Source organism: Saimiri boliviensis, chromosome 20, assembly GCF_048565385.1.
Source record: "Saimiri boliviensis isolate mSaiBol1 chromosome 20, mSaiBol1.pri, whole genome shotgun sequence".
NCBI lineage: Eukaryota > Metazoa > Chordata > Mammalia > Primates > Cebidae > Saimiri > Saimiri boliviensis.
The window spans coordinates 28,657,871-28,923,642 of record NC_133468.1 but is presented as its reverse complement, the minus strand read 5'-3'; the positions used below and the strand labels follow the sequence as shown (position 1 = coordinate 28,923,642).

The following is a 265,772-nucleotide window of genomic DNA, read 5'->3' as shown; positions in this document are numbered from 1 at the left end:
CCACCATGCCCGGCTAATTTTTGTATTTTTAGTAAAGACGAGGTTTTGCCATGTCGGCCAGGCTGGTCCCAAACTCCTGACCTCAAGTGATCCCCCACCGCAGCCTTAAAGCCACCACATCCAGCCTTAAATACATACATATGTATACATTATATGTATATACACACATATATATACCCACACACCCCAATAAATATATGTAACACCAGAATATATAAATACGTGGTATATTAAGTACACACACACACACACACACAGAAGAAATACATAGTATCATGTGACATTTATGTTTTTATTGTCTTCCAGTACCTTGTTTTAGGAGCTCTCCATTTTAGGGCATGTAAATTCCTCTTCATTTTTTCCTCTTGCTTCCTCTATCTGCATATTCAGAGCTGTTAGGGGAGAAGTTAGAAATCAGCGGGACATATTCTGGGGTCTATAGAAAGGGTAGATTTGTACTGATGCCTAATCTAGTTACCCTCCTGCCCCTTTTTTCTAACCTTAGAGTGATTAAGGGTCCCTAACTGCCAACCTGGTCAAGTAGGTCCTCTGTGAGTCAATGAGTTAAGGTATATACATCACACAGAAGAGGATTTTTTTTTTTTTGAGACTGAGTCTCACTCTGTTGTCCAGGCTGTTGCACCATCTCGGCTCACTGCAACCTCCGCCTCCTGGGTTCAAGCGATTCTCCTGCCTCAGCCTTCCAAGTAGCTAAGATTACAGGGTTCTGCCACCACGTCTGACTAATTTTTGCCTTTTTGTTAGTAGAGACGGGGTTTTGCCATTTTGATGAGGCTGGTTTTAAGCTCCTGACCTAAGGAGATCCCCCTCGCCTCGGCCTCCCAAACTGCTGGAATTACAGGGGCTAGCCACTGCGTCTAGCCCTGAAGAGGGTTGTTTTTTGTTTGTTTGTTTGTTTGTTTTTTGAGACGGAGTTTCGCTCTTGTTACCCAGGCTGGAGTGCAATGGTGTGATCTCGGCTCACCACAACCTCCGCCTCCTGGGTTCAGGCAATACTCCTGCCTCAGCCTCCTGAGTAGCTGGCATTACAGGCATGCACCACCATGCCCAGCTGATTTTTTGTATTTTTAATAGAGACGGGGTTTCACCATGTTGACCAGGATGGTCTCGATCTCTTGACCTCTTGATCCACCCACCTCGGCCTCCCAAAGTGCTGGGATTACAGGCTTGAGCCACCGCGCCCGGCTCCTGAAGAGGGTTTTGATTTATTGTAGGTTTCCAATAACTTTTAGTCTTTTTTGGTATCAATATTTTGTCTTGTGAATGGCTGGTGTTTTCATTTTTGCCCTAGGAAGCTTGACTCAACCTGCTGGACATTAAAGGATGTCACTCTGAGCCTGCGGCAGGGCCTCTCCTTTGTTCTCTCTCTTTTGTCCAGCCTTGCCCCAGGATATTTTTCTAAGGTGAGTTAGCCATGAGGCAGTCCACATTCCTGCCTCCCTCATAGGGAGGCAGCATCTGCTGTTCTATCTGCAATCCACAAGGCCTACGCCAGTCCCCAATGCACCTGGCTCTCTGCTGCAGCTGTTTCTCAGGTCTCCTTAATGCCCTGCTCCATCCACTTTTCACCTGCTAGTTCAGAAACTTTTTTTTTTTTTTTTTTTTTTTTTTTTTGAGATAACGTCTGACTGTGTTGCCCAGGTTGGAGTGCAGTGGCACTATTTTGGCTCACCACAACCTCCACCTCTCCGGTTCAAGCGATTCTCCTGTCTCAGCCTCCTGAGAAGCTAGGACTTCTATAGGCATACACCACCATGCCCAGCTAACTTTTGTATAATTAGTACATACAGGGGTTTCACCATGCTGGCCAGGCTGGTTTCGAACTCCTGACTTCATAATCCGCCTGCCTCGGCCTCCCAAAGTGCTGGGATTACAGACATCAGCCACCTTGCCCCACCTATTAGTATATATTTTTAATAAACTCTGATACGTTTATTACCTTAATGCCCTATAAGCCACTCTTTCTAGGAGACCTCAATGCCACCACAGACAGTGGCTGACAACATTGAGATGAGAGAAACCACCCTGGTGATAACCACACTTCTTGTTTTTTATTAATTTATTTATTTTGAGCACCGGGCGCGGTGGCTCAAGCCTGTAATCCCAGCACTTTGGGAGGCCGAGGCGGGTGGATCACGAGGTCGAGAGATCGAGACCATCCTGGTCAACATGGTGAAACCCCGTCTCTACCAAAAATACAAAAAATTAGCTGGGCATGGTGGTGCGTGCCTGTAATCCCAGCTACTCAGGAGGCTGAGGCAGGAGAATTGCCTGACCCCAGGAGGCGGAGGTTGCGGTGAGCCGAGATCGCGCCATTGCACTCCAGCCTGGGTAACAAGGGTGAAACTCCGTCTCAAAAAAAAAAAAAAAAAAAAAATTTATTTATTTTGAGACAGAGTTTCACTCTGTCACCCATCCTGGACTGCAATGGCAGGATCTCGGCTCATTACAACCTCTGCCTCCCAGGTTCAAGTGATTCTCCTGCCTCAGCCTCCTGAGTAACTGGGATTAGAGGCACCTGCCACCACGAGATGCTGAATTTTTTGTATCTTTAGTAGAGACGGGGTTTCACCATGTTGAGCAGGCTTGTCTCAAACTCCTGACCTCAGGTGATTTGCTCACTTTGGCCTCCCAAAGTGCTGGGATTGTAGACGTGAGCCACCACCCCTGGCCGGCACACTTTTTTTTTTTTTGAGATGGATTCTCACTCTGTCACCCAGGTGGGTATGCAGTAGCGTGATCTCACCTCACTGCAACCTTCGCCTCCTGGGTTTAAATGATTCTCCAGGCTTGGCCTCCCGGGTAGCTGGGATTAGAGGCATTAGTCACCATGCCCAGCTAATTTTTATATTGTTAGTAGAGATGGGGTTTCACCATGTTGTCCAGTCTGGTCTTAAATACCTGACCTCAGGTGATCCACCCACCTAGACCTCCCAAATTGCTGGGATTACAGGCACGAGCCACTGAGTCTGGCCTATGCCCTTGTTTTGTTTTTGTTTTTGTTTTGAGACTGAGTTGTACTCTGTTGTCCAGACTGGAGTGCGATCATAGCTCACTGTAGCCTCAAATTGCAGGGCATAAGTGATCCTCCCACTTCTGCCTCCTGAGTAGCTAGGACTACATGCACGTGCTAATGTGCCTGGCTCATTTAAAAAATTTTGGGCTGGGCATGTTGGCTCACACCTGTAATCCCAGCACTTTGGGAAGCTGAGGAGGGCGGATCACAAGGTCAGGAGATCGAGACCATCCTGGCTGATATGGTGAAACCCGGTCTCTACTAAAAATACAAAAATTAGCTGGGTGTGGTGGCACGCACCTGTAGTTCCAGCCTCAGAAGGCTGAGGCTGGAGAATCGCTTGAACCCAGGAGTCGGAGTTTGCAGTTAGTTGAGATCTCACCACTGCACTCCAGCCTGGCGACAGAGCGAGACTCTGTCACAAAAAAAAATTTTCCTTTTTTTGTATTAGAGATGGGTTCTTGCCATGTTTCCCAGGCTGATGTAACTCCTGGACTGATGCAATCCAGCTGCCAAGGCCTCCCAAAGTGCTGGGATACAGGAATCAGCTCCCTGCCCAGCCTCACAATTCTCTTTTATTATACTAAATTGAGAGATTTTTCAGAGAGGGTGTGAGTCTTCTCCAACAACTCTTTGAGATAAGTTACACCCCAGTCTTGCCTCGTTTATTCCCTTTTATTCCTGTTTTTGCATATGTTGTCCCATCTGCCTAGAAAATCCCTCTGTCCCCAGTCCCCAGAGCAACATATGTTCCATACTAATTGTAAGACTGTGAACAACATACTTAACCTCTGACCTGTAAAATGAAAGTACTAACTGTATCTGCTTTATCATCACGTTGCAAACAGTAGATGAGTTAACATGTCGAAATTATTTAGGAGAGGGCCTGGGACATACATAGGACCTCTTGGCGGTTACCCGCTATTAATATCAACTCTAGGCCAGGCATGGTGGCTCACACCTGTAATCCCAGCACTTTGGGAGGCCAAGACAGGAGGATTGCTTGAGGCCAGGAGTTTGAGACCCACCTGGGCAACGTAGCAAGACGTTGTGTCTACAGATATTTTAAAATGTAGCCAGGCACTGAGCTATGATTGCACCAGAGCACTCCAGCATGGGCAACAGAGCAAGACCCTGTCTCTAAAACACAAAAATTTGAAAAAACCCTATCCACATTACTTTTTGTTTTGTTTTTTTGAGACAGAGTCTCACTCTGTTACCCCAGGCTGGAGTACAGTGGTGTGATCTCGGCTCACTCCAACCTCTGTCTCCTGGGTTCAAGAGATTCTCCTGCCTCAGCCTCCCAAGTAACTGCAGGCACTGCCACCACACCTGGCTAATTTATATATTTTTAGTAGAGATAGGGTTTCACCATGTTGGCCAGGTTGGTCTGGAACTCCTGACTTCAGGTGATCGCCTGCCTTGGCCTCCCAAAGTGCTAGGATTACAGGGGTGAGCCATTGTGCCTGGCCTCCTACTTTTTCTTTTCTTTTCTTTTTTTTTTGAGACGGAGTTTCGCTCTTGTTACCCAGGCTGGAGTGCAATGGCGCGATCTTGGCTCACCGCAACCTCCGCCTCCTGGGTTCAGGCAATTCTCCTGCCTCAGCCTCTTGAGTAGCTGGGATTACAGGCACGCGCCACCATGCCCAGCTAATTTTTGGTATTTTTAGTAGAGACGAGGTTTCACCATGTTGACAAGGATGGTCTCGATCTCTTGACCTCGTGATCCACCCGCCTCGGCCTCCCAAAGTGCTGGGATTACAGGCTTGAGCCACCGCGCCCGGCTCTTTTCTTTTTTTTTGAGAGACAGTTTCACTCTTGTTGCCCAGGCTGGAGTGCAATGGCTTAATCTTGGCACACTGCAACCTCTGCCTCCTGGGTTCAAGAGATTCTCCTGCCCTAGCCTCCCAAGTAGATGCGATTACAGGCATGCACCACCATGCCCAGTTAATTTTGACTTTTTAGTAGAGACAAGGGTTTCTCGGTGTTGGTCAGGCTGGTCTCTAACTCCTGACCTCAGATAATCTGCCTGCCTCGGCCTCCCAAAGTGCTGGGATTACAGGTGTGAGCCACCATGCCCAGCCACCTGGCCTCTTACTCTTATTACTCTTATTCATGATCCTTCTTGCTCCTAGGAGGCTAATTCGTCCTGCCAACCCTGACCAACATCACTACCCCAGTGGCAGCGTCTTGTCCTTGATCTTTCACCATTAGAATCTCCCTAAACAGAAAGATTTCTTCTGAGAACTTGTAATTTCTCCCGAGAATTTATAATTTTCTCTTTCCACCAACTCATCAAGGTGAGTTCGACATTTTGCTTTCACTCTTTCCTGTTCTTTCTCAAACCCTAGAAGCCTGAAGTGTTCCAGGAATGGAGATGATGGACATGGTACAGGACAATCAGGAGGGGAGGGAGAAAACCAAGCTTGGAAGGAAGATGTTTGTATATTCACAGGTCCAGGGACAGGGCTCACCAAATACCACAAAGGCCATAGAGGAGTGCCAGGTTTTGGTCCGGTGGCAGAAGCTTGAGCCAGAGCCTGAATTGGGGTTTATTTTATTTTCCATTTTATTCTTACTTATTTTTTAAGATGGAGTTTTGCTGTGTTGCTCGGGCTGTAGTGAAGCGGCACAATCTTGGCTCACTGTAAACTCCACCTCCCAGGTCCAAGCAATTCTCCTGCCTCTGCCTCCTGAGTGGCTGGGATTACAGGCACTTACCACCAAGCCTGGCTAAAGTTTTTTGTATTTTTAATAGAGACAGGGTTTCACTATGTTGGCCAGGCTGGTCTTGAACTCCTGACCTCAGGTGATACACCCGCCCCGGCCTCCCAAAGTGCAAGGTTTACAGGTGTGAGCCACTGTGCTTGGCCTATTTATTTTATTTTTATTTATTTATTTATTTATTTGAGATGGAGTTTCGCTCTCGTTACCCAGGCTGGAGTGCAATGGCGCGATCTCGGCTCACCGCAACCTCCGCCTCCTGGGTTCAGGCAATTCTCCTGCCTCAGCCTCCTGAGTAGCTGGGATTACAGGCACGCGCCACCATGCCCAGCTAATTTTTTGTATTTTTAGTAGAGACAGGGTTTCACCATGTTGACCAGGATGGTCTCGATCTCTCGACCTCGTGATCCACCCGCCTCGGCCTCCCAAAGTGCTGGGATTATAGGCTTGAGCCACCGCGCCCGGCCCATTTATTTTTAAATAATAGAGATAGGGTCTCACTTTGTTGCCCAGGCTGGCCTCAAACTCCTGGGCTCACACAGTTCTCCGTCCTTGGCCTCCCAAAGTGCTGGGATAACAAGCAGCCAACACACCTGACCACCTGACCTCTTTTTCTTTTCTTTTCTTTTTCATTTTTGAAACAAGATCTTGCTCTTTTGCCCAGATTGGAGTGCAATGGCACCATCACAGTTCACTGCAGCCTTGAGCTTCTGGGCTCAAGCAGTCCTCCTAAGTCAGCTTCCCCAGTAGCTGGGACCACAGATACGGGTTACTACACCTGGCTAATTAAATCAAATTTTTTTTTGTAAAGATGAGGTCTTGTTATGTTGCCTTGGCTGGTCTAGACTCCTGGGCTCAAGCAATCCTCCTGCCTCAGCCTCCCAAAGTGCTGGGAATACAAGCCTGGGTCACTGTACTTTGCAGGTCAGAAGTCCCAGATCAAGGTGTCAGCAGGATTGGTTCCTTCTGGGGGCTGTGGGGGCTGTAGGGGAGAATCTGTTCCAGGCCTCTCCCTACCTTCTAGTGGTTGCTGACAATATTTAATGTCTTTTGGCTTGTAGATACATCATCCTGCCCTCTTCATCTTCACATGGTGTCCTCTCTCTCTCTCCCCCTGCCTGCGGTGTGTGTGTATGTGTGTATGTGTGTATGTGTCTAAATTTCCCTTTTTGGGGCAGGTGCGGTGGCTCATGCCTGTAATCCCAGCACTTTGGGAAGCTAAGGTGGGTGGATTGCTTGAGCTAGGAGTTTGAGACCAGCTGAGCAACATGGAGAAACCCTGTCTCTACTAAAACTGCAAAAATTAGTCCAGTGTGTGGCATACATTTGTAATCACAGCTACTCGGGAGGCGGAGGCAGGAGAATCTCTTGAACCTGGGAGGTGGAGGTTACAGTGAGAAGCGATTACACCACTGCACTCCAGCCTGGGTCACAAAGTGAGACTGCATCTCAAAAAAAAAATATGTATGTATATATATATGTATACACACACACACATATATTTTCTATTTTTAGTAGAGACAGAGTTTCTTCATGTTGGTCAGGCTGGTCTCGAACTCCCAACCTCAGGTGATCCGCCTGCGTTGGCCTCCCTAAGTGCTGGACTTACAGGCATGAGTCACCATGCCCAGCCCTGGCATCCTTCTTCTATTTGTTAACTGCCTGGAAAAAGTCCTACTTAGTCCTCAAATACCTATTTTTCTTTTTCTCTCTCTTTTTTTTTTTTTGAAACAGTCTTGCTCTGTTGCCCAGGCTGGGGTGTAGTGGTGTGATCTCAGCTCACTGCAACCTCCACCTCCCGGGTTCATGCGATTCTCCTGCCTCTGCCTCCTGAGTAGCTGGGATTACAAGTGCCTGCCACCACATCCAGTTAATTTTTGTAATTTTAGTAGAGTCACGGTTTCACCATGTTGGCCAGGCTGGTCTCAAACTCCCAACTTCAGGGGATCTGCCCGCCTCTGCTTCACAAAGTGCTGGGATTTCAGGCATGAACCACTGTGCCCAACCTCAAGGACCTATTTCAAGTGACATTTCTGTTGCAAAACTTTTCCTGAACACCAGCCACTTCAGGGGTAAACCCACCCCCTAAGTATCACCTTCCTCATTTGAGGCATCATGACAATGTGTAGTAACTAATGAATACCCACAGATCCGGGTTCCAAACAAAATAGTCTCTGGAAAGTAGGCACAACATCTCCAATGAGCCACTCTTTTTTGTTTTGTTTTATTTTGAGCTGGAGTCTTGCTCTGTCGCCAGGCTGGAGTGCAGTGGCACAATCTTGGCTCACTGAAATCTCTGCCTCCCAGGTTCAAGTGGTTCTCCTGCCTCAGCCTCTCGAGTAGCTGGGATTACAGGTGCACACCATCACATCCAGCTAATTTTATATTTTTAGTAGAGACGAGATTTCACCATGTTGGCCAGGCTGGTCTTGAACTCCTGACATCAGGTTATCCACCTTCCCCAGCCTCCCAAAGTGCTGGGATTATAGGCGCCAGCCCCTGTTCCCTGCCATGACTCACTCATTTTTGTTTTATTTATCTATTTTTCTGTTTATTTATTTATTTATTTTGGTGAGGACAGCACCAAACTCACTCTTAATTCTAAATTAATATTTTGTCAGTCCATAAAGGAGTGATTTGAGATCTGTCTCCTAAAAACAAGCTGGGCCTAAGACCTGGCCAGCCACAGTCTCAAATTTCCTTCCTAGGAGACACTGGTCTTTAGAAGTTTAAATATATCCCTCCTTGAACACTTTCACACTTTAACGTCTTATGTTGGTGTGCAGGGCAGTGTTGCTAATCATCCATCGGGATAAACATGGCTTAAGATAAATTAAAACAGCCTTTCACTTCATGAGAGTCAGAAGTAAGGCACAGAGAACTTAACTGATACATATAAGCCAGAACTGGGATTTACACCTAGTCTATGTGTTTCCAAACAGCGCTCTCTGTGACTGAGTCACCAAGTGGGCTGCTGGGACAAGACTATTGACTGGTGTCATCTTAACACTCCGAGCAAAAGAAAGGTACTCTTTTTTTTCCTTCCTTCCTTCCTTCCTTCTTTCCTTCTTTCCCTCCCTCCCTTCCTTCCTTCTCTATCTCTCTTTTTTTTTTTTTTTTTCGGCCTTACAGACCAAGTCTCACTCTGTCCCCGAGACTGTAGTGCAGTGGCGTGATCTCAACTTTCTGCAACCTCCACCCGCGAAGTTCAAGCGATTCTCATGCCTCAGACTCCCGAGTAACTGGGACTACAGGCATGCACCGCCATGCTCAGCTAACTTTTGTATTTTTTGGTAGAGAAGGATTTCACCATGTTGGCCAGGCTGGTCTCAAACTCCTGATCTCAAGTGATACTCCACCTCAGCCTCCAAAGTGCTGGATTACAGGCGTGAGCTTCGGCATCTGGCCTCTCTCTTTTCTCTTTTTCCTTCTCCCTCGTTCCTTCCCTCCCCTCCCCTTCCCTCTTCTCTCCTCTCCCCTTTCTTCCCTCCTCTTCCTCTCCCTTTCTCTCCGCCTCCCTTCTGTACTTTTTTGTGGTAAAATATGGTAGGTACTTCTTTTGAATATATTTTGTGGCCGATCTATTTTTCACTGTTTATATTATTTTCTCTGTTGGTTTTTTTTTTTTTTTTTAATAGTGGTTGTAAAATCTCTAAAAGGTCTGGGTTATATTTGCTTTGAAGGGCTCAGAAAAATGAGGATCAACTATAAGGTTTTGTTGTTGTTGTTGAAGACAGGGTTTGGCTTTGTCACCCAGGCTGGAGTGCCGTGGTGTGATTATAGCTCACTGCAGCCTTGACCTCCAGGGCTCAAGTGATCCTCCCACCTCAGCCTCTTGAGTAGCTGGGACTACAGGCACCCACCATCACACCCAGCTAATTTTTTATTTTTTGTAGAGTCAGGGTCTCCCTATGTGGCCCAGGCTGGTCTTGAACACCTAGCGTCAAGCAATCCTTCCGCCTCAGCCTCCTAAAGTGCTGGGATTACAGGCATGAGCCACTAAGCCCAGCCTGAAGATTCTAAACACAATTCCATTTTGTTGTGAATGTAGAACTCCAAAGGATGGAGTGGGTAGTGGTGGAATTAAGCTGATGTTATATGAGTCTCTGATAATTACGTTTGCAGTGGTTCATTGTCATCTGTGGTCCACCCAGTTTTGCAGGGGTCAGACTAGTAAATTAAACGAGCAGATGATGGAGACACCAGTCCTGCATCCTTTACCACTCTGAGCATGGCGTTATCTTCTGCCATTTTCTCTTATTAACCCCCACTCCCAGCCTCACTTACTCTCTTGGCCAGAGAGGGCAGTTTTAGGGGCTCCCACTTGGCCTTGGCCTTTTTTTTTTTTTTTTGGTCTCGTTCTGTTGCCCAGGCTGGAGTCCAGTGATGCCATCTTGGCTCACTGCAACCTCTGCCTCCTGGGTTCAAGTGACTCTCCTGCCTCAGCCTCCTGGGTAGCTGAGATTATAGGCGCTTGCCACCACACCTGGCTAATTTTTGTATTTTTAGTAGAGTTGCAGTTTTGCCATGTCACCAGGCTGGTGTTGAACTCCTGACCAAGTCATGCCCATCTTGGCCTCCCACAGTACTGGGATTACAGGTGTGAGCCACCATGCTCAGCCCCACTTGGCTTTCTCTACTATGATAGCTCTTACCAGTCAGGGAACCCATTGTTAGGTGTGACTATTTGAGTATCATCACATCTGGGAACCAGGGAAATGACCACTGTGGGCTCAGTGAACCCAGGGAGGGAGGTGGGTCAGGACCAAATGTATTAACTCAATTCCCTTAGCAGTAAAGGAACCCTGAGGGTGCTTCAGGTCTGCATTAACTTAGACTCTGTAAGCAAAAGCCTGGAAATATCTGAGTAGGCCCCTTTCCCCGGCATATGATTACTGAGTAAATTAAATGGTCAGAGGTCTCTTTGGGGAAGGATTTGGAAAATCACTACTATGAATACTTGGATGGATCTGGCTTTTCCTTTACTGGATGGGTATTTCAATTTTTTTTTTTTTTTAAAGAAAAAAAAATAATACCCAGGCTAGAGTGCAGTGGTGCAATCACAGCTCACTGCAGCCTAGACCTCCCAGGCTCAAACAATCCTCCTGCCTCAGCCTCCCGTGTAGCTGGGACTACAGGTGCCACCACACCTGTCTATGTTATTAAATTTATTTTTTGTAGAGGCAGGGTCTTACTGTGCTCAGATTGGTCTCAAACTCCTGTACTCAAATGATCATCCTACCCCAGCTTTCCAAGCATTGGGATTCCAGGTGTGAGCCACCTTGCCCAGCCTGGATTCGTGTTTTGGAACTGAGAACTGGCTCAGGTGGGGGAATCTGGGCAAGTGTTCGTGTTTTTTCTTTAAGACAGCTAACCTCAGTCTTCTACACAACCATATTTTTTTTTCACTTTTTACACAACCAGGTTTTTATAGATATATCATATATCTGGCTGGGTGCAGGGGCTCGCACCTGTAATCCCAGCACTTTGGGAGGCCGAGGTGGCCAGATCACTGAGGACAGAAGTTTGAGACCAGCCTGGCCAACGTGGTTAAACCTTATCTCTACTAAAAATAAAAATTATCCAGACGTGGTGGTGTGAACCTGTAAGCCCAGCTACTTGGGAGGCTGAGGCAGAAGGATCGCTTGAACCCAGGAGGCAGAGGTTGCAGTGAGCCAAGATCACGCCACTGCACTCCATCCAGCCTGGGTAACAGAGTGAGACTGTGTCTCAAAAAAGAAAAAGATATACACATGTATCTGGTGAGTAACAAGTGACTCTCCAGGAGAAAGCAGGTTCAGATCAGTAGTTTTATTACTTGGTGCCAGTAAGAACACTGGGAGTATTCTCCAAAGCAATGTCTCCCCAAGAGAAAGTGACAGGAGGGTTTTATGGGGAGATGGAGAAGGGAGAAGGGCGAATCACTGCTTGGAGAGGAGGGTCCCGGTGGTGCAGATGCGGTGAGTCATCTTGCCAGCCCATAGGTTGCATGAGATGGGAATGAAGCTGCAACTTCTTCCGGGATGGATACTTTAGCATGGTCATGCAGAGAGTTCACTCAGGTTCATCTATACATTGCCAGGGTCTATCAGAAGCTGGGTTTTTTTTTGTTGTTGTTGTTTTGTTTTGTTTTGTTTGTTTTGTTTTTGAGATGGAATTTTGCTCTTGTTGCCCAGGTTGGAGTGCAGTGGAATGATCTCGGCTCACTGCAACCTACACCTCCCGTGTCCAATCGAGTCTCCTGCCTCAGCTTCCTGAGTAGCTGGGATTACACTCATGTGCCACCACGCCTGGATAATTTTGTATTTTTAGTAGAAATGGGGTTTCTCCATGTTGGTCAGGCTGGTCTCGAACCCTTGACCTCAGGTGATCCACCTGCCTTGGCCTCCCAAAGTGCTGGGATTACAGGCGTCAACCACAGCACCCAGCCAGGAGCTGCTTTAAACAAGGTGATGCATTCTGCCCAAGGTTTGGGGAAGAACAGGTACAGAGCAGGAGGCTGTGAAACAGGCTGATTACTCAAGTTGATTAAATTCCTACAATCCCTGGAGATCCTCCTTGTCTGCTTACAATTATATATATATGTGTGTGTGTGTGTGTGTATATATATATATATATATATATATATATACACACACACACATGTAATGTGTTTGTTGATAGCCTGTCTTGCCCTGTATTCTATTGGCCATCTCCTTGGATCCCTGCAAGTCAGTGCCTCCCATCTGCTACTCTGACTTGTTGCTCACTACAACAATCATGCCCACCTTCTGCTGTGTAAGCACTGCTACCCAGCCTCTGACACTCCAGGATCCCATCATCCTTTTTTTTTTTTTTTTAAAAAAATAATCTTCCTCTGTCATCCGTGCTGGAGTGCCGTGGCATGATCTCAGCTCACTGCAACCTCTGCCTCCTGGGTTCAAATGATTCTTTTGCCTCATCCTCCCAAGTAGCTGGGACTACAGCTACATGCCACCACACCTGGTTAATTTTGTATGTTTAGTAGAGCTGGGCTCCTATCATCCTCTTTGCTACCAGACATCCCAGTTCTGTAATAGCATCTCCCTTGCTGACAGCCATCTTGGGGTACCACTTTTCCAACACAGCTGATGCTGCCTGGGCCCTCCATGGTCCTGATGAAACAGTACTTTCCAGGCCTTGTGATGGAATGTCATCAGCTGGTAGCAGGCATTTTAGCATGTCCTCTTCCCTGAGAGTAGTACTCCTGTCCTCCACTATCTACCATGGAATTCGTGGCCTCTCAATTTTGTTCCATGTGGATCTTTTTTTGTTTGGAGACAGGTTCATGCACTGTTACCCTGGAGACAGAGCGCAGGCTGGAGTTTGCAGTTGCATGATCACAGCTCACTGCAGCCTCCAATTCCTGTCAAGTGATCCTCCCAGCTCAGTCTCCCAAAGTGTTGTGATTACAGGCGTGAGCCACTGCACTCAGCCATGTGGGTTATCTCTGTTGTCAAATACTAGTCCCATGGTGTATCAGAACATGCCCACCCAGCATGCTTGACAAAGTGTAAGATCTGTATTAAAGGATAGTCACTGCATATCTATAAACTCTCTCTTATCTGCTCCCTACCCTTCGCTCCTTGATCTAGGCCCCTTAGCATTCATTCCTAGGCTTATTTTCAGTTTCTGCTGGTGTATATTAGCCTGGTCACAGCTCCTTCAATTTATGATTCCACTCCTTCCTTAGCAGTCCTGATGGGTCTTGATCTTGGTGCCTGATCTGGTGACAGGGGTAGGAGTGGATATAGGAGCAGTAAGAATGCATTGTTTTCTTGTTTTTGTTTTTCTTGAGATGGAGTCTCTCTATTGCCCAGGTTGGGGTGCAGTAGCATGATCTCAGCTCACTGCAACCTCCACCTCCTGGGTTCAAGGGATTCTCCTGCCTCAGCCGCCTGAGTAGCTGAGATTACAGATGTGCACCACTCAGGCTGGCTAATTTTTGTATTTTTTAGTAGAAACGGGGTTTCACCATGTTGGCCAGGCTGGTCTTGAACTCCTCACCTCAATTGATCTGCCTGCCAAGTGCTGGAATTACAGGTGTGAGCCACTGTGCCTGGCCAAGAATGCACTGTCTTGTAGGGTACCTGCCTCGTTTGAAGTGTCTGCATAGTCTTCGGGTTGGTGGTACTGTTCTGAAACAGAGTTCAGAGGAGCTTGAAGTTCCTTTTTGTGTGTGTTTAAGATGGAGTCTTGCTCTGTAGCCCAGGCTCGAGTGCAGAGGTGCGATCTAGGCTTACTGCAATCTCCGCCTCCCAGGTTCAAGCAATTCTCTGCCTCAGCCTCCCAGGTAGCTGGGATTATAGGCGCGTGCCACCACACCTGGCTAAGGAGCTTGAAGTTCTGCTGACATGAGAGTCCTGTCCTTTGTCTTGGGGTCTCAATTCTTCCTTATCAGAGTCCAGACTTTAGTGTTAGAGACTGACTGTAGTTTAAAATTCAACCTTTTCTAATGTTCTGCTCCTTTTAAGTCCTATGCCTGGTTTTCAGTACTGTCTGTCTTCTAACTATAGATGACAAACTGCTAAGGAGACTCTCCGGCTTTTTCACGTTTTATTAGTGACTAATATAAAGTGGTGTGATCTATTGCTGGAACCCTATATTTCCTTTTTTTTTTTTTTTTTTTTTTTGAGACAGAGTTTTGCTCTGTCATTCAGGCTGGAGTGAAGTGGTGCAACCTTGGCTTACTGCAACCTCCACCTCCCAGGTTCAAGTGATTCTCCTGCCTCAGTCTCCCTAGTAGCTGGGACTACAGGCGTGTGCCACCATGCCTCGCTAATTTTTGTATTTTTAGTAGAGATGGGTTTTTACTATGTTGGCCAGGCTAGTCTCAAACTCCTGATGTTAGGTGATCCACCTGCCTCAGCCTCCCAGAGTGCTAAGATTACAGGCATGAGCCACCATGCCTGGCCCACTTTTCCCTCTTTAAAAGGATCTGTTATTACCAGATGGGCAAGGTGGCTCATGCCTGTAATCCCAGCACTCTGGGAGGGCAAGGCAGGTCAGGAGTTTGAGACCAGCTGGGCCAACATGGTGAAACCCTGTCTCTACTAAAAATACAAAAAATCTGGGTATTGTGGAGGGTGCCTATAATCCCAGCTATCTGGGAAGTTGAGGCAGGAGAATCACTTCAATCTGGGAGGTGGAGGTTACAGTTCGCCAAGATCTCACCACTGTAGTCCAGCCTAGGTGACAGAATGAGACTCCATCTCAAAAAAAAAAAAAAAAAAAGAATCTGTTACTACCAAGTTTCACAATTCTATTATTATTATTATTTTTTTTTTTTTTTTGAGACGGAGTTTAGCTCTTGTTACCCAGGCTGGAGTGCAATGGCACGATCTCGGCTCACCGCAACCTCCGCCTCCTGGGTTCAAGCAATTCTCCTGCCTCAGCCTCCTGAGTAGCTGGGATTACAGGCACGTGCCACCATGCCCAGCTAATGTTTTGTATTTTTAGTAGAGATGGGGTTTCACCATGTTGACCATGGTCTCGATCTCTCGACCTCGTGATCTACCCGCCTCGGCCTCCCAAAGTGCTGGGATTACAGGCTTGAGCCACTGTGCCCGGCCTCCTATTATTATTATTATTGGTAGAGACTGGGTCTCATTGTTGCCCCGGGCTGGTCTTGAACTCCAGGCCTCAAGCAATCCTTTGGCCTCAGCCTCCCAAAGTGGTGGAATTATAGGCATGAGCCACCACACCTGGCCCAATTTCACAGTTCTAATCACTACTTCTCTTATCTCCTTAAAAACCAGAGAGATTGAACAAGCCAACGCATCCCCTTCTACTCATATCCTACCCTACCTAGTCCCCCCAGATGGGAGCCTGATACTGTTGCCAGCTGTGAGTGTCACATCCATTGCTTGGATCTTTTTTTTTTTTTTTTTTGAGACAGAGTCTCACTCTGTTGCCAGGCTGGAGTGCAATGGTGCAACCTCGGCTCACTGCAACCTCCACCTCCCACGTTCAAGCGATTCTCCTGCTTCAGCCTCCCGAGTAGCTGGGACTACAGGTGCGCACCACCATGTCCAGCGAATTTTTCTATTTTCAGTTGAGACGGGATTTCACCATGTTGGCCAGGATGGTTTCTATCTCTTGATCACCTCCCAAAGTGTTGGGATTACAGGCGTGAGCCACCACAACCAGAGTATAACATTTTTATACTCTGCTTCTTAGGGACCATTCTTGGTATCCACTGTCTTTTTTTTTTTTTTTTTTTTTAGATGGGAGTCTTTGCTCTGTTGCCCCAGACTGTAGTGCAGTGGTGCAAGCCTGCCTCCCAGGTTCAAGCAATTCTCCTGCCTCAGCCTCCCTAGTAGCTGGGACTACAGATGTGCACCACCACATCCAGCTAATTTTTGTGTTTTTGTTTTTGAGACGGAGTCTCACTCTGTCACCAGGATGGAGTGCAGTGGCGCCATCTCGGCTCATTGCAACCTGTGCCTGCCAGGTTCAGGCAATTCTGCCTCAACCTCCCAAGTAGCTAGGACAACAGGCGTGTGCCACCAAGCCCGACTAATTTTTGTATTTTTAGTAGAGATGGAGTTTCACCATGTTGGCCAGGATGATCCCAATCTCTTGGCCTCATGATCTGCCAACCTCAGCCCTCCAAAGTGCTGGAATTACGGGTGTGAGCCGCCGCGCCCAGCCTAATTTTTTGTATTTTTAGTAGAGAAGGGGTTTCACCATGTTGGCCAGGCTGGTCTTGAATTCCTGACCTCAAGTGATCTACCTGCCTTAGCCTCCCAAAGGACTGGGACTATAGTTGCGTGCCACTGAACATGGTCAGTACCCACTGTCTTAACTAGGATATCTAGATGTGGGGCTTGAGACAGAATTAAGGTGCACATGATTTAGGTGCAATTTGGCCTTGACGGGTGTGCTCTAGGGAGGAAAGTAATGAAAACAGAAGGCAGTGAGAAGAGTAAAGCAAGAATATTGTCTCAGTGGGAGATGAGTCTCCCCTTCAGCTAAGAACAGACTCAGGAGAAGAGGCAGCTGTGGGTTAGAAGCAGCTTGGAAGGGATGGGAGTGTCGGCCAGTAACAAGGACTTTGGTGGGGCATTAACAGTGCCCACTGCAGGCTCCCTAACCCTGGAGGTCGTCAGAAAATAAAATTCAGCCCTCTTTGACACTTACTGCTCCATGATCCTGTGATCATCCGGGCTTGGGGGTGGAGCACTTGCAATCAGTTTGTACTTTGCATAAAAACCATATTGGTAAAGGAAACAGGCTGAGTAATTTCTGTGGGTTACACAGCTTATAAGAACAGAAGCAAAGTGAAATCTCCAGGCAGTATTCACTCTGCATTAAACTCTGATCTGGAAGGGAACAAGTTTTGGGGGCCAGTTTGTTCATCATCTCAGCCAGAGACACAGCTGTCTGTAGACAAGAATGTCTTTACATGCCTTTTGATTTCTCCATTAATGCTGCCAGTTTTCTAGAGTGAGTGGTACTTTTTTTTTTTTTTTTTTTTTTTTTTCTGAGATGGAGTTTCACTCGTTACCCAGGCTGGAGTGCAATGGCACGATCTCGGCTCTCCGCAACCTCCGCCTCCTGGGTTCAGGCAATTCTCCTGCCTCAGCCTCCTGAGTAGTTCGGATTACAGGCATGTGCCACCATGCCCAGCTAATTTTTTGTATTTTTAGTAGAGATGGGGTTTCACCGTGTTGACCAGGATGGTCTTGATCTCTTGACCTCGTGATCCACCCGCCTTGGCCTCCCAAAGTGCTGGGATTACAGGCTTGAGCCACCGCACCCGGCGGTACTTTTTTTTTTTTTTTTTTTTTAAAGAGGGTGTCTTGCTCTGACACCAGGCTGGAGTACAGTGACGCAATCTTGGCTCACTGCAACCTCTGACTCCTGGTTCAAGTGTTCTTCCACCTCAGCCTCCCAAGTAGCTGTGACTACAAGCACGCACCACCACGCCTGGCTAATTTATGTATTTTTTCGTACCGATGGGGTTTCACCATGTTGATGAAGATGGTCTCAATCTCTTGACCTTGTGATACACCCACCTTGGCCTCCCAAAGTGCTGGGATTACAGGTGTAAGCCACCACGCCCAGCTGGTGCTCTTTAGAGGAAAAGGGTCTCTACGTTTGCTTTGATGGCAAGGTAGAGTGGGGATGTAACCCCCAAACCCCTCCAACCGTAGAGGCTGTTTTGGGTAGACAATGCCAAGATAATTCCTTTTCTGGCCGGCCATGGTGACTCACGCCTGCAATCACAGCACTTTGGGAGGCTAAGGTGGGTGGATAACTTGAGGCCAGGACTTTGAGACCAGCCTGGCAAACATGGTAAAACCCCATCTCTTCTCTAAATACAAGACAAATTACCTGGGCGTAGTGGTCTGCTCCTGCAGTCCCTGAAATAGAAGAATTGCTTGAACCGGGAGGTGCAATAAGCCGAGATCGTGCCACTGCACTCCAGCCTAGAAGACAGAGTGAGACTCCATCTTAATTTTTTTTTTTTTTTTTTTTTTTTGAGACGGAGTTTCGCTCTTGTTACCCAGGCTGGAGTGCAATGGCGTGATCTCGGCTCACCGCAACCTCCGCCTCCTGGGTTCAGGCAATTCTCCTGCCTCAGCCTCCTGAGTAGCTGGGATTACAGGCACGCGCCACCATGCCCAGCTAATTTTTTGTATTGTTAGTAGAGACGGGGTTTCACCATGTTGACCAGGATGGTCTCGATCTCTTGACCTTGTGATCCACCCGCCTCGGCCTCCCAAAGTGCGGGGATTACAGGCTTGAGCCACTGGCCCGGCCTTTTTTTTTTTTTTTTTTTTTTTAATTCCTTTTCCTATCTAAGTTGCTCAGACATTCTACTAAGATTTTTTTTTTTTCTTTTTTGAGAGAGTCTCGCTCTGTTGCCCAGGCTGGAGTGCAGGGGTGTGATCTCAGCTCACTGCAACTTCCACCTCCCAGGTTCAAGTGATTTTCCTGCCTCAGCTTCCCAAGTAGCTGGGACTACAGGTGCCTGCCACCATGCCCAGCTAATTTTTAAATTTTTAGTAGAGACCAGGTTTCACCATATTAGCCAGGCTGGTCTCAAATTCCTGACCTTGTGATCTGCCACACCTGGCCTCTATTAAGGTTTAAGAGGCAGCCTTGTGCAGCCAGTTTGTCAAGAGTATGAAATGGAAAATGAAGCCAGGCCAGTGTGGTGACTCATGCCTGTAATCCCAGCACTTTGGGAGGTCCAAGCAGAAAGACCCCTTGAGGCCAGGGGTTCACAACCAACCTGGGCAACATAGTGAGACTCCCATTTCTTTTTTTTTTTTTTTTTTTTTTTTAAGTGCCTTAAGAAAACATTAATATTTATTGATGGATTGATTTAATTTCTCACAGGCTTACATATGTCGGGAATCTGGGGATTGTTTAACTAACTTTAGTTTAGTTAAGTATTAAATAGTTATGGCTTAAAGTCTTCCTAAGGTCTCATTAATTGGTTGGCCAGGTCTATCATCATCTGGGGACTTGTTAGAAACTGGAGGATACAATTCTAAGATGGCCGTTGGCAGAAGGTCTCTGTTCCTTGCTGGCTGTCTTCAGAAAGGCTGCATTCTTCACCTCTACAATTTATTCATAAATGCTGCTTGTGTGTTCTCATAGCATGGCAGGTGGATTTCCACACAATATTCTTTCGTTCCACTGGTATTCTTTCTTCATACATTTCATTTTTTCTGTCCACTCTTAATTCCTGAGGTTCAATGAGGAATACAGAAGTTTCTCCCAAAATGGAATTTATAGCTCCTGCTGTTTCTTCCCAAGGAGTCCCAGACCACCAGAAATTATGTTAGGGCCTTTCATATATTCATCAAGAGTAGCAAGGGCAAATGGAGAAAAATAATTTAGGCTACTGAGAAAAAAAAGTTTTCTAGGCAAACAAGATCTAAGAAGAGAAAAATGAGAGGGGAGTGAGAGAGAGAGAGAGAGAGAGAGGGAGAGGGAGAGAGGGGGAGAGAGAGAGAGAGAGAGGGAGAGGGAGAGAGGGGGAGAGAGAGAGAGAGAGAGAGAGGGAGAGCGCGAGCGAGCGAGTGAGAGAGAGAGAGCGAGCGAGTGAGAGAAAGAGAGAGCGAGCGAGCGAGAGCGACTCCCATTTCTTAAAAAAAAAAAAAATTAGGCCTGGTGTGGTGGCTCATGCCTGTAATCCCAGCACTTTGGGAGGCCGAGGTGGGTGGATCATGAGGTCAGGAGTTCAAGACCAGCCTGGCCAACACAGTAAAACCCTGTCTCTACTAAAAATACAAAAATTAGCTGGGCATGGTGGCATGTGCCTGTAGTCCCAACTACTCAGGAGGCTGAGGCAGAAGAATCACTTGAACCTGGGAGGTGGAGGTTGGAGTGAGCCGAAATGGCGCCACTGCACTCCAGCTTAGGCAACAGAGAGACTTTGTCTCAAAAAAAATTTTTGCTGGGTATGGTGACCTGTGCCTATGGGGACACACTGTGGGCTGCATGGAAGAGGCGGCATTGGTGGGGTTTCTATAAGTACATGAGTTAGTGGGGTGGGGCACGGTACTGGAATTGAGGAGTGTGTTATGGTTTAAACACATAAAAGAGGAAAGGGAACTTGGAGCTGTTGATGCCAAGCTAAGGAATTTAGACTTTGCTGTGAGCCATAGAATGCTGAGAGCAAGGAAATCAAGTGATCTTGACATTTTTTGGAAGACCAGCCAGGCCACTGTAGGGTGGGAAGGGAGTGCAGCAACAGAGACTGTTGAGATGAAATTGTTGAGGGAAGAAGGGCTGACTCAGGGAGTGTCAGGACAGCAGCCCCTGGAGAGGCCAGGTGAACATGACTTGGTGTAAGGGTGTAATGATCACAGGGAAGGGAAAGAGGCAGTGAGAAAGGAAGGGTCTGGTGAGTACAGGAAAGTCCTTAATCAATGCAGGGAGGAGCAGGGTCACAGTGGAGGAGAGATGCAAAGATGAATTAGTTCTGTTAGGCCTTGAGGTGGAGATGTCCAATAAATGATTGGAAGTACTGATTTGGTACTCGGGAGCAAGAGCTGGTTCAGTCGTTGCCTAAGCTTGTAGAATGTCAGCTTTTTTTTTTTTTTTTTTTTTTTTTTTTAAGAGAGTCTCTTGCTCTGTCACCCAGTTTGGAGTGGAGTGTCATGATCTCGGCTCACTGCAACCTCAACCTCCCCGGTTCAGGCAATTCTCCTGCCTCAGCCGCCCGAGTAGCTGGGACTACAGACATGTGCCACCATGCCCAGCTAATTTTTTGTATTTTTGGTAGAGACAGGGTTTCATCATGTTAGCCAGGATGGGCCTCGATCTCCTGACCTCATGATCCGCCAGCCTCCTCCTCCCAAAGTGCTGGGATTACAGGTGTGAGCTATGGTGCCTGGCTGAATGCTAGGATTTGAGATAAAAGTCTTGATGGGATCAATAGGAGTCTATCCCTTTCGGAGCCAGGTTTAAAATTCCCCACCTGAGGTCAGGAGTTCGAGATCAACCTGACCAACATGGTGAAACTCTATCTCTATTAAATACAAAAAGTTAGCTAGTTGTGGTATCGGGCGCCTGTAATCCCAGCTACTTGGGAGGCTGAGGCAGAATTCCTTGAACCCAGGAGGCAGAGGTTACGGTGAGCCGAGATTGTGCCGTTATACTCCAGCCTAGGCAACAAGAGCAAAACTCAGTCTCAAAAATAATAATAATCCCTTTCTGTAACTCAGTTCTGTGTGTGAGTCTGATGGACACTGGGACTGGAGCCCCGGTGGGGTCAGGTGTACCTAAAGGTTGCATCAGGTCGTGGGCAGTGGCTCCTGACTGTAATCCCAGCGCTTTGGGAGGCTAAGGTTGGAGGATCGCTTCAGCTCACAAGTTGGAAACCAGCCTAGGCAACATAGCAAGACCACTGTCTCTACAAAAAAAAACTTTAAAAAATTAGTTGGGTGCAGCGGCTCATGCCTGTAATCCCAACACTTTGGGAGGCCACGGTGGGAGGGCTGCTTGAGCCTAGGAGTTTTAGACCTGCCCAGGCAACACCGTGAGACTTCCATCTCTACAAAGCAAAACCAAATCAAAAACCAAAACCAAACAAAACCCTAAAATTAACTGGGCGTGGTGGCGCGTATCTGTAGTCCCACCTGCTAGGGAGGTTAAGGTGGGAGCATCGCTTGAGCCTGTGAAGTAGAGGCTGCTGTGAGTTAGGTCCTGACATTGCACTCCAGCCTGTGCGACAGAGCGAAACACTGTTTCTTTAATTTTTTTTTTTTTTTTCAGACGGAGTCTTGTTCTGTCGCCCAGGCTGGAGTGCAGTAGCGCAATCTGGTCTCACTGCAACCTCCGCGTTCCGGGTTCAAGCAATTCTCCTGCCTCAGCCTCCTGAGTAGCTGAGACTACAGGCGCGCATCATCATGCCCAGCTAATTTTTTGTATTTTTAGTAAAGACGGGGTTTCACCATACTGGCCAGGCTGGTCTCGAACTCTTCCTGATCTCGTTATTCCCCCGCCTCGGCCTTCCAAAGTGTTGAGATTACAGGCGTGAGCCACCGCGCCCGGCAAGACCCTGTTTCTAAAAAACAAAAAATAAAGTCTGCGTCCACTAGGCCAAGGGAGACGCAAGGTAGTTGCAGGGGGCGAAGCCCACGTTTCCTCGGAGCGATGTCCGTTTTCAGAGGTGGGGGACTTGAGACTCTATGGCCCTAGCTGTCCGGCTTCTGGAAAGACGTCGGGGTTCAAGCGCAGGACAAGGCAAAAGCCAGAGGTCCCACGTCCGCCGCGCCCTGTTCGGCTTTGCCCAAGGGAGCACAGGGCGGAAAGAGCCCTTCTTCCGGCGCGCAGACGCGCGGCCAGCCCAGCCAATCAGCGCGCTCCCTCCGCCGGGCCCGACCGGCGCTCTAGTGACGCGCGACGCCGGGCTTCGCCCACGGCTCTTGGGCGACCGCACCTCCCGCACTCACCGCGCCCGTTAGCTGCGCGCCGCGCTTCTTGTGCGACGGCCCCTGGGCGGCGGCGCGTTCGGGCGCGGTCCTGGCGCGCCCCCTGGCGGCCCGGCGGGGCGCGGCGGGCGCGGCGCTGACCCGGAGGCGGCGGCGGCGGTGCCCGGATGGAGGCACGTCATTGTCCCCCGCCGGGCGGCTGGGCTGTGTGCGGCGGCGGCGGCGGCGGCGGCGGCGGCGGCGGCCGAGGGGGATGGAGCGAGCGCCGAGCCGGGTCAGGTAAGCTCCCGCCTCCTTCCCGCCCGTCGCAGGCCGGCATGGGGCCCGCGCAGCGCCCAGCTAGTCTGGGCCGCCCCTGGCCGGGCCGCCTCTCAGCCGGCGCGGCCCGCCGGGGGCTGGCGCGGCCCCTCGCCCGCCTCCCCCTCCACAGTCGCGGGCCACCCGGGACCCCGTCGCGCTGGGGGCTGCGCCGCCACCGCCCGCCAGGGCCAGACCGGCCGCTGGGGAGGGGGCGGCGGCCGCGGCGGGCGGGCGCCGGGGGAGCTGGGCTGCGCGGGGAGGCCGGGCCCCCTGGTTGCCATGGACACTGCGCTCCCACCCCCACCCGGCCCCAGCCCGCCCCCTCGGCCCGGAGGCCGGGCGGGTCAGCGGGGAGGGTCGGGGCGGCCGGGGTGGGCGTGTGCTGGGCGCTGACCGCGGAGCCGGGCGTCCCCGGCCCGCCCGCCGCCCTCCGCGTGGCTGCCACCTCCCGCCCCGGAGCGCCCCTCAGAGCCCGGGGCCAGCCTCCCCGCCCCCACTGCATCCCTAACAGAGACAAACTTTCCCACCCTGGGCGCCCCCTCCCCGGGCCTGGCCACCTGGTTGGCCGCTCCGCCGAGCGTCCAAGGTGCCCACGCCGGGCTGATCGGCCACCCCGAGGGGAGAGGAGGAGCCGGGCGGCGCGTCCCCAAAAGCATGTGTGCCTCCCTCGCGTTCTTTATCTTAGGGGCAGTAAGATCCAACTTACCTGGAACGGAGTGGTGATCGGTTGCAGATGTTGGAAATGAAAATTGGACGAGAGTTTTCTTATCTAGGACTTTAACCCCTCTAACATGCGTGTAGTGGAGATGACTTTTGTTGAATGGCTCTTAGGAGGCCGTGGGGGTCACTTGTTTATGGGAAAACGTGTTGGTTATGTAAAGTCAATACCCTAACAGCAAAACTGTTTGATAAACTAGTTAACGCCCCCTTTTCAATGTAACCACGGAATCCTAGGTTCTCATTTTAGTGTCCTCTCAAAAGATTTTGAAGAGTTGTAAATTTTAAACCTAGTTCTTTTTGCCGTGTTACTCATTCAAAGTGCCTAGGGGATATGAATAATCAGTTTCACTTATTTGTTTTAAATTAGGGCCAGTTTCACTTTCTTTTCTGTATCTTTGAATCAAGTCTACAGTTAGTATTTGCTTTGTAAAGCTTAAGGCTAGTCGTTTTGTTTACTTAAGTATAATTAAGATCAAGGTTGTGTCTTTTTAAAGTGTGTTTTCTCTTATAACGGAAATGATACAAGAACGTGGATTGCATTGTTTACGAAGAAGCAGAATGTAACACTTTTTAAAAATGTGTTGATACTATTACCTCAATGTTTGTAGAATGCCACAGTGTCTAAATAGTGATACTCTTTTTACAAATGAAAAAAGAATAATGCATTCTAGCATTTGATAACAAGGGAGATATACCATATAAAAGACGGAATTTTAAGGCTTTGAGTACAAGATTGTAGTAGAGGAAACACTTGTGAAGTCTCATTCCTCCGTACTTACCCAACCTCGATTCATGTTCATGTTTTTTTGAGACAAGATCTCCCTTTGCTGCCTAGACTGGAGTTCGGTGGTGCAATTGTAGCTCACTGTAGCCTCAGTCTCCTGAGTTCCAGCAGTCCTCCCACCTCAGCCTCCCTAGTAGGTGGGGCTACAGGCACATGCCACCATTCTCAGCTAATTTTTTTTTTTTTCTTAAAGAGATAGGGTCTCAGCTGGGCACAGAGGCTCACACCTGTAATCCCAGCGCTTTGGGAGGTCGAGGTGTGTGGATCACTTGAGATCAGGAGTTTAAAACCAGCCTGACCAAGGTGGTGAAACCCCATCGCTACTAAAAATACGAAAATTAGCCAAGTATGGTGGCAGGTGCCTGTAATCCCAGCTACTTGGGAGGCTGAGGCAGAGAATTGCTTGAACACAGGAGAGTGAGCAGAGATTATGCCTCTGTACTCCAGCCTGGGTTGACAGAGTGAGACTCCATCTCCAAAGGAGGAAAACAAACAAACAAACAAACAAAAAAGGATCTTACTGTTGCCCAGGGTAGTCTGGAACTCCTGGGCCCAAGCCATCCTCCTGCCGTGGTCTCCCAAAGTGTTGAGATTTCAGGCTTTAGCCACCATGCCCCACGTGTAAGTGGTGGTTATTGCTGCTGTTTTTAATGCTCTTGTAAGTTTTCTGTATCATCAGAAGATGTTGCTTAAAAGTCCTGATATTTATTGGGCATGATGGCTCATGCCTGTAATCCAAGCACTTTGGAGGCCAAGGCGGGTGGATCATCGGGAGTTCAAGACCAGCCTGACCAACATGGTGAAACCCCATCTTAAAAAAAAAAAAAAAAAAAAAAAAAAAAAAAGGAGCTTTGCTGAGAGTAAAGAACATGTAAGCGGGCTGGGCGCGGTGGCTCACGCCTGTAATCCCAGCACTTTGGGAGGCCGAGGCGGGTGGATCGTGAGGTAACGAGATCGAGACCATCCTGGTCAACATGGTGAAACCCCGTCTCTACTAAAAATACAAAAAATTAGCTGGGCATGGTGGCGCGTGCCTGTAATCCCAGCTACTCGGGAGGCTGAGGCAGGAGAATTGCCTGAACCCAGGAGGCAGAGGTTGCGGTGAGCCGAGATTGCACCATTGCACTCCAGCCTGGGTAACAAGAGCGAAACTCTGACTCAAAAAAAAAAAAAAAAAAAGAACATGTAAGCATATGAATCTTTAGTTCAGTGTAACATTGTTCGGCTTCAAGAAGGGTTACGTTTGTAGCAGATGGAGTTAGTTTGATACCTGATGGTTTTAGGTCAAGACTTCATTGGCTGAATATACAAATGAAGATGAACGGATAGTTTTGGTTTGTTTTCCACAATTGTAATGCTGTAGGGTTACTGATGACTTGTACTTTCTTTAATTTTTTTTTTTTTTTTTTTCATTTAAGAGGCTTTCGTCTCTTCTAAAAGGTAATTGGAGAAAGTAAAATGGTTTTATTTGGTCATTTGTTAATGATTGTTCTGAAGGTATGTTTATCCCTTGAAAATCAAGGTTTTTGCTACTGTTGAGTATTACTGTAAATAAGGCTGCATTAACCATTTCTTATAACTCTGTTTGGGTTTTCTTCTTCCTTTTCTTTCTTTCTTTTTTTTTGAGACGATTTCATTCTTATTGCCCAGTCTGGAGTGCAGTGGCGCAATCTTGGCTCACCGCAACCTCCACCTCCTGGGTTCAAGCGATTCTTTGGCCTCAGCCTCCTGAGTAGCTGGGATTACAGGCATGCACTACCACCCCTGGCTAATTTTGTATTTTTGGTAGAGACAGGGTTTCTCAGTGTTGGTCAGTCTGGTCTCGAACTCCCAACCTCAGGTGATCTGCCCACCTTGGCTTTCCAAAGTACTGGGATTACAGGCATGAGCCCCTGTGCCCAGACTCTTTTTCCTTTTCTTCTTGCATTTTTTTCTTCTCTCCCCACACCATTTCATATTTTTTTTAACTGTTAGATGAGGAAAAATGTAAACTGCATTTGGATTATAAGGGTCAGGCTTTCTTCCTGATCTAGGGTTATGTATCTTTGATTGATGTAAAATTTCATTTCAGTTTTTTTATTAGTTCATTGAAATATAACAAACATCTTTTCTATTTCTAGGTGAGCTCAAAAACTTTAAGATTTTATTTTTTTGGGTGATATTTTACCCTAATTAAAAATTACACCAGCCTGACCAACATAGTGAAATCCTGTCTCTACTAAAAGTACATAAAAAATTAGCTGAGTGTTCTGGCACGCATCTGTATTCACAGCTACTCAGGACACTGAGGCAGGAGAGTTACTTGAACCCTGGAGGTGCTGAGCCGAGACGGCGCCATTGCACTCCAGCCTGGGTGACAGAGCAAGATTCTGTTTCAAAAAAAAACTACGAACAATAAAATTGATGCTTTTTAAAAACAAACTTGGCCTGGCATTGTGGCTCATGCCTGTGATTCCAGCATTTTGGGAGGCAGAGGCAGGAGGATTGTTTCAGGCCAGGCGTTCAAGACCAGCCTGGGCAACATAGTGAGACCCTGTCTCTCCAAAAAAAAAAAAAAAAAAAAAAAAGGCCGGGCGCGGTGGCTCAAGCCTGTAATCCCAGCACTTTGGGAGGCCGAGGCGGGTGGATCACAAGGTCGAGAGATCGAGACCAACCTGGTCAACATGGTGAAACCCCGTCTCTATTAAAAATACAAAAAAATTAGCTGGGCATGGTGGCGCGTGCCTATAATCCCAGCTACTCAGGAGGCTGAGGCAGGAGAATTGCCTGAACCCAGGAGGCGGAGGTTGCGGTGAGCCGAGATCGCGCCATTGCACTCCAGCCTGGGTAACAAGAGCGAAACTCCGTCGCAAAAAAAAAAAAAAAAAAAACCCGAAACACTAACTTTTTGTGAGCAGCCAATAGCCAATGCATGGTTTCATTTGTTCATTGAAGTGGCAAGCACATGGGTATTTTATTATCCCTACTTCATTGCATGGATCATACTTTTTTGTACTTTACAGTATGTATCAAATATTTTTTAAAACAAATTTTAAGGGCTGTTTGTACTCTAGAGTTTTTTAGGGTCAAATGAGATACTGAATATAAATCACTCAGCACAAGGTGGTGCTGAAAGCAAACGCTGGTTGTTTTCTGTTTCCAGACTTTGTTCATTAATTTGTTCTTCATATGTATGGAAAGCTGTCTCTGTATGAAGTCAGAGAATGTAAATAAGAACATGGTAGACAAAAGCAAGGAAAACAGCTGTGGAGTAGATGTTAGCACGCTACCATAGAAATCAGTGCAGGGTGCTTTGGGGGCCTTTAGGAGAGGTTTCTAACCTGGTCTCGGGGAAATGGCGGTGTCAAGGAAAGTGGCCTAAGAGGAAGGAAATTGTAAACTGAGAAGTGGAAATGTTAACTGGCTGGAGGTGGAAGGATGGAAGAAAGGACAGGGACCAAAAAAAGAAAAAGGAAAAAGCCTTCAGCATGGTGGGAATGTGACATAGTGTTTGGAGAGGTTATTAGGTCAGACAGTGCCAAGTCCAGGCATTAAGATGTTGTGCTGTGGGCAGTTACACCACTCCTGAAAGGTTTTCTTTTTTCTTTTCCTTTCCTTTCCACTTTCCTTTTTGTATTTGAAACAGAGTCTCACTGTGTCATCCAGGCTGGAGTGTAGTGGTACAATCTCGGCTCACTGCAACCTCCGCGTCCCAGGTTCAAGCAGTTTTCCCTGCCTCAGCCTCCCAAGTAGCTGGGATCACAGGCGTCTGCCACCATGCCCAGCTAACTTTTGCATTTTTAGTAGAGATGGGGTTTTACTATGTTGGTCAGTCCCTGTGGCTGACTGGTTGCAGACTGGTTGGGGTCACAGTTTCTTCATTTTATAGACTCTGGGAATTCCGTCTCATCTCATAAGTTCTTTATGAAAATTAAGTTAATGTATGTCTAGCAGTTGATGCAATGCCCAGCACAGAAAATGCTCAATTAGAGTAGTGGCACTAGTACTTTAAAATAGGACTCAGAGAAAATTATAATGGAGTACTTCTGTAAGTTATTTGTATTCAAGTTTGATGTCAGTATGGCTTACAGGTTTTATTTAAAAAGTCATACATTCCATATAAATGTGCCTCTTCGGAAAAATGGTTTGTTTTAAAGGTGAGATCTTTATAATTATAATTTTTAAAAATGTAATGTATTTCACATGATGCCATTTATGCTTTAAGCACAAAATTAAGTCTAGATTTTCTCCGTGTAGTTGATGCTTTTCTCTGAGGAATTTACTCAAATTAAAGATTTGGTCAAGTGTATTACAATGTATAATTTTTCTAGTTTTAAGCAGTAGAGTGGGAAAATATAGGTACTTAATAAATAGAATTGAAAATTGAAATGCCCCATTATAAACTGAAATGCCAGACTTTTAGGGGTCATGAAATAAAATGAGAAGTTCTAATCAGATACGTCACTGAAGATTTTAAAATAAAAATTGTTGACATTCAGATTAGCGTAATGCTAAATGTCCCAAGGAGATTATTACAGAAATGTTAGAAAGTGCTGTTGTTTTTATATTTGGGCGATACATTTGAAAATAACTTCAAAATGGCTGAAATTATTTTCCAAGATCTAACGGTAGGGAAAGTAGATTGCTTTTCTCAAAACCTGTTGAAACAAATATATACTTTTCATCTTTTGCAGCGTTGAACAATGACCATAGTTGACAAAGCTTCTGAATCTTCAGACCCATCAGCCTATCAGAATCAGCCTGGCAGCTCTGAAGCAGTCTCACCTGGAGACATGGATGCAGGTTCTGCCAGCTGGGGTGCTGTGTCTTCCTTAAATGATGTGTCAAATCACACACTTGCTTTAGGACCAGTACCTGGTGCTGTAGTTTATTCGAGTTCATCTGTACCTGATAAATCAAAACCATCACCACAAAAGGATCAAGGTATTGTTTTTGAAAAGAGAGAATTACTGCGAGAAACTCCTGTGTAAATGCTGTTGGTGGGTTGGTGGTTTCAGAGATGGGCTTCCTTTGAAAGGCAGGAGGCCACTCGAGTGGCCAGCAGGGTTGCATTACTTGATGGGCTTTGTTTTCCTGTTACTTGTTCACAATTAACTTATGTATCACTACAGAGTAGATTATTTTTAGTTACTAGAATATTAGTAGTTTATTTTATTCCAGTTTTTTAAAGGATAGACTTTTTCTTGGTGAGAATTGAGATGGGCAAGTATTACATTAACTTGTTAACCAGTAGTTATTCTAGTTTCCTAAGTAGATGACTTTTACAAATTTAAACATGTTTTGTAAAATGGTTGTCCTTTGATAAATGTTTACCCAGCGTTTTTTCGTTTTTTGGTTTTTTTTCCTGGCAATTAAAAATCATTTGTAGTAATAAAGCTCTTTAAAAGAAAACAGGCCAGTCATAGTGGCTCATGTCTGTAATTCCAGCACTTTGGGAGGCCAGGGTGGGTGATCACAAGGTCAGGTGTTCGAGACCAGCCTGGTCAACATGGTGAAATGCCGTCTGTAGTAGAGATACAAAAAATTAGCTGGGCATGGTCGCACGTGCCTGTAATCCCAGCTACTTGGGAGGCTGAGGCAGGAGAACCACTTGAACCCAGGAGGTGGAGGTTTCAGTAAGCCAAGATCACGCCATTGCACTCCAGCCTGGGTGACAGGGTGAGACTCCGCCTCTAAAAAAAAAAAAGAAAAACAGTCTGGGCATGATGGCTAACGCCTGTAATCCCAGCACTTTGGGAGGCTGAGGTGGGTGGATCACCTGAGATCAGGAGTTTGAGACCAGTCTGGCCAATATGGCGAAACCTCATCTTCACTAAAAATACAAAAATTAGCTGGAGATGGTGGCGTGTGCCTGTAATCCCAGCTACTGGGGAGGCTGAGGCAAGAGAATCACATGGACCTGGGAGGCAGAAGTTGCAGTGAGCTGGAGATCGCACCATTGCACTCCAGCCTGGGCAACACAGCAGGACTCTGTCTCAAAAAGAAAAAAAAGAGTACAATACAAACGTTGGTGTAATGATACAAATGTAGTTACATTTGTTAAAACTCATCCAGATAAATGAGACATTAACACTTTAAGGTGTTACTTCTAAGGCTTTTGGATATGAGGACAGGAAGAGCTGAAATACAAAGAAAGATAATATAATTTGTTCCTAGTTGGATTGTTGTTTGGCTTAGAGCATCTAGCCCAGGACAGCTTTGAATGCGGCCGAACACACAAATTCATAAACTTTCTTAAAACATTATGAGATTTTATTCGCGATTTTTTTTTTTTAAGCTTATCAGCTATCGTTAGTGTTATTGTATTTTATGTGTGGCTCAAGACAATTCTCCTTCCAATGTGGCTCAGGGAAGCCAAAATATTGGACATCCCCTAGCTTCGAGTAATTTGGTGGTCATGTTGTTTTGAGTCCTCTTAGTAAGTTTCATATTGTGATGTGGGAGTGGGTGTTGCAGTTTGGTTTGCTGAAGATGGTTTGGGTAGGGGAAAGTTTCTATCATCAAACACAACCTGATCAAATGTTGCAGAGAGGTGTAAAGTCCTTTGGCTTCTCTCCAGCAGCACTTTTTCACAGGACCTCTTTCTCCACAGCTTTCAACCTCCTGTCATGTTGCTGGGGCTCCTCTCTCTTCTTAGAGCTCACATCTCCCCACTCTGCCCTTTTCTGGGGCTCTCATCTCATTCTCCACAGAATCTTTCTCTTGTCCTAATTTTGCTGTCCATTCCCCAGCAAGCTACAGCCTGCCTATGCCTGCCTAAATAACCACTAATCTGTTTAAATGAAGAATGATTCCACATGGCATCTCAGCCTTTTGTTAGAGCACTGGGGGACTGCTCCAAAGCCTTTAAAAAAGTCACTCTTGCCATTGATGATTTTCAGCTTTCCTAAATAAGTTGTTTCTTGAGCTTTACCTTAGTTCTGTTAGCATTCTTAGTTATTAGTAATCTGTTGATAATCTTCAAAATGGATAAAGCCTTTTTAGGTCACAGACAGTCTACTCACAACTGTGTATAGTGGTGCCTGACAGCCTGAGTTCAAAGCCTGCTTCCTTAGCGGTAAAATGGGGATGACATCAGTACTAACCATTAGAATTGCAACTATTTGGCCTGGTAAGGGCTCCCTACATGAGATGATAAGGTTGACAGTGATGGTGGTACTGAAGTAGCATCCATGGCAGATGTTACAAGGAATCAGTTTATCTCATTCTTTTTATTGATTGTGTTACTTATTTTTAAAATGTTCAAACTAGATATAAAAGAGTAATTATAATGAAGTCTCATGTAGCCATCAGCCAACTTTGACGTTAATCAACTTATGGCCAGTTATACCTGCACCTGCTTACCTCACACAACATTATCTTAAATCCAATACTTCATCTTTCATTTGTATTTTAGTCTCTACATCTAAAGAATTTTTTCTAAAAATAAAAAATATCTTTATATGAAAAAGCCATTCAGTGTTTATATTTCTCTGGTTATTCATATATATATGAATATATATATATGAATACGTGTATATATATATAAAATATATGTACATAAAATACGTGTGTGTGTGTATATATATATGTGTGTATATATATATATTTTTCTTTTTTTTTGAGACAGAGTTTAGCTCTTTTTGCCTAGGCCAGAGTGCAATGGCGTGATCTCAGCTCACTGCAACCCCTGCCTCCCAGGTTCAAGCAGTTCTCCTGCCTCAGCCTCCTGAGTAGCTATGATTATAGGCATGTGCCACCCTACCCGGCTAATTTTGTATTTTTAGTAGAGACGGGATTTCTCCACGTTGATCAGGCTGGTCCAGCCTGACCTCATGATCCACCTGTCTTGGCCTCCCAAATTGCTGGGGTTACAGGCATGAGTCCCTGCACCTGGCCCTGAATGTGTGTGTATATTAAAAAAATTAAAAACGGACGCTGGGCGCAGTGGCTCACGCCTATAATCCCAGCACTTTGGGAGGCTGAGACGGGTGGATCACGAGGTCAAGAGGTCAAGACCATCCTGGTCAACATGGTGAAACCCTGTCTCTATTAAAAATACAAAAATTAGCTGGGCGTGGTGGCGCACGCCTGTAGTCCCAGCTACTCAGGAGGCTGAGGCAGGAGAATTGCTTGAACCCAGGAGGCGGAGGTTGCAGTGAGCCGAGATCGCGCCATTGTATTCCAGCCTGGGTAACAAGAACGAAACTCCGTCCCCACAAAAAAAAACAAAAACAAAAACAAGAAAAAAGTCTCCTAGTTGGCTGAAAAAAGAAAAATAAATAAATATAAATAATACATATATATGTATATATATGTATTTAGTATATATATGTATTATTTATTTTTAAATACATATATATATGTATTTAAGCAGTTGTTCAGAGCAACATCCAAACGAGGTCTATACTTTGCATTTGGTAGATAAATCTCTCAAGCTTCTTTTAATCTGTAACCCTCTCCCCTTTTTGTCCTTTTCCAGTTTGTTTATTGGAAAAACTGGATCATTGAAAATTTCTTATGTTCTGGGTCTTTTAAAATGTCCCTCTTCCCCCTGTATTTAGGCAGGCTGGTCATGAGATTTCAGATCTTGAACAGATTGAGGTTTGACCAAGTGTCACTATTTATTTAGCTTCGGTATGCAAAGATTGGTTTCTGACTCTTTCTTGTTTATTTTTCTAGCTGTAGGTGATGGCATCGCTCCTCCACAGAAAGTTCTTTTCCCATCTGAGAAGATTTGTCTTAAGTGGCAACAAACTCATAGAGTTGGAGCTGGCCTCCAGAATTTGGGCAATACCTGTTTTGCCAATGCAGCACTGCAGTGTTTAACTTACACACCACCTCTTGCCAATTACATGCTATCACATGAACACTCCAAAACATGTAAGTGTTCTGTGTTGTGTTTGTAATATTGTGGCATGCTAACCTATTTTAATTCTTTTATCTGAAATGAAAGTGAAGAATTAAACCAAGAGTTCTATGATTACTAAGAAGTTGGTTTATTCTTTTAGAAACCAAGGAGGAGGACTCAGGGTTGGTATTCAGGTTGCATAAAAAACATTTTGCACCTCATTGGATCTGTGAAGGTATTTAAAAAGAAACATTTTATCAGCTTTTGGCATTTCTGAACTCCTTGCTGGTTTTCTACACTCACTGAAAAAAAAGTGACAGAAATATCTGATATTAGCTGGGCTTACACCTGTAATCCCGGCGTGTTGGGAGACCGAGGAGGGAGGATCGCTTGAGCCCAGGAGTTGAAGACCAACCTGGACAACATAGCGAGGCCCCATCTCTGCTAAAATAAAAATTAAAAAATTAGTCTAGCATGGTAGCACACACCTGTTGTCCCAGCTACTCAGGAGGCTGAGGCAGGAAGATTACCTGAGTCTGGAAGGTTGAGACTGCAGTGAGTTGTGATCGCACTGCTGTACTCCAGCCTGGGCAACAGAACAAGGCCCTGTCTCAAAAGAAAAAAAGTCTGACATCAGCAACTTGGGACAAGCAGGGTGTTAAGAAATCCTGCCTCTCCTGGCATTTATACCATGTTGGAAGACTTGATTCGTTTACAGGGTTATAAGCCTTAGAGGAGAGGAACCCTCTTGCCACTGCCCTCAGCCTCTTGGAATTCAGACTGGACTTTCCCTTTAGCATTTGAGAACCTTATCTTCAGCCTAAATGGCAGGAAATCAGTTAAAACATTAAAATGTCTTTAGATAGATGCCAACTCAGTGGTTGACTATCAACATTCAGAATTTGGAACATCCATTTTCGAAGTTTTGGCCTTCTACATATGTTGTAAATATTCTTTACTCTTTATAAATGCAGTCTCCCTGTTCTTTCATCTAAATTAATGATCAGATTCATATGTGTATGTTCTGGTGCTATTCATTAGTTACTAGGATTTAAAAAAATAAAAGCTCCTTGGTTTCTTTTTGAATAGTTATTTACTTAATGGAGATTTAAATTGGTTCTTTTAAAACTGATTTTTTTTTCCCTCCAGAGAGCCAAATAATGCTTGTAAAGAATTTGGAAAGTACAGAAAAATGTAAAGAAACTAAAGAAAAATCACCTAGAATCTCACCACCTACCAGAGGTGTCTGTTATGCCAAGGGGTTTTAAATTACAGAATGAACGTTCTGTTTGCCCTGATTTTCTCCCTTTCTAAGTCCATAATTCATTCCCCACAGACAGCTTTCCTATCACTTTTGCGCTTAATGAAAGTAGGGTGTGGATGAAAACCCAGCACTAGCACCTGGACAGCAAGAGAGAGGACCAAGACAAAATTCAGAAGCTCCCGGTGTCCAGAATTAGGTGCCTATCTTTTATGCTATTGGTAGTTTTTGCGCTTGCTCCCTCCCTCCCTTCCTCTCTTTCTCTTTTTCCAGCTTTATTGAGGCATAATTGATGTATAATAAATTACATATATTTAAAATACATAATTTGATCGATTGGACATTTGTATACGCCCATGGAACTAGCATCAAGATTAAGATAATTAACATGTTCATCACTCTCAAAAGTTCCTGGATGCCCTTTTGAAATCACTCTTTCCATCCTTTCCCCCACCCCTGATCCACTCCTACCCGGCAACCACTGATCTGCTTTCTGTCACTGTAGATAAATTAGTTTAGATTTTCTAGAATGTTGATTATGTGTTGTTGTACAATATATATTCTTATATTACCTTGCTTCCTTCACTCAGCATAATTACTTCAACATTATTCCATTTGTGACATGTAACAGTACTTCATCGTATTGCTGAGTAGTATCCCATTTTATGGCTGGATCACAATTTGTTTCTCCATTCATCTGTTGTTGAGCACCTGGGTCGTTTTTCACTTTGTGCCATTACAAATTAAGCTGCTATGAACATTTGCAAACAGTCTTTGTTAGGGCATGTTTTCATTACTCTTAGGTAAATATCTAGGAGTAAAATGGTTTGGTCCTAGAGTAGGCGTGTAGTTAACATTTTAAGACACTTCAAAATTGTTTCCAAAAGGGATTGCAGTGTTTTATAGTCCCACCACTGGTGAATGAAGCTTCCGTTTGCTCCACATCCTTCCCAGTACTTGGTGTGGTCAGTCATCTTCAATTTTAGTCATCTCCATAGGTATGTAGGGTGTAGTATCTTGTGGTTTTAATTTGTACTTTCATAATGAATAATGCTAAACATCTTTTTTTTTTTTGAGACGGAGTCACACGCTGTTGTACAGACTGGTATGCAATGGTGCGATCAAGGATCACTGCAACCTCCGCCTCCCAGGTTAAAGTGATTCTCCTGCCTCAGCTTACCGAGCAGCTGGGATTACAGGTTCCTCCCACCACGCCTGGCTGATTTTTGTGTTTTTAGTAGAGATGGAGTTTCACCATGTTGGTCAGGCTAGTCTCAAACTCCCAACCTCAGGCGATATGCCCGCCTTGGCCTCGCAAAGCAATGGGATTACAGGCATAAGCCACCGTGTCTGGCCTTGTTTTTGTTTTTAAACATCTTTTCATGTAATTATTTGCCATCGGGAATTTTTCCTTTGCTAAATGTCTGTTGAAATCTTTTGCCCATTTGAAAACTGGTAGATTTCTAATTGAGCTTAGAGAATTCTTTATATATTCTCGATTTAAGTCTTTTGTTAAATAGGCTGGGATTTGTCTTTTTATTCTTTTCAGTATCTTTTAAAGAGCGCATTTTTTGTTTTGGGAAATTTCATTTCATTTTTTTTTTTCTTTTTTTTTTTTTGAGGTGGAGTCTCGCTCTGTTGTCAGGCTGGAGTGCAGTGGCACAATCTCAGCTCACTGCAACCTTTGGCTCACTGCAACCTCCACCTCCTGGTTCAAGCGATTCTTCTGCCTCAACCTCCCAAGTAGCTGGGACTACAGGTGTGCACCACCACACCAAGCTAATTATTTTTGTATTTTTAGTAGAGATGGGGTTTCACCACGTTGGCCAGGATGGTCTTGATCTCTTGACCTCGTGATCCACCTGCCTCAGCCTCCCAAAGTGCTGGGATTACAGGCATGAGCCACTGTACCTGACCTTTTTATTTTCTTTTTATTAATTGTGCTGTAGGTGTTTTAAGAAGTCTTGGCTGGGCCCATGGCTCATGCTTGTAATCCCAGCACTTTGGGAGGCTGAGACAGGCCTATCACTTGAGCCCAGGATTTCAAGATTAGCCTGGGCAACATAGGGATAACTCATCTCTATAAAAAAAATTCAAAAATTAGGCCAGGTATGGTGGCTCATGCCTGTAATACAGTGTTTTGGGAGGCTGAGGCAGGTGGATCACTTGAGTTCAGTAGTTTTGAGAACAACTTGAACAACATGGTGAAACTCTGTCTGTATAAAAAACACAAAAATCAGTGGAGCAAGGCGGTACACACCTGTAGTCCCAACTACTTGGGAGACTGAGGTGGGAGGATTACATGAGCCCTGGAGGTTGAGGCTGCAGTGAGCAAGACCGTGCCACTTTATTCAAGAAAAGACAAGAAAAAGAAATGTTTGCTTACCTAGAGATCACAAGTATTTTTCCTATACTTTTTTCTGGAAGTCTTAACAGTTTTAGCTTTTGTATTTGGGTCAGTGATCCATTTTGAGTTAATTGTTGTTTGTGATGTGAAGATAGAGCAAGTTTATTTTTTTGCATATGGATGTTCAGTTGTTGGCAAGATAATTCTTTTATCACTAAATTGTCTTTGCACCTTTATAAAAAATTAGTTGATTATAGCACCAGAGACAGAAGAAAAAAAAAATCAGTAAACCATGTAAATATGATGTATTTTTGGACTCTATATTATGTTGTATTGATCCATTGTTTATCTTGACACCGTAAGAAAATGTCTTGATTACTATATTTTTTGGCAACTGCAGGGACTTAATGTCTGTAATTCCAGTGTTTTGGGAAGCTGAGACAGGAGGACTGTTTGAGCCCAGGAGTTTGAGAACAGCCTGAGCAACATACCAAGACCCTATCTCTAAAAAAAAAAAAAAAAAAATAGGTGCATGTGGGAACTCATGCCTATAGCCCTGGCTACTTGGGAGGTTGAGACAGGAGGATCGCTTACGCCTAGGAGTTTGAGGCTGCCATGAGCTATGATTGCACCACTGTATTATAGCCTGGATGATAGAGAGTGAGATACTGTCTCAAAAAGAAAGTTTTAGAACTAGGTAAGTCCTCCAACTTTGTTCTTTTTCCGAGTTTTTCTGTAGCCTGGGCAACATTGTTAGACCTCATCTTTACAAGAAATAAAAAAATGAGGTGAGTGTGGTGGCAAGCTTCTGTAGTCCTAGCTACTTGGGGAACTGAGGTGAGAGGCTTGCTTCAGCTTGGGAGGTGGTGACTGCAGTGAACTGTGATTGTGCCACTGCACTGCAGCCTGTATCAACCAAAATAAAAAAATTGTTCTGGCCATTCATGGTTTCTTGGCTGTATTTCCAAATGAATTTTAGAATCAGTTTGTCAGTTTCTACAAATAATCTTCCTGGTATTTTGATTGGGACTGTGCTGAATCTTTAAATCAGTTTGATGTGAATTGACATCTAAACAGTATTATTTTCTGACCCATAAGCAAGGTATATCTATTTATTTAGGCCATCTTTTTTTTTTTTTTTTGGAGATGGTCTTGCTCTGTTCCCCAGTCTGGAATGCAGTGGTGCACAGTCACGGCTCACTGCAGCCTTGACTTCCTGGACTCAAGGGATCCCCCTGCCTCAGCCCCATGAATAGCCAGTACTACAGACATATACTACAACACCCAGCTAATTTTTAATTTTTTTGTAGAGACAGTCTTGTTATGTTTCCCAGGCTGGTCTTAAACTCCTTGGGTCAAGCAGTTCTCTTGGCTCAGTGTTGTTTTCTTTTGTTTTTGTTTTTTTGTTTTTTTGTTTTTTAGACTGAGTAGTTTCTGTCTGCCACGCAAGCTTGAGTGCAGTGCCACTATCTCCGTTCACTGTACCCTCTACCCCATGGGTTTAAGTGATTCTCCTGCCTCAACCTCCCGAATAGCTGGGATTATAGGCACGCACCATCACACCTAGCTAATTTTTGTATTTTTAGTAGGGATTCACAATGTTGGCTAGGCTGATCTCAAACTCCTGACCTCAAGTGATCTGCCTGACTCAGACTTCCAGAGTGCTGGGATTATATGAGCCACTGTGCCCAGCCTCTTGCCTCAGCCTTTCAAAGTGCTGGGATTATAGGCATGAGCTACCATGCCTGGCCTAGGCCATCTTTAGTTTCTCTTAGCAGTATTGTGTAGTTTTCAGTGTGCATGTACAACGTACATAGCTTTTATCTAAGTTATCCCTATTAAATACATAGGGATCAATTTTTTTTTTTTTTTTTTTTTTTTTTTTTGAGATGGAGTTTCGCTCTTGTTGCCCAGGCTGGAGTGCAATGGTGCAATCTCATCTCACTGCAACCTCCGCCTACTTGGGTTCAAGCAATACTCCTGCCTCAGCCTTCTGAGTAGCTGGGATTACAGGTGCCCACCACCATGACCAGCTAATTTTTTGTATTTTTAAGTAGAGATGGTGTTTCACCATGTTGGCCAAGCCGGTCTTGAACACCTGACTTCAAGTGATCTACCTGCCTTGGCCTCCCAAAGTGTTGGGACTACAGGTGTGAGCCACTGCACCCAGTCAGGATAAATATTTTCATTAACTATTACAAATGGTGTTTTATTTTTAAAATTTCAACTTACTGATTGTTTATTGCTAGAATATAGAAATATATTTTCAGATATTGATCTTATATCTTGGAACCTTGCTTAACTGACTTACTCTAGTAGGTTTTTTGTTTTTTTGTTTTTAAGATCTCTTTAAGATTTTATACAGGCAACCATGTGATATATGAATAAAGATAATTTTACTTCTCCATTTCCAATCTGTTTAGGTTCATATCTTTTCCTTGCTGTTTTGTTCTGGTTAAAAGACCTCCATTACATTGTTAAATAAATGTCATAAGAGTAACTGTTCATGTCTCTTAGAGGAAAAGCATTCAGTATTTCATCGTTAAGTATGGTGTTGTGGGTTTTTCATAGACGCCTTTTACCAGGTTGAGTTGTTTGATGCTTGATTGTTAAGCCAACCTTACATTCTATGATGCATTATTCTATGTATTATTGGCTTTGATTTGCTAAAATTGTAAAACAGTTTTGTCTTCATGAGTATTATTAGTCTGTAGGTTCTTACAATGCCTTTTTTTTCCTTGTTTTGGCATTAGGGTAATGCTGGCATCGTGGCATGTGTTGGGATATGTTTTCTTTACTTCTGTTTCCTGGAAGAGATTGTACAGAATTGATGTTACTTCTTTAAATGTTTGGTAGATTTCAGCAGTGAAGCTATCTGGGCCTTGCAGTTTCTCATGGGCAGGTTTTAAACTACATATTTAATTTCTTCTTTTCTTTCTTTTGTTTTTAGGAGACAGGATCTCGTTCTTTTGCCCAGGCTGGAGTACAGTGGCAAGATCATGTCTTACTGCATCTTCCAACTCCTGGGCTCAAGCAATGCTCCCACCTCAGCTTCCTGAGTAGCTAGGACTAGAGGTGTGCATCACCACACACGGCTAATTTTTAAATTGTTTTTGTAGAGATGAGGTCTCTGTGTTGCCCAGGCTAGTCTCGAACTCCTGGCTTCAAATGATCCTCCCCGCTTGGCCTTCAGAAGTGCTAGGGTTACGCTACCATACCTAGCTTTCTCTCTTTTTTGTTACATCAGTCTGACCAGAAGTGTTTTAATCTTACTGATCTTCTCAAAGAACGAGCTCTTGGTTTCATTGTTATAGTTTTCTGTTTTATTGATGTTTGTTGTTATTGTTATTATTCCCTTTCTTCTGCTTACTTTGGATTTAATGTGCTCTGTTCCAGTTTCTTAAGGTGGAGTCTTAGGTCATTTGATTTGAGATCTTTCTTCTTTTCCAATGTAAGTGTTAAATGCTATAAATTTCCCTATGAGTGCTGCTTTAGTTATATCCTGAACATGTTGATAAGTCATGTGTTAAATTTTTTTTTTTTTTAAAGACAGGTTCTCACTCTGTTGCCTAGGCTGAAGTACAGTGGTGCCATCATAGCTCATTGCACCCTCAACGTCCTGGGCTCAAGTGAATCCTCCTACCTCAGCCTCCCAAGTATCTGAGAATACAGACATGCACTACCATGCCTGGCTAACTTCTTTTTTTTTTTTTGGTAGAGACTACAGATACTCACTACCATGCCTAGCTAATTTTTTTTGAGACAGAGTCTCACTCTGTTGCCAGGCTGAAGTGCAGTAGCATGATCTCGGCTCACTGCAACCTCTGCTTCCTGGGTTCAGTTGATTCTCCTTCCTCAGCCTCCTGAGTAGCTGGGATTACAGGTGCTCAGCAGCACACCCAGCTAATTTTTGTATTTTGGTCAGGAGATCGAGAAACCATGTTGGCCGGGATGGTCTCTTGATCTCCTGACCTTGTTATCCACCTGCCTTGTCCTCTCAAAGTGCTGAGATTACAGGCGTGAACCACTGCACCCAGCCCAATTTTTTTAAAAAAATAGATATAGGGTCTCTCACTAAGATGCCCTGGCTCATCTCAAACTCCTGGCACCCAGGCTAGAGTGCAGTGGTGTGATCTTGGTTCACTGCAGTTCTGCCTTTCAGGTTTAAGTGATTCTTGTGCCTCAGCCTTCTGAGCAGTTGGGATTACAGGCATGCACCACCATGCCCAACTAATTTTTTTTTTTTTTTTTTTTTAGTCATGATGGGGTTTCTCACCCGTGTTGACCAGCTAGCCTCGAACTTCTGACTTCAGGTGATCCACCTACCTTGGACTCCCAAAGTGCTGGGATTATAGGTGTGAGTCACCGTACCTGGCCTCTTTTGCCCTCTTGATGAACTCAGTTGGTTATCATTTATGAAATGACCCTCTTCATCCCAAATAATATTCTTTGCTCTGAAATCTTCTACCGAGATAAATTTAGACACCCAGGCTGGGCATGATGACTCATGCCTGTAATCCCAACACTTTGGGAAGCCAAGGCAGGAGGAACGTTTAAGCTAGGAGTTCTAGACCAGTCTGAGCTACATAAAAAAATTAGCTAGGCACAGTGGTGTGTTTCTATTGTCTCTGCTACTTGGGAGAATGAGGTGGGAGGATCACTTGAGCCAGGAGGTTAAAGGTTGCAGGAGAGCTGGCGTAATGCCAGTGCACTCCAACCAGGGTAACAAAATGCAACCCTGTCTCTTAAAAAAACAAAAAAAAGCCACTATAATTTTCGTTTACTTTTTTCTTGAATTTTTTTTTTTTTTTAAGATGGGATTTCATCATGTTGGTCAGGCTGGTCTTGAACTCCCGACCTCAGGTGATCCGCCCACCTTGGCTTCCAAAGTGCTTGGATTACAGGCGTGAGCCACTATACCCGGCCAATTCATTTACTTTTTCTTTTATATCTTTCTTGTTTTGTTGTGTTGTGTTGTGTTGTGTTTTTGAGGTGGAGTCTTGCTCTGTAACCAAGGCTGGAGTGCAGTGGTATGATCTTGTCTCACTGCAACCTCTGCCTCCTGGGTTCAAGTGATTCTCCTGCCTCAGCCTCCCAAGTAGCTAGGATTACAGGCATGAACCACCATGCCTGGCTAACTTTTGTATTTTTAGTTGAGATGCGGTTTCACCATGTGTTGGCCAGGCTGGTCTCAAACTCCTGACCTCAGGTGATCTGCCCACCTCAGCCTCCCAAAGTGCTGAGATTATAGGTGAGCTACCATGATTCACATTAGCATGGTATATTTTTTTTCATCTTTTTATCTTTAGCATATTTTTGTCAATATATTTAAAGTGGATTTCTTTTTTTTTTTTTTTATTTTGAGATGGAGTCTCACTCTGTTGCCCAGGCTGGAGTGCAGTGGTGCAATCTCGGCTCACTGTAACCTCCATCTCCCAAGTTCAAGTGATTTTTCTGCCTCAGCCTCCCGAGTAGCTGATACTACATGCACACATTACCATGCCTGGCTAATTTTTGTGTTTTTGTTAGACACGGGATTTCACCATGTAGGCCAGGCTGGTCTCAAACTCCTGACCTTGTGATCCACCCTCTTTGGCCTCCTAAAATGCTGGGATTACAGGTGTGAGACACCTTGCCTGGCTTGCCCTGGCCTCCCATCCTCCCCCCACGAGATGGGGTCATGGTCTTTCTCCAGGCTGGAGTGCAGTGGTGTGATCTTGGCTCACTGCAGCCTCCACCTTCTGGGTTCAAGCAATTCTCTTGCCTCAGTCTCCCAAGTAGCTGAGATTACAGACATGTGCCACCATGCCTGGCTAAGTTTTGTATCCTTAGTAGAGGCGGGATTTCACCATGTTGGCCAGGCTGGTCTTGAACTCCTGATCTCAAGTGATCCACCTGCCTCAGCCTCCCAAAGTGCTGGGATTATAGGCGTGAGCCACTGCCCTGGCTGTACCTGGCTTTAAAGTGGATTTCTTATAAATAGCTTATTCGTTTGATCTTGAATTTTTTTTTTTTTTTGAGACGGAGTTTCACTCTTGTTACCCAGGCTGGAGTGCAATGGCGCGATCTCAGCTCACCGCAACCTCCGCCTCCTGGGTTCAGGCAATTCTCCTGCCTCAGCCTCCTGAGTAGCTGGGATTGCAGGCACGTACCACCATGCCCAGCTAATTTTTTGTACTTTTAGTAGAGATGGGGTTTCACCTTGTTGACCAGGATGGTCTCGATCTCTTGACCTTGTGATCCACCCGCCTCGGCCTCCCAAAGTGCTGGTATTACAGGCTTGAGCCACCGTGCCCGGCTTGATCTTGCATTTTTATCCAGTAGTAGCCTCTGCCTTTTCAGGTGTTAACACCTTTTACATTTAATGAGATTATTGGTATGATTGGGTTTAAATCTATCATCTTGCTATTTTTTTTCCTATGTCTCCCATTTATTCTTTGTTCTCTTTTAAAATCTTTTTTTCTGCCTTCTTTTGGATTGAGATGTGATTTTATTTAATCTGCTTTATTGGCACATTTTCAGTGCTTTTTTTTTTCATGGTGGCTACTTCAGGTTATATCTTTAACTTATCACAGTTTACATTTTTTTTGTTTTTTTTTTTGTTTTGTTTTGTTTTATTTCATTTTTCTTATTGTATCACAGTTTACTTTCGAGTAATATTCCACTTCTCAGGCTGGGCCTAGTGGCTCACACCTGTAATCAGCACTTTGGGAGGCCAAGGCAGGTGGATCACTTGAGGTCAGGAGTTTAAGGCCAACGTGGCCAACATTGTGAAAACCCATCTCTACTAAAAATACAAAAATTAGCTGGGCATGGTGGCGCATGCCTGTAATCCTAGCTACTCTGGAGGCTGAGACAGGAGAATCGCTTGAGCCTGGAAGGCAGAGGTTGCAGTGAGCCTAAATTGTTGCACTCCAGCCTGGGCAACATAGCCAGACTCTGTCTCAAAAACAAAACAAAACAAAAAACAGGCCAGATATAGTGGCTCATGCCTGTAATCCCAGCATTTGGGCGTTGGAGGTGGGAGGATGACCTGAGGTTGGGAGTTTCAGACCAGCCTGGCCATTATGGTGAAACCCTATCTCTACTAAAAATACAAAAAATTAGACTGACGTGGTGGTGGGTGCCTGTAATCTCAGCTACTTGGGAAACTGAGGCAGGAGAATTGCTTGAACCTGGGAAACAGAGGTTGTAGTGAGCCGAGAGCATACCACAGCCCTCCGATCTAGGCAGCAAGAGTGAGACTCTGTTTCAAAACAAAAAACAAAACAAAGCAATATTCTGGTTCTCATGTAGAATCAGAACATTTTGACAACATACTTCTTAATCTTTCCTTTCCCACCTTTGTGCTATTATTGTAATGCATTGTTGTATTTTTTCTTTAAACACGTTTTAAAAGTTTTGTGTTAAATAGTTTAAAGCTTTTAAAATTTATTTATATTTACTTGTTGACTGTATCCACTGCTTTTTATTACTTTTTATATATACAGATTTCCATTGGTATTTTTCCTTACTTTTATATGTTTTGGGTTTTTTTGATGGGCAGGGGTTATTTTGCTTTGTTGTTGATTTCCAGGTTTTTTTTTTTTTTTTTTTTTTTTTCTGGTCTGAAATGTCTTTATTTTGCCTTTTTAAATAACTCAGTTTTTTATTTGGGGGTAACTATAGATTCACATGCAGTTGTAGGAAATAATACAGAGAAATCCCATGCACCCTTTCTCAGTCTCACCCAGTGACACACTGTAATGTAGTATCACAAGCCACAAGCACAGGAGTGACATTGATAGAGTTGAGATACAGAGTATTTCCATTGCCTACAGCATCCATCATGTTTCCCTTCCATAGTCAAGCCCACTTGTGTCCCTGCCTTCTCCTTTACCTCTGATGACCACTAATGTATTCTCCATTTCTATGATTTTGTCATTTCAGCAATGTTACATGAATTATATAGTATGTAACTTTTGGATTTGGCTTTTTTACGTAGCATAATTCTCTCAAGATTGATCCAGGTTGTTGCATGTATTAATAATTCTTTCATTGGTAGGTAGTATTTCATGGTATGGATATGCCAGTTTCTTTAACTACTTTTCCATTAAAGGACATCCTGGTTGTTTCTAGTTTTGGAATATTATGAATAGAACTGCTGTAAACATGAATGTATATAGCTCTTTTCATCAGCTTGTCTTCATTTCTCTGGGGTAAATACCGAGGACTGCAATTGCTGGGTTGTATGCTAGTTGCGTGTTTGATTTTATAAGAAACTGCCAAAGCAATATATGAGAGTTTCAGATTCCCTGCATCTTTGCCAACATTTGATGTTGTCACTAGTGTTCATTTTACCTGTACTGATAGTGTATAAGTGATAACTCATTGTGGCTTTCATTTGCATTTCGCCAGTGCCTGAAGGTATTGAACATCTTTTCATGTACTTATTTGCCATCTGTTTGTGTTCTTTGGTGAAATGTTTCTCTGCATCTTTTGCTCATTTTCTATCATGTTCTTTGTTGTTGTACTGTCAAGTTTTGACGATACGTGGTTTCCAAATATTTTCTCCCTGTCTGTAGCATGTCTTCATCCACTTAATGGATGTTTTACAGACAGAGGTTTTTAATTTTGGTGAAGTTCAGTTGGTTAGCCTTTAATGGATGGTGCTTTTAGTGTCAAGTTTAAGATCTCTTTGCCTAGTTCTTGATCCAGCAGATTTTTTCCTATGTTAATTTTTTCCTCTAAGTTTTATCGTTTTGTGTTTTACATTTAAGTCTGTGATCCATTTTGAGTGAATTTTTGTAGTAACTGTGAGGTTTAAGCTGAGTTTTTTATCTGGATGTCCATTTGCTCCAGTGTCGGCTGTTTTCCCTCTGTTGAATTGCTTTTTGTATCTTTGTAATTAAAAAAAAAAAATCATTTGGGCGTATTTGTGTCTGTCTCCAGGTTCTCGATTCTGTTGATGTGTGCGTCTCCCTGCTACACAGTCCTTCTTACTGTAGCTACCTAATAAGTCTTGATATCAGATAGAATGATTCCTTCAACTTTATTCTTTTTCGAAATATTTTCAGCTATTCTATTTCCATTGCTTTTCATTACAAACTATAGAGTAATCTTCTGTATATCTATAAAATACTTTATTGGGATTTTGATAGGAAGTACAGTAAAATTGTATCTTAATTTAGGGGGAATTAACATCTTTACCATGTTCCTGAAGTCTACTTTATTCTTTATTAATGTAACCATTCCTGATTTTTTTGTTGTTGTTGGTTTCTTTGTTTTTGTGACAGAATCTTGTTTTGTCACCTGGGCTTGAGTGCATTGGTGTGATCATAGCTCACTGCAGTGTCAAAATTTTGGTCTCAAACCATCCTCCTGCCTCAGCCTTCCTAGTAGTTTAGAATTACAGTTGTGTGCCACCGTGATCAGCTAATTTTTTTATTTTTTATTTTTGTAGAGAGTCGGTCTCGCTATGTTACCCAGGCTGGTCTTGAACTCCTAGCCTCAAGTGATCCTTCTGCCTTGGCCTCTGAAAGTGTTGGAATTACAGGTGTGAGCCACTGCGCCTGGCCCCTCCTTTTTTTTTTTTTCTTCCTTGAGATGAGGTCTCACTCTGTCACCTGGGCTGGAGTACAGTGGTGTAATCATGGCTCACTATGGTCTCCAACTCCTGGGCTCTAGCGATCCTCCCATCTCAGCCTCTGGAGTAACTGGGACGACAGGCGTGCACCACCATGCCAGATAAAATTTTTTTCCCCACTTTGTTTTGATTAATGCTTGCATGACATATTTTTTTCATCCTTTTACTTTCAGCCTGTCTGTATCATTACATTTGAAGTGAGTTTTTTGTAAACAGCGTATAGTTAGGTTTTGTTGTTCAGTCCATTTTGTCAGTCTGTGTCTTTTAACTCTGTGCTGCTCTAGGCTGGGTGTCCTTTACCCTCATTTATTTAGAACATTTACCTGTTAAGTGATTATTGATATCTTGAGACTTAAGGCTTATTCTGCCATTTAATGTTTTGGTTTTTGTTCGTTCTGTTTTTGTTTTTTTTAAAAAATATATATCTTTGTTTTCTTATTCTTGCTTCTCTGTGGGTTATTTGAATACTTGAAAGTATTTTTCAAAATTACATCATTTTGCTTTACTGGAGTCTATTTTTTTGGGGGACAGCAGGGACAGGGTCTCACTCTGTTACTAGGCTGGAGTGTGGTGTTGGCACTGTCTCAGCTCACTGCAGCCTCAATCTCCCAAGCTCAAATGGCCTTCCTGCCTCAGCCCTCCAGGTGGTTTGGACTACATACAGGTGTGTGCCACCATGCCTAGCTAATACGTGTAGAGACAGGGTTTCACCATGTTGCCCAGGCTGGTCTCAAACTCCTGGGCTCTAGCGATCTGCCTGTGTCAGGCTCCCAAAATGCTGGGATTACAGGCGTGCACTACTGTGCCTGGAGCTTTTTTAGTGGTCACTTTTAGGGACCACATTACACACGCATAACTTACCACAGTTTACTGGTATTGTCATTGTACTAGTTTGAGGGAAGTATAGAAACATTACTTCCTATGTCCTTTACTGGTTATGATTGTTTTAAAATATTTATTGTAGGCCAGGCACGGTGGATCACCTGAGGCCAGGAGTTTGAGACCAGCTTGGCCAACATGGTGAAACCCCATCTCTACTAAAAATACAGAAAATTAGCTGGGTATGGTGTTGGGCACCTGTAATCCCAGCAACTCGGGAGGCTGAGGCAGGAGAATCACTTGAGCCCAGGAGATGGAGACCGCAGTGAGCTAAGATTGTTCCACTACACTCCAGCCTGGGTGACAGAGTAAGGCTCTGCCTCAAAAAAAAAAAAAAAAAAAAAAAAAAAAGTGAGACTCTCCCTCAAAATAAATAAATAAAGGCCAGGCACAGTGGCTCACACCTGTAATCCCAGCACTTTGGGAGGCCAGGCAGGCGGGGAGAGTTGTGAAGGTGGCTTTTTACTACCAGGTAGGTGGAAACCTGGGCTCCCCACGTGATTGTCACTAATAATGTGGGGTGGGACAGGGTTTCTTATCACCCAGTGTGGTTTCGAGTCCCAGCTCCTTGTCTACTTTCTCTGCTGTTAACCCAGTGGGTGGGGTAGGGTGCCTAACTACAGCCCGCTGAGTGCAAGTCTAGGCTGTTTACTTGGCTTTTGTTGGTGTGGGTAGAGGTGAGGCCACAGTTCTTCTGTGGTGTTTGAATGTCTTCTGTATTCTTTTATGAGATGGTCAGTCAGGTGCAGCCACAAGAGAAGACACAGGAGAGGCTCGTGAAGACAAAGATTTCATGCTCACAGGTCACACCATGCAGGGCCACGTGGGAAGGACCCCCAAGGGGTCAGGAGGCAGAAGACAGGAGCGAAGGGAAGGCATTATTGGCCAGAGCCTTCGTTGAGGTTTCCATGAGACAAACAGGGCAGGGCGGGAAGAATTTGGGATTGGCTGGTTTGAATAATTTCAGCGGGCCCTAAGCCACAGGCGTGGCCCAGAGTTGCCTGGCACCTGGCCCTGAGGTGATTAAGGCAGGAGTGTTGCCTCTTTGGGTGCTCTGGCAGGTGGATGAAGAAGGAAGGGCTCTGGACTGGTTAATTTGTATAGCAAAGGCTTGCACCAACACTGAGTCCTTTGCTACTTCTAAGAATTGACTAGCCTTGGGGGCAGTCTCTCCCCAGCCAGAAAGATCTTTAGGATGTCAAAACATCAAAATAGTTCCTCAATTCCAGCAGTTTGGGCGTAGGAGGGCAGATCACTTGAGCCCAGGAGTCCAAGACCAGCCTGGCCAGCAGGGTGAAACCCTGTTTCTACTGAAATACAAAAATTAGCTGGGTATGGAGGTGCACGCTTATAGTCCCAACTACTTGAGAGACAGGTGGGGGATCACCTGAGCCTTGGGAGGTTGAGGCTGTAGTGAGTCATGATCCCACCACTGTACTCCAGCCCAGTGAGGGAGTGACACCCTGTCTCAAAAAAGCCAAACCGAACATCATAATATAAACAAAATAGACACAAAAGCTGAAGTAGAGCAATGATTTCAAAAGGTTTCTATTGTGTGAGGCTGCCTCTTCCTCATCCTTTGGCTGGAGAGACCGGGAGCAGGCTTTTGCTGCTGCTTTGTTGTTGCTGACTTTTTCAGCTCCAAGTCTGGACTAGAAGAAGCACAAAGAAACCCAGGGAACTCAACACCGTGTCTTCCATGGGTCCTGAGGTCCCTAGCATGTCTCTTTCTCTTTCACAGCCCTTTAAGGGTTGTTTTATACCTGGTGGTCAGGAATTTTTGTTGTACTTGGCAGGAGAAATAGAAAACTACCTCTACTCCATCTCTCTCAGAAGCGCAAGTCTCATGTTTGGTTTTGAAGGATGTTTTCATGGGGTGTAGAATTCTGTGTTGACATTATTTTTCTTTTTGAGACAGACTCTCACCCAGGCTGGAGTGCAGTGGCGTGTTTATAGCTCACTGCAGCCTCAACCTCCTGGGCTCAAGTAATCCACCCACCTCAACCTCCCAAGTAGCTGGGACTGCAGGTACCCACCACCAGGCCTGGCTAATTTTTTTTTTTTTTTTTTTTTTTTTTAGGCAGAGTTTCACTCTTGTTATCCAGGCTGGAGTGCAATGGCACGATCTCGGCTCACCGCAACCTCTGCCTCCTGGGTTCAGGCAATTCTCCTGCCTTAGCCTCCTGAGTAGCTGGGATTACAGGCACACGCCACCATGCCCAGCTAATTTTTTGTATTTTTAGTAGAGACGGGGTTTCACCATGTTGACCAGGATGGTCTCGATCTCTTGACCTCGTGATCCACTCGCCTCGGCCTCCCAAAGTGCTGGGATTACAGGCTTGAGCCACTGCACCCAGCCAAAGGCCTGGCTAATTTTTTGTAGAGACAGGATTTTGCCATTTTGCCCCTGCTGGTCTCGCTCAAGTAATCCACCCACCTTGGCCTCCCAAAGTGCTGGGACTACAGGGCAGCCACCACACCTATATACATAATGTTTTTTTGTTTGTTTGTTTCTTGTGTTTTTTTTTGAGACTGAGTTTCACTGTGTAGCCCAGGCTGGAGTATAGTGGTGCGATCTCAGCTCACTGCACCCTCTGCTTCGTGTTCAGGTGATTCTCCTGCCTCAGCCTCCTGAGTAGCTGGGATTACAGGCATGCACCACTGTGCCCAGTTGATATTTTGTATTTTTAGTAGAGATGGGTTTCACCATGTTGGCCAGGCTGGGCTGGTCTCGAACTCCTGACCTCAAGTGATCCCACTGCCTCAGCCTCCCAGACTGCCGAGATTACAGGCGTGAGTCGCTGTGCTGGCCTATGTAATGTTTTTTAATTAATTAATTTATTTTTATCTCCAGTGCTTTTGAAATTTTTATTGCTGGTTTTAAGCAATGATCCTTTGTGTAGTTTTCTTTATGTTTTTACTGCTAGAATTTGTTGAGGTTCTTAGATGTGTACATGTATTTCTGTTAAATTTCTGTCAACTTTCAGTGACTTTTAAAAACTTCTTTGGTGTAAGTTTTTCTTGAATATTAATATAGATTCATGTGAACTGACAGCTCGGTCAGGATACGAAACCATGCCTCATCCCAAAAACCTCCCTTGTGCTTTTCCTTTGTAGATAATTGTTATTTCTTGAAATATTTATGTTATCCTTTTACCTTCGGACTCTAATGATGAATATCAGGGACAACTGAAAATTGTCCCGTAGTTTACTGATAACGCTGTGTTGTTGTTATTTTTAGATTTTTCTTTCTTTATGTTTTATTAGAGATATTTTCTACCCATAATGAATATCTTCAAGTTCACTAATCTTTTCTTCTGTGGTGTCTAATCTGTTATTAATCACATCTGGTGTTTTTGTTGTTTGTTTGTTTGTTTGTTTTGAGACAAGGTCTTACTTTGTCACCCAGGCTGAAGTGCAGTGATGCTTTTATAGCTCACTGTAGCCTCCAACTCCTGGGCTCAGGTGGTTCTCCCATCCCCCATCAGCCTCTGGAGTAGTGCCACCACACCTGTCTAATTTTTGTATTTTTAGTAGAAACGGGGTTTTGCTGTGTTGCCCAGGCTGAGCTCCAAACTCCTGGGCTCAAGCAGTCCGCCTGCCTCAGCCTCCCAAAGTGCTGGGATGACAGGTGTGAGCCACCGTACCTGGTGTATCTGGTGTATTTTTCATCCCAGAGATTCTGCTTCTCATGTGTAAAAGTAGATTTATATCTATTTCCATGTTTCTTCTTAATGTGTTCTTCCATTTTTCCATTTTCCATCTCCTTGAACATATGAATATATTTATAATATCCTTTTCAGGGTCATTGTCTTCTGATATCATCTGTGTTATTTCTGGGTCTTTTTCTGTTTATTTCCTCCTTGTTACTGGTTACTCCTACATCTTTGCATGCCCTGTACTGTTTGATTGGATGCCAGACTGGATGCTGGGGTATTGTGTTCCTTTAAAAAATGTTTTGAGCTTTGTTGTGGGACAAAGTTAATTGGAACTAGTTTGATCCTTTTTCGGTGTTGAAGCTTTATTAGGTAGATCTGGGCAGCCTTTAGTCAGTCTCAGCCTCAGTACTGTGGGCACTTCTGGTAATTCTTTGTTGTGAGGGGCTGTCCTGTGCATTTGAGGCTGTTTAGCAGCATCCCTGGCTTCCACCTAGTAGATGCCATAGCACCACTTAGCACGCGCTAAGAATGATTTTTACATTTTTAGAAAGTTGTAAAAAAAGATACGCCATAGAGACCACCATCTGTGGCCAGCAACACAAGAGTATTTACGCAGAGATTACTTTCCTTTTCCTTTTCTTTGTTTTTCTGAGACAGAGTCTCACTCTGTTGCCCACACTGCAGTGCTGTGGTGTGATCACAGCTCACTGCAGCCTCAACCTCCCTGGGCTCAAGTGATCCTCCCACCTCAGCCTCCTGAGTAGCTGGGATTACAGGCTTGTGCCACCACACTGGGCTAATTTTCTTTTTATTTTTTGTAGAGACAAGGTTTGACCATGTTGCCCAAGCTGGTCTCAAACTCCTGGCCTCAAGAGATACAGCCACCTCGGCCTCCCAAAGTGCTGAGATGATAGGTGTGAGTCATGATGCCTGGCCTGCACTGATTTCTAATCCCTGCTGTGGGAGACAGTGTTTTAGTATTTGAGATCAATGGTGGTATGAGGGGGAAAAAATCTTGCTTTTCCAGTATAGAGAGTAGCTAGAAGCACTGGCTTTGTAATTAGAATGTCTGTCACATAATAACTCTTTTGACATTGGGCAAACTTTTAAACTCTTAGAGCCTTTTTCCTTTGTTGTGAAAGAGAGCTAATATGTACTTATCACTTAGATTTGTTAGAAAAGTAAATGAGGCCGGTTGTGGTGGCTCACACCTGTAATCCCAGCACTTTGGGAGGCCGAGGTGGGTGGATTGTCTGAGCTCAGAAGTTCAAGACCAGCCTGGCTAACATGGTAAAACCCTGTCTCTACCAAAAATACAACAACAACAAAAAAATAGCTGGGCATGGTGGCACATGCCTGTAGTCCCTGCTACTTGGGAGGCTGAGGCAGGAGAATTGCTTGGACCTGGGGAGGCAGAGGTTGCAGCGAGTGGAGATTGCACCACTGCACTCCAGCCTGGGTGACAGAGCAAGACTCTGTCTCAAAAAAAAAAAAAAAAAAAAAAAATGTAAATGAAAATGCATAAAAGTAGATAGCTCAAGGCATGTATATAGCAGCTATTATTTTACTACAGGTGTGTGCCCCTGATCTGTAATTAGCTTTGATGTTTGTATATAGTTGTATTTTGCTAATTTGGAGGATTATCATCTATCTTTCAGGTCATGCAGAAGGCTTTTGTATGATGTGTACAATGCAAGCACATATTACCCAGGCACTCAGTAATCCTGGGGATGTTATTAAACCAATGTTTGTCATCAATGAGATGCGGCGTAAGTATTTACTATCGTAGTTTATATTCATATTTATTACCTAGTTATTTTTTATTTTTTGAGACAGAGTCTCGCTGTGTTGCCCAGGCTAGAGCATAGTCTTGCTCTCTTGGCTCACTGCAACCTCCACTTCCCAGTTTCACATGATTCTCCTGCCTCAGCTTCTCGAGAAGCTGGGATTACAAACATGCTCCACCAGCCTCTTTTTAGTAGAGATGGAGTTTCTCCATGTTGGTCAGGCTGATCTTGAACTCCTGACCTCAGGTGATCCACCTGCCTTGGCCTCTCAAAGTGCTGGGATTACAGGTATGAGTCACCACACCTGGCCTATTACCTAGTTATTCTTAATGTCCAACTGGTAAAAAAAAAAAAAAAAAAAAAAAAAAAACTGAACCCCTTGTGTGTTAGAAAACAAATAAATTTTTATCATATGTGGCTGTGTCTTCAATAACAAATTTTTAGTAAAACATTTGCTATATAAACACATTTTGAAACTTTTAAGCAAAAGACGACAATATAATAAAGACTTCAATTTAATATAACAAATTTTAAATCATTAAAAATCAGTATTTTAAAATCATTGTTAAGTTTTACAGTGTTTTTACTCCAACACTTGGATTTCTATGCTGAGTAATACTAATTCTGATATTGTCTGGCAGGTTTTTGTAAACAGCTTTTAATTAGTTTCAATTTGGTGAATGAATATTATGCTATACACAGTGACAGGAAATGTCAAAAATAAAGGTAATTAGGCTACTCTGGACATACTGCCTGTGGATTAGCCCACTCTGCAAGGAGCAGCAAAAATTAAATAAATAAATAAGGTTAATTCTCTTTTTTCTTTTTCTTGCAGTGAGACTGTGTCTCACTATGTTACCCAGGCTAGGCCTGAATTCCTGGCTCAGGTGATCCTCTTGCCCAGTTGAGTAACTGGGATTACAGATGTGTATCAGTGGGCCTAACTTACAGTCTTCAAATAATTTATACTCAGAGCTTAGCAAATTTGTGGATAAATTTTACTTTTTTGTAGTTAATTTTTAAATTTTAAATGGATAGGTGCATGAAATTTTTTTGCATACTTTGTGTGTTTGTGCAGTAAACTTTTACATCATGTTAATTAAGTGAGTTGGAATAAAAAATGCAAACCAACAAAGCTGTAACTCTTCATCTAGTATCTAACTGAATAATTATAGGGATGCATAATTATACACTAACAAACTGTAATCTTTTTCCCTAGAAAGCCACTGAAAATTAAAGAGGTGTTACTGGCCCTTGGCATTGTTGATAGACCACAACAGACAAGCCAAAAACCTTTGAAATATTATAAAAACCTGGTAAAATTTAGCCAGGCAGGTTTGGATTGTTCATTCATTTATTCATTCATTCATTCATTTGAGATGGAGTCTTGCTCTGTCGCCCAAGCTGGAGTGCAGTGGCATGATTTGGCTCACTGCAACCTCCGCCTCTTGGGTTCAAGTGATTCTCCTGCCTCATGCTCCCGAGTAGCTGGGATTACAGGTGTGTACTGCCACACCTGCCTAATTTTGTAGTTTTAGTAGAGACAGTGTTTCACCATGTTGGCCAGGCTGGTCTTGAACTGCTGACCTCAGATGATCCCTCGCCTCGGCCTCCCAGGCATAAGGTACACCGTGCCCGGCTGTTTATACATATATTTATTTTTTTGAGACAGAGTCTCACTCTGTTGCACAGGCTGGAGTGCAGTGGTGCCATCTTGGCTCACTGCAACCTCTGCCTACTTGGTTTAAGCGATTCTCCTGCCTCAGCCTCCCGAGTAGCTAGGACTACAGGCACGTGCCGCCATGCTGGCTAATTTTTTGTATTTTTAGTAGAGACAGGATTTCACTGTGTTAGCCAGGATGTTCTCGATCCCCTGACGTCATGATCTGCCTGCCTCCGCCTCCCAAAGTGCTGAGATTACAGGTGTGAGCCACCATGCTTGACCACATATAATTATTTTTATACATACTTATATAGCAGGCATGAGTAACATTTTTAAACCTAGTCTTTTAAGAAAATGTCACTGTGCTGTATGTGTGTGTGTGTGTGTGTGTGTGTGTGTGTGTGTGTTTATACATCCACTGATACACACATGGTTGAATCATGAAGTTGTCACTTGTAGGTCTAAACTGGTGGAGTGTTGGCAGTTTCATATGATTTAAGCTAGAACATATTTTTATACATTCATACACACATAAAATTCAGTATGTATGTTTTATTGTGATATTGCTTATACTTTTGTGTTAATTTTTAATTATAATTTAAAAAATAATTTGGTTTTGTAGCTGTTTAATTAGTTGGAAACAGGACTGAAATGTTACTGTGCACCTGCAGATATAATTTCTTCTGTGGGTCATTGGAATAGAGTTAGATAGGATGTGATATTTATGTTTTGAATGGATTCTCTTATAGAGATCTAGCACCAATTTAAAATCACCAACATAGCATTTTGGACAAACGAGACAAAACAGCCAGTTATTCAAGTGTAACTTTATTTACTTGCTAAAAACATGAGTCACTCTGTAGCTACTCTCTGGACTCTCAGAAACTCTAGGCGCTGTGGACTTTTAATGGTCTAAAGCAGGGGCCCCTAACCCCTGGGCCGTGGACTGGTACCGGATGTGGCCTGTTAGGAACTGGGCCGCACAGCAGGAAGTGAGCAGCAGGTGAGCATTACTGCCTGAGCTCCGCCTCCTGTCAGATCAGTGGCAGCCTTAGATTCTCATAGCAGCGTGAACCCTATTGTGAGCTGTGCGTGCCTGGGATCTAGGTCACATGCTCCTTATGAGAATCTCATGCGTGATGATCTGAGCTGGAACAGTTTCATCCCAACCCCCTCCTCTGTTTTGTGGAAAAATTGTCTTCCATGAAACTGGTCCCTGGTGCCGAAATGGTTGGGAATTCTGGTCTAAAGGGCATGATCCTGCTTATAGCTTTTATATTAGTGGCTTATGTTAGTGCTATTTCCTCGTGATATAAGTATTTGGGAGTTTTCCAACCAACATATTATTATAAGATATATTTTGGGGTATACTGCTTAGGGTAATTATATGTAATGATAAAGCCTTGTCTTTACTGAAATTTTATAGGTATAGCTAGGCACTTCCGTTTTGGAAACCAAGAAGATGCCCATGAATTCCTTCAATATACTGTTGATGCTATGCAAAAAGCATGCTTGAATGGCAGCAATAAGTAAGTACCACAAAGCGCCAGTCGTTTCTTCATTTGGCATCTCTAGTTGTAACTTACCAGAATTCATTTTCTCCTTTGTTGGAAGCACATAGAACTTTGTTCACTTTACCTTTTGGCTTGCTCTGCCTCTTCCTCAGATGATGGGCATTATTATTTTTATTTATTTTTTTTTTTGAGACGGAGTTTCGCTCTTGTTACCCAGGCTGGAGTGCAATGGCGCGATCTCAGCTCACTGCAACCTCCGCCTCATGGGTTCAAGCAATTCTCCTGCCTCAGCCTCCTGAGTAGCTGGGATTACAGGCACGTGCCACCATTCCCAGCTCATTTTTTGTATTTTTTTCTGTATTTTTTTTTTTTTTAGTAGAGACGGGGTTTCACCACGTTGACCAGGATGGTCTCGATCTCTCAACCTCGTGATCCACCCGCCTTGGCCTCCCAAAGTGCTGGGATTACAGGCTTGAGCCACCGCGCCCGGCCCTGGGCATTGTTTTTAAATGGTTGAAATTTATAGATGTATCTTACTGAAACAGTTTGCATTTACTCAATGACAGATGTCAGGAAATAAGCGTTGGTCTTGCCCCTGTTTAATTTCTGGTTATCAGCAGATGTCTGCACATCTCACACTAGCTGCTTCTCCTTTCTAGTTGTACCTGATGTTTTCTTTTCTCTGCTGCCCTCCAGCGTGTCTTTATTTCCTGAACCCCCACCCCAGTCAGTTACTGATTTCTGCAGCTTGTTCCTTAAAATGTAAATACAGAGTCGAGGAAGAATGAAGGGACAGTTAAATAATGCATCCTAAGCCTGTTGGTGCTGTCTGAGTACACCTGGTAGCTCTCCCTGCCTTGGCACCACCCTGTCTAGGCCTTCAGCGTCTGGGTGGTGACAGACACGGCTCAGAGGAAGACTCTCTGCATTTTCCGCCTCAGCTGCCTTTCCTCCTGCCCAGGCTGTGGCACCCTGAGGCTGCCTTCTTCCTGCTTCACGATCAGACTCCTGCCTTGCTTCCTGAGTCCCTTCCTGACAGACACAGTTCCCACAGCTCTGCCTCTACTCCCACCGCTCCCAGACCTCTCTGTGTTCTGGCCAGGCAAGGCTGCTCTTGGGCTGCCACACATGGTCCTGTTTGAATTCCTGCTCTTTTGTAAGCCCATGTGTTTGAAATCTGGTCACAGCATCTGCAGTTTTTGCAGAGCTCTTCTCTCATGTCACTGTTTGATATTTTTCAGATTAGACAGACACACCCAGGCCACCACTCTTGTTTGTCAGATATTTGGAGGATACCTAAGATCTAGAGGTAAGCTTTTGCTTATAAGTTGATAAAGTTATGCATGCAGTTAAAAAATGCTAATAGTAGGATGAAGTTAATAAGGAAAAGTACTTCCCTCCAGCCCAGATTCCCATTCCTTTTACCCAAAGGCAACCCCAGTGCCAGGTCATAGTAAATCCTTCTGGTAGTTCCCTGTACGTGAACAAACTGAGAGCATACCGTGTGCACTGCTTCCATTTGTCTCTTCATATTAGTCTTTTCACATTTCAGCACGCAGAGGTCTAACTAACAGAGCCTTTGACAGTCGCACTACTGTCCGTTTATTTCCTCCCCAGTTAGGTGCTTAAGGTTTGTTGTTGTCATTCCCATCTGTGCTTCACTGAGCATCCATGCTCACATGCTCTATGTCTGGGTAAAAGTGTATGTATAGGATCAGTTCTTAGTATTAGAATTTCTGGGTCACAGCATGTGTGTATTGTAAATTTTAATACTGTCAAGTTGTCCTTCCAAGAGGTTATACCAGTTTTGATTCAAACCCCTGAGGGGCCAAATTCATGACACTTTTCACCCATATTATGAGTAGTATAAATTTTAAAAATGTTTTGTTCAATTGATAGAAAAATTACAGTTAAAAAATTTTAAATTTCAAATTGTATTTTGTCATTTCAGTAGTTGTTGTTGCTGTAATGATTACACTTTTGCATTTTGTTTTTATTTCAGTCAAATGTTTAAATTGCAAGGGCGTTTCAGATACTTTTGATCCGTATCTTGATATAACATTGGAGATAAAGGTAAATTTCATAATTATGGGAGTAATTACATTTTTAAAATAAGCCATTTTATATAACTGTATATTTATAATTTAGACTACTTGTTAGAGAATATAAATTGAATAATTCAGTATGCTAAGATTTCATTTGGAGGGATTATTCAAGTTCTGTAGTAAGTATCGTAAAATAAAGCTTCTAAAAGTCTTTTATTTCCCTTTGAATTTTCTTTCTCCATTTTTTCTTTTTTTTTTTCCTTCCTTTTTGAGATGAAATCTCACTCTGTTGCCCAGGCCTGGAGCACAGTGATCTCAGCTCACTGCAACCTCCGCCTCCCAGGTTCAAGTGATTCTTCTGCCTCAGCCTCCTGAGTAGCTGGGACTCTACAGGTGTGCACCACCATGCCTGGCAAATTTTTGTATTTTTAGTAGAGACGGGGTTTCACCATATTGGCCAGGGTCTCAAACTCCTAACCTCGTGATCCACCTACCTCAGCCTCCCAAAGTGTTGGGATTACAGGCGTGAACCACTGCACCTGGCCTGAATTTTTCTTTGATATCTTAATGAAACCAGATTTTCATGTCTGTATTAGCCAAATATAGATGGTTATTCTTGAGAAAACTGTTTTGCTTCTTGCATTTTCCTTTTTTTTTGAGACAGGGTCTCACTCTGTGCCCAGGCTGGAGTACATTGGTGCAGTCTCACTAGCCTCAATCTCCCAGGTTTTAATGATCCTTCCACCTCAGCCTCCCCAGTAGCTGAGACCATAGGCATGCACCACCACGCCCAGCTAATGTTTATATTTTTAGTAGAGATGGGGTTTCACCATGTTGCCCAGGTTGGTCTCAAACTCCTGAGCTCAAGTGATCTTCCAGCCTCAGCCTCCCAAAGTGCTGGGATTACAGGTGTGAGCCACTGCACCCAGCCTGCCTCTTAGATTTTCTGAATTCCTATTTTTTGTTGTTCTTGAGCTTGCATTTTTCTGATTATAGATGTAATACATGCTTATGATAAAAATGAGTAACATTGGAGATATATGTAAAATGCTGTCCCTCAGAATGAATTCTTTTTAACAGTTTGATATGTACTGCTCCAGAATATATTGTTTACTTTTTATATAAATGGGATTGTGTCTGATGTCTGGCCACTCACTGCTTGCATATAATTCTGTTGGAGACCTTTGTGTGTGAATGTGTTCTCTGGGCAGTGTGTGGTGCAGTGAATGGATAGACCGGGATTCCTATGCTGAATTCCTTGCTGGTAGATATTTGGTTTGCTTTCAGTTTCATGCTGTTTTAAGTAATGCTGCAGTGAGCATCCTCAGTATATTTTGTTCACTTTAATCTGCCCATTTTAATGAAAGGGGATATAATTTGGTGTGTAGATGTATGAAAGTGAACATTATACTACTAAAGGAAAATTTTGTCGTAAAAATTCTCATTTGCTTTTATATCTTTGAGTCTTCCATTCTTTCTTTTAGAATATAAGTGGCACAGCTGGGCATGGTGGCTCACACCTGTAATCCTAACATTTTGGGAGGTCAAGGGGGGAGGATCGCTTGAGCCCAGGAGTTTGGGACCACCCTGGGGAAAACAGTGAGACCCCTGTCTCTACAAGAAACTGAAAAAATTAGCTGGGCATGGTGACCATGCCTGTGGTCTGAGCTGCTCATGCCGTGGTCTGAGGCGGAGGTAGGAGGATCGCTTGAGCCCAGGAGGTCAAGGCTGCAATGAGCTGTGACTGTGGCACTGCACTCTAGTCTGGGCGGCAGAGCGAGACCCAAACACAAGTGGCAGTATGTGGTGATGTGGTATTTGTGCTTCTTCTTTTCCCAGGCTGCTCAGAGTGTTAACAAGGCATTGGAGCAGTTTGTGAAGCCGGAACAGCTTGATGGAGAAAACTCATATAAGTGCAGCAAGTATGTTGGGTGGTGACTTGGTTCTTGCTGCTGGCTCTTCCAGTGGGGACAGCCAGCAGGCTTTGTTTGAGAGCTCTTGGTGTGTCTGAAAGCCCCCTCTAGGCTGTTTGATTTTCTGATACTCTTGGGGAAGACACTGGGTCCCTGTTACCCAAGGACCAGAGCCTGCAGTGTCTCGGTTTGTGCATTTCTCTAAGACATGCAGCTCTGTGCCCGTCAAAGCCTGGGGCATAACATTATTGGGCAAATTTGGATGGGAGGAGAGAGGTAAAATTATCTTTGTATCCCATGGCAGTGCTGCTTCTGGTGTGGCTGGGCACCCCCCCATCTGCTGAATAGCATTCTCATTGACTTTCTTATAAGAGGGCTGATGTTGGTGGAGAGTCACGTTCTTCTGGGATAGCTAGGATCCTTCTCTCGTAGGGTGGGTACCCAGGGCTTGGAATAGCATTTGCTGGAAAACTCTAATTTTGATTATTCAAACTAACGTTTCCCTGTGAAGTCAAGAGTACCTATTTTAAGAAAACTCATGCCTGTAATCCCAGCACTTTGGGAGTCCAAGGTGGGTGGATCATGGGTTGGGAGTTCAACACCAGCCTGACCAAAATGGTAAAACCCCGTCTCTACTGAAAATACAAAAATTAGTCAAGCATGGTGGCACATGCATGTAATGCCAGCTACTCAGGAGGCTGAGGCAGGAGAACTGCTTGAATCCAGGAGGCAGAGGTTGCAATGAGCCAAGATCGTGCCACTGCACTCCATCCTGGGTGAGAGAGTGAGACTCTGTCTCAAAAAAAGAAAAGAGAAAACTCTTCTGTATGCTGTTAAGTAGATTTCCATGTTGTAGTCAGGTAATATGGGTAATTTTTTTATTATCAAATCTTCAAGACAAGAGGGATTTTGATTTTGTTTTAAATTCTACAGACATTTCTGATCTTTATTTTTGCCCCTTTTATTTCTGATTAGGGCCTTCTTTTCACATAATAATAATAATTATTTTTTTTTTGAGATGGAATCTTGCTCTGTCATACAGACTGGAGTACAGTGGCACGATCTCAGCTCACTGCAACCTCCACCTGCTGGGTTCAAGTGATACTCCTGCCTCAGCTTCCTGAGTAGCTCGGACTGCAGGCATGTGCCACCACGCCCAGCTAATTTTTGTATTTTTAGTAGAGACGGGGTTTCACCATGTCGGCCAGGATGGTCTCGATCTCTTGACCTTGTGATCCGCACTGCCTCGGCCTCCCAAAGTTGTTGGGATTACAGGCGTTAGCCACTGTGCCCAGTGAATTCTTATTTTTAAATCAGATGAATTTAAGACTTACTTTTCCGGCTGGGCACAAACATGGTGAAACCCCATCTCTACTAAAAAATACAAAAAAATTAGCTGGGGTGGTGGCGCACACCTGTAGTCCCAGCTACTCAGGAGGCTGAGGCAGGAGAATAGCTTGAACCCAGGAGGCGGAGATTGCAGTGAGCTGAGATGGCACCACTGCGCTACAGCCTAGGTGACAGTGTAAGACTCCATTTAAGAAAAAAAATTCTTGCCGGGCGCGGTGGCTCAAGCCTGTAATCCCAGCACTTTGGGAGGCCGAGGCGGGTGGATCACAAGGTCAAGAGATCGAGACCATCCTGGTCAACATGGTGAAACCCTGTCTCTACTAAAAATACAAAAAAATAGCTGGGCATGGTGGCGCGTGCCTGTAATCCCAGCTACTCAGGAGGCTGAGGCAGGAGAATTGCCTGAACCCAGGAGGGAGAGGTTGCGGTGAGCCGAGATCGCGCCATTGCACTCCAGCCTCGGTAACAAGAGCGAAACTCTGTCTCAAAAAAAAAAAAATTCTTTTCACATAATTATACCAGTCTGAACATGTTCGTTTTTGTTTCTTTTGAATTGAGAGAAACTTGTGTTAACCTAATTTTAACATTATTGGTGGCCCATGTGGCTTGGTTTTTCAGAATTGTCCTTTCTTTCTTTCCTTTCATGCTAATTAAATAGTTTCCCCCTGTATATATACATATATTTTTTATTTTTTTATTTTTTGAGACGGAGTTTCGCTCTTGTTACCCAGGCTGGAGTGCAATGGCACAATCTTGGTTCACTGCAACCTCCACCTCCTGGGTTCAAGCAATTCTTCTGCCTCAGTCTCCCAAGTAGCTGGGACTACAGGCATGTGCCACCACGCCCAGCTAATTTTTGTATTTTTAGTAGAGACGGGGTTTCACCATGTTGACCAGGATGGTCTCGACCTCTTAACCTCGTGATCCACCGGCCTTGGGCTCCCAAAGTGCTGGGATTATAGGCATGAGCCACTGCGCCCAGCCCTCTCCCTGTATTGTTAATGTTAATATTTTCACTGTTGGTTGAAGGCTGGTGGTTCTCATCCAGTGTCCTTTTTGGAACCTTAATGTAAAATGTTTAGAATTATAACAAGAAAGACCAAAATAACAAAAATTGTGTATGTATATTCATCTTCTTAAACTTTTGTTTCTGTTTATTTCAAGGTGTAAAAAGATGGTTCCAGCTTCAAAGAGGTTCACTATCCATAGATCCTCTAATGTTCTTACACTTTCTCTGAAACGTTTTGCAAATTTTACTGGTGGAAAGATTGCTAAGGTATGTGAATGATGTAATTAATCATCTTTTATGTGGAGCCTTTCAAGGCTTACATGTCCAGAGCTATTAAGGATTCTAAATAACCTGGTTGAACAACTTTGGTGACCAGTTTTCTAAGTTCTGTCAGCATTTGCTGGTGGAAAAAATAGGTCAGAGCATGGAGACAGTGATTCTGCGTGTGTGCTTATGAGGGTGGGCCCTGCAGCACACTGGACTTTCTAATGACAAAATTGGTAACTATTACCTCCATTTGGGCTTCATTGTCAGTTTTGTTGGTATCCATGGTTATCAGGGGATATAGGGAGAGCCTGTATAATCTGAAATCCAAAGAGGACTTCCTGCTAGACTTTGGACAGGAGTCAGGAGTTCGAGACCAGCCTGGCCAACATAGTGTAATGTTTGTCCCAGCAAACATTACACTAGAGAAAATGTTTGGGAAAATACATATAAGTTCATTAAAAACACAGACTGATTATTCATATCTATTACATTCAGAATTATGCAAAACAATTAATTATATTGCAAAGCTGTAATTCCTTTTCTAACAAAGCATGATTTTATAAAACTTTAGTGTTGCCACTGATTCAATTTTAATACAAAATATTTATATACACAATATAATATAAAAGTAAACTGTGTAGTGCCTTCCACAAAGGGATATATTAAGGCGCTTTACAAATATACCAATATTTTGAACCAAATTACTAAAAATACAAAAATTACCCTGGTGTCATGGCGCACCTGTAATCCCATCTACTCAGGAGGATGAGGCAGGAGAATGGCTTGAATCAGGAGGTGGAGGTTGCAGTGAGCGGAGATTGCGCCACTGTACTCCAGCCTGGGCAATAGAGTGAGACCCCATCTCAAAAAAAAAAAAAAAAAAAAAGGTGGCTAAATGCATTAGGTTTTTGCTAGAACATCACAAGGTGCAAGTGTTCTGTGGGTCTCCCCACCTAGGAAGTCCTAAATACCCTCTCCCTGAATGTGTGGAATGATCTGTGCCCTCAGAAATGTTTATCCTTTTCCCGTTTCCGTGTAGGATGTGAAATACCCTGAGTATCTTGATATTCGGCCATATATGTCTCAGCCCAATGGAGAGCCGATTGTCTACGTCTTGTATGCAGTGCTGGTCCACACTGGTTTTAATTGCCATGCTGGCCATTACTTCTGCTACATAAAAGTAAGCTGTGCAGATTTGCTAATGACTGTTGTTACATACATGCTAGAAGACAGCACTAGCATTCTTGGGGTGGGGAGAGATGGAACTTTTACAGTTAAAATGTGAATACCCGTTGTAATAGTATCTTGGCTGGGCACAGTGGCTTACACCTGTAATCCCTGCACTTTGGGAGGCTCAGGCAGGTGGATCACTTGAGGTCAGGAGTTCAAGACCAGCCTGGCCAACATGGTAAAACCCCTCTTTACTAAAAATAAAAAAAATTAGCTGGGTGTGGTGGTGTGTGCCAGCAATCCCAACTGCTCCCAAGGCTGTGGCAGAAGAATTGCTTGAATTGGGAAGTGGAGGTTGCAAGATCATGAGACGGCACTCCAGTCTGGGTGACAGAGTGAGACTCCATTGCAAAAAAATACAATTCTCTTGACTCTGTTTCACGTTTAATTAAATCTAATCTCTCCTTTGTACTGGCTCTCATTTACAGGCTAGCAATGGCCTTTGGTATCAAATGAATGACTCCATTGTATCCACCAGTGATATCAGATCGGTACTCAGCCAGCAAGCCTATGTGCTCTTTTATATCAGGTATTGTCATGAAAACAAATTGTCAAATTTTTTGGTATGTCTTTCTTCTCTTCTTATCAACAATTATTTACATTCAGTATTCAGTGTTTTGTATTTAAAAAAAAAAACAACAAAAAAAAAACCCCAGCAGCTTAAAGATGAACTCTGGCCTGGCATGGTGCCTCATGCCTATAATCCTCGCACTTTGGTCAGCCGAGATGGGAGGATCACTTGAGCCCAGGAGTTCAAGACAGATCAGCCTAGGCAACATAGTGAGACCACAACTCTACAGAATACAAAAAAAAATTAGCTAGGCGTGGTGTTGTGAGTCTGTGGTCTCATCTGCTTGGGAAGTTGAGGTTAGAGGATCACTTGAGCCTGGGGAGGTTGAGGCTGGAGTAAGCCATGATTGAGCCGCTACATTCCAGCCTGAGTGACAGAGCAAGACCCTGTCTCAAAAAAACAAACCAGCAAAAACCATCAACTCTGCCATGTGCCTGGAGAGTATGGAAGGTAGTGTCTGAGTGTCTTGATGAGTTTGCTCCGCTTCCCACTCTATGGCCGAGAGCACTGAAGGTGCAGCTGCAGGCAGAGGTGGTAGCTGAACCGGGTGGGCATCTGCTGCAGGCAGCAATGGAGTGGGCCAGGAGCCACAGGACAGTGAATAGAGACCTCGGGAAGGGGCCTCTGAGTACCTTGTGTGGTCACAGCCAGCACCTCCCAATCGTGGAACACAGGTCAATCATCACCTCCCGGGCCAAAGCCAGTGCCCACGCCCAGCTCTGTCCTGTTTTGGCTACATACTCTTTTGACTCACTCATTCCATTTTTGGAAAAATTTTTGATAGCGGAAAATTAAGAGTATCCTAAAATGTCTTAACTGGCAGAATGTTCATGTCTGCATGTTGAAATAGTAAACACTGGCATTGAATTTCAGCAGTTGGGCTGAAGCACAGATGATGATCAGAGGAGGCCTCTGAGGCCAAGATAAGGGGTAGGGTTTTGTTTCTACTTTTTTGGACACTATAGATTTTCTAGAGTGGCATATATTTATAATTAGAAAAATATAAGCCTGGGCAACAAAGTGAGACCCCATCTCTACAAAAAATGAAAAAGCCAGGACTGGTGGTGCATGTCTGTGGTCCCAGCTACTCAGGAGGCTGAGGCAGGAGGGCAAGGCCGCAGTGAATGATGACTGTTCCACTTCACTCCAGCCTGGGCAACATAGCAAGATGCTGTCTCAAGAAAAGAAAAATATAAGCAACAGAAAAGAAACACCTTTCAGTTAAAACAGCACTTCAGAACACAGTTTTAAAAACGTCATTTACACAATTATCCTTGTTTCCTGATCTGAGTGCCTGACATCAACCTAAAGGAGAGGATGCCTGTAGCTCTGTACTGTGTAGCATAAACATGCTATTTTTTTCTATCAGTTTTCTGCCTGAAGGGTTAAATGCTGTTGAATCTGTGAATGAATCTCTCCTAAGGAGGTATCCTGTGTCACCCTAAGTATCACTCTCCTTGCTCCAGGTCCCATGATGTGAAAAATGGAGGTGAACTTACTCATTCCACCCACAGCCCCGGCCAGTCCTCTCCCCGCCCCGTCATCAGTCAGCGGGTTATCACCAACAAACAGGCCGCACCAGGGTTTATTGGACCACAGCTTCCCTCTCACATGATAAAGGTAACAGTCCATAGGGAAAATAAAAATTTTGTGTCAATGTAAAAAGTGTAACTTCAGACACTCAGGTTACAGTTGTGGTGGTTGCTGTGTCCCCATATAAATCTGAATTTCTTCTCACAGTATAATCAAACCCTCCGTTATACAAATATTTCAAATATACAGAACATGGCCGGGCACAGGGGCTCATGCTTGTAATCCCAGCACTTTGGGAGGCCGAGACAGGTGGATCACTTGAGCCCAGGAGTTTGAGACAAGCCTGGGCAACAGGATGAAACCCTGTCTCTACAAAAAATACAAAAGTCAGCCAGGTGTGATGGCGTGTGCTGTGGTACCAACTGCTCAGGAGGCTGAGGCGGGAGGATCGCTTGAATCCAGGAGGCAGAGATTGCAGTGAGCTGAGATTGCTGCGTGCTTTATTTTATGGACATCAGGCAGTTTTTGAGGTATGACAGAGTCACACATCAAATATCCAGCAGGCTCCCATTGGGCTCTGCTCCAGAGTGACATCAGGGCTCCGGCAAATAGGAGGGCACGTGCCTTGTAGGAAGGGGTAGTTGGCATTGCCTTTCCAAAGACTGTTTTTGTTTCTATGGTGAAGCTTTCCAGTGTTAAGATAGCAGCTAATTTGGGTATCTGAGAAGGCCATGCGAAGGCCACACATGATCTATTAACCATGTTTCAGGCCTGCGTCTCCATAGGGATGCAGCAGCCATGGTGGGAACCTGCAGTGAATGTGTTACTGCATGAGGAGAATTTGGAGACATTGAAGGGCAGTGGTGGGGATCACGGCTGAGTGAGTGGCGCCTGAAGCAGCCCCTACTCTCTGCCCATGTGACCGTCTCCTTTGCTCCGAGACCAGGGTGATTCCTCCTTCCTGGCATTCTGTGCAGTGGTGAGCTCCCAGGAAACACAACCAGGGAGCAAGTGTGTGACTCCATGCCACAAGGCCTGCTGATTTCTATCTGATCTGGAACAGAGAGAGTTTGGTCTGAGGATTGTATGTCCTATTTGTTGACTGATTGCCAGAAAAGTAGGGCCTGTGCAGAGTATGCATGGGTAGGAGGGATTGAAAAGAACAGAGAACATTTCTAGATGTGTGAAACTTGTTAGTCCTGAAAAAGCAAAATGGGAAGGACCCATCAGCCAAAATGGGTTCTGTTTCTGTGACCGTGTTTCCGGAGCTCTGACCCGGCTGTGCTTTTCTTACTTCCAGAATCCACCTCACTTAAATGGGACTGGACCATTGAAAGACACGCCAGGCAGTTCCATGTCGAGTCCTAATGGGAATTCCAGTGTCAACAGGGCAAGTCCTGTTCATGCTTCAGCTTCTGTCCAAAACTGGTCAGTTAACAGGTCCTCAGTGATCCCAGAACATCCTAAGAAACAAAAAATTACAATCAGTATTCACAACAAGTTGCCTGTTCGCCAAGGTCAGTCTCAGCCTAACCTTCATAGCAATTCTTTGGAGAACCCTACCAAGCCCGTTCCCTCTTCTACCATTACCAATTCTGCAGTACAGTCTACCTCGAACGCATCTATGATGTCAGTTTCTAGTAAAGTAACAAAACCAATCCCCTGCAGTGAATCCTGCCCCCAGCCCGTGATGAATGGCAAATCCAAGCTGAACTCCAGCGTGCTGGTCCCCTATGGCGCCGAGTCCTCTGAGGACTCTGACGAGGAGTCGAAGGGGCTGGGCAAGGAGAATGGGATTGGTACGATTGCAAGCTCTCACTCTCCTGGCCAAGATGCCGAAGATGAAGAGACCGCTCCGCACGAGCTCCAAGAACCCATGATCCTAAATGGTGCTAATAGTGCAGACAGCAACAGCGACTTGAAAGAAAACGGCCTGCCGCCCGATGGTGCCAGCTGCCAAAGCCAGCCTGCCCTGCACTCAGAAAATCCCTTTGCTAAGGCAAACGGTCTTCCTGGAAAGGTGAGCATGTGCCAGGGTCTTCAGCCTCATTCATGGCAGTTCCCTTGGCTGGATTTCAGGAGGCATGGAGCTGGCACCTGAAGCTGAAATATTTTTGTTTTTATTGCAGTTGATGCCTGCTCCTTTGCCATCTCTCCCAGAAGACAAAATCTTAGAGACCTTCAAGCTTAGCAACAAAGTGAAAGGCTCCACAGATGAAACGAGGTAAGGCAAGAATAAATTAGAAGCACTTGTGGCTGTGTAGTAGGAAATCCAGTCACGCCCATAGATGGGTCAGTATTTTAACACTGTAGAAGTTTTATAATGAACATTTTGAATCTTAGAATGATTTGAATTATAATGTATAGGATTTATTAACTTACCTTTTAGAAGAGTAAAGAAAAAGTAGCATATAGGACCAAGTCCATGGAAACTTGATGTGCTCACGGTGCCGTTGCTTCTCCTGCATAGCCACCTCTCTCTGGTTAGCAGTGTTATTGGCGCACTTTCAAGCACCATCTCATTTCATCTTTTCATGAGGAATGATTGTGTGAGGTGTGCTGAGGTTCTAGGGCAGGGGCTCTCTGTTCTGCCAAGTAGCGGATATAGTTATCCCTCCGTTAACAACAGGGATGCTGAGAAATGTGTCATTTGGTGATTTTGTTGTCAACACCACAGAGGGTCACACAAACCCAGAGGGTGTGGCCTGCTGCTCCTAGGCCACAAATTGCACAGCCTGTGACAGCCCTGGATACTGTAGGCAACTGTAACACAGTGGTAAGTATCTGTGTCTAAACACATCTACACACAGAAGAGGGACAGTAAAAATATGGTACTGGCACACCTGCAGAGGGCATTTCCCATGAATGGAGCTGGCAGGACTAGAGGGTGCTGTGGGTGAGCCAGTGAGAGGCGAGTAAATGTGAAGGCCTGGGACACAACACTCGTGTAGACTTTGTAAACACAGCACTAAGCTACACTCCATTGTTTAAAAATTTTATTTCTCCAATAGTAAACACAGCTTACTGTAACTTTTTACTTTATAAACTTTTAATTTTTAACTTTTTGACTGTTTTGTAATAATACTTAGCTTAAAACACAAACATACAGCTGTACAAAAATAAGTTCTTTATATCCATATTGATAAGCTTTTTTCTACTTCTAAATTTTTTAACTTTTATGTTAAAAACAACACACACTGGGCTAGGGTCACAGGGTCAGTGTCATCTGTACCACTGACTTCCACCTCCACATCCTGCTCCACTGAAGGTCTCAAGGGCAGAACACTCACGGAGCTGTCACCTCCTGCGATGATGGCGGTGCTGCCTTCTGGAGACCTCCTGAAGGACCTGCCCGAGGCTGTGTTACGGTTACCTTACATCGTGTAAGAAGGGGCACACTCTGAAATAATCATGAAAAGTACAGTTGGTAAATACATAGACCAGTAACAATCTATTTTTCTGTTTTTGTTTTTGCAATGGAGTCTCCCTCTGTCTCCCAGGCTGGAGTGCAGTGGTGCAGTCTCTTTCCACTGCAGCCTCCGCCTCCCGGGTTCAAGCAATTTTCCTGACTCAGCCTCCTGAGTAGCTGGGACTATAGGCAGGCACCACCACACCCAGCTAATTTTTTTTTTTGTACTTTTAGTAGAGATGGGATTTCGCCATGTGAACTCCTGTCAGGCTGGTCTCAAACTCCTGACCTCAAATCATTCGCATGTCTTGGCCTCCCAAAGTGTTAGGATTACAGGCGTGAGCCACGGCGCCTGGCCAACAGTCGTTCATTACCATTACCATGTATTATATACTAATTGTATGCACTATACTTCCATGGGACTGGCAGTGCAGTGGGTTTGTTCACACTAGCACCACCATACTCAGTCATGCGCTGCCCTAGGCTGTTAGGACAGTTACGGGGACAGGGATTTTTCCACCTGTTGTCATCCGATGGACCACTGTCATATGTGGTCCATTGTTGACCGCATGTATGAGGCATGTGAGTGTACTTTGTAATGGCCCCTCGAGGATTCTGAAATTATAGATAATAAAACCTCCCCCATAATTTAAAAAAAACAATATAGTAACCTAAATGTAATTCTAGTAAAGAATAAGAGGAAAGGAATTTGTCATGCAGTGACAGTGGCTTCACTATGCAAAGAACCAGGCAGGATGGTCCTTCGACAAGAGGCTGTGGCACGGGCGGTGCTTGCACCTGTGCACAGGTTGGCTGTGAGCGATGGCTTAGAGCATGGCCGGATGTTGGCATACTTGGTGCCAGGCGCAGGTTGGACATCAGGAAGTCATGTTCTCATGGTGAACAACTTCTGGTGAAGTTCTGATCAAATCACAGCATGACCATCTCTAGATTTATATACTAGTTGCATTCCTGGAAACTTCAGTGTTTGTGAAAAACGTACCAGTAACACACTGTGCTTTTACCTGCATGGTCGTTGGCACTCACTTACTTGTGGGGTTGCCTGTTGTGCTGGTGGGGCTCCTGTCACTGTGGCAATTCCAGAATGGCCCCTGGCAGGGGAGTGCCCTCACTGAGGCCCTCTGTTAGGAGGGCTTAGATACTAAAATCGATGTAGTGAACCCTGCAAGCAGGGAACACTCACTCCCAACCTAAGAATAGGCTAGCTCAGACACTCACTCCCTCAACCAGGGGACTCTCACCTTTTGTAGGCCAGGTAGCGTGAGGATGAGGCAGGTGGCTGTGCAGACAAGCCCAAGCTACAGCAGCTTTCATTACCCTTGAGGATATATTGAAAGCTCTGCGGGAATCAAAGGACAGTTAATTTGCTACAGTAAGTGTTTCTAAAGCCTCAGTGATGCCTCACAATTTGTCAGTAATTGGAGGAGCTGCTGGCTGTTTGGAGGTAGCTGCTCTACCTTTGAGGCTCCAAGAAAAACCAGAGAAAGGGAGTCCAGAGGAAAAGGAGGCGTCCCCATCATTACTGGACTTTTTTCTTTAGACTTACTTATTAGGAAGAACTAGAGGAATTGCGGCCGGTGGTTCACACCTGTAATCCCAGCACTTTGGGAGGCTGAGGTCAGGAGTTCAAGACAAGCCTGGCCAGAGTATTGTGAAACCCCATCTCTACTAAAAAATACAAAAATTAGGCAGGCATGATGGTGACCCCTGTAATCCCAGGTACTTGGTTGGGAAGCTGGGTCAGGAGAATTGCTTGAACCTGGGAGCTGCAGGTTGCAGGGATCTTAGATTGCGCCACTGCACTTCAGCCCGGGCAACAGAATGAGACTCTGTCTCTTAAAAATAAAAAAATACTGGCCGGGCGCGGTGCCTCAAGCCTGTAATCCCAGCACTTTGGGAGGCCGAGGCAGGTGGATCACGCGGTTAAGAGACCGAGACCATCCTAGTCAACATGGTGAAACCTCGTCTCTACTAAAAATACAAAAAAGTAGCTGGGCATGGTGGCATGTGCCTGTAATCCCAGCTACTCAGGAGGCTGAGGCAGGAGAATTGCCTGAACCCAGGAGGCAGAGGTTGCGGTGAGCCGAGATCGCGCCATTACACTCCAGCCTGGGTAACAAGAGCGAAACTCCGTCCCCCCTCCCCCCAAAAATAAATAATTAATTAAAGAAAACTAGAGAAATTAGAAGAACTAGAAGATTATCTGGAAACAGGAAGATCCTAGAACTGCAGGATAATTGTTTTGAAAAATAGGCTAGGAGCTGGGCTTGATGATATAACATTTTTATTTCGTAAGAGAAAATTGAGAGTTTCCAGAGATGATAGGTCTAATATTGGGCTTCAGTCAGATATATTTAAACATATGAAATACTGAACATTTTGAAGTATCTGTCCCTGTAATGCAGTGATACGAGCCTGTCAAATCACCACACTAATGGTGTGTGTGTGTTTGGGGTCCACAGTGCACCTGGAGCAGAGAGGGGCCCTACCGAGGACTGCATTGCAGAGCCCCAGCCCGGCAGCCCTGCCGCTGAGTCCCTGGAGGAGCCGGACCTGGCCGCCAGCCTCAGCAGCACCAAGGTTCCACCGCCCCCCGACCCCGGGACCCCCGCTACCAAAGAAGGCACCTGGGAGGCCATGGCCGACGCCCCCGAGGAGCCTCCACCCAGCGCCGGCCAGAACATCACAGGGGATATCACGCCCCCTGACCTGTGTGACCCCGGGAGCTTAACAGGCGACCCATGCCCGCCATCCCAGGACATGGGGATGATCGTGGAGGGTCCACGAGACTCGGTATCAGTGGAAGCCGAGGAGGGGTTAAGCCCGGCTCCACCCATGGGGTCGGAGGAGTCCCACGAGCAGCCGCTTCTGGTTCACCCCAGCAGAGACCACATCCGGGATGCTCAGGATCCGCCCCAGAGCTCCAGCGCGCCCGAGGCCTCAGAGGGGCCGCCAGCTCCAGCACTGGAGGCGGCCCCACCCTGTCACCCAGTGGGGCACCCTGAGCCTAGCTCTGGGGAGAAGGGCGAGGACGCTGCGGTGAGGCTGAAAGCCCCAGGCCCTTCCCCGGCGAAGGAAAAAATCGGCAGCCTCCGAAAGGTGGACCGAGGCCACTACCGCAGCCGGAGGGAGCGCTCGTCCAGCGGGGAGCCCCCCAGGGAGAGCAGGAGCAAGACCGAGGGCCAGGGCCACCGCCACCGGCGGCACCGCACCTGTGCCCGGGAACGCGACCGCCAGGACCGCCACGCCTCGGAGCACCACCCTGGCCACGGCGACAGGCTCAGCCCCGGCGAGCGCCGCTCCCTGGGCAGGTACGGCCACCACCACTCCCGACACCGCAGCGGGGCTGAGCCGGACTGGGGCCGACACCACTACACCGAGGGCGAGCACAGCTGGGGCCGGGAGAAGTTCTACCCCGATAGGCCGCGCTGGGACAGGTGCCGGTACTACCACGACAGGTACGCTCCTCCGTACGCTGCCCGGGACTGGAAGCCCTTCCACAGCGGCCGTGAGCACGAGCGGGCTGGGCTACACGAGCGGCCACACAAGGACCACTACCGGGGCCGCAGGGCCTGTGAGCCGGCCCGGGAGAGGGAGCGGCACCGCCCAGGCAGCCCCCGCGCAGGCGCACCCCACACCCTTGCCCCGCACCCCGACCGCTTTTCCCACGACAGAACTGCGCTTGTAGCAGAAGACAACAACTGTAACCTCTCCGATCGGTTTCATGAACATGAAAGTGGAAAGTCACGAAAACGGAGATACGACAGCCTGGAAAACAGTGACAGTCATGTCGAAAAGAAATCCCAGAGGAGCGAACAGAAGGATCCTCTAGAAGAGCCTAAAGCGAAGAAGCACAAAAAATCAAAGAAGAAAAAGAAATCCAAAGACAAACACCGAGACCGCGACTCCAGGTGAGGCTGGGTCCTCTTGCTCGCCCGGAGGCGCTGGCAGCTCTGGGGCCTTCTCACCCGACTCAGGAACAAGGGACCTGCCAGGCCACCATTATATCTGTTTGATTTATCTTTCATCTCTAGGTTTTGAGATTTCGTTTTTACAGATTTGTAAAAATTTGTTCTGCTTTGAAGCTGTATCTTAATTTGATGATGTCGTTAAATGCCTAACAACCACCTTTTTCAAAATGATAGTGCCATTTTTGGTGAATGCTTCATACTCTTCCAGGAGTAAGCATGCAATGTCCCATAAATGAAAAATCAGGAGAGTCTGACTTTAGAATTGGTGTTTTTCACCCCCAACACGGAGTCTTACCCTTGTCACCCAGGCTGGAGTGTTCCCTGCAACCTCCACCTCCCAGGTTCAGGCGATTCTCCTGCCTCAGCCTCCTGAGTAGCTGGGATTATAGGCGCCTGCCAGCACACCCAGATAATTTTTGTATTTTTAGTAGAGACATGGTTTCACTATGTTGGCCAGGCAGATCTCGAACTCCTGACTTTGTGATCCGCCCACCTTGGCCTCCCAAAGTGTGATCTGCCAATCTCGGCCTCCTAAAGTGCTGGGATTACAGGCATGAGCCACCGTGCCTGGCCTGGTGTTAATATTCTTATTTGTCAGATGTAGTTATGTTTCCATATCTGTTGTATTTTCCTGAAATTCAGTGGCTGTGAGGTCAGCAGACAGTGGGAGGCACACCTCTCACGTGCCTGCCCACCTCACCTGCCCAGCATCGCATCTGAGACACCTTTGTTTCTTCAACCTTAGTCTGTTTTTGTCTCCATTTCTTAACTCGAAATCCAATTGGGAAATTTTGTTTGCTTGTTTTTTATTAAGCGACATGGTTTCACTCTGTCACTCAGGCTGGAGTGCAGTGATGCCATCATAACTCACTGCAGCCTTGACCTCCTGGGCTCAAGCGATCTTTCTGCCTCAGCTCTCAGCCTCTGGAGTAACTGGGACTACAGGCATGTGTGCTGCTACCCTCAACTAGTTTTTTCTTTTTGTAAAGATAGGGTCTTGCTATGTTGCCCAATCTGCTCTCAAACCCCTAGGCTCAAGTGGGCCTCCTGGCTGGGCCTCCCAAAGTGCTGGGATCAGAGGCCTGAACCACTGCACCTGGCCTGTTTTTGTATTTTTAAAAAGCTAAATTGGTCAGTGATTGTCTTGAAAATGACTTACCTATGATGAGATGGATGAGCAGGAACAGAATTAGTAACTTCAGTTGGCATCTCTTGAAATTGAAACCCTGGGAGAAGATTGCCAAAAGCCATATGGAAACTAGGCAGTGGTTACTTGAAGGAAAAAATAATATTGCTGCCAGGTGTCCAGGCACATGGGAGGGAAGGAGGCTTAGTATTTCCTTTCCCCTCAAGTAACTGCTGATTTTGGGAAAAGCTAGCAGAATCCTCCCTGCAGCATTTGTCCAGCAGCCTTAGTTCCTGAGAAAGTTGAAGGCAGTGGTGGGATTCTTCAGTGAGGGAGCTGAGGTTGGTGAATTTATGACCCTAGACTTAAATAGTTATTACAGTGAAGGCAGACTTTTTTTTTTTTTTTTTGAGGCGGAGTTTCGCTCTCGTTACCCAGGCTGGAGTGCAATGGCGTGATCTCGGCTCACCGCAACCTCCGCCTCCTGGGTTCAGGCAATTCTCCTGCCTCAGCCTCCTGAGTAACTGGGATTACAGGCACGCGCCACCATGCCCAGCTAATTTTCTGTATTTTTAGTAGCGACGGGGTTTCACCATGTTGACCAGGATGGTCTCGATCTCTTGATTTCATGATCCACCCGCCTCAGCCTCCCAAAGTGCTGGGATTACAGGCGTGAGCCACCGCGCCCAACCTGAAGGCAGACTTTTAAATTTTTTGTGAAAAGATCTTGCTATGTTGCCCAGGCTGGAGCGCGGTGTTGCAGTTTTTGGCTCACTGCAGCCTCAGCCTCCTGGGCTCAAGTGATCCTCCTGCCTCAGCCTCCTGAGTAGCTGGGACTACAGGTGCTCACCATCATGCCTGGCCGACGTTTTTCATTAGAATTGTGGATGTTTGCAAAGTGCATGTCCTCGGTGGTGTGAAGGCCAAGCTCCAGGGTCTGCTCTGGGGGTTCTGTGTTTTAGGGGTTTGAATTCTGGCTTTTCCTTCTGCAGGCATCAGCAAGACTCAGACCTTTCAGCAGCGTGCTCTGACACTGACCTCCACAGACACAAAAAAAAGAAGAAGAAAAAGAAGAGACATTCAAGGAAATCAGAGGACTTTGTTAAAGATTCAGAACTGCACTTACCCAGGGCCGCCAGTTTGGAGACTGTTGCCCACTTCCGGAGAGCACAGGGCGGTTTTCCCCTCCCTGGTGGCCAGCCTCTGGAAGGTGTCGGACCTTTCCGGGAGAAAACGAAACACTTGCGGATGGAAAGCAGGGAGGACAGGTGTCATCTCTTTGAGTATGGCCAGGGTAAGAGGGGATACTTGGAATTAAGAAGTTAGAAACTGTTTCTAAATACAGTTTGTTTGCAAAGGTGATCAACACATAGAAACCCTCAGGTGGCATCAGAGGGCACACAGAGGTGATTAACACATAGAAACCTTCAGGTGGCATCAGAGGGCACAGTTACTCAGCACACCCCTGCCCTGTCTGTCCGGCCTCAGCGCTCAGGCCTGCATGCAGTTCCTTGTGCAGTTTGGCTCCTTAGCACCAACCCCTTAGCGTTTATTGAAGGCCTGAGTGACCCAGGACTGAGCTCAGCATTACCTGTGTCACCAAAGCCCTGGAACTTAGAGCCCTGGGCTTCTGAGTGTTTGCCTTTTGAAGGACCAGAACTCTTGGTTTTAAAGCATTTTTCTGTGTTTTTTTTTGTTTGGTTTTGTTTAAAGCATGTTTGATATAAATACTTTCACAGTGTTTAAGTTACTCTCCCGAATCCTTAAGCCCGTAGCATTCTGAGTATACCCTGACGCTCGGTACTGATTTGCTGGCTTGGGTCATTAGAAGCGTGGGCGCCGGCCTTTGCCTGAGTGGTGCCACAGAGGCCTCCGTGTGGCGGGCCCTGGCTGCCACTGCCGGCTGTCCTGGATTCTGCATCTGTCCTGCAGAGCTGTCTTCTTCGTCATGTGGCCACACACTGTGCTCTGATGGCACTTGAGGCAGCCCGCCCTCTCTCTCTGGTTGGTATCCAGTGACCGCTGGCCCTGGAGAGGAGCCCTGAGCCTGTTAGAAGCGGGTGTCACTCGACTCAGTGGACCTAGAGCAGAGCTTGGCAAACTGCAGCCCGGGGACAGCTTCATCCAGTTTCCTGGCTTTGCATGAACTGAACTTGGAGTTAAGAATGGTTTTAACCTTTTTAAGTGGTTGGAAATAATCCCAAAGAACAGTTTGTTTCACGTGAAAATGCTGTGAAATTCAGATTGCAGTGCCTGTGGCTTTACTGGGGTGCAGCCAGGCGCCTTTGCACATTGTCTGGTGGCTTCACTGTCACTACTCGGCAGAGATGAATGGCTGCAGCAGGGACTGTGTGGCTCGCAAAGTGGAAAACGTTTATTATTTGCCCCTTGACAGAAAAAGTGTGTCACCCCTGCCTGGATGCCTGATGTTTGCTTTCACATGTGAAGCGCACGCCCTCCTCACGGGGAGTTGGACGTATCATCGGGGCTGCCCTGAGAGGCCTTGGCTGCTCGGCTGTCGTGGGCTCGGTGGAGCTGTGTGTTCTGGGCAAGGCCTCTTCTGCCAGCAGCCCAGAGCTGGCATCCATTGTTGATTGAGAGGCAAACAGTCCTTAAGAGCGTGTGAGCAAGAGCCGGGGGCTGAGGGGCGAGCCTTCCGTGGGAGACACTCGCCTGTGGAATGCTGGGGAAACGGCCAGAGTCGAGGACAGCCATCAGCACTGCTGGCGAGGAGGGGGGAGCCTGCCAGAGTTTGCTGTTTGTATTGTAGACATTCTGGACGTTTCAGTGAATCAGGGAACGGGATTGGAGAGGGCTGCTTGGTACCTGAGGATGTAGTGGGTGGGCTCATCCTGCATGTGGTACAGGCTCCCAGAATGGCGGCAGGATCACAGCCCACTCTCAGGCCTCTGTGCTAAGCTCTGCAGCCGGGGCTGCTGAGAGAGAGTGATGGCGCCAGAGGCAGCTGGTGCAGCGAGGAGGAGGTTGAATGTGAACCTGTTTGCTTTGCGTCTTAAGTGCTGCGATCAGGCGTGTGTCTGTGTGGCATCCCTGCGTTTCCTTTCCTGGTCCCTGGTCCCACTGTACCAATGTCAGGGTTTGCAGCTGGTGCTTCTGCTGTGAGCACAGACTGAGGAGCCTTTCTCATCCTCCTGAAAAGGCTGCCCAGCCACGCCTTACCCAGTATCCCGCAGTCCTGCAGGCCTCCCTCTGCCCTGGGTTCGGCCCCTTGCCTCTCTCTTTCAAACTCCTCCTCTGGCTTTCTGCTCAGTTCAGTTCTTGGGCCTGAGATCTGTTTTCCTCATGTTGAGGTGCGTGTGGGTTGGATGGAGCCAAGGATGGGCATGGCTGGGGCCCTCAATCACATAAACCCTTGATGTCAGTAAAACCCTGGGAGCAGCAGCTGCGCACTGGGACACCTGCTCACCTGGCCGGGACGTGGCCTCAGGCACTCACAGGGAACCTCCGTGACTGTCTGTAGCCACTTAACACGCACAGTGCAGGCACTGACAGTTTTGCAACCATAATTAAAATCTCTTTCCTGATCTTTGCTTTCTAGGTGATTGAAAACTCGGCCTCAAAACAAAAAATTCACTAGTTATGGTAAGCTGTTTCCCATCTGTCCATTTCCTCATGGTTTGTGGCAGTTTTGAGGGGGCGCAGGCAGAGGAGTTGTAATTCTTCAGCTCTGCCTGGGGGCGGGGCCCACAGGAGTAGGCAGAGCCATGGAGAGGTCCCGGCAGGCTCCCAGCCAACCGAGACCCGGGCCACGCACTTGGGGACAGATTTAGACTCCACCTCATCACGTTTGCATTACTGGCCAAGGAAGAAGACCTGCATCCCTCACATAGGCAGTGTCTCCCCATTCCCTTGCCCTTCACTAGGAAAAGCCAGCCCGGCTCACAACAGCTGAGCCCTCGGACCTTTGAGAAACATCTGGGGAGGGAGAGGCCTGGTCCCTCTGCAGATGTCTCACTGAGGAGAATGGAGCCTCATTCCCTCCCCCAGCCCTCCCTCTTCCCATGCTGCTGCAGCCCCTGAGGTCGCACTGACGGTACTCACCACACAAACCACGGGAAGGTGCTGGACGGCCGATCAGGACCTTGGAGCTGCAGGGCTGTGTTCAGTCACTTCACACAGGGGTCCTGGGAGAGTCACTGGTTTCATACCTGAGTCTTGTGGAGCTAAAAAAGGGGACCGTGAACCATTTTTCCCTTGAAAGGAAACCTTGTCCAAAAGTGTCTGTCACATGTAGTCAGTCAGCGAAGGGAATTTAAAATGAATTTCCAAGTGAAGATTCTGGATTAACTGGCCGTTAATTAAAAGGCTATATCAATGTGTCCTCAAGGGAGAGACCCAACCCTAATTAAGGAGCTAAACTTCCCAAGTGAGGGGCTGGGAGAATGGAGGTGGAGGAGGCAGCTGGGGTCGGGCAGCTGCCGGGCCCAGCAGATGGCGCCTCCCTGGCTGAGCCCCCCGCACCGCCAGTTCCCTCATTTCAACTCAGGAAGGCAGAGTGACCTTCTTAAGGAAGAAGAGCTTCCCCATCCCTGGGGAGCAGCTGGCAGGGCATCCAGGGATAAGCTGTGGCCTCACCAGGCCTCCGCGCAGCCGCCTGCCTGCCTTCTACTCACTAACCCTGCGCCTCTTGTCTTTCAGATTCAATGCGTTCAACAGAAGCCATCCCCAGCCCAGCTTAAATTATAAATATAGAAAATAACTGTTCCAATCTGCGTGGTGCTTCTTTAGTAAATACTGTACAGATTTTACCATGGAGAACTTTTTTTTTTTAGTTTTTACCTTTTCTTAATTACCCTATTCCAAATGGATGAACACTTTCTACCACTGCTGACCATTGTAAAATACCGTGTATATAAATCCCACTGAAATAATGCCCTGGAATAGAACATCTCAAATGCTGCTTAATTACAGACTCAGGTCGATTACTTGTATTTCATGTAATGTTCCTCCAAGTTAGACATCTGGTGCAAGACCAACCGGGAAACCATGGAATTGTCAAAAGTACAAACTGACAGTGTGTATATTTAATTTAAAGACTTATTTAAAAACTCACATGCTCTTACCTAGACTTTCGAGAGCAGTCTGTTTTCTGTAATGTCTGATACTAGAAACTAATTTGCTTATTTTAGTTGTATTCAAGATTTGAAGATGTATTTTATAGAGAAGTTCTGTTTTTGAACTTTGTGGAACTGTTCCAATCAATTTCCCAGTTATGATGAGTATTTACATTATGAATGTATAACCCAGACATGATTTGTAAGCCTATAGTATGTTTCTATTACACGACACTTTTTGATACAGCGTCTCTTGTCTTGACTATGATACTGGAGTCTCAGTTGTCTGCTTGGTCCCTTCGAGTTTCTAGTTACAGACACAATCATACTGTGATTTTATTTTTAATATGGATATGCTATCAAACTGTGATACACTTATAATTCACTGGTCCTGCATCAGGAGATGGAGTGGGGAAAACTGTATTTAATACAGTTTGTATCTGAATAATCTGTATGGTTTATACAGTTTGTGTTGTTCAGAGATGTTTAAAGTTTGATCTTTGTTTTTTTAAAGATTAAAAAAGCACTTGCCCCACTGTAAATATACAGCATGTAAAATTTCTATAGTATATAAATGGCAGCAAATCACACACTTTGCGTCTTATTTTTTTACTGCTGTTTTCCCCATTTGCTTCCAGACTCCTTCCTGTCACCTGAATTCACTTTCTTAAAACTTTTCAAGTGTTCCTGCTGAAGTCAACACCTTCGGCCAGGCTGTCCTGCCTGGGACAGGCAAAGGAAAATCGGAGGGGTTTGCTGGACCCAACAGTATCTGTTTCAAAGAACCGAGTCTTAGACCATCTTGTTTTAACATGTGATTTTTATTTAGTGAACACAGTATTTGCAAGAGCTCTGACAGCCATCCACCCTCCAATCTTAATCTTACTGTTCACTTTACTACCAAATATTGATAGATAGAGGCTATTTCTTCATGCGAGCTGTGGGAGTATATACATTGAATAACACTCCAGAAATCAATAGATGTACATTATTTACATATTACTATGTTTATCGCAAATAGAATATTTTCTAAGAAGAAAGTCACAACTTGTGGTTTCTGGTTTACCACAGACCTAACTTCTCGGCAAAGCACATCTATGTAGATACCTGCATTTGTAACTTTAAAATAGGCATTGCTTTCTATGAAGCACTAAGTGCTGCTCCATCTATAAATAGCTCCCATTTTCACTCAGTTTGGTACCACATTAAACTGCCCAAAAATGTTCTGTGACCCCAAAGACATTGCTGCTTGTCTGGGTCCAGGGTCAGTCCAATTAAACTCAGATGTGAACCAGGGCCCAGCAAGACAGGCTGGAAGGGCTGTGGCAGCTGCTGCCTCCCCACAGGGCTCCCTCACTGCCTCCTGGCCTCTCTGCCTGGAAGAAAGTGTGTCTTTGGCCAGAGTTGGGACTAACAATTCAAGCCCTGCGCTCAGATGTTGGGGTGGGGAGGAGGATCCTGATCGTGATGGGTCACACCTGCCCAGGGTGAGGAACAAAGACAGATGTCCTGCTTCAGAGCCGTCCTGGTGGCAGCTGGCCCCGTGCAGTCACTGACCCAGAGTTTTCTGGATCAGGCCTGCCTCAGGGTTCAGCAGGCATGGCTGCATGGCCCTCATGCTAATACTGTCGTAACATGGCCTGGAGCCGGGAGATTTCTAACACTGACGGCCAAGTACCTGGAGTCTAACTCGGCACCACAGCCTCTGCACAGCTCCCGGATGCCCACCACCCAGTGAAGCTCACTCACAGATGATCGCAACAGGGGAGCTTAATCATCCCGTGACTGCTTCCTGCTGCTTCTCCCAACACCCAACCACACAAAGCTCTGCATCTCCAGATCACACCTGGGTCAGCCAGGAGGAGGACACGGCTCGTGAGAGTATAACATGCTGACAGAGCTGGCTGCTGCCAGTCCTAAGTGTGGGGCCAGCCTGAGGGGTGGGCACCACCAGAGCCAGCCGTCAGTGTGTGGTCTGGGTGGGGATCCAGGCAGCGTTTGTTTTCTTGGAAGACTGGAGGCCAGAGCTGCGGATCTACCAGCCAGGCATTTCAAGAATGCTGACTTGTCTTTCTTGAAACTAAAGTTTCTAATGTGAGGTATCAGTGCAGTAAGAAAGCCTAAGAACTTGGAAATGAACCAAATGAGCCTCATGCAGGGTGGGGCTTCTGGCCTCCAACCCCTCTGCAGTTTAGTGTGACTTAAAGCTACATCAAGGTCAGCCACAGGGAGCCTCCTCCTCCCTCAAGGCAACTCGAAGTCTCTCATGCTGAGAAGGAAACCTGGGCACACACAGCCTGAGGTTTTTGTCTCCTGGACTGTGCATTTCGCACAGGAGTGCAGATGCCCTCCAGAGCATGCAGATTCAAAGTGTGTGCACCTGTGCAGATAGGGTGGGAAGAGGAAAAGCCAGCCTTGAGGGTGCAACAGGGTCCTCTAGACAGAGCAGCATCTGCCACCAACCCAGGTCAACCCAAACACGCCATGCCCCCTTCCAGCCCTGCACCCTCTCCATAGGTGGGGCCCAGATCCACCTTTCCTGGAGCAGAGCACCAGGTACCTGCAAACCTTATATCCACAGCAACCTAGGTTGCCTCCTAGGCAGGCGGGAGTTTCGCCAGTTCCAGCACCATCATCTACTTGAGGTTCTCAGCTTCCCAGAACCCTAAGTGCCGGGTCTCTGCACCCATGGCCTGGTCTTCCCTCCCTGTAGGGAAAGCACCTCTCTCAGGACACGGTGCACTACATGGAGTGAGACTGATTCTTTCCTTCCTTCGGTGTCTATTCATTAAGAAGCCTGTTCAAATGATAAGGTCTGTAAAATAAGCGTTGATTTTGCCACAGGTTTTAAAGTGCGATATGGTCAGAAGCCGGTCTAACCCATGGATTGTGTTGACCTATATGAAAAGCTGCCGTTTGTGTGCGTCTAAGCAAAACATTAGCAGTTTCACGTGGTTCAACGTATGGACCATCTGTGTCCAAGGAAAAAGCTGTTTCCTAGGATTTAGCAGTTACGGGCTAAACACCCCCAAACCATTAACTGTTATGATGATAATGGTTTTTTTTAAGTATGTGTGGGGCCAAAAAGCCTGGATTGAAGGGAGGCTGCAGGGGAGTCACATTGGAGCCCCCAAGCGCCATGGCCATCCCTCCCCAGCCCGCCTGCTGCCCCCAGGGCAGCCTTCCCCTTGGGTGCTGCATCTAGATGGGTACTTTTTTAGTGCACAGTATATACTTGTGTCCAGAAGTTAACTTTATAGCTGCCATTCTAAAAATACTACTGTTAGAAAGTATCTTTTGTTATAATTTCAGCATATAAAAAGGCATATAAAAGCTATAATCCTATATATCTGAGAAAAAAATTCTGAATAAAAAACTGGTAGCTTTTCCTTTCCTGTTTTGCTATAAAACAGTGGCTTTCTATAACTGCTGACACCGCCACAAGTGACATGTTTGGCATGTTACAGATGAGGCTCCCGTCTGTGGAGTCCATCCCGTGTCTGCTGTGGAGAGAGCAGGAGCTGCTGTCCTGGCTTCTCCCCCTGGGGCACCGGGATGGTCGCAGGAAGGAAATGCTTCTGGACGCGCACAGCTGACCACGACCCCAGCCACGGCGCAAGGACTGGGGGATCAGTCTGGGCCACGGTACGCTCTGGAGAAGCAGCAAGCACCGCAGGACGACCACCTCCCAGGACCCCAGCCACAGCATGAGGCCTCAGGCATAAGTCTGGGCCACGGTATGCTCTGGAGAAGTGGCGAGTAACCGCAGGGCGACTGCCTCCCTGCCACGCCTTCTGCGGAGGGGCGGCCCACGGTGTCTTTCTGCTGGGGCTGGGTCTTTTACCAGGAAAGCTATTTTTTATTGGCAATCCTTCGTTTCCTTGTTGCCAACATGTCATAGAAGGGGTCCCTGCTGATACTGGCTCTGGTTTTAAATAAAAAAAAAAAATGGGAAAACACCCAGGTTAGGTCATGTCCCCTTCCCCACCACCCCAGAGGCTGCTCAGACAGGACTGCAGGCTCAGATCTGAGCATCAGCTTCAGCAGTCAGACCTCCAGAGTTTCTGGAGGCAGAGGGTGGTCCGCTCTTGCACACGGAAGCGTCTATGGTCTAGAACATGGACCCCCCACCTCCAAGTGGCACAAGAAGATGGGTGTGACCCTGGCCCCCAAGGCCCCGCTTACTTGATAGATTTCATCCACTCCTCCTTTTCCTCCGGGCTGGGTGCTGAGATCCGGTACACCACATGGTTCCCCTCTACCACGCGGCCGTCAGCCTCTGTCTTACAGGCCTTGATGACCTGCCCTTTGTGGCTGGGATTGTAGAGCTCAAAACAATTCTGATGGAGAAAAAGAAAGGGCAGGCCATCACAGGGGCTTCAGGCCAGGTTCCCTACAAGCAGTAAGCATGGCTCCCAGGTGGCTGGTGGGAGAGAAGGTGCAGGAGGAAGAGCTTACGGGTTTCCGGGGGTCCTCCACCTCCCTGATGCTGAGGTTTTCTAATGGGATGATTCCCCTGGGCTCCTTATCCTACAATAGAAAAGTGCATAGCAGGACTCACTGTGGGTCACCGGCCTGAGGGTCCCTTGGCCCCGGGACAGTTCCGTGACTGCTGGGAGGAGGCCAAGAAGGCCCGGCCTTACTTACTGTTGTGTATTCAAAGTAATAGAGGCAGTTATCGGTCAGGATGAACCACCGGCGCTTCCAGGTCTTCACGCGCCCTCCTAGAAGCAGAAGGGCCCCATGAGTCCACGCTCCGTGCACAGGGAGCCCGTGGGTCCAAGAGGGGGCCCTGGACCTGCAGAGACCACTGTGTTTTCAGAAAGACTGCCAGGCACCAGGCTTGGGTTTAGGTGTCGTTCGGTGTTCCCACTGCGGGGCCCCGCATGCATCCACCCCGCCCACACTGGTGCCCCCTCCATGGCACCAAGGGGCCCCCTCCATGACACGACCGCGCTCCAGTTCACTTCCTGGGAGAGTTAGTGGGATGGATGGCCTCATTTCCCGACATGAGATGGCAGCGTGATGAAGTCAGAACTGCTCGCCCGGCTCTGTGCAGGGCCTGACCCCACCGTGTCAGGCAGTTATCACATTACAAAGGCCCTCAGGCAGCCCTAGGATCCATCAAAATCAATCACCCTGGGCCCAGGGAATCATGAGATTGAATTAATTTTGTAACAAGATCTGGAGCACACGTGCACACTCACGCACTCCCATCTGTACCTGCCTTCCTCTAAGGGAAGGAAATCTCTGATCCTTAAACATTCAGCAGAGACAAACTCACTTCAGCTGCTAACCTTGCCAGTGTTTGTTTTTTAAATAATTCAATAAAAAACACACGCATGGCAATGAATTCAAGTGCTCCCTGGGGCACTAGGCCCTCTCTGCCCCATGACTCCCCAGCACTGTGGAGCTCACTGGCTTTCTCTATGACAGGTGGGCAGGGGAAGAGCCCTCGGGGCTGAGGATCCCAGGCCTCCCTGCATAGGGGCCAGCACAGGTGTTGGGGCCTGGAGGCAAGATGGTGGAAGAAGGGCTCTGAGGGTCACCAGGACACAGGGTGCTTTCCCTGTTGGGGCCTGGTTTGCAAAGACCATGGGTGAAGGGAACCAGCTGCAGGTGGGAGGAAACCCTGGCCCAGCAGAGCAGGAGGCCAGACTGGGTCTCCACAGCCCCTCTGGGACCCTCTGGCCCCTGCCTCACTCAGCACTGCCATCCTCCTTTGATGCCTATCACAGCCTGCAATGCGGCTGCCACCTTTAGCTTGGGACAGGAACCCAGCGTCCAGCTGCCCTCCCCTCCCCCCAGGACTCAGTCTCACCAGTGTCCCAACAGCCCGCCCATTAAAGGTTCTGTCTAGACCCCGGTCTGGCCAAATATGCCCCCAAGATTCCGGCTGCATATCTCCTGCCCTCAAATCCACCCCTCCCAACATCTCTCCTGTGCCCTGGCCAGGGCTTCCACTCCCCGAGCCCCTACAAGCTGCTCTGTCACTGGAACCCTCTGCCCCAACTGTTCAGGTCCACTTCACTCATCCACTTGAAGACCCAGACAGGCCCACAGCAAGGCCCAAAGTCCTCAGGGCCCTTGTGTGTCTGTCTCACCAAGGGTTCCATGTTCCAAGCGCCAAGCTGTTGGCCTTCACCTTCCCCACCTCGGCTGCAGCGTACCGGCCCAGATCCATGAGGGAGGGCAGGAGACCCTGGGGGCAACCCCACCTTGTCTCACAGTCCTCCAGTGAGCAGGGAGACATGTTCTCTGTCCCCGAGACCCTGGGACAGGAGGACAGTGCTGATTCCTTCCAGGCACTTGCTCTAGCTGGAGCTGCTGTGGCAGAATCAGCTGACAGCAACTCCACTACCCTGATATCCATCGCTGTCACAGTCACCTCTGTTTCCCTCCAGAGACTCCAGAGCAGGCCCCGCTCCAGCTGCACTGATGCCACCTGCCATCCCCCAAGCAGTGGCCAGAGGCATCTTTTCAAACACGCGTGGCAATCATGCCCCTCCCTGCTTGAAGCTCCTGAAAGGTCCTACTGCACTAGGTCTTAGACGGAACTCCTTGGATGGCAGAAGGGGCTGCCCTTCCGGGCTCCAGCTGTGGCCTTCCTCCCTGGCCAGCTGTCCAAGTCTTGAGCTCTTGGGGAGCTCATCCAGGAGCCCCCAGGCTGTGTGCTTCTATCCAGTGCCTGCTCCATGGTGGACAGCCAAGGGCCTGTGTGTTGCACTACCCCACCTGCCTGGCCCCTGCCTGGGAAGGGTCTGCCTGGAGGCCTCTCAGCTCCACCCTGGGCCCCCAGCTCACACCCACCACAGAAAGCCCCATCCCTGTCCAGTCCACAGGGCCAGGGGATCCTTGCAGGCTGGGACTGCAGGCCTGGGGCAGAGGGTGATATGCTTGGTCTCAAAGCCCAGCAGGCTCTGCTCATGCTTGTTTCTGGCCACACCACACAACACTCTGACCTACAGACGAGAGCCTGGCTTCTGGAACCTGCTGACAGGAACCAAACTTTCTCTCTGTGAGTTTCTGTTTTCATTGCCATGACCAGGCACATGCGTGGGCGTGCACACACGGGTCCACATGCATTAACACAGCACGTGCACACACTTTCTCCACAACAGCTCAGCTTGGACCACCTCCTATGATTTTTTTTTTTTTTTTGGTAATTGATTCAAGACTCAAAGTCTTAAGTTACCAACAATCATAAGCCATCCCTGTGTACACAGCAGGGCTCCTATGCTCTGGCAAAGCATCCAGCCCTTTTCAAGACCACCTGCTCTACACGCAAATCTACAATAAGAACACAAACAAGCCAGGCCACACTTCCTGCTGAGCACACGCCTGGAAGCACATTCTAGATTCTGCACCCATCTCATCCGCCTCCAGCCGGGGCCCTAGCTCGCCAGCCTTTCGTCTCAAACTTTGCTCCTGAGACCACAGTGGACGCAGAGGCTGCCTGGGTGGGAGAGGCCAAGGAAGCCAGCACCCTGGAGCAATAGCCGCTCACTGTGCCACCCACCACACTGAGACCATGCCAGCTGCACCAGCCCCGCCAGGGCCCCCACTTGGCACCCGGCGCCCAGCCAGCTCTTGGTTCCCGTGAGCGCTGTGTGCACTCATTTCATGGCCTGTTTATCTGCCCAACCAGAAAACAGGTTAGACAACACAAGCTCTGCTGTGCCTTCATTCATTCACGAGTTTACGTCTCTAGAGCCGACCCCCCACTGGTGGCACAGGCCACGTGAACTGCCAGGCAGGCTGACAGCATCACTGACCCTCGAGAGGACACTGGGGGGCAATGCAGGAGTCAAAAGGAGGCATCAAATCCAACAAACACCCCAATGATCCTGGCCCAGGGTGCCTGCTGGTGTTTTCGGACACATCCCTCCTCCCGCCCTCACTCTAGAACATCGCACGACGTTATCTGAATCGGGTCTCTTAGGCACCCACGCCCAAGGCCATGGTGCTAGGTTTTCAGGCAAATATCTAGAACTACCCTAAACCTCGGCATAGCCAGAAGAAAGTCAAAGAACAATGGCCAAGGTCAAAGACTCTAATGTGGACAGCAGGCCTGTGGGCTCACAACCGTTCCATCGGCTGAGGAGGCCTGTGCCTGTCACACCACCATTATGCCGTGTCTCATCCTCCCTTGATAATTTTTTTTTTTTTTTGAGACAAGGTCTCACTCTGTCGCCCACGCTGGAGTACAGTAGCAGAGTCACAGCTCACTGGAGCCTCAACCTCCCGGGCCTCAGGCGATCCTCCTGCCTCAGCTTCCCTTGTAGCTGGGACTACAGGCACACACCATCATGCTAGGCTAGTTTTTATTTTTTGTAAAGATGGGGTTTCACTATATTGCCCAGACTGGTCTCAAGCTCCTGGCCTAAGCAATCCTCCCGCCTCAGCCTCCCAAAGCACTAGGATTATATGCATGAGCCACTGAATCGGGCTGATAAATTTTTCGTTTGAGACAGAGTCTCACTGTCACCCAGGCTGCAGTGCAATGGTACAATCTCAGCTCACTGCAGTGTCCACCTCCCAGGTCAAGTGATTCTCCTGCCTCAGCCTCCTGAGCAGTTGAGATTACAGGTGCACACCACTATACCCAGCAAATACTTTGTATTTTTAGTAGAGATGGGGTTTCACCATATTACTCAGGCTGGTTTTGAACTCCTGACCTCAGGTGATCTACCCACCTCAGCCTCCCAAAGTTTTGGAATTACAGGTGTAAGCCACTGCACCCGGCTGATGAAATTTTTAAAAAATCACTAGGATGCTCCACACCAGGTCTTACATGCTGCCCAGTGGCCACTTGCTCTCAGAAGGGTTTGCGTCAACCCAGTCACTGCATCTCTCGGCTTCACTGTGGGTATAGGGCAACCATCCCCACCCTGCAGGCAAAATGCCTCTCAACGTTCTTAAAACTACCTGTAAGTGCCCTAAATTGCCCCAAAAGCCTTTAGAGCGCTCCCGAAATCCCTCCATGAGCTGCTGGGTTAGTATGGGGTGGATGGTGATGCCGCAGGGACAGGGCTGGCTGTCAGCTTCTCTAATGCTGCAGACCCCTAAACACACGGGGTGGGGGACAAGCCGGTTCCCCACAGCATCCCCATGTGCTCCAGGTCCCGGCCGCGCTCAGCCCCGCCCCTGAGGGTAGGTGTAGCATTCACCGCACCGTGCATGGCACAGTCCCAGCAAGTCCACAGATGGATCAGATGAATGGCAGCCACACAGCGGAGCTCACACAGACCAACGTGGGGAGACCGAGAGGAATGAGCCGCTGGGGGGCAGGAAGCCACTGGGTACCTACCTCCTAAAGCAGGACAAGCAGGGACAGCCCGTCACAGAACAGAAAGGTGGGAGCCACAGGCAGAAGGAAAACAACAAGAAGGCACATTTAAACCACGCGTCAAAAATCACAGCCACACCAAACCGAGAGAGAGGCACACAGGTTCTGTGGAGATAATGCGCTTGCTTCTCGTGCAGGAAGCTGCCCTGGCTGGACCTGGACGCTAACTCAGTAGTTTTCTGGGGTGGGCCATGCAGCCCGGGCATTACTTTCTGCGCAGACATGGCTCAGACAAGCGGCCATGGGCCGTGCGGTTACTGAGAGTGGGCTCTGGCTTAACTGTGTTTCTTTTTTATGTCTCTGCCTGCAGTGGGGGACATTCCTACGATGAGCTTGGGAGAAACCCAAGGGGCTGCTGCCGTGGGCAGAGGGGTCACGGCCCAGGTCCCACTCAGCCAGGGCTCACCCAGCTTCAGAAGCCAGCCCTCGCGGTCAGGGTTGAAGAAAGTGTGTGTCAGGTCATTCCCGTCATCCTCCGGAATCTTAAATGGCTCGTTCTTAATGCTCTCATACAAATTCTGCAAGGAGGAAAAAACAGCAGCAGGTTCAGCGATTCAGAGGAAAGTGGCTGGCCAGGAGTAAAGCTCAGCAGGATCAGGGCAGCAAGGAGACTTGGGAGGCACATTACAGTCACAGGTGATGCGGCCGCTCACAGAGAAGAAATCCTGCAGACAGCAGCGGCCTCAGGCCGGGGAGCTCACCCTCAGCAGCTCCTCAGGGAGGTCCCCGCCCTCGTTGATGCCGCGGTTCATGGCGATGAACCGTTCTGCCGTGGGCTTGTCACGTACATTGTGGTTGTGCAGGCTGGTGTTGAGCATGATGATGGCAAATGACAGCACGTAGCACGTGTCTGCAACGAGTCCGGAGTGCTGGGCTCAGCCAGAACCTCCATGGACAGTGGGACCCCGAGTGCTGGGGGCCAGCCTGCGAGAGGTGCCCGGCCCACAGGTCATCCTCGCTCAGGGAAGGCAGGCCCCAGGAACAGAAGCTGGGCTGTGCCCACCGGGGCCACCCCCTCCAGAGCTGGAGGCTGTGCCTGGCAAGGGGCCAGGCTGTGAGCTCTGCACTGACCTGTGGACTGGAAGACCCCAGGGTTGCAAAGGCAGTAGCGAGAAGCGAAAGCCTCCATCATACGATCAATCTTCTGGGCCTCCCCGGGCAGCCTGAAGCTCCATAAGAACTGCCTGTGGAGACATCAAAGCCGAGGGGTGGCCGTGTCAGAACCGACACCACCTCATGGCCAAGGACAGCTTCTGCCCTGCTCAGGAAGGATGTTTTCCTCCTGGGGCTGGGGTACAGCTCTGGCAGGGGCTTGGGGGTGCAGAGACAGAAAGAAGAGCCAGGACAGTTTCCTTCTGTTCAGTAACTCAAGATACACTTACCGATGGTCCATCTTTTTATAACTACAACCAAGTCAGCAGCAAGGCCAGTTGTCTCTGCCTAAAAAGTAAATGTCCAGGATCCTGGCACTTCTCCGTCCCCACTGCCATCATCTCCTGCTGCTGCCAGGTGATCACAAGAGATCTGCCTGTCCCCAGAGCTGCCACCAGGTTGTCCTGACAGCCTCAACAGGACCACGTCCTCCTCTCAGAATTCCCACCCACGAGGCAGAGCCAGAGTCCACAGGACAGTGTCCAACCCCCCCCTACAACAGCACTGGGTACTGCAGCCTGAAGCCGCCACTGCCACCGCCTTGCTGGGGAGACATACTCCTGCCTCAGGAACCAGGCCCAGCAGCCGCTCCCACCCTCAAGCATCCCCTCTGACTGAGGTCTCCCTGGCTGCCCTGCCTGGAATTGAAATCCCCCCAGCCAAGCACCCCCCCACCTTGCTTCCCTTTCATGCTTTCCTCGGCCATGTGGCACTGCCCCCACTACCTGCCTTATCCACCACCTGGCAGCCAGGTATGGGCCCCGGGGGCAGAGGCTGCAGTCCCCATGGCCAGCTGTGGCCTCCCCACCAGCTGCTCAGCTATATCTAAAGCTACTGTTGATTTAGCACAAGGATCAGGACTGAGTTAGAAAAGGCTCCAATTAAGTCTCTAGGCTGTCCATGGTTTTTAAATATGGATCCCACAAGCCATTGGGGGCAGAATGCAGCCTGGCCTCACCAGGGCTCCTCTGTGCATCCCTCACATGAGGTGGCTCCCCAGGCTCCTTCCTCTGCCCTTTCCTCCTGGGATTCCAGCCACATTTGGCCCCACTCTCTGCCAGGTCCCATCTTCTCCGCCAGGTCTGCACTGGCAGCCTTGACTCAACACGACTGCCCCTCCTCCAGTTTCAGGCCGGCCACCCAGGGTCACCCCTCACTCCCCCTCTGCTTCACGTTCACCAGTAAAGATGCACCTACCTGCCGCCCCACTGCCGTGGCCTCCCTGCCCATCTCACAGCAGTGATGAGTTCCAAGTCAACCCACGCACCTCTGCCCATACAGGCTTGCCGTTTCCCTTAGGACAAAAGCCAATGTCCGCACAGCAGCTTCTCAGGCCACAGGACCTGCCTGCGTCCCTGCCCACCCTATGCCTTCATCAGGCTCTCTCTGCAGGGCTATGCCAGGCTCCCACAGCTGTGGGAATTAACAGGAATCTCTCCGGCTCTGGCAAGAGACTGATGGACTGAAAGAAATGAAGTCACAGCAGCAAGGGGTGTGCCAGGCGCCCGCCCCTCCCAGACTCACCAGGCCTGTGCCCCTCTTTGATGTACAGCTTCCCAAAATGGGATCTGATAAGCCTGAACTGTGGCTGCAGGATTCTTATCTGTTGCTAACTCTCAGTGCACTGTTCAGCCCCAGGCTGCACTGTGAGCACGTCAAGAGGGTCCCAGAGAAACACTGCCAACATTGCAGTCTGCACTTGAGGAGGGGCCACAAGGAAACAGACCACGTAAAGGAGAACAGGGTAAGAAGCAAAATGTCTGAGAACATGACAAGATGTGGCTTGATTTTTTGAGCTGAGGGCAGGCTGAGGCAGCTCCCACAAGAGACCCTGTCTCCTCTCCTGTGGATGCTGCTGAGTGCTGGCTCAGGGTAAAGTTCCAGAACAGATGAAGAGCCCCCACAACTCAGCCGGGGCACCAAGGAAGGAGGCGAGACAACTTCCTGCTTGCAGAGCAGGAAGAAAACGTGCAGGAAGGGCAGCTTGAGGAGGCGTCCAGGGAGTGTATCCCAGACACAAAAACAGGCCTGCAAAGGGTGTCTGGCCAGGGGTGGCCCCCAATGGCAAGAAACCTACATTCTCCCTGGCACACTCAGGTATCCATGAGTTTGGTGCCTGAGGTCAAATCTGGTGGAAGTAACCTCATGTAGCACCAATGCCACTCCATACAGAGTTTGGGAAGAAGGCTCGAACTACTGCCAAACAGCATTAAAAACAAAAGCAGAATGAACAGAAGGAGCACCAGAGGCCATCGTGAGGAGACCATGGCCCTGATCTTGAGCACGTGCCCCAATTCCTATCCAGACCTATTCAGTGTCACACAACATTAGCTGGATCATCTGGAACAGGAGCCAGCATCTGCAAGACTTGTGTGGGACTGAGTTACCTGGAGTCAATTCACCACCACTGCTGCTCAGGCAACAATCCTCTGGCCTCCCCTATTCACTCAACACCTACCAAATGATAACACTTACCTTAAGGCTTGGACAAGGTTGAGATCAGCAAACTCATGGAGTTCAACAAAAGCTTGAAGAACTTTAATATTAAATTCATCCCTGGGGAAAAAAGAAATCAGTTTCAAATCTAATGCACATTATCCCAATCATTTTAAAAGATACGGTTTATGAATAATGTGGCTATGAACATTCATGCACAAATTTTTGCATGGCCATATGGTTTTTTTTTTTTTTTGAGATGGAGTTTCGCTCTTGTTACCCAGGCTGGAGTGCAATGGCGCGATCTCGGCTCACCGCAACATCTGCCTCCTGGGTTCAGGCAATTCTCCTGCCTCAGCCTCCTGAGTAGCTGGGATTACAGGCACGCACCACCATGCCCAGCTATTTTTTTTTTTGTATTTTTAGTAAAGACGGGGTTTCACCATGTTGACCAGGATGGTCTCGATCTCTTGACCTTGTGATCCACCCGCCTCGGCCTCCCAAAGTGCTGGGATTACAGGCTTGAGCCACCGCGCCCGGCCATGCCATATGGTTTTTTTAAAAAACTGGCATTTTTTGTAGAGGCAGGGCTCGATATGTTACCCAGGCTGGTCTGGAACTCCTGGGCTCAAGCAATCCTCCCACCTCTCTCGGCCTCCCAAAGCACTGGGATTATAGGCATGAGCCACCATATCTAGCCACATTTTTATTTCTACTGAGTAAATATCTAAGAGTGGAATTACTGGCTTCCATGTTAAAGTTTATGTTTTGCATTCTGAGGAACTCCCAGATTGATTTCCAAAGCATCATTTTATATCTCATCAGCAATGTGTAAGGGTTCGACTTCCCTGCAGCCTTGATGGCATTTGTACATGTCCCTTTTACTACAGCCAGCCTAATGGGTATGAAATGGAATCTCATTGTGGTTTCAATTTGCATCTCCTTGATGATCAACTGAGCATTTTTTTTTCCTGTGCTTACTGGCCACTTGCATATCTTCTTTGCAGAAATGTCTATTCAGATCCTTTGCCATTTTACAACTGAGTAATTTTTGTTATTTTTACTCTTTTTTGGCAGAGTTCTTTATATAATCTAGATATAAGTCCTTAGCAGATTATAAGGACTGAATCAGTATGATAGTCTTTATAACCTGCTAAGGACTTATATCTAGATTATATAAAGAGAAACATATTAAGGTATTTGCAAGTCATACTGATTTATCTGTATTTTTTGTAGAGGCAGAGCTCACTATGTTACCCAGGATGGCCTGTGGGTTGTCTTTTTACTTTTTTTTTTCTTAGGCTAGTCAAGTGAAGCAGGGGGAGTGGGGACGGAACAAAGAAATCTGGGACTGATAAACCAGCTGTCAACACCATCACGCCTGGCCCAGCCTTCACTTTATTGACGTCTTCTGAAGCACAATATTTTGATGAGGAGTTCAACAAATTTGTGCTTTTGGTGTCATATTTAAGGAACTCTTGCTTAATTTGAGATCACAGAGATTCACCCTGTGTTTTCTTCTAAGTGTTTTAAAGTTTTATGTCTTACATTTAGGTCTTTCCTCCATTTTAATTGCTGTATCTGGTAAGGTGTCCAATGCCATTCTTTTGCATGTGGATTTCCAGTTATCTCAACACCATTTGTTGAAGACTGTTCTTCCCCCCACTGAAATTATCCTGGCAACTTGTTAAAAATTATTTGACAGTAAATATGAGGGTTTTACTTCTGGATTCTCAATGCTATTCCATGATTTATATATGTCTATCCTTAGGTCAGTCTTACACTGCCTTGATTATATATGTTTTTTGTTTTTGTTTTTTTTCTGTTTGTTTTTTTAGACAGAGTCTCACTCTGTCACCCAGGCTGGAGTGCAATGGCATGATTTTCACTCACTACAACCTCTGCCTCCCAGGTTCAGGTGATTCTCCTATCTCAGCCGCCCAAGTGGCTAGGATTACAGGCACCTGCCATCATGTTCAACTAATTTTTGTATTTTTGTTGATGGGGTTTCACCATGTTGGCCAGACTGGTTTCAAACTCCTGACCTCACGATGCACCCACCTCAGCCTCCCCAAGTGCTGGGCTTACAGGCATGAGCCACCGCGCCTGACCACTTTAGTCTATTTTGTAATCGGGAAATGTTAGTTCTGCAACTTTGTTCTTTTTTAAGACTGCTGTGGTTATTCTGGGTCCCTTGAATTTCCATACTAATTTTAGGTTGAGCAACTTCTGCAAAGAAGTCAGCTGGGATTTCAATAAAAAGTATATTAAATCTGTAGATAAATGTTGGAATATTGGCATCTTAGCAATAGTAAGCCCTCCAATCCATGAACATGGGATGCTTTTCCATTTATTTAGGTCTTTTCATTTTTTTCAACAATGTTTTGTAGTTTTTGGAGTAAAAATGATGCTTTTTTTTGTTAAATTTATCCTAAGTATCTTATTCCTTTTAATGCTATTATAAATGGATCTGTTTACTTAATATCTTTTTCAGTTTATTGCTTGCTATTGTATAGAAATACAATCGAGGTTTGTATAATGACTGTGTATCATGCAACCTTACTGAATTTATTACTTCTAATAGTTTTTAATGATTCCTTAGGATTTTCTACATACATGATTGCATCATCTGCAAAGAGAATTTAATTTCTTCCTTTCCAATTTGAGTGTCTTTATTTTCTTGTCTAACTGCCCCAGCTAGATGTGCCAGCACTGGGCTGAACAGCAGTGCTAAGAGGAGACATCCTTGTCTTTTTCTTGATCTTCTGGTCTTTGACAAAAGTCTGTTTTGGTACACTTAGGGTATGTGCTGCCTCAGCATTTTGCCCTAACCTCTGGTGAGCCAGTAGAGGTCAGAAAGTAAAAGTAAATCTGACTTGCTGCTTTCCATTTAAAAAATTAACTTGCCACCTTTATTCATACTACAAGTAACAGGGGAAAGAAAACCAATGAGAAAACTGGCATATTTCTGGGCAAAACAGAAGATACAATAAGATGCTTTCCAAGGAGAAAGGAGCAGCAGCATTATCAGTTCTAAGAAAAGGATTCCAGATGAGCATGGATCCCATCTGGCCCCAGAATACCCTAATGCTTCTCTCCGCCCACGGACATGGGAGAGGAACCGGTTTCATAGGGCTCACTCGGCACTGAGAAGATGCATGTGGATGCGCAAGCCTGTGGCTGTATCATGCCTTTAGGTTGTGATGGCCCCGAAAGTGGAGTGTGAGCCTAGATCAAGCTGCAGGGCTAAGTGGCTCCAGGTAGGGCTGTGCATCCTCCTCTAACTCACCTTTCACCCAGGTAGTCCCCAATGACAGTCTTATTTAGGCCTTCTCCTTTATAAAGGAACTGGGCGACGTCTTCTGGGGAACTCTGTAGCAGGTCATTTTCTATTAGAAACTGAATTCCCTGAAGAACATTAGAAAGGAAGCACCGGTTAGGAGCATCACTCAAACTCATTTTTCAAAGACAGAAATACACTTAGTGTCATGTTTTTACTGGTATGGACACTGCAAAAATAATACCAGAGACACCCATACAACTGCACAATCTGATTTTCCCGACTCCGTACTACATTTTATACAACAAAGAAATGCACATTCATTCCTCCTGGCAGTTTAACAAGTTAAAAGACAAATAAATGGGTTACTGAACAAACCATTACAAGTGGTTAATAGAAACTATAAAGGCAGAAGTAACAATAATGTTAGATTTCCCAAGCTTAGGAAGATGAATTATTCTGTGTCTGCGAGGAACACTTTGTGCGTGGTGGCCACTGCTGGTCGGCTAACCTGGCACCAGTCCCAAGGAGGCAGGGAGCAGGTGGTACCGTCCCCGCTCCCTGACATCCCTTCACTAGAGAGGCACTTTTCTGGCTGCCTTTGGCACTAGAAATGACCTTTCGACCCACCCAGATGTAGCCAAACAGAAAGAGAAGCCTGGAGGGAAAGCTTTTCATTTCCTGGTAAAAAGGGGCCTATGAGCCAGCACTGCTCCTCTGCCTCCTTTCTGCCTTGAACACAGATGTGATGACGTAGAGGCCACTACATAAGAGCTGTAGTGGCCATCTTACGTGGGGAACCCTGAGATGAGCACAGGGACCACGCTCTTGTCACTCGGAAGCCATCTACTGCTGCTACATAGCTGTGTGAGAAGATAAACCTCCACTGTGTAAGATATTTTTTTGTTGGATTTTCTGCTACCTGATACCAAAAACATATTAACTGGCATGATGTGCCACTGAGCTCATGACAGTCAAAGTTCATGCCCACCCTAGGCGCTGCAGCACGGCTGGCAATCTCAAAGGCAACAGGCTGCACCTGGCCTGAATCAGCTGAGCACTGTCTCATGACAAGTCCCAGGAACCTATAATAATAGAAATTTTTACCTCTGACATAGCTTTGCAACTAGTTTCAAAATATGTGTTGGCAAGGCTGGTAAAGGAATGGGGAATTCAGAAATCAATTTGCCAGGAGGCCATTTCTACAAATTCAGAGAGGCTCTATCCAGCTAAGATTCTCAGTACCCAAGACCAGGGCTGCCTCATACCCTCATGGTCCATCCAGAGACTTTCTATTATTTTTTTAAACACACGGGTGTCCACAGCAGCCTTATTTCCAAAAACTGCAAACAGCCAATAAGAGAATTGATCAATACATTCTGGCATAATCACATGATGGAAGATTATATAGCAATGCAATGGAATGAACAGTCACTAACATGAATGACTCTCACAGACATGATATGAAACAAAAGACAACATGGAAGAGTATTTCAATTCCATTCACAGAAGGTTTTAAAAAAGGTAAAACTAGCTTACAGTGATTAAGGACTGGTTACCTTGGGGAGTGAATTCCCTAGGATAAGACATCGGAAAGGTACCCTGTAATAGTCTACAACTGCAGCTTGTTCTGGGTTGTAGTTATGTGAATATACTAATTTACAAGGATTCTTTTTTTTTTTTTTTTTTTTTTGAGACGGAGTTTCGCTCTTGTTACCCAGGCTGGAGTGCAATGGCGCGATCTCGGCTCACTGCAACCTCCGCCTCCTGGGTTCAGGCAATTCTCCTGCCTCAGCCTCCAGAGTAGCTGGGATTACAGGCACGCGCCACCATGCCCAGCTAATTTTTTGTATTTTTAGTAGAGAGGGGGTTTCACCATGTTGACCAGGATGGTCTCGATCTCTTGACCTCGTGATCCACCCGCCTCGGCCTCCCAAAGTGCTGGGATTACAGGCTTGAGCCACCACGCCCGGCTACAAAGATTCTTTAAGCTGTACATTTGGAATTTGTTCACCATAATTTAATATATTATTCTCAAAAAAAATTAGTTAAGTCTAACAATCCTAAATCAATTCTCGTATGTATCTCTGGTGGGAGTTTAAGTGGGTATACCCACAGGGAAACCATCTAAATTGCAAGACACACATACACTGTAGCAATGCAGGACTGGTCCTTAGACATCCCTAATCCAGCCCAGGTTCACTGAAAACAATGCCTGAGGCAGGAGAGACAGTCCTAGGGCTTTGCTACTGGCCGCAAGTGAGGAAAACAAGTGAAGCAGGTGGAGAAGCCTGGTGAGGCCATCACCTGCAGGTGGTAGGGGGAGACAGGGACACCCTCAGGGATCACTAGTTGTCCTGTCATCTCGGAGGCCCCAAGGCTGGGGTCTGACCTTGCATGGCAAAGGCCCCTGCCACTGTCAGCTGAAGTCCCGGGAACTGAATGGACTTGGGCATGAGGCTTCCATGAATTCCTCTGGATGCTCAAGACCTGCCCTAAAATTCAGAACATCCAAAAAAAACTAGGGCATTTCTTGGAGAATGCTATCTGGAAGGTGACACAGAGACAAGCAGAGGAGGAGGACACAGAAGCTCTGTGTCCAATCACACGTGTACTATGAGATAGAGGAGAAGGCAAGAGGAGGCCACAGGATGATGGAGGCGGAGACCACAGTAAGGCGCCCACAGCTGTGGAGACCAGGAGGGCGGCAGCCGCCAGAAGCCAGGAGCAAGGCTGGAAGGACTTCTCAGAGTCTAAGCAGCAATCCTGCCCACACCCCAGATCTTGGACTTCTGGCCTACTGAACTGAGCGACAATAGATTTCTTGTTTTAAACTACCAAGTTTGTGGTCATTTGACATGGAGCCTTAAAATACTAATACACTAGGTAAATACTCATAAAAGAAAGTGAGTGTTCTAACATTAGAAAATGTTAGTATTTTAAGATGCCATTTAGAAAGTCAAACAGCAGAAATGGGGGTGGTGGCACCATTTGACCCACTATACCTACTGTTTATCTTTTTCCGTTTCTCTTCTACGTGATTATGTGATAGACCTCCTACTTCTAGGTGTGGGTAGCAGTTGGAAGACAGCTGGATTTTATTTTTTTTAACTTAATATCCAAGTGTCTGTCTTGTCATTAATTTAGCCCGATCAAATCTGTGGCAAGCACTGACTGGTTAGGACTTACTCCTGAGCCCTTATTTGGTGTTTTCTATGTCACATGCCTTTCCAGGCTTTTGATGAACTGATCGAACTTTTATTCAATTTTTCTTAATAATTTTTTAAAATCCTATTTTATTTCTCCTTAGTGATTACTCTAAAAATTTTGACAAGTATTTAAACTTATTTTATCTATCACCATCTAGAAAACCTTAGCTATTACTTCCCTCCTTCCTTTCCCTTTGTTACTTATATACTGACATAAATCTGGACTTTAAAAAAAACATCTTTTAAGCAATCAATTTCTCACTTTGACATATAAAGTTTTGCTTGTTTCCTTGCATGTCTTTCCTTTTTGATCCTGTGTAATCATTTCTTGTTTTGAGGTATCATACTCCAACTACACAATTCCTAGAGATCAGAGAAGTCCTTGTGTGTCTGAACATGTCTTTACTTACCTTCTCTCATGAGTGATAGGACAGACAGAATTCTGGGTTTTAAGCTACTTTTCCTCAGCACTGCTTCCCTCCCATCTTTGATCCAGTGTTCCCTGATAAGCTCACTATGCTTCTCATTTCTTCTTAGGTAAGCTGATCTTTCCTTCCTGGAAATTTAATGAATTTCTCTATCCATGAGTTTTACGATATTTTATTTGAAACATCTATAAGTCTTTTAAATTTTTATCTAGCTTGGCATTTGGTGGGGCCTTTGAATCTAAAGATTTTTCTTAGTTCTAAAATATTCCAATATTTCTTTGAAATATTTCCTCTCCTCCATTTTTCATTCTCTCCTTCTGAGACTTCTATTACATGAAACTTGGGCTGCTGGACCCATCTTGTATGTCTTCTTGCAGTTCTGTGCAAATCTGGATAAACAATTCTTAAACTCTCTTTTAGCACACATCCACTCTTCAGCCACATCTTCTCCATGTGCTCAAGAGATGACGTGATAGACCTACTTTTCATTTCTAAGGTTCTTTTTCACAACCCCCCATTTTTGTATTACGGATAAGAAACGTCCTATCGTATTTCTTTGATGATATCTATAAGGTAGACAAATATTCTACTTTAAAAAGTTTCCTTTATCGTTTCTTTTTTGCTTTTTGTTTTGTTTTTGTTTTTTGAGATGGAGTCTCCCTCTTATCGCTCAGGCTAGGATACAATGGTGCAATCTTGGATCACTACAACCTCCACTTCCTGGGTTCAAAACAATTCTCCAGCCTTAGCCTCCTGAGTAGCTGGGATTACAGGCACCCACAACCATATCCAGCTACTTTTTTTGAATTTTTTAGTAGAAATGGGGTTTCACCCTGTTAGCCAGGCTGGTCTCAAACTTCCGACCTCAGGCGATCCATCCACTTCAACCTCCCAAAGTGCTGAGTACAGGCGTGAGCCATCGCACATGGCTTGCTGCTTCTTTTTTAAGAGACAAAGTCTCGTTCTGTTTGCCAGGCTAGAGTGCAGTGGTGTAATCACAGCTCACTGCAGCCTCAAACTCCTGGGCTCAAGCAATCCTCCTGCCTCAGCCTTCCAGTAGCTGGACTACAGGCACATGTCACCACACCCAGCTTGAAAAAGACCTTTCTTTTTTTTTTGGTAAGAGACAAAGTATCACTGTCACTCAGGCTGGAATGTAGTGGTGCAATCATAGTTCACTATAGCCTCAAACTCCTGGGCTTAAGTGATCCTCCCACCTTGGCTTATCAAGCAGCCAGGACTACGGGTACATACCACCATGCCTGACTGAATTTTTAAAAAATGGGGGGCCTCACTATGTTGCCCAGGCTGGTTTTGAACTCCTGAGCTCAAGCGATCCTCCCTGTTGGCTTTCCAAGGTATCAGGATTACAGGAATGAGCCACCCTCCACACCTCTGCTGTTTCTATTAGATCTGTTTCCTCCAGCCTTAGTTCTGTTTGTCCAGTTTCATGTCTCTTTCATGGTGTAGGTTTCCTCAAACATTTGGTGGTGCTTGGTAGGTGTTTGTCTTTGTATTTAAGGGTCCCTGTTTGTCTAACAGAATGCTGCCTGCCTCCGGTTTTCACTGCAGCAACCTCCAGTGATCTGGCAGAGGAGCAGGTCAGGCAATGGATAGCTAGTCTCTGGGAGTTGGTATTTCCCCTTCTTGGTCCTGCTACTCACCAAGAACGCTGCCTGTTTTGATGGACTAAGGGCTCCCTCTTGCTTTTCCCACGTGGAGATACAATCAATGCTAGGCATCAGGTCACGAAAGGGTGACCAGTCTCGGTCCCTCCTACAGTCCTGTTCCCTGAACGTACCTCCTTTGTGCTCAGGGAACCCTGACGTTGCTCTCACCACCCACAGCAGTTCTTTCTTGTGTGTGCTGTGGGCACTGCTTCCTTCTTCAGTTGATCCCATTTATCTTCTTTCAGGGATTCCTCAATTTCTAGTCCACTGAGTGAACCCCTGCTTATCATATAGAGTTATATATTTTATTTAAGGCATTTCTAGGAAATTAGGAATAAAAAAGAGTTTGCAGAGCATTTTCAGCTTCCTTGATCAAATCAAACCTTCCATCTTAGTCGTTTATAAACTCAAGTGCTACTTCTAGAAATAATGCATCTCAAAGAAACCAAACCTCCTTGTTAACACTCTGAGACTTAGAAAGCATCATCTTAGCCTGAAGGAATTTATTTACTCTGACAATGCCTTGTTTCGCAATGTTACATGTTTAGTAGGGGTATGGGGAGGTAGATACAATTTTAAGTTTTGTCTGAAGGATATGAGATCATCCACTGCAGCTGTGAAAAGAATGTCTGTGTCCCCCCACAATCCATATGTTGAAACCCAAACCGCCATTGTGATGTTATCTGGAGATGGGGTCTTTTGGAAGTAATCAGGGTGACCAGGTACGGTGGCTCACCTCTGTAATCCCACCACTTTGGGAGGCCAAGGCAGGCAGATCACGACGTCAGGAGTTCAAGATCAGCCTGGCCAACAAAGTGAAACCCCATCGCTACTAAAAATACAAAAAAATTAGCTGGACGTGGTGGTGGGCGCCTGTAATCCCAGCTACTCGGGATGCTGAGGCAGGAGAATCACTTGAATCCAGGAGGCAGAGGTTGCACTGAGCCGAGATTGTGCCACTGCACTGCAGCCTGGGCTACAGTGTGAGACTCTGTCTCAAAAAAAAAAACTAAGTAATCAGGGTTACATGAGGTGAGGTCTTGGCAGGGGTCCTGGTCTGATGGGATTTGTGCCCTTATAAGAACACCACTCTAGAGTGAGTAAGCTTTCTCTACTCCCCAACACGTGAGGACACAGCAAGAAGGTGGCTGTTAGCAGGCCAGGAAGAGAGCCCTCACCAGAAGCCAACCATGCTGGTACTCTCATCTCAAACTTCCAGGCTCCAGAACTGTAAGAAAATACATTTCCATTGTTTAAGCACTCCATCTGGGGTACTGTGTTAGGAAAGCTCAAGCAGACTAAGAAAAGTGCTATATCCAACTCTACAAATCCAAGGGACTTTTATAATTTTTCCCAGCAAAAGGCCACATGCAGACTCAATGTACCATCTTTTATTAAGCAGCATAATTATAAATAAATACAATCAGTAATCAATAGTTTTTAAATCTTTTAGGTGAAGAGGAACAAAAAAATGAAGCCTGGTGAGCAGTCTGCCACAGCCCAGGCAAAGCAGGTTATGCCAAGTGTTCCACTATTGGAACGCTAAGCATGTGGGGGGGTTGTTTATAACCTACTGCCCAAGGTCATCACCAAGGTCTGATTGCAAAAATTCAAAAAACTGCAACCTCAGGCATAATAAATGGGTTAAACACAGACTTCCCTGGCCCCGGTAAGCCAATGCCACAGGGATGACTGCTTAGGGCTACCTAGAAACCAACCCCAGGGGCTTCTACCCAGTGCAGAAGATAGTAGCAGTCACAGACTGCCTTGGAGTCAGGTTCCCTGCTCAGGACAGTGGCAAGTTCTTTGGCTGTTCTGTGCCTCATTTTCCCCAACTGTGAAAGAGGAATTAAAATGGATCCTGACCCTCCCTACTTCATAAGGTTACTGTAGGAACTTAAGTGTATTAACGAAAGGGCTTTCTCATCATGGTTCCTGACAAAACAGTGAGTTTTCAATGTTGGTCCTTATTATAAATCTGACATATGATATATATAAAACAGGAAGACAGGTGAGAGCCTGACAGAGAGGACTTCATAGGCATGAAGATAACTTTATGCTCATGAAGCTGCAAATTCATGCACAGTGGTAGCATCACTTTATTTTTTTTTTTTGAGACAGTCTCACTCTTGTCACCCAGACTGGAGTGCAGTGATGCGGTCTCGGCTCATTGCAAACTCTGCCTCCTGGGTTCGGTTCTCATGCCTCAGCCTCCTGGGTAACTGGGATTACAGATACCCACCACCACGCCTGGCTAATTTTGTATTTTTAGTAGGCACAGGGTTTCCCCATGTTGGCCAGGCTGGTCTTGAACTCCTAACCTCAAATGATCCACCTGCCTTGGCCTCCCAAAGTGCTAGAATTACAGGCATGAGCCACCACACCTGGCTTCAGTGGCATCCCTTTAAAAAATAAGTATTTATTTGTATGTATTTCATGAAATTAGTGTACTGCCCTGTGCTGCACCACTTGGGTTCCCTTAAAACATAAGGTCCAGTTTTAAGAACATCCACTTTCATAAAGAATCCTGAGATGCTTCCAATGCTTATTAAATCTGCTGATCAATCTAACTCCACAGTTCCAACTCCTTAAAGAAAAGCTGTTACCCAAAATACCAAATTATTTCCAAATTCACAAAACTGACAATTTTCATTCCATCTTGGAGTTGATTTATGTCCCATAATCAGAGAATTAGAAAGCAACAGGAAAATTTTCACAGTGGCTAGAATGTATGCGTTAAACAAAATCCCTCTTCCGGCTGCAGATGTGCTGGACCTTAAGACAATCCAGACCTGGCCAGGCACGGTGGCTCATGCCTATAATCTCAGCACTTCGGAAGGTCAAGGTGAGCAGATCACCTGAGGTCAGGAGTTCGAGACCAGCCTGGCCAACATGGTGAAACCCCACCTCTCCTAAAAAAATAAGCTGAACGCAGTGGTGCACACCTGCAGTCCCTGACCTGCAAACCGTGAGCAGGGAATAATGACACGAATTTCTGTAAACATCATCTGCAACTGCACCTGCACATATATAAGTTTACAGAGCGTAGACCATGTATAGTGGAATTCTGTAATCAATTAAACATTTCCGAATGAACAAACAATTAACTGATTAGCACAGAGGTTCAACGCCAGAAAAGCAAGGGGAACATTACAAGTGTAGACTGACTGGAGACCACAGGAAGGACAGGACTAGCTCTGCAGCAAGACCTTCCCATGTAAATGCCGTTCCTCTCCTCGACCCTGAAGACTCAGGTCTACCCTTCTTTCTCAAAACCAAAATGTCTTCCAAAGAGCTTCAAAGATTCTGCCAAATCCTTTAGCTCAGTTTCAAAAACAAGCACTACATGTTTCAGATTTCACTGTTTTCAGGTGTTTCCCTAAAAAATTCAACTTGAGGAAAGAGGAAGATCCTGGTTTAAATGTGGAGAATCCCTTGTTCTTTCACAGACACCTGCTTTTTAAGGTGAATGAAAGAATAAAGTCCTGTTATGTGAACCACTTAACCCACCCAGATTATAAAGTCCATAACCTCTGGACATCTGGCCACTCCCATCCCTGCACCTTCCTAATCACGTGATTCCCTGACTGTAGGGCCCAGCTCAAGCGGGAAGACAAGAACGTGAGCCTCAATAGCAACAGCGCTGCCTGGAGTCATCTGAGGCAGTCCTGGGAGACCGCTTCCTCACCCAGCAGCTCACTCTGGAAGAAAGGCCTTTCTGTTCAGGGCACCAGCCCTACAAGGCACTTCTGCTTCATCCCACTCATGAACAGCCCCTTTTTGATAAAAATGTGCCTTCAACTCCCAGCCTCTTATGAGGTGTTATCACCGACCACCTCTGACTTCTGTCCAAAAGGGAGAGAGCAATTCAAATCAACCAATCAGTCAATCTCCTGCAGGCCAGAAAATGGAGAGTATTCTCTTACCTTTTTGGGATCCATGTTGAATTTCTTTCTTCCCATGGCTATCTGTTTGTTCCTCTGAGTCGTTTTGCTATTGGTGTGAAATAATTTAAAAATCACTCACGGAGTTTTCATAGTGCAGCTGAGTCATGGCCCTCCAGTGTACTTTCCCCTCAACAACGAGCTCAAGGAAGGGAAGCACAGGCCTTCACGGAGGGGCCTCCAGCTTCCGCAGGGGCGGCAGGAGTGGTGCAGCCGCTGTTGCTCTTTTTTACATTTGATAACTTGAGAGACACTTCAGAAAAAGCTAATAATGCAAACCAGTGATTTTAATAAAGCACAGCTCCTATGATGCAGGCAGGTTAATTTCTGTGCGGGTGAACCCTGAAGTGCCTGTGATTATGCCTGACTCTATAAAGCTAGATGATGACTTATAGAGAGGAGGCGATGAGGGAAGAGGCGATGAGAAGTAACATTCAGAGAAACACCCCTGAACCTCTCCATGAGGAGCAGAAAGGAGCAGGGGGAGAGGAGAAGAATTAACAACTCCACAGGCTCCCCACATCCCAACCACTCTCACCCTACTTTTTGCAAGTTTGGCTAGAGGATGAAGGCAGAAAAAAAAGAGTAAATAGCTTGAAGGTGTAGTCACATCGTTACCTCTCCTCAACAGAAGTCAGATTGTCGATCTCTGTCATCACTTCTGCAATTTCATATTTCAGCCTCTGTCAAAAAAGAAGAATTTTGAGGTGGGGGGTGGATCTTAACCTTCCTCCCGAGACTCAGAGAAATTTCAGTCCTCTGTGACAAGCTTCCCTGAGGTCTCATCTGAGCATAGTCACAGGGATGGAAAAACCAATACTATTATCAATACAGCTAGAACTTCACAGTCAAAGCCACCAAAACTTAGGAGAAAAAAAAATTATTTGCTCACTTTTCATCAAATACCAGATTCAGAGGGGTCGACTATGCAGATCCTGGGGAGTCTGTATATGAAATCAAGAAGAGACACTGGGAGGGAATATCATAGCTGTAAAAAGATAAAACCAAGCCAGGAGTGGTGGCTCATGCCTGCAATCCCAGCACTTAGGAAGGTTGAAGCAGAGAGATCACTTGAGGCCAGGAGTTTGAGAACAGCCTGGGTAATGTAGTAAGGCCCCACTGCTACAAAAATATAGAAAAATTGGTTGAGTGTGGTAGTACACATCTGTAGTCCTAGCTACCAGAGAGGCTGAGGAGGGAGGATTGCGTGAACCTAGGAGTTCGAGGCTATAGGAAGCCACGATCATACCACTGTACGGTACTCCGGTCTGGGAGACAGAGCAAGACTTTGTCTACTGGGGGGGTGGGGGGAAGAAAAAACCAGCAATACTGCAAACTGCAAGACTTTGTTTACTGGGGAAAAAAAAAAAAAAAAAAAAAAAAAGATAAAACCAGCAATACTGCAAATTGCACTATTCAGCCCTGCCTTGCACACAGTCGCCTGCCTCCTCCTTCAACACTGTCTATGTTCTTGGGGAGAAGCTGAGGCTGAGGTGTGTCTCAGGCTTACATCAGTGGTCTCAGGCTGAAGCTGAGGTGTGTTTAGGTTGGTGGTCTCAGGATCACTTCTATCACCTTGAATGAGATGAAGCACCATGGACAGAGCTCAGGGGAGTGAAAAGAACTGACTCGGGGCACCCAGAGAAGCCAAAGGCAACTTCGGGGACAGACCCCCATTTCCTTTTATGGGGCCCTTACAAATGAGAGAAGCCTCTGGAAGTCTCCAATTTCCCTGGGCCTTGGTGCTCTCACTGATAAAATGAAGTAGTTAGAGCTAGATTATGAGTCCACATTTATCGGCAGGGTGATGACTAATGTCCAAATAATATACAGCCTTATTCTTCAACCAGAGAACCAATTCTGGATTATCTGATTTTTCCAAGAATGAAGGGTAACCTTAGAATAAAAATTTCCATGAATCTCTTTTCAAATACAAAGACATTTTTATTCAGGACTCTATTATTCTGTATGCCAAGACACTCAGACTTAAAACGCAAGCTCCTAGAAAGGAGCTATTGTTTGGGACAAGGCCTGTCCCTGCCGCGACCTGTGAAGCCACATTTATTTTGGCAATGACAATGATTAGGAAGCTTCTCAAAGAAGACCTCCATGTCCGATTGACTTTCCCAAGGAAACCCCAAACAGAAGGAGCCAAGGCTGGCCACAATTTGACAGAGCAATGCACTGGTCTAACAATCACAGGCTCTCCCACACTGAGACTGTGGCTTTGTTCATGTGCTTCTCCTGTGGGACCTCCCTCTACCCTGTCCTCTGAGTAAAGTACACAACACAAATGTGGAAGAGCCCATGTTTGTGTGCCTGTGTTTTTATTCCCCTTTGTTTAATGTGTCTTTTTTTTTTTTTTTTTGAGACAAGGTCTTGCTCTGTCACCTAGTCTGCAGTGCAGTGGAGCAATCACAGCTCACCATAGACTTAACTTCTTGGGCTAACATGATCCTCCCACCTCAGCCTCCCGAGTAGCTGGGACTACAGGTACATCCCACCATGCCCAGCTAAGTTTTGTATTTTTTATAGAGATGGGTACTTTTTATAAAGATGGAATATTTTGTATTTTTTAGTAGAGATGCGGTTTCACCATGTTGCCCAGGATGGTCTTGAACTTCTGGGCTCAAGGGATCCTCCCGCCTCGGCCTCCCAAGGTGCTGGGATTACAGGCATGAGCCTCCACACCCAGCCTAATGTGTCATTCTACTTCTACCACCTGGCAGGCACTTGGTACACAGCTGGAACCCAATACATGCCTACACATTCATTCAAAGGGTATCTGAGTCCCAAAAATGGAACAGGCAATGTTCTAGGTACTAGAACATTAACATACTGGTTAACCAAAGAGGGTGCACAATTTGACAGAGCAATGCACTGGTGGCTTGCTGCTATTAGATGACACGTTGTCTGTGGCTTTGGGTTCGCAAGCTGGCTACTGCTGACCTCAGTTCCACAATGTCTTGATTTCTACCCAGGGTCTCACTGCCTGTGTGGAGATTTTGCTTTCCCTCCCAACTTGACAACTTTTTCACTGTCTTTCTGTGATTCTTATACGCACACAGTGAACAATTTTTTTTTTATTACATTTTTTGTGAAGTTACTCTTTCACTATTTTACTCATAAGCAAAAAATAGAGTTTTGGGGTTTTTGTTTTTTTACCTCAATGTCATCAATAAGTTCCTTTTTTCTTCGACGAATGTCTAGAAGTTCTTCTCTCTCTTCTAATGAGAGGTCTTCAGGAACTGAAAGAAAAAAATCAAACAAACAACTACTCTGGAGAACAATTTGACAACACCTAACAAGGCTGAGGTGGGTACACGCTGCCACCCAGTAATTCCACATGCAGGTATTTATCCTAAAGAAATGCTCCCATTGAGACTGTGTCTAAGACACTTACAGGAGCGCTCTTTATAACCAGAAAACAGCCTAAGTATTCATCATTAAGAACATGAATAAATTGTGGTATATTCATGAAAAAGAATCCCATCCAACAAAAAAATTTTTTTAGGCCAGGCACGGTGGGTGGCTCACGCCTATAATGTCAGCAGTTTGGGAGGCTGAGGCTCCTCCTCATCTGAGGTCAGGAGTTCAAGACCAGCCTGGCTGACATGGTGAAACCCCATCTCTACTAAAAATACAAAAATTAGCCAGGCATGGTGGCAAGTGCCTGTAATCCCAGCTACTTGGGTGGCTGAGGCAGGAAAATTGCTTGAACCTGGAAGGTAGAGGTTGCAGTGAGCCGAGATCCCACCACTGCACTCTAGCCTAGGCAGAAGAGCAAGACTCCATCTCAAAAAAAAAAAAAAAAAGTCTTCAGTTGTTTATTTAATTCCTATTTTGTTAATTTGTTAAAGAAACAAAAGATAATGAGTAAAGAGCAAGAGAACATGCAGAGTTTCTACAGACAAAGAGAATATGAGAATGGGGTAGTGGTGGAACTGACAGATGAACCAGAAGACAACGCCCAAGAAAAGACCAAAGGCTGATGAAAATATGATTCACAGCAGAGCTGACACTCCGCTCAAAGACAGGCTGAACTCTTCAATAAATATGTGTGAAGGCAGTTATTCATATGAAAAAAAAAATAAAAGCAGATTGTATGTTATCAATCATACATATTTTCAATCAATACAAGTAGATTAAAGGCTTAAATGTGAAGGGCAACATTATACAATTTTTAGAAGTGAATACAGGAGAATGTTTTACAATTTTGGGACAGGGTAGGAGAGGACTTTTTCTTTTTTTGAGACATAGTCTGTCTCTGTCGTCCAGGCTGGAGTACAGTGGCACAATCTCAGCTCACTGCAACCTCCATCTCCTGGGTTCAAGTGATTCTCCTGTCTTAGCCTCCCAAGTAGCTGGGATTACAGGTGCCCACCAACAAGCCCAACTAATTTTTGTATTTTTAGTAGAGATGGGAGTTCACTATGTTGGCCAGGCTGGGCTTGAACTCCTGACCTCAGGTGATTCGCCCAACTTGGCCTCCCAAAGTGCTGGGATTACAAGCGTGAGCCACTGTGCCTGGCCAGGGAAGGACTTCTTAAACAAAACAGACAAAATATAAGAAACTAGGCCAGGCAAGGTGGCTCATGCCTGTATCTCAGCACTTTGGGAGGCCAACGTGGGAGGATCACTTGAGGCCAGGTGTTCAAGACCAACCTGGGCAACACAGTGAGACCACATTTCAACTAATAAAAAATAACCATGCCTGTAGGTCCAGTTACTTGGGAGGCTGAGTTGGGAGGATCACTTCAGCCCAGGAGTTTGAGACTGCAGTAAGGTATGATCACATTGTGCCACTGCATCCCAGTCTGAGCAACAGAGTTAGAATCCATCTCTCAAAAAAATAAATAAATAAAAATAAAGAAACTTTATTCACCAAAAGTTCCACACCACAAAGTGAAGAAGAGCTAAGCCAGAAACTGCCAAAGAACTGGGATTCAGAATATCTAACTCCTACAAATTATACTCTTATTTTTTGTAGAGACAGGATCTCACTCTACTGCTCAGGTTGGAGTGAAATGCTGCAGTCATGGCTCACTGCAGCCTTGAACTCCTGGGCTCAAACAATCCTCTCACCTCAGCCTCCCAAGTAGCTAGAATTACAGACATGTGCCACCATGTCCAGCTAATGTTTTTTTTGTTTTTTTGTTTTTTTTGTTTTTTTTTAGAGCGAGGTTCTTGCTATGTTGCCCAAGCTAGCCTTGAACACCTGGCCTAAAGTGAAACTCCCACCTTGGCCTCCTAAAGCACTGGGATGACAGGTGTGAGCCACTGTGCCCAGCTACAAGTCAATTTTTTTTTAATTAATTTTTTTCTCCCTCTTCTCCCCTCCCCACAAGTCAATTTTTAAGACAAAAAACTCAGTGCTTAGAAAATGGACAAATAGGGCCAGGCATGGTGGCTCATGCCTGTAAGCCCAACACTTTGGGAGGCTGAGGCAGGTGGATCACCTGAGATCAGGAGTTCTAGATCAGCCTGGCCAACATGGTGAAACCCCAACTCTACTAAAAATACAAAAAATTAGCCAGGTGTGGCAGTGGACACCTATAATTCCAGTTACTTGGGAGACTGAGGCAGGAAAATCACTTGAACCAGGGACGCAGAGGTTACAGTGAACCGAGATCATGCCACTGCACTCCAGCCTGGGCAACAGAGCAAGACTCCATCCCAAAAGAAAAAGAAAAAAAAGGAAAATTGGCAAATGACTTGCATAGGCACAAGACCAAAAAATTAATATGAATAGGCACATGAAAGGATGTAAACTCTCTTAATAATCAAGGAAATACAAATTAAAATCCCAACAAGAGACCTCCATGAAAACTACAGTAAACATAATTAGCAATTTTAAAATTCCAAAACCCATCACAACAAAGAGAATGGGAACAGAAAGAACCACGACCACATTCTTATTAGCTGGATGCCAAACTGAACTAGCCATAGCTGATTTAACCCACATGGAAAAGGAAACTCTTAAGCCTACACTGGCGTAGACCAAGTAACCTAATTTACATGACAGAATCCCCAAAAGACTCAGGCTTAGGATCTGGCTGTACCAGATAACTCTGGAGGGGGGCTATGAAGGGAGGTCAACTAAAATAAGGAGAACTGGTTGAGAGGCTCTTTGAAATGCCATTGGATGTCTGCCTCTCCTCTCCCATGCCACAGAAGACCACTTACTTGTCTCTACAGAGTAAAAGAGAGAGACTAGGGCAGTTTGAACACATTTGAGGGCAAGGGCACCCTACCAAAAACAGGGGTGAGAGATAAATGCAGACATACTCATCACTAAGCTGTCTTCCCCACTAGGCTCCCAGACTGCAGGCCATGGGTCATTTATTCCTCTTCCACCACCCTGGACAGAGGTTAGGACAAGCGTCTTCTCTGAAGCATCCCACAGGCTTCAGCTCTAAAGATACTGATGTGACGGGCAGACACTGACAACCAGCACACCCACATTACCCTACAGAGAAACAGTCAACAGCCTCCTGCTCCACTCAGAGCTTCTACACTTTTAGTTCTTCATTTTCAAACCGGAGGTAAGCTTCTGACATGCAAAACAGATACCAAAATAGACAAAAAAAAGTGAAAAGGGATAAGGGTGGTCACACTTCAGGGACAAAAAAGTGAGAAGGCAAGCCAATGCTGCCCCTTACCCCCATTACAAAGCTTACGGTTGACTCTTTAATACATGTACAACTAATAAATATAAAACCTTGGGGGAAAAGCCAGGCATGATCATGCACACCTGTAGTCCCAGGTATTCGAGAAGCTGAGGTAGAGGATCTCTTGAGCTCAGGAGTTCAGGCTGCAGTGACCATGATCACGCCACTGCCAGCCTGGGTGATACAGTGAGACTCCCATCTCTTAAAAAACAAAAACAAAAAAACACAACCTTGAAAACAACACATGCATTTCAACCTCACCAGACTGTGACCTCTCATCCCTCAAGAAAAAGTGGGGGAGGGAGGGAGGGAAAGTCTGCTGCTGTGAGTGTAAACAGGCACAGCCACTTTGGAAACAGTTTATCTACTAATATAAAAGGCATGCACGTGCTATGACCCAGCAATTTTACTCCTAGGTATATCAGAAAAAAATCCTGTGCACTACAACATAAGATATGTACCAATATCATCAAAGAAGCCCATTTTGTGTAGATTAAAAAAGGAAACAGCTCATGCCTGTAATCCCAGCAGTTGGGGAGGCCAAGGCCAGCAGATCATGAGGTCAAGAGATGAAGACCATGCTGGCCAACATGGTGAAACTCCATCTCTACTAAAAATACAAAAATGAGCTGGGCATGGTGGCACACACCTGTAGTCTCAGCTACTCAGGAGGCTGAGGCAGGAAAATCGGTTGAATCCGGGAGGTGGAGGCTGCAGTGAGCTGAGATTGTGCCACTGTACTCCAGCCTGGTGACAGAGCAAGACTCTGTCTCAAGAAAAAAAAAAAAAAAAAAAGGAACCTAACTGCCCATCCAGAGCAGAACGGGTAAATATGCTCTTGTGCGTTTATGCAAAAGAATCCCAAACAACAGTGAAAAATGAATAAATACAAGCAACAAATCAATGACCTCAGGGAAATAATATAAAAATGAACACTTTTTGTAAATCTGAGAAGTATAAAAATATATTGTTTAGGGGGGTGTGTGTGTGTGTACAGCAAAATAAAGAAAATAATTAGAATGATAAACACAGAATTGAGAATAATATTTACCTACTAGAAAGGAAGGGTAGGCATGGATCAGGAAAGGAAGCTAAGGATACTTCAAAAGTATTATCAATGTTCTTCTGCCAACAAATATTATTCTTTAATACAAATTTAATTTATTTTATTTTATTTTTTTTTTTTTTGAGACGGAGTTTCGCTCTCGTTACCCAGGCTGGAGTGCAGTGGCATGATCTCGGCTCACCGCAACCTCTGCCTCCTAGATTCAAGCAATTCTCCTGCCTCAGCCTCCTGAGTAGCTGGGATTACAGGCATGCGCCACCATGTCCAGCTAATTTTTTGTATTTTTAGTAGAGACAGGGTTCCACCGTGTTGACCAGGATGGTCTCGATCTCTTGACCTCGTGATCCACCCGCCTCAGCCTCCCAAAGTGCTGGGATTACAGGCTTGAGCCACCATGCCCGGCACAAATTTAATTTTTAAATCTTTAATAACATTTAATTAAAATATTTTAAAGAAGTTAGCAAAACTCAATCCTTGAGTTTCAAAAGCACTTCCACAAATCTGTTGACTACTCTGGAATTTACAAGTCTGAATTTAGATGCAGCAGACAAAGCTCTTTTTCTATATATTACTGCATCTAGTGTATTTCAGTTCGGAAAATTCATTGCTATTTGTAACTAAACAGGCCAGGCCAGTGTCTCATGCCTATAATCCCAGCACTTTGAGAGGCTGAGGCAGGTGGATCACATGAGGTCAGGAGTTTGAGACCAGCCTGCCCAGTGTGGTAAAACCCCGTCTCTCCTAAAAATACAAAAATTAGCCGGGTGTGGTGGCAGGCACCTGTAATCTCAGCTAATCCAGTGGCTGTGGCAGGAGAATTGCTTGAGCCGCTGAGGTAGAGGTTGCAATGAGCTGAGATCATGCCATTGTACTCCAGCTTGGGCAACAAGAGCAAAACTCCATATCAAAAAAGAAGAAAGAAGAAAGAAGAAAGAAGAAAGAAGAAGAGAAGAAGAAGAAGAAGAAGAAGAAGAAGAAGAAGAAGAAGAAGAAGAAGAAGAAGAAGAAGAAGAAGAAGAAGAAAAAGAAGAAGAAGAAGAAGAAGAAGAAGGAGGAGGAGGAGGAAGAAGGAAGAAGGAAGAAGGAAGAAGGAAGAAGGAAGAGGAAGAAGAAGAAGGAAGAAGAAGGAAGAAGGAAGAAGAAGGAAGAAGGAAGAAGGAAGAAGGAGGAAGGAGGAAGGAGGAGGAAGAAGAAGAAGAAGAAGGAAGAAGGAAGAAGAAGAAGAAGAAGAAGAAGAAGAAGAAAGAAGAAAGAAGAAAGAAGAAAGAAGAAAGAAGAAAGAAGAGGAAAGAAGAAGAACAACAACAACAAACAAATGAAAACAGAAAAAGCAGACCATATCCTCTTCCTAAATAAGCCAATGGTCATCCGAAACCCAAAAGCTTTCAGCAGAGAAAAGCTTTTTTGGCAATGTTTATGCCTAAAAATTGAGAACAAATTTATTAATGTTTTCATGAGTACTGTAGGTACTGTGTCTGACTCCTAATCAGTTAAATTTTTTCATTATGATATAAATTAAGAACACAATGCTTAGTTCATGGTAAACATGGCAAAGCAAAAAAGAAATTTTGTAAAAAGATACATTTTCTTCAGATCTTTCTTAATAAAACTTTTGTCCCAAAAAGAAAAAAAAATGTGCTTTACAAAGATACACATAATACAACTAACATAAAATGTCTAATTTCCTGCTTCCTGTATTAGATCTAAGTGTTGATAAATTCCACACTGTGGTTTTCTTTTTTTCTTTTCTTTTTTTTTTTGAGATGGAGTCTCACTCCATCACTCAGGCTGGAGTACAGTGGGGCAATCTTGGCTCACTGCAACCTCAGCCTCGTGAGGTTGCGGGGAGGAGCGGGGTGCGGGGGGCGAGGGGGGGAAGGTGTCAAGCAATTCTCTTGCCTCAGCCTCCCTGAGCAGCTGGAACTACAGGCATGAGCCACCACACCTGGCTAATTTTTAAAATATTTTCAGTAGAGATGGGGTTTCACCATGCTGGTTAGGCTGGTCTTGAACTCCTGACCTCAGGTGATCTGCCTGCTCAGCCTCCCAAAGTGCTGGGCTTACAGGTATGAAATACCTTGACTTTTTTTTTTTTTTTTTTTTTTTTTTTTTTTTAAGACAGTCTTGCTCTCTCACCCAGGGTGGAGTACAATAGAGCGATCTCTGCTCACTTCAACCACCACCTCCTGGGTTCAAGCAATTCCCCTGCCTCAGCCTCCCAAGTAGCTGGGATTACAGGTGCCCACCATCATGCCCAGCTAATTTTTTGTATTCACACTGCAGTTTTATTAAGCAATCCTCTATATCAAGCAACAAATGAGAAAGCAACTATAATTTACTGATTAACTACACTGGGCTGCATACTTTAACAAGTCATCTCCATTAACCCCTCAAATAACAGAGAGCAGCATTATCCTCATTTTATAAATGAGGAAACCAAAGCCAGGAAAGGTCTAAATATTTGAAGAAATAATGGCTGAAATGTCCCAAATTTGATCAACGATATGAATATATACCTCCAAGGTACTCATCAAATTCCACGTAGGATAAGCTCAAGGAGATACAAAGTCATGCAACATGCTATTCGGTGGTCTGGGAGCTAAACGATGTCATCAGTAACCCAGTCTGTTCATCCTGCCTTCCAGCTCATCCTACAGGCAGTTTCTCTTTCTTGCTCCAGGCTTATCCAGCAACTGAGGCTACATGCTTCCTTAGTCCTATGTCTCTCCCAAGAGTGAGAAGGCTTCCTTCTGAGAAGCCCATAAAGTCTGCTCAATTCTCCTTGGCTCAGCCTGGCTCCACCTGAGATTACTGTGATCAGCTAAAGAGTGAGTGGAATGAATGTGCACCACACTTAGCATTTAAGAACAGACACAAAAAAATCCAGATCAAGAGATAATATGACAAGCAGGAGAGAATGAAAACCAGTAAAGAATTTCAAGAGGCAGAAAACCAACATCAAATACCCAGAGATCAAATATAATAAAGAAGCAAGCAGGCAGTTCTTGAATCTTCAAAACTATTACTCTTATCTTCAAAACTATTACTCTTATGCATCTGAGGGAGCATCTTATCTCAATATGGCAAAAAGTGTATCTAAAAGTAACCAGTTGATTGACAATATACTGTTACTTAAAAGTAAATGTACCTGAAGATTCAAATCAAGTCTGTCAACAACATTGATGAAAAGAATTTTCTTCTGCTGAGCTCTCCTGTGTAGATATATGAAAACAAGAGCCTACAAGGGTAGAGCTTTAATTCAATCATCAGTACACATTTTTGTTTCCTTTTCAATATATTTTCTCTCCTCCTATCCTGAGGATGAGCAGGGTTGGTTGATAACAAAGACTGAAGACATACAAAGTGAATCTAAACATCAGAATGACTGAACTGCAAAGATCCTAAAATTCCTTTTAATCGGAATCAAAGAATTTCCTTGATTTTTCTCTTTCAGTAATAACTATATTTTTCCTACCCCCTTAAGGCCCTAAGGAGTTAAATAAGTACTAGCCATTTACTTTACCAGTATTGCAATCATAATTTGCATGTCTAAAGGAAAGTTTTATACAGTGAGACAAAGATATAGTGGCTGGCTGTGTAGAGAAACGTCCTTCTTTTTTTTTTTTTTTTTTTTTTTTTTTTTTGAGATGGAGTTTTGCTCTTGTTGCCCAGGCTAGAGTATAATGGTGCAATCTCAGCTCACCACAACTGCCTCAGCCTGCCAAGTAGCTGGGATTACTGGTGCCAACCACCACTCCCAGTTAATTTTTGTATTTTTAATAGAGGAGGGTTTCACTGTGTTGGCCATGCTAGTCTCGAACTTCTGACCTTGTGATCCGCCTGCCTCCCAAAGCGCTGGAATTACAGGTGTGAGCCACCACGCCCAGCCAAAATGTCTTTATTTTCTAAAGATTCATGCCATAGTGTATAAGGATGTAATGCTATTATGTCAATACTTCTAAACACTTCAGCAAAAAAAGAATTGAGGATGGGCACGGTGGCTCACACCTATAAGCCCAGCACTTTGGGAGGCTGAAGTGGGCAGCTCACCTGAGGTCAGGAGTTCCAGACCAGCCTGACCAACATGGTGAAACCCCTTCTCTACTAAAGATAGAAAAATTAGCAGAGCATAATGGTGGGCACCTGTAATCCCAGCTACTTGGGAAGGTGAGGCAGAAGAAACGCTTGAACCCAAGAGGGGGAGGTTGCAGTGAGCCAAGATCATGCCATTGCACTCCAGCCTAGGCAACAAGAGCAAAACTCTGTCTCAAGGGAGAGGGGGAAAAGAATTGAGCAAAATTGTAACAATTGTTCAATCTATTTGACTCATTATCCATTTTACATTCTAAGAGTTTGAATTTTTCATATTAAAAAAAAAATAAAGTTTAAGGTATTTGGCCAGTCACAGTGGCTCACTCCTATAATCCCAGCACTTTGGGAAGCCAAAGCCAGAAGACTGCTTGAGGCTAAGAGTTCAAGACTAGCCTGTGCAACACAGAGAAACTGTCTCTACAAAAAATAAAAAAGAAATTAGCCAGACATGGTAGCACATGCCTGTAGTCCCAAGTACTCAAGAGGCTGAAATGCTTGAGCCCTAGAGTTTAAAGATGCTGCGAGCTATGACTGTGCTACTATACTCCAACCTCAGTGACAGAGTGAGACACAGTCTCTTAAAAGAACAAGAAAAGTGGGGGGAAAACCTTTGAGGTATTAAGTGGCTAGTAACATCTCCTACAGTAGAATCACTTAGGATATCTGGAGAAAACATCTAGGAAGTAACAGAATGCTCCTTGACACATGAAAAGGAATAAATAAAAGGAATAGGAGTATGTGATAAAATATTTCTGAACCGGTCTCTGTGAAGCTTCTGTCATTCAAGTACCTTCCTGTCCTATTATGTCTTTGGATACCCAGATTATATTGCAAATACCAACATTTATCTGTTATACCAGCTGTTTAGTGACGTTCTATCAGTATCTCTCTGCATCCAAAATAACTTTGCAGTCACATAATCTGCTGATACACAGACAATTTCACACATGTGACTGCCATACTAAAAATGGGAAGATAAGCAATGTTCAGAGAAGGTGTCCTTAATTATCCAAATCTTTTCCGCAGCAACAAACCAGCCTTCACTAAATAAAAGGTATCTAAGGCTTGGGTCCACTTACTGACATCATCTATGTCTTGTCACTTGGACTCTGTTAGGTAAGAAGAAACAAAGGTCAAGTGGTTGTTTTTTCCTCCCAAGAAATCTAGTAGTTTATTTTTTAATGGATAAAGTAATATATGGATAAGGTTACACATATACAAACATATAAAAAGGCATACAATGAAAATTTCTCCTCCAACCTCAATAAAGCTGCTTAAAAAAAAAAAAAAAAAAAAAAGGCAGGTAACTGGAAATCACTGGTCTGGTGAGAAATCTCTGATGATGGTTGAATGCACCCACCATGAGCTTCCCTATAAAATCCTAACATTCCAGAGAAAAGGACCTTCAAACTCAGTTCTTGTCCGCAAATTGATGAAGGAGGTTGGACACACTGAATTATTTCTAATGATGCATCAGGCTCTAAAAGAGAATGAGTCTGTGCAGCACATATGGTTTAAACATTCTTACTCTAATTCTTGATAGCAAATATAAATGTTTCCACAAGGAAAAAACAATGTGGAAAGAAGGCAGGAAATCCTCCATTTTAGTAAAAGGGTGCTGCCAGTGAAGCTTTAGAATAAGAATCAGGAGCAAATTCACATAATTCAGCCCAAATCCTTGCTTTTCTCAGGCACTAGCCTTCCACAAACGGAGATCTGCAAAACCACAGAGGCTCCTAGTTGGTGAGCTCTATGTTTTGAGTTCATGTTTGTAGGAATTTAATTAAAGTATATAAGTGGGAACCTTCTGCTTCAAGCCACAATGGAGTAACAGGGACTGGATTTATCCTGTTGCCTGAAATGATGGGGGTAGGAAAACAGTCAGGTACAGTGGTATGTGCCTGCTGAGGTAGGAGGATCTAGAGCCCAAGAGTTTGAGGCTAGCCTGGGCAACATATCAAGACCCCACCTCTAAAAAATAAACAGTAAAAAAAACAAGCAAACAAAATTAAAAAATTCCACATCCTGGCCGGGCGCGGTGGCTCAAGCCTGTAATCCCAGCACTTTGGGGGGCTGAGGCGGGTGGATCACGAGGTCAAGAGATCGAGACCATCCTGGTCAACATGGTGAAACCCCGTCTCTACTAAAACAAAATACTAAAAATTAGCTGGGCATGGTGGCGCGTGCCTGTAATCCCAGCTACTCAGGAGGCTGAGGCAGAAGAATTGCCTGAACCCAGGAGGCGGAGGTTGCGGTGAGCCGAGATCGCGCCATTGCACTCCAGCCTGGGCAACAAGAGCGAAACTCCGTCTCAAAAAAAAAAAAAAAAAATTCCACATCCTGCAAAATCTCTTTCAAAAATAAAGGTGAGACAAAGACATTTCCAGACCTAAAAACTTAAAAAATAATTTGCCACTAGCACATCTGCATTATAAGAAATGTTATAGTAGTTCTTCAGGCAGGGGGAAAGAAAAGTAACCAGATAGGGCTGGGTGCGGTGGCTCATGCCTGTAATCCCAGCACTTTGGGAGGCCAAGGTGGGCAGATCATCTGATGTCAGGAGTTCGAGACCAGCCTGACCAACATGGAGAAACAGCGTCTCTATTAAAAATGCAAAATTAGCCGAGTATAGTGGCACATGCCAGTAATCCTAGCTAGTTGGGAGGCTGAGGCAGGACAATAGCTCGAACCCGGGACGCGGAGGTTGTGGTGAGCCAAGATCGCGCCACTGCACTCCAGCTTGAGCAAAAAGAGTGAAACTCCATCTCAAAAAAAAAAAAAAAAAAAAAAAATCAGATAAAAATTTGTTATTGATGCAAAAGAATGAAAGTATTGTCAATGACAACTATATGACTAAACATTTTCCCTTCATGACAGGTATCTCTTTAAAAGATTTACTGTTACTGTTTAAAACATAAATAATAAAAATGTATTGGGTTAATAACAAAGATAGAACAAAGGTTGGGAGGGAGAAAGGAAAGCGCACTGTTATAAGCTGCTTATCCTGTATGTGAAAGGGTATAATATCATTTGATGGTAGACTGAGAAATCAAAGGCATATATATAAATCCTAAGGCAACCACTAACAAAATGTTCAGTGACAATATTAAGAAATTCAGGCCGGGCGCGGTGGCTCAAGCCTGTAATTCCAGCACTTTGGGAGGCCGAGGCGGGTGGATCACGAGGTCGAGAGTTCGAGACCATCCTGGTCGACATGGTGAAACCCTGTCTCTACTAAAAATACAAAAAATTAGCTGGGAATGGTGGCTCGTGCCTGTAATCCCAGCTACTCAGGAGGCTGAGGCAGGAGAATTGCCTGAACCCAGGAGGCGGAGGTTGCAGTGAGCCGAGATCGCGCCATTGCGCTCCAGCCTGGGTAACGAGCAAAACTCCGTCTCAAAAAAAAAAAAAAAAAAAAAAAAAAAAAAAAAAAAATTCAGAATCATTACCTCATTTTCTATCTTTAATAAAATCTAAAAGCCCGTCAATTATACGATACATTCTTAATTTCAGAGTTTAAAAGGTATACAAATTTCTATCTCAGAATTAATGAAAAATAGGCGATTGTCACACATATTGCTATTAAAAAATAAGCAAGTGGTATCTCCAAACTGACTCAGTACTTTCTAACTTTTGAGTTTATATTAATAATCTAGTTATCTAACAGATTCTAATCTACCAAGAAGCTGTAACTTTCTAGTTTACTGCTAAAAATAGTGAGTGACACCCTTACACATTTTATATGCACACATACACAAACACATGAGATCTTCCACAGAGTTCACCTGCAGTTCTGTAACTTCTCATGGGGGAGAGAGATGGAGCTTCCTACCTATGAATTTTGGCTGGAATCCTATGTTTTAGTCACTGTAAGTCAAATGTGATAATTTAACAAATACGTACACTGAACAAAAATGTGGTCATTTAACTCAAAACTATGTATTTTTTTTGGCTACCTAGTCCTACTTGAAATTGATTCTCTTACTCTTAAGTTTACCTTTATTACTAATCAATGCTAATTTTTTGTTGTGATATGGGGCTTTTAGATTTTTGATCAGTTCAGGGACTGGCTAATTCTACTGGAAACTAAAAACACTAAAAACTGTCAAAGCATGGACTCATGAGTGCTGGTCACAGTTAATCCACTACATGGAAACTCATGAAGCGGTGGTTCATACACAGAAATGACACCTACCTTATAACACTGTAAAACCTGGCAATGTAAACTGATTGTTTATTTTGAGAAAGGATGTTGCTCTGTCTGTCTCTTGGTCTGGAGTGCAATGGCACAATTACAGCTCACTGAAGCCTCAATGTCCCAAGCTCAGGTGATTCTCCTGCCTCAGCCTCCTGAATAACTGGGACCACAGGCATCAGCCACTATGCCTGGCTAACTTTCAAACTGTTTTTGTAGAGACAGGGTCTTGCCATGTTGTTGCCCAGGCTAGTCTCAAATTCCCAGGCTCAAGTAATCCTCTACTTCGGCCTCCCAAAGTGCTGGGATTGCAGGTGTGAGCCACAGCACCTGACTAAACTGTTAAATAAGCATGAGTTTCTGGAGACTACTGAAGGAGTATGATGACACACAGAACAGGCAGGCAGGCTGTGAGCTGCCAAGGGCTGAGCTCTGCCTCTCCTCACCTCTTGACAGCTATGTGATCTCAGAGCAGGGATAAAGCTTCGTTCAAACAATGACATTCAGGTGGGTATCAGGGCAGTCACAGGTTAGCAACAATGGGAAGGGCCAGGTGAGTGGGGTGCTGCAGCTAGCTAGGATGCTGCACTGAGCTGCAGGGGTGGGCAGGAAAGCTGCAGAGGCTCCAAGGGCCTGATTCTTGCCACCTCCTTGGAACCTTCTCTTTTGTCAATTCTCCTCAATCTCCAAGTGCTGATCTTTACTGTTCCAGGACACTGGTTCTTTGCCCAGTCTTCTCTGGATTACAAGAAAGGTAACATTTTCAGACAAAAACTGGAATTGGTCACTGGTACACCCTTATCATTAATAGAAATTCTTAAAGAATAAACTTTAATCAAGAGAAGAGATTCAATACAGGAGGTGTGAGCTGCAAGAAGGAATGATGAGCACAGGTTTCTATAAGTGAATCTAAAGAAAAAAAAAAAGCTATGTAAAATAGTAACATCTCATAGAATAAGAATAGAACCAAAATGCTCAATAACAACAGCATGTAAATAAGAAGGGAAGTAATTTGCTCTAAAGTTCTTAGGGTTCTAAGGAAGAGGGGACACGTGATTAACTTCAGACTTGGCAAGTTAAGAATGCATACTAAAATTTCTAGGGTAAGCAGGAAAGGAATGGAGCTCAAAATGCCCAAATTGGGAAAGGGAAATTAAAACTGGAATGAGAAAAAATAATCCAAAAAAAGGCAAGGAAAAAGAAAGAGAAACACAGAACAACTGTTAGAAACACAAAATGCAAAATATTGGGTGCAGGAAAAAAATCCAAATATACTGATCTTTACCATGGTAGACAGAAAAACAGCCACGATATTTTGCATTTCCTCCTCTCAAGACGGAAAGGCTATTTCCCACTGTGTTCTCTGGACTGGCTTTGGGATTTCCTTTGACCAAGTGAAGATGGCAGATGTAACATAACAGTGTGCAGAGTGCAGCACCCAGGCCTAAAGGTCTTGCCCCTCTGCTATGCTGGAACCTGAGACAACCATCCTCTGGGCCAGCAACCTTGAAAATGAAATCAATTGTGTAAAGAAACCACATTGAGGAGTCCCTGATGTCCTAGCTGCTGCAGTACCTCGGTCAATGCCCCAGACAAACACTTAAGTGAAGTCATCTGGGATGGGCTCAGCCCCCGCTGAATACAACAACGTGAGTAAAACCAGACAAAAGCAGCACATGAACTGCCAGCCAACTCAGACCGAAAGACAACAGGCCATTGCTGTTTTAAGCCAATTCCATTGGAGAAGTTTGTTATGCAGTACGAAGTAACTGATACAAAGCAGGAGTGGTGGCTCATGCCTGCAATCCTAGCACTTTGGGAGGCCAAGGCAGGCAAATCATCTGAGGTCAGAGGAGTTTGAGTCCAGCCTGGCTAACATGGTGAAACCCTGTTTCTACTAAAAAATACAAAAAATTAGCTCGGTGTAGTGGTGCACACCTGTAATCACGACTACTCAGGAGGCTGAGGCAGAAGAATCACTTGAACCCAGGAAGCAGAGGTTGCAGTGAGCCAAGATCATGCCATTGCACCCCGGCTTGATCAACAAGTGTGAAACCCTGTCTCAAAAAAAAAAAAAAAAAAGAAGTAACTGATACATTTACAATGAACATAAGTTTAAAAAAAAAAAAAAGGAGTCGGCCGGGCGCGGTGGCTCAAGCCTGTAATCCCAGCACTTTGGGAGGCCGAGACGGGTGGATCACGAGGTCGAGAGATCGAGACCATCCTGGTCAACATGGTGAAACCCCGTCTCTACTAAAAATACAAAAATACAAAAAAAAAAAAAATTAGCTGGGCATGGTGGCACATGCCTGTAATCCCAGCTACTCAGGAGGCTGAGGCAGGAGAACTGCTTGAATCCAGGAGGCGGAGGTTGCAGTGAGCCGAGATCACGCCATTGCACTCCAGCCTGGGTAACAAGAGTGAAACTCCGTCTCAAAAAAAAAAAAAAAAAAGGAGTTAAGTTTTAAAACTTGGACTTAAAAATAGGAACAAAAAACATTCCACTAAATGCTCTTTACAAGGGGCATGATTACAACATGCAACACATAAAAGTTAGAGGTAAAAGGGTAGAAAGTGATATACCAAATTCTTACCAAAAAAAGTTGGTATTCCTATATAAGAAAAACAAACAGACTTTAAGAAAAACAGACTAAAGCTATGAGTCACTAGATGATGACATTTTGTTCACTTATTCACTAACAAGTCAGAATTTATATGCATCTAACAAAATAGCCTCAAAATATATAAAGCAAAAATTGACAGATGTACATGTAAAAATAAAATTTTTCCCAAAGGCAAAAAAAAAAAAAAAAAGATGGTGAAGATCTTACTAACACAATAGCAAGTTTGATCTAATGGACATAATATACCTCACTGATTATAAGATGTATCTTTTTTTCACATTTTAACATATCTGAAGTGAATTTTGACATTTACATATCATTGCCTACATAGCTGTAAATCTGATTATTGCTAGAGGCAAAAACTAAACAACTACTATTCCTTAATGTTTCAGGCAAAAACAAAATTTAAGAATAATCTGGCTGGGTACAGTGGCTCATGACTGTAATACCAGCACTTTGGGAGGTCGAGGTGGGCAGATCACCAGAGGTCAGGAGTTTGAGACCAGCCTGACCAACATGGAGAAACCCCGTCTCTACTAAAAATACAAAATCAGCCAGGCATGGTGGCTCATGCCTATAATCCCAGCTTCTCAGGAAGCTGAGGCAGGAGAATTTCTTGAACCCAGGAGACGAGATCGCACTATTGCACTCCAGCTTGGGCAACAAGAGTGAAACTTCGTCTCAAAAAAAAAAGAATAATCTGATGAAAGATTATGAGTCTAGTCTAGTCATTGCTACAGATTGTTTATTGATAGTTTCTGTTAAGATCAACAAAGCTGCAGCACAAAAATCTGCAGAAATGTGAAAAAAATCCAGGAGACAAATATAGGAGCACTCTTTAAGAACTGCTGCCACTAATGCCTTCTATGGTGACAGTACTATGTAGAGTAACACAAATATCAACTATTCTGAGTAGACAACTGATTCAGGAGAGTTGGAATCTGTGAATAAGCTTCGGAAATACCTTGACCAACTAACTATACTCATATTTCACTTTTTATATGTGTGTACAATACTAAAAAAAAAAAAAAAAATCAACATTTAAACAAGCTGAAAGAAACATCAGCCAGTATAAACAAAAGATTCTAAGTGAGAAGGATTCATTGCTCCTGGTTTAGGTGCCAGCTTTTTTCTTCTTAATGGAACATAAGCTAACAACACATCTTAAAATTGATGCAGACAGATTCAATGGGATCATGGCACCCAACAAGTGTGCCATATACATTCAAGCACATATGAAAAAGAAAGTGTTAATAAATTTCAAAGGATTGGTGTAGTGAAGATGAAGAAGTGGTTTTGCTCGACTTCTGGAGGTGCCTTCGTGTAAAGCCGAGTTTAGAAAGCTCAAAATTACATCTCCAGATCCTCTTATAATTAGGCTTCCAAAATGAACAAAGTTCTGACAATCGGAGGCAGTGCAGAGGATTCAAAACAGAGCAGTGAAGCAGAGGACCTCATCCTGACCTTTCACACAGGCCGCTTCTTAGCTAGCCCACCAAGAAGGTGAAAGGTGATTTTCCAGAACAGCATTCTATCTAGTGTTCGTTCTCTAGATTCCTAGGAATTGCAAGTTCATTCCAGCAGCAGTGGCCTTGGACCTCCACGGTTGCAGGAGTTGCCTAGCAGGCGAAAATTCCTCTGGTGACTCAATTCTAGAGAGCCAAGCCAGGGCCCACTACTTTAGCCAATGCATGGCTCCCCAATCACATCATCCCTTCCTGCTCAAAATACTTAGAGTGCTCTATGTTTCTTATATGAAACTATGACTGGAACCATTGTTGTCATAAGGACCACATTCTATGACCATCGAACAATAAAGTTAGAAATCAATCGCAGAACAGTCACTAGAGGATGGGGGCAGTGGCTCACGACTGTAATTCCAGAACTTTGGGAGGCTGAGATGGGCGGATCACTTGAGCCCAGGAGTTTGAGACCAGTCTGGGAAACATGGTGAAGACCCTGTCTCTACTAAAAATATAAAAATTAGCCAGGCGTGGTGGTGCATGCTTGTAGTCCCTGCTACTTGGGAGGCTGAGGCAAGAGAATCGCTTGAACCTGGAAGGCAGAGGTTGTACTGAGCCGAGGATCGTGCCACTGCACTCCAGTCTGGGGACAGAGTGAGATTCCATCACAAAAAAAAAGAAAGAAAGAAAATACCAGCCAGGCGCAGTGGCTCACTCCTATAATCCCAGCACTTTGGGAGGCCAAGGTGGGCAATCACCTAAGATCAAGAGTTCAAAGCCGGGTGCGGTGGCTCAAGCCTGTAATCCCAGCACTATGGGAGGCTGAGGTGGGTGGATCACGAGGTCAAGAGATCGAGACCATTCTGGTCAACATGGTGAAACCCCATCTCTACTAAAAATACAAAAAATTAGCTGGGCATGGTGGCGTGTGCCTGTAATCCCAGCTACTCAGGACGCTGAGGCAGGAGAATTGCCTGAACCCAGGAGGCGGAGGTTGCGGTGAGCCGAGATCGCGCCATTGCACTCCAGCCTGGGTAACAAGAGCAAAACTCCGTCTCAAAAAAAAAAAAAAAAAAAAAAAAAGAGTTCAAGACCAGCCTGACCAACATGGAGACCTCATCTCTGCTAAAAATACAAAATTAGCCAGGTGTGGTGGCACATGCCTGTAATCCCAGATACTCTGAGGCTGAGGCAGAAGAATCACTTGAACCCAGGAGGCAGAGGTTGCAGTGAGCCAAGATTGGGCCATTGCACTCCAGCCTGTGCAACAAGAGCAAAATTCTATCTCAAATAAAAATAAGAAAAGAAAGAGAAAAATACCAAGAAAGGCCAGACATGGTGGCTCATACCTGTAATTCCAGTACTTTGGGAGGCCAAGGTACACAGATCACCTGAGGTCAGCAGTTTGAAATCAAGCTGGCCAACATGGTAAAACCCCGTCTCTACTAAAAATACAAAAAATTAGCTGGGCGTGGTGATGCATACCCATAATCCAAGCTACTCAGGAGGCTGAGGCAGGAGAATCACTTGAACCTAGGAGGTGGAGATTGTGGTGATATGAGATCTTGCCACTGCACTCCAGCCTGGGCAACAGAGTGAGACTCAGTGTCAAAAACAAACAAAAAAAAACAAACAAAACCAAGAAGAGAACAGGAAGATAATTAAAAATTCTACTTGGGTGCTACAGCTAAAACAACTTAGAAAATCACAACTTAAAACACTATCACAGCCTAGGCAATATAGCAAAACGCTGTCTGGAAAAAACCAAAACACATTAGCCAGGTGTGGTGGTACACACCTGTAGTCCTATCTACTTGAGAGCCCGAGACAGGATAGCTTTAGCCCAGGAATTTGAGGCTGCAGCGAGCTATGATCAGGCCACTGCACTCTAGCCTGAGTGACACAGCAAGGTCCTATCTCTTAAAAAAAAAAAAAAATGCTTATTTTAGAAGATAATTTTGTTAAGCACTCATTTTTTTTTTTTTTTTGAGACGGAGTTTCGCTCTCGTTACCCAGGCTGGAGTGCAATGGTGCAATCTCGGCTCACCGCAACCTCCGCCTCCTGGGTTCAGGCAATTCTCCTGCCTCAGCCTCCTAAGTAGCTGGGATTACAGGCACGCGCCACCACGCCCAGCTAGTTTTTTGTATTTTTAGTAGAGATGGGGTTTCACCATGTTGACCAGGATGGTCTCGATCTCTCGACCTCGTGATCCACCCGCCTCGGCCTCCCAAAGTGCTGGGATTACAGGCTTGAGCCACCGCGCCCGGCTAAGCACTCATTTTTTAAAGTTATAAAAGTAACTGCTTAAACCCAAAAAAAGAAAATACAGAAATCAATTATTAAAATGCAATAAAGTATAGCCACTTTAGAAAACAGTTTGGGAATTCTTCAAAATATTAAACAGTTTACATTCCAGCAATTCCACCCTTAGTTACATACTCCAAATACATAAAAACATATGTCTACACAAAAACCTGTACATGAAGTTCACAGCAACACTATTCACAAATAGCCAAACAACCTAAATGTCATCAACAGATAAATGGATTTTAAAATATGTTGCATATAGGTACAATGGAATGTGATTCAGCCATAAAAAGGAATTAAGTACTGATACATGCTATAACACAGATGAACTTTGAAAACATGCTAGGTAAAATGAGCCAGCCACAAAAGACCACATATTGTATGATTCCATTTATAGAAAACATCCAGAGTAGGTCAAGAACAGACAAAACTAATTTGTGTTGATAGAAATCAAAACAGTGGGTAATGTAGGGAGGCAGAAAGTACTGCCTGAAAAAGGGCATATCACAGGCTTCTGCGACGTTGCAAATGTCTACTTCAATTTAGGCAGTAGATGCAAAAGGGTATATGTACATGAATAGGTGGAAAATAGCTTTAGTTCTAGGTACACTTAACATTTGGGCACTTTACTTATTGTCCTTAAAAGTCCATGTCAGAATAACTGATCCCTTTTAATCCTCAACAAAGAAAGGGAAGAATTTCCTGAAAAAGACACTGAAATAGCATTCTAAGAACATGCCAAACACTAACAGAACCAATGCTAATCGCCCTAAGACGACTTTAGGACAATCCAGTCTAAGGTACAAACATGAGTCAGGCGACCTCACTGCCACCTCTGCCTTACAACTTGTGGCTCTAAGATACAAAACATCCAGTAAAGGGCAAGTCCCAGCAGTGTTTTAAGGAACACTGAGGGAGATGTTTTTTCCCTTTTAGAGAGATTACTAACTACAGAATAAATGCTTCATAAAATCTAAAACCCATAAATTTTAAGTGAACCATTACTTTTATGTCCTGTTTAAAAGAAAAAACACCAGTACCACTAACTTTAAGATGCCATACCATAGGACACATTCCAATTTCACAGAAATTAAAATCTGCACTTTATAATCAGTGACATACAGCTATAAAGAAAACTTACTTTTGGATGGAATAACTTTTCTTTCTTTTTTGTGGGGGGTGGGGTGGGGGACAGAGTCTCACTCTGTTACCCAGGCTGGAGTGCAGCAGAATGATCAGGGCTCACTGCAACCTTTGCCTCCCAGGTTCAAGCAATTCAGAGCCTCAGCCTCCAGAGTAGCTGGGATTACAGGTGCCTGCCACCACACCCAGCTATTTTTGTATTTTTAGTAGAGACAGGGTTTAATCATGTTGGCCAGGCTAGTCTCGAACTCGTGACTTCATGATCCGCCCACCTCGGCCTCCCAAATTATAGGTGTGAGCCATGGCGCCCAGTTAGGATAGCATTTCTTAATTCAAACTTGATGTTTGGGTCAGGCAGAGTGGCACACACCTGTAATCCCAGTACTTTGGGAAGCCAAGGGAAGAGGATCACTTGAGACCAGGAGTTGGGAGACCAGCCTGAGCAATACAGGCCACAGTGAGCTACGATCACACCACTGCACTCCAGCCTGGGCGACAGGGCAAGACCCCATCTCAAAATAAATAAATAAATAAAATAAAATAATAAAGTCTAGACACAGTGGCTCATGCCTGTAATCCCAGCATTTTGGGAGGTCAAGGCAGTCCAAGTACTTGAGTTCAGGCGTTCAAGACCAGCCTGGGCAACATGGTGAAACCCCATCTCCAAAACAAATACAAAAATTAGCTAGGTGTGGTGGTGTGTACCTGTAGTCCCAGCTACTTGGGAGGCTGAGGTGGGAGGATGGCTTGAGCCCCAAAATGCAGAGGATAGGTTGCAGTGAGCTCAGATCATGTCACTGCACTGCTGCCTAGATGACAAAGCCAGATCCTGTCTTTTGGCCCGGGGGGCCAAAAACCATTAATAACTGTTCTATAGGACGATACTTCTGAGCACTGCTGTTCTTATTATTCCAAGTCTCCTTCTACCTTAGGTATACACATCTATCTATCGCTTCTTAGACTGTTGGCTAAGATTAAGTGTAGGCATACACATCTATCACTGGATGAGGTAGATAAGAATTTTTGTACACTAAAAAGATGAATAAACTAGGAATTAGAGAAGTCATTGTAAAATTTTTAAATAACTGCTTTGTATTTACATGGTATTACAGGTAAAAAAAATGCAGTGTCACAACCCTACCCAAATCAGCCTTTAGGATTCATATGTAAACATTCTCCTGACAACAAACATACCAATCCACAATTGCTGCTCTACCTGTTTGGTGATGCAGCCAACCACCAACAAGCAATGGAAGAATCACTGCAGTGGCATGTGTCTCGCCAAATGCAAAGACAGTTTATTACCCAGTTCCATACAGCAAAACTAAACATAAGAGCCAAGGACTTGGCCAGCTCCTTGGGATCCTTAGCAAAAGTACTTCATTCCAATCATTCATTCTAGTTTTTTTTTTTTTTTTTTTTTGAGACGGAGTCTTGCTCTGTCACCGGGCTGGAGTGCTGTGGCACGATCTCGGCTCACTGCAGCTTCCATCTCCTGAGTTCAAGTGATTCTCCTGCCTCAGCTTCCTGAGTAGCTGGGACTACAGGCGCGTACCACCATGCCCAGTTAATTTTTGCATTTTTAGTAGAGATGGGGTTTCACCGTATTGGCCAGGTTGGTCTCAAACTCCTGACCTTGTAATCTACCTGCCTTGGCCTCCCAAAGTGCTGGAAGCCACCATGGGTGGCCTTTTTTTCTTTTTTGTTTTTTAGAGCTGGGGGCAGGATCTCACTCTGTCACCCAGGTTGGCGTGCAATGGCCCAATCATAGCTCACCCCAGCCTCAAACTCCTGGGCTCAGGCAATGGCCCTGCCTCAGTCTCCCAAGTATCTGGGAATACAGGAGCCTGCTATCATTCCCAACTAATTTTTATTTTTGTAGAGATGGGGTCTTGCTATGCTGCCCAGGCTGGTCTGAAGCAAAGTGTTGGGATTAAAGGTGTGAGCCACCACGCCTGGCCTAGAGCTCATTTTCTGTAGCAGTTTTTTTGTAACATGGTCCAAAGAACTTCTCCATCAGAAATACTTGGAAGTACTTGTCTAAAATAGAGTTCCTAGGCCCTATCCCAAGCCTACCAAATCAGAACCGCTGGGTATGAAGCCCAGGACTCTGAATGTTAAAATTTTAACAAGCTTCCCAAATGATTTTGTTGAACATGGAAATTTGAGAACCACAGCTAAAATACAGCACTGAATAGACAAGTCCTTAACTCAAATCATGAATGCAACGTATTAGGTAGACAGGCAATGTGACACAGTCAATCTTGCAGCTGGACTTGTCTCAAATCTTCTCTCTGCCACTTACTAGCTCTGTGTCATTAGCCAACTTATCTAACCTCTCTGTGCCTCAGTCTCCTCATTCATAATGGGATACTACTATCTCAAGCTAATCAAACTCTCTTCTTGAATGTTACTAGAAATTTCAAATTAAATACTGCATCTCAAAACAAATCAAAATGAAAAATCTTTTAAGATCTTGAACGATGACCATGTTGACCTCAGTCATGAAAAACTAGTAATAGACACTGAGACTTTCTACCCTAGCTAACTGCAAAAGAGAGTAAAATAAACAACTTCTGACACCAAACCTGAAGGACTGAGTTTCTTTCACAGACAGAAGCTGTTGTTGGTGGTGCGGGGGAACAGCTTCACAAATACACGTGACTAAAAACCATGTGAGGACACTTTGGAAGACAGTTTGGCAGTTCCTCACAAAGCTCAACAGCCTTACATTATGATCCAGCAACCGCCCTTCTTGGAATTTACCCAACTGAGTTGGAAACTATGTCCACATGAAAATCTGCCATAAATATTTATAGCAGCTTTATTTATAATGCCAAAAACTGAAGCAACCAATATGTCACTCAATAGGTGACTAGATAAACTATGATGCATCCAGACAATGAAATATTATTCAATGATAGTAAGAGATGAACTCTCAAGCCTTGAAAAGACATAAAGGAACTTTAAATGTATATTGCTAAGTGAAAAAGTCCAATCTGAAAAGGCTACATAGTACAATTTGAACTAGATGGCATTCTGGAAAAGGCAATGCTATTGAGATAACAGAAGGATCAGTGGTTGCCAGGGATTCAGGGGACATGGAGAGGGATGAATAGTTGACCGCAAGAGACTTTTGGGCAGTAAAACTCTTCTTTATGGTATAGTAATGGTGGATCCATGTCATTATGCATCATCAGACCCCCAAGGATCCCAAAAGGGAATTCTATTGTAAACCATAAACTTCAGTTAGTAACAAGGTATCAAGATTGGTTCATCCATTGTAAGAAATGCACCACACTAATGTACAATGTTAATAATGGGAAAACTATGAGCTGGGAGGCAGGGAGCAGATGGGAACTCTATACTGTTGGCTCGATTTTTATGTAAATCTAAATTTGTTCTAAAAACTAAAGTCTATTAATAAGATTTTTAAAGTAGGGATAATGACATCCAAAGCTACCAAATAATTCTCTAAGACAAGTTTGTGTAAGTCATCTCTGACAATTTAATCAACCCAAATTCCCAAAAAGTCCTCTTGAAGATCCGACAGAAGATGAAAGAAGATTCCTTACTAAATTTCAAATGAGTTTTCAACTACAATGTCAGTAAGACGTCACCTAAAATTTAAGATTAGATTTTAACCTTTTCATTGAAGTTTTTTCAAAATCTTTGGCCTTGAGAACTTCATTAAGTTGGGAAGATAAAAACATTTTTATAACCAATTTGCTATATCCATAGGTGAAATTTTGGCTAAAAATGCATGAAATCCAAGACAGTGTTCATGCTGCTGGTGTCCCCAAAAGAAACCCTCAGTCCACATCAGTAAATTTTTTCCAATTCATTTTATTAACTCTGATGGATTCTGACACAACATCACACATCATCTTGAGTAGTGGTGCCAGGCTTAGGAAAGCAGTATTTTTTCCTCCTCAGCATCTTTAAGTATTTTCCAAGAAAACAGTTGGGCATATTGCCTTCATTGATAGATGTCACACTTAAAATGCTTAAACAGCACCAAATAGCAGGATGAGGATTAATCTTTTGTAAAACCTGAAGTATTCTATTTGATATTTGATCACAAAATGAAGAAACAGATATTCTGGAATTTCTTCTCAATTTCCTTTCCAAGTGAAGTTTTGGCAGTACTCACTAAAATATAAATCAAATCATTTCTCTTCCCTGCTTAAAACACACATGACTTCCCACTGGAAGTCATTTTATTTTTCAGAATAAAATCCAAGTTCCTCACCTGAGTCTACCATGCCCTCCATGATCCAACCCCATCTGCTACAGAGGCACCATCCCCTCCTGTGAACCACTCTCCTGAGCATCTGGCTGGCTCTACCTCTCTCCAGCTCCCTTGCTCAAACCAGGGCCTCCCTGATCACCCTGTCTAAAGGACAGACTCCCAGCTCCCTGCACAATCATTTTCTACCAGACATGGCTGTTCAATTTCTTTCATAGCACTTTTTACCCAGAGTGTTTTGGAAGCCGAACAGAATGATGGCTCAATGCACGGGTTGTGGAGCCACGATGCGGAGCCTGACTCCTCCTGGCTCTGCCACTTCATTAGCTGTGCAAGACCGGACACCTATGCTTTACTTTACTTCACTCATTTCAAAAATTTTTAAATTTTTAATTGTGTTAAAACACCTAACACAGCTGGCACAGTGGTACATACCTATAGTCCTAGACTCTCAGGAGGTTGAGGCAGAAGGATCTTTCAGCTCAGGAGTTCAAATCCCTAAGTGCTAAGATTACAGGAATAATCCACCATGCCTGGCCTAATTATATTCTTTTATTTTTAAATGTACAATTAAGTTATTATTGACTATAGATACCCTGCTGTGCTATCAAATATTAGCTCTTGGCTGGGCACAGCGGCTCATGCCTATAATCCCAGCACTTTGGGAGGCCGAGGTGGGTGGACCACTTGAGGCTACAAGTTAGAGACCAGCCTGGCTAAATAATGGTGAAACCCTGTCTCTACTAAAAATACAAAAATAACCGGGTGTGGTGATGCGCACATGTCATCCCAGCTACTTAGGAGGCTGAGACACAGGAATTGCTTGAACCCAGGAGGCGTGGGTTGCAGTGAGCTGAGATTGTACCACTGCACTGCAGCCTGGGTGACAGAGTGAGACACTGTCTCAAAAAAAATAAAAATAAAAAAATATTAGGTTTTATCCATCCTAATTTTTGATGCCCATTAGCCATCCCTACCTCCCCCTTACCCTTCCCAGCCTCTGGTAAACCATCCTCCTACTCTCTATCTCTTCGAGTTCAATTTCAACTTTTTTTTTTTTTTTTTTTTTTTTGAAGCAGGCTCTACCGATGTTTCCCAGGCTAGAGTATGGTGGTGTAATCATGACTCGCTGCAGCCTTGAAATCCAGGGCTCGTGTAATCCTTCTGCCTCAGCCTCCCAAGGAGTGGCTACAGGCATATGCCATCAGGACTGGCATCCATTTTTTTTTAAGTGTCCTGTTCAGTGCTGTTAAGTATAGTCACACTGTTTTGCAACCATCATCACTATCCATCTGCCGAACTTTTTCATCTTGCAAAACTCCGCACCCATTAAATACTAATTTCCCAATTCTCCTTTTCCCCAGCCCCAGGCACCCACCATTCTACTTTCTATCTCTATGAATTCAACTATTCAGGTAACTCACATAAGTAGAATCATACACTATTTGTCTTGTGACTGGCTTATTTCACCTAGCATAAATATTTTAAAACGTCCTCAAGGTTCATCCATGTTGTAGCACATGACAGTTGCCTTTTTTAAAAAAATCATTTTCAGGCCGGGCGCGGTGGCTCACGCCTGTAATCCCAGCACTTTGGGAGGCCGAGGTGGGTGGATCACGAGGTCAAGAGATCGAGACCATCCTGGACAACATGGTGAAACCCCGTCTCTACTAAAAATACAAAAAATTAGCTGGGCATGGTGGTGCATGCCTGTAATCCCAGCTACTCAGGAGGCTGAGGCAGGAGAATTGCCTGAACCCAGGAGGCGGAGGTCGCGGTGAGCCGAGATCGCGCCATTGCACTCCAGCCTGGGTACCAAGAGCGAAACTCTGCCTCAAAAACAACAACAACAACAACAAAAAAAAACAAAACAAAAACAAAAAAAAAAATCATTTTCAATTTTTTTTCTTTTTTAAAAGATTAGTCAAGTGCAGTCGTGAGAAGGGAGGAAAGAGTAGAATAAGGAGATAGACCTGTAACTGACTGAACAATCGAGACAACTTACTACTTTCACACCAGCCTTCATTTATAAGGCTGAATAATATTCCATCGTACAGACAGACCACATTTTGCTTATCCATTCATCTGGCCATGAGCACTTGGGCAGCTGCCACCTCTTGCCTATTGTGAAGGATCAAAGGGCAATGCTATTTTTAATTAGAGGAATCTCTGCACTCTTTTCCACAGCAGCTGCACCATTTTGAATTTCCCACCTACAGTGCACAAGTTTTGTAATTTTTCCACAGTCATCTCATTTTTAATAGAAATAATAGTAACTACCTCATCGGATTGTTGTTGCACCTGGAAGTGCCATGTATCAATACTGTTAGTAGCATCCCACTGGTTTATTGCTTAGTTTAACTCTCCTCCTGTAAGAATGTCAACGACCAAAGATGGGGTCCTTGCCTGCTTGGTTCATTAGTAAATTTCCAGCACCAAGAACTGTGCCTAGCACACAGTAGGAAGTCGGAGATATTTGCTGAATTAGACGACTACTTAGAACACAGGCTTTTCAGAAAAGGTGCTCCAGAGATGAGACGTATGTTTATTAGCTCTTTGCAATTAAAAGAGCTACTTCATTCATTTTCATGGCCTCCATGAATTCCCGAAAATATATCCCAGCACTGTCCATTGTCACATGGGATAGAAAACAGTTTGGGGAAAGGAAGAACCTCCAACAATATTTTAAGATTTCCACAATTCTGTGTCAATTGTAAAGTCAAGAGGGCTTTAATAACACTGGTGCCTGTCTACAACAATGAGGTCTCTGATCCCATTCTTTGCAACAAAATCTCAATCTCAGTAAAGTGTCCCCACATTTTTTGGCCATTGTCTTTAATTACCCAATTTGAAAATTTTAATCTCTTTGGCCCTTAACCCTCAGGGCCCTCAACAACCAATGGTCCAGGGAGGTACAGTTCCTAAGTATGACTGTCTCAGTTTTGGTGCTCTCTTTGGGTGTGTGAAGACACAATCTCATGCACTCTCCTAGATTCCTCAGTTAATTCAAGATTACACCCACACAGAAGATTAACACTGTTCCTTGGAAGCCAGCAAAGCAGGAACCCATCACAGGGGCCCATCCCAGTAGACAGTACATTCTGCCTGGATGCTCTCTCTGTTCACCAGGAGAACTCTGCTCCATGAAGTTTCAGAGCTTCTCAGCCACATACACATCTGAGCACAGGAGTTCTCAGCATCCTTTTAGGAAGGCTTATGGAGTGCAAGAAAAGGAAAGCGTCACAGTCTCCTCTGACATTTCAAGAGGAACTGGAGCTTTTCAGAAAACATATTTTGATTCAAAGTTTTTAGAGAGCACATCTTGGACCATACAAATAAGATAAAAACAGGTTCAAAAGATAAACTACACTGATATCTCCAGCTTTGAAATGCCTAAAAAGATGAATTGATGGATAGATGAGACACAGATAAACGGATATGTGATAAAGCATCCACAGTGAAAGGTTAACCATGGATCCCAGGTGGTGGGTTTACATGCTAAGCCACCGTATATCCTTTCAACATTTTTGTATATTTAAATTTTTTCATACTAAAATGTTGAAAATTATTTTGAAAATTCAAAACATAAGAAATAAATTTTAAAAGCCTTATTGACTATTAGAGAACGCTATAGATTTCTAAATGATTTTAATGGCATTTTTCCCTTAATTTTGTGTATAAGGAATGCTTTACAAAAAAAATTACTTTTATTTTCTCTTCAAATATTACTAAGTATTCCTAAATAACTTATACAATCTGGCTCTTCACAACCATACAAACTGATGTTATTTCCAAAGAGAAGTGTATATTTTCAGCCCTGGCATTTCCACTATGAGAGCAGGTACCTAGGAGGGCCACATTCCACCTGGCCCAAGAATGACCTTAGAATGAAACAAACTGAGCATACTCTCACCAAACCATACAAATTTTTTTTTAAATGAGCAAGAATAACTTGCTAAGAGACAAGCAGAGCTTGTACTATCTGTTATTTCCTTCTCACCCAACCTGAAGGACACATGCGATTGACAGGATTTCCCATAGTAATATAAAATTACCAAATATGATAAAAACTGAAGCTAATGCTAGTATTTGCTTGGTGAAAGGTGTGGTTCCGTGCAACCACAGGCAAGGAGCTATCTAGTCATACTCTTAGTATAGAGACAAAAGTATTTTCTTATCTTGATTTTGACTGGCTTTAAAAAAAGAGTAAGGTTATTTTGGTAAATTTTTTTAAAAGACAAAAATTTAAACAGAACTCACCCTACACAAAACTAGAGTTATTTGTGTCTGAAGAAAATGGGATAGAATCCCCCCTCTTCCTCTAAGAATTCTGTTACTTCAAGCATTCTGAAAGAGTATTGGTAGGATTTTAGAAGGCCACTCCACAATGTGGAGCACGTGAGTCGATAAGCAAAATCGCAGCTGAGCAACACCAGGACATTCTTTCTGATTATTCTCCCTGCTCGAATGACCCGAGAATAGAAGATGCTCCACAATTAAGGGGTGCTTGATAGGCCAGAAAAGTACAAATAATTTCCCTAAAGACAAATGAGGACAAAAAGGGTTGGCTAAAAAAAATTTTTATGGGTGAAAATTTCCCAAATTTGGCAAAAAACATAAGCCTATGAATTCAAGAAGCTAAACAAACTCTAAACAGAATAAACTCAGAGATCTATGTCAAGACACATCATACATAGTCTTCTGAAAGAGAAAAAAGTTGGAAATCAACCAGGGAAAATAATACCTTACCTATACAGGAGAAAGATAATTCAAATGATAATGGGCTTCTAATCAAAACCACAATGGCCAGAGGAAGTAGTAAAACATTCTTCAAGTAAAGAAAGAAAAGAACTGTCAACTCTGAATTCTGTATCTCGTGAAGATATCCTTTGGGAATGACAGGGAAATTGAGACATTCTAAAATAAAGGAAAACTAAAAGAATCTGTCACCAGCAGACCTACCCTAAAAGAATGGCTAGAGGAAGTTCTCTAACTAGAAGTCAAATGATAAAAGAAGTTATCTTGAAATATTAGAAAAGAACAACAGAAAGAGTAAAAATACGGGTGAGTATAAAAACTCCTTCTCTTGAGTTTTCTCAGTCACGTTTGATGGGTAAGGCAAAAACTATCTGATGTAGTTTTCAATGTATACAGAAGAAATATTTAAGAAAGTTATAAACTGGGGAGAGTAAGGGACACAAAGGGAAGTAAGGGTTCAACATTTGATTTTAACTGGTAAAGTAACACCACCAATAGATGCTAATTATATAAATATATGTTACTTATCATACATACATATATACCTATATATACCTAGAGCAACCATTTTAAAAGCTATACAAAGAGATATATGCAATCAAAAACAGAGGCCAGATGCAGTGGCTCACACCTGTAATGCTAGTAGTTTGGAAGGCCGAGGTGGGTGGACTGCCTGAGCTCAGGAGTTTGAGACCAGCCTTGGCAATATGGCAAAACCCCATCTCTACAAAAAAAATTTAAAAATTAGCTAGGTGTGGTGGCACACGCCTGTGGTTCCAGCTACTCAGAAGACTGAAGTGGGAGAATCGCTTGAGCTCGGGCAGTGGAGGTTGCAGTGAGCCTAGATCACACCACTGCGCTCCAGCCTGGGCAACAGAGCCAGACCCTGTCTCTAAAAGAAAAGAAAAGCAGCATCTTAGATGGAGATGATTATCCTGAATTATCCGAGTGATCTAAATGCAATAAAAACGTCCATATAAGAAGAAAGCAGGGGAGAAATGATACAGAAGAAGGCAATGTGACGACTGAAGCAGGATGCTAGGCTGCTGGGTTTGAAGATGAAGAGAGGGTTCATGGACCAGGGAAATGCAGCTCTAGATTCTGGGAAAGGGAAGAAAATGCATTCTCTCCTTCAGATGGAGCATGGCTCATTGGACACTTTTATTTTGGCCCAGGGAAGCTTGATTCCAGACTTCTTACTTCTAGAACAGTACAAGAATAAATGTGTGTTATTTTAAGCCACAAAATGTGTGGTAACTCGTTACAACAGGCTCAGGAAACAAAGACAGAACTAGGGTGCTGCTATAACAAATACCTAAAAATGTGGAATCAGCTTTCGAATTGTAAGAAACACAGGCTGGAAGAATTTTGAAGAGGACGATACAGAAAGCCTAGATTGCCTTCAACAGACTGTAGAAATGTGTATGTTAAAGATTCTGCCACTGGCCAGACGCAGTGGCTTATACCTGCAATCCCAGCACTTTGGGAGGAAAGGCAGGCAGATCACAAGGTCAAGAGATTGAGACCATTCTGGCCAACATGGTGAAATCCCAACTCTATTAAAAATATAAAAATTAGCACGGCATGGTGGTGCGTGCCTATAGTCCCAGCTACCTGGGATGCTGAAGCAGGAGAATCGCTTGAACCTGGCAGGTGGAGGTTGCAGTGGGCCGAGATCAAGCCACTGCACACCAGCCTGGTGACAGAGGGAGACTCTATCCCCCTCTCAAAAAAAAGACTCTGCCACTGAGGACTCAGGAGAAGTGAGGAGCAGACTAGAGAGTCTGTATCATCTCAGAGAATACCTACATCATTGCAAGCACACTGCTGGTAGAAAAATAGACATTAAATGTACCACTCATAGGACTCAAAGAAATGAACTACCTTTGGCTGGGCATGGTGGCTCACGCCTGTAATCCCAGCACTTTGGGAGGTCGAAGTGGGTAGATACAAGATCAGGAGTTCAAGAGCGGCCTGGCCAGCATGGTAAAATCCTTACTCTACTGAAAATACCAAAAATAAGCCAGGCATGGTGGCACACACCTGTAATCCCAGCTACTCGGGAGGCTGAGGCAGGAGAATCGCTTGAACCTGGGAGGTGGGGGTTGCCATGAGCTGAGATTGAGCCACTGTATTGCAGCCTGGACAGAGAGAGACTCCACCTCAAAAAAAAAAAAAGAAGAAGAAGAAGAAATGACCTACCTCTTTTTAAAAGCTATTACATACTAGCAGAAAGCATAGCTGAATTATTTCCTACAACTGTGTGAAAAGCAGATAATGTAAGTGATGAACTTGGATATTTAATTGAGACAATTTCCAAGCAGAGTGTTAAAGGTGCAACCTGGTTTCTTCTTGCTGCTTATAGTAAAATGCAAAAGAGATAAGAGAAACTAGGCCGGGCGCGGTGGCTCAAGCCTGTAATCCCAGCACTTTGGGAGGCCGAGGCGGGTGGATCACAAGGTCGAGAGATCGAGACCAACCTGGTCAACATGGTGAAACCCCGTCTCTACTAAAAATACAAAAAATTAGCTGGGCATGGTGGCACATGCCTGTAATCCCAGCTACTCAGGAGGCTGAGGCAGGAGAATTGCCTGAGCCCAGGAGGCGGAGGTTGCGGTGAGCCGAGATCGCGCCATTGCACTCCAGCCTGGGTAACAAGAGCGAAACTCCGTCTCAAAAAAAAAAAAAAAGAGAAACTATTATGCAAAAAGGAACCAGGACTTAATTTGGGAAATCTGAGCCTGTCTGGATTGCAAAAGACAATAAAATTAGGAGATTCACTGGCAGGAAAAAGTGCTCTAAGGAAAGACAAGGGTGTGGCTGACCAATGTTTTGTTGACCAATGTATGCTGAAAGAATTAAAAGGTCAGAGTATTCATTTACACAGAAAGCTCTTTGAAGAGTTTAAGTCTGTCACTCATGGATCCCCTCAACTCTCTCAGCAGAAGCCAGAAATAGAAACAGAACTGCACAGGGCCCTCTTGTCCACTGTGAAATCCCTGTGTAATACACAGGAGATCCACGAGGTTTTTGAGGATGTTATGAAAGTAGAATCTCCACTAGCATGGAATGAAAAAGACTCATTCCTATCAAAACTCCGGTAACTTTTTTTGTTGAAGAGATAGCAAAGAGCATTCTCAAATTTGTAACAGAAAGTCAAAGGAATCAAAATAGCTAGAACAATTATGAAAAAAACACAAATTGGAGGAATTATTCTCAATTTCAAGGCTTACATGACTATATTACTCAAGATTGTGATGTTGGCAGAGGGACAGACACACAATCAAAAGAACAGAAGAGAACTCAAAAGAGCCCACACTCATAGAGCCAAGGGATTTTTCTTTTTCTTTTTTTTGAGTGAGAGAGTCACATTCTGCTGTCCAGGCTGGAATGCAGTGGTGCAATCTCGGTTCACTGTAACCTATACCTCCAGGATTCAAGCAATTCTCCTGTCTCAGCCTCCCGAGTAGCTGGGACTATAGGTATGCACCACTGCACCCAGCTAATTTTTCTACTTTTTTGGTAGAGACAGGGTTTCACCATGTTGGCTCAGCTGGTCTTGAACACCTGACCTCAGGTGATCTGCCTGCCTCAGTCTCCCAAAGTGCTGGGATTACAGGTGTGAACCACCATACCAGCCTAGCCAAGTGATTTTTGATAAAGGTATAAAAGTAGTCCAAGAAAGGATATTCTTTTCAATAAACATTGCTGCAGCAATTGGCTATTCATAGGCAAAAGAATGAACCTTGATCTAAACCTCACATTTTATACAAAATTAACTCAAAGTAGACCATAAGTTTAAATGTAAAACTATAAAACTTCTTGAAGAAAACATGAGAGAAAAATCTGAGCTATGACTGAGAAGCCACAGACGTGACTGAGAATCCATAAAAGAAAAAAAATCAATAAATTGGATGTCAAAATTAAAAACTTTTGCTCTGCAAAGCATTAAAAGGATGAAAAGAGAAGCTACAGATTGGGATAAAGTATTTGCAAGCTACATATCTGATAAAGATCTCATGTAGAATTTACATAGAAGACGCTCAAAACTCAACAGCAAAAAGCAAACGATCCAATTAGAAAACGGGTAAACCGCATGAAGAAGATATACAGATGCCAAATGAGCACATGAAAAGATGTTCAACATCACTAGTCATTAAATAAATGCAAATTAAGACCATGATGAAATATCGCTACACATCTATTCAGACAGCTAAAATTAAAAAGCAACAATAGGTCAGGCACGATGGCTCACACCTATAATCCCAGCACTTTGGGAAGCCAAGGCAGGTGGATTGCTTGAGCTCAGGAGTTCAAGACGAGCTTGAGCAGCATAGCAAGACCCTGTTTCTACTAAAAATACAAAAACATAGCCAGGCATGGTGGTGTATACCTGTGGTCCCAGCTATTCGGGAGGCTGAAGTGGGAGGACTGCTTCAGCCCAGGGGTTGGAGGTTACAGTTAGCCAAGACTGCACCACTGCATGCACTCCAGTCTGGGTGACAGAGCAAAATCCTGTCTCAAAAAAAAAAAAAAAAAAAAAAAAAAGAGATGGAGAATCCGGATCTCTCATACACTGCTGGTGGGAACATAAAATGTTACAGCCCTCTGGAAACTAATTTGGCAGTTTCTTATAAAACTAAACATACACTTGTCATGTGATCCAGCAATATCCCTCCTGGACATTTATCCCAGAGAAATTAAAATGTGTATCCACACAAAAACCTGTACATGAATGTTCACAGCAACTTTACTTGTAATATCCCAAGACTGGAAACAACCAAAGTTCTACAATAACTGGATGGATAAACTGTGATACATCCATACCATGGAATATTATCTAGCAATAAAAATGAATGAACTGGGCCGGGCGCGGTGGCTCAAGCCTGTAATCCCAGCACTTTGGGAGGCCGAGGCGGGTGGATCACGAGGTCAAGAAATCGAAACCATCCTGGTCAACATGGTGAAACCCCGTCTCTACTAAATATCCAAAAAAATTAGCTGGGCATGGTGGCGCGTGCCTGTAATCCCAGCTACTCGGGAGGCTGAGGCAGGAGAATTGCCTGAACCCAGGAGGCGGAGGCTGCAGTGAGCCGAGATCGCGCCATTGCACTCCAGCCTGGGTAACAAGAGCAAAACTCCATCTCAAAAAAAAAAAAAAAAAAAAAGAACTATTGGAACTATTGATACACACAACAGTCTGGTTGGATTGTAAGGTCATAAAGCTGAATTTTTAAAAAACTAAAAACCAAAAAGAATCCCAGTCTCAAAAGGTTACATATTATATGATTTGATTTATATAACATTTCAAAATGACAGTATCACAGAGGTAGAAAATGGATTAGTCATTGTTTAGGGTTTAGGGTGGTTGAGGAAAGGACATCTGGGGTAGTATGAGGGAGATGGAGGCCTTTGTGGATGGAACAGTTCTGTATCTTGATTGCATTGGTGGCTACATCAATCTACGCATGGGTGATAAGATGACACAAAACTATACACACACCTTATACCAATGTCAGCTTCCTGGTTTTGATATGTATTGCAGTTATGTAAGATGTAACCAGTGTGAGGAAATGGGTGAAGGGCAAGTGAGACTTTTCTGCACTGTTATCTTTGCAACTTTCTGTGAATCTACAAAGTAGTTCAAAATAAAGTTAAAAAAAAAAGTTAGGCCAAGCATGATGGCTCACACCTGTAACCTCAACACTCAGGGAGAGTGAGGTAGGACAGCTCTACGAAAAATAAAAAGGAGGCCAGGCGCGGTGGCTCACTCCTGCAATCCCAGCACTTTGGGAGGCCGAGGTGGGCGGATCATGAGATCAAGAGATCGAGACCATCCTGGCCAGCATGGTGAAACCCCATCTCTACTAAAAATATAAAAATCAGCTGGGCGTGGTGGCCTGCACCTGTAATTCCAGCTACTTGGGAGGCTGAGGCAGGAGAATTGCTTGAACCTGGGAGGCGGAGGTTGCAGTGAGCCAAGGTTGCGCCACTGCACTCCAGCCTGGCACCTGGCAACAGAGCAAGACTCCATCCCAAAAAATAAAAATAAAATAAAAATAAAAAGGAAATTAGCCAGACATGGTGGGGCTTGTCTGTGGTCCTAGCTACTGGGAAGGCTGAAGTGGGATCATTTGAAGCCTAGAGTCCAAGGCTACGGTGAGCTATGATGGCATCATTGCACTCCAGCATGGGTGACAGAGCAAGACATTGTCTTAAAAAAAAAAAAAAAAAAGCTGAGCCGGGCACAGTGGCTCAAGCCTGTAATCCCAGCACTTTGGGAGGCCGAGGCGGGTGGATCACGAGGTCGAGAGATCGAGACCATCCTGGTCAACATGGTGAAACCCCGTCTCTACTAAAAATACAAAAAATTAGCTGGGCATGGTGGCTCGTGCCTGTAATCCCAGCTACTCAGGAGGCTGAGGCAGGAGAATTGCCTGAACCCAGGAGGCGGAGGTTGCGGTGAGCCGAGATCGCGCCATTGCACTCCAGCCTGGGTAACAAGAGCGAAACTCCGTTTCAAAAAAAAAAAAAAAAAAAAAAAGCTTAAAAACGATCTTTACGTTACCTAAGGTAAAGAAAAATCAGGTGTTTCCTATACCCTCATGACCAGAGAGAAGGACGTGCACATTTGACCTCCAGTCCTACAGGTCCTGGGAGCCATCCCAGTTAAAAACAGCAAAAACAAAGCAGAGTATGTGGCAAAGAGCTTGGTCTCTCCTGCTAGGGTGCCCTTCACAGCCTCTGACTGGGATGTGATCAAGGTGCTAATGAAACACCAGCTGCAATTCCAAAAGCAGAAATGTCAAGGTACATCACAGAAGGAAGACTAGGGCTTAGTCATTTCAAAATGAAACACCAAATGAGCACCTGTCGATAATGCTGCTTTCTCTGTTCTCCTCAAGGCAAGTGCCTTGTGTTTCCCCTATATCCCCGTCAGAGTGATGACACCTGCTGAAGGGAGGAGTCATTAACATTTTAACATAGAAGAATCCCAGGCAAATGTTACTATGAAATGCTGAGTCTTAAAACTGAACCAATTTTATATAACCATTATATATTATTATAATTCATTATAATAAAGTGTTCCACATTTTCAGGTGATGGTTAACTCTTATTTGACAAAACAGCTAATATGACAAAAGAACATTTTAAAAGGCAGTTTCAAACAACAGTGGGCCTACTCCTAATAGTCAATCAGTCAATAATTAATAAATGTAAAGTGAACTAAACACTCACTGACAGCCTTTACTGACAGGTAATTTTTTCCTTCATTTTTAGAAGCAAGCAAAAATGAGTAAGGATGTTTCACTTTTTCTCCTCTTAAATGGAGATTAGGTACTTATGCACAGATTAATTCTCCCAAATTGCAAAACATATCATGTGTATAACTACAGTAGTCAAATCATCAAAACTTATGAATGATGCAAATACTTCAGCTTTCACATATATAATCCTCGCTGACTCACAACTGTAAACTGTAGCCTATTCACATATTTTTACATTGCACAAAAAGCAAAAAAAAAAAAAAAAAAAAAAACATGCTCATGGAGAAAAAGCAAATAAGAGAAGTTAAACTCTTGAACTCAAGCAATCTTCCTGCCTCAGCCTCCTGAGCAGCTGGGACTACAGGCATGCACCATTATGCCTGGCTAATTCTGCTTCTTAAAGACAAAGATGACCTGAATGCTATTAAGAAGCTTGAGTTGGTAGGTATATATGGAATGTGTACACATTCCCTGAAGCACTATAACAAAAACGTGATACTGGTGCAAAAATAGGTGGAAAAAAAACTGACAAAACAGACTATAGAGCCTAAAAAGTAAACCATTCGTGTGTTATGTGTGTGTACACACACACACACACACACTTTTTGTTTTTTAGAGGGAGTCTTGCTCTGTTACTCAGGCTGGACTGCAGTGGCGTGATCTCAGCTCACTTCAACTTCTACCTCCCAGTTCAAGCAATTCTCCTGTCTCAGCCTCCTGAGTAGCTGGGATTACACAGGTACGTGCCACCATGTGGCTAATTTTTGTATTTTTAGTAGAGACGGGGTTTCATCATGTTGGTCAGGCTGGTCTCATGACCTGACCTCATGATCTGCCTGCCTTGGCCTCTCAAAGTGCTGGGATTACAGGCATGAGCCACCATGCCCAGCCCACAAAAAATGTGTATTAAAAGTATTTAAAACAACAGTCTCTTCAACAAATGATGCTGGGACAACTGGACATCCACATGCAAAAGATTAAGTTTAGACCCCTACCTTATCCCATATACAAAAATTAACACAAAATGAGTGAATGACCTAACATAAGAGCTAAAGCTAAAAGAGCCTTAGAAGGAAAGACAATGGTAGCTCTTGTGATCTCAGATGTGGCAATGTACTGTTAGATGTGACAGCAAAAGCACCAGTAACAAAAATATGTAAAAAGTAGACTTCTTCAAAACTTAAAATTTCTATGTATCAAAGGGCATTATCAAGAAAGTAAAAAGCCAATCCACAGAATGGGAGAAAACATTTGCAAATCATATCTGATAAAGGTCTTGTATCCAGAATACATTTTAAAAACTCTTATAATGCAACAAAAACACTAAAAAATTCTATTAAGAGATGGGAAAGGAATTGAATAGACAATTCTCCAAAGAAGATATACAAATGGCCAACAAGCATATGAAAACCTGCTCAACATGAGTCATTAGGACACGCAACTCAAAACCACAATGTGATTCCAATTCATACCCACTAGAATGGCTATATTCTAAAAAAATACTAACAAGTGTTGGCAAGGATGTGGAGAAATTTGAACCATCATAAATTGCTGGTGTGAATGGAAAATGGTCCCATTTTGTCACTATGGAATACAATTTAGTGGCTCTCTAGAAAATTAAACATAGAATCACTATGTAACACAGAAATTCTACTTCTAGGTATATATCCAAGGAGCTGAAAACAGGTATCCAAACAAATGTGTACACAAATGTTCACAGGAGCATGACTTACAATAGCCAAAAGGTGGAAACAACCCCAAATGTCCACTGATGGATTAATGGATAACAACTTGCAGAATATCCTTACACTGGGATATTCAGGTAAGAATAATAAACTATGGCACTTTGGGAGGCCGAGGCAGGCGGATTATGCAGTCAAGAGATCGAAACCATTCAGGCCAACATAGTGAAACTTCATCTCTACTAAAAAATACGAAAAATTAGCTGGGCGTGATGGCACGTGCCTGTAGTTCCAGCTACTCGGGAGGCTGAGGCAGGAGAATTGCTTAAACTCAGGAGGCGGAGGTTGCAGTGAACCGAGATCGCGCCACTGTACTCCAGCCTGGCACCTGGTGACAGAGTGAGACTGTCTCAAAAAAAAAAAAAGACGAAGAAGAAGAAACAACTAGGGATATGTTACAACATATATGAAACTTGAAAATATTATATGAAGTAAAAGAAGTCAGATGCAAAAAACCACATACTGCATGATTCTATTTATGTTAAATATCAGAAAGGGCCAATCTATAGAGGCAGAAACCAGAGTAGCTAGTGGCTGGGGTTGGTGTTAAGGACTGATGCAAACAGGAATGAGGGATCTGTTAGGAGTGATGAAATGTTCTAAAATTAGGTCAGGTGATGGTTGTAATTCCAAAATAAATTATTAACCAATTATTAATCTATCATTATTGAACAAAATAATGACCTCAGGGATCCACTGCCTCAGCCTCCTAAAGTGCTGTGATTACAGGCATGAGCCACCACACCCAGCCTGAAGATCTAAAATTAAAAAAAAAAAAAAAAAGATTTTGTCTTTAAAGAAAACTCAATCTGAAACATTCATCCCTAGGTGGCCCAGAACATAAACCCATGTCACTAGCTTGGCAAACCCTACGTTAAAAAAGGTGTTTTTCAAAACATAAAAATAAAAAATAAAAAGCAATGCATCTGTGATTGGCTTCCTTTTAAAACTGGAAGGCTCTGAGAGGTCTCCATAAAATCTAGACATCCTCCCATACTTACCACACACCCATACCCACAAACAGTATTTCCTGCAATGCTTTGATTAGAAAGTTGGTATGTTACTTCCAAGATTTAAAAAAAAAACAAAAAAACAAAAAAAAACAAAAAAAAAAAAAAAAAAAACCAAGCACTGGAGTTACTTCCTCATTCCTTGCCAGGAAGCCTGAACCACAGCTCTGTCTTCCACAGACTGGATACAGCTGTAGAACATCTGGCATTCCATTTCTCATTCACAAACATCTAAAAGGTGGAAACACTTGAGGAATTTAATGTTTAGATGAGGGTGGGGAGGTGGGAGAGCACTATTTTAGGGCAAGGCAGGCAAACTGGAGTGGAATCCATCTGGTTTTTACCTCACAGTCCAGGAAAACCGGTGAAGCTGGCAGTCTGGGCTAAAGCCCCAGTGAGGATACTTCCAGCCACTCCATGGCTAATGCCCTGATGAACTTTTTAGTTCAGTTGCTTCCCAAAATTTCAACCCATGTTGTGAGGTTTTGTATTCCCAACTCTGATTCTCAGTCAGCATCTCAAAGTAAAGCAACACAACATCTCAAAGGTTGTAAGAACTCGAAGGCTCCTATGGGGCAGAACCTGAGCAAGGAAGGATGGCATTTTTAAAGCCCTAGAGACTGGTTTAAGAGGAAAGAGCTGGCACATGGTGTGCTCTCTCTTTCTTGTTAAACCCATGAAATGACAGAAGAGGCTTTTTAAAGAATAAAAAATCACCAACAGCTGAGAAATGCTGAAATCACTATAAAAAAAGAAAGCAGATAGGAACAGATTGATGGAAAAGTTGAATTCAAAGAAAAACACATGCAGAAGATGGTTGTAAAGTTAGCATTTTGAAGGAATTTTAAGCCTCAAGTCAGTGGATACAATGCATGCAAATGGTTTCTTTTAAAAAAGTCAAATAGTACTGAAAGGCTCATAATGAAAAACATATGTTCATCTCAATAGATGGAAAATAGCATTTGATAAAATTCAACAGCCCCTCCTGATTTAAAAAAAAAAAATCAATTAACTAAGAATAGAAGATGTCGTAACCTAAGTGAAGGACCTCTAGCAGAAACCTACAACAAGCATCAGACTTGGAAGCGTTCCCACTACGTAGAGACAGGATCAAAACGAGGATGCCACTATCCGGGCCCTTACTGCACACAAAAGGTTTTCGGCAACTTTGCCAAGGCTGGAAAATCTCTGGTTGGGGCCCAAGCCAGCAAACCAAAGGGAAGCATTTACAACAACTATGTTTTCAATAATTAGCAAGTTTATATTCCTCTACCCAAACAGGTTGTCAAATTCTTTTTGTATGTTCCAAGCCAATACATTATCTCATAACTTTATTGAAAATGTTCCTGAACATGATGGTTTCTGAAGCAGAGAATTCCACAGTGAATGTGAACACGTAACCTTACTGGACCTTGGCTGAACCAGGATATACAAGGGTTCACTTTCTGGAGAATGACAATCTCTGATGTTTGCCTCAGGCCAGTGTTTATGAAAATATGGTAGATGGGCTAGATTTTAGCAACAACGAGGTAATTGCTGCGGTTCACACTGATTCAGGTTCTCCTATTTAAAAAGTGTTTGTTAATAATGAATGTGGAAATGGGAAGCTTTCCCTTATTTTTGGTTCTTATTTAAGCATTTAACTCTAGTAACCCAAGGCTTACAAAAGAATGGTCAAAGAAATTATTTTCTTGATTCTCTATTCCCTTTCACTACCTCTAGCCATTCTGGTCACCTTTTTTCCAGTTTCAAAGAGGCAAGTTAAAGAGAATGAATCACATAAGCACAGCACATTCATAAAAAGAAAATCGTGTGTCCCTGTAGTAGAAGAACATTTTCCATTTTTTATATACATTTGCTTTAAAGCTTATACTTTTCCAGGTACATGGGACAGAAGAACATATGTAATATGCCCTCTGGCCAGGGCTCTATTCAAAATACTCAGTTCCAAATATGGAGTCTTCTGAGGGGAGGGGAGAGTTTGGAAAGAAGTCTTTGTGAGAAAAGAAGTTCTCAAGTTGTGTGGGAGGGTAGGATTCAGGGGTCAGGCCACACTGAGATCCAGGCTGGAAGCAAAGAAATTCCCCCCAAATGACCTTAAAAACAAAAAATGAACAATTTTAACGCAAGTAGAGGAAGCAAAAGAACTTCTTATCTGCATCCAAACCATGCTCAACTTTAACATTTCGCTTCTGGAAATCCGGGCTGCTTCCCGCTCTGAGGAGGGTCCTCCCACACTTTCTATCAACCCCTCCCACAGACCAGATCCACAAAAGGATTCCCTCACACTCAAGAACACAGCTGTGTTTTTAAGAATGTAAAATCTTTCCTTTTTTTCAATAGATTTCTTCCTTCCACTTAATCTTATCTTCTTTTCCTTTATCCCTCTGGTAGGAAAAAATATCTAATTTTGTTAGACATTTTTATTGGTAATTAGTGAGTTATTGAGGATGCAGTCACAAGAAAAACATAAAGCATTGTGAAATCGCTATCCAAGCCCCTTCATTCTGAAGGCTCCTAGGGTACATACGAACAGGATACAGAGAGCCACTGTGTAGACACAGGAAAACAACCACACGCTCTCTGAGCACAGGGAACAGATGTTTAACAGCTGTCTAGTAACAGAATAAAACAGTGGAACACAAGGTAAAGCCTGAATTAGCCAAATAAAGTGTAGATGACCTAAAAAGGAACCATGTCTTTATCAAAGTTGGCCAGAATGCCAGCGTCCCCTTACTTGCTTCTCTTAATCTGCTACTCCTCTATAGCCCAAAAAAGAAAAGCAATTACACCTAATTTTATGGATGTCTAAATAACGACAAAACATTTGTTTCTAGTTTAAAAACACAGTCTCAAGCCGGGCGCGGTGGCTCAAGCCTGTAATCCCAGCACTTTGGGAGGCCGAGGCGGGTGGATCACAAGGTCGAGAGATCGAGACCAACCTGGTCAACATGGTGAAACCCCGTCTCTACTAAAAATACAAAAAAAATTAGCTGGGCATGGTGGCGCGTGCCTGTAATCCCAGCTACTCAGGAGGCTGAGGCAGGAGAATTGCCTGAACCCAGGAGGCGGAGGTTGCGGTGAGCCGAGATCGCGCCATTGCACTCCAGCCTGGGTAACAAGAGTGAAACTCCGTCTCAAAAAAAAAAAAAAAAAAAAAAACACCACAGTCTCTTTAACCTTATAAAGAAATTATACCTCGCTACTATCAGGTGTGCTCATCTTTCTATGAGACATATGGAATGAAGAAAGCGTGCTTGCTACGGCAGACTCCAGGAACAAGCAACAGTGGGTCCACCACTCCACTCCACCCTTACAAACCTGTGCAAGTTAAGCGATCTGCTTAAGCCTCAGTTTCCCATGGGCAAGCAGGGCTTATAGAACTTTCTCAGGGCTGGGCAGGTAGCTCATGCCTGTAATCCCAGCACTTTAGGAGGCCAAGATGAGTGGATCACCTGAGGTCAGGAATTCAAGAGTAGCCTGGCCAACATGGTGAAACCCTGTCTCTACTTAAAATACAAAAATTAGCCGGGCATGGTGGCAGGTGCCTGTAATCCCAGCTACTTGGGAAGCTGAGGCAGGAAAGTTACTTGAATCTGGGAGGTGGAGTTTGCACTGAGTAGAGAGCATGCCAATGCACTCCATCCAGCCTGAGTGACAGAGACTCTGTTAAAAAAAAAACAAAAACAAAAACAAACACACAAAAAAAGGATTATCTCAGCCTGGCTTGGTGGCTCACACCTGAGGTCAGGAGTTCCAAACCAGCCTAGCCAACATGGTGAAACCCTGTCTCTACTAAAAATACAAAGTCAACCAGGTGTGGTAAAGCACACCTGTAATCCCAGCTACTAAGAAGGCTGAGGTAAGACAATCTCTTGATCCCAAAAGGCAAAGGTTACAATGAGCCCGACATTGTGCTGCTGCACTCCAGCCTAGGCGACAGAGTGAGACTCCATCTCAAAAATAAATAAATAAAAATAAAAAATAAAATAATAAGAAAAGAACCTATCTCAAGGGTGGCTGTGAGAATTACAAACTCAGTCCAAATGGAAAGTGAAGCATGTAGCTGCTATTATTGTTCTGATTGTATTAACTACTAACATCGATGCTTCAGCTGGAAACTTACAAGGAGTATCTCCATAAAGCAGAGTCTCAGCACCTCAAGTTAAAATACCTATTCCCGTTCTACAGGGGAGAAAAGGCAACTTGAGCTGTATAGAATAACCAATACACATCCCAAAGAGACAAAACTAGTCAAAAATTAAAACTTGGAATTCTAATTCTCATTCTACTTACTCTACTGGCCACCAAACTTAAAATTCTGTGTCTTAAGGGACTGAAATGCATCATGAAGAATAATCATCACAGTAGGGTAAACATGGTGAAAAACCGTAAGAGACCTAAGCATCCACAATACTAGACACAGCAAGTTTCATGTAACAGAATACAATGCAGCCATTTAATGACAATGTAAACCTTTACTGACATGAAAGGAAGTCTACAACATAATAGTGAATGATAAAAATGGGTACAAGACCCTAAGGACATAAAATTCTCTATTTTGAAAAAAAAAAAATTATACAAACCAAAGGTTGATAACAGAATTATAGGTAGTGTTTTTTGTTTTTTGTAATTTTCTATAATTTTTTTAGGAGCCTGTACTTTTACAATCTCAGGAAAAAAAGTCAATAATGCCACTTTTCTTTTATTTTAAAGACAGGGTTTCACCATGTTGGTCAGGCTGGTCTTGAACTCCCTACCTCAGGTGATCTGTCCACCTTGGCCTCCAAAGTGCTTGGACTACAGGCGTGAGCCACTGCGCCCAGCCTAATAATAATGCCACTTTCATCTTGAAATCAGTGATTTTGTGGCTCCACACAGAGCTGCTCTCACAGACTTCCCACTGTGCCTTGACTTTCCCCACAGTCATCCCAGTCTCACAGCTCCCTGAGTTGCCCAGGCCTTTCCTTCTTTCATATGTACCAACCCATGCCTTAGACTTCATCAAACACTACTGCCTACCTGCTCTCTCCAGACAATTGTCTGCAGTCATATGATGCCTGAGTGGGCATGGGCACAGGGCTTCTGCCCACCTCACGCTTTCTGTTTAGTAGGGAACACAACACTTACATTCAAACATATAATTTCAAAACACTGATAAATTCTAAGAGAGAGAAAAGGGAAAAGGGACCTGGAGGAGGAGCAGGAGGTGGCCAGAGGAAGAGTAGGGACTAAAAGAAGAGCCTCCTGACCAAAGGAAACAGAGCGAGCATGAAGACTCCAAAGAGCTCTGCAGGAAGGCAGAACCTGCCTGCTCACAGCTCAGGTGACATGAAGACAGGTGTCTCAGTCTCCACAGGGTGGTGAGGCAAGGGTGTCTCCCAGGAAGCCTCACCCAGTGGTGCTCATCTCCAGAATTAGTTTACATGCCAGGAACAGACCCACCTCTCAGGTACACACACATTAAGCACACTGAAGAAATGTATGTATGCAACCAGTGTGCCCATGTATAAATTAACAGTAAGAAATAACAACTACCAAACAAATTTGAGTCTTTGGGCATATAGTGTACTGCAATCTCTCAATGCTAATTGATCAATTCATAGAGACAAATATAAACATCACAAGTAAGAGATTCCTAGAAATTAACATGATCACTATCTCCCAAGTGAGGAGCCCGTTTAGAATTAGAAAATTGTCATGTGAGCACATGATGAAACCAAAGGACAGGAGCTCAAATAATGGTTTAAAGCCATCAGGACCCTAGCCTCAGGCACCCTGCTAACACCTCCTGAATCTTCACTGTCAGGACAGGCTCTCCAACGAACCTGACCTCCCAAGGCTGTGCTACAGTTCTGTCTCACCTCTGGGCCAATCCTTTCTTTCAGCTGACATTCCCCAAGATGACACATTCTTTCCTTGTCTCTGTCTTAGTGCACAGGCAGCCAGCCATTTTCTTCCAAGAAGGAGAGACCGTACTGCTTTTTAAGTGTGGATTTTACTGTCTGTAATCGTAAAGATGGAATCAATTTCCCTCACGCATAAACTCTTTGAGGGTACCTCATTGCAGTCCTGAAAAGCTGACAAAGCACTCTTCCAAATTCTCTAATCCTAAAGTTCTTCTCTGGCCATAACCTGCAACAATCTACCTGTTCTGCTTTCTTGCCCCCATCTGCACCTGAGTTTTAAATTTGCCTCTTTTCCTGATCTCTCTGCACTCTCAAGACTTTGCTTCCCTCCCAGAACAGCAACAAGATGTACCTTTTTTCAATGGCTGTCTTACCTTTTACCCTCCTGCTAGACTCACTGCCAATCCCCAATCCTTGATAAACATAATCACTCTTAAACTCATTCCAGCCATATGCACAATTCTGGTTATTACTGAAACAAACCAGCAGGCTAATTGGTTTTCCAATCTTGGGAGTACCACAGCCAGACTCAAGGAGGCCTTAGGAGTTGCAAAACGATGCACCCAGGGACACACTCTTAGATTAAGCAAGCTTTGGGTCTGACTGCTGGCCTTGGGGATACTCTATCTGGCACTCCCACTTCCTATTCTCCATTTATTCTCCCAACTGCTATTCCCCTGCTTCTGCTAAGGCCACCAAGAGCACCATAAAAGGTGGATCACATGGCCGGTACTGTTGTACTACTTGCCACCACAGAAGCAAAAGAGCCAAGCCCTGGTTCTCCCTGCACCCTCCTGTTGTAAACCTGCCCAATCACAGAAGCCCAAGCTTCTGCCCAGGGCTCAGACCAAAAAGAGTGTGACAAGAAACAGGCAATTTGAAAATCATTTTGCCAGTGCCAGCAACAGCCAGAACTGTAGCAGTGGTGGCTGTAGCAGCGGCCACGGGGCAACCTCAGCCAGACTGTGTGGTCTTGGCTGTGGTTGTGGTTCTGACTGACCTGCTTCCCTCATCTATGGTCAGTTTTCTGGGAGTGGCTCTCTATACTTCCTGTAGGTTCTGTAACTTCCCCCACACCCTTCCAATAATTTCCTTATATACTTAAATTGGCCAGAGTCATTTTCCGTGATTTGCAATTAGGAGCCTCAACTGTATGTCCACTTCAGGTGCCAGCCTCTTAGCCATAGTATTTGGCACCTCCTACCTCCCTGCAGCCCTCTGCCCCTTGGCTCATTTGAAACCACTCTCTATCACTTCCACTGTCTTACCTCCACAGTCCATTCTCTCTCAGCCTCCTTGTAACCCCGGATTCGTCTTTTTCCCAAGCTCCTTAAATACTGCTGCTCCCTAGGCTTCATTCCAGTAGTCTACCTTTCTCATTCTAAACTTTCTCTTATTTCAGTGCTTTCGCAACTTCAACTATCACCTAGGTTTTCAGCATACCAGTATAATAAATGCCAGCTAGACATCTCCAACAGGACTGCAGATACAGTGTGTCCAAAAAGTAATTCATTACCTCATCCTGTACACACTGTGTCTCCTACTCCATGCCTTCAAGTCTTTACTGTCTACCAAATTAGACAAGCTCTGGCTTTGACCCATATTTAAGAGATCACCAAATCCTGCCAATTTTACCTTCGTAAAAAGTTTTTGCTTTGTTTAAAACAGTAAATCTGTCTCTTCATCACAGTCCCAGCGCCTACCCTGTTTCAGGACGTTATCACCAGTCCCATCTTTATAACCAGTCAGTTTGAGCTGCTGTAACAATATGTGGAAGACTGGGTGGCTTGTAAACAGAAATCTATTTCTTACAGTTCTAGAGGCTGGGGAGTTCAAGATCAAGGTGCTGGCAGGTTTGGTGTGTGATGAGGGCTGCTTTCTGGTTCTTTCACAGCAGCCTATTCTCTGTGTCCTCACAGGGTAGAAGGGGTAAGGCAGCTGTCTGGGGCCTCTTGTATAAGGATCTCATTCATGAGCTAATCACCTACAAAGGCGCCACCTCCTAGTACCATCTCCTCAGGGCTAGGATTTCAACAGGAGTTTTGGGGTACATTAACATTCAGTCCATTACAATACCACATCATCATCTTCCTAAATTGCAGAGCTGATCAACTATCCAGTAACCTTTATCCAGGGCAGCAGGAGCCTTGTAAGGGGGACCTTCCCATGTGTTAGAAGCCACTGGAGATACCTGTTAACAAGGGAGGGTTCTGGCGTGGCCCTCCCTTAATTATGCAAGGATCAGGGAAGAAGGCACCTACTGCCCTGGAAAAATAAGTATCTTCTAGGTTCTGACCAAAGATTGCCTTCCTGAGAATTCAAAACTCACTGGCCAATTCTGCATCTGAGCCACAGAGTCTACTGGAGGAAAAGGAGAAACCCCTTCAATTCTTCCCAGTAGAAGTTCAAAAGGAACATAATGTACTGATGTCCCCAACTGAGGTCTGCTGTAGGCAAGGACATCAAAAGCCCCACAGAGGAAGTCACCATAGGAGGGTGACGCAGGCTCAACACCAAGGTCTGGATGCTTGTTAAGAGAGCTGGTCTCAGGACATCTGACACCTATGACTGGAAGCCCCTGGGGACACAGTGACTTGTCACGCAGCTGTACTTAGGGAATAAGAGCTGGGTGCATGAGAGCAAGCTGAAGGAGCTATAGGGCCCTCCAGCTCTCCCACCTCACAGTAGGACTAACCCCTTTGAACATGATGAATCCTTGCAGCTCTACAGGACAATTCTATGTCAAGAAAAGTCACCCCGAAGGGGACATTGGACTTCCTGCTAATTGGTAACAAGACAGCTTGAGCAATTTGTTAAAAATAGTAACAAAAGGCTGTGTGCAGTGGCTCACGCCTATAATCTCAGCACTTTGGGAGCCCAAGTTGAGCGCATCATTTGAGGTCAGGAGTTCAAGACCAGCCTGGCCAACATGGTGAAACCCCATCTCCACTAAAAATACAAAAATTAGCTGGGTGTGGTGGTATATGCCTGTAATCCCAGCTACTCAGGAGGCTGAGGTAAGAGAATTGCTTGAACCTGGTAGAGGTTGCAGTGAGCCGAAACTGTACCACTGCACTCCAACCTGGGGGGACAGAGTGAGATGCTATCTCAAAAAAAAAAAAAAAAAAAAAAAAAGAACTGCTTAGTGCTTGCTAGATCATTTACCACATCTCAGCCAGTTATTTCCACAGCACCGTCACGAAGCTCCCTAAGAGCGGCCACTAGGTCTTTCCTAACTGTAATTCTCAGAAACCTACCACAGGTTCTTTCTTATACATAAGAGTCATTAGATACCATGCTGAAATAAAAAATACAAAATGCCACATGTGAGTAAAGCAATACAACAGCTGGTTGTATCTTGCCACTCATTTACACAGTTTTTTCAAGTCTAGAGATCAAATTATACAGCCGTTAGAGATAGAAGCCCCTTTCAAATGTGAAGTTTTGTATTCTCCTCTCCACAACTCTATACTACCAAAAGAAGAGAGTCTCCCCCTATCAAAACAAAACAACAAGTAGAATCAGTACAGGTCAGTAGCTCCAAATCTATTGCTGTAAAGAAATTATTTTCAAATGTTTTTATCTATATTTCTTCACCTAGGATTCCCCGTTGCTTAAAAATCAAACCAGACTAGCCAATTCAGAAAGTCACACATCTATATCCCTCCAACAACTAGGAGCTTCAGCAAACCTGATTACCTGGTACTCAACTAACTACTCTAGGATTACATCCTAAAGTATGAAGACAGCTGAGGAATCTTAAACTGTATCATGTAGACACAGACAAGTGTTTTAGAAATGTTAATACACAGAATGTATTAACAGCAAATAAACCTTTCTTTGCCCCTCCCCCAAACTGTTGGGAGTACAGTGGTACAATCTCAGTTCACCACAGCTTTGACCTTCTGGGCTCAAACAAACCTCTTACCTCATCCTCCTGAGTAGCTGGGACCACAGGCATGCACCATGCCTGACTTTTTTTCATTTTTTGTATAGACAGGGTGTTGCTATGTTGCCTAGGCTGGTCTTGAACTCCTGGGCTCAAGGAATCCTCCCACCCTGGTCTCTAAAAGCAGGGATTACAGGTATGAGCCATTGTGCCTGGCTCAAAAATAACTTTTTTTTTTGAGACAGAGTTTCGCTCTTGTTACCCAGGATGAAGTGCAATGGTGCAATCTCGGCTCACTGCAACCTCCGCCTCCTGGGTTCAAGCAATTCTCCTGCCTCAGCCTCTTGAGTAGCTGGGACTACAGGCATGTGCCATCATGCCCAGCTAATTTTTTTTTGTATTTTTACTAGAGACGGGGTTTCACCATGTTGACCAGGATGGTCTCGATCTCTTGACCTCGTGATCCATCCGCCTCGGCCTCCCAAAGTGCTGGGATTATAGGCGTGAGCCACCACACCCAGCCTAAAATAACTATTTCTTATAATTAATTCTTCTTTTTTTTGAGACAAAGTCTCGCTCTGTTGCCCAGGCTGGAGTATAGTGGCACAATCTCAGCTTACTGAAACCTCCACCTCCTGGGTTCAAGCATTTCTCCTGCTTCAGCATCCTGAGCAACTGGGATTACAGGTGCATGCCATCATACTCAGGTAATTTTTTGTACTTTTTCTACAGACAGATTTTCAGCATGTTGGCCAGGCTGGTCTTGAACTCCTCACCTCAAGTGATCCACCCGCCTTGGTCTCCCAAAGTGCTGCAATTACAGGCGTGAGCCACTGCACCCGGCCAAGTCTCCATTTTTATGACAGTGTACCTGTTACATACAAAGTAATGTTTCAAAGAAATTTTCAAAATTTACAAATTTCCCAAGTAATGTTCTACAAAGGCTCTCACGGTCAATAGGGCTAGATCTGAGGTCTTCTGAGTTTTGGTGAAATGTATTTTTTCATACAACAGCTAACAGAAGGCCCATGTCAAAGCAGAGGAGTAGCTGTTAGACAAGCAGCTCAGAGAAGTCCTGATCAAAGGAGACATAACTTAGAGCAGGAGCTGCTCCTACCATCAACACCTTGGCAGGCGATGCTTCAGCTCTCCCAGAGTGATCTCTACACAAACTGTCTTCTCAATCCACTTTTAGACTAGAACTGTTGGTCTGTTAGGCACTGGAGGCACAAGTGCAACAACACTGCCGCAGGGAACAGTTGCCTGGAGAACAGTCAGAGCTACATTAGTTTTCAGAGGACAGCTCACGTTCCACTGATAAAAGGCTGAGAAAAAAATCTACTACATTGACGAAATTAGTTACAAAGAAGGAAGCACCCATCTTTTCCCAACCTACTCTCTGATTTCTATTAAAAAAACACACATGCGGCCAGGCACGGTGGCTCACACCTGCAATCCCAGCACCTTGGAAGTCTGAGGCAGGCGGATCACGAAGTCAAAAGTACAAGACCAACCTGACCAACATGGTGAAACCCTGTCTCTACTAAAAATATAAAAATTAGCCGGATATGATGGTACATGCCTGTAATCCCAACTACTCAGGAGGCTGAGGCAGGAGAATCACTTGAACCCAGGAGGCGGAAGGTTGCAGTGAACCACTGCACCCCAGCCTGGGTGACAGAGTGAAACTCTGTCTCAAAAAAGAAAAAAACATCACACATGCAATGTTTGTTTTCAATAGTATTACTGCCAATTAGGAGGTTCCATGTATATGTCCAAGCAATTCACAGAAACTTTACTACTACTTTTAAATGTATTTTTAATCTCTTGCTGTTAAGTCTCAAAAGTCAGCCAACTTCCAAGGATAGCAACAGTGGCAAACCAAAGACTGAGAAACACTTGTGCAAGTAATTCACCCTATAATGCTAGAATCTGGCCTGCAAATCAGTTTGGCTGAGATGTTATGCAATGAGTACAGAGTCAGCCATAGGTAAAGATACCAGAGTCTCCACTCATTGTAACATTCTCATTTATAGAAGAACATACATTTTAAATATCCTAGACAATCTTTATACTTCATCAAGTCTCCTTAGAGGTTGGTTACCATTCAAATCCAGGAAAATGACCACAGAACATATTCTAACCAGAATAAGGATGAACTATTAATATTTTAAGAGTTAGATGTGTTCTTTTGAATTGCTTTTTAAATTCACTTCTATAAATTCTTTTAAATTGTGAATCTTAGTATCTATTTAATTCATTCATTTGTAATCAAAAGTAACAACCCTAAGCACAATTCCTCCCTATAGGTAATTGTTGAAACAATTTCTACTAAAGGAAATTATTTACTCCTTTAAAAAGAACAAAAGGACAGAGAAATACTGAAAGATTAAAGAAATGATGGCTAACAAACAAGATGAAGTTGAATAAAGACTAATGAAAGTACTATGCTTAGTAAAGCATACTAAGCCATATGCGTAGTAAATCCGTTACAGATGATGTAAATAACCTGTACAAATGGGTAGGCATATTGAGTAAGCAGAAGTAAATTTTTTTTTTTTAAAGCCCTTCAGTGAAACTGTTCTGGATAATACTATAATGGTGGGTACACATCATTACATCTTATACATTTGCCCAAACCTATAGAATATACCATAACCAAAAGCCAACCATAATGGAAACTCCAAGTGACAAGGACGTGTCAATGTAGATTCATTGATTGTAACAAATGGACCACGGTGGTGAGGAGTGTGGATAGTTGGGGGAGACTGTGCATGTAGGAGCAGGGAATATATGAGAGCTCTTTATTTTCTGCTCAATTTTGCTGTGAACCTAAATCTGCTTCAAAAATAAAGTCTATTTAAAAGGGAAAAAGATTGGAAATCAGAACTCCAGGTTTAAAAAAAAAAAAAAGCCAGGCACAGTGATTAGCACCTGTAATCCCAGCACTTTGGGAGGCAGGCCAGGGCGTGCTGACTGCTAGAGACCAGGAGTTCAAGACTAGCCTGGCCAACATGGGAAAACCCATCTCTACAAAAAACACGAAAATTAGCGATGTGTGGTGGTGCATGCCTGTAGTCCCAGCTGCCTGGGAGGCTGAGGTGGGAAGATCAATTGAGCCAGGAGTTGGGAAACTGCAGTGAGCTATGATTACAACACTGTACTCCTGCCCAGGTGACAGGGCAACCTTTATACTTTATCAAGACAACCTTCACACTTGTTGAGAAGGGACGGGAAGGAAGGGAAGACAGAAAGGCAAGAGAGAAGCAGCTCTTCCTTCCCAGTCTCTGCCCACCACTGCCCTGTCTCCATCCCAGCTCTGACATCTCCCCTTTAGCCAACATAGGTTCTCATAAGTGTTTCAATCACCATCTTTAAGTTAATGACATCCAAAATCGATGTCTAGCCTTATTATCTCTCCTAAACTCCAAACCTACATCTCCATACAGAGGGCCCAAGTGAACATTTTTTTTTAAGAGACGGGGGTCTTGCTATGTTGCCCAGGCTGGAGTGCAGTGGCTATTCACAGGCGCGATCCCAATACTGATCAGCACAGGAGTTTTGACCTGCTCCATTTCCGAACTGGGTCGGTTTACCCCTCCTTAGGCAACCTGGTAGTTCCCTCACTCCCGGGAGGTCACCATATTAATGCTGAACTTAGTGTGGACACCCAATGGGCATAGCACACTACAGCCCAGAACTCCTGGGCTCAAGCAATCCTCCCACCTCAGCCTCCCGAGTAGCTGGGACTACACATGCCCAAGTGAATTTTCAAAACAGAATGCACTGGCCAGTGCAACTGGACAAGAAACTAAAATCAGAAGAAAAATTAGCAAAGAAGAGATGAAGTTATCAGTTGCCAAAGAAATGACTGTTTAAGTGGAAAGATCCAAGAGCACCGTATGAAAAACTATGTTTCTAAAAATAGTAAGATAATTTGCTAAGCAAATGAGATATAAAATTAATATGCAGAAATCAATAGCTTTCATAAATTCAAATAACTAGACAATAAAGTGGAAAAGAATACTTCATTTATGATAGCAATAAAATACCAAATATCCAAAATAAATTAAGTGTATAAAACTTATGTAAGTAGAAGGAAAACTTTAACATGCTTGAATGATATAACAGACTTGAACAAATAAGAAGGCATATCATGTTCTTGGAAAGAAAACTACAATGTCATATAGATCTACTTTCTAATTTATAAATTTAATGTAATCAGAAACTGCAGCTTCATAAAGATACATTTTCTAAGTTAATTTATAAATTTAATGCAATCAGAATGAAATCAGAGGCTAGATGAGGTGGTTCACGCCTGGAATCCCAACACCTGGGGAGGCCGAGCTAGGTGGATCACCTGCCTGAGGTCAGGAATTCCAGAGGAACCTGGCCAATATGGTGAAACCCCATCTCTAATAAATATAAAAATTAACCACGCATGGTGGCACCTGCCTGTAATCCCAGCTACTCAGGAGGCTGAGGCAGGAAAATCGCTTGAGCCCCGGATGTGGAGGTTGCAGTGAGCTGAGATCATGCCACTGTACTCCAGCCTAGGTGACAGAGTAAGACGCCATCTCCCCCACCCAAAAAAAGAGATCAGAGGCTGTTTCTTCTCTGTTCATGAGCAGATTCTAAAGATCACAAGAAAAAACAAGCAAGAATAACCAGGAAAACTATGAAAAGAAAGAAAAATGAGGTGGGGAGGGGAGATTAACCCTGATACTAAAATACTATGGTCTCAATAAGCAAACCCATGTCATACTGGCATATGAATAGACAGAATGGAACAGAATAGTAAATCCAGAAAGACTCAGATGGTAATTTAGTATATGATAAAAGTAGCAGGGTAAAGATGAACTTTTTAATAACTGGTATTGGGACAATGCAGCCTTTTGAGGAAAGAAAATTAAAGCTGTATCTATACCTCACACCACACATCAGAATAAACTTCAAACAATTCAAAGATTTAAATGCAGAATATGAAACCACAGAAATACAGGAAGAAAATAGACAACATGGGCAAATTCCTTTATAATCTTGGAATGGCATTCCTTTCTAAGTATGACTCATAATTTAGGTGTGAAAAAAAGAAATACATTTGGTTGCATTAAGCGTGCATGCACTCACACACACACACACACACACAGACACACACACACACACACACACACACACACACAAAAGATCGTCTGCATGACAAAAACAAAAACAAAACAAGCAAACCAGAACGTCAAAAGAGAAACAGTAAACTGGGAGATAACATTTGCAATGCATGGGAACTAATCCCCCTACTATGCAAAGACCTTTGCGAATTTGAAAAAGACTAACAACCCAATAGATAAATGGGCATATAACCAGAGAAGGGCAAATGAAAACTAAACAGAAATATCATTTCTGATCCATAAGAGTGGCAAAAATCCAAAAGTTTGACAGAATACCCTGTGGACAAAACTGTGGGGAAGTAGGCAATCTCATACATTGTTGATGGGTGTGAAAAATAGCGAGTGTGGAGGGAAGTCTGATAACGTCTATCAACATTTTAAACACATTTTCCTTTCAGTGTAAACCTCACTTCTGAAAATTTCTCTCTCAGATAAATGTGTAAAAAATGGCATATTCACAAGGCTATTCTCTACAATATAATAGCAAAAGATTAGAAACAATCTAAGTGCCCATCAATAAGGTACTGGATAAATAAACTGATCCATTAGCACAACAGAGTACTACAGAGCTGTTTTTAAAAAAGTGGTAGGGTTAGCTGGGCGCGGTGGCTCAAGCCTGTAATCCCAGCACTTTGGGAGGCCGAGGCGGGTGGATCACAAGGTCGAGAGATCGAGACCATCCTGGTCAACATGGTGAAACCCCGTCTCTACTAAAAATACAAAAAATTAGCTGGGCATAGTAGTGCATGCCTGTAATCCCAGCTACTCAGGAGGCTGAGGCAGGAGAATTGCCTGAACCCAGGAGGCGGAGGTTGCGGTGAGCCGAGATCGTGCCATTGCACTCCAGCCTGGGTAACAAGAGCGAAACTCCGTCTCAAAAAAAAAAAAAAAAAAAAAAAAAAAAAGTGGTAGGGTTGCAGTGGGGAGGGAGAGAAAGCACTAGGACAAGGCCTAGAGTGCAGAAAAAGCTCAATTATAACAGCTATTAGCTTAAAAAACTAATAAGGTGAGAAACAGCTCTGTGTAGCAAAATGAAATGATCTCCAGATATTACATGAAAAAGCTGACGTGTAAGAGAAGGCGGTGATAAGAATTTACATTTATATTATAATTGCATAAATAAGCATTGTAAGGATAAAGAATAAACCAATAATTATTTCTAAGAGGTAGGACAGGGAACAGAATAGGCTTGCATATACCACTGTGAACACACCTTAACACGAAGGAAGGGAACAAATGGGGTAAAGGGGCTGCCTAAGGAGACTCTACATAGGTCCAGGATCATTTACATTTCCAACAAGCGAAGGCCTAAAGAGGATGAGCTCAAGATTGAAGCCAGATCCTTTCAGTCACAAGACTTCCCTATCATACTACAATCAACACCATCCTACCCAGTGCCTCCCAAACTCCTCCCAGACCCCACTGCCACCCGTTAGGCAGCCCCTTAGCTGGGACCCCAGAATGGACCAACGGTCACCAATCGTAAGGCTGCAGAGAGGCCTGAGAACAAAAAAAGAACAAAGTGAGGGAGACCTGGGTTCCACAATGAAACTTTCACAGCTTTCCATGGGTGTCCTGGGCATGTCCCTTCAGTTCTCTGAGAGGTAAAACTTGTGCCTCCCAAGGTGGTTTTGATCAATAGATGCAAACCTAGCCGCATGCTTAATTGAAGGTGCTCAAAAAATGTTATTTCTTCCCCAAAACTTGTCAAGCCAGCAACTCTCTAAGTCTGGCCTGAAAAGTTAATAGAGATTGAAGAGCAAAGATTAGGGCTTCTCACCTCCAGGCATGAGAGAGCAAACTACTGGGCTCTTCTCATCTCAACTTGGTAAGATGAAAAGAGCCCAGTGGTTTGGGCCTATGTCTCTGTGGGTGGAGGAGGAGGCCTGTGAAAAGGTAGCATGCACCTGTGACTGGCCAGGTCTGGCTGTACCACCTGACCCCCAGCAGTGTTAACAACAAAGCTAACTGAGCACAGGACTTGGATCAAAGCATTGGTGAGATGGGAAGGGATGCATGGGGGAAAGCAAAGTAATTTAAAAAAAAAAAAAAAAGAGTTTGGGGAAGAATCACAAATGATGTTTCTAAACAAATACATTTCACAAAATGGATGATCTCCCATTAACCCTCTCCCCAAAAAAGGCATTTGCGTCTTACAGATATTCTAAAACATGGGCCAAAATAAGCAATTATCCTCTAAATTTTTTAGTTTTTTAAAAACTTTTTTGAGACAGAGTCTTCCTCTGTCACCCAGGCTGGAGTGCAGAGGAATGATCATAACTCACTGCAGCCTCAAACTCCTGTGCTCAAGTAATCATCCTGCCTCAGCCTCCTGAGTAGCACGCCATCCACACTTGGCTAATTTTTTTTTTTTTGAGATGGCGTCTCACTCTGTTGCCCAGACTAGAGTACAATGGCTCGATCTTTGCTCACTGTAACCTCTGCCTCCTGGGTTCAAGCAATTCTCCTGCCTCAACCTCCCAAGTAGCTGGGACTATAAGTGTGTGTCACCACACCTGGCTAATTTTTTGTATTTTTAGTAGAGACAGAGTGATCCACCCGCCTTGGCCTCCAAAGTGCTTGGATTGCAGGCATGAGCCACCACGTCCGGCCAAGACAGGGTTTCACCGTGTTAGCCAGGATGGTCTGGATCTCCTGACCTCGTGATCCACCCACCTCAGACTCCCAAAGTGCTGGGATTACAGGCGTAAGCCACCATGTCTGGCCTTTTTTTTCTTCCCCCAGGAGACAAGGATCTTATTTTGTTGCCCAGGCTGGTCTCGAACTCCTGCCTCAAGCGTTCCTCCTGTCTCAACTCCCAAAGCCCTGGGATTATAGCCATGAGCTACCATGCCAAACAAAAATTCTAAGTTAGTTTTAAAAGTCAATTAAAAAACCCAAAGACCATAAAATTTTTGCCTTACATGACCTTATCCTGTGATCAAATTTATTTTTCTTCTTCCTCTAGTGAGGAATCTGTACCTCCTCATACATGTAGATGTGTGATGTGGAATGTGTACATCCCACTTTGAATTTTCTAGTGGTTATCTTTAAATATTTTATAAACCACACCACTATCTATATTATTCTAATTATCAAAAAGAAAAATAAAACAGTAAAAAAATAAAGGCTGGGCTTTTCCTTTTTCCCAACAGTCCCTGCCCCGCCCCCACCTACTTCTAGTTTCTACTAGTGAATCTGACCCAGATTTATTATCGTTGGCATTGTTATTAAATAACTGGGATTTTTCTTTTTCCATTACATTATCTTCTCTTTCAATAATTATTTACAACATTTGAATTTATTTGTAACATCTGTAACCAAGTTTATAATTATTTAGACTTAAATTTATGTTTAAATGTTTTCAATTCAATGTCAGTTTTTTTAATATCACAAGTTCCCCATTCTTGAATTACTCAATCTTTTAGTTGGTTAGAATATATCTACAAACAAGTTTTGTTTTTAAGAAAAATTTACAGATGGCATACAGAAAAATTTCAGGTACAGATAGCAGAAAAAAGCTGATAGCTTTAAACAATAAAGAAACAGACTGACTCACATAACTCCTTAAAAAATACAAGGTGAAGCCGGGCGCGGTGGCTCAAGCCTGTAATCCCAGCACTTTGGGAGGCCGAAGCAGGTGGATCACGAGGTCGAGAGATCGAGACCATCCTGGTCAACACGGTGAAACCCCGTCTCTAGTAAAAATACAAAAAATTACCTGGGCATGGTGGCACATGCCTGTAATCCCAGCTACTCAGGAGGCTGAGGCAGGAGAATTGCCTGAACCCAGGAGGTGGAGGTTGCGGCGAGCCGAGATCGCGCCATTGCACTCCAGCCTGGGTAACAAGAGCGAAACTCCGTCTCAAAAAAAAAAAAAAAAAAACGAGGTGAGTGCCCACTGAAGGAAGGCAGTGTGCTAGCTCCAACTTCTGTATCCTCAGAGAACATTTTTCTGCTGCCTTCACAAGTTAACAACAATTAGTATGATTAATTCTTAGTTACAACCTTTTTTCCTTTATAATTCTTAGCCTCAGCTCCACGACACTACCTTCTGGCAATGTTATATAAAAAAGCCTAAAATGTATAAGTAACCCTCTCCCCAGCTTCTGACTAGCTGTTTGCAGGGTACTTTCTTGCTCTTCCCACTAATTTCATCTAAGGCAGAAGGAGTTCTTTGAATATACAGAAACAGCTAGTGTTTTTTTCAGCTCAAAGATACTTTTTCCCATTGAATTTGATTATTGTTTTTGTTCTATTTGTTTTGGTGTCTTCTTCAGGAACAACACTTATTCAGATCACAGCAATAATTTAACTTTCTACACTGTAAACTTTTGCTCTTCCTGAATCCTAAGGGAGTTTAAAATTCTGCAGATGTGTTGGCCGGGCGCGGTGGCTCAAGCCTGTAATCCCAGCACTTTGGGAGGCTGAGGCGGGTGGATCACGAGGTCGAGAGATCGAGACCATCCTGGTCAACATGGTGAAACCCCGTCTCTACTAAAAATACTAAAAATTAGCCGGGCATGGTGGCACGTGCCTGTAATCCCAGCCACTCAGGAGGCTGAGGCAGGAGAATTGCCTGAACCCAGGAGGCGGAGGTTGCGGTGAGCCGAGATCGCGCCATTGCACTCCAGCCTGGGTAACAAGAGCGAAACTCCGTCTCAAAAAAAAAAAAAAAAAAAAAAAAAAAAAAAAAAAAATTCTGCAGATGTGGCCAGGAGCGGTGACTTAGGCTGGTAATTCCAGCACTTTGGGAAGCTGAGGAGGGTGGATTGCGAGGTCAGGGGTTCAAGACCAGCCTGGCCAATATGGTGAAACCTTGTCTCTACTAAAAATACCAAAAAAAAAAAATTAGCCAGGCATGGTGGTGGGTGTCTGTAGTCCCAACTACTCAGGAAGCTGAGGCAGAAGAATCACTTGAGCCCGGGAGGTGGAGGTTGCAGTGAGCCAAGGTCGTGCCACGGCACTCCAGCTTGGGCAACAGAGTAAGATATCATCTCAAAAAAAGAAAAAACGATCTGCAAATGTATTTACTATCATTATAGTTTCTTTCTCTCAGCTCACTCATTTCACTTTATAATTTTTATTTTTGAGACAGGGTCAGTCACCCAGGCTGGAGTGCAGTGCCATAATCATAGCTCACTGCAGCCTTGACAACTTCTATGGTCAAGTGATCCTCCTTAGCCTCTGAGTAGCTGGGACCACAGGTGCAGCATCTACCATCACACCTAGCTAATTTTTTTTTTTTTTTAAGAGACAGGGGTCTCACCATATTGCCCAGGCTGGTCTCGAACTCCTGGTCTTAAACTCTTGGGCTCCAATGATCCCCCCCCCCCCACCTCCCAACCTCGGCCTCCCAAAATGCTGGGAACGCAAGTGTAAGTTTGCGTGCCCAGCCTTATTTTATAATTCTCTCTGCCCTAGTTTTCAGCTTGGCCTGTTGCTTTATCTCATCTTTCAACCACTTATTTGTGTTTCTTGAATTTTATTAAGAACAGCACAAAGATTCAACCTGAAATTTACTTCTCATTCCTGTAATTACTATTTTCAAAATTAAACTTTTCCTCTGCCATAAAAAATACATCCCCCTCCTTTTTTCTTTTGGAAACATGTTGTTTTATTCTTTATTTCTGAACAATAGTATTTAGACCCATTCCCCCTGCACTCCCCCTACCCAATCAAAAAAAAAAAAAAAAAAAAGAATAGCTGGCCCTCCTCATGCTGCTAAATGTTTGGTGGGTTTTTTTTCCAACTCTAAGTTTACAATCTGGAGGATGCATATATAAACTGCACTGCCTATTCAGAGATGTGGCCCATCTTCAAGAGAACATCAGCTCTGGGAGCCTCCTTCTCTATAAGCCTATTGTGTTGCTTTTGTGTTCTAGTTTCTGCATCTAACTCTTGTCTGGACCTAGCTTCCACTCCAGATGGGTAGGATGCCACCCAATGCACCAAGGAAGAGGACTGTGGTGCCCAGGAGAAGCTCTAGTAGTTTTGAGCGTGTTGAAGCCACAGGTATCCTCTGGCTTCCCAGTTCAGCTGCTCATCGCTGCTGCACAAGCCCATCCTGGCTGCCCGTGGCCATTCAGGATCATCAGGCCTCCCTCGCTCTCTGCTCTCCCAAATTAGCACAGCCAACATCACATCTCTTTACGTTCCTCACAACTCTGCACTGAGTTCTCAGGAAACAAAGTGATGAGTCAGGCCCTGGTATTTCTTCACCCTGATCCCACAATCTATGATTCAGCTTTTCATCTCTTTTTTTCTCAATCACTTCCATCAGGATCTGGTGATTCAAGGGAGGGGAGGTAGGAAGTTAGACAAACACTAGTGCCCAAGTCACATCTTCCTGGAAGTTGCCAATGATCATTTTTTAGTGTTTTTCTACCTTCTAAATTCTTTCTTTTGATGTCAGCTTTCTCTCTTTCTATAGAAATTTTATTTTAAATTTTCTCCTTCATGCTGTTGAGTTTTTTCATCCATCTGGAGGTCCTTGCTGTCTGTGAGCATTTAAAAATGAAATGAAGCTAGCTGTGTGTCTTCCTTTGGTGTTGTCTGTAGGTAACTTTTTTCACTAGAGTCTCTCAAATAGGAAGGTTCATTTTGTTCTGTGTCTGAGAGCAAAGCCTGTCCACTGAAGAGCTTCCCTTTGGGATGAAAAGACAGGGCCCTTTAGTGGAGGAGCCCCATAAACAGAAAAAACAAATGAAAAATGTTAAAAAGCATTACTTGGGATGTTAATACACACCCCGAGAGTTCCAGTTCTCCCCAGGCAAGGAATCTAATGTCTGTAAAGAAAATTTGCTTGAGGGTAAAATGCTGTAGACTGTTCACAACAAAAGGAACAGGAGAGGAGGCCAGAGAAAATGTAGAAAACACTCCCAGCACAGTGGCTTCAGAGGGCCTTTGAATTCTCCCCGATTGCAGCACAATTTCCATGCTCACCAACAGAACCCAAACCCGAACACTAACTAGTCTGAGCAGAGCCCTACAAAGGGCTGCCCAGAAGCTGCTCCTGTTTACTCTAAATCCTCCTTCAGTTTAATCTGCTTATAGGTTTCCTATTTCTAGTTTCTTTCCAAAAGTGTGTTATACTCTGTCCTCTGCTAAAGGTCCCTTCCCAGGCTCTGTTTTCCCATCTACACTGAGGTACAATTAACAACAAAAAATTGGATGTATTCAAGACATTCAAGGTGTACATCTCAATGTCTTGGTTAAGGAGACATTATGAAATGACGACCACAGTCAAGAAGATTAACATGCCCATCACTTCGCATAGTTACCTTGTGCTTGTGTGGTGAGAATAGTTAAAATCACTCCGCAAATTTGAAGCATACATTATTTCTAACTGTAGTCACAGTGCTGTACAAGAGGTCTCCAAAATTAATCATCTTATAAATGCAAAACTGCATGCTTTGACCATCCACTACCCATTTGCCCCCTAACCAGTCTCTTCCTTATCATTTGTTGAGATTTTGGGGTGCACAGGGGGTGGAAGTTTGGTGTCCTATGTCCACTACTGGGATCACACTAGAATTCCGGAGAAGTAGACTCTTCAAGCTTCTATTAACAGATTTCAGTATGGCTCTCTTGGGAAATTCCGTTTCTTAAACCATTATTGGTCTTCAGAGAGAGTAAAAACTTTCTATACACAACATGATCCTGCTCCAGATGCAACTGTTCACGAGATGATCAACAGAAGGAGTACTACAGCAGGATTTGATCTGGTCCTTCTCCAAATAGTAAGGCTTAAAATAAATGGGCGCGGTGGCTCAAGCCTGTAATCCCAGCACTTTGGGAGGCCGAGGCGGGTGGATCACGAGGTCGAGAGATCGAGACCATCCTTGTCAACATGGTGAAACCCCGTCTCTACTAAAAATACAAAAAATTAGCTGGGCATGGTGGCTCGTGCCTGTAATCCCAGCTACTCAGGAGGCTGAGGCAGGAGAATTGCCTGGACCCAGGAGGCGGAGGTTGCGGTGAGCCGAGATTGCACCATTGCACTCCAGCCTGGGTAACAAGAGCGAAACTCCGTCTCAAAAAAATAAAAAATAAAAAAAATAAACTTCAACCTTTCTCAACAGGAAGAAAACACAAGCAAACCTAAAAACCTTCAAGACAGCACACAGCCACAGATTCAACCATGTGAGAGAGGTGAGCAAAATCTCTCTGACCACTCCCAACACTAAAACCCAATCCAAGTCTCAGTTCCACCCACGGAAGAAGCAAAGGCACTGACACTGAATCGAGCTGCGACACGGATGAACCTGGGAAAGTGACTCATGCCACAACATGAATGAACCTGCTGAGTGAAAAATGCCAAACACAGAAGGCCATATATTGTATGATTCCATTTACATGACATGTCATAGAAACAAAAAGTCAATGAGTGACTGCCAGGGGTTGGAGAGGAGGGAATGATAGCTAATGAGGACCAAGTTCTTTTTGAGGTGATAAAAATGTTCTAAAATTAGATAGTTGGTGATGGTTGCACAACTTTATGAATATATTAAAAGCCACTCAACTGTGCACTTTAAAAGAGTGACTATTATATATGTGGACTATAGTGATTTCTAAAAAGAGAATAGGTGCTTTATTATCAAATAAACTGAAGGTGCACAGTCCCTCACTCCAGTAATACTTCACTGGATCAGAAATTACTTCTGCCACAACACAGAGCAGCAAACCAATCATTTATAAATCTGAGAAGAGCTGGGCACCAGCACTTTGGGAGGCTAAGGTGGGTGGATTACCTGAGGTGAGGAGTTCAAGACCAGCCTGGCCAACATGGTGAAACCCCATCTCTACTAAAAATACAAAAATTAGCTGGGTGTAGTGGCAGGCACCTATAATCACAGCTACTTGGGAGGCTAAGGCAGCAGAATCACATGAACCCAAGAGATGGAGGTTGCAGTGAGCCAAGATCACGCCATTGCACTCCAGACTGGGTAACAGAGCAAGACTCTGTATCAAAAATGAATAAATAAATAAATCTGAGAAGAAAGCTACCAGACTATTCTTTTGTTTGTTTGCTTTTAAAAAGGAGCAATAATGAGGCAGGAGAGAGGGAGGGGAGACATGTAGGAAGGGAAGCTTCTCGAAGGGCTATAAAAGCGCTTCTTTCAGTGGAAGGCAGAAAATAGAAACATGTTTGAGAAGCATGGAGACGAAACCCTCTTAGTGTAAAATAGGAAAGGATTCTTCAAAATACCGTTCACGCCGGCACAGACAGAGCAGCAATCTGTGAAGTACCACAAAGTTCTCCATCCTTAAACTTGTTCAGTAGTGCTTGTACATCCACTGAAGTGTCACTGGTTTATTATTTCCATAAAGTTTAAACAGCCTTAAGACACTGAACAACATTTTTGTGCTGAATAATAAATATATTTATGACTGATGCTCTGAACCAGGGAAATGTAAGAAGAGCATCTAAAAATAGAGTACAGGTCTTCAAGGAAACCTGGTCATAAAATCAAATCTACAAAGAATAACTCAGATGGTTACCACAGAATCGCATGAGTTCTTCACATGCAGTATTGGTATTTAATAATCCCCAAACAGGACGTCTGGCTACAATTACAAGAAATATGAGAAATCAGACCCCCTTACCATGAAAAAAAGAAAAACAAAATGCTTGAGACACTCAAGTATGTGAAAACCATTAATCTTAAGATCATTACATTGATCATAAAAACCATTTTAAAACACATAATTCATCTTCAGCTACAGGGTGGTAGTATGGACTGGGTCCTAATAAGACAGAGCAAGAGACGCAAAGCTTTCATAGAAATTATGCTGAAACAGATAGGTAAATGTGGAATTGAATTTGATTGAGCTGCTGATTCTGAATGTAATTGCTGCATGGTAAAAACATAAACTTGAGTACCAAACACATTTAAGAGAACCTGGCTTTCTTTCCCAAATTACTGCTATCTCTATACCAGCATGAACAGGAACAGTATTTTGAAGAATCTGCCCTATTTTACAAGAGGAGGGTTTAGTTCTCTGGGTTCTCACACGTTACTATTTTTTTGCCTCCAAGGAAAATAATGTATCGGCCTCAAAAATAATGTATCAGCCTCACGTATATTCTCTGGATACATGGTGTGCAGATAATTAAAAGGGAAAATTAAAATGCCTTCTAGACTAGTCACAAACAAAATTAATAGCTCAGAATGGAATTTAAATCAGTCATCTTAAAGGGAGACTCCTAGATCCTGTTGCTATTTCTTGAATACTTTTAGAGGAGTGTCATTTTTTTTTCCCACCCTGCCCTTTCCTTTATTGACTTTTCATACAATGAATTTGCTGTGCCCATCACCGGATACATGAACAACAACAACAAAAAAGCTACAGCTGGATCCTGCATTAGTCTCAGCTGCAGCTAAAGCTGGATTTTTTTTTTTAATCAATAGGAAAGTGTTGAGGAAGGGAAGAAGAAAAAGATGCATTCCTGAGAGATTTAAGGTTTATTCTTCATCCAAGGATCCGACAGCAAAAGTGTCTCTTTTGAATTATGTAAATACAGTTTGTCGTACTAAATTTTCCAGTTCTTAAGTTCATTTCTTTATAAAACCATGGCCAATATTAAAATAAAATCCTTACTATGTTAAACCAGATAACTACCTCCAGATGGGTATGGGTCTAAGAAACCACTGTGTATGCTTGTTCCAAATTCACCCACACACATATTCCATTGACATCTGAGCCATTTAGTAACTCCTTTTGGTTACCAACTTAATCCATACTTACCAAAGAACAAGAAAAATGAATGTCACTTTGATCTTGAATCAAAACTATTTTTAACATATTTACGTTAAAAAAAATTAAAGAAACCGAAGCACTTATCTCTTCTGCTTACACATGCAATCTAGTCTACAGGATCCAAATAATGATATTAGGCAATGAGCCTAGACTCTTTAAAAAAGTGTCACCCAGGCCGGGCGCGGTGGCTCAAGCCTGTAATCCCAGCACTTTGGGAGGCCGAGGCGGGTGGATCACGAGGTCGAGAGATCGAGACCATCCTGGTCAACATGGTGAAACCCCGTCTCTACTAAAAATACAAAAAATTAGCTGGGCATGGTGGCGCGTGCCTGTAATCCCAGCTACTCAGGAGGCTGAGGCAGAAGAATTGCCTGAACCCAGAAGGCAGAGGTTGCGGTGAGCTGAGATGGCGCCATTGCACTCCAGCCTGGGTAACAAGAGCGAAACTCCGTCTCAAAAAAAAAAAAAAAAAAAAAAGTGTCACCCAAACATTTTTTAATTTTGAGAGAGTCTTACTCTGTTGCCCAGGCTGGAATGCACTGGCAGGATCTTGGCTCACTGCAACCTCCGCCTCCTCAGTTCAAGCAATTCTTATGCCTTAGCCTCCCAAGCAGCTGGGATTACAGGCATGCACCACCATGCCCAGCTAATTTTTTTGTATTTTTAGTATAGACAGGGTTTCACCATGTTGGCCAGGCTGGTCTTGAACTCCTGGCCTCAAGTGATCCGCCCGCCTTGGCATCCCAAAGTGCTGAAATTACAGGCATGAGCCATTGTACCCAGCCACCAAAACAAAGTTTAAAATAAAAATAAATAAAAGAGACCAGGTGTGGTGGCAAGCATCTGTAATACCACCTACTTGGGAGGCTGAGGCAGAAGAATCACTTGAACCCGGGAGGCGGAGGTTGCAGTGAGCCAAGAGACTGCACCAACTACACTCCAGCCCTGGCCAGAGCAAGACTCCGCCTCAAAAACAGATAAATAAATAAATAAGACTGAAGAGTGATAAATAGGAGGTGTAAATCTTAATTAGAGCCTAGATAGGTTAAAAAAAAAAAGAAAGAAAGAAAGACAGCTATAAAATCATTTTGGTAACAACTGGGGAAAGCAGAATGTGTACTATTTTAGAACAATATTATGGAATGACTGTTAGTTATCTTAAGAATGATAATGATTATACTTGTGTAAGAGAATGTCCTTAGGAGATGAGTGCTAAAGTATTTCTGTTAAAAGTGTTATAATGTTTGTTAACTTTTTTTTTTGAGACGGAGTCTCACTCTGTCACCCAAGCTAGAGTGCAGTGGTGTGATCTCAGCTCACTGCAAGCTTTGTCTCCCAGGCTCAAGCAATTCTCATGCCTCAACCTTCCAAGAAGCTGGGATTACAGGCACACACCACCACACTTAGCTAATTTTTTGTAGAGAGAGGGTTTCACCACGTTGGCCAGGCTGGTCTCGAACTCCGGACCTCAAGTAATCCATGGGCACCTCGGCCTCCCAAAGTGCTGGGATTAAAGGCAAGAGCCACCACGCCCAGCCATCATGTTTGTATCTTGCTTTCAAATGGGTTCAGTCCCTCTGTCTGACTGTCTGTGTGTGTCTCTCTCTCTCTCTCTCTCTCTCTCTCTCTCTCTCACACACACACACACACACACACACACACACACACACACACACACAGTGTAATATAAAGACAGACAAGCAAATGTGGCCAAATGTTAGCAGCTGGTGAATTTAGGTGAAAGATATATAGGATTCACTGTACTATTCCTTCAACTTTTCTGTAGATTTGAACATTTTCAAAATACAAAGATACAATAATCATATTGCCAATCATCAGTTATTCCTAAGCCCAAATACAACAATTCTTCCAACTCACTCTGCTCAATATGTAAACACAGGCAGGCCACGGGCTTAACATATTGATGACTAACAGTTTTGAATGCCTACTATTATAATCATCTGAGATTTTTAATAAATTCTTCATATAAATAATTTCACTTGGGTTTTTTAACGTCCACCTTGCATATTAGAAAATTAAAGCTTAGGGAGATTAAGTAACTTAAGGCTAGAAATGACAGAGCTGCAGATATTTACTTAAAAATATGCCAACACCAAATATTTGTCAACACCAGTCAGGTTCAAATGTTTAAACAAACTTATGTACGCATACAGAAAGTATAAATACAAATTCTCAGAACCATTAACATTACAGTTGACAATATTCTGCCTTGAACAAGGGGAATTAGCCAAAATATCCTCAATGGCTGACCTGATACAGCAAACAGGCAAAAGTTCTGAAATCCGAATTCCTAGAGATCCTAAGGGAAAAAAGGGCCTCTCCAATCCCACAGAACTAAGACTATTTAGGGAGAAATGGCTACATAGTCATCTCCAGCATGATGCATCCCAACAAAGTGGGCCATGAAGAAGCTGGGCTGAGGACCAGAAAGGCTCCCACCACAGCACTGCAGTAGCACTGTGGGTCCAGCACCCAATCAGGAGAGGGAGGGAGGGATATGTTAGGGACATCAGGAGAAAAGAGCTTCAACTTCAAGTATCTTATGAAATTAAGGTCTTAAAGACTCCCCTCTCTAGAATGTGGTGGAGACACTCAGGTTAGTGTGACCACCCAAGCTTGACCTTTAATCTCTTTAACCAAAGTTGAAATGGCCCTATCGATAACTTTACAACTCTAAGGAAACAGCTCTCCTGTAAAATCTGTTCCTGAAATTCCCAGTCACTAATCCAATCAATTACATTTCTTGGTTGCTGACACCAAGATAAAACCCCTATATCAAGTCCTGAGACTCGAGACCTTCTGCTGGGAGATATTCTCTCCAAAGGGAGTCGCTGACCACTGGTTCAGGCAGTGGGTCCCAGAGCACACTCCCATTTTTGGAACTCCTAGGCAGGCCTGCACCAAACCTCAAGGTGGCTGGAAGGACTAGGATAGTGGATTTTTCTCTGAAGACAAAAATTCTTTGCTACCCTTTACAGGTAAAACAGAAATGGGAGATAGAAGTTTTAGTACAGAACTTAGTCAAAAGACTTCTGAAATAGATGGTCTTCATTACCTTGAGATGCAAGATAGTCTGCCCTTCACCATGATCATAAAAGGTAATATATGACAAGACATGCAAAGAGAGAAGGCCCCAGACTCCTGTACTGAGAAGGAAAATGTGGAGGGGGGTGGAGGCAGTGGGAAGGTAACAGAGACTTAAATCCTAAAACCAAATGTCCAAATACTAATAGCAGCAGAACCCAATGGAAATAGCTTATGTTCTTTCCAGATTAAAAAAATTAAAAAGTCATGTTCTGCATGTCCAGCCAAATTACTGGGCACTTGTGAGGCAGAACTACTGCTGGGGAAGCCAAAGGAGGGCGAGACACACCGTGTGCATTTGGACTCTGCTCCCTCTGCAAGCTGTCATCAAGTGTGAGTGCTAGCGGGCCAATGTGTGGGGAGCAAGAGCTGGCAGACTTCAAGACCAGTCTGACCACAAAAAGGAAGGAAAGAAGGCATTTGACTTTCTTTTGTGAAAACTGAAACATCCTAGTAACCACCTGACTAGTATACAGCTTAACCACTACTTTAATTTCAGGAACACAGTCCATAGACACCCTGTGATTCCTGAGAAAATGCAACACTTTAGAAGAACACTTGTCCAACATGATGATTCTTTTTACATAAGGCAATGAAAGGCATCATTTACTCTCAAAATGTGTCATGCTCTCAGAAGCGTGGTCATATACTGAATCAAAGTCTCCAATAACTCATCCTCCCACGCTTGGGAAATACAGCCTCATCATGTGAACAGGCCAAACATTCAAAAGACACTAAAATTCTTCAATTTTCCCATACGCTAACACAAACAAAAATGAATTCACTTGTCTGATCCTTTCTCAACTCAAAAAAATTTTAATCTAATTACTGAAACTTGGAAAAGGACATTCTTGATCAGTTTATTTCCTCTCTGTGAAGAACTAAAAGGAAGTTCTGTCTTCTAACAGAATATTAAATTGCCAATGTCTGCCACTTTTGATTACTGTATTTTTCTAAATGTACATGTTAAAATAAATATAAAGATTTACCAAATTCAACTATTAATGTATTTCCAAGCATATGAGAATATACTGTTTTATTAAAAGGGTAGAAAGTGTTAATCTCCGGCCGGGCACGGTGGCTCAAGCCTGTAATCCTAGCACTTTGGGAGGCCGAGGCGGGTGGATCACAAGGTCGAGAGATCGAGACCAACCTGGTCAACATGGTGAAACCCCGTCTCTACTAAAAATATAAAAAATTAGCTGGGCATGGTGGCGCGTGCCTGTAATCCCAGCTACTCAGGAGGCTGAGGCAGGAGAATTGCCTGAACCCAGGAGGCAGAGGTTGTGGTGAGCCGAGATCGTGCCATTGCACTCCAGCCTGGGTAACAAGAGCGAAACTCCGTCTCAAAAAAAAAAAAAAAGAAAGTGTTAATCTCAAAAAGAAAATATAACCTAAGTTCTTAAATATATATATATATACTTATAAATATTTATGGAAGAGAAAAGGTGTTTTTCTCTTTGCACTCTATGGCGAGGAGATCCTTACTGAATGAAACCTACCTGCTGCTACAGCCAGTATCAGGCTAGATGCCTTGAGCTCCAAGTTACAGTATACCGCTACGCAATCATTTAAACAAGAGAGGTATTTACTGTCCCACATGACAGAAGTGTGGAGACATGGAGGCTCCTGGGTGGGTGAAATTCAGCAACAGCACTATCTAGAATCCTGCTAGTCATCATCAGGGTATGTCCTTAGAAGTGGACAGGCTTAAGAGCCATTGTGAATGGAAGCTGGCTATTCATCCAGGCCTAACAAAGTCTAGCCTAAGAAATGCAATGGGGCTGAGCATGGTGACTCACTCCTGTAATACCAACCCTTTGGGAGGCCAAGGCGGGAGGATCACTTGAGGCCAGGAGTTTGAGACCAGCCTGGGTAACATAACAAGACCTTGTCTCTACAAAAAAATATTTTTAAATTAGCTGAGCATGGTGGTGAGCACCTATGGTCTTAGCTACTCGAGAAGCTGAGGTGGGGTATCACTTGAGCCAAGGAGGTTGAGGCTGCAAAGAGCTGTAATCATGCCACTGCACGCCAACATAGAAGACAGAGCAAGACCCTATCTCAAAAAAAAATGGAAAAAAAAAAAAAATGCAACTCCTCATATATTTATTTATGAAGAAACTTCTTGGAGAAATCTCCTTGCAAACTGCCCAGCACATTGGCCAGATTTGGGTGGCACTCCCACCTCTCCTCCACTCATGGATAAAGAAAGAGAGAATACCCCACTTGCTTAGACCATTTAAGATGTTTACCTTTGTGGTGATAAGGTCCTCTTCCCTGAAGGGAAGATTACCTAAACAATTCATGGTTCTATGGGCAAGGAAGCAAAGAAGGGCGGATTTGCAATAGGGTAGCAACTATGTCTCTACACAGAGTCAAATTCGGCTGTAACAATTACCACAAGCTACAAGGCAATGCGCAACAGAAAAATAAACTGGTTGATCAATCCTTCTGACCCCCAAAATATCTACATCCCATTTAATGGTTTCAAATCAAGAGTTGTTATTTAAGTTACATTTTACAAAAAGGAAAAAATATTGTTTAAAGTCTATCGGCCACCCTATTTCTTGAATCAGCTATAAAAATAGCTAAATAATTCAGCTTTAATGAACATTCATATTATCAAATTGTGGTTTTAAAGAACTTCCAGAATGTGAAATAATAAATGTAACCCAGATGTTCATTAAAAAATGAAAACAAGATTGTTTTTACTTCATAGCAACCAAATAGGTCAACCCATTTCCTCCTTCAGAGAATTCTCAGAGGACCACAAACTCCACTCAAAAAGCATGTGTTTCATATGTATCTGTCCAGAGAAAAAGGAAACTCTGCTGTCCAAAATAAACGGAGAATATTACATGTTCCCATGAAAGTGAATTAGAAAGTTGTAGTAAGGCTGTGTCTGCACATTGCCAAACATCTGGATGAAAACTTGGGAGGAAAAAAGTACTAATTACCTAGATATTGGGAAATACTTTTCGATCATCATCCAAACGCTTAGTTTTGTAGCAAATTGATTTTATTAATTACAGGAATAAGTTTTTCAAAAAGACTACAGTAATTAACAATAGACCTATTGAGAGTTTAAAGCAGGAACTTATTGTCTCCTATTTGAACAGTGCTCCTGGTGACTTATTAAAAACCAAGTCAGCTAAAAGAGTAAATTTACTCTAGGAAAGTAAATCACAAAATCTTCTTGGCCAACTGAAATTGACTCAGGCGAGTCTTTTCTAATATTTACATAATACTGAAAAGATATTTATCCAAAATAAATGCTTGCTGTTTTGGCTCTAGCTAAATGATAAAACACTACAGAATCTCATGTCTATTTCAGGTTACTTAGGAGCAATCTTGGCTCACTGCAACCTCCACCTCCCAGGTTCAAGAGATTCTCCTGCCTCAGCCTCTCAAGTAGCGGGGAGGTGCCCGCCACTATGCCCAGCTAATTTTTGTATTTTTAGTAGAGATGGGGTTTCACTATGTTGGCCAGTCTTGAACTCCAGACCTCATTATCCGCCCGCCTCAGCCTCCCAATATGCTAGGATTACAGGCGTGAGCCACCTCGTGCAGCCAGTTAACTGGGTACTTGACATTAACCACAAAAAGTTTATGTTCGGCTAACTTCAAAAATCAGAATGGAGAGTCATGTATTTGCTACTTTAATTTAAATGATTTAGTATTTTCCCCATAAACTCAAAATATTTAATGTATCAGTTTTGGGTTTTGTTGTTTCTGTTTTTTTGTTTTTTTTTTGAGATGGAGTTTCTCTCTTGTTGCCCAGGCTGGAGTGTAATGGTGCTATCTCGGCTCATAGCAACCTCTGCCTCCCAGGTTCAAGCACTTCTCCTGCCCTCAGCCTCTCAAGCAGCTGGGATTACAGGCATGTGCCACCATGCCCAGCTAATTTTGCATTTTTAGTAGAGCCAGGGTTTCTCCATGTTTATCATGCAGGTCTTGAACTCACGACCTCAGGTGATCCACCCACCTCAGCCTCCCAAAGTGCTGGGATAATAGGCATGAGCCACCGTACCCAGCCAATATTTAATATATATCTTAAGCAGCTTTTAGGGTACTTTGACAAAAACTATTTTTCAAATTTCATTTCATTTGAAAAGTTTCAATGGTTCCATATTACAGGCTGACAAACCTGCTCTCTAAAGGATCTGGAATAATTTCTTAAAACTAATCTTCCTCTAGGCCAGGCACTATGACTCACACACTGTGGGAGGCAGAGGCGGGCAGATCACAAGGTCAAGAAATCAAGACCATCCTGGCCAACATGGTGAAATCCATCTCAAAAATTAGCTGGGCATGGTGGCGCACACCTGTAATCTCAGGTACCTGAGAGGCTGAGGCAGGAGAATGGCTTGAACCTGGGAGGCGGAGGTGGCAGTTAGCTGAGATCACACCACTGAACTCTAGCCTGGCAACAGAGGGAGACTCTGTCTCAAAAAAAAAAAAAAAAAAAAACCTAATCTACCTCTCTCAAAGTTACCTATACCGAGAGTATGACAATGCAAACAGCGTTATTTTGTAACACACCTGATATAAACTATTGGTCTCCTATGAAAACTTCCTTGAGAAATACTTCATTGCAAAACAAATGTACCCTTCCCTCACTGAGCTCCAACCACTGGGGCTTCCCCTCTATTCTCATAACATGCTCATTTCCAATTAAGGCCCATGGCACATGCCTTTCCTTCAGCAAGGACACACCTTCCCCCACCCCATTCTCAGCCCACTCCAGTCTAGCTAGCTCCCTGACTCTCCCCAAACTTTTTTCTTTCACATCACCAAGTTCAGTAGACATGTCTCCAGCACATTTTGGGCTATCTCTGAGGGCATTCAACATAGCTGATCACTCCTCCTCTCTTTTGCAAGCCACAAGCTTCAAGGCTTCCTAGGCCTCACTGGTTACCCTCTCAGTCACCTTTGCTGCACTGTCCTCAGTCCTAGGATTTTTCTCCTCTCTCAACTCTCTTCCTTATCTGAGCTCATCCACTCACATGAATTAAAATCTCCCCAATGTTTATCTCCTACCCAAATTAGTCTTCTGAGCAGCAGACCAACACAGACAGTCAACTGCCTACCTACCACCTCCACTAGGATATCTCACTGACAAGTCCACTTTAAATAAAGAGCAAAATTGAATTCCTGAGAGTCTGCTTCCAGTAAAAGCTAACTAGTTCATTGCAGACCAACCTTTCTGCCAAGAACAACTTAAAAAGCTGAACAAATTATTAGAAACAACTGTTTGAAGGCATCAGAGAGCTACCCATGCTGTGAGGGCTCTGGAGGCCAGGATTCCAGAGAGAGAAGGGAAGTGCAGAGAAGTGAGCCCAATCACCCAAGCCACTCTTCTCCTTGAGGCATTTGCCAATTCCCAGCAGAAGCTGGGAAGCCAAAATACTAAACAGAAACAAGTGACTGAGAATCCAAGAAGGTCAGCAGACTCTCCATCAGTTTTAGGGGACTGAAGGGACAAAAAAATTAGAGTTCAAGGGCTGCCAAGTAGGAGAGGCCCTGGGAAGCATCCCAAGCTTTCAGTGGGAACCCAGAAGAAGGGTAAACCAGAAGTAGACCAAACCTCATAATTTCAAAGTGATATCCCAGCCAGGTGAGGGGGCTCACATCTATAATCCCAGCACTTGTGGAGGCTGAGGGAGGCAGATCACTTGAGGCCAGGAGTTCAAGACCAGTCTGGGGAAACAGTGAGACACTGGCTCAACAAAAATAAAAAGTAATTAGCTGGGCATGGTGGTGTGGTGGCATGTGCCTGTAGCTCCAGCTACTTGGGAGGGTGAGGTAGGAGGATCATTTGAGCCTAACTGTGCTCCAGCCTAGGCAACAGAGACCCTGTCTCAAATAAAATAAAAAGAGCAAAGTGCTATTCCCTTATTTTAACTGCCTTCCAAATCCTCAAATCAACACGACAGGCAGCATCTTGAATTGTCTCTAAAATTTTTTTATTTTTTTAACGGAGTCTCGCTCTGCAGCCCAGGCTAGAGTGCAGTGACATGATCCCAGCTCACTGCAACTTTCTCCTCCTGGGTCCCCATGCAAGCAATTCTTCTCAGCCTCCCAATTAGCTGGAATTACAGGCACGTGCCACCATGCCCAGCTGATTTTTGTATTTTTAGTAGAGACGGGTTTCACCATGTTGGCCAGGCTAGTCTTGAACTCCTGACCTCATGATCCACCCACCTCAGCCTCCCAAAGTGCTGGGATTTCAGGCATGAGCCACCGCACCCAGACTCTCCTAATACATTGTCCAAAATTTAATTAAAGGTCAACAGGCATATCTAGAATCAAGATCACATGACTGAAAACCAAAGGTAAAACAGAAAACCAAAGGTAAAACACACTCACAAGGCATCCAAATATTGTGGTTATCAGACACAGACTTTAAAATAACTGTGCTTCATATAATAAAGCAGTTGACAAGATAAAAATGCCAGCAGAAAATTGGAATTAAAAGAAAAAATGAAGAAAACTGGAAAAGACAATAATGGAAATTAAAAACTCAAAGTTTTTTTTTTTTCTTTTTTCTTTTTTTTTAAAGACAGGGTTTCACCATGTTGGTCAGGCTGGTCTTGAACTCCCGACCTAAGGTAATCCACCCGCCTTGGCCTCCAAAGTGCCTGGATTACAGGCGTGAGCCACCACGCCCAGCCAAACTCAGTAAGTTTTAACAGCAATTACAGCTGAAGAAAAAATTAGTACAATCGAATATAGGTCAGAAGATGATATAGAGTGAACCATGGAGAGGCAAAGGGATAAAGAACACAGAAAAGAATCTAAGATATATAGGACACAACACAGAGAACATGTTTTTGGTTTTTTTTTTTCCCCTGGGAGGAGAGAACATGCTTAATGCACAGGTAATTAGAGTCCTGGAAGGAGATGAGATAGAAAATGCAGCAGAAGCAATAAATGAAGATATAATAAGAATTCTGCAAATCTAATTTAAGATCAAGCTTTGTCACAGCACTGCCAAAAAGAAGAAAAAGAACAACTAATCCCAAGCAGGATACATTTGAGGAAAACCACATCTGGACACATCCACAGTAACAGCTGAAAACCAAAGCCAAAGAGAACATCTTAAAAGCAGCCTAAAGGGAAGAAAAACACACTAACTTGAAAAGAGCAACAATAAGACTGATGTAGCCTTTCTCCACAGAATCAATGGACACCAGAAGGCAATAAAATGACCCTTTCAAAACAATGCAGGAAGGCCAGGCTCAGTGGCTGATGCCTGTAATCCCAACACTTTGAATCACTTGAGGCCAGGAGTTCAATACCAGCCTGAGCAACATAGTAAGACGCCCCCCAACTTTACAAAATTAAAAATTGCAAGATATTAACTTGAAAGCCTACAACTGTCATCCTGATGAAACTATCCTTCAAAAATAGAGGCAAGCTTGACATAGTGGCACACGCCTATAGTCCTAGCTACTCGAGAGGCTGAGGCAGGAGGACTGCCTGAACCCAGGAGTTCAAGGCTGCAGTGAGCTATGATAGCGTCATTGCTCTCCAGTCTGGGCAACAGAGTGACACTCTGTAATTTTAAAAAAAATTTGTCTAAGTGGAGACAAAGCAAAGATCATCTTGACCAAAAAAAACAAAAAACAAAAAAACCCTCAAAATAGTTTTTCCCCTGCTCATTAAGCAACACCACTTCCAAGCCAGACACCTAAAGTCATATTTGATTCCTGTAGCTCCTGTACCTCTAACATTTTCCAAGCTGTATGTCCATCTGATTCTCCAAAATACATTCCATCCTGTGACAAGAGCTCACCTATAACAACTCTTCACATGTAGCCCTAAACCTAATATAAAAGTTTTTTTGTTTTTGTTTTTGTTTTTTTGTTGTTTGGTTTTTTGAGACGGAGTTTCGCTCTTGTTGCCCAGGCTGGAGTGCAATGGCACGATCTCGGCTCACCACAACCTCCGCCTCCTGGGTTCAGGCAATTCTCCTGCCTCAGCCTCCTGAGTAGCTGGGATTACAGGCACACGCCACCATGCCCAGCTAATTTTTAGTATTTTTAGTAGAGACGGGGTTTCACCATGTTGACCAGGATGGTCTCGATCTCTTGACCTCGTGATCCACCCGCCTCGGCCTCCCAAAGTGCTGGGATTACAGGCTTGAGCCACCGCGCCCGGCTAAAAGTTTTAAAAAGTACATTTCATCACTACAAAGCAACACAAATTAAAGCAATACATAATTTCTTATTCATGATATAGGCAAACATTTAAAAGAAAGGCAAACACTGAGTGCTGATTAGAATGCTGGGAAATCACACTACTCACAAGCCCCTAATGAGAAAGCTATCTATCATTATCTATTAAAACTGAAGCATGCCTGTAACTCACAACTGCAATTCTAGAAATATACTCTAGATTAACTCACATTTGTGAGAAGAGAAAAGACTAAGGAGCTCACCTCAGTACTGCTTGTAACAACACTAGCGTACATTAAAAAGTTCAACACAGGGCTCAGCCCAGTGGCTGAGGCCTGTAATCCCACCACTTTGGGAGGCCGGGGCAGGCAGATCATTTGAGGTCAGGAGTTCCAGACCAGCCTGGCCAACATAGCAAAAACCTGTCTCTACTAAAAATACAAAAAAAAAAATAGCAGTGCATGGTGTTGCAAGCCTGTAATCTCAGCTACTTGAAGGGCTAAGGCAGAAAAATCGCTTGAACCCAGGAGGGGAAGGTTGCAGTGAGCTGAGATCACACCACTGCACTCCAGCCTGGGCAACAGAGTGAGGACTGTTCAACAGAGTGAGGACTGTTAAAAAAAAAAAAAAAAAAAAAAGTTCAACACAAAACAAGACAGATAAAATCGCATTGCAGTTAAAAGAAATAAACAAGGTCTATATATATAATCACAAGGATAATCTCTAATGCAAGGTACAGAAGATTACATACCATGTGATCTCAGCTTTATAATCTTTTTAAAACAAATTAGGGCTGGGTGCAGTGTGGCTCACACCTGTAATCCCAGCACTTTGGGAGGCTGAGGCGGACGGGATCACCTGAGGTCAGGAGTTCAAGACCAGTTTGGCCAACATGGTGAAATCCTGTCTCTACCAAAAATACAAAAAATTAGCTGGGCATGGTGATGGGCACCTATAATCCCGGCTACTTGGGAAGCTGAGGCAGGAGAATCACTTGAACCTGGGAGGTGGAGGATGCAGTGAGCAGAGATCCCGTCACTGTACTCCAGCCTGGGCAACAAGAGCGAAACTCCATCTCAAAAAGGAAAATTTAAAAAGACCTACCTGTACATTGCTTATGGAGGCACACGCACATCTATTTAAGTATGAAATATATACCAGGCCGGGCATGTTAGCTCATGCCTGTAATCCAAATATTTTGGGAGGCTGAGGTGCATGGATCATTTGCAGTCAGGAGTTCAAGACCATCCTGGCCAACATGGTAAGACACTGTCTCTACTAAAAATATAGAAGTTAGCTGGGTGTGGTGGCACATCCCTCTAATCCCAGCTACTCAACAGGCTGAGGCAGAAGAATCACTTGAACTCCAGGAGGCGGAGGTTGCAGCGAGCTGAGATTGCACCACTGCACTCTAGCCTGGGTAACAGACTCCATCTCAAAAAACAAAAAACACCATACACCAGAGGTCCCCATCTCATCATGGTTGCCTCTAGGAAACATGAAAGCAAAGAGCAAAAGGACCAGGGATTGCTAGACAGAAGTGACTTCAATTTTATTCAATATTTATTAACAAATATTTACTGAAAGCCTACTATGTACCAAGCACTGTTCTGGAGATATAACTGTGGATAAAAGCAGAAAATATTACTTTCACAGACCTCACATTCTAAGAGAAAAGACACAAATATATAATAGGTAAGGGGTGACACGTGTTAAGGGAGAAAAATAAAGCTGGGAGTAACAGTGAATATGATTTTAGACAAGGAAGACTTCTGTTGTAAGGAAACACTTGAGCAGAAACCTGAATGAAGCAAGGACACACCACATGCAGGTATCTAAGCGGAAACCACTATAGGGCAGCAAGTGCAAAGGCACTGAGGCAGGAGTATGCTTGGCAAGGTGACCAATGAGACAAAACCAGAGTAGAAAAGGGAGAGGAGTGATGGGAAATGTCAAAGAGACAGCAGGGGACTAGAGCAATGGTCAAGGACAGTCTCCAAGGTCAGAATGTTTTTTACATATTTAAAAGGTTACCTAAAAAAAAAAGACTTGGCTGGGCGCGGTGGCTCAAGCCTGTAATCCCAGCACTTTGGGAGGCCGAGGCAGGTGGATCACGAGGTCAGGAGATAGAGACCATCCTGGTCAACGTGGTGAAACCCCATCTCTACTAAAAATACAAAACATTAGCTGGGCATGGTGGCGTGTGCCTGTAATCCCAGCTACTCAGGAGGCTGAGGCAGGAGAATTGCCTGAACCCAGGAGGCGGAGGTTGCGGTGAGCTGAGATCGCGCCATTGCACTCCAGCCTGGGTAACAAGAGCGAAACTCTGTCTCAAAAAAAAAAAAAAAAGACTTGTGACAGAGACCATATGTGGCCTACATGGCCTATGATATTTACTATCTGGCTCTATTATAAAAAGAGCTTGCAGCCCCCTAAACTACAGTGCGCCATAAGGTCAGAGGATAGGATTCTGAATAAACTGAGGACAGGGCAAACTACAGGAGTGACATGACCTACCTGTCAAAGGGAATTGCCCTGGCTGCAGTGTGAACAAGGATGACAGTGGCAGAACTGTCGGAAGGCTTAAGGCAAAACAAGTGAAAGATGGCACCAAAATTTGGCTGGGCGAGGTGGCTCACACCTATAATCCCAGCACTTTGGGAGGCTGAGGTAGGTGGATCACCTGAGGTCAGGTGTTTGAGATTAGCCTCACCAACATGGGGAAACCTCATCTCTACGAAAAATATAAAATTAGCCGGGTGTGGTGGCACATGCCTGTATTCACAGCTATTCAGGAGGCTAAGGTGGGAGAATCGCTTGAACCTGGGAAGGCGGAGGTTGCGGTGAGCCAAGATCACGCCATTGCACTCCGGTCTGAGCAACAAGAGTGAAACTCTGTCTCAAAAAGAAAAAAAAAGAAAGAAAGAAAGACGGCACCAAAATTTTGGCCTGAGCAACTGGGAGAATAACACTGCAATATACTGAGATGGAGAGACTTATCAGTAACGCTTTATTTTTTAAAAATAGACCTAAAAAATACAACAGAACACCGACAGCTACTATGTCAACTCTGGGTAGCAGGAACAAGAGTGCTCGTTTCATTATTCTTTATACTTTTCTGTATGTTTTATATAGACATGTTTGATATATATCCTTTCCTTCATATTTCCCACTACTACCCTAACCCATCAAGCCCCTGTAACTCTCACCTGAACCACGGCAACAACTTCCTCACAGGTGTCCTCAAGTCCTCCCTCCTCTCCTCCAATCCATTCTCCACTGAGGAGTCAAGAATACACTTCTTTAAAAAGCAGGGGGACAGTGGTTAAGAATAGGGATTCTGAAACCAGAACGCCTGGGTTCAAATCTCAGCTCCACCACTTATTAGTTGTGAAATTTGAGACAAATTACTCAGCTTCCCTATGTCTCCATTTTCCAATCTATAAATAGTAACGTTATGAAGGGTTAGTAACATATAGAAAGAACACAGCACGCACAGCATCAAGTAAATATTAGCTAAAATTATTGAAATGTAAATCAAATGTCATTTCCCTGTTTAAAAATCTCTTAGTGGCCTTATGTACTTAGAATAAAATCTGCATTCCTTAGCTTCTGAATGTCTGACATGCCCTCAATCTATCTCTCCCCCTTCTCTGTTCAGGCCACACAAAGCTGCTTTTTATACTCTAGAATACTCAGCTCTTGCCAATTCTGTGCCTTTCCTTCTGTCTGGTCCACTATCCCTCTAGGTTGCACCTGGAAGGGCATTTCCTCAGAGGCCTTCCATAGCCACAGGTTTTTCTACATCCCTCCCATCCCTCACTCTTCCTCTTCCTCAACCTCTTGATTTCCTTTAATGCACCTAGCATCATCTGTAATTATTTTATATATAGCTGTTTACCTTTTTTGTCTGTCTCCCCGTCTAAACATGAGCTCCATGTACATGGAAAATTTATCTGCTGTATTCACCACTGTTAGGCATCGAGGTAGTTTGAATACATGCCTTGCCCAAATCGCATGTAGAACGGTAATCCCCAATGTTGGAGGCAGGACTTGTTGAATCTTGGAGGCATATTCCAAGTGGACAGCACTAAGCCATGAGGAATATGCAACAGTGAGTACTCCTCGATCTGGTCGTTTAAGGGTGTGGCATCTCCTTCCTCTTGCTATTGCTCTGGCCATGTGATGTGTCTAATCCTGCTTCACCTTCCACTAAGATAAAAGGCTCCCTGAGGCCTCCCCAGAAGCCGAGCAGATACTGGCACCACGCCTGTACAGCCTGCAGAACCATGAGTTCATTAAACCTCTTTTCTTTATATATTACCCAGGCATTTCTTTATAGCAATGCAAAAACGGCATAACACAGGCACTAATAGCTCTTGTGCCATGCACAGAACCTGGTATTTGATAGAGACACTATCAACATTTGAGTAAATGACTACAAAATAATATGCTCTAAGCATAATCTAAAAGCACCCATTACGTCCACCTTTTAAACTCTCCAAAGTACAGTAACTTACTATAGACTGAAAAAATAGGTAACATTTTATAACTTTACATTGGATATCTATCATGTTCTTTTTTTTTGTTGCTGCCTTCCTAGAGTATTTTTTAATCTATAAAAATTCCCTCAGGCTGGGCACAGTGGCTCATGTCTGTAATCCCAGCACTTTGGAAGGCTGAGGCCCGTGGATCATGAGGTCAGGAGTTCAAGACCAGCCTGGCCAAGATGATGAAACCCCATCTCTACTAAAAATAAAAAAATTAGCTGGGTGTGGTGGCAGATGCCTGTAATCCCAGCTACTCAGGAGGCTGAGGCAGGAGAATCGCTTGAACCTGGCAGGGAGAGATTGCAGCAAGCCAAGATCATGCCACTGCACTCCAGCCTGGGCGACAGAGCAAGTAAGACTTTGTCTCAAAAACACAAAAAACAAAAAACCTCAAAAAAGGTCTAAAATGGTATTTTCTTACCAGCATACTATTTTTCTGTGAAACTGTTTTCAATTTTAGAAAATAGATTATTCAAGCTTTTTTGAATTTCATAAAATAAAAAGATATACAGTGAAAAGTTTCCTTCCCACCTATATTCCCCAACCACTCAGTTCCCATCAACCTCCCCAAACAGGTAACCATTGTTATTAGTTCCTTGTTTCACCTTCCAGGAAATCTGCATGCATCAACCATCACTTCCTCTTTCAAGAAACAAGAATGGGAGCAAACAATGCACATTTTCCTACAATTTGCTCTTGTAACAAGATATTTTGGAGCTCTCTCCATGTCAACTAAAAAAAGAGCTTTCTCATTCCTTTCTACAGATTTATAACCTCATTTACCATCTGGGTACAGATTTCTCTGTTAAGTCTCCTGCTTGCTGATGGACACTCAAGGCAATAAATTATCTTATACCTATCTCACACGTGTACAAATATATCTGTAGGTTAAATTCCTAGAACTGGATTGTGGGGTCAAAGGATTTATACACCTGTAATTTTTAAAGCTACTGCCTAAAGCTACTGTATCTATCAGGGTCCGCTCAGAGAAACAGAGACATCCAGAGAAACCATCCCTTTAATAATCTGAGCTGGCCGTGGTGGCCAAGCCTGTAATCCCAGCACTCTGGGAGGCCAATGTGGGCAGATCACAAGGTCAGGAGTTCGAGACCAGCCTGGCCAGCATACTGAAATGCCATCTCTACCAAAAATACAAAAAAAATTGCTGGGCATGGTGGCATGCACCTGTAATCCCAGCTACTCAGGAGGCTGGGGTAGGAAAACTGCTTGATCCCAGGAGGTGGAAGTTGCAGTGAGCTGAGATCGTGCCACTGCACTCCAGCCTGGGCAACAGAACAAGACCCCATTTAAAAAAAAAAAAAAAAAAGAATCTGAAATAGATGGAATTTAATAAAAGGTATTAGTGACAGGTGTGATGGAAAAACTGAAAAGCCAAACAGGAAATGATAATCCAGAGATTAGCAAAAGGAAGCTGCTGTTACCACTTCTCAAATAGAGGGTAAAAGGGAGGAGGACCAAGGGGCAGAAGCTGGAGCCAAACGGAGACAAGGCAACTGCCAGAGACGCTGCCTGAGGCAGATCGAGGGGAAATAACCTGTTTTCATCATTCCTCCTGCCAACCCTCCTGCCAGTGGCTCGCAGTGGCCAATCCCAGCCAGAAGCCAGCTGACCAAGAGCCTGGGAAATACTGCCTGCAGGGATGAGTCCCTGCAGGGAAAGGGCAGGAAGAACTGGATCTGAGCCAAGAGGACATGGACTGGTCCTGCCTCCTGTGACTAACTTACACTCCTACCCGTAAATGTTTGAAATGGCCTTGCCAACAGGCTTTTGACACTTGGAGATTACTGCATGTCTGAAGGTGAAAGGTGGAAGCTCAATCTAGTCTTAATTTGCATGTATTTTATTATGAACGAGGCTCAGCCTTGCTTCATCTGAAGCACAAACCTAACCCTCACTTAACTGATCAGGGAGGGAAGGAGGTAGGGAAAGGAATACCAATTAGAGTTAATTCATCTCACCGGGCGCGGTGGCTCAAGCCTGTAATCCCAGCACTTTGGGAGGCCGAGGCAGGTGGATCACGAGGTCAAGAAATCGAGACCATCCTGGTCAACATAGTGAAACCCCGTCTCTACTAAAAATACAAAAAATTAGCTGGGCATGGTGACGCTTGCCTGTAATCCCAGCTACTCAGGAGGCTGAGGCAGGAGAATTGCCTGAGCCCAGGAGGCGGAGGTTGCGGTGAGCCGAGATCGTGCCATTGCACTCCAGCCTGGGTAACAAAAGCGAAACTCCGTCTCAAAAAAAAAAAAAAAAAGAGTTAATTCATCTCATCTGCCAGGGATGCTCCAGCCCAAACAGGGCATGAAGACAATGCCAAGGAGCCAAACTAGCCAGTCACCCTCCATGCAAAGACTTAGCTCAAGAACTGTTCTGGAAAAACTGAAGGGCAACAAAGTCCCAAAGGAATTAAAAATGCCTTAACTCCACTCTGCACACGTTGTAAGGAACAATGTGTTCTTGTAATCTTGTACCCCCCACTTGCTCCTCTTGTAACTGCCTTCCAGCCATTCACACCACCATCCTCTCCCTCCTTATCTTGCATTTAAAGAACAAACAATACAGTGAACAAAAAGCTAATTAACTTACAAAAACAGCAAGTAGGAATCAATTTTTCAAGTCTTTTAATCTGACCATTAACAAAAAAGACCTTTTAAATTATCTTTGGCCTCTACCGTAACTACTGTTTGAATAGATTATTTACCTTATCTTTTAAACAAGCTGAAACTGACTCCCATAGATACAGTTCAATGTTAAGTATTACACTCTAAAAATATACCAAAAAGTGTTATGCTTTATAATCTGCTGGCAACTGAAACGGTTTTCCATCAGAGAGCTGAACTTTATTCTTTTAAACATGAATTTTAAACCATTTTTTTAATCTAAATGGTATTAACTGTAAAAACGTATGTTAACTTCAAAACTTCCGACTGCCAAGAGTTAAATATAAGCACATCAAGTTTATACAATAATTAAAATGACTCATTTCAAAACTTTGCTTTTCACCTGTTTCAAAAATAAATACTTATCGTAAGACTGCTAAATATATATATATATATATATATATATTTTTTTTTTTTTTTTTTTGCGACGGAGTTTCGCTCTTGTTGCCCAGGCTGGAGTGCAATGGCACGATTTTGGCTTGCCACAACCTCCGCCTCCCCAGTTCAAGCAATTCTTCTGCCTCAACCTCCCAAATAGCTGTGATTGCAGGCATACACCACCACGCCCAGCTAATTTTGTATTTTTAGTAGAGATGGGGTTCACCATGTTGGTCACGCTGGTCTTGAACTCCCAACCTCAGGTGATCTGCCCTCTTTGGCCTCACAAGGTGCTGGGATTACAGTAGTGAGCCACCGCACCCAGCCTACCAAAAGTATTTTTAAGTGTCTGTCACAAAGCAAGGGAGAAAGCTATTTATAAACTAAATAGATAAAAGTTAAAAGTTATTTCCCAGCACCTAACATGCTGGCTGGCATTTTATTGGGCAATCAATAAATAAATCTTCATTGTTGAATATTCTGGTGAGGTGAATTAAATAATACACTTAAAACATTCATGTCTTTTATAAGAGTTTTGTTTTTCGAATCTGAAATACACGCTTATTCCAGAAACTTGGAAAAATTGAAAAAATAAAATAATCCATAATGTCACCAGTTTTTACACTGTTTAACCCATGATGTGTAAAACTGCTTATTTTAATGGATGTAAAATACTTGAATAAACTTCCCATAATTTACCCCATGCCCCTACAGTTGGTATTGCTGTTTTCAATGTTTTGCTATTACAAACAGCATAATACACCATCTTTATACATGAGGATTTTTTTATTTTAAGGTTGCTTCCGTGTAATATATTAACAGCCCAAGGACAGTTTTAAGACTTTTGATACTTAATATCATCCTTTGTTATACCATTCAAGATCTGCAAATTGCTGGAGCACACTAAAGCTTCCTTTTTTTCCTCTCTATCGCTACTTTTATCTTCAAGTCTACAATTCTTTTCTCAGAGCCCAAAGCACCTTACAAAACAAACTGCCAAGCCAGCTAGCTGCCTTGATTCTAATGCCCAACGTCTGCATATTACAGTTGTTTGTCCTTCTTTTCTAACAAGAGAAAACTGCTCTGCCCAAATTATGACAGGCAGGAAACACGACCTCCACCGAGAATCCATTCCTTAGGATCTCGTGGCTCCAGACCGACAGCCTGACTGTAGGAGGGTTTGCAACTTTGCAACTGGGCTCCTTCGTTCCACAGCGCTCCCTTTTCATAAACACACCCACTCGGTGCCACAGTGCTACCCCTAGTTTCAACTATGAGAACTGAACTCGCCAAATACCATGACGGGTGCCAACTTCCCACCATCCTGGCTGCATCGCATCTTTCAGCAAAAAAAATCTCCCTCTGAGCAGCACTTGAATTCTAGAAGGCACCTTTATGATGAACCACTTCATCCTGAAGCATTCAATACTGCTGATTCTTACAGGCAGCTGCTGCGGCAGCCTGTAATTAAGATTTCTCTAAACTGCTCCCTTATTACATGGGGTTCTGATGATTCTGATGATTTCTCTGTCAGCTCAAAGGAGATCTTTAGCTCAAAAAAACCAGAAATGAAAAAGTCTAGAGAACCTCAACTTCATCTGTTCCTGTAAAAACACAGGCATTAACTCTTTGCTTCCCAAAGCGAACGGCCACTCTCCATAAGGACAGGCACGTTCTTCTGTTTTTAAAATCTAATTGGCAGCATGACCCAACAGTCTTTGTATTCCACGAAATAATTTCCAACAAACAGGATTCCTCCAGCAAGAGGAAACCGAACGTCAGGCACAGACCACCTGGGGCACGTGGGGCACCGACCCGACCCACTTAGGAGCACACCTGGCTCCGGGCACACCTGTCTCTCCGGTCTCGCCTCGGTGCTGGGTGCAACTCGTGACCCCCACCCTCCGCTCCACCGAGTTTTTTGCTCACTCTGTCGCGTCTGCCGTTTCCTAAAACGCCTACCCCAACCGGGACTCCAGCTGGCCCCCTCCCCGTTCGAGCAAATCCGGCGACCGTTTCTGACCCAAAGCCAAGCAGCCTGTCACGCTTTCCAACCGTTCCCCCTGCCCTCCCCTCCTGTACCCCCGAGGAGCCCCCCATGCCAAACTTTCCCCTCCCGGTTCCCCACCGGCTGAGCCGCTTCCACCCACCTGAGCTCAAAGGGGGCGTCCGAAACGCCGGGCTCCGGAGGGCGTGGACGCCCTTGGCGACAAGATGCGGGGAAGGTCGCCCCCCAAGGTCCCCCGCCCCAGAGGAGCGACCCCCGAACCCCGGACCGAGGCTCCGGGGCGACCCCGGCCCGCGGTGGCCCCGGCCTGGTACCGGGACCCTCGCCAGCGCTGGACGGCGACCCCGGCCCGCCGCTTCCCTCGGGCCCCCGAAGTCCCGGTCTCGGCCCCGGCCCGGCGCGCCTCAGGCCTCCGCGGGCGCCGCCGCCGCCCCAGTCCCCGTCTCCTCAGGCGGAGCCCGGGCCGGCGCCGCGCCCGCGACCCCCCAGTCCCCGGCCCCAGGCCGCCGGCGAGCCCGCCACACCTCCGACACTCACCGCCACCGCCCTCGCCGCCGCCGTCTTCATCCATCTTGAGGCCACTCCCGCAGCCGGCAAGCCCCGGGCGAGCGGCAGAGGGGCCGCGGGCGGGGGACGCCGCCAGAGGTAGCGTGATGGGGACCGGGCGGCTCCTCAGCTCGCAGCCCGGGTCGCGGCCGGGCCTCCTCCCGCCGGGCGGGGCCTCGCTGGTCGGCGTGCCGTCACGTGACCGACCCAGGCCCCCGCGGTGGGCGGGGCGTGAGGCCGCACGGCCCCGCCCTCGGGAACCGGCCGGGCCTGGCGGCTTCTGCAGCTGGCGCAGGCTGTAGACCCGGACCCTAGGGCGCCGGCGGTCCTGGAGCGCGCGGAGCGAAGCCTCCTCGCTCTCAGCCTTTCAGTAGCCTGCGGACGGGCGTGGGGCCTCGGACACTGGAAAACCACATTCTGCAAAACCCAGTGGCCAGGAGTGTAACTTGCACGTGCACTCGGGGTAAAAGATCAAGAAAAGAACGCATTCAGAAGTCAGACCTGGCCAGGCTCGGTGGCTCACACCTGTATTCCAATACTTTGAGAGGTCGAGGTGGAAGGATCGCTGAAGACCAGAAGAAGGTCGAGACCAGCCCCTGTAATATAGGGAGACCCTGTCTCTACAAAAACATATGTTTAATTACCCGTGCATGGTGGCGCGTGACTGTAGTTCTAGCTACTGGGGAGGCTGAGGTGGGAGGTCACGTCACTTCAGCCCAGTAGGTCGAGGCTGCGGTGAGTTATTGCACCACTGCACTCCAGCCTGGGTAACAGAGTGAGATTGTCTCAAAAAAAAAAAAAAAAAAAAAAAAAGGCAAAAAAAGGTCAGGCCTTCTGCTTCCTAAGATATGCATGTCAGAATAATTCCAGCCTTTCAGCTGTCTCATATATAATAGAGCCTCTCCTTCCCTGGCGGTGAGTGCATTTTAAATTAACAAAATGCAGAGCTTGTAAATGAATGTTGTCATGAGGCTGGAACGGAATCCCAATCCAACACACCTGGGGCTCAGCCCTCAAAGGGCATTGTAGGGGTTCGCCAATCTGGCGGCAGATGCCCTTGGAGTTTAGCGCCAGTCTCCCTTGGAGAGCTGCCAGCTGCCCTGGATTTATGATGCAGAAGGAGCTCTGAATTCAATTTCCCTTGGGCAAAGCCAGGGTCCTCAGCGCAGGCCTCCTGGGCAGAAGGCCTTGGCTGGCCCCGCCTGCTCCACATGGATGGATCTCTTCTCTCATTCCCCATATCTTGCTTCCAGTAACTCTTGAAGCATTGCTTGTGGCCTCTCCCAAGCCTTTCTGCTGGAATCAAATTGCATTAAAGGAGACATTGTAATGGAGGAGATAGTTCATCTCTAATATAATTTTCCAGCAACTGTTTTATATTTACAAGCTGTCCATTGAACCAAAGGATCCTTCCGTTGTCATCTATGAAAGTAGAATAGCTGTCACCTTTTTTTGGTTCAAGTTTGTGGGATGATTTCAGAGTTCAATCTCCTAATAACCTCAAGAATTAAAAACCAAGCATTCTGGTGCAACCAAAGCCACAAGGTACACTTTTTTTTCTTTTTTTAAAGACAGGGTCTTGCTCTGTTGCCCAGTTTGTAGTGCAGTGGCTCAAATGATCCTCACACTTCAGCCTCCCAAATAGCTGATACAGGCTACCACGCATCCATGAATTTTTGTATTCTTTTGTAGAGAAACAACCATGCCATGTTGCCCAGGCTGGTCTCAAACTTCTGAACTCAAGAGATCCTCCTACGTTGGCCTCCCAAAATGCTGGATTACAGGCATGAGCCACTGCACCCAGCTGAGGGACTCTTCTGCATGCAAAAATGTTTACAGCTTGAGTGACAAAGAGGCACCAGAAAAGGGGTCCAGGGGTCAGGAGATGTAGGGTTCAACTCTCAACCCCCAGACTCGGCTTCCTGATGTTGTTCCCGTCAGCTTTGTTATCTTGGAGATAAAAGCATAGTTACTGAGAAAAAAGGACAGCACTACTTTGAACTTGATAATTAGTGAAGCTTTGAACTCAAAGATACTATCAATTATAAATGCTTTTTCATGTCAGTTCTTTAGGTGTCTTCGAATGTGATCCACAGGTGCTTCTCTCAGAGTTTTTTTTCTTTTCTTTGAGACAGTCTCTCTCTGTCGCCCAGGCTGGAGTGCAATGGCACGATCTCGGCTCGCTTGAACACCTCCTGGGTTCAAGCGATTCTCCTGCCTCAGCCTCCCAAGTAGCTGAGACTACAGGCACACACCACCATGCCCAGCTAATTTTTTGTATTTTTAGTAAGAGACTGGGTTTCAACATGTTAGCCAGGATGGTCTTGATCTCCTGACCTCATGATCTGCCCGCCTTGGCCTCCCAAAGTGCTGGAATTACAGGTGTGAGCCACCGTGCCCAGCCTTTCTCAGAGTTTTAATCTGAAAGTGGCTTCTCTGATCTCCAGCTAATCTAATTTTCATCAGACTAAAGCACAGCCAAGTTACATAAGCAGAATATTATATTATCCCCATGGGTTAGCCTGGGCCTGCATTTCAACAAATTCTGCAAAAACATTGTGAAGGTAAAGTCTTTGGGTGTCATTTCTGCACTTTAATGGAGAAACTGGAAGACTTCAAAATCTTCACAACAAAAGAATTAATATCTAAGGGAAAAATTAGATATTTTCAAAAAGAAGTGCTTTTCAGGATCTCTCAAATCCCACCAAGATAGCAATGATCTAATCTTCTTCATACATGTTATCTCTACATATAGGAACATTAAGTATTTTAGTTACCCACTAAGACAGGCACTCACTTTATGCATAGTTTATAAGTGGTTTGCTCAGATGCTGAAAGCTTTATAAGTGAATTTGTAAGGATAATAATTATGCAGCTGGCATCGCTCCAGAATCACAAGTATTAAACCCAATTATTAAATTGTTGTAATCATTTGGTCAGATGATAAATATTTAGGCACCTCCTGTATTCCAGGCATTGTCTTAGGTGCTGGGAAAACAATGATGAAAAAGATAAATTCAGTCCCTAGCTTTATGGAACTGATGGCCTAGAAGGAATACAGCCATTTAGCCATTTAACAAATAATTATTTAATTGTTTTTTTTTTTTTTAAGAGACGTGGTTTCACCATGTTGGCCAGAATGCTCTCGATCTCCTGATCTTGTGATCCACCCACCTTGGCCTCCCTAAGTGCTGGGATTACTGGCATGAGCCACTGCACCCGGACTTAATTGTAATTTTGACATCTGTCTCTATAGACTTTCTCATAGTATTTGCTGTTTCATGCAAATGAGCTTTGTAGCCTTAAAACTGCTTCAGGACTGGGCACAGTGGCTCATGCCTGTAATTCCAGCACTTTTGGAGGCCAAGGCAGGAGGATCACTTGAACCCAGGAGTTCAAGACCAGCCTGGGCAACATAGCAAACCCTGTCTCTAAAAAATAAATAAATAAATAATAAATGACTCCTGTAATCCCAGCACTCTGGGAGGACGAAGCAGGTGGATCGCTTGAGTTCAGGAGTCTGAGATCAGCCTGAGCAACATGGCAAAACCTGGTCTCTACAAAAAATACAAAACATAATTAGTTGGCCATGGTGGCACAAGCCTGTAGGCCCAGCTACTGGGGAGGCTGAAGTAGGAGGATCACTTCAGCCTGGAAGGCAGAGGCTGCAGTGAGCTGAGATCACACCACTGCACTCTACCCTGGGTGACAGAGCCAAACCCTGTCTCAAAAAATATATATTAGGCCGGGCGCGGTGGCTCAAGCCTGTAATCCCAGCACTTTGGGAGGCCTAGGCGGGTGGATCACGAGGTCAAGAGATCGAGACCATCCTGGTCAACATGGCGAAACCCCGTCTCTACTAAATATACAAAAAAATTAGCTGGGCATGGTGGCGCGTGCCTGTAATCCCAGATACTCAGGAGGCTGAGGCAGGAGAATTGCCTGAACCCAGGAGGTGGAGGTTGCGGTGAGCCGAGATCACGCCATTGCACTCCAGCCTGGGTAACAAGAGTGAAACTCCGTCTCAAAAAAAAAAAAAAAAAGAACACCCACCATTAGCGGGGTGTAGAGGTGCATGCTTGTGGTCCCAGCTACTTGGGAGGTCAAGTGCGGAAGGCTGAGGCTACAGTGAGCTGTGATCGAAACAATGAACTCCAACCTGGGCAACAGAGCAAAAGCCTATCTCAAAAAAAAAAAAAAAAACCTCCTTTAGGACAGAGACTGTAGTCTGTATTTATTCTATCTCTGCTGTCTGCTGCAGGGTGTGGCCATGTCAAAAAAAAATAGTGAAAGCAATAATGTTTGTTACCACTACTGGATGAACAGGGCCATCAAAAATGGGAAACATTCTGAAAGCATGTTGAAACCCATTTATCAGCCTTTTGACCACTGCAGAAATAGTTGAAGAAATCAAGAATGTGAGCATTCCGGAAAGGTCAGAGGACTTCTTTGTACATTCATCTCATCCTCCAAGTAGAAGTCTGTGAAATCACACAGAAGTATCCTCTCCGGGCGCTGAGGGTCACAAGAGCCAGAACCCTGCCAAGGATGGTTTCTTTTTTTTTTTTTTTTTTTTTTTGAGACGGAGTTTCGCTCTTGTTACCCAGGCTGGAGTGCAATGGCGCGATCTCGGCTCACCGCAACCTCCGCCTCCTGGGCTCAGGCAATTCTCCTGCCTCAGCCTCCTGAGTAGCTGGGATTACAGGCACGTGCCACCATGCCCAGCTAATTTTTTTGTATCTTTAGTAGAGATGGGGTTTCACCATGTTGACCGGGATGGTCTCGATCTCTCGACCTCGTGATCCACCCACCTCAGCCTCCCAAAGTGCTGGGATTACAGGCTTGAGCCACCGTGCCCGGCTAGGATGGTTTCTTGATATTTGGCCATAAAGAGGCTTCCTGAGCTGCCCAGGCAATAGCTGCTCCAGACCCTGCCCAGAGCAGCACTCTTGTCTCCCCGATAACAGTTAAGAAATGCAGGCACGGCCGGGCGCGGTGGCTCAAGCCTGTAATCCCAGCACTTTGGGAGGCCGAGGCGGGTGGATCATGAGGTCGAGAGATCGAGACCATCCTGGTCAACATGGTGAAACCCCGTCTCTATTAAAAATACAAAAAACACTAGCTGGGCATGGTGGCGCGTTCCTGTAATCCCCGCTACTCAGGAGCCTGAGGCAGGAGAATTGCCTGAGCCCAGGAGGCGGAGGTTGCGGTGAGCCGAGATCGCGCCATTGCACTCCAGCCTGGGTAACAAGAGCGAAACTCCGTCTCAAAAAAGAAAAGAAAAAGAAATGCAGGCACAAATGTGACCATCAGCAGATGGGAACATCAAGTAATCTGTTAAATCGGCGATCTAACCCAGTCCGGAGAAGACACGCACTGTGGCCAGCTCACAGTCAGCTCACAGTTATGAAAGGAAAGAAATGTTTTCTGCAACCTAATTTCATCTAGGAAAGAAAACATCTCTTTGGAATGGAGATGATCTTGTGCAAATTAACGTGTGGGCAAATAATAGGGGTTTATGTGTCAGGTCACATCCTTCTTAAATTTTCAAAAGCATTCCAACCTTCACAATATCCTGTCTCTCTTTCCAGCCGTTCAACGCAGTCCACTTCGGTCTTATTCTTCCTATCTCGAGAATAATCCACGCAATTGACATCAGTTCTCTAGCCTCACATTACCAAGGACAGCTTAATTCATTCCAGATTGATAAGTGACTTGCATTTTTGTAAGAACAAAGGTAGTCAGATTTCTCTGTGGTAAACTTGGAACAAATAATTTGACCACAATTTGAGCTATTCATCATTGGAAGAAAAATGTTATAGCCACTCAAATCAGCATCAGTACTGAGAGTTACTATATACAAGGTGTCTTCTATAGTACTAAAAACTGTTATTTTTATCTACTATTTCTTATTTATTTATTTATTTTTGAGAGAGGGTCTCACTCTATTGCCCAGGCTGGAGTGCAGTGGTGCCATCACAACTGACTGCAGCCTCAAACTCCTGGCCTCAACCACCCTCCTACCTCAACCTCCCAAAAAGCTGGGGCCACAGGTGAGCACCACCACACCCAGTTAATTTTTATTTTTATTTTTTGTGTAGAGTCTCACCGTACTGCCCAGGTTGGTCTTGAACTCCCAGGCTCAAGCAATCCTCCTGCCTCAGCCTCCCAAAGTGCTAGGATTGCAGGTGTGAGCCACTCCATCTGGCCTGGTTCTTCATTTTTATAGTATGTCCCTGACCTACTAAAAACAAAAAAATAATTAATTTTAAAAATTAAGTTGGTCAGAGTCTACAGTGTGCAGCTTAAAATCATCAAGAGAATCCAACCTGGGTGCAGAGTGTACTATCGGACAGGTAATTAAAAAGAAAAAGGGTGAAATGACAACCATCAAGATGTAGCACATCTTTGTCTGCGATCATGGTCCTTGGAATAGAAAGTGTGCTGCTAGGCTAGGGACGGTGGCTCATGCCTGTAACGCCAGCACTTTGGGAGGCCAAGGCGGGTGGGGATCACAAGTTCGAGGAGAGCTTGACCAATATGGCAAAACCCTGTCTCTATTAAAAATACAAAAATTAGCCAGGCATGGTGGCACGCACCTGTAATCCCAGCTACTGGGAGGCTGAGGCAGGAGAAACACTTGAACTTGGGAGGTGGAGGTTGCAGTGGGCCAAGATCATGCCTCTGTACTCTAGCCTGGGCAACAGAAAGAAAATGTGCTCCTAGCCAGCAATCAAGCGTCCTAACACAAGTCACAGGGCACTGTAATCTGGAGGGCCCAATGGCACCCAAACCAATGTGATACTGCAATTTGACTTGTAAGATAGCAAAAGCCAAGCATGAGTACTGGTCATTACACTGAGCAATAACCAATAATCGTCACTGGGTCTCAGCCATGACATATTACAAAGTACCACCTTTTGGACCTGGATAGCCTAGACTCTAAAATCAGATGGCTCAGGCACCTCTGTTTCTTGGCTGTGTGGTCTTAGGCAAGTTGCTTCACCTCTCTGTGCCCTAGTTCCTGTGAAATTTCTGTGAAATGGAACCAACAACAACCCGGCCCATACAGTTACTGTGATAACCAGTTACTGTTGTATACAGTGTATAGCACACAGTAAGGACTCAATAAATACTCATCATTGTTATCCACAGAAGTAGGAAGTTTTCCAGACTTCTGATTCACAAGGCAGAGAGAATCTGCCACCCAAGCTGGGAGGCAAAGCTGAATTTCGGTAAGGGCTCCCTCCTTCCACCGCCACCTTCTCACTGCTATCTTTCCCTCCAAGCCTGCCTTCTGGAACCCACTCCTGCCAAGCTCCATGGTCTCTACTTATGTGTCACCACTACATACCTCATCAGTCTGCCAAAGAACTGGGTTCTTGGGGCCACAGACACACGTGTGCATTTTATTTTATTTTATTTTATTATTTTTTTGAGATGGAGCTTTGCTCTTGTCGTCCAGACTGGAGTGCAGTGGTGCAATCTCAGCTCACTACTCCTTCGCCTCCCAGGTTCTAGCAATTCTCCTGCCTCAGCCTCCCGTGTAGCTGGGATTACAGGCCTCCGCCACCACACCTGGCTAATTTTTTGTATTTTTAGTAGAGACGGGGTTTCTCCATTTTGATCAGGCTGTTCTCAAACTCCTGACCCCAGGTGATCTACCCGCCTCAGCCCCCCAAAGTGCTGAGATTACAGGCGTGAGCCACGGCACCACGCCCAGACACATGGGCATTTTCATAAAGGAATCTGGGGACCCTAAGCATCCTCTTTTGATGTTTTTTTCATTCAGCAACCTGCTTCTGGACAGGCATGGTGGTGCAGGTCTGTAATCTTGGGAGGTTGAGGATTGCTCGAGGCTAGGCGTTCAAGGTCAGCCTGGGCAACATAGTGAAACTCTGTTCCTACAAACAAAACCTATTTCTTAGCCTCTCTACATAGGCCCTGGGGAGTCAACAGAAGACAGCAGTCAGTAACTTTTTAATTTTTTTTTCTGAGATGGAGTCTTGCCCTGTTGCCCAGGCTGGATTGCAATGGCACAATCTCAGCTCACTGCAACCTCTGCCTCTCAGGTTCAAGCGATTCTCCTGCCTCAGTCTCCCTAGTAGCTGGGATTATAGGTGCATGCCACCACACCTGGCTAATTTTTTTCTGTATCTTTAGTAGAGATGGGTTTTCACCATGTTGACCAGGCTGGTCTCGGTCTTCATGTTGACCAGACTGATCTGTCCACCTGGGCCTCCCAAAGTGCTACGATTACAGGCGCAAGCCACTGTGCCTGGCTGACTTTTAAATTGTTATTTATTTATTTATTTTTGAGACAGGGTCTTAGGCCCAAGCTGGAGGGCAGGGGTGTAATCATGGCTCACTACAGCCTCTATCTCCCCGGCTCAAGCAATCCTCCCGCCTCAGCCTCCTGAGTAGCTGAGAGGCACATATCACCACACCTGACTAATTTTTAAAAATTGTTTGTAGACACAAGGTATCAGTGTGTTGCCAGAGTGAGCTCAAATTCCTGAGCTGAAGCAATCCTCCCACACTAGCTTCATGAAGTGCTAAGATTACAGGCATAAGCCACCATGCCCAGGCAATCAATGACCTTCAGTGAAGGACGTGTTGGAGCTCAGCACCTGGAGTCACCACGAGGGCCCCAGAAACCTTTACCACACTCTGATGGGGCCAACCAGCCTTTGCTTAGAAAAATTTAGAAAGAGACCAGCCTGGGCACCACAGTGAGGCCTGTAATCCCAGCTGCTTGGGAGGCTGAGGCAGGAGACCTCATGTCTACAAACCAGAGAAATTTGTCTCATCAAAAAACTGAAAAATTAACTAGGTGTGGTGTCACACAGTTATAATCCCAGCTACTTGGGAGACTGAGGTGGGAGGATTGGTTGAGTCCAGGAGGCTAAGGATGTAGTGAGCTGTGCCTTGATCACGCCACTATTGCACTCTAGCCTGGGTGACAGAGCGACAGAGCAAGACCCCTTCTAAAATTAAAGAAAAAAAAAGTTGACATAGAAAATTCCACCTGGTTAGGTGGCTCACACCTGTAATCCCATCACTTTGGGAAGCTCAGGCACGTGGATCACTTGAGGTCACGAGTGCTAGAATAGCCTGGCCAACATGGTGAAACTGCGTCTCTACTAAAAATAGAAAAATTAACCAGGCATCGTGGTACACAGCTGTAGTCCCAGCTACTCTGGCGGCTGAGGCAGGAGGATCGCTTGACCCCGGGAGGCAGAGGTTACAGTGAGCCAAGATTACACCACTGCACTCCTGCCTCAGCAACAGAGCAAGACTCTATCTCAAAATAAATAAATTAATTAATTAAATAAAATAGCTCAAACAATTTGGAAAAAGTAGGAGAAATCACTGTACCCAATTTAAAGACTTACTACGTAGCTCTAGGAATGAAGACCATGTGGTATTGGTTGAAAGAAGGATACACAGGTGAATGGAATAGAGTAGGCAGGAGTAACCTCAGACAAGTACAGCCACCTGATTTTTTTTTTTTTTTTTTTTTTTTGAGAAAAGGTTTGGCTGTCACCCAGGCTGGAGTGCAGTGGCATGATCTCAGCTCACTGCAACCTCTGCCTCCCAGGCTCAAGCCATTTTCCCACCTCAGTCTCCCAAAGCAGCTGTGACTATAGGTGCCCACCACCTGGGCAACATGGAGAAATCCTGTCTTTACCAAAAATACAAAAATTAACCAGGCATGGTGGTGCACAGGCCTGTAGTCCCAGCTACTCAGGAGGCCAAAGTGGGAGGATGGATTGAGCCTGAGAGGCAGAGGTTGGAGTGAGTCAAGATCACACCACTGCACTCCAGCCTGGGCAAAGGAGCCAGGGTCTGTCTCAGCAGCAACAACAAAACACACACACACACAATCCATAAAAGAAAAAACATCAATAAACTGAACTTCATCAAAATTTAAAACTTATGCTCTGTGAAGGATCCAATTAAAAGGATGAAAAGACGCCGGGCGCGGTGGCTCACGCCCGTAATCCCAGCACTTTGGGAAGCTGAGGCGGGTGGATCACGAGGTCAAGAGATCGAGACCGCCGGGCGCGGTGGCTCAAGCCTGTAATCCCAGCATTTTGGGAGGCCGTGGTGGGTGGATCACGAGGTCAAGAGATCGAGACCATCCTGGTCAACATGGTGAAACCCCGTCTCTACTAAAAATACAAAAAAATTAGCTGGGCATGGTGGCGCGTGCCTGTAATCCCAGCTACTCAGGAGGCTGAGGCAGGAGAATTGCCTGAACCCAGGAGGCGGAGGTTGCAGTGAGCCGAGATCGCGCCATTGCACTCCAGCCTGGGTAACGAGAGCGAAACTCTGTCTCAAAAAAAAAAAAAGAGATCGAGACCATCCTGGTCGACATGGTGAAACCCCGTCTCTACTAAAAATACAAAAAATTAGCTGGGCATGGTGGTACATACCTGGAGCCCCAGCTACTCAGGAGGCTGAGGCAGAAGAATCGCTAGAACCCAGGAGGCGGAGGTTGCAGTGAGCCAAGATTGCGCCATTGCACTCCAGCTTGTGAAACAAGAGCAAAACTCTGTCTCAAAACAAACAAACAAAAAAACCTCTAAAACTTAGCAGTAAAAAAAGAATCCAGGATTGGGCGTGGTGGCTCACGCTTGTAATCCCAGCATTTTCAGAGGCTGAGGCAGGCAGATTACTTGAGGTCAGGAACTTGAGACAAACACGACCAACATGGTGAAACCCCATTTCTACTAAAAATACAAAAAATTAGCCAGGCATAGTGGTACGTGCCTGTAATTCCAGCTACTTGGGAGGCTGAGGCAGGAGAATGGCTGGAACCTGTGAGGTAGAGGTTGCAGTAAGCCCCCTAGATCACACCACTACACTCCAGCCTGGGAGACAGAGCAAGATTCCTTCTCAAAAAAAAAAGAAAAAGAAAAAGTTATTTTCGGCTGGGCATGGTGGGCCTTGCCTGCAGTCCCAGCATTTTGGGAGGCTGGGGTGAGAGGATCTCTTGAGCCCAGGAGTTTGAGACGAGCCTTGGTAACATAGCAAGACCCCATCTCTACAAAGAATACAAAAACTAGCTGGACGTGGTAGCATGTGCCTGTAGTTCCAGCTACTCAGGAGGCTAAGGCGGAAGAATCACTTGAGCCCAGGAGGTTGAGGCTGCAGTGGACTGTGATCCTGCCACTGCACTCCAGCCCGGGCAATGGAGTAATTTCATTGTCTCAAAACAATAAAAAAAGTTATGTCCAAACAAAACCATAGACATGAATACTCACAGCAGTTTATGTGTAATAACCAAAAACAGGAAACAACTGAAGTGTCCTACAATGGGTAAAAAATTAAACTGGTACCTCCAGACGATGAAATCCTACTCCACAATAAAAATACGAACCAACCATCAATACGAGCATCGATTTGGATATATCTCAAGGGCATTATGCTGAGTGAAAAAAGTCAATCTCAAAAGATCACATATGATAGGAATTGATTTATGTAACATTTTCAAAATGACAACATTATAAAGATGGAAAACAGATTGGTGATTGATAGGGGTTGGTACGTTTGTGGGGAAGGAGAGTGAGTATGACTGCAGCAGGGAAGCAGGAGGTTCTCTGGCCTTTGAGATCATGGAACACATCTGTATCATTTTTCGGGGAGTGGGAGACAGGGTCTTATTCTACTGCTCAGGCTGGAGTGCAGCGGCACAATCATAGCTTACTGCAGCCTCAACCTCCTGGGCTCAAGTGATCCTCCCACCTCAGCCTCCTGAGTGAGTAGCTGGGACTACAGGCACAAGCTACCACACCCAACTAATTTTTAAAGTTTTTCCTTGTTGTCGTTGTCGAGATGGGCTGTTTCCCAGGCTGGTCTTGAACTCCTGGCCTCAAGCGATCCGCCCACCTCTGCCTCCCAAAATCCTGGGATTACAGGCATGAGTCACTGAGCCTGGCCCAGATCTGTATCCTGATTGTGGCGATGATCACATGACTCTACACATGTGATATGATGACACAGAACCACATATACACCTTATGCCAATGTCAAACTCCTGGTTTTAATATTTTACTATAATTACATGAGGTGTCACCCAATGGGAAACTGGGCGGACAGCAGGGAAAAAGGGTATTCTGGGGCTCCTCCCCAGGCAGCTACTACTCAGGGACCCCATCGAGCTGGCTGAGACACTGAAAGCTGAAACATAGCAGAGCTGTCTTTTCCTGGCTGGAAAGTTCTATCTCTACTGGGAGTCTTCCTTGCTATCCAGCTCCCTCACCACACAGCCCTGAACGAGCCCTCCCACTTCTAACTGCTTCCTAGAGGGCCCCAACTGCACAGGGGCTTCCTGGGGTTGGGTGGCATTGACCCGGAAGGGCCGCAAGGGAATGAGAATGACTGAACCTCAAAAACAAAGCACAGTACTGCCTAAAAGAGAAGTAGAGCTAGGCGCGGTGGCTCACACCTGTAATCCCAGCACTTTGGGAGGCCAAGGCAGCGGACTGCCTGAGCTCAGGAGTTCAAGACCACCCTGTGCAACACGGTGAAACCCCGTCTCCACTAAACTACAAAAAATTAGCTGGGTGTGGTGGCAAACACCTGTAGTCCCAGATACTCGGGAGGCTGAGGCAGGAGAATCGACTGAACTAAGGAGGTGGAGGTTACAGTGAGCTGAGATGGTGCCACTGCAGTCCAGCCTGGGTGATGGAGCAAGAAAAAAAAAAAAAAAAGGCCGGGCGCAGTGGCTCAAGCCTGTAATCCCAGCACTTTGGGAGGCCGAGGCGGGTGGATCACGAGGTCGAGAGATCGAGACCATCCTGGTCAACATGGTGAAACCCCGTCTCTACTAAAAATACAAAACATTAGCTGGGCATGGTGGTGCGTGCCTGTAATCCCAGCTACTCGGGAGGCTGAGGCAGGAGAATTGCCTGAACCCAGGAGACGGAGTTTGCGGTGAGCCAAGATCGCGCCATTGCACTCCAGCCTGGGTAACAAGAGCAAAACTCCACCTCAAAAAAAAAAAAAAAAAAAAAGAAGAAGAAGAAAAGAAACATTCAAGGATGAAGGCCATGTGACACTGGAGGCAGAGGTTGGAGTGAGGCAGCTGCCCTCTCAGGAATGCTAAGGATTGCTGGGAGCCACAAGAAACTGGAAGAAAGGCCTGGAAGGATCCTCCACTTTGCTTTTTTGAGGACAGAGTGTCACTCTGTTACCTGGGCTGGGGTGCAGTGATGTGATCATAGCTCACTGCAGCCTTCAACTGAGTTCAAGTAATCGTCTCATCTCCAGCCTCCAGAGTAGATGGGACCATTGGTGGGTGCCACTGAACTTGGCTAATGTTCTTTTTTCTTCTTCTTTTTTTTTTTTTTTTTTTTTTTTTTTTTTTTTTTTTTGAGACGGAGTTTCGCTCTTGTTACCCAGGCTGGAGTGCAATGGCGCGATCTCGGCTCACCGCAACCTCCACCTCCTGGGTTCAGGCAATTCTCCTGCCTCAGCCTCCTGAGTAGCTGGGATTATAGACACGCACCACCATGCCCAGCTAATTTTTTTTTTTGTATTTTTAGTAGAGACGGGGTTTCACCATGTTGACCAGGATGGTCTCTATCTCTCGACCTCGTGATCCACCCGCCTCGGCCTCCCAAAGTGCTGGGATTACAGGCTTGAGCCACCGCGCCCGGCTTTCTTCTTCTTCTTGAGACAGAGTTTCACTCTTGTCCCCCATGCTGGAGTGCAATGGCAGGATCTCGGTTCACTGCAACCTCCACCTCCTGTGTTCCGACGATTCTCCTGCCTCAGCCTCCCAAGTAGTTGGGATTACAGGTGCCCGCCACCACATCTGGCTAAGTTTTGTATTTTTAGTAGAGACAGTTTCACCATGTTACCCAGGCTGGTCTCAAACTCCTGGCCTCAAATGATCCTCCCTCCTCAGCCTATCAAAGTACTAGGATTACAGGTGTGAGCCACATTGCCCAGACAATTTCTGTTGCTTTTAAGATCCCCGCCTGCAGTCATTATTACAGCAACTCTAGGACCATAATACGGTTTTATTGTCTCTCTGATGGTCTTGGGTAAGTGGAGTCTTTTGCTAAGGACGTCCAGAGAAGACAGTCTCCACCATCCTGGAGCTGTGAGCGTAGCGGCTCACTAAGAAGATGCATCCCAGATTGATTCCATCTGGGAAGTAAAGGATTGTTTTCTACAAAAGGAAACAGGAGACACACCCTCAAGCATGCAACATTTTGCTATGTGTAAAAAAAGGAGCTGGAAAACAAGCAAACAAAAGTCCAATTCTGGCACCACCACATAAATGCACTGCCTAGGGCACAGTCTCCCGACGCCTGCCTGCTCATCAGAAGACGGCCAGTCAGCTGGCTGGGAGCTCAGCCACAGCCCTTCTAATCCCTCTACAATGCCAAGTTCAAAGGACACAAGAAATAAGGCCTCCTGGAAAGACACCCTGACCGAGCAGACCAAGCAGGTGGGTCACAGGGAGAGAGCACTTTAATTTCTTTTCTTTTATTTCTTTCTTTTTTTTTTTTTTTTTTTTTTTTTGAGATGGAGTCTTGCTCTGTTGCCCAGGCTCGAGGGCAGTGGTGCAATCTCAGCTCATCGCAACCTCCACCTCCTGGGTTCAAGCGATTCTCCTACCTCAGCTTCCTGAGTAGCCAGGAATACAGGGGCCACCACGCCCAGCTAATTTTTTGTATTTTTAGTAGAGACCAGTTTCACCATGTTGGCCAGGCTGGTCTTGAACTCCTTACCTCAGATGATCTGTCTGCCTTGGCCTCCCAAAGAGCTGGGATTACAGGTGTGAGCCACCGCACCCAGCTGAATGTCCTAATTCCTGAAAAGGCTTTCGGTTCTCTTGGCCTCTTCTGAATGGAGGCAGACTCTTCCAGATGTTTCTCTCTCTTGTTACTTGCCATCCTGCATCATATTCTCTCCTGGATTTAGGATAAGAAGTGAGCTACTGGGGCTTTGATTTTGCCTGGCACTTCCATCAATACCCCCATCAGGCCGGGCGCGGTGGCTCAAGCCTGTAATCCCAGCACTCTGGGAGGCCGAAGTGGGTGGTTCACAGGTCAAGAGATCGAGACCATTCTGGTCAACATGGTGAAACCCCGTCTCTACTAAAAATACAAAAAAATTAGCTGGGCATGGTGGTGTGTGCCTGTAATCCCAGCTACTCAGGAGGCTGAGGCAGGAGAATTGCCTGAACCCAGGAGGCGGAGGTCGCGGTGAGCCGAGATCGCGCCATTGCACTCCAGCCTGGGTAACAAGAGCGAAACTCCGTCTCAAAAAAAAAAAAAAAAAAAAAGAAATACCCCATCAACATTGCAATCTTCATCATTTAATAAGTGCAGCAATATTATAGTAACTGCTTTTTTTTTTTTTTTTTTTTTTGAGATGGAGTTTTGCTCTTGTTACCCAGGCTGGAGTGCAATGGCGCGATCTGGGCTCACTGCAACCTCCGCCTCTTGGGTTCAAGCAATTCTCCTGCCTCAGCCTCCTGAGTAGCTGGGATTACAGGCACGCACCACCATGCCCAGCTGATTTTTTTGTATTTTTAGTAGAGACAGGGTTTCACCATGTTGACCAGGATGGTCTTGATCTCTTGACCTCATGATCTACCCACCTCAGCCTCCCGAAGTGCTGGGATTACAGGCTTGAGCCACCGCGCCCGGCCAGTAACTACTTTTTTTTTTTTTTTTTTTTTGAGACAGAGTTTCGCTCTTGTTACCCAGGCTGGAGTGCAATGGCGCGATCTCGGCTCACCGCAACCTCCGCCTCCTGGGTTCAGGCAATTCTCCTGCCTCAGCCTCCCGAGTAGCTGGGATTACAGGCACGTGCCACTATGCCCAGCTAATTTTTTGTATTTTTAGTAGAGACGGGGTTTCACTATGTTGACCGGGATGGTCTCGATCTCTCGACCTCGTGATCCACCCGCCTCAGCCTCCCAAAGTGCTGGGATTACAGGCTTGAGCCACCGCGCCCGGCCAGTAACTACTTTTTTTAAGACAGGATCTGGCTCTGTCACCTAGGCTGGAATGCAGTGGTGTGATCACAGCTCACTGCAGCCTCAATCTCCTGGACTCAAGCGATCCTCCCACCTCAGCCTCCTGAGTAGCTGGGACTACATTTGCACACCACCATGCCCAGTTAATGTTTTTTCATATATGCATTTTTTGTAGAGATGGAATCTCACTATGTTGCCCAAGCTGGTCTTGAACTCCTGGGCTCAAGTGATCCTCCTGCCTCAGCCTCCCAAAGTGTTAGGATTATAGGTGTGAGCCACCACGCCTGGCCTTGAATTGCTCACTTTAAAATAGCTAATTTCATGTGAATCTCACCTCAGTAAATTAAAAAGGTATGGAAACTACACAGCAGAGAAATTCCGTGGCTGATTATTTCTAATGCTATTGGCACCTAAAAGCCCATTGTCCTTTGCTAGAAGCTTACTCTGTCCACCAGATGTGTTCAGACATCAGTAACAATTCCCAGAGCCTCTCATGGTAAGCCTTACTGGGCAGAATTTCAGCCTCACTGTCCTCCCCTCCCATTTCAGTGTCATGTCTTACACATCCTGTTAACACTAAAGTTGAAATGAGACAGGATGTCCACAGACTTGAAGGCTCTCCAAGCAGTGACTCAGAGATCTGGATTCTCGCTGCACCTGCCCCACAGAGGCTGGGGCATCTCCTGGGTGCTTCCAGAAAGCCCACAGACAGAACTGCCAGGCCACAGGCTCAGGTACTGTCTCTGGAGAGCATGACAAGGCAGCTTCCTAATTGCTGGGTGGCCGCCGAGTGCTGTGACCCTCTGAGACATGTCACCCAGCAGGTTCTCCAAGAAACACCACTTGTCCCACAAGCTCCAGGAGGCCCCAGCACGACCAACCCAACCACAAGTGAGGAGAGGGATCTGGGAGCCCTCTTGGTAAAGCCAAAAGGAAACTGAGAGCAAAAAGCAGCCAAACATTCCCAGCAGAAGCACCCAAGCAAATCCTTGTATGTGAATGCTCACAGCAGCACTCTTCACAATAACCAACAGGTGGGAACAAACCAAATGTCCATCCACAGGTGAAGAAACAAATGGCAATACATCCACACGGTGAAATACTACTCAGCCATCAAAAGGAAAGAAGCAGCTGGGTGAGGTTGCTCACGCCTGTAATCCCAGCACTTTGGGAGGGCCAGGTGGGAGAATCACGTGACCCCAGGAGTTCAAGACCAGCTGGACAACATAGAGAGACCCCCATCTCTAAAAAAACATTTTAGGCCGGGCGCAGTGGCTCACGCCTGTAATCCCAGCACTTTGGGAGGCCGAGGCGGGTGGATCACGAGGTCAAGAGATCGAGACCATCGTGGTCAACATGATGAAACCCCATCTCTACTAAATATACAAAAAATTAGCTGAGCATGGTGGTGCGTGCCTGTAATCCCAGTCACTCAGGAGGCTGAGGCAGGAGAATTGCCTGAACCCAGGAAGCAGACGTTGCGGTGAGCCGAGATCGCGCCATTGCGCTCCAGCCTGGGTAACGAGAGCAAAACTCCATCTCAAAAAAAAAAAAAAAAAAAAAAAAAAATTTAGTCAGGCATGGTGTCATGCACCTGTGGTCTCACCTACTCAGGGAGCTGAGGTGGGAGGATCACTTGAGCTCAGGAGGTTGAGGTTGCCCCCAGCTGTGGTCAGGCCAGTGAGACCCTGTCTCAAAAAAAAGAAAAGGGAAGAAAGTGCTGATACATGACACAATGTGGATAAATTTCAGAAACACTGTACCTTTTTTTTTTTTTTTTTGAGATGGAGTCTCGCTCTGTTGCCAGGCTGGAGTGTAGTGGTGGGATTTTGGCTCACTGCAACCTCCGCCTCCTGAGTTCAAGCAATTCTCCTGCCTCAGCCTCCGGAATAGCTGGGACTACGGGTGCACGTTGCCACGCCTGGCTAACTTTTGTATTTTTAGTAGAGACAGCATTTTACCATATTGGCCAGGATGATCTCCATCTCTTGACCTGGTGATCTGCCTGCCTCATCAGCTTCCCAAAGTGCTGGGATTACAGACATGAACCACCGCACCCAGCCTTTTTTTTTTTTTTTTTGACATGGAATCTCACTCTGTCACCCAGGCTGGAGTGCAGTGGTGCAATCTCAGCAACCTCTGCTTCCTGGGTTCAAGCGATTCTCCTGCCTCAACTTCCCTAGTAGCTGGAACTACAAGCACACGCCACCATGCCTGGCTAATTTTTGTATTTTTAGTAGAGACGAGGATTCACCATGTTGGCCAGGATGGTCTCAATCTCTTGACCTCATGATCTGCCCGCCTTGGCCTCCCAAAGTGCTGGGATTACAGGCGTGAGCCACTGCATCCGGCCAGAAGCATTATCTTTAATAGAGATGGGGTTTTGCTATGTTGCCCAAGCTGGTCTCAGACTCCTGACCTCCATTGATCTTCCTGCCTCAACCTCTCGCAGTGCTGGGATTATACTCATGAGTCACCACGTCTGGCTCAAAAACGTGATGCTAAATAAAATAAGCCAAATGCAAAGACCACGTATTGTATGATTCCATTTATAGGAACTACCTAGAATAAGTAAATCCATAGAGACAGAAAGCAAATTGGTGGTTGCCAGGGGCTGGGGTGGCAGTAGAATAAGGAGTGACAGCTTAATGGGGATGAGGTTTCCTTTTCATGGTGTTAAATTTTTTTGGAACAGTCAGGCACAGTGGCTTCAGCCTGCAATCCCAGCACTTTGGGAGGCCAAGGTAGGTGAGAGAATCACTTGAGGCCAGGAGTTTGAGAGCAGCCTGGGCAGCATAGCGAGACCTTGCCTCTACTAAAAAATTAAATATAGATATACACATGTGCCGGGCGTGGTGGCTCATGCCTGTAAACTCAGCACTTTGGGAGGCTGAGGCAGGTGAATCACAAGGTCAAGAGATCAAGATCATCATGGCTAACAAGGTGAAACCCTGTTTCTACTAAAAATACAAAAAGAAAGGCCGGGCGCGGTGGCTCAAGCCTGTAATCCCAGCACTTTGGGAGGCCGAGGCGGGTGGATCATGAGGTCAAGAGATCGAGACCATCCTGGTCAGCATGGTGAAACCCTGTCTCTACTAAAAATACAAAAAAAAAAAAAAAAAAAAAAAATAGCCAGGTGTGGTGGCACATGCTTGTAGTCCCAGCTACTCAGGAGGCTGAGGCAAGAGAATCGCTTGAACCCAGGAGATGAAGGTTGCAGTGAGCCAAGATTGAACCACTGCCTGGCCAAGAGAGTGAGACTCTGTCTCAAAAAACAAAACAAGCCAGGTGTGGTGGTGTGCCCCTGTAGTCCCAGCTACTTGGGAGGCTGAGGCTGGAGGATTATTTGAGTCCAGGAGTTCTGCGCTGAAGTGTGCTATGCCAATCAGGTTTCTGCACTAAGTTCAGCATCAATATGGTGACCTTCCAGGAGTGGGGGACCACCAGGTCACCTAAGGAGGGGTGAACCATCCAGGTAGGAAATGGAGCAGGTCAAAACTCCCACACTGATCAGTAGTGGGATCACACCTGTGAATAGCCACTGCACTCCAGCCTGGGCAACATAGTGAGACCCCATCACTTAAAACACACACACACACACACACACACACACACACACACACACGTATATATATATATTGGAGCTAGATAGAAGTGGTGGCACAACCATGGGAATGTACTAAATGCAACTGAATTGTATGTTTTAAAATGGTTATTAAAGTTTTCCATATATATGTACATACATACATATTTTTTGTCTATTTTGTTTTTGTTTTTTGAGATGGAGTCTCACTCTCTCACCCAGGCTGGAGTGCAGTGATGAGATCTCAGCTCACCACAACCTCTGCCTTCCAGGTTCAAGTGATTCTCCCACCTCAGCCTACCAAGGAACTGGGATTACAGGCATGTGCCACCACACCAGCTAATTTTTGTATTTTTAATAAAGAGATGGGGTTTCACCATGTTGGCTAGCCTGGTCTCGAACTTCTGACCTCAGGTGATCCACCTGCCTAGGCCTCCCAAAGTGCTGGGATTATAGGTGTGACCCACCGCACCTGGCCTTTTTTTTTTTTTTTTTTGGTCTGGCTCTGTTGCCCAGACTGGAGTGCAATAGCACAGTCTTGGCTCACTGCAAACTCTACCTCCTGGCCTCAAGCGATCCTCCCACTTAAGCCTCCTGAATAGCTAGGACTGCAGGCCCACGCCACCACTCTGGTTAATTTTTGTATTTGTTGTAGACACAGGGTTTCACCATGTTATCCAAGTTGGTCTTGAACTCCTAGACTCACAAGTGATCTGGCTGCCTTGGCTGCCCAAAGTGCTAGGATTATAGGCATGAGCCACTCACCATGCCCAGCCATATATATTTTATGTAATATGTGTACATTTTACCATTTTAACCATTTGCAAGCAACCATTTGAGCAGCACTAAACACATTCACAGTGTTAGGCAACCATTACCACCACCCATCTCCAGAACTTTCTCATCTTCCCAATCTGAAACTGCACTCATTAAACATTCACTCCCCATTCTCCCTCCTCCCAGCCCCTGGCAACCACCATTCTACCTTCTATCTCTACAAATTTGACTATTCTCAGGACCTCAAATAAGTGGAATCATACAGGATTAGTCCTTTTGTGACTAAAATGGTTGATATGATTTGGCTGTGTCCCCACCCAAATGTCATTTATAGCTGCCATAATTCCCACGTATTGTGGGAGAGACACAGTGGGATATAACTGAATTGTGGGGGTGTTTCCCCCCTACTGTTTTTCTGGCTTGCCTCACGAGATCTGATTTTTTTTTTTTTTTTTTTTTTTGAGACGGAGTTTCACTCTGTCTCCAGGCTGGAGTGCAGTGGCGCCATCTCAGCTCACTGCAACCACCTCCTGCGTTCACGCGATTTGCCTGCCTCAGCCTCCAGAGTAGCTGGGACTACAGGCATGCACCACCATGCCTGGCTAATTTTTGTACTTGTAGTAGAGATGGTTTTTGACCATGTTGGTCAGGCTGGTCTTGAACTCCTAACCTCATGATCCGCCTCACTCTGCCTTCCAAAGTGCTGGGATTATAGCCATGAGCCACCTCGTCTGGCCAGATCTGATGGTTTTATAAGGGGAAACCCCTTTCACTTGGCTCTCATTTTCTTTCTTTGCCTGCTGCCGTGTAAGACATACCTTTTTGTTCTTCCCTTGCCTTCTACCATGATTGTGAGGACTCCCTAGCCATGTGAAACGGTAAGTCCATTAAACCTCTTTTTCTTTATAAATTACAGAGTCTCAGCTATGCCTTTATCAGCAGCATGAAAACGGACTAATACAATGGTTAATTTCATGTTATGTGAATTTCACCTCTATTTCAAAAATTTTCATAACCCCAGAACTTTTGGAGGCTGAGGCAGACAGATCATTTGAGGTCAGGAGTTTGAGACCAGCCTAACCAACATGGTGAAATCACATCTCTACTAAAAAATAAAAAATTAGGCCGGGTGCAGTGGCTCACACCTGTAATCTCAGCACTTTGGGAGGCCAAGGTGGGTGGATCACTTGAGGGCAGGAGTTTAAGACCAGCCTGGGTAACATGGTGAAACCCCATCTCTACTAAAAATACAAAAAATTAGCCAGGCATGGTGGTGGGCACCTGTAATCCCAGACACTCAGGAGACGGAGGCAGGAGAATCCCTTGGACCTAAAAGGCAGACATTGCAGTAAGCTAAGGTCACGTCATCGATCTACAGCCTGGGCAACAAGAGCGAAATGATGTCTCAAAACAAAAACAAAAATTAGCCAGGCATGGCGGCAGTTCCCTGTAATCCAAGCTACTTGGGAGGCTGAGGCAGGAGATTGCTTGAACCTGGGAGGCGGAGGTTGCAGCGAGCAGAGATCGAGCCACTGCACTCCAGCCTGGGTGACAGAGTGAGACTGTATCTCAAAAAAAAAAAGTAACAATACCAGACTCATATTTACCCTGACTGTTTTAGCTAAGGACTGAATCTGAGTTGAGGTGACCACAACCCCTTCTGAATCCACCCACCACTGTCATCCCCAGGGACAAGACTGACTTGGCAGAAAATCAGAATCAGTGTGTGCAGTGGCAGCAGTAGCCAAGCCCTGTCCTTAACGAGCCTGTGAGATCCTGGTAGGAGGAAATGCTGTCCAGGGTCTCAGACAACGGCTCCATGGGCACATCTCAAGTTTAAGTGCATAAGAAAAGTGGCTCGGCTGTGGTTTCCTCTCTAAGCGTTCAAGAGCAGACAGCTCATTTCTGCTAATGGAAAGGGCTGTATCCGCTTCCCGGATTTTGTGAATGGGGTAAAAACCCATGAGAAAAATCTCCTATGCAGCCCTGCCAATTGCACCCCATCTATTTGTTTTCTGAGCATAACTTCAGGTTAATTATTTATAATGGTGCTACAAATGAAGTGTTAGGAGTAGACAACTTTCTCTTCTAATTGCCAGGTTTCTGAGAAGGAGCCCTAGCCTGGAGGGATTTTGTGATTAGAATGAAAGAAAATAGAAAAAGGTGAAATGTGCTTTGGCCTGCTCTGGAAAACAGCCACAGTACTACTGAGAATTAAAAGGAAATTTAATCTCTAGTAACCAGATTATGGAAGAGAGGGAAGACCGAGAAAAGATGGTTTCACTGAAAGTCCTCTTGCTACTTGGACTTGAACTTTGTTTTTCTTTGTTTTGAGACGAAGTTTTGCTCTGTTGCCCAGGCTGCAGTGCAATGGCATGATCTTGGCTCACTGCAACCTCCACCTCATAAGCTCAAGCGATTCTCCTGCCTCAGCCTCTCAAGTAGCTGGGACCACAAACATGCACCACCATGCCCGGCTAATTTTTATATTTTTATTTACTTATTTATTTGAGACAGAGTCTTGCTCTGCTGCCCAAGCTAGAATGCAATGGTGTGATCTTGGCTCACTATAACCTACACCTCCCAGGTTCAAGTGATTCTCCTGTCTCAGCCTTCTGAGTCCCGGCTAATTTTTTTATTTTTAGTAGAGACAGGGTTTCACCATGTTGGCCAGGCTGGTCTCAAACTCCTGACCTTGTGATCTGCCTGCCTCGGCCTCCCAAAGTGCTGGGATTACAGGCGTGAGCCACCACACCCAGCCCAATTTTTGTATTTTCAGTAGAGACAGGGTTTCACCATTGGCCAAGCTGGTTTTGAACTCCTGGCCTCAAGCAATCCACCTACCTCAGCCTCCCAAAGTGCTGGGATTACAGGTGTGAGCAACCGCGACTGGCCTGGTACTTGGACTTTATCTGAATCACCCACAGCCAGATCACCTGCCTGATGCTGAGTAGACTCATTGCTGATTCTGAAGATGAAACGGCACAAGCCCACCTTCTGGTGGGAAATCCCAGAGCCAGGGGAGGGGCTGAGGTAGAAGAGGCTTGACCATGAAATCAAACTGAACTTTGGGCAGGGCATGGTGTTTCATGCCTATAATCCCAGCACTTTGGAAGGCTGAGGCGGGCAGATCAATTGAGGCCAGGAGTTTAAGACCAGCCTGGACAACATAGCAAGACTCCATCTCTGCAATAATAATATTTTTTAAAACCTAGCATGATATGGTGGCACATGCCAGTACTCCTAGCTATTCAGGAGGCCAGTGTGAGAGGATCACCTTCCAGCCTGGGCAACAGAGTGAGACCCTGTCTCAAAAAAAAAAAAAAAAAAAATGCTGGGTGTAGTGGCCCATGCCTATAATCCCAGCACTTTGGGAGGCAGAGTTGGGTGATAACTTGGGACCAGGAGTTCAAGACCAGCCTGCCCAACATGGCAAGACCTCATCTCTACTAAAAATACAAAAATTAGCTGGGCGTAGTGGCGAGCACCTGTAATCTCAGCTACTTGGGAGACTGAGGCAGGAGAAGTGCTTGAATCCAGGAGGAGGAGGTTGCAGTGAGCCAAGATCGTACCACTGCCTCCAGTGGGTGACTGAGTGAGAATCTGTATCAAAAAAAAAAAAAAAAAAAAAAAAAAGGTTCCATGGAGAGGACATGATCTGTAGCCTCATTTCGATTGCTGGAGGATTTTTGCATCCCGCCACGTAGGTCTGAGTTTCTGAGTTTCTGTGGATTCTGAGGCTCATGTTACTTCCTCACATTGCACTCTGTGCACCTCAGCAAGAATTATTCATTTAGGGGTGAAATTTAATAACTCATACATTTAATTCTAGACATGGCATTTGCCTGTCCCAGAGGAACTACAAAAAAAGTGTCTCCTAGAAAACCCAGGACAAGGAGTGAAGACGAGGCTGTCACTCTCAGGTCAAGAAACACGAAAGATTTAAGACATGGAACAATGATGAAGTGTGATACCAACCCTCTTCTGATGTTAACCACCAAACCATCACCCCCTGTAATGGGGTGGGCACCATCGTGCATAGGACCAAGTTGGAAAATGTTGCTTTCGGCGAGGCGCAGTGGCTCACGCCTAATCCCAACACCTTGGGAGATCAAGGTGGGTGAATCACCTGATGTTAGGAGTGCAAGACCAGCCTGGCCAAGATGGTGAAACCCCATCTCTACTAAAAATACAAAAATTAGCCAGGTATGGTTGTGCATACCTATAGTCTCAGCTACTCAGGAGGCTGAAGCAGGAGGATTGCTTGAGCCTGGGAACTGGAGGCTGCAGTGAGCTATGATGGCCCCACTGCACTCCAGCCTGAGTGACAGGTCAAGACCCTGTCTTAATAGCAAACAAACAAAGAAGGCCAGGCACAGTGGCTCACGCCTGTAATCCCTGCATTTTGGGAAGCCAACGTGGGTGGATCACTTGAGGTCAGGAGTTCAAGACCAGCCTGGCCAACATTGTGAAATCCCATCTCTACTAAAAATACAAAAATTAGCGGGAGTGGAGGTGCGCGCCTGTAGTCCCACCTACGCAGGAGGCTGAAGCGGGAGAATCACATGACCCCAGGAGGCACAGGTTGCAGTGAGCTAAGATCACACCACCGCACTCCAGCCTGGGCAACACAGTGAGGCTCCATCTCAAAAAAAGAAAATGTTGCTTTCGACTTCCTCTGCCAGAAACACACCTTCCTGCTTTCTTTCCCTGGTCAATTCTACATTCTCCCCTCCTCTGGAGAGCCCTCTCTTGAACTACTACTTCTAAAGGCACAGATTTTTGTTCCAAAGATGGGAGAAGGGTCAATGAAGTCACTTTCCATGCCACACTGATGCGAACACCCCATCACAGAATGCATTCAAAGTGAGGTGAGAGAGAAGATACGTTTGACCTACATTTCCTCCAAAGTCCCTCCCAGCTCATGCAATTGTGTGAAATGTCAAGTTAAAAGAATTAAAGAGAGGGCCAGGAGCGGTGGCTCATGCCTATAATCCCAGCACTTTGGGATGCTGAGGTGGGCAGATCACGAGGTCAGGAGATCAAGACCATCTTGCCAACATGGGGAAACGCTGTCTCTACTAAAAATACAAAAAAAGCTGAGCGTGGTGATGCGTGCCTGTATCCCCAGCTACTCGGGAGGCTAAGGCAGGAGAAATGCTTGAACCAGGGAGCCGGAGGTTGCAGTGAGCCAAGATTACGCCACTGCACTCCAGCCTGGCAACAGAGTGAGACTCTGTCTAAAAAAATAGGCCGGGCGCGGTGGCTCAAGCCTGTAATCCCAGCACTTTGGGAGGCCGAGGCGGGTGGATCACGAGGTCAAGAGGTGGAGACCATCCTGGTCAACATGGTGAAACCTCGTCTCTACTAAAAATACAAAAAAAAAATTAGCTGGGCATGGTGGCACGTGCCTGTAATCCCAGCTACTCAGGAGGCTGAGGCAAGAGAATTGCTTGAACCCAGGAGGCGGAGGTTGCGGTGAGCCGAGATCGCGCCATTGCACTCCAGCCTGGGTAACAAGAGCGAAACTCCGTCTCAAAAATAAATAAATAAATAAATAAATAAATAAATAAATAAATAAATAAAGGGACCAGACATGGTGGCTTACACCTGAAATCCCAGCACTTTGCAAGGCTAAGGTGGGAGGATCACTTAATCTCAGCAGTTTGAGACCAGCCTGGGCAACATAGTGAGAGCCTGTCTCTACTGAAAATAAAAATTCAAAAAATCAACCACATGTGGTGGTGGGCACCTGTAGTCCCAGCAACTTGGGAGGCTGAGGTGGGAGGATGTCTTGATCCCAGGATGTTGAGGCTGCAGTGAGCTATGATTGTGCCACTACACTGCAGGGTGACAGAGAGAGATCCTGTCTCAAAAACAACAAAAAAATTAAGGGCCATTATCAGATCCCAAAAGCTGGCCCTCAGTCAACATTCCATCATATGAATTGCAGGGGAAAATAGCAGTGGAGAGTATCAAAACTGATAATGAGCAAACCACAGTGACAGAGAATCAGAGAAGGCCCAATCAGCTTCAAGATATGGTTCCTGGCTAGGCGCTGTGGCTCATGCCTGAAATCCCAGCACTTTGCAGTGACCGAGGCAAGAGGATTGTTTGAGCCCAGGAGTTCGAGACCACCCTGGGCAACATACTAATACCTACCCCCCTTCCCTACAAAAACACAAAAATTAGCTGGGCATGGTGGTGAGCTGTAGGCCCAGTTACTTTGGAGGCTGAGGCAGGAGAATCACTTGATTTCAGGAGTTTGAGGCTACAGTTTTATTGCACCACTGCACCCCAGCTTTTATTTTTATTATTTTTTATTGTTTTTGAGATGGAGTCTGGCTCTATTGCCCAGGCTAGAGTGCAGTGGCACAATCTTGCCTCACTGCAACCTCCACCTCCTGGGTTCAAGCTGTTCTCCTGCCTCAGCCTCCCAAGTAGCTGAGATTACAGGTGTGCACCTCCACACCTGGCTAATTTTTGTATATTTAGTAGAGACGGGTTTTCACTGTGTTGGCCAGGGTGGTCTTGAATTCCTAAACTCATGACCCTCCCGCCTCAGCCTCCCAAGGTGCTAGGATTACAAGCATGAGCCACCAAGCCCGGCCCCCAGCTTTTATTTTTTAAAAGCAAGATTCTATCTCTCTTTTTTTTAAAAAAAAAAATTATTTTATTTTCAGTTCTGGGGTACATGTGCAGGATGTGGCAGGTTTGTTACATAGGTAAACATTCTCTATCTCTTTTTTTTTTTTGAGAGGGAGTTTCCCTCTTGTCACCCAGGCTGGAGTGCAATGGCGTGATCTTGGCTCACGGAAACCTCCGCCTCTCCGGTTCAAGCGATTTTCCTGCCTCAGCTTCCCAAGTAGTTGGGATTACAGGCATGTGCCACCATGCCAGGCTAATTTCATATTTTTAGTAGAGACAGGGTTACTCCATGTTGGTCAGGCTGGTCTTGAACTCCCAACCTCAGGTGATCTGCCCACCTTGGCCCCCTAAAGTGCTAGGATTACAGGCGTGAGCCACAGCGTGCAGCCCATGATCAATCGCTTAAAATTTTTTTTTAAAAAGCTGGGCACGAGGCTGGGCATGGTGGCTCAAGCCTGTAATCCCAGCACTTTGGGAGGCCGAGGCGGGTGGATCACGAGGTCAAGAGATCGAGATCATCCTGGTCAACATGGTGAAACCCTGTCTCTACTAAAAATACAAAAAATTAGCTGGGCATGGTGGTGCGTGCCTGTAATCCCAGCTACTCAGGAGGCTGAGACAGGAGAATTGCCTGAACCCAGGAGGCGGAGGTTGCAGTGAGCCGAGATGGTGCCATTGCACTCCAGCCTGGGTAACAAGAGCGACACTCCGTCTCAAAAAAAAAAAAAAAAAAAAAAAAGCTGGGCACGAGTCTTTTCCATGGCACCTTGGAGTCATTCAGCTGCTTCAAGATGAAGCTGGACATCTCCTTTCCAGCCACTGGCTGCTAGGAACTCACTGAAGCAGACAATGTACGCAAACTTCATACTTTTTATGAGAAGTGTATGGCCACAGAAGTTGCTGCTGACGCTCTGGGTGAAGAATAGAAGGGTTATGTGGTCCGAATCAGTGGTGGGAATGACAAACAAGATTTCCCCATGAAGCAGGGTGTCTTGACCCATGGCTGTGTCTACCTGCTACTGAGTAAAGGGGCATTCCTGTTACAGACCAAGGAGAACTGGAGAAAGAGAAAATCAGTTCGTGGTTGCACAGCGGATGACAATCTGAGTGTTCGAAACTTGGTTATTGTAAAAAAAGGAGAGAAGGATATTCCTGGACTCACTGATACCACAGTGCCTCATCGCCTGGGGCCCAAAAGAGCTAGCAGAATCTGCAAACTTTTCAATCTCTCTAACGAAGATGATGTCCGCCAGTATGTTGTAAGAAAACCCTTAAACAAAGAAGGTAGGAAACCAAGGACCAAAGCACTCAAGATTCAGCGTCTTGTGACTTCACGTGTCCTGCAGCACGAACGGCGACGAATTGCTCTGCAGAAGCAGCGGACTCAGAAAAATAAGGCAAAGCCTGCAGAACATGCCAAACTTTTGGCTATGAGAATGAAGGAGGCTAAAGAGAAGCGTCAGGAACAAATTGCAAAGAGACAAAGACTTTCCTCTCTTCGAGCTTCCACTTCTAATTCTGAATCCAGTCAGAAATCTAAGATTTTTTGAGTAAAAAATAAATAAGATCAGCCAGGTGCGGTAGCTCAAGCCTGTAATCCCAGCACTTTGGGAGGCTGAGGCGGGTGGATCACAAGGTCGAGAGATCGAGACCATCCTGGTCAACATGGTGAAACCCCGTCTCTACTAAAAATACAAAAAATTAGCTGGGCATGGTGGCGCGTGCCTATAATCCCAGCTACTCAGGAGGCTGAGGCAGGAGAATTGCCTGAACCCAGGAGGCGGAGGTTGCTGTGAGCCGAGATCGCGCCATTGCACTCCAGCCTGGGTAACAAGAGCGAAACTCCGTCTCAAAATAAATAAATAAATAAATAAAAATAAAATAAAAAATAAAAATAAAAATAAATAAATAAATAAATAAGATCAGATTCACAGGGGAAAAAAAAAAAAAAAAAAAAAAAAGCTGGGCACGAAGACTCACTCCTGTAATCCCAGCACTTGGGAGGTCAAGGTGAGAGGATCACTTGAGCCCAGAAGTTCAAGACCAGCCTGGGCAGCATCATGAGATGCAGTCGCTACAAAAAAAATTTTTTAATTAGCTGAACGTGGCTAAGCTAATTTTTTAAAAATTAAGATCATAGCTTACTGTGGCCTACAACTCCTGGACTCAAGTGATTTTCTCACCTCAGGCCCCCAAATAGCTAGGACTACAGGCATGTGCCACCATATCAAACTTTTTTTTTTTCTTTTTTTTTTTTTTGGAGATTCATTCTTGTTGCCCAGGCTGGAGATTCAGTCTTGTTGCCCAGGCTGGCATGATCTCGGCTCACCGCAACCTCTGCCTCCCAGTTTCAAGCGATTCTCCTGCCTCAGCTTTCTGAGTAGCTCGGATTACAGGCATGTGCCACCACGCCTGGCTAATTTTGTATTTTTAGTAGAGACAAGGTTTCACCATATTAGTCAGGCTGGTCTCAAACTCCCGACCTCAGGTGATCTGACCGCCTTGGCCTCCCAAAGTGCTGGAGTTACAGTGTAAGCCACCGCTCCTGGTGTTTTTGTTGTTGTTGTTGTTGTTGTTGTTTTTATGCTGTGTACCTGTAGTCCCAGCTATTTGGGAGGCTGAAGCAGGAGAATGGCTTGATCCCAGGAGGTCAAGGCTGCAATGAGCCCTGATCATGCCAGTACATGCCTGCCTGGGTAACAGAGTGAGACTGTCACAAAAGAGAGAGAGAGAGAGAGAGAGAGAGAGAGAGATGATCTCCATGAGAGAATGTGGAACCCTCATATGTTGCTGAAGGGATTGTAAAATGGGGCAGTTGCTATGAAACAGGGTCTGGCATTTCCTCAAAAAGTTAAACATAGAATTACCATACAACCCAGCAATTCCACTCCTAGGTATGTGCCCAAAGGAGCTGAAAACAGGTGCTCAGATGAATACACATACACACAAGTTTAATGCAGCATTATTCACAACAGTCAAAAGATGGAAACTTCTCAGATGTCCATCAATGGATGAATAAACAAATTGCGGTATATAAACCATAGAATATTTATCAGCCATAGAAAGGAATGAAGTACTGACACGTGCTACCACACAGATAAAGCTTGAAAACATTCTGCTAAGTGAAAAAAGCCACAGGCAGAGAGTCACACATTGTAAATTCCACTTATATAAAATATCTATAATAGGGCTGGGTGTGGTGGCTCATGCCTGTAATCCCAGCATTTTAGGAGGCCAAGGTGGGCAGATCACTTGAGGTCAGACATTTGAGACCAGAATAACCAACATGGTAGATCTCTGTCTCCACTAAAAATATAGAAATTAGCTCGGTGTGGTGGTGGGTACCTGTAATCCCAGCTACTCGGGAGGCTGAGGAAGGAGAATTGCTTGAACCTGGGAGGCAGAGGTTGCAATGAGCTGAGATTGCACCATTGCACTCTAGCCTGGGCAACAAAGCAAGACTCTATCTCAAAAGATATAAAATAAAATAAAATAGGCCAGGTGTGGTGGCTTATACCTGTAATCCCAGCACTTTGGGAAGCCAAAGTAGCTGGATCATCTGAGGTCAGGCAGGAGTTTGAGAACAGCCTAGCAAACATGATGAAACCCTGTCTCTACAAAAAATTAGCTGGGCGTGGTGGTGGTTGCCTGTAATCCCAGCTACTCGGGAAGCTGAGGCAGGAGAATTGCTTGAACAGGGAGGTGGAGGTTTCAGTGGGCCAAGATTGAGCCACTTCACTCCAGCCTGGGTGACAGAGCAGGGCTCTGTCTAAAATAAAATAAAATGTCTATATGGGAAGCAGATCGGTGGCAGCCAGGGGCTGGAGGGAGGAATAATGAAGAGTGGCTGTTTAATGGGTATAAGAGCTCCTTTAGAGGTAATGAAAATGTTTTGGAACTAGATAGAGGTGATGGTTGCAAAGCACTGTGAATGCACTAAATTGCACTGCTCACTTTAAAATGATTTGTTTTATTTTATTTTTGAGACAGGGTCTTACTCTGTCACACAGGCTGAAGTGCAGTGGTGTGATCACAGCTCACTATAGCCTCGACTTCCTGGGCTCAGGTGATCCTCCTGCCTCAGCCTCCTAAGTGGCTGAGACCACAGAAACATGCCATCATGCTCAGCTAATTTTTTACCATCTGTAGGGAAGGGGTCTTGCTATATTGCCCAGACTGGTCTCAAACTCCTGAGTTCAAGAGATCCTCTCATCTCAGCTTCCCAAAGTGGTGAGATCACAGGTGTGAGCTACTATATCCAGCCTAAAACAGCCAATTCTATTCACTTCAATTTAAAATGTGTATGTGATACTCAATCTAAGTGCAGAATGAAGAGAGGGTTACTCCAACTCATCTGCTGTGTGACCTGAGACAAAGTGGTTGACTTCTCTGAACCTTGGCCTTTTGGTTTATTAATGAAGACAATAATATCTGCCTTATAGAGTTGTTATTAGGATTATAGATCATTTACATTATGTGTGTGGCACATATATTAGCTATGATGAAAACAGCTAATATTAGCTACGTGACTGGTAACATATATTAGCCATGCTGGGTATGGTGGCTCATTTCTGTAATTGCAGCATTTTAGGAGGCCAAAGTGGGAGGGTACCTTGAGCCCAGGAGTTCAAGATCGGCCTGGGCAACATAGTGAAACCTTGTGTCTCCAACAATAATAAGAAAAAAAATAGCTTGGCATGGTGGTGCCTGCCTGTGGTCCCAGCTACATGGGAGACTGAGGAGGGAGGAAATCGCTTGAGCCTGGGAGGTCGAGGTGGCAGTGAGCCATGATTGCAACATGCTTGGATGACAGAGCAGCAAGACCCTGTCTCAAAAAAAGAAAAAAAGAAGAAGAAGAAATAGAAGAGAGCTGTCTCCGTATGGTGACTTCTCAAAGACGTGCAGATATGAATATTTTAGTACTGCAATATGGAGCCAGTGTCCACAATGCCAATTTCAAATCAACAAAATCAGTGGTCCAGGTGGTAAGAATCTACTTCTCCCTCCTTGAGAATCAGTGTAAAAGGGAAAGGTGCAAATGTTGTCACTTACATTTGGCTTTTATCCAAAATAGAATTTGGCGACCAGACACGGTGGCTCACTCCTGTAAACCCAGCACTTTGGAAGGCCAAGGTAGGCGGATCACAAGGTCAAGAGATCAAGACCGTCCTGGCCAACATGGTAAAACCCTGTCTCTACTAAAAATACAAAAATTAGCTGGGCATTGTGGTGCTCACCTATAGTCCCAGCTACTTGGGAGGCTGAGGCAGAAGAATTGCTTGAACCCAGGAGGTGGAGGTTACAGTGAGCCAAGATGGTGCCACTGCACTCCAGCCTGGCAACAGATTAAGACTCTGTCTCAAAAAAAAAAAAAAAAAAAAAAAAAAAAATTGAATCTGGCTAGAATCTGTGGCTCACACCTATAATTCCAATACTTCAGGAGGCTAAGATGGGAGGATTGCTTGAGGCTAAGAGTTTGAGACCAGTGTGGGCAACATAGGGAGACTCCTTGTCAACAAAAAGAAAAATTAGGCCAGGCGCGGTGGCTCAAGCCTGTAATCCCAGCACTTTGGGAGGCCGAGATGGGTGGATCACGAGGTCGAGAGATCGAGACCATCCTGGTCAACATGGTGAAACCCCGTCTCTACTAAAAATACAAAAACTAGCTGGGCGTGGTGGCGCGTGCCTGTAATCCCAGCTACTCAGGAGGCTGAGGCAGGAGAATTCCCTGAACCCAGGAGGCGGAGGTTGCGGTGAGCCGAGATCGTGCCATTGCACTCCAGCCTGGGTAACAAGACCGAAACTCTGTCTCAAAATAAAAAAAAAAAGAAAAGAAAAAGAAAAATTAGTTAGGCATGGTAGCATGCTCCAGTAGTCCCAGCTATTTGGGAGGCTGAGGCAGGAGAACTGCTTTAGTCCAGGAGTTTGACAGCAGCCTGGGAAACAGGGAAATCCTATCTCTATAAAAACGTTAAAAACCACCCAGGCATGGTGGCATATGCCAGTGGTCTCAGCTACTGGGAAGGCTGAGATGGGAAGATCACTTGAGCCTGGGATGTCAAGGCTGTGGTGAGCTATGACTGCACAACTGCACTACAGGCTAGGCCACAGAGAAGGACTCTCTCTTAAAAAAAAAAAAAAAAAAAAAAAAAGAGGCCAGGAGCAGTGGCTCATGTCTATAATCCAAGCACTTTGGGAGGCAGAGGCAGGTGAATCACCTGAGGTCAGGAGTTTGAGATCAGCCTGACCAACGTAGTGAAACCCCACCTCTACTAAAAATACAAAATTAGCCAGGCCTGGTGGTGCATGCCTGTAATCCCAGCTACTTGGGAGGCTGAGGCAGGAGAATCACTTGAACCCAGGAGGTAAAGGTTTCGGTGAGCTGAAATCTTGCCATTGCACTCCAACTGGGGCAACAAGAGTAAAACTCGAAAGAAGGAATGGAGGAAGGAAGGAAAAAAGGAAGGAAGGAAAAAGAAAGAATGAATGAAAGAGAAAAGGAAAGAAAGAATGAAAGAAAGAAAGAGAGAGAGCATGCGGGAGGGTAGAAGGGATAAAAGAATATATATATGGGCCAGGTGCTGGGTCTCACACCTGTAATCCCAATACTTTGGGAAGCCAAGGCAGGAGGACAGCCTGAGCCCAGGAGTTCAAGACTAGCCTGGGAAACAAAGTTAGACCCTGTCTCCCCTCAAAATTTTAAAAATTAGCCAGGCATGGTGATGCCCACCTGTGGTCCCAGCCACATAGGAAGCTGAGGCAAGAGTATCACTTGAGCCCAGTAGGTGGAAGCTGCAGTGAGCCATGATTGTGCCACAGTACTCCAGACTTGGTGACAGAGTGAGACTCTGTCTCAGAAAAAAAAATAATACAAGATAATAATAATAAGAAAACGGTTAAGTGTAAAATATTGCCAACAAAACAATGAAATAGGCCAGGCGTGGTCTCATACCTGTAATCCCAGCACTTTGAGAGACCAGGGCAGGTAGGTCATGAAGTCAGGAGTTCGAGACCAGCCTGGCCAACATGGTGAAACCCCATCTCTACTAAAAAATACAAAAATTAGCCAGGCATGGTGGCAGGTGCCTGTAATCCCAGTTACTCGGGAGGCTGAGGCAGGAGAATCGCTTGAACCTAGAAGGAGGAGGTCGCAGTGAGCTGAGATCGTGCCATTGCACTCCACCTGGGCGACAAGAGCAACTCTTGTCTTAAAAAAAAAACCGACGGAAATAGTAACAGTGATTACCTTTTGGTAAAATGACTAATTTTCCTGCCTCTGTTTTCCTGAACTTTCTATATATTCTGCCATGTGGACATACATGATAATAGTAAAAAAAAAAAAAAAAAAAAAAAAAAAAAAAAAAAAAACAAAACAAAACTTTAATTTTTAAATGCAGCCTAGTTGAACAAAGGAAGAATTGAAGTTTCCACTGCAGCCTTTCTCCACAGTTAAAGCACGCATGTAAAAAAATAAAACACAATGCTCTCAAATATAGCAACCTCCCTTAGCGTCTTTTCCAAGATGAGAAATTGTTCTCTGAAACAATTTTTTTAAAATAGCATTTACAGCCTGAGCAACATGGCAAAACCCCGTCTCTACTAAAAGTATGAAAATTAGCTGGGCATGGTGGCACACGCCTGTAGTCCCAGCTATTTGGGAGGCTGAGGTAGGAGAATGGCCTGAGCCTGGGAGGCGGAGGTTGCAGTGAGCCGAGATCTCGCCACTGCACTCCAGCCTGGGCAACAGAGTGAGCCCCTGTCTCAAAAAAAAAAGGAAAAAGATCATTTAAGAAAATATTGAAAATAAAGCCTGTAAATGTTTATGGCATCCTGATTTATCATTGTGTTTTGTTTTAGTCCGCTCTTACTCTCTTTAATTTCACTGTGAATCTGGAAGATATAGCCAGAGTGCAGCTAAAATTTCGCCTTTGCTAATAACTTAGTTTATGAATGTTATAAATATAACTGGTTTGTAAGAGAGAAAGCAGATTCTTGGCAAAAGCTGAACGTCTCTTAAGATGGGCTTAATTAAAACAAAACACTCTAAGAAAATACTTCATCAGCACACACGAAAATTTTAGAAGCTGAACATGACAAAGTAGGTTTAAAGACATTAAGAATATTTAAAGCAAACATTCTTCTGTTTAAAGAGTCCCAAAATATGTCTGGGAGTACACAAAACATCAAAACCACAGAACAAAGACACTGTGCTTGAAATTTTTAAATGCACATTAAAAAGACCAAGAAATATGACTGTAATCTGGACGAGATTAGACAAAACCAGGAAGGTGATAAAATAACAGAAGGAAGTACCTTTCAACATAAGAATGTGCAGCTTTATTAGAGAGAACTTAGCTCTAAAAAAAAAAAAAGGAAAGAAAAGAAAAAAAAAAGACAGTGGCAAGTAGCCACATTCGAGGCAAAAGTTAATGGTCAAAAGACAATTAAAGAACTTATTCTGGCTGGGCAACATGGCTTATGCCTGTAATACCAGCACTTTGGGAGGCCAAGGTGGGCAAATCATGAGGTCAGGAGATCATAGACCATCCTGGCTAACAAGGTGAAACCTGTCTTAGAAAAAAACTTTTTAAAAAAAGAAGTTTTTTCCTGCCAGTCTCGGTGGTTCACACCTGTAATCCCAGCACTTTGGGAGGCCAAGGCAGGTGGATCGCCTGAGGTCAGGAGTTTGAGATCAGCCTGGCCAACATGGCAAAACCCCATCTCTACTAAAAGTACAAAAATTGGTATGTGGTGGCACGCACCTGTAATCCCAGCTACTTGGAAGGCTGAGGCAGGATAATTCCTTGAACCCAGGAGGCAGAGGTTGCAGTGAGCTGAGATCATGCCACTACACTCCAGCCTGGCAAAAGAGCCAGACTCTGTCTCAAAAAAAAAAAAAAAAAAGAGGTTATTTCCAGGTTCCCACTTTCAAAAGGCTTTCTTCATTTGTTCAGTTTAATATGAAGTTTTACTACATTTTCCAAAGTGATCTTAGCCACATATCATATAAGTAACAAAGAACGAAGTTCTCCCATTTGAATTTCTGAAACAGATGTGATTTATAGGGGCTTCTCTTGAAATTTCATATTCCAAGTAATTGGTTAAAAACTTCTGGAGAGCAACGACCTTTTAAATGTATTTGCCAAAAAGGAAGCATGACATTTTTATTTATTCTTTTTTTTTTTTTTTTTTTTTAGAGACAGTGTTGCACTGTTTCACCCAGGCTGGAGTGCAGTGGCATGATCACAGCTCACTGCAGACTCGACTTTCTGGGCTCAAATAATCTTCCCACCTCAGCCTCCTGAGTAGCTGGGACTACAGACCCATGCCACTATGCCTGGCTATTTTTTTTTTTTTTTTTTTTTTTTTTTGAGATGGAGTCTCACTCTGTCGCCCAGGCTGGAGTGCAGTGGCTTAATCTCTGCTCAGTGCAACCTCCACCTCCTGGGCTCCAGTGACTCTTCTGCCTCAGCCTTCCAAGTAGCTGGGATTACAAGGGCGCACCATCACACTCAGCTAGTTTTTGTATTTTTAGTAGAAATGGGGTTTCGCCAATATTGGCCAGGCTGGTCTCAAACTCCTGACCTCAGGTGATCCGCCCACCTCGGACTCCCAAAGTGCTGGGGCTACAGATATAAGTCACGGCACTCAGTCTATTTATTTAAGTAGAGACGAGGTTGCCGGGCGCGGTGGCTCATGCCTGTAATACCAACACTTTGGGATACGAATGCACAAGGATCACCTGAGGTCAGGAGTTCGAGACCAGCATGACCAATATGGAGAAACTCCATCTCTATTAAAAATACAAAATTAGCCAGGTGTGGTGGTGGGTGCCTGCAGTCCCATCCCAGCTACTACAGAGGCTGAGGCAGGAGAATCACTTGAATTTGGGAGGCGGAGGTTTTGATGAGCCGAGATCATGCCATTGCACTCCAGCCTGGGCAACAAGAGCGAAACTCCATCTCAAAGAAGAGAAAACAAAACAGGGAGACAAGGTCTCACTATGCTGTCCAGGATGGTCTTGAACTTCTGGCCTCAAGCAATCCTCCTACCTTGGCCTCCCAAAGTGCTGGGATTACAGGTGTGAGCTAACATACCTAGCTGTCAAATTTTTAAGTAGCAAACTTTGCAATTAAGTATATCATTTTTAATCTTTATTTCTGGAATTCTCAGTGCCTGAAAGCGTTCATGCATAATTTTTCCTAGATGGGTAGACTCCAAATATTTACAAGTTTTCCAAGTAAACAACCTACCTTCTGTTTCCAAATACATCAAACACTCTTGAGTAGTATCACATTATTTACCCTTTTTTTCCAGAGAGGATCCGGGGGTGTGCTGGGATAAAGTGAGGTAAAGTATTTCATTACAGTGACTTCCGTTTCCCTAAGTTATGAATTTTTTCTTTTTTTGAGACAGAGTCTTGCTCTGTTGCCCAGGCTGGAGTGCAGTGGCGTTATCTAGGCTCACTGCAACCTCCACCTCCCAGGTTCAAGCAATTCTACTGCCTCGGCCTCCCAAGTAGCTGGGATTACAGGCATTTGCCACCATATCTCCCTAATTTTTGTATTTTTAGTAGACATGGTGTTTCACCATGTTGGCCAGGCTGATCTCAAACTCCTGACGTCAAATGATACCTGATGGTTTTATGAAGGGGAGTTCCCCCACACAGCCTTCTTGCCTGCTGCCTTGTAAGATGTGCCTTTGCTCCTCCTTCACCTTCTGTCATGATTGTGAGACCTCCCCAGCCACGTGAAACTGTAAGTCCATTAAATCTCTTTTTCTTTATAAATTACCCAGTCTCAGGTATGTCTTTATTAGCAGCGTGAGAATGAACTAATACACAGCTATATTCACAAAAGCCAAAAGATGACACCAACTCAAGTGCCCATAATGAATGAATGGCTCAACAAAATGTGATCCATTCATACAATGCAATATATTCAGCCTTAACAGGGGAGAAATTCTGACACCTGCTGCAACATGACAAGCCTGGAAGACAAAGGACAAATACTAGATTCCACTATGTGACTCACCTCACATATACGTTATACGATTCCATTTATATGAGGTCACTACAGTAGTCAAATTCATAGACACAGAAAGTAGAATGGTAGATGCCAGGGGCTGGGGGAGGCGGAATGGGGAATGAGTGTTTAATGGGGTCAGAGTTTTTGTTTTGCAAGATGAAAAAATGTTCTAGAGATGGATGGTGGTGATGGTTGTAGCACGTGAATGTATCTAATGACACTGAACGGGTTGCTTAAAAAATGGTCACAATGGCAAATTTTACATGATGTATATAACACAATTTTTTAAAAGACAATAAGGGCTGAGATCTTTTTCCACAGCAGCTCTTATCATACATATTTTTTCTTTTTTTGAAATAAAGTTTCACTCTTGTTGCCCAGCTGGAGTGCAATGGCTTCATCTCAGCTCAGCACAACATCCACCTCCTGGGTTCAAGCAGTTCTCCTGCCTCAGCCTCCCGAGTAGCTGGGATTACAGGCATGTGCCATCACACCCAGCTAACTTTTTGTATTTTTAGCAGAGACAAGGTTTCTCCATGTTGGTCAGGCTGGTCTCAAACTCCTGACCTCAGGTGATCCACCTGTCTTGACCGCCTAAAGTGCTGAGATTACAGGCACTGCCCAGCCTTATCATATTTAAAAAAAAAAAAAAATTTTAGGCTGCGTGCAGTGGCTCACGCTTGTAATCCAGCACTTTGGGAGGCTGAGGCGGGTGGATCACAAGGTCAGGAGTTTCAGACCAGCCTGGCCAATATGGTGAAACCCTGTCTACTAAAAATACAAAAATTACCTGGGTGTGGTGGCAGGCACCTGTAATCCCAGCTACTCAGGAGGCGGAGGCAGAAGAATCGCCTGAACCTGGGAGGTGGAGGTTGCAGTGAGCTGAGATCGCGCCACTCACTATACTTGAGTACTTGAGCCTGAGCTACAGAGCAAGACTCTGTCTAAAAAATAATAATAATAATAATAATAGTAATGATAATCTGAGCAAGATTACCATGTTATCCCAGGCAATCAGAATTCCTTTTCATAGTTTTAGTAACACTTGATTAAAAAGAGGGTTTTAAAACCCACTCTTTGGAGATAGAATTGTATTCTAAATCATTGTGCCATTGTGAATAATATTTATGCAAAGAGAATTATGTAATTCATATGCTTCTGTTATCTGGAATAAAGGAAGAATATTCTAGATATTTAAGAGCTATGCCTTACATGGCTGAAATAGTTCGCCAAACTTTTTTATTGAAAATACGTGTAAATTGGGATATCATACTACTATCCTAGATTGACAAATACACTAATCTTAAAGTGTGTGTGTGTGTGTGTGTGTGTGTGTGTGTGTGTGTGTGTGTGTGTGTTTTAAGAAGATGACTAGGAGCAAAAATGTAAAGACAGGGAGGCAGCTACTTGGGAGGCTGGGGTGGGAGGATTACCTGAGCCTGGTGAGGTGTCAAGGCTGCAGTGAGCTGTGATCATGCCACTGAACTCCAGCCTGACCAGGAGAGCAAGATCCTATCTTAAAAAAAAAAAAAAAGGCAGCATGGAAGTGCACCATGTCCTTGTGGGTTTCTGGGGAAAAAAATAGCCCAAAGAAGGTGCCACAGGGCAAAGCTCTCAGCCAACAGCTCTCGACTGGGCAGCTCTCAGCTGGGCTTCCGGAAAGGCCCAGAGGCTGGTGTGGCCAGATCAGTAAGAAGGGAGGTAGGAAAGGTCAGAAAACAGGGCATGGAAAAGGCAGAAGCTAGGAGGCGAGGCGTTGTTAGGACTTTGATTTTCAATCTGAGTTAGAAGGGCAGACAGGAGCTTTTGTGCAGAACATCAGATCAATTTCAACAAAGTAGCAAACACAGCGTTCTGTACCCAGGACTGAAGGTAGCTTGAAACCTGAAGTTGTTTTTCCCTGCTGTTTAATTTACACCAGAAACAGGAGACTCCTAGAATTAAACTGGAGGTTAGGAAGTTACAGGCCATTAAGAAAACTTGATGTGGGGCCGGGCATGGTGCCACATGCCTGTAATCCCAACACTTTGGGAGGTCAAGGCAGGTGGATCACTTGAGGTCAGGAGTTTGAGACCAGCCTGGGTGACAGTGTGAGACTTTGTCTCAAAAAAAAAAGAAAGATAACTTTATGAAAACATAGTAAGTCATTGGTCCACAATGCTAAATTCTCAGTTAAAAGCATGAGTTCTCTTAAAGTTGTGAGTTGTTTTGGCTGCTACTGCTTTTTTTTTTTTTTTTTAATAGGGATGGGGTCATGCTATGTTGCCAGAGCTGGTCTCAAATTCCTGGACTTAAGTGATACTCCTGTCTCAGCCTCACGAAATGCAGGGATTACAGGTTAGAGTCTCTGGGAACCCATGCAATAGAATATTAATCAGACTTTAAAAGGAAGGAAATTCTGGCACCTGCTAAAACATATAAAGCTCGAGGACATTATGCTAAGTGAAATGTGTGAACTTGAAAGAGGCAGTCCTTCAAGACAGATCCCAATTGGTTAACTGGGCCTAAATTCAAATAGAGGCAAGTGCCCATTTGATGTCACACACGCACTCTGAGTTCCCTGAAAACCCACACCTCTGTCTAGCTTTGAGACTTTTGTAACTCATTAGAACCAACCAGTCAGAGCTCACCTCTCTCAACCAATCAGGGCTCATCTGTGTCAACTAATCAGTACCCAGCTGCATCAACCAACCAGAAATGAGTTTGAATCCTTCATTTGCATAGTAGACCTAATTGGAAATGTCTGTGGGAAATTTTACTGTAAAATTTGAGCCTTGGACCGGGCTTGGTGGCTCATGCCTATAATCCTTGCACGTTGGGAGGCCAAGGCAGGCAGATGACAAGGTCAGGATATCAAGACCATCCTGGCTAACATGGTGAAACCCCGTTTCTACTAAAAATAAAATTTTAAAAAATTAGCCAGGTGTGGTGGCACGCACCTGTACTCCCAGCTACTCAGGAAGCTGAGGCAGGAGAATCCCTTGAACCTGAGAGGCAGATGTTGCAGTGAGCTGAGATCATGCCACTGCACTCCAACCCGGGTGACAGAGGGAGACTCCATCTCACAAACAAACAAACAAACAAAAAAACACTGGCAGGCTCAGTGGCTCACGCCTGTAATCCCAGCATTTTGGGAGGCCAAGGTGAGAAGATCACTTGAGCCCAGGAGTTTGAGGCCAGCCTGGGCAACATAGCACAATCCCATTTCTTTTTATTGTTTTTTTTCCAGGCCCATATTGGCTAATTTTTTTTTCTGCTGAGGCAGAAGGATCACTTGAACCCAGGAGGTGAAGGTTTCAGTGAACCAGGACCTCGCTATTTCACTCCAGCCTGGGCAACAGGAGTAAAACCCTGTCTCAAAAAAAAAGAAAAAAAAAAGACACACCTGCATTTGAGATTAGCAACCATGAGGCTAAAAGCTTTGTGGGGTTTTTTTGTTTTGTTTTGTTTTAAGAGATGGGCAGGTGGTCTCTGTATGTTGCCCAGGCTGGTCTCAAATTCCTGGCTTCAACTGATCCTCCTGCCATGGCCTCCCAAAGTGCTGGAATTCCAGGCCTGGTTCACAGTGCTCAGCAAAAATCAGTTTTTAATATTAATTTTTACCAGACTGCTAGCTAGGAAAAAAAAAGTGCCAACTGTGGTGCTGAGGGCCCTAGATCACCATAAATGGGCCTACAGAAGATCACTGCATTTATTTATTTATTTATTTATTTTTATTTTTTGAGATGGAGTCTTGCTCTGTCACCCAGGCTGGAGTGCAGTGGTGCATCTTGGCTCACTGCAACCTTCACCTCCTGGGTTCAAATGATTCTCCCACCTTAGCCTCCCTAGTAACTGGGATTACAGGCATGCGCCATCACGTCCGGCTAATTTTTTGTATGTTTAGTACAGACAGGGTTTCACCATGTTGGCCAGGCTGGTCTCGAACTCCTGACCTCAAGTGATCTGCCCACCTTGGCCTCCCAAAGTGCTGGGATTACAGGCATGAACCACCGAACCCAGCCCATCTTAGCCTTTTTCTTTTTGAGGCAGAGTCTCACTTTGTCACCAGGCTAGAGTGCAGTGGCACAATCTCGGCTCACTGTAACCTCTGCCTCCTGGATTCAAGCGATTCTCCTGCCTCAGCTTCCTGAGTAGCTGGGACTACAGGTGTGCATCACCATGCTCAGTTAATTTTTGTATATTTAGTAGAGATGGGATTTTACCATCTTGGCCAGGATGGTCTTGATCTCTTGACCTCATAATCTACCTGTCTCAGCCTCCCAAAGTGCTGGGATTACAGATGTGAGCCACCACACCCGGCTTTTAACCCTTTTTTAAGTGCACAGTTTTGTGGCATTAAGCACATTCACATTGTTGTGCTGCCATCATCATCACCATCCATCTCCGGGACTTTTTGTCTTTTCTGGTTTTTTTTTTTTTTGAAATGGAGCCTCATTCTGTCGCCAGGCCAGAGTGCAGCGGTTCGATCTCGGCTTGCTGCAACCACCACTCCCAGGCTCAAGTGATTCTCCTGCCTCAGCTGCCCGAGCAGCTGGGACTACAGGCGCGTGCCACCACACCCATCCAATTTTTGTATTTTTAGTAGAGACAGGCTTTCACCATGTTGGCCAGGATGGTCTTGATCTCTTGACTTTGTGATCCACCCGCCTTGGCCTCCCAAAGTGTGGGGATTACAGGCGTGAGCCACTGTGCCTGGCTGAACTTTTTCATCTTCCCAAATAGAAACTCTGTCCCTGCTAAACACTCACTCCCTATTCCCCTCTCCTAGCCCCTGGCAGCCACCATTCTACTTTGTCTCTCTCTGGATTGGCCTCTTCTAGGAACCTCGTATAAGTGGAATCATACAATATTTGTCCTTTTGTGTCTGGCTTATTTCACTGTGAATGATTTGAAGGGTGGGTTTGTTTTCTAAGTAAAAAAGCAGCTTCTTGCACTTCCCAAAAGGAAATACTCTGTTTACTTTGAAGACAGCCTAATTCTGGACCCATGGCCACTGGGATTGAGGGAGGTTGACACTGCCCCCCTAAAACAGTGTGGAGATGGGCCACATGCGGTGGCTTATGCCTGTGATTCCAGCACTTTGGGAGGCCAAGGCAGGTGGATCAAGAGGAGTTCGAGACCAGGCTGGCCAGTAGAGTGAAATCCCATCTCTACTAAAAACACACACACACAAAATTAGCTGGGCATGGTGGCATGCACCTGTAGCTCCAGCTACTCAGGAGGCTGAGGCAGAATTGCTTGAACCCGGGAGGTGGAGGTTGCAGTGAGCCGAGATCAAGCCACTGCACTCCAGCCTGGGTGACAGAGCAAGACTCAGTCTCAAAAAAGAAAAAAAGAAAAAAAAAAAAACAGTGGGGAGAGCCCTGTGGCCAGATTATTCCCAAAGACACAGAACTGGATCAAACCCACCGAGCAATCAGCAGATGTACAGAGCTGACCCAAAAAAAGTTAGAGGGCTATTTCTTTTCTTTCTTTCTTCTTCTTCTTCTTCTTTTTTTTTTTTTTTTTTTTTTTTGAGATGGAATCTCGCTCTGTCACCAAGCTGGATCTCGGCTCACTGCAACCTCCACCTCCTGGGTTCAAGCAATTCTCCTGCCTCAGCCTCCTGAGTAGCTGGGATTACAGGCATACACCACCATGCCTAGCTAATTTTATTTTTAGGAGAGATGGGGTTTCACCATGTTGGTCAGGCTGGTCTTCAACTCCTGACCTTGTGATCTGCCTGCCTCAGCCTCCCAAAGTGCTGGGATTACAGGTGTGTGCCACCGCGCCCAGCCAACTATTTCTTAATATAATTTAAATTTTGGGCACCACAATTTTGGGTCAGGTATATGCTATTTATCACAATTAAGGTAAGTTTTTCAGTTAAAAAAAAGATGAATCTTGGTTCCAGTAAGGAATTCACTATTCATATACATCCATAGCAATCTTCTGTTTTTCTTCCTTTCTTCTCTCACCCTGAGAGTTTCCCTGAACAGAAATGTATCTCCTGTATTTACTAGATTTGAGCTATTTAACAAGTGGCTATTTTTGCTAACCTTTTGGATTAGTCTTTATGACTGCCAGAGAAACACCACCTTAAAAAGGAAATGTTTCTGCTTTAGAACTTCTACTGAGTTGAAAATAGTCATGATCGGTTAAAAAATAATAATAATGCTGCATAAGCACCCAAAGGATTTGTCTCTGAACTGTTCCAGAGGGCTAAAAATAATCTCTAAACAAATATCAAAACCTGTCACTTTATAATAACAAAACCAGTATAAGAAGACAGACCCAGCCGGGTGCAGTGGCTCAAGCCTGTAATCCTAGCACTTTGGGAGGCTGAGGCGGAAGGATCTCTTGAGCTCAGGAGTTTGAGACTAGCGTGGGCAACATCATGAAACCCTGTCTCTACAAAAAACACAAAAATTAGCCATGTGTGGTGGTGTGCGCCTGTAATCCCAGCTACTCAAGAAGCTAAGCTGAGAGAAGTGCTGGAGCCTGGGAGGCAGAGGTTTCAGTGAGCCAAGATCCTACCACTGTGCTCCAGTCTGGGCTACAGAGCAACACCCTGCCTCAAAAAAATAATATAGGCCAGGCGTGGTGGCTCACACCTGTAATCCTAACATTTTGGGAGGCTGAGGCAGGCAAATCACAAGGCCAGGAGTTCAAGACCAGCTTGGCCAATATGGTGAAACCCCATCTCTACTAAAAATACAAAAATTACCCAGGCATGGTGGTGAGTGCTTGTAATCTCAGCTACTCCGGGGGCTGAGGCAGGGGACTCTGTTTAATATAAATAAATAAATAAATAAATAAATAAACAAAATTAAAAAAGAAAAGAAGCCGGAGCCAACAGATCTTTAGCTCTTGGCTTAGTTTGCTCTGGAGCCAGGATCAAAGCTGATGCAGAGACTTATTCCTATTGTTGCAAATAGTGCACAGAGCTTCTTACAGCCTTGGGTAGCAAAGTGCTAAGATGCATGATGTCAACATCAGGAAGTCTTCCCTTGGCAGTGTTTTCAGTCAGGGGCACTTTTTTTTTTTTTTTTTTTCTTGAGACGGAGTTTCGCTCTTGCTACCCAGGCTGGAGTGCAATGGCGCGATCTCGGCTCACCACAACCTCCACTTTCCGGGTTCAGGCCATTCTCCTGCCTCAGCCTCCTGAGTAGCTGGGATTACAGGCAAGCGCCACCATGCCCAGCTAATTTTTTGTATTTTTAGTAGAGACGGGGTTTCACCGTGTTGACCAGGATGGTCTCGATCTCCTGACCTCGTGATCCACCTGCCTCAGCCTCCCAAAGTGCTGGGATTACAGGCTTGAGCCACCGCGCCCGGCTTTTTTTTTTTTTTTTTTTTTTTGGAGGGAGTGTCACTCTGTCACCCAGACTGGAATGCAGTGGTACAATCTCAGCTCACTGAAACCTCCACCTCCTGGGTTCAAGTGATTCTCCTGCCTCAGCCTCCCGAGTAGCTGGGACTACAGGTGCCTGCCTGCCCCCAGCTAATTTTTGTATTTTTGGTAGACGGGGGTTTCACCCTATTGGCCAGTCTGGTCTTGAACTCCTGACCTTGTGATCTTCCCACCTCAGCCTCCCAAAGTGCTGAGATTACAGGCGCGAGCCACCATGTCTGGCCCTTTGTATTTATTTATTTAAGACAGAATCTTACTCTGTCGCCAGGCTGGAGTGCAGTGGTGAGATCTCGGCTCACTGCAATCTCTGCCTCCTGGGTCCAGGCAATTCTCCTGCCTCAGTCTCCAGAGTAGCTGGGACTAAAGGTGCATGCCACCACGCCCAGCTAATTTTTGTATTTTTAGTAGAGAGCCACTACACCCAGCCCCCGAGGGGGGCAATTATTAATGTCCAAGACTCACTTGGGCATTGAAGGAAGAGTTTAGCTTTCCTGACTCCCATTCCCAATGATGACAGCATTTCTTCCCAGCCATTGAGTCAACAAATATTTGGAAATATTCCAACCCCCCCCTAGGGTTCAGTACAGCCATTTCCCAGCTAAGAATCACTGAGACAGCACACTAAAAATTGCCTAACCTGGCCGGGAGTGGTGGGTTATGCCTGTAATGCCAGCACTTTGGGAGGCCGAGGCGGGTGAGTCACCTGAGGTCAGGATTTCGAGACCAGGTTGTCCAACACGGTGAAATCCCGTCTCTACTAAAGATACAAAAGTTATCTGGGTGTGGTGGAAAGCGCCTGTAATCCCAGCTACTTGGGAGGCTGAGGCAGGAGAACTGCTTTAACCCGGAGGCGGAGGGTGCAGTGAGCCGAGATCGTGCCACTGCACTCCAGCCTGGGCTGGGTAAGAGTTAGTGCTGGCAGCTAGGAAGGAACAAGAAAAGCAGGGTGATCCCAGCAGATCTAAGAGGAAGAAAAGGGGCTGGAAATGGCCAGTCTGCGATCAAGGGGAGGACTGGGTACCCTACAGAAAAGGGGTCGGGGTGCAGCTTCCCAGGGCAGCCAGAGCAGAAGCATTGAATGGTCCCATCACCACTGCCTCCAACAATTTCATTTTCACTCTAAGTGTTCCCAGTAATTTGCTGTTCAATACACCCACTTAATAGCAAACCAATTAATGTGGATTTTCCCCATTTGTCATCTTAAGTAACTTGGGCTGTGCCTACACTAGAACTTATAATAAAGCTATGTGTGGTGGCTAATGCCTGTGGTCCCAGTTATTGCAGAGGCTAAAGCAGGATCCCTTGAGCCTGGGAGGTCCAGGCTTCGGTGAGCTATGATTTTACCACTGCACTCCAGCCTGGGTGACAGAGTGAGACAAAAAATAAATAATATTTTTTAGAGACCCTGTCTCTAAAAAATAGATAAAATATAATAAATTCTATTTTATATGATATATAAAATAGGCCAGGCACAGTGACTCACGCCTGTAAACCCAGCACTTTGGGAGGCCAAGGCCAGTGGATCACAAGGTAAAGAGTTCAAGACAATCCTGGCCAACATGGTGAAACCCTGTCTCTACTAAAAATACAAAAATTAGCTGGGTGTGATGGTGCGTGTCTGTAGTTCCAGCTACCCGGGAAGCTGAGGCAGGAGAACGGCTTGAACTCGGGAGGGGGAGGTTGCAGTGAGTCGAGATTGTGCCACTGCACTCCAGCCTGGCAATGGATTAAGACTCCATCTCAAAATAAAATAAAATAAAATAATTTATTTTATTTATGATAAAATGAATATTGGGAGGTGGACGCAGACGGATCACAAGGTCAGGAATTCAAGACCAGCCTGGCCAATATGGTGAAACTCCTTCTCTATTAAAAATACAAAAATTAGTTTGGTGTGGTAGCACACACCTGTAATCCCTGCTGCTCAGGAGGCTGAGGCAGGAGAATCGCTTGAACCCATGAGGCAGAGGTTGCAGTGAGCCAAGATTGAGCCACTGCACTACAGCCTGGGCAACAGAGCGAGACACCGTCTCAAAAAAAAAAATTATTTTAAATTAGCCACGTATGGTGGCAAGTGCCTGTAGTCCCAGCTACTTGGGAAGCAGAGGCAGGAGAACCACTTGAACTTGGAAGGGGGAGGTTGCAGTAAGCCGAGACTGTGTCCCTGCACTCCAGCCTGGCAACAGAGCAAGACTCCATCTCTAAAATAAATTTTTTATTTTATTTTTGTTTTCAGAGACAGGGTCTTGCTGTGTCCTACAGGCTGGAGTTCAGTGATGCAATCTCCGCCTCCAAGGCTCCAGTGATCTTCCCATGTCAACTTCCCAAGGAGCTGGGACTACATTATGTCACTTGGGGAATAAGCTCCACCACAACCAGCTAATTTTTCTATTTTCCATAGAGATGGGGTCTCGCCGTGTTGGAGGGCATCATTGTTAACACTCAAGCATGCTTTGTCTATGAAGCAGAAACACCCAAGAGTATCTACATCCAGCCAATCTAACCTCTTTCGCTGCACAGTGTGGAAGAGCAGGCTGTGCTTCCAAATAGAAGAAAATCACCTTAGAATCAAGGCATGGATGTTCTGTTGTGAAGGAGGATGAAGAGGGAATGCCCTCCCAGCCCATCTCCAGAGGACTTCACTGGCGGGCAGGAAAACAGCCACTTCCTGCCCATGACTGTAAGATGCATTATGTCATTTGGGGAATAAGTTCCAAATACTATTTTTGGAAAAGGAGGTAACATTGGAGGCAATGAGGGGGAGGCCAAGTTCCAGCCTGGAGCTGGAAGGAGCCCAGAGACTCCTTAATAAGCCGGCAGTTCCCGGGAGACAGACGTCTGCAAGACCTGCTTCCATTCCTAGAGCGGTTCCGCTCTCACGTTTTGAGGCCCCCAGTGGCTCTGGAGGGAGAGGGGGCGGTACAGGATGTTCTCATGAATCATCCCTTGTTCGATGAACTGTCCGGTTACCAGAGCCAAGGTCAAGTTTTAAACCTTATTTCCTCTGGAGTGTGCTAAAGGGTAGCGGACGCTCCTGCAAGTCACACGCTCAGGCTACAGCGTCAGAGAAATTAAAGGTTTTCTTTGTTTTGTTTCTTGAGACAGCGACTCACTCCGTCACCCAGGCTGGAGTGTAATGGCACCAACGCGCCTCACTGCAGCTTCAACTTGGCTGGCTCATGCCATCCTCCCACCTCAGCTTCCCAAAGTGCCGGGATTACAGGCATGCACCACCGTGCCCAGCTAAAAGTGAAGTTTTTATTTTCTTTTTCTCGTTTTATTTATTTTTATTTTATTATTTATTTTTGAGATGGCGTCTCCCTCTGTCACCCAGGCTGGAGTGCAATGGCACGATCTCAGCTCACTACAACCTCCGCCTCCCGGGTTTAAGCGATTCTCTTGCCTCAGCCTCCCAAGTAGCTGGGACTACAGGCACCCACCACCATGCCCAGCTAATTTTTGTATTTTTTAGTAGAGATGGGGTTTCACCATACAAGCCAGGATGGTCTCAACCTCCTGACCTTGTGATCTATCCACCTCGGCCTCCCAAATGGCTGGGATTACAGGGGTGAGCCACCGAACCTGGCCAGCCCCACCATGTTTAACAAAGTGTTATGAATAATTTTTTTTTTTAGATGGAGTCTTACTGTTGTCACTGAGGCTGGAGTGCAATGACGAAATTTTGGCTCACTGCAACCTCTCTACCTCCCGGATTCTAGCAATTCTTCTGCCTCAGTCTCCTGAGTAGCTGAAATTATAGGCACTCACCACCATGCCTGGGATTACAGGCATGAGCCACTGAGCCCAGCCTCTTTGCTTTTTTGAGATGGAGTTTCCCTCATGTTGCCCAGGCTGGAGTGCAATGGCACAATCTCGGCTCACTGCAACCTCTGACTCCCAGGTTCAAGTGATTCTCCTGCCTCAGCCTCCCGAGCAGCTAGAATTACAGGCATCCACCACCGCAACTGGCTAATTTTTGTATTTTTAGTAGAGACAGGGTTTCACTATGTTGGGCAGGCTGGATTTGAACTCCTGACCTCAGGTGATCCATCTGCCTCAGCCTCCCAAAGTGTTGGGATTACAGGCGCAAGCCACCTTGCCCAGCCAACAATGAAGTTTCTCAAAAGGTTCAAGACAATGAGACGTTGAAACCAATTGCTATTGCACAATAAAGTACTTAAAATGCAAAAGATTATACAATTTTAAGTTAATTAATTAATTAATTTTAGAGATAGAGTCTTGCTCCATCACTCAGGCTGGAGTGCAGTGATGCAATCATAGCTCACTGCAGCTTTGAACTCCTGGGCTCAAGCAGTCCTCCTGCTTCAGCGTCCCTTAGTGCTAAGATTACAGGTGTAAGCCACCATGCCCAGCCTACATTTTTAAATATACAAAATAATATAAAATCAAGGCAAAGAGATGCTGCCACTCATGGGAAATTGACTAGGTATCTGGCACTGTGCTGAATTATTACGTCTTATTTATTTATGAGACAGAGTCTCGCTCTATTGCCCAGGCTGGAGTGCAGTGGCACCATCTTGGCTCACTGCAACCTCTGCCTCCTGGGTTCAAGTGATTCTCCTGACTCAGCCTCCTGAGTAGCTGGAATTGCAGGTGCAAAACACCATGCCTGATTAATTTTTTGTATTTTTAGTAGAGAGTTTCGCCAGGTTGGCCTGGCTAGTCTCAAACCCCTGACCTAGTGCTCTGCTCGCCGCAACCTCCCAAAGTGCTGGAATTACAGGCGCGGACCACTGTGCCCAGCAGAATTCTTACATCTTTTACTCAAAGAGAACTATGAAACACCTCATAAATAAGATAAAAAGTGAGAGGCAGAGTCCCTTTTTGTAGAACAAAAGCTTACAGAAAATCATGGCAGACTCATGATCTTTTTTTTCTCACCAATTGAAGAGAATGGTGTCTTTGTCTTGTATTAGTGGAGTGTGGTTAAAAGTAAGAAAAAACATCACATACTCTAATGTATTGAAGTCAGATCTTTTCCTGAAGAGGCAAAGTTGTCCTAAGTATGTCTATGAGGGCCAAGAGGCTGTCCAATAGAACCTTCTGGGATGACGGAAATGTTCTTTATGTGTATAATACAGTAGCCACTGGCTGCATACAGCTATTGAGCATTTGAAATGTGACTGGTGTAAGCGGGGAACTGGATTTCAGATTTCATTTATTTAAAATTAGCAGCCAGGCACAATGGCTCACTCCTGTGATCCCACACTTTGGGAGGCTGATGAAAGTGGATCATTTGAGGTCAGGAATTTGAGACCAGCCTGGCCAACACGGTGAAAGCTCACCTCTACTAAAAATACAAAAATTAGCCAGAGGTGGTTGTGCACGCTTGTAGTCCCAGCTACTCGGGAGGCCGAGACGGAAGCATCACCGGAACCAGGAGGCTGAGGTTGCAGTGAGCCAGGATTGCGCCACTGCACTCCAGTCTGGTGTCAGAGTGAGACTCTGTCTCAAATAAAAGATGGAAATAATAGACACTGATGTCTCCAAAAGGGGAGAGGGTGGAAGGGAAGTGAGGGCTGAGAAATTACCTATTGAGTTCAATGTTCACTATTTATTTTACTTATTTATTTTTCGAGATGGGTATACTAGAATCGAAAACTTCATCAATATGCAATATATTTATGTAACAATCCTACATGTGTACCACCCTGATTCTAAAATAATAATAAGGCCAGGCGCAGTGGCTCCCGCCTATAATCCCAGCACTTTGGGAGGCCGAGGAGGGTGGATCACTTGAGGCCAGGAGTTCAACACCAGCCTGGCCAACATGGTAAAACTGTCTCTACCAAAAAATACAAAAAATTAGCTGGGCATGGTGGTATGCACCTGTAATCCCAGCTACTTGGGAGGCCGAGGCAGGAAAATCGCTTGAACCTGGGAGTCAAAGGTTGCAGTGAGCCCGAGATGGCAGCCACTGCACTCCAGCCTGGCAACAGAGCAAGACTCCGACTCAAAAATAAAGAAATAATGAAATAATAATAATTTTAAAAAGACAGTAAGCTGAGTGTGATGGTTCATGCCTGTAATCCCAGCACTTTGGGAAGCCAGAGTAAGAGGATCACTTGAGGCCAACCAAGAGGTTGAGACCAGCCTGAGCAACATGGTGAGACACCCGTCTCCACAAAAAAAATTAAAAGTTAGCCGAGCTTGGTAACACAAAACTGTAGTCCCAGCTACTCAGGAGGCTAAGGCAGGAGGATCACTTGAGCCCATGAGTTTGAGGCTGTAGTGAGCTATGTTGGTACCACTGCACGCCAACCTGGGTGACAGAGTGAGACCCTGTCTCAAAAAACAAACCAACAAAAACCCAGGCTCTGCCAGTTCCGAGCTATGTGACCTCACCTTCATGTCTTTGGTAGGAAAATGAAAATGATTGCTTTTCAGGACTGTTTGGAAGACGAGGTAATATTACTCCCAGCAGCTTCACCACCTGTTCACATCTAGAGGTGCGAGCTCAACGAATAGTTGCTATTAGGTGTTAAGATAATCAGTTGCCTGATTAAAGATGAAATATTCTTAGGAATTATGCCATTATTGTCCATTTCCCTCTTAATAAAATATATTAGAAAAATAGTGAATATGGGCCCGGCGTGGGTGGCTCACATCTGTAATCCCAGCACTTTGGGAGGCCAAGGCTGGAGGATCACTTGAGGTCAGGAGTTCAACACCAGCGTGGCCACCATGATGAAACCCAGTCTCCACTAAAAATACAAAAATTAGCCAGACATCGTGGCAGGCGCCTGTAGTCCCAGCTAGTCGGGAGGCTAAGGCAGGAGAATCGCTTGAACCCTGGAGGCAGAGGTTGCAGTGAGCCAAGATCAAGCCACTGCACTCCAGCCTGGGTGACAGAGTGAGACTCTGTCTAGGAAAAACAAAAGAGACCAATTATTCATTGATGTTATAGAATAATACAATAGCAGTTCTTAATATTTTAGTACATTTATTAGATTCCTACATTTTAAGGACATTTCACTACAAGTTACAAAAGAAATTTAGCTGGGCGCGGTGGCTCACACCTGTAATCCCAGCACTTTGGGAGGCCGAGGCAGGCGGATCACAAGGTCAAGAGATCGAGACCGGCCGGGTGCGGTGGCTCAAGCCTGTAATCCCAGCACTTTGGGAGGCCGATTCGGGTGGATCACGAGGTCAAGAGATCGAGACCATCCTGGTCAACATGGTGAAACCCCGTCTCTACTAAAAATACAAAAAATTAGCTGGGCATGGTGGCGCGTGCCTGTAATCCCAGCTACTCAGGAGGCTGAGGCAGGAGAATTGCCTGAACCCAGGAGGCGGAGGTTGCAGTGAGCCGAGATCGTGCCATTGCACTCCAGCCTGGGTAACAAGAGTGAAACTCCGTCTCAAAAAAAAAAAAAAGAGAGATCGAGACCATCCTGGCCAACATGGTGAAACCCCATCTCTACTAAACATACAAAAATGAGCTGGGCGTGGTGGCATACGCCTGTAGTCCCAGCTACTCGGGAGACTGAGGCAAGAGAATTGCTTGAACTCGGGAGGCAGAGGTTGCAGGGAGCCAAGATCGTGCCACTGCACTCCAGCCTGGCGCCTGGCGACAGAGCAAAACTCTGTCTCAAAAAGAAAAAGAAAGAAAAGAAATTTAAAGTGGGGCTGGGTGCAGTGGCTCACACCTGTAATCCCAGCACTTTAGGAGGCCAAGGCAGGTGGATCACCTGAGGTCAGGAGACTCCGTCTCAAAAAAAAAAAAAAAAAGAAAGAAAGAAATTTAAAGTTGTGTTTCTATAGTACAACATTGACTTTTTTTTCCCCTTGAGATAGGGTCTCCTTGTGCCTTGCAGGATGGAGTGCAGGGACATGATCATGGCTCATTGCAGCCTCAACCTCCCAGGTTCAAGCAGTACTCTCACCTTGGCCTCCCAAGGTGGTTGGATTACTTGTGTAAGCCACCATGCTTGGTTACAACTGACTTGTTCTGTGTGACAAATTTCCCTGTAAGGGTCTCTATAAGGCTCTCATGCAAAGGAACAGGCTGAGGAGGAACCCGCTGTGGGCCCCCAAATCAGAACAGGACTGCCTGAATCAGCACAGGCCATCCCTGCCCCCCTGCCCTATCCTCCTGAAAGGGCCCAGAAAAGCTCCCAGCATTGACAGCCTATCAACATCCTTGGCAGAAGTGAAAATTCTCAGCGCACGCTGAAGAAAACTGCTGCTCTTTAAATTTTTTTTTTTTTTTTTTTAGAAAAAGTCACACTCTGTTGCCAGGCTGGAGTGCAGTGGCGAGATCTTGGCTCACTGCAACCTCCGTCTCCCAGGTTCAAGCGATTCTCCTTCCTCAGCCTCCCAAGAAGCTAAAACTACAGGCACACACCACAATGCCCAGCTAATTTTTGTAGTTTTAGTAATACAGGGTTTCACCATGTTGGCCAGGATGGTCTCAATCTCTTGACCTCATGATCCACCCACCTCGGCCTCCCAAAGTGCTGGGATTACTGGCATGAGCCACTGAGCCAGCCTTAAATTTTTAACTTATTTTATATCTTTTTTTTTTTTTTGGTAGACATGGGGTCTCACTATGTTGCCCAGGCTGATCTGGAACACCTGGCCTCAAGTAGTCCTCCCACCTTGGCCTCCCAAAGTGCTGGGATTATTGGCATAAGCCACCACGCCTTGCCCTAAAACTACTGTTCATGTTGTTGCAATGTGGTTTCTTACTGAAAGTCATGCATCAAAATTAAAAAAACACATACACACATTTTACTTTTCTACCACATTTACCTTCTTACTTTAAGCACCACCTATGGGTACTGAATTAAGGAGCTGCAACTGGGCCAGGAACTGTGGTTCATGCCTGTAATCCCAGCATTTTGGGAGGCTGAGGTAGGGGGATCGCTTGAGATCAGGAGTTCAAGACCAGCCTGGCCAACATGGTGAAACCCAATCTCTACTAAAAATACAAAAATTAGCAGGGCGTGGTGGCGGGCACCTGTAATCCCAGCTACTCAGGAGGCTGATGCAGGAGAATTGCTTGAACCCGGGAGGTGGTGATTGCAGTGAGCCAGGATCGTGCCATTGTGCTCCAGCCTGGGCAACAAAAGCAAAACTCCATCTCAAAATAAATAAATAAAATAAACAAATAAATAAAGAGTTGCAGCTGGGTTGGGCACAGTTGCTCACACCTGTAATCCCAGCACTTTGGGATGCCCAAGTGGGAGGACTGCTTGAGCTTATTAGTTGGAGATCAGTATGGGCAACATAGTGAGAACTTATCTCTGCAAAATACATATATATATATATATATATATATATATATATATAGAGAGAGAGAGAGAGAGAGAGAGAGAGAGAGAGAGATGGAGTCTAGGTCAGTTGCCCAGGCTGGAGTGCAGTGGCGCAATTCAGCTCACTGCAACCTCTGCCTTCAGGGTTCAAGCGATTCTCCTGCCTCAGCCTCCCCAGCAGCTGGGATTACAGGCACCTGCCACCATGCCATATTTTTGTATTCTTAGTAGAGACAGGGTTTCACTGTGTTGGCCAGGCTGGTCTTGAACTCCTGAGCTCGTCATCCCCCTCTTCCCCATTCTCCCCGCTGACCTTGGCCTCCCAAACTGTTGGGATTACAATGTGAGCCACTTTGCCCAGTTAAAAAATTTTAAATTTAAAAAAGAAAATGGTTACAATCTTGATGTGAGGTTTGATACATTACGCTTACTTAGGCTAACAACCCATACCGAAATAAGTCTGACGTTTTTATGTTAATTTTTGCTTAAGAATTTGGATAAACAAAATACCCATGAAAAACATCCCAAAACAGCACACTCCCTATGAACACGTGGCTCCCTCTTGTGGTCAACTCGAGCCTCACGTGCACAGCCCAGGGGCTTTCTGCCCAACCTCACCCATTGCCCCCCAAATTATTATGCAGCTACATAAATTACTGTGAGATTCACTGAATACAGTCCCGCAGCAGCGTTCCATCCACTGGGACTTGCTTCAGTCGTTCACCTTCACAGGGAGGTGAGAATTTTCCACTGCAACTTAAAATTTGCCCAGAATAAAGGCCACTTAAACGAAGTGATTATTTGGCATCCTCCAATTACACATGACCTCATCTGCCAACTTAAACGCAATATATATATATGTCCATATCACTTCAAAAATAAGCATTATTAGGCCGGGCACAGTGGCTCACGCCTGTAATCCCAGCACTTTGGGAGGCCAAGGGTGGGTGGATCCCTTGAGATCTACTCGGGAGGCTGAGGCAGGACAATCACTTGAACCTGGGAGGAGGAGGTTGCAGTGAGGCAAGATCATGCCACTGCACTCCAGCCTGAGCTACAAGAGTGAAACTCTGCCTCAAAAATAAATAAATAAATAAATAAATAAAATACAATTAATAGAGATGGGGGGGTCTCCCTATATTGCTCTGGCTGGTCTTGAACTCCTGGCCTCCCGCCCCAGCCTCTCAAAATGCTGGGATTGCAGGCATGAGCCACCCTCCCCAGCCAGGAGAAGCTGATTTTAATGGAAGTTCCAAATGCTTAAACATTTTTAAATTCACATATTTGCCAAATCCTTCTTTTACACAGTGAAGTAGAAAACGTGAACATTTATTTAACAATGAACCTGGGCCAGGCGAGGTGGCTCACGCCTGTAATTCCAGCACTTTGGGAGGCTGAGGCGGGTGGATCACGAGGTCAGGAGTTCAAGACCAGCCTGGCCAAGAAGGTGAAACCCCTGTCTCTACTAAAATACAAAAATTAGCTGGGTGTGGTGGTGGCTGCCTGAAATCCCAGCTACTTGGGAGGCTGAGGCAGGAATTGCTTGAGCCCAGGAGGCAGAGGTTGCAGTGAGCCCAGATCATGCTACTGCACTCCAACCTGGGCTACAGAGTAAGACCCTATGTCAAAAAAAAAAAAAAAAAAAATTACTTAACCTACTTCTCCCACTTTCCCAAAGGCACCACAATACAAAGCTAAAAAGAGCTGTTTTCCCAAGGTCCCAAGGCTGCATTCTCAATTTTTAGATGAATGAAGACATGGAACAAAGCACCTGCATTGAAAACAACCAAACTCCCCTCTTTTCTCAGCTCACCCTCACATAATAGGTTTTCCTCAACAAGTATGGAGTCATCAAGTCTTGGAAGCTGGGGATGTGAAAAGAAATAGCACTTTCTGGGCTACAGGTGTGGTGGCTTACACCTGTAATCCCAGAACTTTGGGAGGCTGAGGCAGGCAGATTACTTGAGCCCTGGAGTTGGAGACCAGCCTCAGCAACACAGTGAGACCCCGTCCCTATAAAAAAAAATTTAAATTAGCTGGGTGTGGTGGTGCGTGTCTGTAGTCCCAGCTACTCAGGGGGCTAAGGTAGGAGGATCACTTGAAACTAGGAGGGGAGGCTGCAGTGAGCTATGACTGCACCACTGTACTCCAACCTGAGCAACAGAACAAGACCCTTTCTAAAAAAATAGAAAGAAGCCAGGTGCAGTGGCTCACACCAGTAATCACAACGCTTTGGGAAACCAAACCGGGAGTATCACCTGATGTCAGGAGTTCGAGACCAGCCTGACCAGCATGGTAAAACCCCATCTCTACCATAAATACAAAATTAGCCAGGTATAGTGGTGCAAGCCTGTAATCCCAGCTACTTTGGAGGCTGTGGCAAGAGAATCGCTTGAACCCGGGAGGTGGAGGTTGCGATGAGCCAAGATCTTACCATTGCAATGAAGCCTGAGCAACAAGAGCAAAACTCTATCTCAAATACATAAATAAAAAACAGAAGCTGGGCGCGGTGGCTCAAGCCTGTAATCCCAGCACTTTGGGAGGCCGAGGCGGGTGGATCACAAGGTCGAGAGATCGAGACCATCCTGGTCAACATGGTGAAACCCCGTCTCTACTAAAAATACAAAAAACTAGCTGGGCGTGGTGGCGCGTGCCTGTAATCCCAGCTACTCAGGAGGCTGAGGCAGGAGAATTGCCTGAGCCCAGGAGGCGGAGGTTGCGGTGAGCGGAGATCGCGCCATTGCACTCCAGCCTGGGTAACAAGAGCGAAACTCCATCTCAAAAAAAAAAAACAAACAAAAAAAACAGAAACCAAAAACCCGAGAAACAGTGCTTTTGCTACATGGAGTCATAAGTATGTACCTATGTTCTCGATATAATATCCCTTTAGATGTCCTACAAAGACCTAGATGTTTCCAGGCATCTGAGAACTCCGCCGAAAAGAGGCAGGCATACAATTTACCAGGAGCATAGATACCTTTCTCCAAGTCACTGAAAATAAGCTGCAGTGGAGTGCTGGTAAATCCAAGTATAATATAAGATAAGCTGGCTTGGCACAGTGGCTCACACCTGTAATCCTAGCAATTTGGAAGGCTGAGGTGGGTTGATCACCTGAGGTCAGGAGTTCGAGATCAGCCTGGCCAACATGGTGAAACCCTGTCTCTACTAAAAATACAAAAATTAGCCGGCATGGTGGCAGGCGCCTGTAGTTCCAGTTATTCAGGAGGCAAAGGCAAGAGAATCACTTGAACCTGGGAGGCAGAGGTTGCAGTGAGCCAAGATCATTGCACTCCAGCCTGGGCAACACAGCAAGACTCTGTCTCAAAATAAAACAAAGCAAAACAACAGAGCCTGCTTAGCAATCCTCAAATTACTGATTTTTTTTTTCCTCACAGCAGAATCAGAACTCTTTGTGGGGTTTTGGGGAGTGTTTTTGAGACAGGGTCTCGCTCTGTCACTCAGGCTGGAGTGCAGTGGTGCAATCATGGTTCACTGCAGCCTGGATCTCCCAGCCCCAAGTGATCCTCCCTCAAACTCCGGCATAGCTGGAACTACAGATGCAAGCCACCATGCTAATTGTTTGTATTTTCGTAGAGATGGTCTTGCTGTGTTGTCCAGACTGGCCTAGAACTCCTGAGCTCAAGTGACCCACCTGTCTCTGCCTCCCAACATGCTGGAATTCCAGGTGTGAGCCACTATGCAAGACCCAGAATCGGAACTCTTAAGAGGCAGACAGGGAAAAAGAAAACAGGTTAGTTTACCACCTTAATAAAACTAAAAGCAGGCCAGGAGCAGTGGCACTCATGTCTGTAATCTCAGCACTTTAGGAGGCTGAGGCAGCAGCAGCCTGGGCAACCTATTGAGACCCCATCTCAATTTAAAAATTTTATATATATATATATATATATATATATATATATATATATATATATATCTCAGAAATAATATATATATATCAGAAATAATAACGTGTCTCTGTGTGTGTGTGTGTGTGTGTGTGTGTGTGTGTGTGTGTGTATAGCCAGGTGAGGTGGCTCACACCTCTAATCCCAGCACTTTGGGAGGCTGAGGCGGGTGATCACTTGAGGTCAGGAGTTCGAGTCTAGCTGGTCAACATGGTGAAACCCCGTCTCTACTAAAAACACAAAAATTAACTGGGCATGGTGGGGCACTGCTCGGGAGGCTGAGGCACGAGAATTGCTTGAAGCCAAGAGGCGGAGGTTGCAGTGAGCCCATATCACACCACTGCACTCCAGCCCGGTGACAGAATAAGACCCTGTCTAAAACAAAACAAAATAAGAAAGCATCACGTTCAAGGACTTCTCAGACACAACAGGCCACCTGGAACATGCCCTCCCAACTCAACCAAAACACTTCGTTAAAAGTCTTGATATACCTCAAAAAGCAAGACCACTGATTGCAGAAAAAAGAAAAAATTATCCTATGAAATTTACCATTCCTAAAACAAGCACCTTTGAAGATCTTTTCTGAATGTTTTTCATACATACTATAGGTCTCAATGAATGGTTTGCCAATGAAAGTAATCAGATTTTTTTTTTTTTTTTTTTTTTTTTGAGACAGAGTTTTACTCTTGTTGCCCAGGCTGGAGTGCAATGAATGGCCCAATCTTGGCTCACTGCAACCTCCACCTCCCTGGTTCAAACAGTTCTCATGCCTCAGCCTCCCGAGTAGCTGGGATTATAGGCGTGTGCCACCACATCTGGCTAATTTTGTATTTTTAGTAGAGATGGGGTTTCACCGGTCTTGAACTCCTGACCTCAAGTGATCCACACACCTTGGCCTTCCAAAATGCTGGGGTTACATGCACCAACTGGCCATCATCAGCTGTTTTTTTTTTTTTTTTTTTTTTTTTAAAAGACAGGGTCTCCCTATGTTGCCCAGGCTGGAGTGCAGTGGCTATTCACAGGTGCAATCCCACTACTGATCAGCACTGGAGTTTCGACCTGCTCCATTTCCGACCTGGGCTGGTTCACCCCTCCTTAGGCAACCTGGTGGTCCCCTGCTCCCGGGAGCTCACCATATTGATGCCAAACTTTGTGTGGACACCCGACTGGCATAGTGCACTACAGCCCAGAAATCCTGAGCTCAAGTGATCCTCCCACCTCAGTCTCCCAAGTAGCTGGGACTACAAGTATGCGCCACCATGCCCGGTGTCAGCTGTTTTTAAAATTGATCTGATTAATGAAAGTTTTTGTTTATGAACTGGGTCTCTGTCACCCATGCTAGAGTGCAGTGGTGTGATCATAGCTCACTGCAGCCTCAGGCTCCTGTGCTCCAGGGATCTTCTTGCCTCACCCATCTGTGTAGCTGGGACAACTGGCATATACCACCATGCCCAGCTATGTTTTTTATTTTTTTATTTTTTGAGATGAGGTTTCACCAGGTTGGCCAGGCTGGGCTCAAACTTCTGACCTCAGGTGATCCACCCGTCTCAGCCTCCCAAAGTGCTGGGATTACAGGCATGAGCTATCAAGCCCTGCCAACAAGTTTAGATAAAAATAAAATGTTTGGAGAAAAAAAGAGAGAACATTCTGGAAACAAACAAGAGCCAGGTAGAAGCAGCCATTAAGCTCATTTAATAAGAATCAAATCTTAGGTTTCTCATTCTGAGTTTTTATGTTGAATATAAATATATATAATATCCCGCTGCCCCTATGTTGAATATATTATCCATTGAACAGGGTGTGTTTCAAAACTTGGACCACTCACTGTTGTTGAAGGCAGCAGTTTCCATGTCTGAGTTCATACATACTGTTCAGGTAATTGTATTTAAAAAAATTTTAAGGCAAAGGGTCTCACTATATTGTCTAGGCTGGTCTCAAACTCCTAGCTTCAAATGATCCTCCTGCCTCGGTTCCCCAAAGTATTGGGGTTACAAGCATGAACCACTGTGCCTGATCCTTTTTTTTTCTTTTTCGAGACAGGGTCTCACTTTGTCACCAGGCTGGATTACAGTGGCTTCATCATGGCTCACTCACTGCAGCCTCGACTTCCCAGGCTCAAGTGATCATCCCACCTCAGCCCCCTGAGTAGTTGGGACTACAGGCATATGCCACCACACCCTGAGTTCAAGTGATCCTCATGCCTAGGCCTCCTGAAATGCTGGGATGACAAGCATGAGCCACTGAGCCCAGACTCAGTAATTTTTTTTTTTTTTACTTTTTTTTTTTTTTTTTTAAAGACGGGGTTTCGGCCAGGCGCGGTGGCTCAGCCTGTAATCCCAGCACTTTGGGAGGCCGAGGCGGGTGGATCACGAGGTTGAGAGATTGAGACCATCCTGGTCAACACAGTGAAACCCCGTCTCTACTAAAAATACAAAAAACTAGCTGGGCGTGGTGGCGCGTGCCTGTAATCCCAGGTACTTAGGAGGCTGAGGCAGGAGAATTGCCTGAGCCCAGGAGGCGGAGGTTGCGGTGAGCCGAGATCGCGCCATTGCACTCCAGCCTGGGTAACGAGAGCGAAACTCCGTCTCAAAAAAAAAAAAAAGACGGGGTTTCACCATTTTGGTCAGGCTGGTCTTGAACTCCCAACTTCAGGTGATCCACCCACCTTGGCCTCCAAAGTGCTTGGATTACAGGCATGAGCCAACATGCCCGGCCACCTCAGTAATTCTTAATTCTATTTCTTCTGCTTGAAAAGTTTAAAGAAGGTAACTTTAAAAATTAGCTATGTAGGCCAGGCGCAGTGGCTTACACCTGTAATCCCAGCACTTTGGGAGGCCGAGGTGGGTGGATCACCTGAGGTCAGGAGTTTGAGACCAGCCTGGCCAATATGGTTAAACCCTGTCTTTAATAAAAATGCAAAAATTAGTCGGGCGTGGTGTCGGGCACCTGTAATTCCAGCTACTCAAGAGGGTGAGGCAGAATGGCTTGAACCCCAGAGGCAGAGGTGGCAGTGAGCCGAGACTGCACCATTGCACTCCAGCCTGGGCAACAGAGACTTCATCTCAAGAAAAGGAAAAAAAGGACGATTTCCAAATGTGAACAACCAAGTCCAAGATTATATGCCATGGGTTGTTTCTAAATTTAACATGATTGTGCTGTTCAACCCTAAGAGTAGAACCCAGAAAGGCAAAAAGGAAAATGCATACAACTGCAGTTTGTTTTTTTAAGATGGAGTTTTGCTCGTTGCCTAGGTTGGAGTGCTGTGGTGCTCGGCGCACTGCAACCTCCACCTTCTGGGTTCAAGGAATTCTCCTACCTCAGCCTCCTGAATAGCTGAGATTACAGGTGCATGCCACCATGCCCAGCATGCACACCTTATTTTAATGTCACCATATGAAAGCATTTCAGGCTGGGCATGGTGGCTCAAACTTGTAATCTTAGCACTTTGGGGGCTGAGACAGGAGGACTGCTTGAGGCCAGAAGCCTAAGCAACAAAGTGAGACTTCGTCTTTACAAAAAAAAAAAACCTCTATAAAAAAATTAATATGTATCACTTGATGCCTAATAGGGAATTCTGTACTTTTTGCAATTGAACATTTATTTACTTGCAATCTACAAAACAAATAAAAGTTAGCAAATCATGGAAACTTTGATCGCAAAGGAGTAAACTTTTTGAGTGTCCCAAGTGAATAAATTTCGTTAATTTTTATTTTACTTTTTTTGAGACAGAGTCTCACTCTGTCACCAGGCGCTAGGCTGGAGTGTGGTGGCACAATCTCGGCTCACCGCAACCGCCACCTCCCGGGTTCAAGAAATTCTCCTGCCTCAGCCTCCCAAGTAGCTGGGACTATAGGCCCACGCCACCACGCCCAGCTAATTTTTGTATTTTTAGTAGAGACAGGTTTCACCATGTCAGCCAGGATGGTCTCGATCTCTTGACCTTGTGATCCACCTGTCTCGGCCTCCCAAAGTGCTGGGATTACAGGCTTGAGCCACGGCGCCGGGCCTCATGTTTTTTAAAAAAAGGAAGGCCAGGTGAAGTGGCTCATGCTTGTAATCCTGGCACTTTTGGGAGGCGTGTGTATCATAAGGTCAGGAGTTCAAGACCAGTCTGGCCAACATGGTGAAACCCTTTCTCTACTAAAAATACAAAAATTAGCTGGGCGTGGTGGCACACGCCTGTAGTCCCAGCTACTCAGGAGGCTGAGGCAGGAGAATCACTTGAACCTGGAATGCAGGAGGTTGCTGTGAGCTGAGATCACACCATTGCATGCCGGCCTGGTGATAGGGTAAGCCTCCATCTCAAAAAAAAAAAAAAGAAAAAAAAAAGTAAAGGGAAGGCTTGACGAGAAAACAGTTCCTATTTTAAAACATTTAAAAGTGTCCTCAATTCACAATCAATTACAGTGACACCAAAAGGGCATGGCTGTTTGTCAGGGTTTTAATTGCTCCAATAAGACAGTGTTACTTAGACTGGATGGAGATGGTTTGTATTTCAAGAACTTTTTTTTTTTTTTCATTTTTTCTCAAAAACTTTTTCTTTGGGACTCTGAGCACCAACCCAAAGGATCACAAGGCACGATTTCATTGTTTCCTGGGAGCAGAATTAGAGCTGAGTTCCAGTCTAGCTTTATGTATTTTTTCAAGCTCTGTTTCTAATCTTGTGCATCAACAACCTACTTTGGTGTTTAAAAAAAAAAAAGGATTAGGGGGTGGGGCACAGTGGCTCATGCCTGTAATTCTAGCACCTTGGGAGGCCAAGGTGGGTGGATCACGTGAGGTTAGGAGTTCAAGACCAGCTGGCCAACATGGCAAAACCCTATCTCTAACAAAAAACAGAAAAAAATGAGCTGGGCGTGCTGGCTCGTTCCTGTAGTCCCAGCTGCTCGAGAGGCTGAAACAGAATTGTCTGAACCTGGGAGGCAGAGGTTGCAGTGAGCTGAGATCAAGCCATTGCATTCCAGCCTGGGCAACAAGAGAAAAACTCTGTCTCAAAAAAAAAAATGTATTAGGGTCTCAGTGTGGTGGCTCATACCTGTGACTCCAGCACTTTGGAAGGTTGAGGCTGGAGGACCGCTTGAGCCCAGAAGTTTGAGACCAGCCTGAGCAACAAAGTGAGACCCCCGGCTCTACAAAATATTTTTTTAAATGTAGGCCTGGTGTGGTGGCTCACCCCTGCAATGCCAGCACTTTGGGAGGCCAAGGCAGGCAAATCCCCCGAGGTCAGGAGTTTGAGACCAGACTGACCAACGTGGAGAAACCCCATCTCTACTAAAAATACAATACTAGCCGGGTGTGGTAGCACATGCCTGCAATCCCAACTACAGACAAGCCGAAGGGACACATAGGAGGGTGAAGCAGGAGAATCACTTGAACCCCCGAGATGGAGGTATGGTGAGCAGAGACTGCACCACTGCACTCTTGCCTGGGCTCAAAAAAAAAAAAAAAAAAATCTGCCCACTGTGGCATGCACCTGTAGTCCTAGGTACTCGGGGGGCTGAGGTAGGAGGATTGCTAGAGCCCAGGAGTTCAAGGTTATAGTAAGCCATGATCACACCACTGTACTCCACCCCGGGTGAAAGAGCAAAAGACCCTGTCTAAAACAACAAAAACTATCAGGACGACAATGGCATTAATAAAAACACAAGAAGAACCAAGACCACACATATAAAATAAGACATTTATTAAGCTAAAGAACAAATTTTATTTTTCATTTCCTCCAAACACTAAAATAGCACATGGTATAATTCAGCACACAATATAAACTGGTATATGCAGTCAGTAATCCCCAAAATGGTTAAGTCTCACTTTGGGAAGTCCTTAAAAACTTACGCCCTTAAATTATCTTTATTAAAGTTATCAGCAGACAACAAAAGGAGTCACCTGAAAAATCTGAGGGTACAAGATACTGCAATTCCTAGAATCTGGGAAACTTTTTAGAAGGGAAGTAACTTGATTTGCTTCTCTGTAATGGAGCTACCTTTTTCTCAAACTCTTTTTCGTTGAAGGTAACACTGCTAGGGTTCCGAGTTTGAGAAGGGACTTCTCTAGAGGTAAGCTTAATATTGCAACTTTCACCACAGGGCCTTTGTCTAAATCGCATTTCACGTGGAAGGAAAGGCGTGTGAGAAGGGAAATCGAATTCTGCTGCAGACAAAAACCATTCTACAAAATGCAGAAATGGTAACAGCTTACCACGAATTCAGCAAGGCTTAACGCCAAGTATAGTGGTGTAAACTTCATGAATATCCACTTCCATTGGGTGATCAGACAAGCCGAAGGGACACACAGGACTTGGGACAGTAGCCCTTTAGAATGAGTGCTGAAGACAGAATTTCATGGTAAATCTGTACATTCTAATCTGATATTTATACAGGCTATGATCGTCTCCTGAAATGTTTCCCAATTCTTTATGTCTTTGAAAGCACAATTTAACACATGCTAAAAAAGTTTCTTCCGCATCAACCAGTTTGAATTTCAACTCAATTTACTTGAAGTCTGCCGAGTCGTAAAAAACCACAGCAGGAACTGAAGGGCTGTGCGGTTTGCATCCAGACTTAATGTGAAATAAATCATTCTAAGACAATTCTTAAAATTAACCTATTTTTTATTGTTCTGCTTGGACCTTAACTATGGCATAATGAATTTGCTAATTCAAAAGGTTGCAGAGCCAGTAACTCCACTGTCATCTGGAGACCATCTGAGGTGCTTTTAAGCATTTTCTTGAATTCTATTGTTTGCTTTGAAAACATGGGCTTTAAACGGTCAAGGAAAACTCGTTCTGTCTCATCATTCAGGAGCACTTCTAGAAACACGTGCAGCACTACAGGCAGGACGGAGTGCAGGCAAGAGGGTTCCAACTCAGAGCCCAGACCCTTGAGAAAAGCACTTAGTGGGTCATCCTGACAACTTCCAATTTCCAGCAGTTTTTGATGGTGTGGCAGTCCTGACACCCAAGGCTCTCCTTTGGGGCACTGTCCTCTGTGGCCGTTGGTGGCCTCGGGCCCTCCTCCGAGCCAGTCCCACCTCAGAGCTTCAACACCACTGCAGGACACCCCAGCAGAACACTCTGTTGGAGCAGAGAACAAACCCATGGCTGCGCTCAGAGCAGGTACTGAGGCTAGATTTCTTCTTATTGATTCTTTCACATGTGGAAGCATTAGGTCACCACTGTGAAGCCAGAGGCCAGCCCCGCTAGGATCCTTTCTCATTTCCAGTGATAATGCAGCACTCTGTGAATTTCTGTCATCCGCAGGCTTATTGATCCAGGAGGGTACAACTGCAGGCCAGGGGCCCTCCTTCAGCATTCTTTTCTTAAGTCTGTGTAATATTTTGTCCAAATCACCTCCTCTAGCCCGCTGCACTGGTGCCAGGCAGGTGCCAAGGGGCCCTCTTTTGTCCCTCATGCTTCGTGTTCTTGGATGGGATGGGCCTGAGGTCATGCCTTTGTCAGTCCAGGAGGGCCTTCAATGGATCTCAATATGAACCTAGGAAAGGGGATCAAATTAAAGTTCTAAAATGAAGACAGATGGGTCTTAAGAGCATCTACGCCTACTAATGATTTCCTAACAAACACTAAGATCTTTCTCACAGTCTCTGGTACTACAGAGTCCTAATTGTGACAGAAAACAGAATGATAATCTCTACCCACTAGAGATCATAAAAAGAATAGTACTTTGTTAATACAATCATTCCTGAATATATATTTTTATATATTCCTGAAAAAAAAAATATATATATATATGGAATAATTATTTTCTGAGACAGAGTCTCACTCTGTCACCCAGGCTGGAGTGCACTGGCGTGATCTCAGCTTACTGCAACCTCCGTCTCCCACATTCAAGCAATTCTCCTGTCTCAGCCTCCTGAGTAGCTGTAACTACAGGTGAATGCTATCACACCTAGCTAATTTCTGTAATTTTAGTAGAGACGGGTTTCACCATATTGTTCAGGCGGGTTTTGAACTCTTGCCCTCAGGTAATCCTCCCGCTTCAGCATCCCAAAGGGCTGGGATTACAGGTGTGAACCACCACATCCGGCCGTATTTATATTTTTTAACATATATTTTATATTTATATTTAGAGAAAAGATCTTTCTATGGTACCCAGGCTGGAGTAGCTGGGATTACAGGCGCCTGCCACCATGCCCTGCTAATTTTTGTTTTTGTTTTTTTAGATTATAAAAACTTCCTCTTTACTCAAGGCTTATAACATGAACAGATTTTTTTGAATAAAATGGAAAGTTTCCAGTACACTGAAATATAAATCCACAAGTCACCATACATACAACACCTGGCAGAAAAAAACAAAAAGAAGTTTATACATTCCTTGTAATAGCCATGGTCTTAATCTCAGATGCTTCCTCCATTTGCCAAGTGTGTTCTAGACACACAGCACACTGGCTTCTGAGGTCACACTCAGCTGAGGCTGTGGCTCTACAGAGCACTCATCTGGCTGGGCTATGGTAGTGGTGGCTCTCCTTAAGAAGCAAAGCAGGGCCAGGCGTGGTGGCTCAAGTCTGTAATCCCAGCACTTTGGGAGGCCAAGGCGGGCAGATCACTTGAGGTCAGGAGTTCGAGACCAGCCTGGCCAGCATGGTGAAACCCCATCTCTACTAAAAATACAAAAATTAGTCGGCCATGATTAGTCGGCGCCTATAATCCCAGCTAGTAGGTGGGCTGAAGCAGGAGAATTCCTTGAACCCGGGAGGCAGAGGTTGTAGTGAGCCGAGATCCCACCACTGCACTCCAGCCTAGGTGACAGACAGAGCAAGACTCCATCAAAAAAAAAAAAATCTTTTAAATTTTAAGAGTATACTGGGAAGAAAATGGAGGGTACAATTATTATTGGAAGCTGAAGGAGAAAGCAGGGAGCTGAGAGAAAGAGGCCCTGGGATGTATCACAGGGAGCCAGGGATGGGAGCCAGCCAGGAAGCCTCAGCAAGGACAGGATGTCTGGATTTGTATTTCAGATGAATTATTCTGGCTGCACCATGATGGACAGACTAGAAATGGTTCAGAATAGACACATACCAGTTAGGAGGCTATTCCAATAGAGCAGGAAAAACAAAGAAATAAGGCTGCAATCATAAGAAGGGGCAGACTCAAGTTTCATGTTGTTTTTGAGATGAGGTCTCACTCTGCTACCCAGGCTGGAGGACAATGGTGTGATCACAGCTCACTGCAGCCTCAAACTTCTGGGCTCAAGTAACCTCCTGACTCAGCCTCCTATGTCACTGGGATGACAGGCAGGCACCACCATACCTGGCTAATTTTTTTTTTTTTCCAGAGCAGGAACATAAGTTTATTAAAAAGCTCTAGAGCGAGAAAGAAGGGAAAGGGCACTTCAAAGAGATCCAAGTGGGTGCCTTGATGAACAAGTTTTTTTTTTTTTCTTATAGAGACTGGGTCTCCCCATGTTGCCCAGAGTGGTCTCAAACTCCTGGCCTCTTAAGTGATCCTCCTGCTTCAGCCTCCCAAGTAGCTGGGATTATAGGTGTGAACCACCATGCCCAGCTAAAGCATTTTTTTGAAGTTGGCGACTGGCCGGGCGCAGTGGCTCACGCTGGTAATCCTAGCACTTTGGGAGGCCTAGGTGGATGGATCACCTGAAGTCAGGAGTTTGAGACCAGCCTAACCAACATGGTAAAACCCTGTCTAAAAATACAAAAATTAGCTGGACATGGTGGTACGTGCCTGTAGTCCCAGCTACTTGGCAGAACAGCTTGAGCCCTGGAGGTAGAGATTACAGTGACCCAAGATCATGCCATTGGACTCCAGCCTGGGTGACAGAGCAAGACTCTGTCAAAAATAAAAATAAAAATAAAATAATAAAGTTTGGTGACAAACTCAATGCAGAAGGTGGTGAGAAGACTCACAGGCTTCTTCTGACTTTCAATTTTGGGTGATGAAAGTGTCAGTAACTGTAAATGGGAGGAGCAGCAGGTCCAGAGGGAAGGGAAGTACAGATTGAGACACACAGAGTTTGACTGTGCAACTTTGGCAAGCAGTTGATTAATAAGTCTTAGCTCAAAAGGGGTATCAGAGCTGGGGACCTAGATCCAGAAGTTGCCAGCTTCTGAGAGGTAGATAAAATGATGGCTCTGGTACAAGACGTAAGAGACAAAGACAGAAGGTGCTACAGAAGGCCAGGAACACCGAGACAGACCAGATGGGGTGGGCCTGCCACAGACACCAAGGAAAAGACCCCAAGCGCATCAGGAAAATTCAGTGTCCCAGAAGCCAGCTGAGTTGAATGTTTCAAGCAAAAGAGAGTGGTCAGATGTACAGCTTGCACAAAATAATTAGCTATCAGAAAACTCTGAAAAACCTCACATAATCTAGTCCAGTAGGTTTTTGCTTTTTGTTTTTAAAGAGAAGGAGTCTGGCTCTGGTGCTCAGGCTGGAGTGCAGTGGCCCAATCACAGCTCACTGCAACCTCCACCTCCTGGGTTCAACAATTCTCCTACCTCAGCCTCCTGAGTAGTTGGGACTACAGGAGCACACTGCCATGCATGGCTAATTTTTTGTATTTTAATAGAGACAGGGTTTCACGTGTTGCCCAGGATGGTCTTGAACTCCTGAGCTCAGGCAATCTAACCGCCTCGGCCTCCCTAAGTGCTAGGATTACAGGCGTGAGCCACCATGCCCTGCCTGGTTTTTATTTTTTGAGACAGAGTCTCACTCTGTCACCCAGGCTGGACTATAGTGGTGCAATCTCAGCTCACTGTAACTTCTGCCTCCTGGGTTCAAGCAATTCTCCTGCCTCAGCCTCTTGAGTAGCTGGGATTACAGGCATGCACCACCATGCCTGGCTAATTTTAATTTTTGTATTTTTAGTAGAGATGGGGTTTCGCCATATTGTCCAGCCTGGTCTTGACTTCCTAACCTCAGGTGATCTGCCTGCCTCAACCTCCCAAAGTGTTGGGTCTACAGGTGTGAGCCACCGCACCAACCTAGTCATTGTTAATATGGTAGAAAATATTAGAAAGTCTTGGTCTATTTCATTCTTCTTTCTTCTTTTAATTTTTTCTATGTTTTATAATATGTACCATATTCTGAAAGAGCAAAATAGGCCGGGCATGGTGGCTCACGCCTGTAATCCAAGCACTTTGGAGGCCAAGGCAGATGGATCACCTGAGGTCAGGAGTTCAAGACCAGCCTGATCAACATGGTGAAACCCCATTTTTTTTTTTTTGAGATGGAGTTTCGCTCATTACCCAGGCTGGAGTGCAATGGCGCGATCTTGGCTCACCACAACCTCCGCCTCCTGGGTTCAGGCAATTCTCCTGCCTCAGCCTCCTGAGTAGCTGGGATTATAGGCACGTGCCACCATGCCCAGCTAATTTTTTGTATTTTTAGTAGAGACGGGGTTTCACCATGTTGACCAGGTTGGTCTCGATCTCTCGACCTTGTGATCCACCCACCTCGGCCTCCCAAAGTGCTGGGATTACAGGCTTGAGCCACCACGCCCGGCCGAAACCCCATTTTTTAATTAAAAAAATAAAATTAAAAAAAGAGCAAAATATATACTTTATGAATACTTATATACATCTTGTGGGACATGCTCAAAAATTTTTGCTGATAGAATTGTGACCATTATTCTACATAACTGATTAAAATATATTTGAACCAGACCAGGTACAGTGGGCTCACACCTGTAATCCCAACACTTTGGGAGGCAGAAGCAGCAGGATGGCTTGAGCCCAGGGGTTTGAGACCAGCCTGGGCAAAACACCAAGACGCTGTCTCTACATAAAAATTTAAAAGAGTGGCCGGGAGCAGTGGCTCACACCAGTAATTCCAGCATTTTGGGAGGCCAAGGTGGGTGTATCATCTGAGGACAGGAGACCAGTCTGGCCAACAGGGTGAAACTCCATCTCTACTAAAAATATAAAAATTAGCAGGCGTGGTGGTGCACACCTGTGGTCCCACCTACTCAGGCTGAGGCAGGAGAATCATTTGAACACAGGAGGTGGAGGTTGCAGTGAGTGGAGATAGCACCACTGCACCCACTGCACCTGGGCAATAGACCAAGAGACTGTCTAAAAAAAAAAAAAAAAAAAAAATTAAAAGGTTAGCCGGGTCTGGTGGTGTACATCTGTGGTCTCAGTCACTTGAGAGGCTGAGATGGAGGAGGACTGCTTAAGCCTGGGAGTTCAAGGCTGCAGTAAGCTGTGATCACACCACTATATTCCAGCCTGGGCAACAGAGCAAGACTGTGACTTGAAAAAACAAAAGAGAAGAAAAACTGTATATATATGAACCATATAAAAGAATACAAGCCAGCTGGCTGCTGTGGCTCATGCCTGTAATGCCAGCACTTTGGGAAGCCAAGGTGGGCAGATCTCTTG

At 44.9% G+C, this 265,772-nt stretch overlaps 4 protein-coding genes and 1 pseudogene across 14 annotated transcripts in view; 2 read left to right on the top strand and 3 right to left on the bottom strand.

Moving 5' to 3' along the window:
• The first annotated feature begins 22,819 nt into the window (after positions 1 to 22,819).
• USP42 (ubiquitin specific peptidase 42) lies at positions 22,820 to 80,156 on the top strand. Of its 5 annotated transcripts, XM_039460573.2 has the most exons (18): positions 22,820 to 22,956; positions 29,155 to 29,404; positions 33,143 to 33,343; positions 52,741 to 52,851; positions 55,959 to 56,061; positions 57,288 to 57,355; positions 58,049 to 58,119; positions 59,931 to 60,013; positions 62,519 to 62,630; positions 63,670 to 63,810; positions 64,289 to 64,389; positions 65,898 to 66,051; positions 67,265 to 67,984; positions 68,094 to 68,188; positions 71,857 to 73,305; positions 75,484 to 75,785; positions 78,051 to 78,094; positions 79,151 to 80,156. In XM_039460573.2, exons 2-17 carry the CDS (start codon positions 29,164 to 29,166, stop codon positions 78,056 to 78,058), a joined length of 3,960 nt encoding a protein of 1,319 aa, XP_039316507.2. In that variant the 5' UTR covers positions 22,820 to 22,956; positions 29,155 to 29,163; the 3' UTR covers positions 78,059 to 78,094; positions 79,151 to 80,156. The 5 variants fall into 5 exon arrangements, 2 of the variants coding, with proteins under 2 accessions (XP_039316507.2, XP_039316506.2); XR_005576907.2 differs by having other exon boundaries at positions 75,484 to 78,094; XM_039460572.2 differs by having other exon boundaries at positions 75,484 to 80,156.
• CYTH3 (cytohesin 3) lies at positions 65,987 to 194,983 on the bottom strand. 7 transcript variants are annotated; one of them, XR_012515277.1, is made up of 14 exons: positions 194,793 to 194,983; positions 108,200 to 108,282; positions 105,653 to 105,717; positions 105,017 to 105,083; positions 95,793 to 95,911; positions 92,543 to 92,623; positions 89,987 to 90,099; positions 89,617 to 89,765; positions 89,322 to 89,433; positions 84,214 to 84,290; positions 84,025 to 84,096; positions 83,752 to 83,906; positions 70,636 to 78,675; positions 65,987 to 69,364 (listed from the first exon to the last, which is right to left on the bottom strand). XR_012515277.1 is itself a non-coding variant. In XM_039460585.2 (13 exons), the coding sequence occupies exons 1-13, from the start codon at positions 194,824 to 194,826 to the stop codon at positions 78,624 to 78,626; spliced, it is 1,179 nt and encodes a 392-aa protein (XP_039316519.1). In that variant the 5' UTR covers positions 194,827 to 194,983; the 3' UTR covers positions 65,987 to 78,623. The 7 variants fall into 7 exon arrangements, 3 of the variants coding, with proteins under 3 accessions (XP_039316519.1, XP_039316518.1, XP_074246449.1); XR_012515279.1 differs by having other exon boundaries at positions 65,987 to 70,733; positions 74,525 to 78,675; XR_012515280.1 differs by having other exon boundaries at positions 74,525 to 78,675.
• A 27,623-nt stretch (positions 194,984 to 222,606) lies between these two features.
• On the top strand, positions 222,607 to 223,380 carry LOC120360362 (small ribosomal subunit protein eS6-like; annotated as a pseudogene).
• A 35,707-nt stretch (positions 223,381 to 259,087) lies between these two features.
• On the bottom strand, positions 259,088 to 260,863 carry FAM220A (family with sequence similarity 220 member A). Its single transcript, XM_074390710.1, has one exon. It carries the CDS (start codon positions 260,861 to 260,863, stop codon positions 260,048 to 260,050), a length of 816 nt encoding a protein of 271 aa, XP_074246811.1. The 3' UTR covers positions 259,088 to 260,047.
• SMIM10L3 (small integral membrane protein 10 like 3) overlaps positions 259,088 to 265,772 on the bottom strand; it is an 18,435-nt gene continuing 11,750 nt past the window's right edge. The window contains exon 2 of the mRNA XM_039460586.2: positions 259,088 to 260,908. Coding sequence (XP_039316520.2) covers positions 260,888 to 260,908 — 21 coding nt within the window. The 3' untranslated portion in view covers positions 259,088 to 260,887. The remainder of the gene's footprint in view (positions 260,909 to 265,772) is intronic.

Excerpts from the sequence above, each read along its gene's own strand:
- USP42 (XM_039460572.2), top strand. The coding sequence starts at position 29,164 with ATGACCATAGTTGACAAAGCTTCTGAATCTTCAGACCCATCAGCCTAT. Across the intron at positions 62,631-63,669 it reads CTGGTGGAAAGATTGCTAAG|GATGTGAAATACCCTGAGTA; the intron begins GTATGTGAATGA and ends GTTTCCGTGTAG. Across the intron at positions 67,985-68,093 it reads CAAACGGTCTTCCTGGAAAG|TTGATGCCTGCTCCTTTGCC; the intron begins GTGAGCATGTGC and ends TTTTTATTGCAG.
- CYTH3 (XM_039460584.2), bottom strand. The coding sequence starts at position 194,826 with ATGGATGAAGACGGCGGCGGCGAGGGCGGTGGCG. Across the intron at positions 105,718-108,199 it reads AACTTATTGATGACATTGAG|AGGCTGAAATATGAAATTGC; the intron begins GTAAAAAAACAA and ends CTTTTTTGACAG. Across the intron at positions 83,492-83,751 it reads GAGTGGATGAAATCTATCAA|AGCCAGTATCAGCAGGGACC; the intron begins GTAAGCGGGGCC and ends ATTTAAAACCAG.
- FAM220A (XM_074390710.1), bottom strand. The coding sequence starts at position 260,863 with ATGACCTCAGGCCCATCCCATCCAAGAACACGAAGCATGAGGGACAAA.